Source organism: Mchenga conophoros, linkage group LG8 (assembly GCF_057382185.1).
Source record: "Mchenga conophoros isolate Kocher_MC1m ecotype Shallow Benthic linkage group LG8, M_conophoros_male_GT1.1, whole genome shotgun sequence".
NCBI lineage: Eukaryota > Metazoa > Chordata > Actinopteri > Cichliformes > Cichlidae > Mchenga > Mchenga conophoros.
Genome location: NC_140533.1, coordinates 27,080,753 through 27,369,110, shown reverse-complemented (window position 1 = coordinate 27,369,110; position 288,358 = coordinate 27,080,753). Strand labels below are relative to the sequence as shown.

The 288,358-nt window shown below is 41.4% G+C and overlaps 6 protein-coding genes across 40 annotated transcripts; 3 read left to right on the top strand and 3 right to left on the bottom strand.

The window, feature by feature from the left end:
- The first annotated feature begins 35,982 nt into the window (after positions 1–35,982).
- On the top strand, positions 35,983–137,088 carry LOC146568943 (corticotropin-releasing hormone receptor 1-like). The gene is made up of 14 exons (XM_085285377.1): positions 35,983–36,706; positions 45,732–45,819; positions 48,353–48,412; positions 48,776–48,901; positions 79,440–79,525; positions 96,913–97,019; positions 106,329–106,449; positions 107,328–107,481; positions 110,459–110,519; positions 113,834–113,906; positions 121,542–121,627; positions 122,449–122,584; positions 122,842–122,883; positions 132,122–137,088. The coding sequence occupies exons 1-14, from the start codon at positions 36,677–36,679 to the stop codon at positions 132,260–132,262; spliced, it is 1,311 nt and encodes a 436-aa protein (XP_085141503.1). The 5' UTR covers positions 35,983–36,676; the 3' UTR covers positions 132,263–137,088.
- A 14,834-nt stretch (positions 137,089–151,922) lies between these two features.
- LOC146568942 (KAT8 regulatory NSL complex subunit 1-like) lies at positions 151,923–196,299 on the top strand. Of its 4 annotated transcripts, XM_085285339.1 has the most exons (16): positions 151,923–151,956; positions 153,644–153,723; positions 162,335–163,802; positions 182,823–182,964; positions 183,185–183,268; positions 184,980–185,089; positions 187,015–187,156; positions 188,907–189,072; positions 190,703–190,858; positions 191,523–191,741; positions 191,838–191,992; positions 193,521–193,645; positions 193,732–193,789; positions 194,123–194,235; positions 194,327–194,579; positions 194,687–196,299. In XM_085285339.1, exons 3-16 carry the CDS (start codon positions 162,403–162,405, stop codon positions 194,903–194,905), a joined length of 3,342 nt encoding a protein of 1,113 aa, XP_085141465.1. In that variant the 5' UTR covers positions 151,923–151,956; positions 153,644–153,723; positions 162,335–162,402; the 3' UTR covers positions 194,906–196,299. The 4 variants fall into 4 exon arrangements, with proteins under 4 accessions (XP_085141465.1, XP_085141466.1, XP_085141464.1 ...); XM_085285340.1 differs by lacking the exons at positions 151,923–151,956; positions 153,644–153,723 and adding an exon at positions 153,811–154,015; XM_085285338.1 differs by lacking the exons at positions 151,923–151,956; positions 153,644–153,723 and adding an exon at positions 157,898–158,586.
- A 2,082-nt stretch (positions 196,300–198,381) lies between these two features.
- LOC146568941 (microtubule-associated protein tau-like) lies at positions 198,382–235,479 on the bottom strand. Of its 32 annotated transcripts, none has more exons than XM_085285350.1 (15): positions 235,345–235,479; positions 225,531–225,663; positions 222,766–222,921; positions 220,710–220,781; positions 218,873–218,893; positions 214,347–214,375; positions 213,330–213,470; positions 213,002–213,062; positions 210,978–211,231; positions 209,261–209,353; positions 207,378–207,470; positions 205,500–205,592; positions 204,272–204,353; positions 203,663–203,769; positions 198,382–201,821 (listed from the first exon to the last, which is right to left on the bottom strand). In XM_085285350.1, the coding sequence occupies exons 2-15, from the start codon at positions 225,643–225,645 to the stop codon at positions 201,624–201,626; spliced, it is 1,515 nt and encodes a 504-aa protein (XP_085141476.1). In that variant the 5' UTR covers positions 225,646–225,663; positions 235,345–235,479; the 3' UTR covers positions 198,382–201,623. The 32 variants fall into 32 exon arrangements, with proteins under 32 accessions (XP_085141476.1, XP_085141477.1, XP_085141478.1 ...); XM_085285351.1 differs by having other exon boundaries at positions 218,873–218,890; XM_085285352.1 differs by having other exon boundaries at positions 220,710–220,778.
- An 8,503-nt stretch (positions 235,480–243,982) lies between these two features.
- LOC146568940 (serine/threonine-protein kinase pim-1-like) lies at positions 243,983–246,673 on the bottom strand. The gene is made up of 9 exons (XM_085283446.1): positions 246,547–246,673; positions 246,273–246,443; positions 246,013–246,171; positions 245,731–245,825; positions 245,587–245,634; positions 245,269–245,490; positions 244,996–245,182; positions 244,748–244,897; positions 243,983–244,601 (listed from the first exon to the last, which is right to left on the bottom strand). The coding sequence occupies exons 1-9, from the start codon at positions 246,608–246,610 to the stop codon at positions 244,510–244,512; spliced, it is 1,188 nt and encodes a 395-aa protein (XP_085139572.1). The 5' UTR covers positions 246,611–246,673; the 3' UTR covers positions 243,983–244,509.
- Positions 246,674–252,747: 6,074 nt separating this feature from the next.
- Positions 252,748–258,814, top strand: LOC146568939 (S-adenosylmethionine synthase-like). The gene is made up of 9 exons (XM_085285335.1): positions 252,748–252,928; positions 254,070–254,147; positions 254,650–254,772; positions 254,888–255,000; positions 255,104–255,247; positions 255,570–255,788; positions 256,000–256,182; positions 256,630–256,763; positions 256,861–258,814. The coding sequence occupies exons 1-9, from the start codon at positions 252,844–252,846 to the stop codon at positions 256,961–256,963; spliced, it is 1,182 nt and encodes a 393-aa protein (XP_085141461.1). The 5' UTR covers positions 252,748–252,843; the 3' UTR covers positions 256,964–258,814.
- LOC146568938 (transmembrane protein 150A-like) lies at positions 258,798–287,968 on the bottom strand. The gene is made up of 8 exons (XM_085285337.1): positions 287,470–287,968; positions 284,831–284,956; positions 277,872–277,919; positions 273,484–273,570; positions 271,341–271,408; positions 268,255–268,382; positions 260,988–261,165; positions 258,798–259,728 (listed from the first exon to the last, which is right to left on the bottom strand). Exons 2-8 carry the CDS (start codon positions 284,893–284,895, stop codon positions 259,484–259,486), a joined length of 819 nt encoding a protein of 272 aa, XP_085141463.1. The 5' UTR covers positions 284,896–284,956; positions 287,470–287,968; the 3' UTR covers positions 258,798–259,483.
- Between the last annotated feature and the right edge of the window lie 390 nt (positions 287,969–288,358).

Genomic DNA, 288,358 nt, shown 5'->3' with positions numbered 1-288,358 from the left:
GCAGAGGCTAAAGAAGCCAGATTCTTCTAAATCGGCTAATTTACTGGCTTGAATGTAAATAAATTTAAAAGTCACGGTTCAAATTTTTATTACTTGTATGAAATGGAAAAGCACATCCAGTGGCTGCGGAAACAAACTTAGCAGGTAAATCTTCTCACGAGAATCAATGCTTAAAGACATTTTAATGGGCTAGAAATATGACTGTGCCTCAAGTTTCCAGCAAGTTTCCACTTTGCTGGAAATTTAGCAACACAAAGGTGGAAAAACATCAAAAAATAAATGACAGTGTCAGATTATAATCAGCAATAGTTCCATAAAAATAAGCCAGTGTCATAGTGGTCTCAGACAGGGGTGGAGCTAAGTGGTGGTTATAGCCAGTGCAGAAAAAGTGTGGCCACAGAAACTCAACGTGAAGCTCCAAAAAACCTCATAGAACTGGAGTTACATCCAGTAACTACTGTTTTCCAAGCAAAAGCATTTTGTTGTGGAAACATTTCCACATGGAAACATTTTAACATCAAAACCACTAAAATTGTAATTATCTTTTGAACTTTACCATCACTTTTACATCCTCTCCAATTAAGGGCTTCATAAAATCCTTATTAGTCTTCATGATGTACAAGGCAGTCATGCCTTTTATAATTAAGCGTTTGCTTAACCATCATAGGAACGACAGCACTATTTGCTATATTAATGCAGGGCATCAGTTTCTGTTTCATCCCAAATGTGAGTAATCATCTCAGTCTGGCAAGTCATATAAAAATTGTCTGTCTCCTCCATTGGTCTCTGAGGATGAGCGGAGCCTGTAAATCACTTTGAAGGATGGCAAATAAGGCTAAACCCTTGGAGCAGACTAAGACAGACATACCAGGATTTCAGTGTATGATGGAGAAAAAAAAGTCCTATTTCCTTATGAATCCCAGTTAGAAGTTAGTGGGAGTAACAGCAGGGGGAATGCAAGGAGGCAAACAGGAAACAGAAGGATGCCACGGTGTCTGAGATGCTTAGCTACTCTAGAGTTGGACTAAATCGACTCCACACTGACTGAGAAGAAACAGCACTCTGTTCTTCAGAAACCTGCTCCACCCTGAGCTCTGCATCCACAGTGCAGCAGGATAATAAGTCCAAACATATCTCAGAGCTTTGAAGAACTACTGGGAGACCAAAGAAGGCTTACTGTTACTCAGATCCCTTCACTGCAACCTGACCTAAATCCATGTGAACGTTTAGAAGAAGTTCTATGAGACGTCTTCAGATAATTCTCTTACAACACGACTTATAGTTTGAGCAGACTCGATGAGTCCATGCAGCTCAGGAGCTCCATGTTAAAGCAAAGTAAATTAAGCTATAATGAAATTCTAATTTCATTAAATCTGTAAAAGTTTATCAATCAAAGCTTCTAAAACACAACAGCATGACAAATGTGGGAAATTATTTGTTTTCTTACGGTTTAAATATTGCAACAACCTTCATCTCATCTCCAGCTGGTTCAAAGTGACCCTCTTTGGTTTCTTACTGGTTCTCACTGATGGCATCAAATCCCATCATGAACTCTTCTGAGTTTCTGGATCATTTAGAACCAACTTTTATTCATCTCTTTTAACCCTCTGATATCCAAGTCATCAGAAGTGCTAACCTTATATTTTGGAGAAATGTAAAACAGACTGCTGCTTGTTAAGACTTGGGAGAACAATTTAGTAACCATTAAAAGAATATCAAGTAGGCTTATTCTGACAGGTTAGGTTTACACCTCAGTGGGTCAAAGCCCATCTTGATCCATCCCTAAGCTCCATATTAGCCAGCTCACAATTCCTCACATGCTGCCCTTCTTGGTGGTTACAAGGAGCCATCAGGATCTCATGGTTTTGGAACAACCTGCCTGAGGAGATCAGCCTCACAGAATCAGTGACATACTTTAAAATAACATCTTAAAACCTTTGGCATTAAACGTGGTGTCTTTCCGTGTCTGACTCAACCGTTTGTCCTTTTCACTGTTTCATTTTTGTTTACCATTGATGTTTTTTTATGGCTTTTGTGTAACATTTGTCTCGCTGTTTAAAATCTTGTCTTTGACTATTATATTTTTCGCTCTTTTGACAAGCGCTTTATAAATGCTAAAGCTAAAATATATTTTATTATTACATACATGAGTGTTTATGGAATAATGCAGTCTCTTACATCCTCACTGACACCTTATATTTGTGCATCGGCACTGTCACCTGCATGTCCTTACTGGATTCTGGCACATGCATGGAGTGAAGTGCACCAGCAGGGGGCAGAGGAGAGCTTGAGAAGTGGTTTCCAGCTGTCAGTTACCTGTGTCACCGTGCTCTTGCTGAATTCGGGTCACCCGCGAGTGAACAGTGGGATTTATATAATGCATGATTATTTGAAATGAAGCACACCACTTCACCATCAGCACCTCTGATCTTCATGCGAGCCGTGGGATCACAGCACCCCTTCAGGGCTTGATGAAAGCGATGCAGAGACGTGATCAGCACCAGGCTTTAAATGATCAGATCCCCCTTGTGTGCTGACATACAGATGCTGAAATCCACGAGGGTGTTTCTGCTGCATGCTAATTGTAGTTCTGTTAGCCTTTATGGGAGTCTCATCAGATTAAAGCAGGTCACCATGTGACTCCTGTGCAGCAGGGAGGAGAAGGAATTGCCAATCAAATCGTATCTCCTGTAATTTTATGTATCTAAGTTTATCAATGCCTTTCATCAGTGCTTTTATTTTTTCTGAAAGCTGCACATTGTAAAACTCACACGGAGCTTCTCTTAGCTCAGAGATAAAGAATAATGCTGAAAACCTGTGAATTTTTCAACAGAGAAAATCTAAGTGCTATAAATAGTGCTGAGATTTTGAATTAAAATCATGCAATACTGGAGTTATTCACATCACGCTACTTGTTATATGTTATTTTTGCAATACTCCATCACCTGGGTGATATCCCTTGAGCATTTCACATTGAAACATTTCTACTTAAATACTCTTTTTAATAAGGAGATCTTTCCTTAAGTAGCCTGCTTTAGTGTGACCACAAAGCTGACAGCAGAGTAAGTGAAAACAGCCCATAGAGCAGATAAAAGTGCATCAGAGGAACAGCTCAAAGTTTGAGACGCAAGGTTGAGATGGTTCGGACATGTGCAGAGGTGCAATAGTGCAAATACTGGACAAAGGATGTTGAAGAAAGAGGAAGAGGAGGTTTGTGGATGTCATGAAGGAGGACATGCACAGGTGATATGGAGGCAGATGATCGGCTGTGGTGACTCCTAAAGGGAATAAAAATAAGGAAAATTGCACTTGAGATAAAACTGTTGTGGTGACACTGATTCCACTAAAGGAACAGGTATGAGTAGAAATGTAGCGTCCAAAGTTTAATCTCGCCACAGGGCACATGCTTCAAAGACAACATGTAAGCATACATAAGGTACAATGTAACTACACTGTTACCACAATCTGAATCTCATGGTGTCAATCAAACCTTCACCATGGCGACAGCATCTGGAATTCAACACGTAGAGAATGTTGAGGGTCTGAAATGATGGTTTGTGTGCTTGAAAACACCCTGACATCAAATAGATGAAGCTTGTAAAGCACAGCTCAGGTGATCTTTCAGCCATCTCTGACTGTCTTCTCCATTTGCTCCTCTTTTTAGGATTAATCATAGAAAAGAGAAGTACTAACTCAATAAATGATTGTAAATTACATTTACATGAAAACATTGCAAGTTCCTTGAAACAAAAAAAACTAGCACTGAAAAATTTAACTTTGATCAGCGGTGGTTCAGAAGGGAAGGGAAGGGGCCCAATCCAAAAATAAACAATCATTTCTTTAGGCTTTAGCTGCATTTTCATGATGATATCTCCAGTTATACCAGTTAAGTTAATCAAGGATTGTGATTGTGATAATGCTCCACTCCCTGCAGAAGATAATTACAGAGTCATCGACACACCTAACAATAATTCTTGATCTGACTGCTCTGACCTTAATTAGCAAATAAAACAAATAAAAGCGATGAAAGCACACAACCCCGAAGGGATCCAGTGGATGATGAGCACCTACCAGGTACATTAAGCCAACTCTGTGGGATCTGGTTGTTAAAAAGTAAGTGGGCCGACTCACTGCGACATTGAAATCAGATGAAAGCCTTTGTGCAAGAAAATATGGATGAATGAAATTAAAAGCAGATGAAAAGTTAATAAAAAGCAAACATGGATGGATCTGATTTCTTTCACTGCCACTTAGTGCAAACTGTGTGGACTTCAGCATGGCACACACTGCATATAAAACTTCAGATTTAACAATGTGATCAAATGTTTTCATAATAACAGATGCGAGGGCCACAGAACTATGATAACTGAGTGCAGTAAGAGACTTACCCTTTGTCGCTGGCATCACAGCAGATTCTTTCCATATGCTGGGAACTTTCTGTCATTCCAAAGAGGATGGTAAATGCATGCAATACTTCTGTATTTTCCCTCCCAGACCATCAGGACCAGGGCCTCTTCTCTCTGTGATAAATCTGAAGGATTTGCACATCAGTGTCTCATTAATTTTGATTTTAGAATCAGCTACATGTTTTCGAGAAAGCTCTTCATTAAAATGAGATATATCAAGCCTACATAAGCCTTTTAGGCTTGCTCTGTATCAAACTATGGTGTTTATTCCTCTGCAGGCCAGCTTCAAGGGTCCCTTCTTTAGCTTTACCCTCCTTTTGTGAGTTTATTGCCCCCTCATAATGAGACAGCTTTTACTGAGAAGATGTTTACATGACTTACTTTCCACATGTGAGCAGAATCTGCTGACGCTCTCCTTGCACCTGACTTTTAGTTTTATGTCATTGTTTATATAATGATTTGAGAGTGATTTGATAGTCAAGTGTGCATCATGATCCAAATGCCACAGGTGCCTAAAAGCTTCAGCTTTGACCGCCTGAGTGGGATCGATATACACACTGCTTTGACATTACTGAGGCATAGCTGCAAACAGTTTGGCTTAGAAATCTGGAAGGGCTTCCAATTGATTGGAAGGAGATGTTGTTTGTATTTACATGATGTTGAACTCTTGAGCTGCACCTCTCTGTCACACGCATACATCCATTAAGTCATGCATGCAGCTCAGCTTCCCATTACTCATTGGTGGGATTATTCCAAAAGAAACAATCTTGTTATATGTTTGTTGTGCAGAAAACCCCCCAACTCAACCCCAATTGGTTGATATGATTTAACTCAAGTGAGAATTCTCATGAGGCCTCATATGCACATCACTCACGACTTGTCCATCTTACTGGTTGTCAGATAACCACTGGTTCCTAAGGAAAACTATGTATTACCCAGCGGGCTGGTGGTAGCTCCAGAAGCCTGCTTGCTCTCACTGGATGAAATTGATTGCAAAGAAGGTGCTGCATTAAAATTCTTCTGATTCTTCTAAAATTCTAGTGACTCCCAGACACCACAGCGAAGCATTGCCAATGTATATCGGCCGTGTGGGTAATGGTAAGTGTTATGTAGCGGAGACATGAGTTTGTTCAGTGGAAAGAGATTGCCTCTCTGTCACTTAGCGCTACTTTGCCTATGTTCAACCTCTCTCTGCTTGACTCCCACAAAGAGGGATTCGGTACCATTAGTGTTCCAGGTTTAGCCTGGGGACACTTACTAGATTGGGATTTTAACCTTAGTCTATTGTAGATTTATCACTAGACTTGTGGTAAAACGTGGCCAAAACGAAGCGATGAAGAAACATTCTGCACCCAGTGAGCAAACGCAAGCCTCCACTACGTACAGGACCGAGTGACTGTTTCTCTTTTTTACCTCACTCAGGGGTCACTGACCAGTCTGTAGCATGACTAGGACACCAGGAAACACATCTGATGGAGGAATGGTTATTTTTCGTGAGGGAAAGCGTGGTTGCCAGATCACCAGTGGACAGGTCTCCAGGCTGGTTTGATTGTTCACTTGATCGTACATTGTCACCACGACTGTCACACATCCAAAATGGGGAACAAGTTGACGTTACATGTCTGCAAAACCTCAATACAGTCCCAGCTAAAATGAACCTGCACACTTATTTAGCCTGTTTAAACCCATCTGTGCAAATGCACTTGTACTTAAATAACACGTCTAGTCTATTTGAACTTTTCTTAGTACAAGCATTACTCGCACGTATTCACACAATTACTTTTTTCTTGGCTAGGCACTTTTAAACCTGTGATTAAACCACCAACCTTCTGATGACTAGATTATTCACTCTCTCCTAAATCACATTTTTTCATCTTTTTCTGATAATAGCATAAACTGTTATCTCCCTTTAGCGTTTTTTTAGCCAACATTTCCACTTTAAACTATTTAACAGCAAGCCAAAGACCAAGCCCACAGTTTTTCCAGAAATTGCATCATCTACTTTTGGTCTCTCTTTTGTTGTCACAATGAGCAGAGCTTAAGTGATGAAACAACAGCTAAGAGAGTCAGATTCTTTATTCACCATGTAAGTGTTCTGGCTGTGCAGAGATTATACAAGATTAACGTGAACCCAAGTGCAGACAAAAGACGACGGCCTGGCAACGAGGTAAATGAAACTTTAATTGCTCGTATAAAAAAGAAAAGCGCTGCTCGATGAGTCGGGAGAGTCCAGTCAAAAATAAATTCAACAGGAGAAAACAGCTGCTAAACACGAGGCAGTGGAGCCTAGCAGAGAGGTTAAGATTACAAAAGCAGCTGATGAAGTCCAAAATCATGTCAAAATTCAAAAGAAATGAAAGCCAGTAAACAGGCAGCCAACAGAAGATGATTTAGGAACATGAAGAAGAGACACTCTTAACAAAGACTGCAGGGAGTAGACGGACTCCCTGCAGTCACTGTGGGAGGGATAATAAGGCACAGGTGAGCTCAATTAGGACAATAACAAGGATGTGAAAAAAGGAGCGGAGGAGGTAAGTGGAGAAAAAACACGGACCCTTAACGTAAAGCAAAAACGAAATCTGAATAAAGGACAAAGAAGTAGAAGAAGAAAGTGATATAATCAGGCACAGCTGCAGCCACCTCACACCCATTCAAAACAATAAGTGTAATCCCACTCAGTGCAACACAGTTCATCTCAGAGATGTCTCAGAAGTGACTCTCTGCTCCCTACAACTCAAAATACACAAGCTGCACCGACAAGATAGTGAGGCCAGGAAGTTTGATTCAGGAGCTGCAGAGATTTCCAAAGTGTGGGTGATTGATACACGAAAAAAATCTAATGAAACATTTATTATTTTAAAAAAAGCAGCAAATTTTAAATATAAGTCACTCTTTATCTGAGCAGTTCTTGACTCAGAACTATTTTAATGTCTCTTAATTATTTGGGTTTTCTTTTAATTAACGAACCTGATCTGTGGTACAAAAATGACACCGTTTACTGTTTCTGCACCACAAAAATGGGTTTTAGTCTCTCGGGGTAATTACAGATGATCTTCAGATTCCAAAGTGCCATAGAGACAATTATATAAAAGACCCTGTGCGGACTAAATGAAAGACTCCTAATGAGATCTGAAAACAGCCTCTTCAGAAAGTTGAAGATGCACTGACATGGAGCACGTATATTCCCGGGATTAGATGCAGACAGGAGGAATATGCAAGGAACCAATGTTCAAAAACATGATTGAGATGTAAAGTAATCCTTGTTCTTCTCTGTAACCTCGCTGAGTTCCACACAGCTGAAAATGCTCAGAAGAAAATCTTCTGTCGGAGGAGATGTAGTGAGATGCCCACCTCCACAACACCTACCCGACAATGGGAAAATGAGACAGGGCTAGCTTGTTAGCGGTTACCGAACTTTAAATCACTAAAAACAATTTACAATTAAAATCACAAAACATCCTCAGAAAGTAATCTGTGAATCAAGCGCAAGATAAAAGTAGAACAAGGAAGCTTATAGACCAAAATAAAAGGGTTTTAGTCATTTGCATGTTTCTATCCAGTCTTTCTCTTCATTCTGGCCCTGTTACAGAAAATGCTGGCTACACCTTTTCTACTGTTCATACTTCATAATAATAAGTAGGTAACAAAAGTGTCAGCTACCACTTGAGATCAGTAGCACCAAAGACAAAAGTCTAGCTTCAGGGTGAAAAAGTTCTTTTCATGAAAGCTCAAGAATAGGACACATTCATCAAGCGGTCCTACTTCCAGTGAAGTGCAGTGTCCTTAAAGAGCAGCTCTCAAGTCATTATAAGGGGACAATGTTGATTTTTAAAAGGAAATGCTCATATTTAGTGAGGCGTGTTATTTTCTAAAAGCTGTTATTACTCAGTAAAACCCTGATTTTCTCGTATCATTTTGTAAACTCAAAACAAGCTGCAGTAATTAAGGATGAGGCAGCAGAAAGACTGCAAAACACGTTCTGTAAGCAAAAGTTTGTTCTGAGATAACACAGCAGCTGAAGAGTTGTGAAATTATAGCCTATTTGAATTATATATGTGCTTCAGGAAAAACAGTTATATTACAATGTGAGGTGTCACCTCTGTAAACCCGGAGGAATTAATGGGTCCACTTCAGTGGAGAACAGAAAATTGCACGCAGGTGTCCACTGTTCATAGACATAAACTACACCTTTATTGGTGCTATTTCCAAGCACATTGTGCGCTGTCGGTCCTGCTTGCTACACAACAACATTCAACATTTCGTATGTTGCTCTGTTTTGTTTTGTTTTTTGCTTGTTTTCTCTTCTTTTTCTCTCAACAGGTGATCCAGGTCAGGAGATTTTCTCTTTTAAGTGCCCTCTCTCACTGTCCCACTTCCCTTCTGTTTTTCTTTTCCTTCATCTTTCTTTTTCCCTTTCCTATCCCTCAGTCATGTCTGTCCCGTCTGTAACAACTGAAAATATAATAAAATAAATAATAACAACAAAGGTCGATCAAATGGACCAATACGGCAAGGCCATGATGATCCATTTGGTAAAGTAAATCCATTGGGTATCCTTGTTGGTCTTCAGACAACAATTCTGACGGCTAAAGAACCAAATGGGACAGGCCAAAAAAAAAAAGAACAGAAAATTGATGCATGGCTCCATATAATCAAGAGTGTGTTTAAGTTAAAAGTGTTAATCAAATCAGTCTTAAAAGAAAAGTCTTGATTGTATCCACTGACAAATGAAAGTGAGTCATGAACAAAGGGCACATAAATACACATAATTATCCAAAGTATAACACATCTCTGTTGTTTCAGTGTAACTAGTCCTGTGGGAGCTCGCAGAGATCGTTCAGCTATAAGCTAGCATACTTAAAAGTTTTGAAAATTGAAACGACTACTTCAAAAAAAAAAAAAAAAAAAAAGGTTCATGGTCAGAGATGAACTGTTAATATTTAAAAACCATAGCTAACAAATCTAACGTTAGCTAACATTCTTACATTCTTGGGTGCTTCGTGATGTCTTTGCTCTTAGCTTTGTTTATTGTGTAACCTTCATTAGTTATTGCACTTATATTTGTTTGTTTACTGACAGCTCAGGCTTCTTGAAGGACATTCAAGGCCTTTCTTTGGGTTTTCACCGCCTTTTGTTCTGTTCTCTGTCAAGATGATCCCACACTGCTTCAATAGTGTTGGTGTCCCGGCTCTGTCTCAGTGCATTGTGTGCTTTTTTCTATTCAGGTGTGCTTTTACTGTATTGTATATCAGACACTTATTTGTACAGCACCAAATCACAACAACGGTCACCACAAGGTGTTTTATATTATAAGGTAGACGCTGAAATAATACGTCCAGAGAAAAACCCAATAATCATATGACCCCCTATGACAGGGATGGGGAACTCGAGGCCTCGAGGGCCGGTGTCCTGCAGGATTTGGATATCACTCTGGGTCAACACACCTGAACCAAATGATTAGTACATTGCCAGGCCTCTGGAGAACTTCAAGACATGTTGAGGAGGTAGTTTAGCCATTTAAATCAGCTGTGTTGGATCAAGGACACATCTAAAACCTGCAGGACACCGGCCCTCCCTTTTAACAGGAAGAAACCTCCAGGAGAACCAGGTTCAGGGAGGGGCAGCCATCTGCTGCAGGTGAGTTAATAATCCAACAAGATCTTAAACCACTGACTGAAAGGCTGCTTCAAACTGTGACAGAGCCTCCACTGTGTGCAGCATTTTCTTCCTGTTTCCCTTCCTAAACAATGTAGAGTTAACAGCAGTGTTGATTTTGTTGACTGATACTTTTCTTAGTTTTCTTTTTAGACTGGTCAGTTTTTTTTTTCTGACGAAAACGAGACGATAAATAAAAACAAATGTACAATGACAAAAACTACGACGAAATGTGTTGACACTTTCATCAATGAATACAAACAGGATGAAAATATTCAAGACTATCCAATCAGAATTAAAGGCAGCAAGAGTTTGGAAGTGATCCAATTAGAAGTAACCACCTTATGCAGTAAAGTTAGACACAAACAGTTTGATCTGCCCGACTAAACAGGGAAGGCGAGGGCACTCGGGTAACTCACATGCTCCCTGTTTGTCAGGAAAATGTGACAAAATGTCACTGCTTTGGAGGAAGAGAAGGGTAGATTATTTCTGCAACAGCCAGCTGGTTCAAATGGAGCAAGTAAGTGTCTGACTGTGCTTTAGACTCCTTACAGACACACAGGAGTGGAGTCTGAAGGACATGCAACAAACTTCTGGTAGGTAACTGCGAAGCAAGCGAGCACAGAGGATTGTACACTGTGCAAACACTAGACCTGTGAGCCAGTTTACTACCATAGCAGACAAGACAATCAGGCAGAGAATGCAGCCACAGTCGTTAAGTACACTGCAGGTGCACAGCTGCCAGTCTGGGAAACAGTAGGCCCACCTCTCCACCTCCACTTTGTCCAGTTTCCTCAAATTTTTAAGATCACACTGCACACTGTGATCAGATACGTCACACTTCCAAGTAACAGCTTGGGAATCAACTTGTTGGTGCAAAAAATAAAAATAGAAATTTCATGCCTTTTAAACACTTTTCACTGATTCAACTTAAGAAAGGGGGGGGGGGAGAAAAATATGTGTATTAAAATTGGTTCTCTGTTATGTGCAGACGTGTCTGTGTGGGCACCACACTGCTCAGCTCTTAAATTAGGTGCCTTTTTATGCTTGAATGATTCATAGGTCAGTGCTCAACAAAACACAGACAAATTCATTTTTTTGTGGTTCAACAAAATAAAGAACTTAAGAACTGACCGCTTTAAAAAATGAGTCTCACTTCTTGGTAAAGTATTTTTAATGTTGCACATTAGGTTGTGTGAGTTTATTACATAAGTAATTCCATTATTCGTCATAGTGGGACTGCTAACAGTGTAACATGCTGCGAGTGCACACTGCGCTGCTGTCTTACTGTTTGTCTTTACTGGTTTAAAGATAAACGGTAAGATCCAGAGATACTGAGTGTAGTTACATTTAGTTTCCTGATAATTTAATTTTTGACTGTATTTTTAGTTACTAGTTGTAGTTTCAGCTTTGGCTTCTGTTTCTTGATTTTAGTCATTGTTCTTCTTTTCCTGCTTTACTTTGGTAATTATATTTCTGTGGTGTCTATTTGTCCCAACTGTTTCCACTTCACCTGCTTTATTTCTGTGTGTGTAAATACTCCCATCTCTCATTAGCCTTTGTCTTTGTGTCTATTGTGCTCCCCTGTGGTAGTGCCTGTGTTTACACCATTGATAGTTTTCTGAATTTTCATGGTGAAAATGTTAATACAAAATGCAAACATATTTGTTACAGTTGTAATGATAAGTTCACATATATGAGTAGTGATAAGCGGATGTACACAGAAAACACTTTCTCCCTGAAACATTTGAATGTGAAACTGAGCGTATTAAGTCTATAAAATTAAGAAAACAATAGACTGGAATCATTTTAAAGGCTGCACGGGATATTCAAGCTAACTATATTTAAATGACTTGATAAACTGGCGTGCACGATTACAACCAGTGTTGTGCACTCAGAGAAATGCAGCCACAAAAACAGAAGGCGTCTTTGGTAGCTGCTCAGCAGATTAAACGGATCACCGTGGGGAAAGCTGGACTCTGTGACTGCGACAGTGAGTGAGAATCACCTCCACACTTTCCCATTTGCTTCCTAATGAGGTCTGTGTCCTCCTCAGTCATGTTGCCTACCTCTATTTAGCTATCATTAACCAAATCATTAGCTTGAACCTGGTTATAACTACAATGACTTCCTACCTAATATAGTTTGACTTGATTTGTAGTTTTAAAAGTATGTATGATTTCCAGTGAGGGAGCACAGGGATGTCTTGGGTGGGCCTGGAAACCCACAGTCTGCCCATTATGCCAGCATTGTGTGTACTTGTGTGTGAAAGCTGCAGTTAGGTTCATACTGGGACATAGAAAAAAAGAAAATCAAGTTATGATTACATAATGAATTTGAGCTAAAAGTGCAGACTTACAGCTTTAACTGGAGGGGCTGAGTAAAATCACAGCACTGACCATTAAGAAATTACAGCCATTATTATACTAAGGGTTGCTTTTGTTAGCCCTGCTGTTATGCCGCTGGAGTCACAATGAAAGCCAGAAAAATAACATTCACGCCATGATTTAGAGCTTGCATCTGGTCTGCAGTAAAGTCTCCATCAAATTACTTTGCAATAATTTTCAGATAGACAGCAGATCTCACTTGTGTTGTCTGCAGCAGTTGTGAAATGTGGATTTAAGGCTTTATTGTCATTTTAAGGCTTTATGTTTGCATGAGAGACATTTCAAGGATTTGTGAACAACTTTTAGTGGATTTATAAATACCCGACTTCACCAAAATCACGGTTTCTTTGGAGTTTAGCTCGTATTTTCAGTAGTACATTTAGTTCCTGATAGTATTTGGAGCTACCAGACAGAGCAACCCTCATAAGATGAAGCAATTTGGGCTCAAACATCAGCCGTGTTTTCTAATTTGAGGAAAGCCAACGAAGCCCAGCAAGTTAATGAACAAAAAGAAAATTCTGCTCTCTTGTGTGTTTGTCTTTTGTTTCTCTCTGCACCTTCTCAGTATTCATGTACCTGTTTATTTTTCAAGGGCGTTTAATTTTCAGCCTGCCTATAAATTCACACCTTGGCTTCCACTCGGTGTTGCACCAAAGTAATCAACACGCCCTGGCGATATATAGTGATGAGGCAATTATTTTGACCGCAGCATCTACTCTGCATATAATATAAAAGCAGATGGAAACACACGCAGGCACACACATATCAGATGAGTCTCGAGCCTTGGCACACATGTCAGTAATTGCTGCCTGTGTCACTTTGTTGGTGCAGTCTGATTCCTGCTGTCAGTCTTGGCTCGAGTTCAGACTCCGGGAGCACTGCTATCGCTTCCTCGGCGCAGCCCTGTCTAGCAGACATTTATGCATAACAACAACCCCAGTGTGTATGCGTGATAATTAAAACGTGTGCGCTACAGAGCCTTTTCACATCTCCTTGAGTCTCACAGTGCAGAGCACGCTGGGGGAGTTTTATTTTTAGCTCCTTGGTCTTTGATTAAAATATGACTCTCCTGTTGACCTTCACACCTGCTGCAGCTCTGCCAGGACCATGGGAACACAACCACTTGATAAGTAAAAGCCTGACACCGGAACCACTGACAAGACATAATCAATTCTCCACGAACTGTGCCTGGTCCTGCACGCTCTCTGTGACGCCTGTATTACATATCCTAATGCTGTGCGTGTGTGAAGCCCATTTTAAACCAGGCACAGCTCCGTGGATGGCAGCATCAGCATGAGTCAGATGACCACTTTACAGATGGAAATACTTCAACAAACGTCAGTTGGAAGGCTTTAATTTTGCTCATGCTTCCCGAATTCAGGCTACTTATTGTAGTGATCCGTCAGCTTTTCCCTCAGCACCATCATAGGGGTGACGTTCCTGGCCGTTAGTGACATGCCTCCACAGCTTTTGGATGGCTCGCCATAAAATTCTGAACAATATATTCACAATGCCCAAAGGCTGGATTTGTCTGACTTTCATGCAAGTTAAAGTCTTTGTTGGATTTTATACAAACATACTGCAGCAAGATGATGAATTCCTCTTTGGGGCCAAGCCCCTGAGTTTTCCTCTTCCACCATCAGGACACTGACATTGTGTGGTTTTGAGGGACTTTAATTTGCCACCTATAGCAATGAGTCAGCCCAATTTTACCTTAAGCAATAAATCACTGGGTCAAAATTAACTTTCTAATAATACACAAACAGTTTAGTGCTAATTAGGAAAGTTAACTCTAAACCTGACCATAAACTTGGTTAGTAATCTGTATTCATGGACTTTGAAACTTTGAGTTAATCACACAGACAGATATCTGCTCATTGGTCCCAGGAGGCTAATAAAATATTATAATGTCACTTACCAAAATTGGAGATGAAGGTTGTTGGATGGCCTCACAGTAAACACGATTACTTGTTAGAACACGGCATTAAAATGCTACAAAAGGCACCAACAGCACGTTTATATTTGTTTCATTTTTCAGCTCATACAAAGAACATTTGTGCTGTTTTTATATTAAATCAGTTCATACTGCGAACATATGTTTACTGATTACAGAAGCTGTAACCACTTGCATAATCTAAAAACCTGGAAATGAAACAAATCTCTTCTTTGTTTTTACTAGCAATGCTTCAAAAATTATATATGATTCGGATGTCGGGTTCATTTTTAAAAATTCTGCTCCACAATGGCTTCCATTAGTTTGGTGCTTGGTTAGTATTATGCCTCGAGGTTAAACTCAGATGACAAACTTTTCCACCAGGACCATCATAAGGTGCCAGGTGACCGCTATTCATGGTGCTCAGAAGGTAAATCACGCCAGCTTTGGTGCTTTTCACATTTATTCTGCCACCATCTGTTGACTTTTAGGGTTTTCTGGGAGATGTCTCAACAACTGTTTGATGGATTACTATTACTTTTCTCTACACATTTTCACTATAAACAGGACTGTCAGTCCGCTACCTTATTATTGGCTCTCACATGATGAATTCAAATAATTCACTGATCCCCTCATACAGCAATCTGACATTTGGTTTTGATGGAAGCAGCTTTTGTATTGACTGCAATGAAATTTTGTAAGATTAAATGCATTAATCCTCCAGCAACATCTCGGATCAAAATGAGCTTTTTCAGAATGCAAAACAGAAAACTAAAAGAAATAATAATTCATGCTTAGCTGAGCTTTGTGTTCTATGCTAATTGTCAGGTGTTTGTTATCCTGTCAGGCTATACTCCAGCATGGGAGAATTTTGCCCTCAGTGCTGTCAAACACACGGTTACAGCTGAAATTTTTTACCCCCAAAACTATCATCCTTACCTGAACCACATAAACATTATAACCTCTCTGGCTGAAGTGTGAAGCCATATGTGATACTTAAAAATGCAGTTCCTGTAATGGCCACTAGGCGCTGGCTCCAGAAGTTGCCTCCCTTCCACCAGTTAATGTCTGTGTGTTACAACTGTGCAGTTCATAAATGCAAAACTTCTTAGACTGTCGTATTTTTGCACTTACTAGATCGCAGGATCACCCCCAGCCTGTCGTGGCAGATGGCCCCGCCCCTCCCTGAGCCTGGCTCTGCTGGAGGTTTCTTCCTGTTAAAAGGGAGTTTCTCCTTCCCACTGTCTCCAAAGTGCTTGCTCATCGGTGGTCTCTACCTTACAATATAATAAGGCTTCAGGCAACTGTTGTTGTGATTTGGTGCAATATAAATAAAAGTTATTGAATTTAACTGAACTGAATTGACTCAGACCACAAAAAGTTTTAAATATTTGTTTACAGAACTGAGGAGGTTAACAATAGGCGGGTGGATTGGGGATCTATTAACGGTGCTGTCAAACAAGTGAGGTTTCTGAAAGCAGAGAAATAAAAAAATTACTGAGGAACAGAAAAGCATAGCACTTACTGAGGGCAGACTGTGACTAGACTCTGAGGATGGGAAGGGGCAGCGCTGATGTGTGACAAGCAGGTAGGTTTCCAGATGACTGGAGCTGAGTTGGATGGAGAGGCAGGTACTTGACTAAGGTTTGATTCCACTGTGGAGAGTGGATTCTAATGGAGACACAGGTCCGTGTAATCTGTGTATTCTGCACATCTTACTGGAACACAGGAGTGAGCTCTGAGAGACTGGATAAAGGCTTCAGGCAGACAACTGGAAAACAGGCGAGGACCAACTACTGTACACTGGACTACATAGTTCATATGCTAAATGATGGGATGATCTGGCGACAAATAGCAGCCTTAGTCGTTCCTTAGGTGCACAGAGATTGACGAGGAAATGAGCTGCAGGTGTGCAGATGCCAAGCCCAGAAAGGATACCTTCACCCGAGGAGGGGGCAAAGATGGGCTCACTCCCCCCCCCCCCAAGTACAGTCAAAGAGAAATGAAAGAGAAGAAAAGAAAAACATATCTCAGAGCACATTCATCGCTCATCCAAAAATGGTCATATTTGACTCCAAACCCTGGGACTAAACCATTACACACTCAGGAAACTCTCACAGCAACTGCTGGTGTCCTACTACAGCTGCACCATTGAGATTGTCCTGACCTATGGTGTCCTTGTATGGTATGGGAGCCGCTCTGCAGCTGATAGGAAGGCTCTGCAGAGGATTATAGAAACAAGACATCACCAACTCCCACCAAGTGGCATCTTCATCCATAAAAACTCACACCAGATGATTCTTGCAGTTTTTACCCTGCAGCCATATCCATATTAAACACTGAACTTGAAAACCACTAAATACAATGCTGTGTTCTTAATGTGAATATTTATCATGTTCTTATATTATCTTATTCATTTGGCCTTTTATACAGTTTACAGTTCTTCCTGTGCCTGCGTGGATTCTCTGTGTCCACTGGTTTCCTCTTGCAGTCCAAACACATACACGTTAAGGCAACTGGTGTTACATTTGAACGAGTGTCTCTTTGTGTTAGCCCTGTGATGTCCAAGGTGTACGAAGCATCTCAAACTGTACTGAGACGGAGAGCCGTAAGCTGCTGCAACAGAATAGCGGCACACAGTGTTGCAGCAGCTTACAGCTAACTATGGCAGTTCAGACAGGCTGTTTAGAATTTTTTTTTATCAGTGTTTCTCATTTCTTGGTATTCAAATTACATTATGCTGCAAGGATCCTAGCAACAACATTACCTACCAAATTTGGGAATATGTTACATTTATGTTCTAGAATTGTTACATTATTAAATATAACAGCATTACCCTGAGTATAATATCATAGTTAGCAAAATGCACTGCAGTCATATTGTCCATTTTAGTTCAGTAACCAATAACTGGCATTGCAGTTGTCCATCTGTTATATACAGTCTATGGATTTACTCAGCTGCTCCACACAAGTGCCCAACTATCCCAGTATCCCTCTGGCCTTCTGACTGACCTTAGACATCAGCACGTTCATGTCTTGGTGCATGATCAATAATCCACCTAAGGCATGCCAGAAAGTTAATTCATCTGGGTGCAGCATTTTCATTGGGGGAAAGCATTTTATCCCTCATCCAAGTGACTTCTTCACTCTCAGCAGGCGGCATGTTTCCCAGCTTTATACACAGCACAGATGCAGCATTGCCTACAAATGTGCCAAGAGCTCCTTCTCATGATCGTTAATATGCAAATTGTCATTTAAAGGTTTTTCCACTGAAAATGCTGCAAATCCTGCTGAACAGAAACTAATTAATGGGATCAGCATGTTAACATGCTACTCTAGTGCACAGCCTCATTAGGGTGACCAGAGCCCAACAAGCTAAAAGCAGGGAAAAGATTGTGTAGGTTGTGTAGTTTTACATTGCTGCTAATCTTACAGGTGGGTTAGCATTACAGGTTTAGCATGCTAAATGCTAAATATCACTGATATTTAGCATTTAGCATGATAAATATACAGTGTTTATTAACCCTCGAAAGGAAACTAGGGAAAGCCTCACAGTCTTTACTGTAACTGTATGCCTTTTTCTTTGTAGTAGTTTCTGTTAGATTCACTGAAATCACCATAACTTGACTGACTTTAATTCACTAAAATGTTTCCTGGTGATCAAAAGATAAAGACAGCAAAAACATGATGAAAGCTTGTTTCACACCCTTTGGATACAGTCTGCTGTGCATTGTTGGCATTTGAAAACTTAATGAAAATGTGAGGCATTGTCTCAGCATGGGGGACCAGTGTGAAGGAGGACTAAAAGTGCTGAGCTGTGATGTAAAGAGGGACACTGGCTTTCATTTACCCACTGCTGTTATATTTGAGTGTTTATGTAATCCTTCACAAAGCAACACTCACCAGATGCCAGTGATGATGCATCTATAAGCGTCCATAAATCGAGGGAGGGGTTTGTGGACAGTCATTTCCTTTTTTTCAGTCTCTGGGAAGAGACAGAAAATGTGGATAAACAAACTGTAGACGGATGAATGGACAGAAATATCGATTGACACAAAAAAATAATAATTGTCTGACATGTGGATGAAAAACTGAAGCAAACGGGCTAAAACAGGTTAAAGGAGAGTAACCCGCTGCATCCTGTTGTCCACTTATTGGTGTCTTCCTTGCACCATAATGGATGAATGTAGGACAGAAACACACTTTGGGTGTCCACATGAATTAAGGGCGCAGGCCCTTCAATTCCCTGTGGGCTAGGGACATTTGTCTTTCTGTTTGTGCACACTGTCTTTTATTTATTTATTTGTTTGTCTCTATATCTCTACAATGTTTTATTGTTTAACAGCAATAAATCAAAATAGACATGTTTAATGTTGCAGAGAAAATAAGAGAAGAAAACCCTTCATGGTCAGGGTGAAACCAGAGTTGCAGAAAGCAAAGAAGCTCCGCAAATGTGAAATATAAAATACAAACTACTTATTTTCATGAATTTTAATTTTTAATCCCTTTTTTGTTGCATTTTTTTCACTTATTTGTAAATGAGTCAGCTTTACTGTAACTCTTCCATATATAGAGTATATGGCTGAACGCAAATATAGTTTCATATGGACTAAAGTACATAACCAATAAACACACAACTGTGCACATTCAACAATAAATAGCAAAACCAGACAGACAACAACAATCACGGGGTGGTTTAGGCTTTTGATAGATTGCAGTGATTGTAGAGACTCGCAGTCTGACTCTTAATGCTGCAGAACCTTCTGCCTGATTGCAGAAGGGCAGCCAGGCTGTATGTGGGTTGGGTGGGGTTCTTCACAATAGCAGAGGCTCTGCAAATGCAGCATGTCTGGAACATGGATAAGGGGAAGGATGTTCCTATGAATGTTCTCACCTGCCTCACTGTGCTCTGCAGGAAGCTTTCTGCAGTTCCTCTGTTAAATGTTCAATTCAGTTTTATTTATTTAGTGCTAAATCACAACAACAGTCACCTCAAGGTGCTTTACATTGTAAGGTGAAGACCCCGCAATAATACAGAGAAAACCGAGCAAACACTTAGTGGGAGGGAAAAAAACAGGCTCGGGGAGGGTCGTCCATCTGTGGTGACTGGTTAGGGGTGATGGGGGGGACGGTAAGGATCGATGATGGGAGAGGTGTCAGAGATGTGCACAAAAAGAACTCTTTGCTTCTGACTCTACTTAAAAATCACTGAATTAGCAGTGAAGGCTGGTGGGCCTCTTTGGTTTTGTCTACCTTAAGAGACAGAGTGTTGTTGTGTTGTTGTGGTCCCAGCTTACCAGACGTTCCACCTCCTCTCTGTCTGATGCATCATCATTACTGCTGATCATGTCTTCAGCATACTTCATGATGAGGTTGAACTCAGACTTGGGGTTGCAGTAATGGGTGAGCCGGGTAGACCACTTCCTCAAAGCACTTCATTATAGTGGAAGTCAGTGCTACAAGGAGATAGTTACTGAGATAAGATTTGCTAAGATATTGATGATGTGCTCCTCAAATCAGCCATGGCCAGATGGAGCACCTGCTTCTCTATGGTGGGTGTAGAGGTAATTCAGACTCAAAATCCACCCAGCTGCCTTCCATTGGCGGTTTACAGGCCTGTCTAGCTCATAAAAGACCCAGAGGTGGACTTGAGATGTTAGCCATGGTTTCTAGTTTGGCTGACATGTGTGGTTACAGTCTTTTACTACAGTGATAGCCTTGATCTACTTCGCTGTGAACGGAGTCTATGTATTCCTCCAGACAGATGTGCTAGTCATAAGTGATTGCTTCCATGAAAATATTGCAGCCTGTGCTCTCAAAGCAGTGCTGTAGGGTTGTGATGGCTCCACAGAGCAAAACTCTGATGGTTCTTTTTATTGGCCGGAATAGTTTGAGCAGTGATCTGTATGCTGGGAAGAGAAAAACACAAAGGTGGTAGGAATGACCCAGGTGGGGGACAGGGATGGCTTTGTGTGAGTCACAGATGTTGGAGTAAAATAGGTCAAACATATTCCCGCCCCTTCTGGCAATGTTGGGAAAAGTGTTGTGGGTAAAACTTTGTTTCTGCTGGTTTTTAGTTTGGTATGGTTGAAAGCACCAGGAACAATGGAAAAAAAAAAACCCTTGGGGTGGGTCGTTTTTTTTGGTCGCTGATGGCATTGTGGAGCTCGTGCAGTGTCTCATTAGCATTCGCACCAAGAAGGATGTAAGCTGGCATGACCATAATTACACTGAATTCTCTTGATAGAAAGAACCCAGCAGAATTTCACGTTAAAAAACAATCAGTCAGTGGCGAGCAATGAGTGATAACTACTGAGGCATCAACACACCAGCCTCTGTTGATATAATAGACGAAGCCCACCACCACAGGCCTTATTCAGTGTTACTGTGTTCCCTCCATGATGGTGTTATCCCTGTATCTGGATGGCTGTATCAGGGATGTTACTGTACAGCCATATTTATATGATGATAAACATGCATCAGTTCTTTATTTCAGGCTGTGTATGAGACTTTGTAGTGAGATGGAGTCTAAGGCAATCAGATTTGTTTTCTAGAGAGTCTACACTGGCCAAAAGTACAAACAGTAGAGCTACTTAGTATTAGCTTTTAACCTACAGCAGACCTCCATCTGCTGGCCTCGATTCTGGGTCTCTTCGCACCTCTTTTGACACCTTGTCTTCCAGGCAGCCGAGTCAGGTGATGCTGCGGTGGACCTTGGTTTGCACAGATTACCTACACTAGTTTTCTTTGTTAGTGGTGCTGCCATTTGTATAACAGACCACAAGATCAGTTTGCATAGTGACTGTTTTTGTTTGATTTTTGTCAATAATTAAACTGAAGATTTTTTAAATGATCTTTCTAATTATTATTTCTTTTTCATAAATTTGAAAAATTGTTTTTAAATAAATGTTATACAATTCATTTTTCTATATCTTAGTCACTTTAACATCTCATGTACATTTATCATTTTATAGTCTTGAAATTATTTAAATCTCTTTTTGATTTTTGTGTTTTCATATTTATTTGTATTTTTATACCGCCATCTGTTTAGATTTATTTATTTATTCATAACTGTATGTTTTCAAAATGCATTTTCTCGTGCCTTTATTTTTATTTTCTGCATTTTCACATCATGTCACTCCTAATATGTTACTGCGCCTCCAGTTCCACACAATTTTACAGCTACATGGACAACACTAGACAGTTACAACACAATGACAGCTATTACTGTGCGAAGACTGCAATTCCATCTGTTTTGTTACCACGTTACACAACTGCCGCCTCTCTCCTCATAAATGTCAGGAGTGTAAAATGATGATGTCACTAAAATTGCCCAAACCAAATGTATTTCTGCTAAATGTGATTGTCGGGACGTAATCCTCTGGACAGTATCTGAAATTAAATGCTGTGTTTATTTCATCCTGTGGTGAAGAACACTTCTTCTTTTTTTTGCAAACAATAATCCGGTACTCTGTCATGGTAGCCTCTCCACACTGGCCTTACGCTACGGACCATAAATGTCACGGCTGTTTTGCATGTGGATGGAAAATGCTAATAAGTCTACTCATCGCTCTAAAAAAACCCAGCCTGGCTTCTTAAATGAACCTACTTGTATCCATCACAGGTTAGCGGTGCTTTAAGCCCTTCTTTGTTTGCGGCCTCATCAACATGCAGAGCTGTGTCACATTTGGAAGGTGCTACTACATCCGAGCCTGTCAGAAAATCAATACGCCATCTTCCGAAGGCTTCGGCTGTAACTCATATTGGCTTTGTGACAAACTCAGTTCAAGGACCGAGTCTTGAGATTGTTTACCACATGAAATATCTCAGAGCGTCGGGCGTGTGAGAGAAGAGCAGGATTGGGAGCGTGCACATCACACAGCGCATTGTCCTCCCTCAGTACAAAAGCAGAACCGCTGTTACTTGTTCTCTCTGCAGCACGCTGCCTTTGTTTCTCCCTCACACACCCGTCCTCACTGCGCCTGCAGATTGTTGGAGTGTGTTTTAGACTGCTTTGTGTTTGTTATTGTTGGGAGGGCTCTTGAAGTGTTGCTCTGAATGTGCCGGTAAGACACAGTGCACAGATGTTGCAAAAAACTCAAAGCAAGAGTCAGCACGAGGATACAATGCCTCACACGTGCATGCGCACACACACACACACACATGCACACATAGAGCGACTGCTTAAATATGAAGGCGATGCCTGTTTCTAGGTCACCGTCTCACTGACTTGACGAGTTTTCCTCTCTCGGAAAGCTTTTGAAGTGTCTGCATTGATTTGATGAATGAATTCATGATATTTTCTTACTGACAACTGATGTATTTAAAACTTTAAATTTGAAAAAGTAATTTAAACTCAAGGCCTCAATCTTCACTTGTTCTGGAGCTGTCAGCAGTCACGCGCTCTCATCATTAGCAAATTGAGCTGTCATTTCTGACAGCTGTTCTCATCTGTGTTGAAATTTGACGGAGTTTCTGCTTTCTGTGTAGCTTTCGACCACATCGCGTGGTCCTCATCAAATGCTGTATCCACTCTGCCGGGGAACCTGTAGATGTTCAAACCTTTCCAATAATGGTTATCTGTGAATTTAGTGTTGAAAGGTGAGCTTTGTGGATCGTTCTTTTACTCAGGTGTTGACAGTCTTTTAGCCACATTGCAGGGTTTGCACAAGCAAGTAAAGTTTGCACTGCAGACCAGGTAGGAGAGTTCAAGTTCTAGCAGACACTTCGCAGGTCAGCAGAAGAGCCCACACAGGTGGGTGGCCCAGAGACATCAACAGAACAACCCAAGGCTGCAGCACAGAGGACAGGCCATTTAGCTGGACAGGTCTGAGGCAGGAAAGACAGGTGGGATGGGTGGAGCAGGCGGTTGCTGCCTGAAGGTTTTGCAGACAGGAAATCTCCTGGCACCCAACCTGTAGGCTGAGTAGACAGGAGAGGACGATCCAGATAACAGCATGGAGGCAAAGCAGACAGGATAACCTGGGTCTACCTAGAACGCCGGCGGTGTTCAGTGTTGAGGTAGCTTACCTGGATGACCCAGAGGATGAGGAGACAGACAGGAGTAGTGAAGGCAGCGCTTGGCTGTGCAGAAAGTTGCATACAAAGGCAGAGCCCCTCGGGAGTCCGGACAGGAAGCCTTTGGAGAAGAGCAAAGCTCTCAGGAGGCCATGCAGGAAGTTGCAGATGTAAACAGAACCCCTGGGGAGGTGGTCAGCAGCGGTGAGGAGGCGGAGCTGAGAGGCTGTCAGGCAGGACAGGCAGAGGAGCTGTGAAGGAGCCCAGCAGAGCAGGCGGTAGCAGAGAAACTGAAGCCTCTGACTTGTGGAAATCTTTATAACAAGAACATGTCACACTGTTTGTGTGTGTGTGTGCTGTACATTGTGAGCTTTGTGTATGATCCTCATAAGGCACTGCATTTGATTCTATTGTAGGTGGCTTCAGTTTAGATTTTGACTGGTATCCCTGTACTGGTCAAAGTTTACACATAAACAAAATCCACACAAAAAACTTTAGAGATTTAGAGATGTTTGTAGCTGTAAACATGTTTATTTCTACTGTAAAGTTGTGCGTTTTAAGAGCTAGTCTATGGGAACTGATTCACAGCCTCAAGTGGCCATAAGAGGGAACTGCAGGTTGGGGCATTTGCATTGCAGCCTGTAGAGTGCCACTTGATCTCCACCCAAACAACATGTGCCAGGCTTGTTGTGGGTCTCTCCACTGTGTCACCCAGCCACTGTGAGCAGAGCTGAACCTTATAAGTTTCTGCTTACTGACTGCATGACCGAGAGGCCCACAGCAAAATATGAGCCGTGGGCCTCTATGGGTCCCCTCTGTGGATTGTTCTCTGCGAACATACAACCCAAGGCCTCTAGATTATATAATGAAGGCCTTTACCTTATTAGACCCTTGTCATTTCAGTTATAGACTGTTAGGTTACCACACAGTGTTATGGCTATATTAATCTGCATTTTATCAAATAACTTCCACACAATGAACCTTCAGGAAGCCAGAGGCTTGTTCTACCCCAACTGGTAATTCAGCTTTGGCTGATTGTTGTAGCAATTAAATTTTTCCTCTTCAGCAACACTTGTTTGCCACCAGCCAGTAGTTCTATTCTGCTGTACGTTTTCCTGCTGTAATTAAACTCAAAGGATCATCTCGATGAAGTTCGCTGAAGGATCAGAACACGTAAGGAGATCATTTCAAGCTGTTCACATGAAAAATATGTGAAAAATGAGGGTAAATCCCAGCTGAAAATTGAACTGAGCTAATAAGGGCTGTGTGATTGGGGTGAAAAGGTAATGTGCAAAAAGTGTTCGTTCACAAGCGCAGCGGTGGAGTCTGCTTGTATTAGCTAATTGGCATCAGGTGTTTCTTTCAAGCCTTTAAATCCTTTCACAGCTGTAGCTATCATCAGACTAACACTCACAATCATGCACGAGCTCCAACACGACATTTCTCACTATTCCTTTACGTGCCGCCATTAACTGTAATTTTGGTTCACACACAGGACTTTTACTCACGTGAGTGTTTATTAAATTGATTCGTTAAACCAGCATTGAGCTGTCAGATAGAGATGAGGCTCTTACAGGAAATCTGACTACTTAAATATCTGCTTTCAGTAATTTAGTATTCTTCAAGCGCTTTGATTGAGCAGGTAGGAGAGTCGGCCTTGATTTGGCACTAAGAAATGTTGACATCTGCTGACATTCAGTTTAATCGTCACTAAGACAAAAGGTAAAAATCCTTGAGTTTTATTACAGTTTTTCACAATCCCTAAGACGCGTTTCTTGGAACTCGCCATTTTTTTCTTAAAAGTCCAAACACAAACGCAAATATTTCCCTTTTGACTCTCGGCGAAGGCAGTCGCACTTTTCTCCTCTCCTCCTTCCCCTTATCTTCCCTGCTTAGCCTCTTGTGTCCTTGTCTTGTCTCGTGTGTATTACTTTCCCTGGAACACTCTCTCACAGTCTGTTCTCTAAAACCTAAAAGAGAATTGTGGATTTGATCAACTGGTCTCTGAATGCTTTTGACACCCTTTTCTCAACAAGAAGTCTGGGCTCGGGAGAGCGTGAGTTCCCTGGAGGGACTTTCCCTGCCGGATACATGATGGACGGATGGCAGAAATGGAGGGTCGTGTGCCTGGCGGGACTGTCGATCGAGGACGCTGACGATATCTACCTATTCGGAACCATGATAACAGGGTTCTTGCTGATTGGAGCTGGCTTGGCCCTGGCTTATCGGAGAATTAAGAAAGCGGAACCGGCTGTTCAAACCCCCCCAAGGCTGCCCGCTGGGATTGAAACGATGGGACGAGGCGTGACTTCTCAGAATGGGCTCACTGAGTGCAGCATGGTTAAGAGCTTGGAGAAGCTTACGGCTGCCGTGAATACTCAGAATAACACCTCTGAGCGAAAGTTGGATCACATCTTGGAACAGCTGACTGCGGTCGTGAGTTCTCAGAATTGGCTCTTTGAGCAAAAGAATGACAACACCACGGAACTGAAGGTTAATAACATCATGGAAAAACTCGCGGCTCTCCAATGGGAGATTGAGAGACCAGTGTCGGAGTGTTAAAGAACAGCTTGAAATTCTCATGAGTTGTTTGCAAAAGAAAAATTACCATCATAATGAGGCTACCCCTTCGGCGCCAGCTGTGGGCTCGAGGCTGGAGCCGAACAAAAACTCCCTGATAACGATTGTGTTGAGTCTGTTCCTTCCCATTCCATGCAAGGCCACCTGGGTTGGCTGGAAGACTGTTTACTTAGCCTGGCAGGGCGAAGGACACTGTCTCAGCTGAACTCTGGACACGCACACATACATATACTGATACTGATAAGCACTCACTGACGCATCGCCCTCCCTACCCCTGATCCAACGCCACCTCCAACGCTTACCTCCCCTCTGATGTGGACATCGGGTCAGTTGGAGGCGCAGTCGAAAGATTGCAGCGGTCCCAGATCAGATGTACACACTGGAACTCTTTCCCATGTTGCTGTCTGTGTTTATTGTGCTATGGTGTGTTGATATCTGTGCACTCCTGTATTGTCCTTTTGTGTTACACATTTCGATGTCTTTTTTCCTCGCTACCTAGCCTGACCTGTCTCCCCAATGTGATGTTTGTGTATTGTATGTACGGTCGGCAAGGTCTCGGTCTGTCATCTCGGTTGTGGGCAAAAAACCTGGAACTGACAAATAAATGCTATCTCTCATCTCATTTCATAATGCATTCACGTGGACCTCTTACTCTTCTGGTAACATCTCAAAAAAAGATCATTACACAGCCTTATCTGTCCCAAAACTACACAAAGTCTCACAAACCAACCATTCAAAACAATAATGCTGCTGAACATCATTACACAATACATAAAAAATTGAAAACTCAGTGTTCAGGATATGCAGCTTGAGTTTTTGAAGCTGTATGTGGCTCGTCTTTAAATTCAACAAAAAAAGAGACAAAAACTTGAAATAAGAATAGAAATGGGTCTCTCACCGCCACTCACGCTCCCCAGCCTGCTTTATATTTCATGAAACATGAGTTTAAAGTAAAGACTTGAGAGTACGGTGCCAACAGATGATCTACTCTTTAACATACTCCCCCATTAACATGGGAAAAGAAATAAAACACATGTTCAGTGCTTATATTTTATACCATATTTTTTTCATCATTCATAATCTACTCACTTTTTTCTCATCAATTAGAATTATAAGAAGTATGAATCACGACATTCACAACATGAGTAACTCAACCGAGACACGTGGGTGTCATTTTATCCTTTTTCTATTCTTAAAATGTAGAAAATTTTAAGAAATTTTGTGCAAATGTTTTGTTCTCAAACCAATCAGATCACCGTATTTGGCAACAAGTGCACGCTGCTCTGGGCCACTCGGTTTCTCTGAAGTTATTTCTCTGCCTCCTCAGATGTGGTCCACACTCAGCCAAAAAGCTCAATCTGCCCCACTGGCGTCCTGAAATATGTACGAAAGCGGCCACAATACTGCTTCAACTCCTGGTTCAAACCATGAAATTCTCCCTGATTCTTTCTTCTCGTGAGAATCGATGGATCCAGAATCTCAGTTTCCTCCTTTTCTTGTTTAGAAACATCGGGACTAGCTCGTCATCGCTTGAAGTTGACTGTTTTTTTTTTTTCACAGTGCATTTTTTAAGGACAAATTATTCTCTAAACGCAACTCACTCGATATGTATGTACTTTACGAGACAAGTTTGCATCCGAAAAATTCAGTTTCATGTCATGTTTTCACAATGTGGCCTTTAGACAAAATATATAAAAACTGGATGTAACTTCTGGGTCTGAAGAGTTAAACTCACAGCGCCTTTAACTGGCATTCTTTTTTTTTTATGTCCAGCAGGGGGCGACTTCTCTGGTATCAAAAGACTTCCTGTTGTATAGTCTTTGGGAAATTAGCCGTCTCCTTTGATCTGTGACCTCTGTAAATACTTGCCTGATTAGTTTATGGGCACAATCAAAGGTTTTAGTTCATACTGAATATCATAAGAGGTCCATTTTATCACTAATGTTACTATTAGAGTAAGAAAGGAAGACTATCCAGTGCACGCTCACTGAGCTGATGAGCATGTGGTGCTCCTCGTTTCTCAGCCAGATCTTTCCCTTGTTTTGAATCTGGTTTGAAAAAGCCCAGATGGTAAGGATGAAAACACTCAGAAGAAATTTAATTTATATAAATATCTGTATATGTATGATATAAGGATGAAGTTGACATTTTGTGCTTGAATGCTAACAGCAGCAGGTATTGATTATTGCACATTAAGATATAAAGAAACCCCACTGTGTGCATGTGTGTATTCACACATGTGCATTCACTGCTGCTGAGAGTCTGACAGCAGCTGGAAGGAAAGACCTCCTTCACACACTGTGGGTGCAGCAGCCTGTCACTGAAGGAGCTGCTCCGTGCTGTCAGAGTGACCTGCACAGGACGGGAGGTGTTCTCTAACAGGGGTGACAGCTTATCCACCCGTCTCCTGTCACTCACGACCTCCACTGGATCAAGAGTGCGAACCAGAACAGAGCTGGTCTCCTTGAGCAGCGATCCATGTGAATTCTGTGTATGTAGAAATGTAAATGTCAGCTTGACCTCATTCGACTGCCAACCAAGGACTGAAGACTGACTGCGTCTCATCGCCGTGTTAACGTCATGCTACCTCATCAAAGTTGCTTTAAAGATGGCAACTGGTCGCAGACGTGGCCCCTGTTTTCAATGCAACAATTTCAGCTGTTACATCATACGGTTGATGTTTCATAATTATGCATTAAGTGTGAACACATTTGAATGGCTGTATTTAACAAAGGGCACCTTTGCTGTGGTAGTTTTGAATCATTGTGCAAAAACGTGTTTGACTGAGTGCGAATATGTTTTGCAGAAAGGTGAATGAGACCTGAACACTGTGTGAAATGAGGTGACAACTTTGACAATAGCGATTCATTCAATAAATAAGCTTCCCAGACAGCATTTTGCTGCTGAGTAACATCAGCTGACTGTCTGAAATGAAATGAAAGTCGTGTGGGTGTCAGCAAAGCGAAGTTTGTCTTTATTCATCATTTTATCGATTAGAGTCAAATTAAACTAAACACTTTTCATCAGAGAAGCGTGTTAATGAAAAATATTCACCATCACGACCCCTGAACTGCTCATCGCTGTAACATTTCCTGCTTCATTATTACCTCAAAGGATCATCTCAGTGGAGTTTGCTCAATTACAGGATCAAACACATAAGAGGATCATTTCCAGCCATTCAAAGACATTTAAACTCATAAAAAAATGTGTTAAAGATATACACCACGATGAAAACTTAAACTTCTGACCTCTTGCCGGGGAGTCTATTTCCTATCCTCCGAGCGCACCGACACTGGTGTCAGCGCATCACAGGTTTGTAATGCTCACTCTGGTGGGGGGCACAGAGGTGATGGTTGTGACAGTGCAGACACGTTAGGTTCACATTGCAATTAATGAGACAGAATTTCATTGCAGAGAAACATAAATGGCTTCGAAGGCTCAAAGAACGTCAGGGACACGATTATAAATCGACACAATGCCGGAGTCGGCTATGAGAGAAGGTGACAACAGTCGATGTGATTATTTTTAAATAGAAGAAATATGAAAATCATCAGTTGCTCCTAGTCTGGAGCTCCATGCAAGATCTTTCCTCATGGGGTGAGGAGGATGATGATGAAAAAAGTGGTGGATGAGCGAAAAACTATACAGGAGGAGCTTGTTAACCTGAAGGCAGTAGGAACACAGAGCTCTACGCCATAATGGAGTGAAATCTTACATCGCCCACAAGGTCCCCTGCTCATGTACATACCCATCATAAGTTTGCCAGTGAACATCTACATGCTTCAGAGGAAGTGCTGTGGTCAGATGGAACCAAAATCAAACTCTAAATCAGAGGAAGAGAAATGCTGAGTACGAACCAAAGAGCAGCATCCCCACAGTAAAGCACAGAGGTGGAAACATTATGCTCTGTGGCTGTTTTCCTGCTGAGGGTTCAGGACGACTTCACCATACTGAAGGACCAGCAGAAGGGGTCGTGTACACTTCTGTCCCTCAGCTAGATCACAGAAGATCTGAAGTTGGGTTTAACAGCATGGTAATGACCCAAAACATATCACCAAGACAACAAAAGAGCGGCTAAAGAAGACTCACGTTAAGGTCATGGAGTGGCATCGCCAGACTTCAGTCCTACAAAAGATCTGTGGAGGGAACTAAAGCTTCGAGACGCCAAGAAACCTGAAGGATTTAGTGTTTCTGTACAGAGGAGTAGGCCAGAATCTAGAAATGTCTAGTTTTGTGGTTGCAAATCAAATTATAACTATTAGGAAATTTGTGTTTTTCTGGATTTGTGGTTTATATTATGTCTCTTTCCATTAAAATAAAAGGACTGTAAAAATGTGAGACCGTTCATTTAATGCTCGCGGTGCAGCTGGATGTTCAGAACTATTTCAAAGCAGTGGACAATCAAATATTGCATTAAAAAAACAAAGACGTGCATTTGTTTTCTTCACTGGAATAATGTGATCAAGATTTCTTACTTGATAAAAGACAGTCTGACGTGACCTCTGTTGCACAATCCACAGTGCAGTTCCATTTCTTCCAGTTCTGACTGAAGAATTAACATCAGTGTTTTAACCATGTTTTCTGGGTTAGGACGCCAAGACATGGATTCAGAGAACTGGAGTTACTGGTTTATCGAGAAAAAAGAGATAAATGATCTAAAAGATCTATTTATTTTTCTTCCAGCTGTCCTTTAATGTTTTCCACTCTGTAGAAAGAATATGAACAGCTTCATTAATGCAATTAGAAATAACTTTTTCACTCCAGACCATCTTCTGTCTGAACTCGTCGCAGGATTCGTCTGCAGGTTTTCACCGCTGAGTGCTCTCGTGAGAACGGGGCGTTTATCGGGACCTTTTACGGGGACCGGACACATGCTGATTACATAAATGTGTTACGCCTGCTTTGTCATCCTCCATGCATCTGGAATGACCCTTGGCACCGCTCTGCACACACACTCGCACACCGACACGCAAGCACACACAGGATTGTGTTGAGTCTCCAGCACTGGGGATGTTTCATGCCTTGATTGAAGATAAATTGTGTTTCAGATTAAACCAGAAGGAGGGGGGGGGGGGGGGGGGGTGGACTATATTGTGCTTGATGGTGAACTCCTCCAGCTGCAGGAAGAAGGGATTAAAAAAGACCATCTTACACAACCTTCTTGAAATAAACCCGGGTGGCCCCTCACAAAATCTACACTGAGAACAAATCACACGGCTCCACTGCAGCATGCACGGCACCTGTCAGGGATATTTTTTAGCACCTGACTGCTAGTCTCACAGACAAGCATGCATGCAGCTAGAAGCAGGCTAAAGAGTGGAAACAGTATCCTAACCACATAACCCAGTTTGTTATGGTCCCCCTGTTGCCACTACTGACACTTCAAGAGATAGCATACTCAGGGGAGGGCACTGTCACCTTGGATAAAGGCATCTTTTGATTAATGGCTCTCCGCACGTCACTGGGTCTAAAGAAAGCTTTAGCGCACTGTGCATGAAGCATTTTGTGCACTCAGAGCCTCAGCGGTGTGGTTTTTGGCAGACATGGCATGAGAGTGTAATATCACATCTGATCATTTAATAGTTAAAATATGAATCAGGATCAGAATGAATACAGCCAGGAGAACTTCAAAACTAGTACAGGGCAGGAATTAACAGTTATTCTGACACATCATAATAAACCTGTGTTTTATGGCATACAAAAAATAAAGGGGTTAAGTAAATGTTCAGATTTGGCTGTTTTTGTCTACTCGAGAGATTAAAAAATGGACAATAACCAGAACATCTGAATATAATTATACCTGACAAGCTGGGATCAGAGGATATTTGACAGCTTTCCGTCATAAAATGACTTAAAATTGTTTCCCAACTTGTTTTGGCGCACGATCACTTAAAGTGAAGCAATGCGGACAAGAACAAGCGTTTCAGCCCAAGAACGATTTCTGGGGCCCCAAAGAAGGTAAAAGCTGCTATAATTTTATATTTATGTTGGGCAGCTTGGTCTCACGACCTCTAATCTGTTTCTGGACACAAATTTACATCTGTCTGGTCTCATATGCTCTGATTTGTGTTAACGTATTGATAATAAATATTTTCCACTGTTGTAGAGTGAAAGAAATTCCACATTTGGAGGTTGGAAGATTTGATAGAGGAATAAATCATTTCCCCACTTACACCAGACGCCACAGCTGAAGTCATACAGCACACAGATTTTTAAAAATTCATTATTACATTACATTCAACTTAAAACTCATTATTTGTTTAACACTTTATCATTTTAACATGTTTTATTCTTTATTATTAAAAATGATTTAGTTACGTCTAGAGAGAGATGATAGTTTTGAGTAAAATACAGTGGTTACCACTCTTTTTGTGTTTTCCTGGGTTCCTGTTACAAAATCATGACTGCAATGAAAAAATAAACTCGATATCTCACAAATTAATACATTATTTTTTGAGACCGGCCTGATTACAGTGGGGCAAAAAAGTATTTAGTCAGCCACCGATTGTGCAAGTTCCCCCACTTAAAATGATGACAGAGGTCAGTAATTTGCACCAGAGGTACACTTCAACTGTGAGAGACAGAATGTGAAAAAAAAATCCATGAATCCACATGGTAGGATTTGTAAAGAATTTATTCGTAAATCAGGGTGGAAAATAAGTATTTGGTCACCTCAAACAAGGAAAATCTCTGGCTCTCACAGACCTGTAACGTCTTCTGTAAGACGCTTTTCTGTCCCCCACTCGTTACCTGTATGAATGGCACCTGTTCGAACTCATCATCTGTATAAAAGACACCTGTCCACAGCCTCAAACAGTCAGACTCCAAACTCCGCCATGGCCAAGACCAAAGAGCTTTCGAAGGACACCAGGAAAAGTATTGTAGACCTGCACCAGACTGGGAAGAGTGAATCTACAATAGGCAAGCAGCTTGGTGTGAAAAAATCAACTGTGGGAGCAATCATCAGAAAATGGAAGACATACAAGACCACTGATAATCTCCCTCGATCTGGGGCTCCACGCAAGATCTCATCCCGTGGAGTCAAAATGATCATGAGAACGGTGAGCAAAGATCCCAGAACCACACGGGGGGACCTGGTGAATGACCTGCAGAGAGCTGGGACCAAAGTAACAAAGGTCACCATCAGTAACACACTACAACGGCAGGGAATCAAATCCCGCAGTGCCAGACGTGTTCCGCTGCTGAAGCCAGTGCATGTCCAGGCCCGTCTGAAGTTTGCCAGAGAGCACATGGATGATACAGCAGAGGATTGGGAGAATGTCATGTGGTCAGATGAAACCAAAGTAGAACTTTTTGGTATAAACTCAACTCGTCGTGTTTGGAGGAAGAAGAATACTGAGTTGCATCCCAAGAACACCATACCTACTGTGAAGCATGGGGGTGGAAACATCATGCTATGGGGCTGTTTTTCTGCCAAGGGGACAGGACGACTGATCCGTGTTAAGGACAGAATGAATGGGGCCATGTATCGTGAGATTTTGAGCCAAAACCTCCTTCCATCAGTGAGAACTTTGAAGATGAAACGAGGCTGGGTCTTCCAACATGACAATGATCCAAAACACACCGCCCGGGCAACAAAGGAGTGGCTCCGTAAGAAGCATTTGAAAGTCCTGGAGTGGCCTAGCCAGTCTCCAGACCTCAACCCCATAGAAAATCTGTGGCGGGAGTTGAAAGTCCGTGTTGCTCGGCGACAGCCCCAAAACATCACTGCTCTCGAGAAGATCTGCATGGAGGAATGGGCCAAAATACCAGCTACTGTGTGTGCAAACCTGGTAAAGACCTATAGTAAACGTTTGACCTCTGTTATTGCCAACAAAGGTTATGTTACAAAGTATTGAGTTGTATTTTTGTTATTGACCAAATACTTATTTTCCACCCTGATTTACGAATAAATTCTTTACAAATCCTACCATGTGGATTCATGGATTTTTTTTTTTCACATTCTGTCTCTCACAGTTGAAGTGTACCTCTGGTGCAAATTACTGACCTCTGTCATCATTTTAGGTGGGGGAACTTGCACAATCGGTGGCTGACTAAATACTTTTTTGCCCCACTGTATATACAGATGCAGAAGTGCTAAAAACTGCAGTGAGGGAATTTCTAGCATTTTACTGATCACACTAATTAGCAGATCTCTGTGTCTGCAGATGCACCATTACAGTTGTCACAGTCTGGCGGTGGCAGACTGTATTAATTGTGAAGAGTGGACCCAAAATGCAGACACGAAGAAACTTGGACCAAAGCTTGAGTATTAACAAAAAGCGAGCCGTTTAATAAGGCTGGTAAAAAAGGTACAAAGAAAGGGCAAACTGAAGTAAACTAACATCAACCTAAACTGGGAGAACTAAATAAACAACAAGAAAAACTTAGACATGAAACTTGGAAACATGACATGGAAACCTTGGCGTGAACAACAGACGACCTGACCAGGAGTGAACAGAAACACAGACTAAATACACACAAGGGTGATTAGGGGAAGTGGAAACACATGGGGAAACAGCTGACACTAGTCTGACATAAGGAGACAAAGGAAGCAAAGCTGACTACACTGACATAGGACACAGACCTTCAAAATATAACAGGAAACATGGGACGCAGACAAGACAATATAAACTTGACAACATAAGACACGCAGCATGAAACACATAAGGGGCAAAGGGAGAGGGAAACTTAAATACAGCGGTAGAAAACACAAATGGAAACTAATAAACAATTTAGCTACCCTAAAGAACTCATACATATCATCCAAATAAACTAGAACTCAAAACGCTGGGTCAACAGACCCAGGAACGTGACAACAGTTTATGGTTGAAGCCTGCTAAACGAGCTTCCTTCCATCAGATGTTAACTTGTTAAAAGGGGGATCAACAATTCTCATCCAAATATATTCACTACTAGATCTAGAGGGAAAAAACGCTAATGCTAATGTAGAGTCTTACGAGTGCCGTCACTGTTGCTGTAGCCAGCTTTTATTAAACACGTGACTCCCACACGCCACCTGCGACTCTCAAGCGAGGGATGAACGTCCTTCTTCAAATAGATGTTTTCTTACTTGGTGTTTGTTGATGATGGTTGAGAGTAATAACTGCTACCACATGAGTCCAAACATAAGACCACAGCATGACTTGCATTACTTTCATACTCAATGAATTATTTCTGACCATTCTGACCCTTGCATGGGGACATTGCTCTGGAAGAGCCTTGTTTCTTCAGTCGTGTTTTTAATGACCAGCAGGGGGCGACTTTTAAAGTCCCGTGTTTAGAAATGTACAGGAAAACATCCCTTTGGTTCACGTGCCCTGTGACCTCAGTAAACACAGTCCTGATGAGGTTTTGACTGTTTCAGGTCTTACTGAATACAACATGATATTAAACTTAAAAATTATGCTGACAGTTACAGTGATATAGATATAAAGCAGGACAACCGTGTGACTGAAAAGTTGGTTTTAAAAAAACCAACTCAATTACATAGAAAACCCTCATGTCAAGGCTTCATAAAAGGCGATGACACTTTATTACCAACTTTTATATATAGTTTATGTCCAAGCCTCATATGTCCTTGGCTAATACAGTAAAAACCCACCCAAGAGGAGATCTATTCAGAGTAATACTGACTAATAATAATAATAATAATAATAATAAGCATTTTTTTTCTTATCCTCTAACCTCTCTGGGACGCCCCACGCACACTAATGAGAACTTTAATATTAAGATTATTTGTAATTATTTTAATTGCTGGAGTCGCAAATTCATTCCCACTGAGATTTTATTTACAGTGATTTTGACGCTCATTTGTACTGAGTTGTATTTAAAAAGATCCCCGGGGATGCTTAACTTTATTGACACACTGGGAACCATCTGTCGATCTTGGCTCACAGCGAAATCTGTTGACTCTGCGCTCTGGCACTAATTCGTCAGGAAACGGGGGCACATGATAAAAGGGTTCCCTTCTCCTGGATGCTTGATAAGAGCACAGCGATGCGCGCGGAGCCTTTCACAAGCAGCTCACCCCGGGCTCGTCTGCTTTTAACTTTCTCGCAGCAGTGACGTCTAGATTGCGCGGGGGGGTTAAAGATTAGGGTCTGGAACACGGGCAGTCATTGCATAATTAACTCCACGCAGAGGAATCGAGTTATTCCTCAGTCACACTGGATACACTCGACAAAGTGGCACAACGTGGGGGCGTTGTGGGGACGCTGTGCACCACCGCGGCGGCTCCGCGCAGGAGTCAGAAGCTGGATGGGAAGCCGGGCGGACGTTAGGCTGTAGCTCGGGGAAACCTGACGTGAAACCATGCGTGGAAAAGGAGTTTTAGTTCGTGGGCAGCTTTAAAGGTGCGATAGTGTTTGTCTGGATTCCGGTCCTGTTCACGGAGGCAGCGATTTCACGGGAAACCGACCCTACCAGAGAGGTGACAGGCTGCTACACCCCAGCTCCGCAGCTCCTCATTAAATGATCCTGACAGTGTCTAACCTCTGACATTACCCGGACATCTACACCCGGCCTAGCCACGCGGTTGTATTTTTTTTCTGGGTACAGTTCAGTCAACACCATCAGAAAACTGCGCTGCTGGGACTTTTTCCACTCCCAGTAACAAGGATAAAATACTTCAGTGAAGTAACAAGAAGACATTTAGTTCCACACATGGAAATTATGTGAAAAATAAAAGGCCTGGAAATGCGTCGCAAATGCTTTTATCTGCTGGGGGTAAGTTCTGCGTCTTTTTGCGCCTCCGCTTCGTCTTCTCGCCTTTGGACATTTAATTAAAACGTCCTAATAACAGCTCGGGGAAATCTGTGCTGTTATCGCTGATTGCAGTTGAGCACAGTCTTGGTGTGAAGGCTTTAACACTACCCCCCCATCCAGATGTCGGGTTTGGATATTGTCTCTGTCTCAGATTGCTATTTTAAATCAATTTTCATTAAAGGGACGAGAATCCGAGTTTGTCTGAACTAAAATGTTTTAACAAGGACAATAATCTCTCTCTCTCTCTCTCTTTTATGTGTAAATATATAGTTATAGCACTTTGCATCCTATGACTTTAACTAAGCGCTGAAGCTTTGCTGAAGCGTGCCGGTGCGTTTTTACTTGTAAACACTGAAACTTGAACCAGGACTTTGGGTTAAGGTGGCATGAGAAAAACGATCCCAATGGCACGATTCCATACCCTCTGAAACCGGAGCTCAAGCACTGGTGAAGAAAAGGGGCAAAAAGCGGATCTGGGACACATTTCTGAGATGAAACTGGGTGTTTTAATGCAGCAAGTGCACTCCTTTAATATCGAACAAGAAAAGCGAGCGCGGTGATGTTGAAATTTCTCCAGCCCCATAACGCTGAGATCTGATATCACTCGTGCTGTGACCCCTTCGTAGCAAAATGGAGAGCGAGCTGAGGCAAGAATAGGGACATGTGATTTGTTGCACTCACTTGCTGATGTTGTAGATGCCCGAGGTGAATTATTTCATCCACCTCCTGCCCATTGTGCAAAGTGCTGCTGCACTAAGAATAGTCAAGAATCCCGTGAGCCCTTTTTTAAAATCCCCCTGCTTTCTATTCGCGTCCCCATTGTTGTGATTTAAGACCCCACACTCACAGCAGCTCGCGTACTGAATGTCTACTGAGGTCATAAAAGAACAAACACCGGACTGTGTGCAGCTTTAAGGTGCGTGGATTTCTGTGCTGGAAATGGGGCCATTTAACGGTGTGGAAAGTAAAAGTCATGCGTGCAACATTTTATACAGTTAAGGAGTGAAGTATTTGCGTAGTGGTGCCTTTGCACACTCACCTAAATCAGATTAATGTCTGCATTATTGCATTGTTTGCACTGAATTATAGATGGAGCCGATCACATTTAGATGCAAAGCTGGGTGGCTGTAACTTCTCTTAAAATCTATTTTAATATATGTCACCACTTTTAGATACCCATCTGAGTTTGAGTAGGAAGCTGTTGGCAAGCACACCTTGAACAGGATGCCATCACAGAGCGATGTCACAAATCTACTCATGTGTTTGGACTGTGAGGAGTGTAGGGAGAACCAAAGACTGTATATAAAAGATGGGATGCATATTAAAGCTTCCGCATTAGCGTTTTGGCTGAAACTATGTATTCAGGTTTTTGGAAGCACGAGTTAACATATTTGAATAAAAGTATGGAGTGCTGATTCATCAGCTAATTCTGATGTAAACATGCTTTTAAATCAGTTAATGTTAAACATTTCCATATGGGAGTCTGTGAGGATTAGAGGAACTGCACATTTGGCACCAGTTCCACTCAGTTTTTCTCCAGAGCAGGTTGTTGGTTGGGTAGAACCTACAAGCTTTCCACAGAAAATCAGCAGCCAATCAGGAGCTTCAAACCAGGTATCCTCTTACAGTTAAGGCTCTACTGAGCGCCCTTCAGCAGGTGTAAGTTTCACAATGACAGATCTTTACTAAATAATTCAAAGTGATGACATAATTATGATGTCTTTATAAGTAGAATGATAATAGCTATTTCACTGCTTTGTTTACTGTGTTTTGTCTCATTTGTGGATACTTACAAGTATCGAGAAATGGAGAGAGACCGAAGTTTGCGAAACACTGCATCACGTGAAATACAAACACGATCCAGAGATTTAAACGTTACGGTTATTGTAGGTACCTGTATGTGGCGACACCCTTATCACTGCGTGTTCTTCATAATAAAAACAATAGATTCCACATTATGCTGTGCCATTGTTCATATACACAAACAGTGTCTCCACCTGCTTTTATTTTGAATAGATTTTTATCATTCTCGTGCCAGAGCTGCCTCGTTCAGTCACGTTTGAGCGAGCAGCAGGAACGTTCGAGCAGAGTGACATTTCGCAGGTGAACCACACCTCAAACCTGCATCTGTTTTTTCCCGCTTCAGCATTTTTCCTCATGCTGGTTAATAAATCTCAGTCGAAAGCTGGTTTACGACTCTGCAGCAGATCCATGCCGGAGGACCCTTTAAAAGTGGAGACGGTTTTCAGCTGTAAATGCAGCCAAACTGATTCTCTAAATTAAAAGGAAAAGGATTAAAAACTGAATTAGAGTAAATACTGGAGGCATTGATCCGTCACTTTGTTGGCAAGAGCAACTGTGAATCATTCTGAATAGACTGTATGCCATAGCAGTAGATTGTTTTTATGTAGATACAATCTCTAATTTTAAAAAAAAAGGGCAAGAGGACTGTAAGCTGTAAAAAAGAAAGACTTTATTATGATCCGTATATGCATGAAAAGAGGCATTAAATGGCACATGGGACCCAGGAAAGTCTGGGATCAGCAGCTTTGTGCCCGTCCTCAGGCATCCATCCCGAGCGTGCCCACTTGGGAAGCCTCTTCCTCCACTGTTTTTATGCAGTGTCCTCATGTGATGTGGATCATGTGATTCAAACAAGAAGTGGAGATTTGTTTGTTTTATTTTTTTCTTTTGGGGTTTTTTTCAGTTCAGTATCTGATAGAGTAAAATAAATGCTTCTGAAACATCAGTACATCACTGGCGGTATACTCTTTCATGCATATGGTACTGAAATACTGCTTTTGGGATTTTGTCAATATGCACCTGTCCACAGTGAACCCTGCCTCTTGTTCTGTGGCAGCTGGACTACAGGCAGGGTAGCCACCCATTTAATAGTAAAAATACTTAAAACAAGGATGCTTTGTCATCTTTGTCATGATATAGTATCATCCTGATTCTGTATTAAGTTTATTACTTGTAAAGATGCATTTTATTGGCAAAAATAAAAATAAAAAAATTTAAACTGCAATTCCTCTAGTGACCACTTGAGGCGCGGTCCAAAAGTGAGTCAGTCTCTATGGAAGTTTTCCATGTGACATCATACAGACATTGCTCAGGAGTTGTCTACCATGTTAGATGTGATATAGCCACCACTGATGGGGAAAAAGGTATATTTTTGGTTGCAAACCGGGGGCTTCTTGTTTATGATTGCTGGAGGATTGTAGTGGTTCCCTGTAGTTTGCATAGAAGATGCCAACTTGCCTGCAAAGGCGCGCTGCACACCAGTACCCAAGCTGCAAAAAGAAAACAAAAAAAGAGACAAAAGCAGCACAAACTGCAAACAGACAATGTTCAAGTTCAAAGGTCCAACTTTATTGTAAGGGAAACAGACCAGAGGTTACCAGAGGGTCACTGTCCGTCTCCAAGCCTGTGCAGATGAGTGCTGAATAATCAATTTCCCAGCAATTCCCCAAAGTCCAGCAGCAACTCATCAGCTGGTCAGGGAATACACATTTTTCCCGCTTGACTGGTGGCTGCCTTTGGCCTTTGTGGCATCATGTCTGATAATTTCAGTCACTGAAATTGACCTCGTGACTAAGTTTTGTGGTTTTGGAGACTTTTTAAAATTATGAAATAACAAATTATTATTGTTCTAATAATAACGCTTCCTGTGAGGTAAACAACAAGTCTGTGCTCCAGTTTTGGTTTTACTCGTCTGTTGCACCTGCACAGTTTATAGATGCATAAACAGCGTCCAACCCACAGTGGAAATATGGCCACTTCTGAATGCAAAAAACAAAGTGATGTTGATCCCAGATGACAAATCAAGGCTTTAAATCAGTCAGTGACTGAACCGTCTTCTGTAGCGCCCTCTGTGTGTCAAAGCTGGCATTACTTTGCATGTCTTTCTCATTAATGCCTAAGGACTACTGCTTAGTGTTCACCTTTTCCTCTTTTAGTTCCGTGTTTGTCTTTGATGTTTCTTGTGCCAGACTTATTGCCACTTCCTGTTTTATTTTGGAAAGTTTTTTATGTGTTGGTCTTCCTGTCTTTGTCTTTTTTCCCCACGTTTTATGATTGTTTTCTCCACACTTGCTTGTTTCACCTTTGTCAAGTTATTCCTGTGTATTAGTTGGTAGTCCTGCTTCTTTTCTGCCCACTCTTATTGTTTCTTTTTTTTTTTGCTTCTTGTTTACAGTGTGCAAAAATCCACCAAGCCAATCTTTTTTTGTTTGGGATACTCATTCCTTCATTCTGAACCTGCGTCCTTTCCCTGAACTTTGGATGAACATTTCACACCAGGTGTTTGGGACTAATGACCCAAGCCTGTCCTTTACATGAACCTCAACGATTTGACGCGGTTAAATCACACATAAAACGTGGAAAACATGCACACATGACATACGAGGTGTGGGCCAGAAGCAGTGTGACATTTATACACAGGTGAGTGCGTACGGTAAAGGCCACTTAAGAGTGTTTCTAAACTCTTTCAAAACCAAATATAATTTTCTAGAGAAATTAACAGAAGCTAAAACGGTTCATATGCATTCATGGCAAAAGATGACTTTTTGCTGCCCTGTATTTCTAGCGAGTCATTAGAATTTCTTCTCCAGTTAAAGAAATTAATCATGAAACTGTGATGTTACAGAAAACAAAGTTTAAACTCTGAGTATTTCTTTCATTTTGATTTGAAAAAATCCTGCTGTTTACATCGTGTGTCAGTTTGTAATTAAATGGAAGGAGGTGGATGGTCGGTCTCTGCACCCTGATACCTGCCCAGGACTCACTGAGCGTGAAACAGACACAGCAAGCGACCCAGAAAAACCTTCCGTGAAATCTGGGCCGCTCTAGCATTTTATATGATGTGACTTCATACAGTGTGAATGCTTGACGCTGCTGTGACCAGCAGGTATGAATGTGCTTTTGATACAGGAAAAAAAGTGAGGATTTTTGATGAATTTAAAGCACCCTTTCCTCCATTTTTCTCTCTGAAGACGGGTGAAATGTTTAACGTTTCAGGTGCTGTATTATTAATGGGGATGTTTTATTTACGGAGGAAATGAAGCATTGGCTTCGCAGGTAATTGTAGCCACCCTCTTGGATCCGCAGGGATCAGCCTGTATGCTCAAGGACAGCTGGGCGGAGATGTAACAGAGTTTGGGGTCACTCTGAGAGGCTGAACAAAATCAAAACTAATGATATTTTACAGTTTGTGTCTCTTCCGCCGCGTGTAGAAGGGTGCTGACAGATGCTGTGAATTCAGCAGTGAATCAGCTGTTAGATGTCACTGGTGCAGAACTATTTTTTTTCTTGTTGTGTCGCCAGCCTTCATTATTTGGATGCTTTCCAGTCGAGTCACTGGTCCAGGACGAAGGGATTTCAGTTGTGTTTGGATGAAATATTAATCCAACCACTGAATTCCACTGTGCTGGCATTTAACAAAGCCATAAATACAGGTTCTCCTGTTCTCCGTCCCGGAATAGAGCAGATGTTATCTAATGCTGTTATCAACTGTCGTCTCTTGAGACCCAGAGTCTGTAGTTTTAAAGAAAAATCTGCATTATTCAGTGTTTTCACCTCCTGCATAGCTGAAAAAAGGCTGATAGTAGCGCGATCCAGTAACAGAAAGACTTTAAATTTAGCATCAAAAGTCTTTAAGAAGTCATTTCTTCGTATCAGTGAACACAAGATTAGTGGGCTATGAGTGCAGATGATGAAATGCTCCAAATTTTGGGGGCATTTGCAGCTGTTAATTTATGCATCATCCACTCGAGGGACAGAAGGCAGTTACTGATTTTTAAAACAATACACAAATACCATAAAGGTCTTCCACACTGATATGATTTTGTTTTAAAAAGACCACCTGCTCTCATTCCTAATGCATCGAATACAGCTGCTTTCCTCCAGGCTTCTGGCTCTTGTGTTCAGGCAGTTGTAAGACACAATAAAATGTTCATAAAGGAACCCACGTTTAGGGTGAACTCACACAAGCTAATGATACACAAGCATGTTTGATCCCTAAAGTCCAGTTGTTTTTTCTGATTGGATCTAATGACAAGTCTTAAGGAACTTGTTACATACAATCCTGTAAAAAAGTGTTTTTCTCCTTCCTGATTTCTTAGATTGTTGCATATTTGTCACCTTATATATTTCAAATCATCACACAAATCTCAATATTAGACACAAATAACCCAATTTAATACAAACCTACCACACCTGTGTGAAAGAACAGCTGCTTCCTAAACATAATAACTGCTCGTCTCAGTTTTGGCAAGAACTCCAATCAAGCATGTGCGATAACTGGCAATGAGACTTTCACAGCACTGTGGAGGAATTTTGGCTCCCTCTTCTTTGGAGAATTCTTTTAATTAAGCCACATTGGAGGGTTTTCCAGCATGAGCCATACCAGAGCATCTTGATCTGATTTTTAAGACTTTTGACCAGGCTACTCTAAAACCTTCACTATTTCGAGTCATTCAGAGTGCTCAAAGAGTGGATCACTGTTCTGTTACATATCGAAGTCCTGAAGCAGCAAACAGCTCCAGGCCATCACACTTCCACCACCATGTTTGACCGTTGGTATGATCTTCTTGTTAGTTTTACGCCAATGCAACAGAATTGAAAGTTCAGCCTTTGTCTCGTCAGTCCACAGAGTATTTTCCTAAAACTGTGTGAGGGCTCTCACTGTGGTTCACTGGAGTACCTTAGAAATGGCTTTGCAACCCTTTACGGACTGACAGATATCAGTGATGTTGTTTCTCAGCTGTTTCTTTAGATCATCGTATGATGTGCCGCACTTTTGTCGGGCAGCTTCTGTTTAAGTGGTTTCTTGATTCAACAGGTCTGGCAGTAATCAGGCCTGTGTGTGGCTCATGAAATGAAACTCAACCTCCAAAAAAAAATGCAGTTAATCATACAGTGAGCGACGAATCAAGAATTATCTTTTTTTTCCTTTACACTGGACCAGCTCTGTTTGTGTAGCTTCTTTCCCTTTAAAACAGACTCGTTATGTTAAAACTGCATTTGTATTTAGTCTAAAATTTAAAATTTGAGGTAAAAACTTTTTCCCAGCTCTGTTAAGATTACTTCTTTTAACTGTTAGTAATACTTCATATTACAGAATCACCTGCTGAGAACGGCAACTTTTTTGTGCTTTTGTTGAACTTTGGCACAAAAGTTTGCACACTTTGGTTATCCTGACCGAACTGACATCACCTCGCTGCATATCGAGTTCATATTGGTAGCATCTCCACTATATAACCAGCAGCAAGCTTATTAATTTCCTTGGAGTGAAGCTAGCCGGATGCTGGTACCGCGGGTCTTTCATTCTTTGCATCCTCCTCCTCAGCACTGGAGCTGCTGTGCTGAGTGTCTGTCCTTGATCAGATGTGAAGAAGAGCTCTTTGCAGCTGACAGACACTTATTATCACCCAGGCACAATTTGCATTTCACTGCAATGTCGTTTTACTTTTCATCCACAAAAGCTTTCAGAGTGATGCGAGTGCTTCTGTGACGTAAAGGCTGTCCTTTCACTGACATTAGCACGCAGCTACCTGCTGAGGAAAAGGACACAAATATACGTTTTCGCTTTTGTTTTGTTTTGTTGGACCAAAAAGACAGTGGAAGTGTGGGAAATATATTTCCACATTTCTTATGTGAATTATGTGGTTCCAGCCAGCCTTTAAACACTGAATCATTGTTGGCTGACCGTTTGTTGTTACTTGGCCGCCTGCTTGACGTCCTCCCGAGACTTTATAGCAACGGAAAACTTGATCATGAGAAATGTTAAAGTCATCTTTTTTTTTTATCAGAAAAGAAAATCTAGGATGAGTAAGAAACCCCAAAAACAAATATATCAAAAGCTCATACTCACAGTGTCTTGCTGTCATTGGAGGACTGATAAAAATAGTCTTTGTACACGGAGTGAACTTTGTGTGGATGTTTTCACTGATTATGCTGCTCTCTTGGATTTGCTTTACAGTGACTCTATTTGTGTCTTACTTCAGTCCAGGTTCATAGTTGGTTCAAACTTTTTACCAGTAATTTAATTGAATTCAGTTTTATTTACACAGTGTCAAATCACAGCAACAGTCGCCTCAAGGCACTTTATATTGTAAGGTCGACCCTACAATAATACATACAGAGAAAAACCCAACAATCATATGACCGCCTATGAGCAAGACCTTTGGCGACAGTGGGAAGAAAAAACTCTTTTAACAGGAAGAAACCTCCGGCAGAACCAGGCACAGGGAGGGGCGGGGCCATCTGCTGTGATTGGTTGGGGTAGCAACCAGCAGTATGTTTCTGCCTACATCGGGAAAAGGATGGCTAACGGCTTGGCTCGACAGAGATGGTTAAAATCTTAAATCACATTTTAAACTTAAAATTGGGTTTAGAACTTCTCACTCCTGTTGCAAGCTAGTAAAACTAGGCTAGTCTACACTTTCTCAGGGAGGCAGACCTCCGGACCTGAGTTTGTGGGAAGGTGCAGAGCTTCATATCATGAAACTACGAAATCTGTTTCACTCGGGCCTGATGTCCACATCCACACCCGTCTTTATAAAAAAGTACTACACCAGCTGATATTACAGAGTATTATGTGGCCTTAATGGTAACAAAGTCGACTTGGATGTGGCAGAACAGGATTGCCAGATGTGTTGTGATGTTGATGTTTGTCAGATGAGATAAGACGCCGTTAGCTCGTGCTGCTCGTTGTTGATGCTGGGAGTGGAGAGGGCATTGAGTCAAAGCCCTCCGTCTAAGTGTTGCATCCTTTGAATTTTTATGGAAGGTTCTTAACATAGCAGTCACTCCGAAGGCTATCAGAGGCAAGGCGGTCATGCCATGTCTCTACATCACAATTCGCCAAAGCATGCCCAATAAAATCTTCTCAATCACGAATAAAGTTGTATGTTTAATGTGTGCGTGTCAGACTGAAAGAGCAGGACGTATTTGATTGACCTCTGTGACTTTCCTCTGTTTGCAGGTGTGCGCCATCATGAGCCTCCTGCCATCAGCCTCGTTAGCAGATCTGACATGTGAAGCTCTGCTCATGCTGTCGGGGAACGTCTCGTGTAAGTTCTGAACAAACAACAGCTGGATTTTTATTACAGCAGCACGGCTACAGCAGCTGTTACAAGCTTTTAAAAGGCGCTCATTTCCCAGTACTGTCCAGCCAGTTTGTTCTAGCTGCCCCACTGTTAGTACACTTGAGATTGAATTGATTTTCAGTCTTTTCCATTTCATGGCCATAACCACTAAATGTCAAACCCTCATCCTCAGTCACAACTTCCCCCCTTGTGGATATTAGAAAACCGTTATTTTCCTACTATTCCGTTTCCTCGCAGACCTCTGCAGCACACCCAGAGGACTCACACAAGCACGCACAAATGCACAGGAATGATGTTCTTGTTATTTGCCCCAGGATACAGTCATAAAATCATTCCAGGTAGCTCTTAACAGAGTAATGATAACGCTCTGTTATCATGCTGTCACCCTGCTCAGCTGAACCGATTTCATTTGCTTCATAATTCATCAGAAATTATCTGCAAAGGAAATTAAATTATTATTTTTAATTATCTTTATTTGTTTTGGTAAATCTGTTAAGACGTTATTTAAATAAAAATGTTCATGACTCATTATCTGATGTCAACAGTCCAAAACCCAAAAATATCCAGTTTATTAAGCTATAAAATTATTAAACCAATAAAAGATCGCATTCTTAACTGGAATTATATGGGTTTCTTTTAATGGGGGCAAACCACAGAAACAGAAATAGTAATGAGAAGAATTTCTCATTAAGTCGACTCTGTTCCCTGTAGAAACAGTGTTTTTTTGTTTGTTTAAAAAAATGTGTTAACATAACATGACTACACAGTTATTTTCTGTCTTATGCTTCTGCTATTTATGAACTATGGATTTTGGCAAGCTGTCGCTCCAATCTTGGCCAATGGAGACATGTGTTACATTTTTAGTCCCAGGCCTCGAGATTCAACTCAGTGGCATGCAAAACTTGCGTCACATCCATATGTCACATGTCGCATTTATATTTAGTTAAATGCAATAAAATTTAGTTTGGATATGATAGTTACGTTCATGCAAATCTTTTTTTAATTGCAAGCATCGACTCTTTGGTTGCAGAAACAGGAGTTTTGCCTGTTGATTATCTAATTTTCAGTTCACGGGTGACAGACACAGGTGAAATCAAATGGGCCCAAGCAGTAAATCATATGTTAACCTGTTCAAATTTCCTATTTTCCATATGCAAAGAAAGAGAAGTAAATTCTGACACCAGCCTGAGAGGTTAATGTGTGATTTTATGTAAGTAAGCAAGAATACACTCAACTACTAAGCAGCTACACTCTATTACACTCTAATAATACTTACATCACAGCTTCACATCTGGAAAACTGGTACATTTTGTTTTTAAACTTCACCTTCCAAAGTCTTCCAAAGTCCCACTCGACCCTCTGGGCCCTGCGTTTGACATCCCTGATCGAAACAAAAGTACTGGGACATATTTCTGAACCTTTAAATTCACCTGTTTTCTGTCCCAAGGGTGCATAAAATCCCCAACAAAGCCATCTGCCTTTATTTGTGAAAGAATCTGTGAAATTACACCACGGCGTAATGGACAGAAATCTTGAAGCTGTGATCAGATGACACCCAAATCCACTTTTAGCTTTTCTGGTCGACCCGCCGTGTTTGAGAAATGCAGAGTATGACCCAAAGAGCACCATCCACACAGTCAAGCATGGAGGTGGAAACGTTATGCTTTGGGGCTGTCATTCTGTTAAGGGTATGGAACGACTTCAACACGTCGAGAGGGCCGTGTACCGTAAAATCCTGGATGAGAACCTTCCCTCATCCAGAATCATAAAGGTCGGAAAATGGGTTTTCCAGCAAGACAATATCACCAAGGCAACAAAGGGGCAGCTAAAGAAGTCATACAGTGGCCTAGCCAAGTCATATCATGCAAATCTATTTATAACTTTTATATAATATGTGTGTTTTTTCAGGATTTCATTCAGGATTCATCATTAAAATGAAACTAACAAAAAATTAGAACTTGTTCATTCAGCCGGGGATCAGCAGGAGATTATTATTTCCCTCACTGTACGTCAGCCTGTAACCTTTAAACGGTTAAAGCTACCCTGCTTTTAAAAATGTAAAACAAAATCCTTTTATGCATTTGAACAAATGACCAGTGGCAGCTTTTATGCACTTTTCATATTTTACTTTGTTTCATTCATTTTCTTGCCACACGTGGGTGTGAAAAGTGGTTTGGAAACCTCAAATGAAAGCATTAAAATTAAGTGTCACCTTTCCCCCTGCAGAACGTCCTTATCTCCGGATCCTTCTTATCTAATTCCTCTTGAGTTATTACAGAAGTAATAGTCTGACCCTCGGGGCATGTCTGGATTCATATTTGCTGCTACCGTCCCCTTATTGCTGGAGGAAAGGTCTGTCATCAGTGTTTACCGTTGCCCTTTCGTGCTCACCCTTTGTAGCTGTTAAGCTGAATCTAATGAGATTTTCATTGCCTCTTCTAAACTGAGCAAACAATGATTGAGGTTATTGATGAAGCTGTTTCTCTCTGGGTTGCAGTGCAGTCCCTGGCCGCCACCTGGAACCAAACCCTGAGTAACGCCACAAGCCAGTGGAGCGGTGAGTTGAGACGCGTGTGAAACCGATTCCCCGCACACTTACTGCAGAGCTGAGTTGTTGTTAGATACCCCGCAAGGGGAAAGCAAGTTTGATCGGAACTCAGATTATAAAGGACTAACATCAAAGAGGAAAACAATGCTGGAAATAGACGTGGCGTAGTGCCACAGGAGACGACGTTCAGCTCGGCAAAGCACAGGAGTAATCATTAAATCCTGTGTACACAAACAGCTCATTCTGATACCATATTTGTTGCCAGGATCTTTGGAGCATTATCTGGATTTCATGACATCTATATGCGGTTATGAAACATGACGGGAATGCGTGCACGTCCGTGTCTGACGCTTTTCTGTCCCCGCGCTTCAGGCTCGGGAATCTACTGTGAAACCTCCATCGATGGGATCGGCACCTGCTGGCCCAGGAGCAGCGCGGGGCAGCTGGTGGCGCGACCCTGTCCTGAGATGTTTTACGGCGTCCGGTACAACACCACCAGTAAGTCAATAAGCTGTCACCTCCTGCCCGCCTGCCTGCAGAAAAAAGCAAACCCAGACACAACTGATTCAAAACATGATTTAATACGATCCCTGCACCCTGCTTCGCCCTACCCCCACACTCAACGTCCCCTTGGGCAAACCCTGTTTGCGTAATTGTTTATACAGAAATTAGCATGAGCATACAAATTAGCAAAAGACGCAGAAAAGAGAAAAAAAAAGTGTACACAAGTGCAGATAACACACCATGAAGTGTCAACGCTCAAAACAAAACATGACGAGGCGAGGCGAGCACCCGCTGTGAAAAATGATGCTTTTGTATGAGGACTCAAATGATTCCAAAAAAAAGAAACGCAGAGAGAAAATCTAAAGATAAATCACCGCTGTCTGAGACGCTTAAGCCTATTAACTCTCCGGGACTCTCGACAATTGATTGTGTTGTTTCTTTTCTTTTTTTTCATCTTGGAAAATTAATAAAACGCTAAAAAATGAAACTACAATTTACTTTGTGGCCCATTTGCATATAAACTATTGTTATAATTTAAAAGGCTTTTTGACAGTAGCAAGAGAGACAGGCGGGATTAAATAAAAAAGGAGGGGTTCAAACAATGGAAACATCGAGGAACAGGAGAAAAATTAGTCTTCATATATTTCCACAAAAAAACCGAAGTCTGGCTCCTAGAAGTGACTTTATTTATGTGTCTAAATCAGATGGAAGAGGTGGTTCATGTTTCTGCCAAACTATTCTTCAGCTAATCCTTAAAAAAGTTTCTTCTAAGGTCAAACTCTAAGTGCAGATAAAACACTGTTTGCCCTTAACTTATGAGTTAGGAGGTTGTTTATGTTGTGGCCCTTTGGGAGCTGTCAGTCAAACTCGTGCCACTCAGAGGAATGGAGCCCTCACAGCATTCCTAATGTATCTTCAAAGATTTTTTTCAGCAATTTAAGGGTACAGAGCCCTTATTTAAACAGTGAAGCCTCAAAAATGTGAAGCTAGGCTTCAGCAACAATCAGAGACTAAGATCGTGAAACCGTTTAGTTATTTTCCCTGCAGGATCATTTTTTTCCCAGATAGTGTGAGAATACTTGCTATTATCTTCTTAAAACTCAATGTTGCATGTTTAAAATTGCTAATTTTCTGCTACAAAAAACCACAAACCACAAGTATATTCAGCTTTCTGTCATAAATGACAAAGAAAAATGTGTACGTGCGCTGCATTTGTACTTGTTTTGAAGTTGTGACTTGTTTTCTCAGAGACCCTTTCGCCACTAACTTCAGCCATAATCACTTGTTTTTAACACTTTATTGGATATTTTATCACCGCAGTGAAGGCATTTCTAGTGCAAACAAGGTCACAGTGTTTTCAGCTTGACCAAAGACCCTTTAGCATTCACACATATTGAAAGCTTGCAAAGCATTTTGCAGTGAAAATAGTCTGCAGCACGTAGTGATTTGACATGTGTGTTCCCTTGTGTTGTGTGCCCAGGACCTTTAGTCTTACATCCTGAAGGGTTTTATAGTTTGAATCATGAGGCTTTGTGCTTTTTGTGCCTTTTTTTGCTATTCAAAGTATGACAGCAGGACCTGCACCGTTGGATACCCACCCAAATAATAACACAGGTGCCACTGAAGTTTCCCAATTTCTTGAATCAATGAGGAAATTTTGCTTCTGCGTGATGTGAAAAATCCTAAAATTGACGTAAATGCTCATGCTTCGGTCTCTTAAACATCAGCAGTGCTACCAATAACACTTCTGCGCTATAGACCAGGCGTGGCAGGGCATTGGTAAAAATCCATGTCTGCTTACTGGAGCCATCTAATGTCACCTGGAGGCAGACACAAAAATATGTGGAACAGCTAGTAATGCGGGCCACTCCTGTTCTTGTTTGTGTGGCTGTTGGCACAGACTGTATGTAAAAGACAATAGGAAACCTCTGGAGCTTAAAAATGAAGCCAAAAAGAACCACAGTTCCATTAATGACCACTTGAGGAAGGCTCCAACAGCGAGTAAGCGTGTCAAAATGTCCAACTTTACAGCAGAAACAAGCATCTTTATTGCGTGATGGTCCTCATAACAACTCTGAAAAAGTTGCTTTTTTATAAACGTATCCACCTGCATACTAGAGTTGATTGGTAGGTTTCCTGATGCCTCGGACTCTGCACGGTCTCATCTACTACTTCAAGTCATTAAACTGGCACTCTCCACAGTCTGAGTGCTGTTTGGAGCTAATACAGTGGCTCACTGGGTGGTACAGATCGTGCAAAAAGTTCTAGAAGGTGGCGACTTCTCTGGTTGGAAAAACGAAACATGGTTATGTAGACGTCTACGGACAACGTCCCCTGGCACCATCGCACTGTGAACTCTGTCTGTAACTAGTGTCAAGTTTTATTAAATTTAACATGAATTTAACTTTTGAAAGATTCAATTCAGAGCAGATTTTTCTGTGCTTGAATAGCTGCCTTTTCTCGATGTCTAGTCTTTGTTGAATAGCTCCAAGATGTAAGTTTGAATGTAACCTGGATAAACAAGATGAATCAAAGCATTCTTTATCTAGAGAAGAGAAAGAAAGGCAAGAAATAATATACCACTAGCTCTTAAGTGCATTTCTCATCCTGATGTACTAACTGAGCGTGACATTGACCTGAGCATAGTTTCAAACAATAATAAGCATTTTTATAGCACCATTCAAAGGAAAAGTTGCAAAGTGCTTCATGGGACAAACAGTGATATAAAGTTTTAAAACAGGTAAAGGTGAAACAACATTAGGTCAGTAATGAGGTCGTGAGCTTAGTTTCAGACGGTGTTTTCTACTCTCGGCTCTGTATGACATCGAAGAGAGTGGATATCCCTAATATGGTCATCTCAGGCATACGGCTCCACCTACTGTTCAAACCTTTCTGTTTATGGGCTTCAGCCAATCAGAAGAAACTTGTCTTAAAGGGGGTGGAGCTAGAACAGCTTGTTTCATACAGAGGAGTAGCACCAAGGCCCCATTTAAGAAAGAAAAAAGATTTTGTGAAACGTAACTCATGCAAGGCTACTTGAGTCCATGAATAAAATATGGAGTTTGGATTGAATTCAGCATAATGAAAATTTATACCTTCAGAAGCACTATATTTTTATGATAAAATAAAGTACACAATTTAAGGGAAGTTATAAAGAATTGAACAAGTTTTATAATTAAACGGATCTATATTTATTTAATGTTGCGCTTAAAGACTGTATAAGAGCATGTCTCATAAATATTAACTATGATTTACTGGGTGTAACAATAGGCATCCCTGCAATTATCCTCAAGTGGATCAGCAGCCTGTGATGTGTGCCGGGACACTGCGGCACTGTGAAGGTAATGCAGACCTTCAGAGACATACAGTAAACACAAATAGCTAAATTTATGAGATGAAAGCCTGCGTGTTTCTGTGTGTTTCTGTGTGTTTCTGTGTGTTTCTTTGGTAATTTAAAGTCTAAACCTCCCACAGGATCCAGACGATCCATTTGAGAGAGAAAGAGAGCCGCGCTGCAATTCAGGCAAGGCCCGCTGGTAATTTGACACTGCGAGGTTCATTTCACCTTCAGGATTATCATAATCTCCATTGAAGTGTAGCCTAAAAGCCTAAAAAAGACCGGCCATCAGCTGACTATGCCAGCGAAGGTCAACAGTGGAGGAAGCGTTCATGGATGAAGCTGAAAGCTGTTCGGGATGCAGGATGATGACACAATGCTGATTTTAAGTTTCATTAAATTCTCTGCGATAATATGAGCAGAACAGACGACAGATAAAGCCGGCGTGCTATAATTTGAGGTGTATTTTTAGCATGAATGCATTATTAATCAGTATTGATTGCTGATTTTCACAGCGGAGGTCAGCAGAGATACTCGAGCTGTTTGCTGTCCTTTCGTTATGCACAATGGGTTGTTGATTTGAGAGATAAATGCTCCCTGCGACCTTAAAGACTCCTGTCAGGCATCAGTTAAGGACGTTCTAACTCTCAATTTTCATTCAGGCTCGTACAGTCACCACTTTGAGCTGACGCTGGCAGGTCGCTGGGATGCTGTAACGCTGAGGCCAGGGCTAAAAACTTTCCTTCACTGTAACTTTATTCAGAAAACAAATTTAAAATGTGATGGAGCTCAGTTATCAAAGAGCATACACGTTACTTATTTTATTCTTGAGTAGCTTTGCATGAATAGTTATTTTTTACTCCTCATTTTATCTACTATAAGCTTTTTTAATACCTCAGATTTAATCTGATTGGCTGACCCTTAAGCGTTTGAACAGCAGGTGCCTGGTGCTCTGTAGTTTTATGTCATACAGAGCCAAAAGTAGAAAAAACTGGCTGAAACTGAGCATATGGGGCAGCCCGAGCTTTCAGCTCACAGGGTTAATTCTGCATCCAGTCTTGTAAAAGTATAAATATGATGGAAAATAAGGAAAAGCATAATAGGTGGTTGTGTTATAAGGAGCAATGTATTATCCAAAACACAATGTTTTCCTGAACTGATAAAAGTAGTTTTTAGTACCCAAAAGCAAATAGTAAATTAAACACAGCATCGACTCTCTCTAGCAGTGGTCTTATCTGCAGAGGGACAGTAACTGTTGCCCCAGGACGAGAACACTGGACAAGCCTTTGTTTTTGCACTTGATGGACTCATCGTGAAAACCGTGGAAATCCATTTATAATACCAGCATCACTAACAAGCACAAACACATTTACATGCTGTTGAAGAGAACTGCTTTGAATATGATAAAAATCTCTGTAATTACAGAGAAGATGAAGATGGTTTGAAACCACCAGTCAGAAATATGCATATTAGGTTAGTTTGGGATTCTAAATTGGCTGTAGGTGTAAAGGTGCCGAATAGTTTCTTTATGTATTTGACGTGCACCTGTCCAGGGTGTACTCCACCTCTCACAGTCATCTGGCTCTAGCTCCACGGTTACCGTGATTTGGATAAGCGGCGAGCACACAGAACAGCAAATGGTCAGTAACTGCCTGATAAACGCTTGTCACTGAGAAAACCAATTTTACCCAGCAACAGGAAGCAACCTTCTACATCCACTCGCCTACAAAACAAGACATACAAAGAGGTATATGAGGTTGCACTGAAAGGCTCCTAGCAGGTGCTCTGGCAGCTAGCACACTGCAACTTGTCTGCAAACACTTGCAGACTTCTCACTAAGCAGCAGTGAAACTGTGAAACCAGAAACATTTGCAATCACTGTGAAAATCACACGTTTTGAAACGCAGTGGTTTCAGCAGCGAGGCACAGCTTTTACATCAACTTTAGCCATTTCTGATTTGCATTGCTATTTTTTTTTTTAATTTCACTGGAGCTCATTGGCTAGTTAGCCAGCATTTTTATCTCCCATGGAAACCACAGGAAACTGCAGCAATACAATGACAGCAAGCAACTTCTCACAACTACTCACCAACCATTCAAGTACACAAGTCTCCTTATAGGTGTCCAGGCAGTGAGACAGTCTGTCTGAAATGGATGGATAACTTATCATTTGTCATCTATTGTCAGGATTTCCAGCTTCTAGACACAGCCAACTCTCATAGTAAAACTTGAAATAATAAAAGAAATTATCTTTTTGTTTGGACACAAATGTAGTCCAGGATCTTCAGGATGGACCTGATGTATCCTAACTCTAACCAAATCATTTATTTCATGGCAAGTAGAATATCATTAATTTAATTATTAATGTATAAAATAATACGAATGAAGTATAAAAATCTTTTACGTGTGAGATGCAAATCCTCATCTCTATGATTTCCTCCCTCGCCAACATCCCCCCAACCAGATGTGGACTTTTTTTCACCATTTAAAAGTGGAAAATAGAAATTGCACACACAGACACGAATCAGGACACATGAGACGAGACAAGTGAAAAATTGTGTTAAACGACAAAAACGTAAGGGTGGGAAATTTGCATTCACAGGCCAGATCCATGTCCCACATAATGAATGAGTGGACTGGAGGTTGTGGCTGCTGTACGTTTTACTGAGAGGAGTGAATTTTGCCATGATATAAAATGCTCTCTGTTTCTGGCCACGAGTGTTGCTCCTCTCCTAGATATAAAGGTCAGATCTTTTCATTTGCCTGTAAGCAAACACTGACTGAGCCGTGATGGCACCAGTTAGCTTCATCTTCCTGGAGGTCTTAGTAGATTTCGGGAAGATGTGCGTTTTGATGTGGCCGAGCGCTCATTTAATGATCACTGTTGCCCCAAATCTTTTCACTTTTTCCAGCCATCATGAAATCATTCCAGCTGAAGATAGACAAGCGAGATCAGGATTATCCCAGAGCGATCCTTGGAGAATTACAAATCCCGCGCTCATGCATATATCACGGGTTTAGTGTCTAATGATAATTTCAGCACATTCCAGGGAGTAAATTAAGCGCCTTCTTTTAACCACGAGCACATGTAAGATGTTATGAATGGGACTTGGATTTCTTACAGGAGCTTTTACAGCCGAGAGAACGAGGTGTTTTGTGGAGGCGTCGGGAAAGCGTTGCCTGATATTTACGAGCACTCGGCGTGGCCGTGAATCAAAATAGTATCCGAAGAATGTGGAGATGCAGGCTAAACAGCCTGTTACAAATTTGTTCCACTAGATTTCGTAGTTAGATTTACTGCCACCCCGATCTCTATCAGTTCTTCTGTTTCTGTGTGCTGCTGTTTAACACGCTGTCCCGAGCTTCAGCCTCTTGTTGTATCAGAGGACACGACTGGGGATTATGCCTGACAGGAAAATGTCTCGGGGTTTGTAACTGTGACAAAGTTTAAGAGATACCAGATCTAAAAAGATCAGCTTGCACCATCTGTGGTCGATAAGGTCCAGTGCAGCTACGGAGCCTCTGCTTAAGCTGCAGGGTGTACAGCTGTTTATTCAGGCTTGAGACTGAATCCACGCTCTGCCTGGGTTACAGCGAAAGAGACACAAGTTTGTAGTTTTTTCATTGTTAGTCTTGTTTTCTGTGCTTTACAAAAAGAAAAGGATAAAGAAAGAAAAGTAGCAAAGGGTACAAATGTGCTTAGTTTGAGCAGAATGGAGCCAAACTGTCTTCTTTATTTTTCAAACTAAGCATGTGACTCGCAGCAAACCTAAACTCAATCTATGCACACGTAATATAAGGATCTCTATGGTTTCTACCCTAACCCTGATATATAAATAACTCTTAAGCTCAGTTACAGTGAGTTTTTTATACCCCGTTGTTTTGTATATTGTCAGTGAGAGCAGATATCACTAATATTATCAGGCGCATAGGCGCAATCGTAGAAGCCCCACCCACCTGCGTGTCAGCCAATCAGAATAACATTGCTTAGAGATAAAAAAGAGTTTATTTCACACTGAAGAAGAGTTAGACGGCTCCACCATGGTCCAGTGTGATATAAATAAGGATTACTTTGAACTGTGAATCATGCAAAGCTGCTCTAGCAGAGTCCAAGTATGAAAGCACAGACTGGCACCTTAAAAAGGTTTCCACCATCTGAAACTTGACGCTTTGTGGTTTCAGATGATCTGTAATCAGGGTTAATGCTACTTAAAAGATGGCAGCAGATTTTTAAAAAATGTTTTTAAATGTTTGGCAGATGTTGTTAAAATTTACAGGGTATTTTAGTACATAAATTAAAATAATTAACTACCCAGTTGGTCAAAATGTGACTGAAATCATGCACAAGCCCACTTTGCACTCTTTGTTTTTGATCATTTTTCTAAAAGATTGTTATTTTATTTTTATTTTGTTCAAAGTGTCACTTCGTGTGATTCTAAAGAATGACAATAATAATAATAAAAAGAATTCAATGCATGTAAGAAAATAAGTCATATTTTCCAACCACCAAAAGAAGAAACGAGGTCTGAGTGCGATCACAGTGAAGTATATCTTGGCATGGGAAGGAGCAGTAAGTGGTATTGGGGCAGTAATAAGTGGCTTTAGGTGAGGACGAGGGCCACGGTGAGTCCTGAGCGGGCACTTAAAAGCCTGAGTGGATGTTCTGCTGGCCTCAGATCCAGAGGGAGATTATTCCAGAGTTCAGGTCCACGAGTGCAAAAGTCAGCTTCCCTGTTAGTCTGAGTTACGGGTACAAAAAAAGATCTTGGCTACATTTCAACCGCAGATCAACACCAGTGCCAGAGACTAATCCAGGAAAAGATTTACAGACAAGAAAAAAGGGTCTTAAACTGGAAGTTACAGCAGTGATGTGGATTCTTTTCTCTGCTCCAGTTACAGATAACACAGCGGGTCATGAACCGGACTCAAAAACCACAATATTAAGGCTGCTATGCAGCAAACTTGTCCTCGTTCTGACCCATTTGGATGAGACGATCAGAACAAAACTGTATTCAGAGCAGATTACCCAGAGCAGGCAGCCGAGTGTGTGTGTGTGTGTGTGTGTGTGTGTGTGTGTGGCTGATCAACGGCGACAAAAACACTACGCAGAAGTAAATGCGACATGTATTGTGACGCAGGGTTGAACATGTCCCTGCTCTGAATAGCAGCACTTCTATGAATCCAGGGCTGAGGTACCTGACTGGATTTCCAAAATTAGATGGTGACAAATCGCAGAGTTAAGTTGCTGAGCCAGACAGAAGGAGCGGATATGTATGGTTCCTTTCACTGCATCATTTTTATTCATCAAACTGATTATATTAGGCCAGATGAATAAATCGCTGGCAGAAGTCTTAACCCTTTCATTCTCAGTGGCCACTGTAGAGAGTACCTATTCTCTTATATACTGTTATAATTGTGGAAGTTTGTATTAAACTGAAATAATGTCAGAGTATGTAAAAATAGTGAGCCAACCATTCAGGTTTCAAACTGCTTTTCTGCTCGTGGCTCTGTGTGATGTCAGTGAGAGTGGATAGATCATGCAAAGCTACTCTGTGAGAGAACAGAAAACATGCAGCTAGGAATTAGCATAATGTGTGCACTTTAAATACAAATTTTAGATTTTTTTCACACACACACGCACACAAAGAAAGGCTGCAAGAGCTCATGCCAGCAGTCATGATGCATGCTTTTTTGTCCAGCTGGTCATTTTTCTGAGTCCCTACAATGCAAACGCTCGGTTGCAGTCATCCATGGAGCCACAATTAACAAAATAAAGGGAATTCAGCCAAAAACCGTACCAAAGGAGTTGTACCACCTTGTGTGCAGACACACAACAAAACAGAAATTATTGTGATGAGTTCCTGTTGGCTTTTAAAGGAACGAACATTTTAACTGTAAACACGAAAAAATGAGATGTGAGACCAAGACTGGATACACGAGATTCAGCATAGCCCACAGACACAGCCTTTGTTAATTTATCACTTAATTATTCCATATATATAGATATTTGTGGTTGTTTTTGTCAGTAGCTTAAAAAGACTAAATCTACATTTTTATACAAATTTGAGTTGTATAAAAGTGACCTGCTAAAGTTTAAACCCAGCATCAGAATGAGGAAGAAAGGAGATTTAAGTAACTTGATGTGGCTGTGGGTTTGAATGTTTCAGAAAGTGCTGATCTGCAGCACAAAGCAGGGTTTACATAGAAAACATCCACTGAGCAGCAGTTCTCTGGGTGAAAATGTCAGAGGTCAGAGAAGAATGGCCAGTTGGCTTCGAGGTGATAGGAAGGCAAGAGTAAGTCACATACCCACTTGTTACAGCCACGGTATGCAGAAGAGCATCATGTTAAACCCTACAGCAGCAGAAGACCACACCGGTTACCACTTATGTCAGCTAAAAACAGGAAACTGAGGGTACATTTCACACAGGCTAACAAAAAAATAGATAAGAGATGACTGGAAAATGTAGGCTGGCATCATAAACAACATCAAAGCACAGATCCTTAATGATTCAGGCTACTGGCTGGTGCAATGATGTGTGGGGACAAGTCTCTGAGCATCATTTAAACGCCGCAGCCTACCTGAGTATTGTTGTTGACCATGTCCATGCCCTTTATGACCACAGTATACCCATCTAATGATGGCTGCTTCCAGCAGGATGTCACAAAGCAGAGATATTCTCAAAGCGAGTTCGTTGTACTGAAATGGGCTCCGCAGTCTCAGATCTCAATCCAGCAGAGCGCCTTTGGGATGTGGTGGAACGGAGCTTTGCCTGACGGATGTGCAGCCAACAAATCCGCAGCAACTGTGTGATGCTGTCATGTCAATATGGACCGAAATCTCTGAAGAATATTTCCAACGCGTGTGCCACAAAGAACCGAGGTGGTTCAGTTACTAGTGTGCTTGTACCTGAAGCAGTGGCTCGTGATGTATTTGTCATCTGGGGCATGGCTGGATATTTAGAAATCTACCACAGCCAACTGTTTTGGATGAATACTGAAATAATGAGAACGGCGGCTGTTTTGTAACAGGTTTTTTTCTCATCATCTTTGTGCAGGTCGCACTGTGACCAGGAAAGATTTTTATAGGTCCATCTTATATAAAACTCTTTTTTTTCACCCTTTTCCCTCTGACTGTATTTACCATGTGCTGCTGATCAGATGGCATCATGGTCCATTTCCTACAGCCTACATGACATTTGAGCTACATCCAGATGATGTCGCGTAACCTGTAAATCATATACATGTTATGTTCTGTCCCAGGTTGACGTGTTTGGCCTGATTGCAGAGGTGACTGATGCACTGCATCTGCACCATATCGAGACCCGTTTGCCTTAAGGCGCTCGTGTCACTTTATTACACGTCACGCTGTTCAAGATGGCTCTAATAAAATCTTGGTCTCCATCTTTGTCAGACACAAAATTAATTCAAGCCTGTGAGATTGTGAAAAGTGGAGCAATGCTCCAAACATGACGAGTTTTTATCATGTTTTGAAATCTGATGCTTGACATTGCCTCCATCATATACAGTTGAGGTCAGAAGTTTACGTATGCTCACTTTGGGCGTGAACGTCATGCTAATCTCTTTGAGCTGTTGTTTTTGACTGTGTCTGCAGTCATGACTGTACCTCAGATAAAGGTTTTTAACAATCTTTTATTAGTCACTGACTCAGGAGACTCGGCTGTGCTTTTGCATTTGGATCTGACAGCTGCCTTTGATACTGCTGACCACAACATCTTGATCTCGCGACTTGAGCATTGGCGGATCAAGGCCATTAGAGTGGTTCAGGTCCTGTCTGACAGGACTTTCTCTGTGAGCTTTGGAGATTTTATCTCTTCTTTAGCTCCCCTTACTTGTGGTGTTCCCCAGGGATCTATACTGGGACCAATTTGATTTTCTATTTATATGCTGATAGAAAATATAACATTTCTATCCATCTATACACCGATGACACTCAGATCTCTCTTCAACTGAAGAGACACTGTTGTGCTCCCTTACTTCAGTGTCTCGGTGAAGTTAAAGCCTTCATGGCCTCTAACTTCCTTAACTTTAATGGGAACAAAACTGAAGTGATAATTTTTGGACCAAATGGCAATTCCAGCACTTCTCATTTTAACCTTACCTTTTACCTTTTAACCTTCTCATTTTAGCAGTCTTGAGCCATTTATTAAGTCGCACACCAAAGATTTGGGGGTTATATTTAACAGCAATTACAAACTGAGGCTTTTATCTAAGGTGAAATCATTTTTATCTTTTAAAAACTGTGAACGGGCGATCCATGCTTTTATTACATATCAGCCAGACTATTGTAACTCCTTATATGTTGGAGTTAGTCGGACCTGCGTTTATTCAGCACTTTCTCTCATCCACAGAAGCCAAAATATATGCATATACTCGCTTAAACCTTTTAATGAGAGCTGAAAAGTTCTACAATGTGTTTTAACTTGATAAGGCCAAGGCCTTTTAACCTTTCGTTAGTCATGATGATTGGCTACAGCTAGTAGTTCTCTTTATAAGATAAAAAGGATTTGTTTGACAGCGCACACTCCTCTGACCAACTTAGTCAGGAACTTAGTGAAGATCTAAGAAGGGGAATAGATTTGTAAAAGTTACGAAGGTCTCTCTGAGCCATTTCTTGACAACCTTGGATTCCAAGATCATCAGATCAAATAACTGTAAACGGTCATCTTCAACTTTTTAGGATTTGTGGGAATAACCCAAGAACCACCAAGGCTCAAGCCTGCAATGAACTGGAAACTGTCAGAGAATGGGTGTATAGCACAAGCACAATGCAGGTCATAATATGTGTAAGATAATCCATTAAATAATGCTTCCCAAAGGTGTAACACCACAGACGGGCCCGGGTATACCAGCGTAGCTGCCCGTGTCGTCACCTGTCATACACCTGTCTGATTCTGCTGTAAAACTGAACTTTTAACATGAGAGCCTGTAGGTGTGACTCAATTTTGGAGACAGCCTCAAGTGGCCATTAGAGGAACTGCAGATTGATACAGTCTATGGTTTTACAACACATCGTCATCCCAACACCTAACATATCGACACTATATGACAAATCGTCAGTATGTTACGCGTTGGAAATGATAACTCTGGGTTTTAGGAATGAACTTCAGTAAATCCAATCCTTCTTTTGCCTTCAACCCCAATTGTTTACCTGCATGCAACAAATTCCTGCTTAAACATCACTGTGCAATAACCCACGAGCTACGAATTAAAACCAGAAAACTCTTGTCTATTTCTACAGATGCTGCATGTTCAAATGCAGATTCGTGTTATTGGAGCTTATAACAGCTCCAACCAAGATTATTATAACTAAAACCAGGACTACACTTCAATATAACAGCTTACCTAATAACATTTTCTACTTGTACTACACTAAAATGTGGCATTAATGTGCACACAAAACAACAGATGTGAGATTGGTGTTTTGAAAAATTGTGTTTGTGTAATATGCATGTCCTCTTTCATGTAGCCTGAGAGCTTCATAAACAGGTACAAACCGCAGACAGATGTCACCAGCTGGTTTATGCAGTCTCATTATGAAGCCTCGAGCTGAGTGTGAAACACACATATGCACCGTGTAATTCCCATTTCTGACTGAATCACTGAATTCTTACCCAAATTTCCAAATGGACTTTTTTCCCTGAGTATAATCCAAAGAGAGTTACTGAGCCGAGGCCAAATCGAAGGTCCGCTTTTCTCAGTCACTTTTACAGCCCTGGAAGTCTTTTGCAACCACAGAATGCAGCTTTTCAACACGTCCTTATCTTTCAAACTATCTGTGGGACAAAAACCGAACAATAAATCATGTTTCACACTGATGATTGCTTTATGCATTTTCTATGAAAAAAAAGATAATTTAGTGTCTATCTCACTGCTGTCTGGACTACTATAACATTTCAACACACTTAACCCCATCTCGTTTAGTGTGACCTGTTGAAATAATCTAGCCTCATTTCTACGTGGAAGAAGAAGATGAAAAGATGTAAAATTAAATGTAATGAGTGGGAGCGGATGGGGGGGTCACGTCTGAAGATCAAAAAGAGCTGAATGCACTTTGGTTAACCTTCCTGCTGAGACTCGGCAGCTATGTGGAGTGATCAGCACGTTCTAATCATTACAAGCCCTTCACTATCTCTGATGTTCTCTCAGATGATTACAGCATGTTGTCAAACATATGCACGGAGGGGATGGCAGACGTCCGGCGGGGGTGTTGTCCAGCCCGCTCAGCCGCTGAGTTTGACAGGTGCCGTGGGCGCTGCGTGCCCTCCTCTCGGCTTAGAATAACTATCTTTGTTGTAGCCCGTCTTGCCCCACCCGGAAACCCCTTCAACATTTGTAGCCGAGCTTGACTTTCCCCTAATGGTCCCCAGAGGGAGGCCGGTGGATTTTAATATGTATGTGAGGAGCAGCTTGTGTGGCTTTATGTGGATGCTCATTTGGCTGTCTTGCTATAAGATGTCGGGTTTTGTCAGTTAAGAAAAATGAAGAGGAAAAGGAAGGCCGAGGGAGAGGAGGAGGCGGAGATGTTATTTAGAGCAGCGCTGGCAGTTGGTGGCAGTCGGGTGGCAAAGCCCTCTGCCCCGACTCATCCTCCTGCTCACTCACAAGAAAAACATCTTTTTGTTGAATGGGCTCGAGCTGGGCGGGGCGTTCATTAAATTTGAATTTATGAATGCATACGTGTGTCTGTGGAGGGGGTGACATCAAAGATAGAAAAGACAAAAGGGACGTGATGTGCATACATGTTTTCTTTACTCTCAAGTGGTCTTACACGCACTAAGACATGGAAAGTAAATTATTCTTCTCTCTGCAGAGCTTGTTTCAAAGCAGCCTGTGCAGTCCTCTGAAAACCCTCGAGGTGATTCGTTCCTCTGAGCCAGGATACACAGCCAGCGTGAAAACTGGCATCGGTTACCTTCAATAACAGGCAGTCTGTAATTTTCCATTTTGGCCGACTCGAATGTGTTTTATTTATGATAAAAATGAGGTGGCGGCAGACTTTTTCCAGCGTGTTTTCAGGTACAGCTGCTCACCTGAATACTGTGTGGATTATTTCAGAGTAGGCATGTTGGGAGATTGTGGAAAGTTTAATCGATGTAGCTGCTGTGTGTTTGTTTCGGAAACGGTCTCACTTCTGGATTTATGAGTTGTTTGGGGAGAGATTTGTTTTGGTGGAGAGACTCAGGATTAGTTCCTCTTTTACTAGAGGAGGAGGGTGTATTATGATCCATTTAAAAGTACAAAAACCACAAAAACCTCACTGTAAAAACGCTCTGCCTGAAGTAAAAACATCGTTTGGCCTTATATAAGTATGGAAATAGGTTTGTGTGTTATTACTGTGTGACATATGCAATAATGTGTAAGCAGGCATAGCTTTTAGCTGTTTTATAAGCAGAAAAATCACTTTTGGTAATGAATTCATCTTCGTCTTGTGACTTTTTTCATTGTAACAATTCGACCCTTAAAATGATGTAAGTGAAAGAACATTTAAGTAAAGCAGGAATAGATTTTTTAAAATAAATCTAATTATTTGTGGTGATTTATTTTCTGCAATACTGTGAGGAAGTTTATGAATAACAAGCTTGTTACACACTCTTGTACTGTGTGTGCAAACTGGGAATATATGAGTAAATATAACTAGTGACTAAACATGGTCACATCCTCCACCTTTTACTCCAACACATGGTTGTGCGTGAGAGGTTGTAATTATGATGCATAGTTTGCAAATGGCTTTTAACACCTAAGTGTCTATTTTTGTTTTGGGATCCTCCCTGTACCTTTCAGCATACAGGTTGCCTGCTGAGCTATTCCCACACCCAAAACAATCATTCCTTTATTTAATGTAAAAATGATACCTTCACAGAGTTGTCCTGTCAGGGTTTCACATGAGAGAGAAACATGAAGGTGCAACTCCCCACTAGCAATTTATTTGACTTCGGACATGAGCTGTGCCCAAAACAACAAACAAAAAGGTTTCTAATGTTCCCTAAGCTTCCCTATTAAAACAAAAGCAAATAAAAGACAATTTTCTAACCTATGCTCCAAAAACATGAGAAAAAGGGTCAACAAAAAAAGGGCTTCTCAATCTGCTGCTCACTATATACAGTGAATACCAAAATTACAAGCAATGTTTAAACAACTATATACAAAGGCGCTCTTAACTCACACAGGGTATCTCAGTAACTGACGGCTCACACAGTCCAAAACACTACAGCTCAGGTTTTACACAGAAAAAGCTCAAAAACATGGCCAATGAGCTGGCACTTTGTTGGTGGTGGAGGAATCAAGGAGAGGGCGAGGTGGCTGTCTGCTGGAGGTTAAGTACTGGGGGTGATCAACCAACTATCCAATCCCAGGACAGGAACAAACTCCACCCAACGACTCAGCAGGCACACCCAGGTGTCCACCCCTGAGAGAGAGAAAAGGGAAAACCTACAGCCATCCTCTGGTGGGAGGAGTCACGCATAAATCACAAACACTGAATCATAACAGTTTGCAGTGCAGTAAAAATGAGTGCAAAGTGCAGGCTTTTATTTTTTGCCCTGATAATGCCCATTTAGTGATACTTGACACAATTTTGAGTTTATTTATTTTTATGCATGTGAATGTAGAATATGGGTAGCATTCATTCATTTTTAGTACAATTATTCTAAATGTTAAATGATAAATTTCAGTCGAATAAAGTATTTAATTTTTTGGTTTTCAAAGAAATATATACTTTTTTAGGAATATTGTACATGTATTCAAATTGTTAGATATTTAAAGGGTTATAAACTGTAAAGTACCTAAAAATTCTAGGATATTTTATTTATATAACACTAAATATCAGTCACCTCAAGGTGCTACAGTAATAGAGTGATATTTAGATTCCATGTATATCTTCCCTATTTCCCTATGTGTTGTGTTGTCATTCCAAACAATGGCAGCAGGAAATAGTTCTATATCACCTTATTACAATTCTTCAGTAATTTAAAAAAAATACCTTCTCTGTAATTTGTTTTTTTGAAGGAAACCTAAATATTAACACAACAGCTGAGCGAAGCGCACTCAGCAGTGGGGTGCCACAGGGTTCTATGCTCGGCCCCTTTTTGTTTTTAAACAAAACTAAAGCACCATCATTCTCCCTGTTCATTCCTTAAAGTCCATTTTTGTGAACAACACATTTATACACAGGCTTTGACTCTTCTTCAGTCTGACCTCTAATTATCTCTTCGTAATCACAGACTTGTTTTAAAGGTAGGCAAGACCAAGTACACGATGCCAGCGACAGCTCCCCCACGGTATCTCCACAGTACTGAGTCATATAAAGCAAACTGTTATTTGTGATTCATATTCAACATTAGGCTGAAAAACAAAAGTTTTTAAAGTCTTGCACATAATCAAAGGTTGTTTGTTCTTTTTCAAGTATAAACCCTTTCTGCTGCACGTCGCAGCACTTTCCGATTTAACACTAACAGCTTGATAAAAAGATCTTAAGCTATTTCTAAAGTTTTAGCTTTCAGTTTCCAATCTACCTCACATCAAGTGTCTGCTTAACCTTGGATGCTGCTTATGTACGTAAAAACCTTGGCAGAGCTGTTCTTTCCCTGCAAAGTAGAGTCCTTCACACCTTGTTTTTCCCTTTTTTATTTGATGTTTTCTATGCCACTCTTCACTGTTTTTATTATTACGACCTCGCATTAATGGTGTTTGATGATGGTTTCTTTGTCTGATTATTATGCTTTCGTCTTCTCTGCACTCTGAAAATGTGATCTCAGACTACCTGATTAAACAAAGATTTAATATGAATAATAACATGGTAATATCTTACTGTAGCCGCAGAGGCTCTGAGCTGCGTGCACACCAGCACGGGCATCATGTTACTTCTGAGATTTTTGCAGTTTGTTTTGCTCTACAGCAGCACAGAAAACACAGTAGTTTGCTCTCAATTAATGCAAATAATATGTTCTTTTCTACCCTGCTGATGCTCGCTTTAATTAGACCCCTTCTCCAAATGCACAGAGGAGGAAGATGCTTCTTAGCTGCAGCCATTGATCTGCTAAGCCAGTGTGACTAAATTTGGGTCAGCATATTTGCCTGTGTAGTGGTGTGCAATTACGCCAACATTTCTGCTCTGTTATGCGTTTTCACCCGCAGAGAGGGCACGCTCTGGGTGTTTGTTACCGAGCTGCGTGTTTGTTTGGCCTGCGGTGTATGGAAATAAGATGAAAAGAGGATCATTTGGCCCCCGGGCGTGGAGGGATACCTAAAGCTCCTGTTTCCACTGGGAGGATTTATCACCTGGCTCAACCCATATCACTGTTTTTAACTCCCATTCAAACAACAATAGGAGGTCAGTGAGAAAACACAGAGCTGATATGTACGATGCACTTTACATCTCTTCAAGCGCTCAAATCGACTGTGAGCTTTCTAAGATGCTCCAGAGACGGACCTGTCCGCTGTTATTATAACTGCTGGCAAATCTCCAGTTTGGCTGAGGCCTCTGTGTGAAGTCAGCAGTTATTTCAGGACCTTGAGCTCGTGACCCGTGCAAAAGGCATTTTACGATTCTGTCGATGGCTCCCAACCCTTTGAAGACTGCAGGAGAATGTTAATAAAGTGGTGCTGCAGCAGTCTCAGTAATGTGACCGCTGTAAAAGAAATGAGAGGAACAACAAGGGTCTCATATTATCTTTAGTGTTTTTCACTAGTTTTTGTTTTTTAATGTTATTTTTAATTGAGTTTGAAGGGAGCAATTCAGTTTAGTTTTTATTAAATTTACTGTTTGCTTTATTTGGGTTTTACTATAATGTGGGGGTGTTTATCAGGGGCAACATTTAAGGAGTTGTAAGTGTGTAAGGTTAAAGCAAGATTTGGCAGGTGAAGGAATCCCATGATCCAGTGTAGCAGCACGGAGGGAACAATGAGACTAACTACCAGATTGATTTTTGTTTTCCTCTTTTTGACAGGCTCTGATCAGCTTACCTGACATTTACTGCTCGTTCTGGATTTGGCTAACTGCATCCTACAATATATAAGCAGATGTTACGTGATCTGCAGTGGCTGCTTTCCAACCCGTGGCCAGTACAAAGCTAGCATAAAGGTGAAATTTGGCAAGTGAAGCTAAAGAGCATCATCTGCTTAAATTCAATCCCTTGTGAGGACAGTGAGCACGGATACCACATGCTGCCCATCACAAGGCTATGCTCCATTACTCCATTCTCATCCTTCCTGTTAAAAGGGAGATTTTACTTCCCACTATCGCCAATTTCTTATTCATTTTGGTTTGCCTGATCATTGGGGTTTTCTCTCTTATTGTAGGGTCTTTACCTTAAAATATAAAACGCCTTGAGGCAACTAATGTTGTGTAATTTTGTGCCATATGAATGCGCCACTTTGTCACATTCATGCATTAAGCTGTACCTCTGGACCATTTTTTTTTACTGCTCATGTCTTTTGGAGCACTGAATTTGATCGTCCAATATGTCTGCACTCTGCTAAGTGAAATTCTGCTACTTAAGCACTTAATGAAAGGTATCTGTGTCTTGCCTATACAAGCAGATGATACATGAGCTCTCATGGCTGCTGTCCAATGCTGAACTAGTTGAAAGCTAAAAAAGTGACACATAAAGAGCATCATCTGCTTTGCTGCCCTTGAACCGATCTTCAGCAAGCAGCCTGCCCAGCCAACATAGTGCATTGCTGTAAACATTACCATAGTACTGATTTTGTAACATAGCTGTTGGATTTATTACAGTGTTTATGAAATGTCACTTGCTGAGCCGTCCTTACCTTTGAACACGATCTCTTCTCTTCCTGGCACATTTCTCCATGTCTGAGAGTGAAGTGAAGTTCACACATTTACATTTTTTTCTCCCTGGAAAATAAATCAACTTTACAGATCCTGTGCCAGAATGGCAACGAGCCAGGTTCTGTGTTTGGTGGTTTCTGTTGAGCTGTTAGAAACGTTGCATTTGAAAATGACCTGCTACCTTCTGTAGCACCGAGCCCCTCAAACTTTAGAGGGTGGCTGCTGCCTTGCTTCCCAAGAAGCTAATACTTTTCTACTTAATAACAAAGGTTATAACTTTTACTTAAGTTTACAAAGCAGTAGTTCGCTATTTTGCAAAACCCTTACTTAACACAAAACAACCTTTAACCTCCTCTCCAGCATCATTTTTCATATAATACATCAGCATCATGGACACGAATGTTGGAGTTTTTTTTCTTTCTCTTGGCTACATGTTTAAAAAAACGTCTTTAAGCCCCAGTTATAAGTTTTACGGTGCAAAGAAGACAACCTCATCATGTATCAAGGTCTCCTCACACACTCACAGTGTTGAACACATTGACAACAACTGTATTTTAAAAGCAAACTACTGTTTCGGTTATTTTCAGTCATTATTTCTGCTGTTAGTCTAGTTCTAGTTCAAATGAACGCGCTGACTGCACAGTATGTGTGTGGCAGACTGCAAATTTAATGAAGTGAGAAAAAGATCTGTCCAAGGAGCCACAAAAACTGGGCTCCGTCTTGACGTTACCACACAAGTACATTTTCTTTGTGGAAACAATCCCTGTGTTGTAACAGTAGTTTAACATTTTGGGAAATCCACTCATTCGCGTTCTGAAGAATTAGATGAAAGCTCGGTATGAATCTCACCTCTGTTTGTTGAGCGCGAGGCTGAAATCAGGGTATAATTAGCCCAGAGACTGTAAACAGGAGGAAACAGCCAGCCTCAATCTGTCAAAGTGAAAAAATACACCAATAAAGCTCGAGCTCATTAGGCTCCCAGTGACACTGTGACCTTTGTGCTTTCACTACGCTCCGTAGCAGGCGAGGGATGTCAGTGAGATCAATGAATCCATAAATAAAAACGCAGCCAATTCCTTCCTGTTGGGCTAATATGGATTTTGGGTTGCGGACTTCTTCTGTGAGTTTACCGGACGCTTGTCCATTTTAAAGTGACTCTCCAATTAGGAAATAGGTAATGACTTACAGGAGTCACCTGACGTGAAGCATCGCTCAGTCAGGCTTCAGCGCTTGAAGCGACGAGGAAACCTTTCCTGTTTCAGTTTGACTTTTAATGTAAAATTCTGCAGCATTTTGTGAACCCAGAAAACATTATTATCTCTCTCGGTGCTGTTTTCACGAGCATTTAAGAAAATCACATGGCTCAGGTTTTGATTTTTGTCTCTGATACCAAACACAAATTCTCATTTTTGCCTTAAAGCTGAAGTGAGGCCAAATGAAAGAGCTGAAATGTGTTAATTATTGAGCTTTAGAGGTTCTGGCATGTGTGTTTTCTCACTGCGGTCACAGCCCAGTTAGCAGCTTTGAGGAGTGAAACATTTTCCTCTCACATATCTGAGCCCATAAGGAAACAGGCTTAGTGCGTCTGCTGGAAACAACCAACAACAATACTGCTGCCTCTGTGTAGCGTGGGCGTTAAATCCTCCTTCATTTGCTTCGGCTTTTGAACTCGCTCATGCACACTGACAGCAAACTATGTCGGAAATAATGACACAGATGCATAGAAATACTTCTTTGTCATATAATAGTAGTGTGTGTGTATATAGATGTGGTCTATTTTTATAGTAGTTTAGCAGTATATCAGATACATCACCAGTAATCCCTCTGTGATGTAGTGCCTGACATGCTGTGTGTGTTTCAATAAGCATTTAAGTTAAACATTAAAGTGGGAATGATCAATAAGTGACAATGTGAAAACAACTTGCAAACCCCCCTCCCGGCTTAATGTTTGGCTTCTTTTATTTACTATTTTGGTTCGTTTCCTGCAGATAAAAGCAAAAAAGCTCATCCTTAGAGTTAGGATAAGGAGCTCAGTCATTCAGGGGGAGCTCAGAGTAGAGCCGCTGCTCCTCCACATAGAAAGGAGCCAGCTGAGGTGGTTTAGACGTCTAATCAAGACGCTTCCTGGACGCCTCCCAGGTGAGGCATGTCTGACCAGAAGGAGACACTGGGGCTGGATCTGGACCTGCTGGAGAGATTATGTCTCTGGGGTGGCTTGGGAACACCACAGTGTCCTCCCAGAAACTGGAGGTGGTCTCGGGAGAGGGAGGTGTGGCGATCCAAAACTTTGTCTTCCTGTCACATAATAAAATGCCACCTGCGCCTCCCCGTTATGTCCAAGGTGTCTTTTTGTGTCAGTGCTTTGATTCAGTAGTAACTGCAGAGCCTGTGTTAGGAGATCAGAGAGATGGTAAAAGTCACACTCACAGACGTAGTTCATATCCATTTGTGTCCTGTGTGTTTTGCACTTTGCTCTGATTGATTTCCTTCTTTTTTCAGTGCCTAGATTTGGGTACGTAGCTCAGCTCCTTGATTAGGTTTGGAAGAAGTTTGCAGGTGCAGTAAAAGATGCATTTTCTGCTGAGTCAGCTGCTCCTGTGACAGCGACTGAGGAACTGAAATAAAGTCAGGAGAGCAGAAAGAAAAGGAAGAATGGATGTGAGGCCCTCAAATTGCATTTGGAAGCTTCAGTCAGGAAAAAACAATTTAATAAATGTTTGGCTGCAAACAGGAGAAGAACAGCGGTGAGCACACTGGAGCAACCATCTTGGCACCACCACCTTACAAAATCAAGCCCTCATTTAAATTAATTGGGAAAGAACTACAACTTTTATTTTGATAGTCACCATGTAGTATGATTATTTTTTATTGCTTCAGATTTTTGGTGGCTTTGCCCCAAAATATGATTTCAAAAAGCTTTTCTCTGCAGGTGATACTTCTGCATCACATGCTCTCAGTTTTATACCATCACAGTTTCATGAAGGACTCAAACCACAAACTCATCACAGCACTGAAATCCACACGCTAGCTATGATGTGGATACAACGAGTGTAGAAAAACAGCAAGTTCACTCATTCTTAGATTGTACGTTTCCCAGTTCAGCCTTTGATCCGATGTTAGTTTTATCTAAAAAGAGCCAAGCAGCTAATTTAGTTCTGTGCAGATATCACAAACACATCCATCATAACGTTTTTACCTACTTTATTCATCCACATAACACAGCAAACATAAAAAGTGCCAGATGTGCACAAAAATTCAGACATACATTCTTAAATCAGTCCTCAACTCCAGTTCTTGCTTACAAAGAGCGAAAACAAACCTCCCTCTATTGTATATATAATTCAAGTTTAATGTATTATTATTACCAACACGCACACAAAAACACCACCATAATAGCATCATTTTAAAAAATGTCTCTATAACATACGCACATAATGAGCCAGTGGCTCGTGCACATTTGCTTAACATGCAGCCTCAGTATGAGACTGCGAGGAGACACAAATCTATGAGAGGGTTTTGTCAGGAAAGGGCAATCAATGCAAATATTGTGAATGGAGGAGCAGCTGCAGAGAAGGTGTCTATATACATATATTGAACTTTATGCACTTCAAAATCCAAGAGAAGGTCTGCAAACATAATTTCTTTCTACAAGTTAAAAACAAAAAGGTCAGCATGATGTCATCAGGGGTGAAGTAAACAGTGCTGTGCTGCTGTTTATTTCACAAAAATCCAAATTTGGTCCTTTTTCTTATTTTTAATATTCGTAAACCAAAACTATTCCAGGTTTCGAGGCATTAACTGTCTCCTTCTTCTCGCACGTGTCAGAGAAACATTCAAAAACAAATCAAAGAGTTTATTCATTCTGTGTGACGGGGAAATATTTGCCAGTTGTGTATTTCAGCTTCTCGCACTTGCACACTGAAACAACACAAATTTTCCTATAAACGTACCATATTAACAGTGCCGGGCATTAAATCCACCATAATGTGCCTCCGTAGTAAAGCTCCCCTCACCTCTTCTCATGCAACTTGTCGAGCGATGCCAAGAAATTATCCCGAGCTACTTAATTCCCTTATTACATAAGAAATGCCTCCTGTGTTACTGAGGTTTAACAGTCATAAATCACTGTGTGGTCCAGTGCCAGAAAGAATTCATTTCAAGGTCATGCTGCTTAATTTGAAAGCTCCACCATTTCTACCTTTAATCTCTTGGCTCTGCATGAAGGTGATGTCTCAGTGCGGTCGGGTTTTCTTTCTGCTTTTACACACTTGCTTTGTAAATCTTTGTTTTTGTTAATGTGCATTGTTTTTTTTCACAAAGTGACTTTATTGCTTTGACTTTAATAAATTCAGATTATGTGTGACCAAGTGCCCCGGAGGAAAGTTGTGCACTCATGCAGTGCCATGTAAAGAAGCTTTGTTATAAAAGAAAATGTGTCTTCAATGAGAAGATTTTGTTTGGCTGTGCAGTGAAAACGTGCAAAAAAAGCAAAAAAACTGATTTTTACAGGAATGAAAACACTGATAACCTGTTGTTTATGTGTCCACATCTCAGTAAAGGCTTACTTAAAATTTTAAAAACTATGAATTATGTGCATGGTCAGTCCATTAGGCAACTTTGTCGGTCTTAACTTTTGACATTGACGTAATCGTCCACAGACAGATTTTAAAGCTCTCTAGGATATTGCATTTGGGGTTTAGGGAATATCACAAGCTAGGTAATCTTGATTGGGGATGACAGTCCCTTTACACTGTCAACATCCTATTTTTAACCAGGTCATTGCACATTGTTGCCCTCAGGCAACCCAATCCGATTTTATCTCTTCCCCTCCCTGGACATTTATGATTATTAAAACATGCATTTAGGATTATCAGCCTCCATCTCAGGTGTCCGCATGCACACTGACGGGAACGCGTTTGATGTTTGTTATTTCTGTTTGCCTTCATCTTTCATCTTTTTAGCTTATCTTGAGGATGGAGCTGATAGAGGGGGTGAAAAATAAAGCTTATGCTTATGTGCTTAAGACTGCAGTTCCTCTAATGGCCACTTGAGGCTTGCTGTGAAAGCAGGTTAGTGGCTTGTAATCACATGGGTGAGGGTCAAATTGAGAGGTGTGCCTACCTGTAGTTTTCTTTATCCCTGCTCTGCTAAAAGTGGGATTTAGTATTTTAGTAGTAAAATCTAGTGTAGCAGAGCAAAGGAAAATGAATGAGCTCAAATAACTAAATATTAAATAAATACGATGTGATTTGTTTCATAAGTTCCAGTAAGAAAGATTAAATAAGATGTACTTTATCACAAAAGCTCCTCTGGAGCTTCAATTAAATAGGATAGTTCAATAAAATATAATATATGACAGCACAGAATATCTGAATAAGATAAGAAAAATAAACTTGGCCAGCTGTATCCTGCTGTGTATAAGTAGATGTTATATGATGATGCTATCGTGGCTGCTTTTCAGCCTAAAGCGAGAATAAAGGTGGAATTTGGCATGTGAAGCTAAAAAGCATCATCAGCTTAAATTCAACCCCTTAAACTAACCTAACAGTGTGCATGGATGCCGCATGTTGCTTTGCACCAGTCTAACATAAGTGACCAGTCATAACACTTCAAACTAACCCGCTCCGTAATCTGCAGAGGTGTTAATGGAGCTGAAGGCTTGACGGGTCACCCTGCTAACTTTAAACCTGAACAAAAAGCTGAGTTGTACAAGAATCGCCTGGTGTGCAGATGTTACGAGGGGCCTGTGTATTTACAGGGGTCCTGACCTCTGTAAACACTGTCTTGATGCCTTCATAGGCTCAGTCACTAGTTTCAGGTCATATTGAATAAGTCATGAAGTCCATTTGGGAACTTATCGTCATTATTAGTCTGAAACGAAGGAGACCTCCATGTCCAATGAGCATGCAGCGTCCAATAAAAGTATTTGCCTCTGGGCTTTGTAACGGGAGCTCACCAACCAAAAAATTATGCCACGGGGGCTACGTCCATCTTTTACGCCGTTAATGATTTCCGTTAATGTCTGCCTTTGGGTGTCTACTAGTCCTCCTTCACCTTTGATCACCTGACTGGATCTCTGCTCTGTGTTTTTGACATCGATGCTTTTTCGAGCATTTGTGTGTGATTTTAGTGGAAAGATTTAGAGGAAAGAAGAAAAGTTCCATTGTTTATGGATGTTGACAGCTTTCTGACATTCAGTCTGAACAACAAAAAGTCCACTGTCACTGAAAAAGGTGTCCAATGACCCTTGGAAGCGACCCGCTCCGAGATCGGGGTCAGACCTGTCCATAAAAGTCTGGAAAATGTTTTGAAATGGGAGAAGTGACACGTGCATACGTGACTTCACTGCCAATTATCGCCCGACGGAAAGTCTGACCTGAAGATTGAGCTGCGGTCCCTAACAGCGCCCTAACGTGATTACGTGGCAGGCGGCATATCTAACTTCATTTCTACCATGATAATCATCAAATTAACTGAACCACAAGCGTACATTTCAACGTTTGATTCACACACTCGCAGCAAGCTCCTGCAGCTCCCCTGCAGGTAGCCCCGCATGTCAAACACCCACTCTAAAAAGAGTCTCCCTTCAACTTGAAATGGCCTCGTTTGAGGTCTTTCAGTTCCACGATGTCCCACTTGACGGATTTAATTTCCGTCATCTTTAGAGATAATAAATGTGAAATGACAAATGTGAAATTTGTTCCAGATTTACCGTGTCCTGTGCTGTGACACGGCGGGCCTGAGTGGAAAAATGTAATTTTACTCATCATTTGTCAGTGCCTCCATATCAACACCCCCTCCACTTTGTATTATCCAGCAATGTGGAGAAATCATTATTTGGGACTCGCTTTTGATTTTTACCCTCAAGTGACCAAGACTGAGTGACAGTCTTTGTGTTTCTCATTTCTGGATTGTTTCCTTCATCTGTGACAGATACTCTAAATTAATCTGATGCACTTATTTTGTTTCTGTTTTACTTCCATTCATCCAGTTACATCCACTTCAGGATTATGGGGGTCTGGGGCTTTACCCCAGCAGTCATAGAGCAAGAGGGATTCACACCCAGCATCTTCATGCTGTGAGGCAGCAGTGCTACCCACTACACCACCACGCTGCCCTTATTTCCCCTTTGTTTGTGTCCCTGAACACTTTTATTTATCTCACACTGACTTGTGTCTGTGCAAAATCAACACATTCCCCCTTTAAAGGGGTGAAAACGTCTGAATTTGGATTCTGGCATCAGTTTGATGCTCACTCCAGAGAAACGCGTTCAAGTCTTGCACATCGAACATGTTTACACTTCATTGTTATTATTTTTTAACATGTTATTGTGTATTTTGTGTTCTTTCTGGGTACCCAAAAGCACACAGCATCATCAAGGACCACAGCCACCCAGCACACCAGCTGTTCTCCTTGTTACCATCTGGCAGACGTTACAGGAGTCTGTGTTTTTACCACCTAGCCGTACGACACCTCAACCACAATATTTAAACACACACACTACGCTCCACAGGATGCACGCAGACGCTGTCCTGCAGTTTCACAGATACATACTACGCTCTGCACTGGTCACGTCATTTTTATTAGTATTTAAATAGAAATAACAACCCTTACTCCGTGCAGTCCTGCACTAACTGACACTCAAACTTTGTGCTGTTCAGTTTGTACTGCTGCTCACTCCTGACACTTTATCTCATTTAAGATTTCTTTTTCTGTTTATACAAGTGTGCACATGTATTTATACTTAGTCTGTTAACATTTTTTACTATATTTTTTGCTGTGTTTTATAAATATTGTGTTTTTTTTTACTATTTTTACTGTACTATACTGCTGAGTGACTGTCTTCTGCTCGTCAAATACATTTCATTGCAATGTTGACGCTGTGCTAACTTGCATATGACAAATAAAACTGAACTGAAACTGCTTCTAAAGTGTTAGCCCTGCAATTGGTTGGTGTCCTGTCCAGGGTGGACCCCACCTTTTGCCCTACGACAGCTGGGGCAGTCTTCAGCCCCGCAGCAGTTAAGAAATTGGACGGATGGATTAATAATTGTCATTAAAACCAGCTTTCATGTGTTCATATGCCATCTTGTCCTGGCTGATGAGTTTGGACACCATATATCTGCTGCAGACACAAAACATGCTTCTTGTTTAACTACTTTACTTTCAGAGTCGTGCTTTTGCAAAAAACGTGACAGCTGGTGTCCTTGAACACAAACAAACATTTTTTCATAACTGTCTCACATTTTCTTCTATGAGACTCAGCTGTGCAGTGTGCTCGTGTCAGTTCAACATCGAAATGTAGACGAGCCGAACCTCTGACAGTCATTACAGTCGGGCTCTCTGTGTGGGCTCTCAGTCGTCCCGGTCATGTTAGTCTGGAGTGGTTGAGTCAAAGGCAGCTTCTCAATCCGCCTTTATTGGCCTGAGCTGAAGAACTTCTGAATAAAAAGTGAAACATGTTCAAGAACCTAAAAGTTTCAATGCCTTTTAGTATTTAGTATTTAGTATTTATTTATTGTCATTGTCAAGAACAATGAAATTGCGTTTGGGGCTTCCATACAACCCAAAAAAAAGAAGAAAATAATAAATACCCCTTAAAACCCAAGTGTACATATTTAACCCAGTGTGACTCCAATGCAATAAGACAATCCTTAGCAATAATGTTCGTAGAAATTCAGACAAAGACCTGAGAAACATGACAAAATACAACAATGCAACCCATTCAATATTATTGTACTGTGAGATATGATATCAGATATGATAGTTATCTATTTAAGAAAGAGGGGGGGGGGGGGGGGGGGCAGGGGGGGGAAGAGAATAAAGATATGATGCACCAATGCAGACCAGTTCATTGCTATTAAGAAGTTGGATATGGTTATTGTCCGTGAGAGGGGGGCAGAGAGTTCAGGAGCCTCACAGCCTGTGGATACAGGCTGTTGGCCAGTCTGGATGTTCTGGCCTGTATAGACCTGTACCTTCTCCCTGAGGGCAGCAGATGGAAAAGGTGGCGCGCAGGGTGATGTTGGTCCCGCAGGATACTGTGCACCCTCCTCAGACAGCGAGTGGGGAAGATATTACTGATCTCTGGCAGACTTGTTCCAATAATTCTGCCAGCTTCTTTCACCACCCGCTGGAGTGCTTGCTGATCGGCCTTGGTGCAGCTGGGGAACCACACTAGAAATCCATACGTCAGAACGCTGCTGATGGCACAGTTGTAGAAGTTCAACATCAGAGATCTGGGAATGTGTGCGCTCCGCAGTCTCCTCAGGTAGTAGAGGCGCTGTTGGGCCTTCCGTACAACTGAGGTGATATGGTTGCCCCAGGACAGGTCCTCGGTCACAGTTACCCCCGAGGACCTGTCCTGGGGCAACCATATCACCTTTGAAGGTGTTACCAGTGAGCGGATCCTGAAGTGAGACCCAAAAGAGAGTGATTTCCTTTCAAATGGCTTTATTGTGCAGACTGAGCAACATGGGAGGATAACTCTGAGAGAGAAGGAAGGAGAGTCAGTCCTGACAGAATCGGACGCTGAGCTGTTCATGAAATGTTTCAGGAGGTGATAGTGAGACTTGGTCAGGATGTTTATTTGGGGAGAGTGAGCCAAATGTGAGAGACCGGGACTCCACCTGCAGATGGAGCTCAGATGAATCCAGCTCGAGAGATTTAGAGAGATGTTAAAGCACAACAGATGACCAGTGCAGGACCATGACAAACAGAAGTCTGGCTGCTGTTGACTCAACCATCTTAGTCCATAATCAGCGGCTCTCTCTGTTTCTAAATCCAAACATCTCGTTGTGGATGTGTAATTGTTCGTGTCCAGGAGCAGCTGGATTTAAGCAGGAGGCAGAGATGATTCAGCAACACGATAAAACAAACCGAGCATTTCTGAAGTGGCACGTAGCCGATAGGACTGCACAGTTTGTGCTTTCAGCTAAACCTGTAAACTTAAACAGATCAAACTTTATTCACTTTATTTAATGATCTCAGACTGCTGTCACCTGCACCTTCGCACTCCTTTGGCCTGAACACCTTGGGGAGCAGATGGGTCGCTCATTAAATTCTTCAGTTTTTCTTACGCATCGCTTCAGAGATAATTGTCTAAATTATTATTTACTGAGCTTGTCATATTATTGCAGATTTTTATTCCCACCGCAAAGAAAAAACAACCACTTAAATATCCTCGACCTCCGTGTGTGTGTGTGTGTGCAATTCTTGAGTATTTATGACTATATCCACTTTGACCTTTGACCTATTTTAATCTGAAATCGTTTTGAGTGAAAAGTATGATCCTCATTATGTTTTTTTTTTTAATTTGTTATCTCTGACCCATTTAATTTTACATATGTGTGAATAGTATCATTATTATTTACTCCATAATCCTCAATTTTGCAAACATTAGACCAAAGGAAAGCTATTTTATTTTGTATATTATTAATAGTCACTTTATTTTAGGCCACATGGATGCTTCGTATATTTTATACCATAACACATAGACTGTTGACATGTCTGTGCTGACATTGCATCAGGAGTTCTCCACATGCAGCCCGTTTGACTTTGAGAGCAGTGGGAGACGGCGAGCACCTGCACCCTTCAGTGCCTTTCTCGTGACTGTAGGATGGGCTAATTGGCTTGGGATACACAAGTCCGGAGGGCTCTGCAGGACACATATCAAAGACAGATCCACATAGGAGACAGGAAACAGGGAAGGAACTGGAAAGTACTTTATGTTCTGAATATCTGCCAGAGTAGAACAGGCTGTGGAATTCGCTGATTGGCTAACCGTGGTAGACCCTTCTCAATAAACTGAGAAGCTCCCTAGAGCCCAGCTGCTGCTGCTGCTGCTGCTGCTGCTGCTGCTGGCCCGTCTTCCACCGAGTTTGAATCTGCTCGTTACAACTTACCCCCCGGGGAGTGGTTTGTGTCTATTTTTTCTGCATGAATCCGTATTTCAATAAGTGATTTTCCAGAAGCTGCATCTCCGTTTTTACCTATTTTAAAGTTTTAAATAGTAATAAAACTGTAATTCAGGAGTACAGTTCTGTCCTCAGCTCCAGCGTCTGAAACAACAGGATGGACGTGAAGCGTACGTCATTTGCGGCTAAATCGTGGGTCTCAATTTAAAGAATAATGACAGTGCTTAGGCAGAAGGGTGGTAGACTGTTCCAACAGCAAACGTGTGAAAAATCACAGCTTGTGAGACTTTCTCTAATGATATCTCTCCCTATTAGTCTCAAAGCAGAAAAAGGTCACAGTGCCACTACGAATCGAGCACAAATTCCCATCTAGGGACACGAGGCCAAAAAGGAAAAGGCAAAAAAAATGTGATAAATGAAACAGAGTCTCCTCATCTGGTCTTTCTTCTTCTCTTGCTCTCTTTACAGATAATGTTTATAGGCGATGTCTTGCAAATGGGACGTGGGCGTTGAAGGGGAACTACTCCATGTGTAAGGCCATCCTTCACGAGGAGGTAAGAGTCAGCTGTCTGCACGTGTCTTGATTAATGTGGCCTTTAGGGAGGATCCTAAAAGTGTGGAGCCTACTGCATGGTAATCAGAAACAGACAAAGGCAAGGTTAGTGGTGGAAGACGCCGCTTTGCTCGAGGCTTACTGGAATATTTATAGTAAATATGACTTCGGGGTTTGTTTGCCTGCAGACAAAAGAGCGAAACATCACTGAAAATACGGCAGATTGCCCGAGAGCATCTCTTTAAGGAATCTACTTGTTTTGATTTGTGCACTGCAGCGTGCTTTTAATGTCACCTTGCCCCAAGTTATTGAGGCGTCGCTGGTTTCAAATGTAGGTGAAAGCTTTAAATCAGCTTATCGACCTGCAGCTTTTTCTCTTCTGAAACACGGGTTTCATTTAAAAGAAAAGAAAACTTCCTCAAAAGAAACAACAGTGATTTTTCTAAACAGCATTGTCCTCCGGTGATGTGAGCGACTCGTGAAAGCCGAGAAGAAAACAGCCAGTCAGCACGCTGCTGTTATGGTCCTGCTGTGCTCTACATTTTAATCATTCACGTTTTTTTTCTTCCACTTTTTCTACTCATTTTTTTTTTTTGTTCGTATCCGATGCGTCCTCGTGCAGTGTTTCGAGTGTTGTAAGTGCTCTTTTTCCCCCCTAAGGACTGAATGGTCCTGATAAAAATGCAGAACATGCTGAACCAAATCGAGCAGGAACAAATACACATTTCAAGTATCATTTCAGGGGGTCAAGTACTGCACTAGACCCCCTGAAATTACAGATACACGCGAGGCAGACAAATGCACACTAGGTGACCATTGTCATTGTTGCTTTAAAACACCACCTGGAGCAAAGGTAGATGGTAAGATTCAGCTTTTAGTTCCAAAGTCGACAGAAGGTTGTGTTTGTTCGTTTGTGGGTTTCGCCGCTGTTTGGCTTCACGTGCTTTTATTTACTTCACATACCTATTTTTTGTGCCTTCACTTTATTTCCACGATACAGAGCGCAAAAGATGGATGTATCCACTGTCACGTTAACTTGATTTATAAGCCTTTGTCCTATTAAGCGATCAAGTCCATGAAGTAAATCAGGAAACCATTACTGACGTCATATAGAGAGGGAGCAGAGGATCGTTTTCCCACAGAAATCATTCTGCAGCCACACTAATGTTCCCCTGGTGGCCATTAAAAAGAAGGCACTTATTCATTAGCTTCACTTTTCAGACCTGAAAGACACATCTGCTTTCCATGTGAAAATCTAACACCCAGTCCGTTTAAATGTGATGGAGGGGATCGCAAACAAGCATTTATAATGTCTTATTGACTCTATTTGCATAATTGCGTGAGTCCTCTTCTGTTTCAGTGCACCATGAAAGTGGCTACTGCATTTATGCGCGTGCTCCTCTGTCTTCTCTGCCATTATCACATCTTTCTGAGAGAGGACGGGCGGAGCAGCAGGAGAGAAAAGCACTGATAGTCCTAACTAACCAGAAGCTAGTCTGGCTGAGAGCAGTCAACCTGATAACTGACAAAAAGTTGGAGTCTAAATCCTAATCCTGCATTATGGGATAAGACCGATGCTCTTTTAAAACACCAAAACAATGCCGGCTCTGCTCTCAGTGCTGTCATCTCACTCTTTCAATCCCAATCCCACTGCTACTACAGAAGATTTTAAACCTTAAATTGGCTTAAAATCTATGATTCTTCTTTTTTTTATCAGTGCCGTAGTGCTTAGAAATCATAACTCCATCACAATGAAATGTTAGGGAATAGTGTCAGCTGTGGATTAATATACATCTGCTGCTCTAGTGAGCGCTCAGAGCAGCCAGGAGGTGCCCGCCTGATTTAGTTGGCTTGATTCGGTGGTTATTTGATTGTTTATTTTGCTCAATCTCACCCTAAGAGAACGGGTGAGGAGAATAGAATGAATTTAGAAACAGGCGACAAGTCACTTTTTCCTCCCAGTGTACAAAAGTTAAACCAAAATATCTTTAGAATATCTCTGAATTTGCAGTTATTTATTTATTAACCTTTATTTAACCGAGAAGTGAAACTCCTCAGAGTGAGTAAGATCTGTTTTGTGAGAGTGAGCCCAGATTTGAAGCATTAATCTTGCATGTTTTTTGATGATGTAGTAGAGAACTAATTTCTGAGGTATTTCTGGCTTTGCTTTCCTCAGACATCTGGAGAGGCTGATAGTAGAACCGCTGCTCCTTTGCATTTAAAAAAGCGAGGTAATTCAGACTTCTAATCACGATCCACCCGGCTGCCTTCAGTTGGAGGTTTACAGGCTTGTCTAGCTCACAGAAGACCCAGAGGTGGACCCTGAACATCTCACTGAGATTATATATGCAATCGTCCCTGTAAATGCCTCAGGATCACCCAGGAGGAGCTGGGAAGTGTTGCCAAGGAGGAGAGCGTCTAGACGGACTTGTTTAGCCTTGGAGGGATTTCTATAATGCCATTCTTACTCTGAAATAGGGGCTCCATTAACACATTCGCCTTACACGTGAAAGGTCCCCAGTTTGAAACTGGGAGCAGACACAAACCCAGCTTCAGTGCATCACAAGCTCAGCTAATTGGGAGGTTTGCATCAGGAAGGGCGTTTGGTGTCAAACCTGTGCTAAGTCAGCATGTAGATCCATCTGCTGTGGTGACCACTCGGGAAATAAGGGAGCAGCAAAAAGTACCGTCTCCATTCTTCCTCTTAAATACACCCGCCTGTTTTTCTATCCAGGGAAACGACTTTTAATGAGCAGAGCGCCATAAGATTATCATCACTGAAAGAATCAAAGACGTCGGCAACAGTTCAGGGGAGTGAAAAAGTCTGTACTGAAATATTGAGCTGGGAAAATTAGCAGCAGGTACAATAATTGGAAATATTGATTCAGTGTTGATTGAAAGGCGCTTTCTCAACATCAAAGTTGTGCCTGCTTTGACCCCGAGGCAACCTTTCCGACCTCAAGTCAATGCCGAGAGCAGAGCTGTTTGCCGAACACGATGTGTGTGAACGATTCAAATGAAAACGAAACGGTTTTAGTTTGTTGAAATTTAAAATATTACCCCACTCTCTGCAGGTTGTCAGCGCCACATGAAACAGAGACACGCTTACTTTGCCGCTGCATCACCTCTTATTTTAATGTACCCTTTTTAGCATTTGGAAACGTTTGCAGAGTGAATCTTAAGCTGTTGTGACTGACATAGTCTTATTTTTGGAATATGTGCAGAATGTGATTTAGTAAATAAGTAAGACCATGCCTGGAAAAGAAACATGAGCAATATTACCGTTGGATTTATAAAACATTTTGTTCTAACCGCCATGCATAAGCTTGTGCAATCTGCATAACATCCCTACTTCTGTATATAAGGAAATAGTTGAAGCCCAGGTGACGTAGAGAAAAATGTGAGGATGTTGTAAGAGAGAAGCCTGCACCTCTAAAGCACGAAAGTCCAACTGAAGAAACTGAAATGATTGTGTCCAAAGAGGAAATCAGAGAAAGTTGAGCTGTTTTTTAAGATGTTAAAACATTTAAGAGAAGGTCAGATAAATATTCTTTAAATGGAAAGGTTAAAGCCAACACCTTTCCATTTTGGGAATTAAAGTATCCGAGAAAACCAAATTAATGACCAAAAGACAATAATAATTGTTGCACACTTCCAGGCGTGCATGAGTTCAGAATCGTTCTCTTTACTTGCTCATTTGCAACTGCAAATACAAAACACAAGCACTTCAGTTTAGTGTAGCTGCACTCTGCAGGCTATCTGCGCAGTAAAACACACAGGACCCCAAAGCCGCCCGATTCAGTGCCTGCGTGAGCACCACCAGTGGGAATCATCATTGACCAGAATATTCTAGCTGGATTGCCAGTGAGCACAGTATGTGTCAAAATAGTAATAAAGAACTGAATGCATAACGTAACAATGATAAGAAGGCCAAACACATGAAATTATGGAGGCAGGGAGGCAATATCTATTACAATACTTTCATCTTGTCCACCCATTACATGAGTTTCACATAATTCTAATAATAAATAGTAGTATTCATTTTAAAGACTTGTTTAAATTCACTAAAACAGCCAGGTCTTCATTTGTTCATACGCAGGCACCTCTAAATCTGTAAGTTAGTAAATGAGGCTCATTGTGTGGATGGCAGCTTACGTATGAACCAGTACAGCCTCTCACGTCCTCGGCACCAATCTGATACTTATTCCAATAAGCAGGACAAAAATGCAGCTTTCAGTCTAAAAGTCCCAGACTGGACTCGGTGTCACCGGGAAGCGTTGAGATTTGAAAAATCTACCTCTCGGATTAATATTCACCTGTGAACATTTCTCAACTACCTTAAGTTTTGCTTTTAAAAGTATTAATTGTAATAATTATAATTAATATATGTTCATTCTTAATTAATACAGCCTCACAAAATCCCCATTTTCTTGGTTGCCATGAATGAAGACCCTCAAACAAAATATCCGTCTTATTAAAATACACAAAAACAGAATAAAACCAGCAGACACACAGCTTTTTGTTTTTTTGAAAGCAGAGTTGTGAAGACATGCTTTCGTGTAATTAGGTTGGCAGTTAGTCATTTGTACTTTATAGATCTGTGAGGATGAGAAAACAGAGTTTGGAGCGAGACCCTTCATTTACTGCCTTTTTTTTTCCACGGACTTACTGATCCATCGATCCCTTCAGGAGATGGATATAGAGCGTCTCACCTTTTACAAATATGTGTCTCAGTTTTTCTTCCACCAGGTATCAGCAGCGCTGTGATTGACATCAGAGGAGAGAGGGGGGACGTGAAGTAGCTTCCCTTTAAAGTTCAGGCTGTATTGAACCGGATATTCAGCGGTTCCACTGGGAGAAGAAACTGAGTGGATCAAAGGCTTATTAGAAAGTTTGTTTGAGGAAAAGAAGAATCCTCATTTCCTTTTGGGTCTTCCTCGAGGTTATTTTCTCAAATATAAGTGTCTTTGTTGTTTCTTATAAGGAGAGTGAGTCAGGTTTGGTTTTATGGCCCACACATTTTGTGAGACCCGAGGCTACTGGTGGTGGTGGGTGGGTCTTATATTATCTTCTTGCCATCCACCCCCTCCTCTCCTTTCAGGCTCAACTCGGTTCTCTCGTATCCATTTGAAAAACCTCCCATTTTCTTGATTTATACCTAGAAGTGTTAGCCTGCTCTACAGAAGTGCCTGTTGCAGAACTGATTCACGCACGTTTTTTATATCTATACACAAATGTCCATACACTGCATGCAGTAGAAATCAATGCACTCTTTGGTTATATGCGGTTAGACCTTTGGAAGAGATCTTTGTATTTTGCTCATTCACACTGAACGCATCATTGAATAGTGCGTGGAGCCCGAGGATGACAGCTTTAACAAAAGCTAACTGGAGTCAACAAACCGCAGTCAGATAAATGAAAGCACGTTGGAGGTGTGGTTTAAAGCTTCCTCTGATTTGTAAAAATACTCAGGGCTTTTCAGTCTGACGCATCTTCTTGAAAAAAGAGCTCTGAGGAGATTTGCATAAACCCAAAAAGTACCGTTAGAGATTTAGTCCAGCAGTTACTCTTCATAGAAGAAAGTTACTAAAGCCTTAAATGATTCACAGGACCTGGTTAACATGAGGAGACTGTAGACATAAATATCACAACTGCCTGCTGGAGTCTGAACACTTCTATCACGCTGCTGACTGGGGAGATGTTATGTGGGCTAGTGCAGCTAGAGATGAGCTCTATGGGGAGAACGCAGCACCGTGACGCAGTGTAAGAAGGTCCTTCATACATCGTGAACTCGTCATGTACATGGTGAAGCACGGCGGTGGTGGCACCAGGATTTTGGCTGATTCATGGAGGGTGAAATTCATTTGCAAATTTTAACAAATTGTTTTGAAACACAGTGTCCAGGTTCTCAACAATGACACCGCTGGACTACATCTACTTAATGTCAATGTGGATGATGATCTTGGGGACTGTTAGTTATTGCCAATAGTTTGGAGATTTGTAGTTTGTTTTACCTTTAATGCTTTTAATTATTTTACAATATTATTAGATTTATATTAAAATTGATTTGCCCCACTCTAGTTATGACTTTTATTTAGTGGGGATGCAGAAAATGCATAAATGTTTCTGTGGTTGTTGCTAATCTGTTGCTAACTCTGTTTTATCCTGCTGGAAATGTAGTTAATAGAACACAGATTAGAAAAATGAAAACTGACAGTCAGTAATTTGTCTCTCTGTCACTGGTAACATTAATTTAAACTGAAATGATTTTCACATCGCCTTCATCAGAGTCAAACCTGAACATACTGAACATTTGAGTAGATTTTTTTTTTGCCAGGATTACTTTTTGGCTTTATTTGCAGTACCAACATTATATTTTTGCCTTTTTTATAGCTTTCTTATAAATTGACCCATTTTTTGTAGCACATTGAAATTATGTATCCAGTGTCTCTTGAAGAGCCTGATTGTGGATTTAGGATTTATTCAACCAGCTAATTCAAAGAAAACCTGGCTATGCTGAGCTGGCTATGTAGTGCACTGTTGTAGTGTAGTTGTGTTTGAATCACACTGTTTGCATTCTCTCCATTCCCTGCTCCACCTGGTGTTGACACCATCCGTAATTAGCGATCACATGGTTGGATCACCAGTGTGGAGTTGACTGCCCAACTCTACACTGACTCCAAAATTACCAAAGAAAATCCAACTTTTGGAGCAGTCCAGACCAAACCAAGGCTGTACATCCCACTGATGCTTCTGCTGTGTCTCTGTGGGTCATGCTAACTTGGCACTCTCAAACTTTGTTTAGGGGGAAACGATCCATCACACAAATCTGTTTATAACACTCTGATTAGTGCAAAGCTCCTTGCAGCTTTCCTAAAAGTGATCTTTGCACGAATCATTTTAAACATCCTCTGCACCCAAAGCGAAATGCAGATATTTGACACGTTGCATTAGCTGCATTAGTGATGTCCGGCGTGCTTAGCACGCTTGCTTTTTGTGACCTCGTCATTTCCCTGAAAAGGAGGTGGAAAGTGCGAAGTTGGCAGTACACAAAAAGCCACAATAGGCTTATATAATCCAAAATCATCCTTTAACACAACAGCAATACCATGAGCTGACCTCAAAGAGCTGCTCACATCCTGAGAATCTGGCTGAGCTGAAGCGGTTCTCTGAGGACAAGTGGTCCAAAACTCGTCCAGGACATTGTGCAGGTCTACTGGCAACACTTGTCAGAGATAACTGATGCCAGAGTTATTAAATTAAGATATTTAATCCAAGGATTCAACAACTTTTTTTACACCAGATTTGTGAATGTTTAATGTCATGCTCAAAAATTGTGTGTGTGTGTCTTTACTTGTGATTTGGATAAAGATCAGATCACATTTTATGAATAATTAAAGCAGAAAATTCCACACATACTCTTTTCTTGCCGCTAACCGCTCCTGTCGGTAATTACTCATTATTCCTTCTGTCATGTGACCTTTAAAATGTTCCCTTTAAACGATGGGAAACAAAAAGTCTACAGTCCTTTAACCGGTGCGCACGACATCCTGCTGTGAAGGAGGGATTTTTGACATATCTTGGATTTATCTTGGACATATCTCGCACCATCCGCTCCGAGCTCCCTGACCTGCACTCAATCTACAGCAGGCGGGGAAGGCCAGGAAGATCGTGAAGGACCTCAGCCATCCCAACAACAGACTGTTCTCTCTGTTGAGGTCAGGAAAGCGATTCCGCTCCCTGAAGACCAACACAGAGAGACTGAGGAGGAGCTTCTTCCCGCAGGCGATACGGTCTCTCAATCACACCACCACACAGTACTGACCCACACATATAGTTCTTACACACACACTGGACTTTCTGGACTTTGTTTTTGCACAACACTGGTCACTATATTCTTCATTTCCAGTTAATACTTGTACAGCTGCTGTTATTGTGTATATATTTATTTATATTTAGATTTCTTCATACATTCTTATATAGTTCTATATTGTGTATTTTGTTGTACAGTTATTTTATTTTCAACTTTAATTTATATATTTTATCTTATTCTTCCCAGTTAAATTTACCCTTCATTCTAATTTGTGTTGTACAGTTATTTCATTTTTAACCTTAATTTATATTTTATTCCTTCCTAGTTAAATTTACCCTTTTTAATTTTTCATATTTATTTCCTATCTTATTCATAGCCTTTCCTTTTTTTGTTTTCTTTAGGTCACGAGTAGTTGTCCAAGCATTTCACTACATATCGTACTGTGTATGACTGTGTACGTGACAAATAAAATTTGAATTTGAATTTGAATTTGATTTTAACTGGTGTTTTTAATTAGTAATGATTCCTAATTGCATTGCATTCTGTAATTAGAGCACGCAGTGACGCTTTTCATAGCACTGCTGCGCTGTGCAGGCACTCTAACTGATTCAGCCACAGTTCGTAATCAGGTAGACACAGAGCACATGCTCGTTTTCATCATCAATATCGTATCAGGTTTTTTCTGCTTCTATTATTGCTGCATTTGTTTTCTTCCACCGTGAGCATTTTAATGTGAGCGCTCGCATAAACGGGGGAATTTTACACATGATTGCACATTATTTCACTCGTATTCATCATTTCACACACAAAATAGACTGGTGCCTACTTTAGTCAGAGGCATTATCAGAGGAAAAGTAAAACATCAAAATCTTATATTTTTTCTTTTCCCTCTTGGAGCGCTCTCGGGGCTGCTGTTTATTTTTAACCTGACAGCTGCACATTAGACTTTAGTAAACTGGATCCATTTAAATATCAAAGGTTACTCTGAGTCCCACAGGCTAATCACACAGATGTGGACATGTTGAACTTTTACTGTAGTGATCTATCACACCAAAAATAAAGACAAAAATCTAGCTTTGCAGTACACCCCACAGCTCTGAGTCGTCTCCTCACAGCCTCCTGTTTTCTCGTAGCCTCGCTTGCTTTTTGATTTCTCTTTGTTTCACATTTTCAGCTGCTTTTGTTTGGAGGCTTTGATTTCCAGGTTTCCAGGTCTTTGGACTTTGTGTAGTTTAGCCACTGAAAGGCTCACTTTTATTTGACTTTTTCTTGCATCTGGGTGCTCTTTTGCATTTCACGACACTTAATTTTTGGTTATTTTGTTCTGCTTTTAGTATGTTTTTATGCCCTTGGAAGTCCTGTGAGCCTTTACATGTGATACTGAGCTATACAAATAAAACTGGAACGAAATCGCTGCACTTTTTGTCCGCCTGTCCCACATACTGAGACAGTGTCCGGCATTTTGACTGGATCTAGTTTATATAAACAAACACGCGAGTCAAACAGGTGTGCTAATAAACCTTAACAGACTGAACAGCAGCTGAAATCTCATTTTTGAGAATATTAAAAAAGAAATACTCAGGAGTGCATTTCAGCCTAAGTGTCCCACACAGTCACAATCTTTGCCCCGTGTTTAGTTTCTTAGGATCTGATGAGGCTGAATGTATTAAACTTCACAAATGAAGGATTTGTTGCCTTATATCTACTGAGATTTACCAAAGGAAGTAATCGGTAACTCAGTTTAAATGGCATTGTTTCAGACTCTGTTTAACAGCTGCACACAAAGAAACAGCAGTTCTGTAACCTGGTTTAATCTGTGAGAATGAACAGCTTCTGTTTAAAGGTAGAAATCTGACTGAAAAAATGTAGCAGGGTTCGATCTGTAGTGAGGACACAGTGTGTGGACTGTAGTCGTGTGTACTAATGAGATAACTAATGACTAACAAAGGCATTCATGGTGTAACTTTGACTGCAGTGAAAATGAGTGAAACTAGTTTTTAGTTTTTCTAGTTTTATTGGCACAAAGAACATTTCTCTTCATAAAGGACCCGATATGTGGCGGCCAGATAAAATATTAAATCCATGTGACAATGAGTGAAGTAACCGCCGGCAACACAAAGCCTCAACTTCAAGACAGGTTTATTGAAGCGACTGCCAATAAGAGCGTACGGTCCTTTTGACTTAGACCTATGACAAGGTGCTGAATAATATTAGAGAGACACCGAGGCAGCCGAAGCCTGGAAGGTCTGCTAGCAACCAGCCATCAGCCACAAGTACCTAAAATATGTTTTAAAAAATTAATCTCGTTGGATGAATTTATTTTAATTCCTTTTTGCATAAAAATGATTTTTAAAAAACCTTCAAATAGAAATAAAATATGTCACTCACTCAAAAAATATTTATCCCAAAAAACTGACTTTTCCATGTACTTTCTTTGCATAAATATAATGTTAAATGTTAAATTTGATGGAATTTGGTCAAATGAAATTTACTTGACTTGTATACAGTTAGTTTAAACCAACTTATTTTCCTTAATTATTAAAAAAAACTTCTTTTTTATAAAGTTCATCTGCATTTTACTCAAAATTATTGCTTCATGTTCACGAGGGCAAAGAATCAGTTTTTTCAGTGTGGATAAAGGAAACCCTTTTGATAGTGTTGTGGAGGTAAGCATTAACGACACAGAGCTCTCAGTCCTCACTCCTTCTTTATTCGTCTCTCAACAACAACTGAGCATATCGCGCCACAAAACACGGAACACACTTCCTTTACACTGGGTGTGAGTGGAGCCCTCTAGTGGTCCACCACACATGCCCCCCCCGAACACCCAGCAGAACTAGTCCAGGATCCGGGGCTTAAGCAAACGGCCGGAACGGCTGAACTGGGGGGGTGGGGAAACGACAGAGGGCAACCCAGCCCGGGAGCGAGGCTGGCACTGGCGGTCAGAAAAAGCTGCAGACGACTCCGTTGATTTTGGGTCGCTCCTGGGGGGAAAAACAGAATCCATCAGCTCGGTGGCAGGTGGGCGGCCGCGGCGAGGGGCCTGGGCCGGGACCACCTGATCCTCTTGCATAACATATGCAGGCTTAAGCCTGTCAACAGAGACAACTTCCTCCCGACCGCCAAAGTCCAAAATGAAATGTTTGTTGCCTGGTTTAAGAACCCTGTATGGCCCGTCATATGGTGGACGCAGCGGAGTCCTATGGGCATCGTGCCTGACGAAAACAAAACGAGCAGAGTCCAACGAACTCGGAACAAAAGTGTCAGGCAGGCAGTGGTGCACAGGACCAGGAACAGGAAATGAGTCTCTTGGGGGGCGAAAAGGCAACAAAGAGGTATCGAAACATGGGGGAGGGCTCTCAGGTAAGAATTCCCCAGGGACCCGGAGAGGCTGGCCGAGGACCAGTTCAGCCGGGGAAACCCCGAGGTCTTCTTTAACCGCGCTACGCAATCCCAGCAAAACCCACGGAAGACGGTCGACCCAGTCGCCACTCGTTAAGGAAGCCCGGAGCGCGGCCTTAAGTGACCGGTGAAACCGTTCGCACATCCCATTAGCTTGCGGGTGGTATGCTGTGGTGCGGTGGACCTTGACTCCCAGGCCGTCAGCCATAGCAGACCAAAGCTCGGAAACAAACTGGGGGCCCCTGTCCGAGGTAATGTCAGCAGGGGGGCCGAAACGTGAAACCCACGTTGACAAAAATGCCCTGGCCACCGTCGCCGCTGTCGTGGACGCCAGGGGGACCGCCTCCGGCCACCTGGTTGTGCGGTCCACCACAGTCAAAAGGTGCGTGAAACCCTGTGACTGCGGCAAGGGACCAACCAAGTCCACATGAACGTGATCGAAACGCCTACCTGGGACACGGAAAGGTTCGAGGGGTGCCTGTGTGTGCCGGTGGATTTTCGAGCGTTGGCATGGGATACAAACCGCCGCCCATTCTTTCACCGTCTTGCGAAGGCCCGGCCAAACAAACCTGGCGCTGACCAGCTTGACCGAGGCCCGTACGCCGGGATGAGAGAGGGCATGCACCGAGTCAAAAACACGACGACGCCACGAACGGGGAACCACCGGGCGGGGGCGGCCGGTGGAAATGTCGCAAAGAAGGTGCGGACCGCCGTCCCACACCGGGGTGTCCTCCAGCACGAGGCCCGTTTTCGTTGACTGAAGGGCAAGGACGTCCGGGTCAGCACGTTGCTCGGCGGCCATGGCAGCGTAGTCGATGCCAACATACACCGGAGAAACCAACACACGTGAGAGACAGTCAGCGACGTGATTGGACTTACCAGCCACATGCTGAATGTCTGTAGTAAACTCTGAAATGGCCGCCAACTGGCGCTGCTGGCGTGCGCTCCATGGGTCAGAGACCTTGGACATCGCAAACGTCAAAGGTTTGTGGTCAACGTACGCAGTAAAGTTGCGACCCTCGAGGAAAAAACGAAAATGTCGTGTCGCGAGGTGCAGGGCCAGCAACTCCCTGTCAAAAACACTGTACCTGCGTTCAGCATCCCTGAGCGTACGACTGAAAAAGGCGAGCGGTTGCCAGAGACCTGAAACCCGCTGTTCCAACACCCCACCCACTGCCACGTCAGAGGCGTCGGTGGTCAACGCGATCTCTGCCGACGGAAGCGGGTGGGCCAGCAGGGCGGCGTCAGCCAGCGCAGACTTAGCTGCGGAAAACGCACGGACGCGTTCTGGCAGCCAGTCAACCGGATCTTTGGCTGTTTTACCCTTTAAGGCAGCATAGAGTGGCTGTAGCAGGTGGGCAGCTCTGGGGAGAAAGCGGTTGTAAAAATTTATCATCCCCAAGAACTCCTGCAGCGCTTTAACTGACGTGGGACGCGGAAAAACCGAAACGGCCTGGACTCTGTCGGGCAACGGAACCACACCTTCAGCGGAAATGCGGTGCCCGAGGAAATCCAGAACAGGCAACCCAAACTGGCACTTGGAAGGGTTGATGATCAGGCCGTGCGCTGCCAAACGCTGGAAAACCTGGCGCAGATGGGACTCGTGCTGGCTTGCTGAGCAGCTGGCCACCAATATATCGTCCAGATAAACAAAAACGAACGGCAGCCCACGCAAAACGGAGTCCATCAGCCGCTGAAAGGTCTGGGCAGCACCTTTCAGGCCAAACGGCATGCGCAAAAACTCGAACAAGCCGAAGGGGGTAATGACAGCGGTTTTAGGAACGTCTTCGGCGCGCACGGGAACCTGGTGATACCCCCGCACCAAGTCAATTTTAGAAAAAATCGATGTTCCCGCGAGATTGGCAGAAAAATCCTGAATGTGGGGGATGGGGTAACGGTCATTGTCCGTGGCATTATTTAAACGGCGGAAATCTCCGCATGGCCGCCACCGACCGTCCGATTTGGGCACCATGTGAAGCGGAGAGGCCCATGCACTGTTCGAACGCTGTACAATGCCAAGGCGCTCCATGGCTGCAAACTCTTCCCGAGCGACGGACAGTTTCGCGGGGTCGAGGCGGCGCGCGCGTGCGAACACCGGGGGCCCGACCGTGGGAATATAATGCTCAACCCCATGCTTCGTTACCGTGTTAGAGAAATTAGGGACAGACAGCGATGGAAACTGTAAAAGCAAGCGCTGAAAAGCATCCCCGGAGGTCACTACATTAGCTCGAATCAGGGGCTCGGCGGCCCGGGTAAAACAGGGTAGCGAAGAAAACGAAACAGCATCGATTAAACGTCTGTTAGCCACATCGACAAGCAGTCCATTAGCACACAGGAAATCAGCTCCCAAAATAGGTACAGAGCTAGCAGCAACAACAAAGTTCCACTGGAAATCCCGGCCATGAAAACAAACAGTCACCAACCTTTCCCCAAACGTTTTGATGGGAGAGCCATTAGCTGCAATGAGCTGCGGCCCACAGTTCGCTGCTAGTCCGTCGGCAGCGGTAGGGGGAAGGAGGCTCTTCTGGGAGCCGGAGTCCACAAGAAAACGTCTCCCGGAGCGCGAGTCCTCTATGAAGAGCAGCCTTTCTGTATTGCCAGCGGTCGCGGCCGCTACGGCGCGCTGGCGGGTCCGTTTCCCTGGGCCGTGAAAGCGCAAGGCGGCAGGCAGCGACGCGCCCTGTCGCCAAAACGCTGATGGTAGAAACAGATGCTCTTTCCGCGGCGACGGCGTGTAGCAATCCCTGCCGTCAGCAAGGGGGCGGATGCTCCGGCGGAGGCAGGTGGAGGCGTGGAAGGTGCCGCCGGCGTGTCCGTAGCCAGGGCGTGAACGTCGAAAGTGCGGCTAGCCAGGAGAATGCGATCCGCTTCTTCAGCCAGGGAGCGATAATCCTTCGCAGGCAGAAGTGGAGAGTTCGCGAGGACAGCTCTCACGGCGGCCGGTAGTTGGCGGAGGAAGAGGTGGGCGAAGAGGAAACCACCGTCATCTGGCCCGAGCAACGATAGCATGTTCTCCATGAGCTCGAGCGCAGTACCGCCACCTAAGCCTGACAGGTTGAGGAGCTTGTCGGCTCGTTCAGCGTCAGAGAGGGCATAGCGCCGAAGAAGCAGCTCTTTGAGGGCGGCGTATTTCCCTTGGGTGGGTGGGTCCCGGAGGAGCGCCATCGCGCGGCGGGTGGCCAGCGGGTCGAGCGAGGCCACCACATGGTGATACTTCGTGTCGTCAGCCGAGATGCCGCGAAGGGCGAACTGAGCCTCCACGTGTACAAACCATGACGGGGGGTCATGGAGCCAAAAGTCCGGCAGTTTCAGCGCCACAGCGAACGTAGCTGAAACAGGAGGCGGAGGTCCGGCGGCCGCTGATATATCCATAGCGGGGTCTGTGTTATCTGCGGCCCGTTGCATGCTCGAGTCAGGGGTCACCAATGTGGAGGTAAGCATTAACGACACAGAGCTCTCAGTCCTCACTCCTTCTTTATTCGTCTCTCAACAACAACTGAGCATATCGCGCCACAAAACACGGAACACACTTCCTTTACACTGGGTGTGAGTGGAGCCCTCTAGTGGTCCACCACAGTGTGATAAATGGCATCAGTAGAGCCATTTGTCTTTTAAATGTCTCTGTCTCATGAGCGACCAGAGCCTCGAGCTTTCCCAAACAATTCTTATTTGTTCCTTAAAATATGCCAACCTTTAACCGCAGAGGTGGGCGCTCAGAAAAAGAACTCATATGACTTCTTCGCATGGATCATGAGTCTTGTCACCCAGTCCTAGAAATATCCCTCCAAGGATCTATCAGAAAAACATCTTACAAAAAACAATAGAGCAATTTCCAATAAAGCAGCAGAGAGATGGCTGGCTGGCGCTTTTAGTCACAACAACATTTGTCCAGTACAGATTTAGAAGTTGAAGATTAGAGCTGTTGGACTAAAATATAGTGAATGGGACGCATGACGTTTTTCAGTGTGGATGAGGCAGGGATTAAACATGCCCACGCTTAATCTCGGCGTAGACACCAGTAGGTTACATAAATCCACTTACAGCACAGATTACTGTTGGTAGAGTGGGGGAAATCTGATCACAATGGATTTCTGAGGCACAGACAGTGGGCTTAGGCACCAATTTGCAGGAAGATGGGTCTGTGTTTGCATGAAATCTTATCACAAGGCCTCATGTGGATTCTCCATATGTGAGCGTGTGCAAAATCAAATGCTTCCCAGTATTCCTGTTTCCTAACCAGGAGTGGATCCAGTGGGGCGGCACAAGCCCCCATGAAATCTGGTTGGCCCTCCTGCAAGGCTCAGGGATTACTAGCCCCTGGACCACATCCTCTGTTTACATCTCCTGTTGGAAAGTTGGCTCCAGAAAGTATATGCACAATCACTGCTGAGGAGACATAAAACAGCAACAACAGAACAACAAAGAGATGCAGAAATGCCAAAAGGAGGGGTGTAAAATAATAAAGCCACAGTGAGATCACCGGTGCCAGAGAGGCACCAAATGAACACAAATGTGGATAAAATGAACTGCTGAGAGACACAAACACACCAAAGAAATCCACAAAATGACTGTGAAGTGAAAATAATACCACGGAGAGACTCGGAACAGCAAATAACATTTACTAAATGCAAAAGCAATTCAAAACTCCCCCCAAAATGGCACCAAAGATGTGTAATACTTCCACTAAGAGACACACAAGTACCCTGAAATTACATAAATTGAATGCAACTGTATGAGCCAGAGTGCCAGAAGATGGACACACAAGATTAGGGATGACACAAAATGACTGCAAAAGACACCAAAAGAATAAAGGTCTAAAGAACTACACAGAGACACAAAAACAAGCAGAAAATAAAAGAAAATTTAGACAAAACTATGCTAAAGTATCACAAGGATGTGTTAAATAATCCACATGAGCACACAAACAGACCAAAAAGATGTCAGCAAAGAAATGTAAAATTATTTTAAGGTTATTCAAAATGATATGAGAGACACAAACATAAATAGTCGCAATTTAAAAATACATAAATCAGCAACAAATAGATAAATTTCTAAAAAGCCAAGCAAAATGAATATAAAGGGGAAACCGACCCAACAACATACTGAAGGGCAGCTATAAACTTCCACAAAGACACCAAAAAAAGCCAAAAGTGACAAAAACAAGATCAAAAAATAAGATTTTAGAAGAAGAAAAACTAAATGTACAGTACTTAGTAAGTAATTGGAAACTGGCACAAAAGTACCACCAAACAAAGTGCCTAAGATTGGAAAAGCACAATTTCAAAGAAAACTAGAAAGACTGCAGAAGGATTCTCAAATGTTGTGAAATATGGGCTGAGAGTGATGAGTAAACCTTCCACAAAGAGATCCAAAAGTTACATAAAAATACTCCACAAGTACCACAAAATGATCAAAAATGACTGCAAATGAACAGAAAACAGACAAAAGAGACAAAACAACAATAACGAAAATGATAGGAAAAAAGAGTTATTGCACAAAGGCTGAAGAGAGTCCAAGAATTCACAATGATTTGCAAAACTTGCACAAAAAAACTCACAAACATAAAAAAGTTTGTTTAAGAAATGTGAAAAAGAAAAGCCATAAAGAGATACAAAATCGATACAAAACCACTTCAAAAAGATGCAAACGTACCACAAAGTTATAGACACAAAATGACAAGAAAAAGCTGCACAAATATCTGCACAAAAAGGCCACAAAGAAAAAATGCAAACAGCATAATAAACTTTGCAGTTTTGTTCATTTTTTGTGGCATTTTTGCTGCGGTAACACAGTGAGACCTGTTACATGTTTGTGTTCGTTTAGACTCATTTTTGTCTAAATCCATCCACAGCTGTAGGATATTTAGAGATATTATTCCATATTTGAATATTTACCATTATTTTTGGGGTTCGATTATTGCCAGAAATAGACAGTTTAACAATTAATTATGAACAGCTTTGCATTCAGATTTAATTTGAGCCGTGACAGCCCTGTTGGGAATGCTAACACCCACTCCTGTTTAAAATCACAGCGGGAGTCATCCGTCAAAAATCGAAAAAATAAAAGAGGATTTGTCACCCTTTGAAGTGTCCTGTCTTATCCAGAGAGAAGAAAATAAGAACTATTTCTGTGAATCAAAAGACTCATCCAGTGTTTCTCTTCTTCTTCTGCAGAAAAAAAGCAAGATGCACTACCAAATAGCCGTGATCATAAACTTCCTGGGTCACTGCATCTCCATGGTGGCGCTGCTCATAGCCTTCTTCCTCTTCTTGTGTTTGAGGTAAGTGTTGGTCTCGCTGCCACCAGTCCACTGATAATCCCCGATGTGACAGAGACGTCAGTATTTTCCAGATCCCAGTAGGTTCAAAGCGTCTCTGGTTCTTATTCAAAAACCCATTTGGTCATGGGATGAAACCTCCCCTATCTCAATCCCGCAGATGTAAAAAGGGTTTAGACGCCCGCAAAAACTAGGGCACATTTCACCCCACAATTGGGAATAATAGACCCATCTCAAAACCGGGAGAAAACAGTCTCACGGAGGCCTGCCGGGACAATCGGTGGAGGCGGAAAAGGGTTTCTCTGGCAAACCGAAATAAGCCGTGCATTAACGAGAGAAAGGTCTTAGCACCCTCGACAGCCGGGGCTGTTATCGATCGCCGAGACACCCCCGGGGAGTGAGAAAAGCGTGAAAGGGCACAGAGAGACATAATAAGTAGAAGCTCTACAGGATAGCATTTATGCACAACCTGTGTTTGTGGGCCACAGTGGCATGAATAGAGAGTGGGGGAGGAAGAAGTGTCAGGCAGCTAAAAATGGCAGGAGAAGGAGTTTGGCATTTATTACTTACCTTCTTGACTTTGTAAAGAAATTGAGAACCATTTAAAGGAAAGCTGTTTGATGGAGGGAAACGCCGAGGCTCCTGTGCACTGGTGTGGATCTGGAAGGAAGGAGAGGAGCGCAGGGTAGAGCGAGGCGTAATGTTCATTATAAAATAGTGCAATGAGCAGTTTGGCGTATTTCTTACTATAAAAGACAGTTTGAAGGGATTCTTTCCACAGAAGCTCACGAGTCTCCCGCTTAATCTAACAATAATGCAGATTTATGCCGTGGACATGAAGTTTAATAAGTTCTGACTGTTTCCAAGAGCTGCATTCATAATCTCCTGTTATTTATCAGAATAGCACATTCCTCGGGTTTGTGCTGGTTTTGAATTCTTTGTGAAAATATGAATTCGAGCTTCTGCTGAGTTTTTACTTTTATTCCCAACGGTTTGAAATTTAGGTTATTGTTTGGATTTTTTCTCTTTTAGTTGATCTTAGGCTTCATTTCCTGTGACATCACCAGGTTTTGATGGTTATTCTAGCGATCAGTCTCAGTTTTGGATCATGTATTTCAGTTCATGTGTTGGTTTAATTTCTCGCTGTCTCTGTTTGTCCTCCAGGATTCCTTCATCTCTGTCCCCATGTTCAGTTTGTTTTGGGCCGTTTTCTTAAGTGTTAGTACCCCAGGTCTGTTTCATTCACCTTCGGTTACTTCTTGTTTTACTTTGATAGGGTTTTTATTTCTGCTTCCTGTTTGTCTCCCATCAGTTTTATTTATAAATCCTCAAATATCAGTAACAGTCGCTTCAAGGCGCTTTATATTGTAAGGTAAGGACCCATCAAGATTAGAGAGAAAACAACAACAATCAGACAGCCCCCTATGAGCAGGCACTCGGCGACAGTGGGAAGGAAAAAATCTCTTTTAACAGGAAGGAATCTTAGGCAGAACCAACCTCAGGGAAGGGCGGCCATGTGCACAACCGAAAGAGCGGACCAAAGACACGCTGTGAAAAAGAGCCAGAGATTAATAATCCCTGATGATTAAATGCAGGGAGCTGTATAAACACAGCCAGCAGCAACATAACTAAGGGAGGATTCAGGGACACCTGATCCAGCCCTGACTATATGCTTTATCAAAAAGGAAGGTTTTAAGCCCAATGTCAAAAGAAGACAGGGTGTTTGTCTCCTGAATCCAAACTGGGAGCTGGTTCCAGAGAAGAGGGGCCTGAAATCTGGAGGCTCCAAAGAACCAGAAGTAAACCAGCACTTTAAAGTGCTTTATTGTTGTCATGTGGTGCTTTGAGGTCATTAAGATAAGATGGGGCCTGATTAAAACCTTGTATGTGAGTTAAATTAGCTTCTTAATCTAACAGGGAGCCAATGAAGAGGAGCCAGCATGGGAGAAATATGCTCTGTCCTTCTAGTCCCTGTCATTCTCTTCACTTGTCTCATTACCCTCCTGCTGGTCCTTCCCTAATCAGCCCTCTTTGATTATCCCATCTTCCACTTCAGGCTTCCTCAAAAGTGTCTGTTATGTTTGGTTATGCTCCCTGTGCATTACCCTCCATGAGTGCCTGAATTTGATTTGGCTTTGTTTGACATTTTAGACTTCTGGAATTTGTTCAGTCCTAAGTGAAAGCCATGGGTAGTGTAGTGTAATAATCCACACAGTAAACTGTTTGATTACTAATGTCTGTTAATAAATGATTATCTTTGGATTTTGAGCTGTTGGTAAGACAAAAGAAGGAATTTTACTTATTCTGCTTAATGGGGACAAGTATGTGGCATGAACTATGCTACACACCACAGCATCTGCAGTGCCCATCCCTAGCTGAGCTTTTACAACACAGGAGTCAATAAGCAACATAATCCGTGGAATAAATATACACATTAAGAAAGACTAATCTCAGAGCACAGCTGAGATATAGATCAGCGGGACAGCACAGGACGCAAGCTGCAGCATAATAAGGCCCCATTTAACAAGGCTGCACATTATTCATGACTGATCCCAATTTAAAAACAGCAAATAGGAAACTGTGTGTCCCGAAATGAGGATTTACATAATGCTGCCTTTCAATTTCCAGTAGATGTTACTGAGCCCAGAGCTTTCAGAAGAACCAGGAGGTCTCTGAGCACCTGATGAGCCTGATTATCTGAACTTTACATATTTAATTTATTAAGAACAATTTTCAATTCAGTACAATTCAATGTTATTTATACAGCACCAAATCACAGCAACAGTCACCTCAAGGCTCTTTATATTGTAAGGTAGACCCTACAATAATACCTACAAAGAAAAACCCAACAATCATATGACCCTCTATGAGCAAGCACTTTGGCGACAGTGGGAAGGAAAAACTCCCTTTTAACAGGAAGAAACCTCTGGCAGAACCAGGCTCAGGGAGGGGCGGGGCCATCTGCTGCGACCAGTTGGGGTGAGAGAAGGAAGACAGGATAAAGACATGCTGTGGAAGAGAGACAGAGATTAATAACAGATATGATTCAATGCAGAGAGTCTATTAACACATAGTGAGTGAGAAACAATCCGTTTGTCATTAGTTAAACCTTGTTCGTACCAGGTTAGACTCCCTTTTGTCAGTTGCTGCAAATCCATGATGAGAATCTCATGTTCCACCACAGCCCAGCCATGATCCATTCCACTGAGATTGGTGATTGTGGAGGCCGTCTGAATACATTAAACCCATTGTCCTGTTCAAGAAACCACCAACAACATTCAAATTCAAGCTTTGACGCTACCATCTGAATGCTGCAGCAGTGTTGCATGATGGAACGCTCAGACCAGCCCGTGCCATGTTCAGGGTCACTTAAATAACCGTTATTCCCAGTTCTGATGCTTAACTTAGCCTTCAGCGGGTCGTCGTGACCCTGTCTGCTTATCTAAATGCATTGAGTTACTGCCTTATGATTACCTGAGTAGTTCCACCAATCACTTAAAACATACACAGTTTGTTTGTTTGTTTGTTTTGTTTATTTTTAGCTGACAAACAAGGATCAGGCTGAAGTCATTAAGTAATCTGAACGAATGGAATATTTCTATCCAATTAAAATGAATGCACTTTTTCTGTGTACCTGAAAGCGAGGTGCCTTCAGGTACGCTCAAATGGACCTTGGGATAATTAGTTGACTGCAGTTTTAAATGAGGTCGTCTGTCGCCTTGAACCCTAACACAAGAACGCCAGCAGCATGAAGAAGTATCAATTAATGTGTTCAATTAACCACCACCACCCGAAGGCCTCTGTCTTTAACAGATAACAGATAGTGCCTGGTCTCGTTTTTATTAAAGACACAAGCAGTTTAAGTAACGCTACACAAGCTTTAGTAGACCACAAATCAAACCATTTTAAATGAAAGCAAGCAAAACAAAAAAGCCAAAACACAACAAAGTCTAATAAATCTTAAGAGCATGTAGCAAAAATTTGGGGTAATCTTCCTCCTAAACACTCAGTCGTTCCTTTCCATCATTTATCCTGTGCTACAAACTTGCAGAGCGTACTGTTGGTGTTACTGTGATTAAGGTGGATGGAGTATTTGTTCCTGTTGTTTCTGTAGACAAAGGTCCAATAACCTCACTGTTTCTCAAATATCTGCTCCAGTGACTGGAAAATAGGAAGAGGCGAGTGTTACTGAGGAGTGTTTCTGAAGTTAAAGATGTTTTTCCGAGCAGAAATGTCAACAGCAGCTGTGGGTTGTCCAACTTTAAACTTAACAAGCAGCATGAATGGGACAAAGCAGTGACAGGAAATTGGAAGAAACGCTGCTTAATTGGCCATCATTTTAAAATGTTTGGTGCTGACCAGCACATCCAAGTATCAGGTTGTGCAGCTGATCGCTATGCAGATGGACGAGTGCAGCATTGTAGTGGAATCATTTCGTGGCACAAAACACACTTTTGCACCTAATTTGGAAAAAATGTGATAAAATATGAAGAGCAAATGGTTAAAAAAAAATACAGTCATTTTAATATTTCATACACTGTAGTACCATCAGGTGGTAAAGTTGTACAGAGGTATTGACCTATCAGTCGAAACGACCACATTCCCTAATAATTCACAACTAAAGAGCAAACGTGCTCGTTGGAGCAGGCCTCAAGTGGCCATTAGAGGAACTGCAGTTTGCATACTTTGACGTTGCCTTCATTTTACAGCCTTTGAAGTTGCTGCTTATTGTGAACATCTGACCTAAATTTAACTATTAAGTGAAGACTTATGAGATCTATACTGTAATCATAATGTTCTTTAATCTGGAGCAAAAACCGGGGAGTGAGTTGGAAAACAAATAAATAATAAGGCCTGCAGGAAAGCAGTCATTGTGTTTTGCACCTAACAGCAAATAGAAAATGTAATTTGTGTTTATGTTTCAAAGGCAAAGAAGTAAAAGTCCTGCACCAGCAATAAAAGTCAGGAGGAAGAGAAGTTGGCTTTCAGATTCTCCATCAGAAAGCAGCAGCTGGATGCCAAAATCCTGAAGTTACAGCAGGTCGTACCTCCTCATACTTCATTTCCTTTTACGTGACAAAGAACACCTCCATTTCTCCCCTTCCTGGACACATTTACGCACTGATCCCTGGCAATAAAACCCCTGTTATCACACAGCATATGGCACCTCTTCAACAGAAAACATTCAGCTCCCTGATTTTAGCCGGTTGACTTGTTTATATAAAAAAGCATGTGTTCATGTGAGTCTCAACAAACGTGACACGTCTTGCTCAAGGACCATTTGAGAGGAGTCAGTAAATAACCATCCCTGCGACGAGTGAACATCCAGCTCTACCTGCTGAGCAGCTGCTGCCCCACTTTGGTTGATGCCTATAAATACTCAGCTGTAAAAACTGTCATTTCAGTTCAGTTATTCATCCAAAACTGACCCAGAATCAGAAAGTGGAACTCATTCAGCCTCCTAAATGTTGTATCAGGTTTCTAAGAGTTATAGCTGTCACTGGTGGCGCATGTAACAGCATCATAAACCGGGTGTTTCTTATTGAAATGCACCTCAGGATTCGCACGTTTTCCCTACATGCGCGGACAAATCTATAACACCGACTCCTCGAGTTGATCTGACTGCAGTGAATCTTAGCCCAGCAGTGGAGCTCCTCACTGCAGACTGTGAGTGTGCTACATGGCATAATACTTACAGTGAAAAGCTTACTGTGCAATAATTCAGGTTAAAAAAAAAAATAGGCCACCCGGGCCACTTGGATTACCAGGGATCCATCTTCTTACTGTTCACACTGTCAAAACTGTGAACTGTGAACGCTGAGAAGCAAAGTTAAGTTTTGTGCTCCAAATATATCTGGAAGAAACTCTCAGAGAAAGCCAGAAATCGAAACTGTCCTCATTTAAGAGAGGGGCACAGCAGCGGCAAAGTCAGCAAATCTTCTAAAATGTCATCGTGATCTTACCTGCATACCAAACAGTGTCTGCAGCAAAATTACTGGGAACACAGTGGCCATGCTGAGCATAAATCCAGCACCATCTGAGCTGAGACCACATTTCTATTTTCAGCAGAAGACTGAACATCATTTCCTCTGGAGAATCTTTATTTTTCCTGGTGTGTCAAATGGATTATTACATCTGCCAAGAGGGTTATGTTCTTGTCGTCTGTCAGTCTCTCCCCCTGTTTGCAGGATTTGGGAAAACTACCCGGCAAACATTTTGACGTTGAGTACCTGCCAGATGACCATCTTTTCTCAACGCCTAGCCTCGGTGGAAAAGTAGTTCCAAAATGAAAATTGGGCCGACATCAGCGACAGAACGTCAATGACATAATGTCCGGGACAAAAAATGTGTACGATAAATGTTTTATTTAATCCTTTTATCAATAAATGGAGAAAGAACGTTAAACAAAGCTTTAAAAAATCATGTTAGGACAGCTGCCATGATAGCAACTCAAACTGGCACCCTCTGAGACCATTTCCTGTCAACAGAAAAGGAGGACACTGTGATTGGTCAAGGAGCCAATTCCTTTGTAGTGTTGACTGGTTATAACTTCCTATTAGTAGCACTGTCACTGGCGTTTTATATTAAGATACTCAAAATCAATTGGACAAACTAACATGAATGTGAATCCTTTGCAGTGTCTGACTGTCTGAAGTCTAGCCTGTGATAAAATGCTGTTTCCTCCCTTGAGATGCTTTGCCTGCAGCTACCTTCAGTTGCTGCTTGTTTGTGGGTTCTCTTCCCTCTGTGCCTTCTGCTCTGTTTGGCTGAGATCAGGTAACTGATGTGTCCGTTGAAGAATGTCCCATTTCTTTTCCTTGGGTTGCTTTTGCAGTTTGCTTTGGATCTATTTGCACTGTGAAGGGTTGTCTGATCTAAGCAGAGAGTACAGCCCTGTGTACTTCACAATTCATTCCACTGCTTCTATCAGCAGTCATATCATCAATAAATACTAGTGACCCAGTTCTGCTGGCAGCCGTGCACGCCCATACGATGCCCTCCATGATGTGGTGTGCTTCAGATTAGGAACTGTTTCTCTCCTCGTGTCGGGAAATGCATGGAGATGAGACCTAAATGCAAACTGCAGAGTCAGACTAGAAGAAAACAAAAAGTGAATCTTTACTGTGGCCGACGTCCAAAAACACAGAAGAAACCAGCAGGGAACACCCTAGGAACTTCACAGGGCTGAAACACAGCGTGACACAACTAAAAACACAGGCTATAAATACACATGAAACAGGAGGGAAACTAAACACAGCTGAATATGATCAAGGTAAACAACAGACAGGAGGTAAAACCAGAGACAATAAATGGGAGAATGTGATTAGCAAATTAAAGCTGAATGCCAGTAAACTGAATGAACGGAGGGAGACACTGAGAGATCAAACTAGCTAAAATATATACATATAAATGTAATAATCAAGCTAAGAACAAGCTAAGAACAAAGAAATCTTAATGAAGGAGAACCTAAAAGTCCAGAAACACCTTCTCATTTTTTCCCATCATTCTTCACCTTGTTTCATTTATATATTTATTTTTCCATAACTCTTCAGGCTCTTCTAGATGTTTTCCATTCAAAGTCTAATCTGACCTTCCTGATCTTCAGTGTAACCAGTGGTTTGCACCTTGTTCTGAAACCTCAGTAAACCTCAGTTCAGTCAAATAGTTCTGTCTAAATGCACTTCAGGTGTCGTCTGTGGCCTTTCGGGCCTTTCGGTGTTCCTCATTTTTAAGAATGCACCAGGTTTGTTGATTTGGCAGGTCCTAAGGTTTCTGCTCTGTCTCTAATAGGTTTATTTTGTGATCTCAGGCTAATGATGGAAACCTTTTTGTCCTTCATACTAAGAGTTACTTGGTTCAAGACTTGGAATCAACTCGAGCTCATTCATCTGCTTAATTTCTTACAAAATAACAACGGGAACAAGACTCAGACATGTAGCTGCTCATCAGCCGACTGATCCATTACTGTCTAAAATATGGGACTGTGTATAAAAATGGCAGTAATTTCTAAACAGAACTTGAATCACATCTTGGTTGTTTGATTTAAAATCTATTGTGGTGGCGTACAGATGCAAAGCTACAAATTTGAGTCTGCGGTTGTCGTATGATTCTGGACCTGTATGTTCAGTATCACATGAATAAAAACCCAGATCAAGTAAGATTGTAATATAAAATAATAACATTTTAAAAATTTGTGAGATTAGAAGAAAAGAAAAACAAATTTACTGTGCCTTTAACAAAGACTTGTTTGCAGGAGCATGTAGCCATTCTCTTAATTAGGTCCCATCAGGCCACACTGCCCCCACAGACAGCATGCCGAGGGCAGTGAGGTGCTTGCTGTGCTCCTGGCGTGGTGGCAACATTATAACATGATGTGGGGAAATTATCTTCTCATTTGTGGAACAACAGGATTTAAAAAACACAAAGTTATTTGATTTTTATCATCTCAAGGCTGCTTTTAAAACCTTATTTAAAATGACATTGTAATTAATCCAAACGGTGTTCGAGCTTTTTGAAGCCTGCTATGTTACTAATGGGGTAGAGCGTCTTCAGAGAGAAATAAAAAACATGATACAATTTGTACAACGTGCAATATAATAAATAAGTAAATACAATGCTGCTGGAAAATGCTGCTCAGTCAGCACAAAGCCAGTGAAAGTGACACCTATTAAGAATTAATGCATGCTGAAAAATAAATCACGTCACTCATGCTTGGCAGAAGAGGAAGCGGCCTTCGCCGGCTGATAATGCCGTCAGCTGGTGACAGCGAACGTGGCCGTCACTGCAGCGAGCGAGGATGGTTTGCTCAGTCCGTGCAGTCGTATGTTTCTATTTTCAAGCGCCCGCTCTGAGGCACTTGGGCAGATTTTAATTGTATCCCCGAGTGAATTTATTTACCGCATTTAAAAAAAGAAAAAAAACATCAGGCTTTCAGGGCATTACACAAACAAAAGAGTAGAGCGGGAATTAAGTCTTACTTCTTATTATATAAGTGAGGATTGATGGGAAATGTTCCTTTTGAGGCTACATCAACTCGTTATTCTTATCTATCAGCTTCATTTTCTGTGTTTCCGATATTATAATTTGTAATGTTGGAGTCACACTGTAACTGTCAAAAATAGACTCAAACTCAGCAGGAGGAGATAATTAAATCAGATATTTCCTGCCAGCTTTCACATGTTTGCTTTTAAACTACATATATATTTTTTTATCTTTCTTCTCAGAATTAAATTAAGCTCGTGACCTAACAACAAGAGAAATGTTGGAAAAGCAGCATCAGCAGTTGAGTTTTCCCTACTTCTGTTCTCACAGGAGCATCCGCTGCCTGAGAAACATCATCCACTGGAACCTCATAACCGCCTTCATCCTGAGGAACGCCACCTGGTTCATCGTCCAAATGACCATGAGCCCCGAGGTGCACGAGAGCAACGTGGTATGAGCCCATTTATGTGAGGTTTAATACAAAAAACCCCTAAACTTTGGTTTTAAAGTAAAGGAGATTTTTAACAGTATTTTTAATGCCTTAAAAACAAAATGAGATGAGCCAAATATATTTATTGGGTGAAATGTTCCTTCAGCGCCAGAACTCTCTAGCTTAGTTTGACTTAATCCCATAAACAGTCCTGCTGATGGAAGAAGAACATATGTATTAATCCAGGTGTGAAACTAATGCCGGTAGACCTCTGTGTGTCAGCCTGTGTAGGAAAATGATGTTTTTACTCTTTTTATTCAATTCAGTTGAGTCCAATCTCACTGATACATCACCAACAACAAGCACTACAACAGTCACCTGTTATATTGTCGGGTAAAGGTCCTACGATATTAGAGAGAAAACCCCACCAACAACAATCAAACAACCCTGTGAACAAGCACTTGGTGACACCAGGAAGGAAAAACTCCCTTTTAACAGGAAGAAGCCTCTGGCAGAACCAGGCTGGACCATGTAAATAATGGATATAAAGTCTATATGTTACAGTTAGATTGAAATATTTTTGTTTACTGAATTAAATTATTTGTTGGACATAACAAAAAAGAAACAAATTAATTCATTAAGGTATAAAAGTATGTCTTCCATAATAAGTTTAAGCTTGATTAGTTAAAATTGTTCTCAGAATGTAGAAATATTTACATTTTTGCCTTTAATTTGTCAGGTGAAAGTAAGACTAGAACAAGAGCAAGTACGAAGCCATGGATAACAGCTTGTAGATATGGCAGTTTTTAGAAGTATTATCAGTTTATCTTGGCTGAATTTAATTCAGTAACTACACATTTAAGTCTGCTTAAATGCAGATAATTGTTTTCATTTTGCAGATATGGTGTCGCCTTGTAACCGCCTCCTTCAACTATTTCCACTCCACCAACTTCTTTTGGATGTTTGGAGAGGGCTGCTACCTCCACACCGCCATCGTCCTCACCTACTCCACCGACAAGCTCCGCAAGTGGATGTTCATCTGCATCGGCTGGTGTAAGCAGCCTTACTGCTTTTATCTTGAATTATCTGCAAAACACTTCTACAGTTATCAGTTAATATTTAACAAGGACATTTTGGGAAAATGGGAAACATTTACCAAAATTCTCTCTGATTAAATTGGCTCATAGTTACCAGATCAGTTCAGTAGATTTTTGGACCACTAAGAGTCTTTTTTTCTTTGCTTAAATAACCACTTAATGACAAATCTAAGAGCTTTTTAACAAATCTTATCTACTTACCAAACTAAGCCTAATCATCATTGACTAAAAACAAGTTACAATAAATCAGGACGGTGCAGCAGCTTGTAAATGGCTTAAAAGGTGATGGTGGTGTAAAATCCAGTTTTAAAGGGTTGCATTGCAGGCTCAGTGTCGTACTCCAGTCATCTGACGCACACAAAAATATATGAAAACAGCTTTTTTTACTAGTTCAGGCATATTAAAATATGTATAAACAGACAAAGCAAGGGAAAAACAAACAAATATCTGACCCCAGCTGACGCACGCAAGGATGCAAATATGATGAAACTCTGAAAGAACTAATACATTCACACACCATCAAGTGGCATTTTATTAGCAGTACATCAGTACTGGATTGAAGCCACACTCATGCATACTTTGAGAAAGATGGAGCGGAATTTTTTACAAAGCAAACCAACTGGTTTAATAACAGCAGTTTAGATAAATCTCATTAAGTGGAACATCAAACACTTCTTAATAGAGTGATAGAAAGGCTTAATACAAGTGTAACTAACAAAATTGTAGCAGTTCAAAATAAAACAGCAAAAGAAACCTGATGTAACCCTACTTATGGTTTATTAGCAAGAATGACCAAATTCCCACTAGGCCAGTATCAGATAATCTAGGACTGACAGGAGCCCAAGGTATAAGCATCAATAAGGAAGGACCACACCAAGGTAAACAGTGCACAGCTTGTTATATTTGACACAGCAGCTGCAAATAAATGTACTTGAAACAATAAAATACAAAATAGTTCCCCCCTAAAAATAACAAACTAAATAAAAGTGTGCGCATACAGCTTTCTCTGAGTCAAATGTATGAATGAATAATGTTGGATAACTGATGGATGTTTGGGGCTGTTCAGTTTGTTTAACTGTTGTCCTACCACACGCCGGTGAAGGAAGCTTCAATGGGAACGAAGCTCTACCTTCAATAAAACCTCAGCAAATCCTACCCACTTTTGGGTTCCACTTAACTGGAACTGTGGAATCACTGCTCCTCGATGGAGGTTTGCTTCAGACTGCGTTCGTCTGTCCAGTCATCCTTTGACCAGATAACAAGAAACCTGACGTTGAACAGGGTGAAATTCGGAACAACCAAAAAAGCTGCAGCAGACTCCGTTGCAACTCCTAGCGATTCGGCTTCGGTAACATTAGTATGCCGAGCACATGGCACTGTATGAACAGGAATGAAAAGGCAACAAATCATCTGATTTGTTCACTTCTTCCTTTAACCCAAAAAAAGAAATGACTAAATCGTTTACATCATACACCCAAAAATTACTTTCTACTGCTCTTTTTTTCTAGCTGGGCTACACCGACATCATGACAATACAGATAAAAGATGGTGGCTAGCTTGGTTTGAGAGCCTGTATAACCTCTAAAGGTTCATCTAGCTTATTCTTCCACTGTCAGAGCTAACGCACAGAAAGACACAACCATTCAGTTAGAATCACCAATTAACCTATCCACAATAACTGCATGTCTGTACTGTTCGAGGATGGTGGAGTACCCTGCACACAAAGTCAAACCCAGGACCTTGTTGCTGTGAGGCAACAGTAAAGTAGTTTTTCCAGCATTAAACTAACCTCTTCTGGTCCTAATTTAAAACTTAAAGTCAAGAAAGTAGGTTTAATTTTCCTACTAATCTCTCAGAAAGAATTCCCAAAATGTCAAGCTAAGGACACTAAATGCTTTAGGGTTAGATTCACTTTGACTAATGGGAGTGTGTTGGCCCAGTCACACAGGCCTACAAATATATCGAAACTCCGCCAACCTGCCGGCCACTAGAAAAAAAGCCTGTAGGCCCGTGTGACTAAAACCTTATCAAAGAGATATCTCAGAGTCCAACTATGAACTTCAGAGCTGTGAGTTTCATCTCAAAAGACGTAGCTGAACATCAGATGCTATTTTATCAAACAGCAGGAGGCAGTTGACTTGATGGAGATCTCAGGATTTTGTGCGGCAGCTGGAAAATGCCTTGGTGTGCAGTTCACTGTCAGCCTGTTTCACATTGTCAAACTAAACTTTGAGTTGTTGAGATTAGGTGTATTGTCTAGCTGGATTACATTTCCCTCCGGGGATGATGTGAAGGCTCGGTGTGAAGGACAGACCGCAGCACATTTCATCAAAATAAATAAGGTCAGATTTTCTGTGCTTCGCTATATGTTGGATCACTGGCTTCGGGAGGACATCATTGCTTTCCACAAGTCAGGAGGTGGACAAGAGGAGAACACTGCAAGAAAAATGTAATTTATCAAGTAATCTGGAGCTGTGAGGGGAGAATTTCCTGCTGATGACAGTAAATTTCCCGCAGCGTGGAAATATTCCAGAGATTTGACTTAAATGTGTGACTCGTTGGCTCGTAGGGTCTTGACGCTCCTGTTAGTATCATTTAAAAGTGAGTGATGGCTGTTTTTTCTGCTTTATTAAGCTTTTATAAGTCGGTAAATCACGAGATCACGCCGCATTATCGTCAGCCAGAGTCCAGCTTTTTATTCATTCACAAAGAAACATTCAGATGGTGACAAGTCTTGGCTTGCATCTGTGGATCACGGCACACAGACAACAATTGCTCCTGACAGAGCTTGGCAGTCACTGGTGCTGTGCTTTAAAAAAAAAAGAAAAGGATTTCATATTCCAGCATGAAATCCCTGGAGTGATATTTTGTGATTTGAATAGCAGAGAAAGATGAAAGAACCACCTGTCATTTTGTGTTTTTTTGCCTTACAGGTATACCATTCCCGATAATCGTGGCGTGGGCCATCGGGAAGCTCTACTACGACAATGAGAAGTAAGCCTCTTTTCAAGATATTCAACAAGGAACTTTTTATTCTATCCGGGTAATAAAAGGACAAGGGCAAAGCGTTACATTAGGGAGATGAATGTCTATTAATAATCAGCCGTAATCACATTTGCATTGTACAATATTCTTAATTACACTCTAGCCCTGCCAGCATTTCATTGGGAGTGCTTGCTCTCTTTTCACACCTATTAGTGAGGTGAAAATTGATTCGGCAATTTAGAAACGGGCGCTGAATAATTGGAAAAGTCGGTTGATACGCTAGATTTCTCTAATTGTCACCAAATGCAATTAAAAGGCCAAAACCAGATTCTCCAAAGTCCTAAATCTGACTCCCCTGTGCTTCTGAGCTCTGCTGTGGTCCAGAAACTGTTAAAAACTGTGAGTGACATATTCCTTCATTACCACGAGCATACGCTGTAGTTTATTTTGATTCAGTCCCCCCACACAAACCATCCTGCTGCCAGAAATATAAAAATCGCTAGAGCAGTGAATGCATCGGAATCAATTTAATGGCCAAGTCTGATGACACATTCAAGAAATTTGGTTCCAGCTCCCATCAGCAGCAGAGAAAGTGTCTGCAGAGGGAAACGTACACAAAGATAAGTAAAAAGTATACGCAACTGCATTAATGAGATTTTCCTGACAGCGAGTTGTCTATCGAAACATTAAGACTGCACAGACAGCTCATTTACACAGCTCATTTAAACCGAATAAAGTTTTATCCCACTGACCAGTGCAAGACCGTGGGTGTGATTGAACAGTCAAATATTCACACCATTTCTATGTTTTACAGAAAGCAGTGTTTCCCTCAGAAGTGATATTTGGGTTCCAAGGACCTCGTTAGCTTGCTTGGCACCATATTAGTGTTACTTAACACTTCCCAGTAAATGATGCAGTCAGGCTGAAGGTTGTTGACGTCTCCGGTCTAGCTGATGTCTTGAAACTGACTGTGAAGAATGAACGCAGACTTCAGAGGCACTCTTGATGAAACAGAAGACAAGCTGTTTATTTGGATGATAAAAACTCCAACGTGAATCCAAAACAGACCCAAAACAAAGTCCAAGATACAAAGTAATAACATCCAGGCAGCACAGCACATTACAACTAGGTCTAAGTGAAACACGAGGTACATATACACACAGACGAACGCGCTGTGTGCTGATGAGGAGTGGAAACAGCTGGGGACCAAGAAACAGGTGAAGCTAATCAATGGTAACGAAAAGACAGAGGTCAAGAGACTACCGAGATAAAGCAGGAAGTGTTTTCACACAGAAGCACACATAAACTTGACACAGAAAGATCCAAGACTAGAAAGGTTACAAAAAACTCTACAAGCTTGCCTTAAACAGAAAACTAATGTAAAACACTGAAACAGAGAACTAAAGGCTAACGATACAGTTCACTCTAACCTTAACCAGAAGTTTTCAGGGTTACAGAGCTTGTTCACTTCTTACTGGGTTACAGCGTCATGCTGCATAACTACTCACTACTCAGAGAAGATACAACAAAGCATTTTGCATGGAGAGAATTTAAACCTTTTGGATTTCTCTGACAAGCATATATAGAAGACAATAGAATCTAGTCTGCAAGTTTCCTTGCAGAGAACCCAGAACTGGCCTTGATGCATTCATCAAGGTGTGAGTATTAGATAAACAGCACTTAGCTGTAGAAAGGAAGTGCTTGCGTGAATGAGACATGTTGCATAAAGCACTTTGAATACTCAAAAGTACTATACAATATAAGAACCAACCCTTTTACCTCAAGAATTACAGAAGAAGGCTAAAGTTATACTATCTATTATACTCCATGAAAAGATCTAAACAACACATAATTTAATGGAAGTCACCATTGTAATTCAAGTCTAACTCTAAGCCTTTAAAAGTCATTTTGCAAGCTTTTCTTTCCTTCTTTTAGTTTGTGACTTGTGGTCTTATAGTTGTTAAACGCCATCGTGTGAGCGCTTACACTGCTTTGCAGTTTTTAGGTTGAGACTAACATGCACAGTTTGAAGATATCCTCAGTATATCAACCTGCATCATACAGTACAGGGCTCAGCTGAGCAGCAAAACACACAATCCAAATAAGCAAAGCTCAAGGAAAGCAACAACCAAACAAAATGACAACAAAAAGAACCCAGGCTGCAAAGACCTGACAGCTGAAGGAGGGAACGCAAACCTCCCAGATACACGAGGCAGCAATCAGCTAAACAAACCCCGACAACACGGAAGCAAAATATGACACGTGAACAAATGAAAGTGCTCCGTGAAAAGAAAACAACAAATCAAATGAAGGCCAGTGATATACACAGATACAAAACCATGTCTACGGTATGAGGAGAGAGGGAACAAATGCAACCAGGCTGCAGAGATGATGGAGAGCAAACACACAAAATTCAAAAGAAATACAGCAAGACGCTAAGTTAATCCATTCCTCTACAAACTGATTGAAATCCTCCAGAAAAAGATTACCATTGATTTAACTCTTAGGCCTAAATCTTTGCCGATGATGAAACACAATCCCTCAGATAGAGACATGGGATTTTTCGTGGTAGGGGTGGGGGATACAGTTTTTTATTTGTGTGTGCTATTGTGCTTTTCCTTTCTTGAATGCCACAAATTTGGAGAACTTTTATTTAAAACTCATTATCAGTGAGGACTCAGACATCAGAGGGTTAATTATCGAAACAGAGTCACTCTGTGGTTCTTTCATTTTTAAGGGGTCAGTTTGTGCTCAAGGAGCATTTTTCGTAATTCATCAATGAACACAGACTTACTGGAGCCCCTGTTTACGCACGAATATCAGTATATTAAGAGTAGAGACTGTACAAACAAGGGTGTGGCACAGGTAGTGGAAGAGTGCTGTTTGTATTATTACACAGATAAAAATAGTCCCCAACAAATGCTCGGTTTAATCCTGTTTGAGTACGATTTGATGAAAACCGCAGGGGCCAGCTGCCACCAGCTGCCTTATTCCCTCTTGATTCATTTCAAGAAAATTACATCCTTTCTTCTGTTCTCACGAGGCTGGCAGATGTTTTCATTTATATTAAGGCAGAAGCCCTTAAATGTTACTTGTTTTAAAGGGTTAAAGTCCTGAGAGTATTTCCCACCTCTGGCTAAAATAATCTGGCTATAACTCATATTTTGGGTGAATCACTGACTGGAAAACACATGTTTAAACCCCTTGAGCACACATTGGGAAATGAATGCCAACACATACCGAAGGGGAGGAGATGAGTGACAATATAAATGGACCTGCTCGTTAGAACAAACCATGACTGATTGCTTTTGCTGACATTTCAGGTGCTGGTTTGGGAAGCGAGCTGGCGTGTACACCGACTACATCTATCAAGGTCCCATGATTCTGGTTTTAGTGGTAAGAGTCTCTTTTTTTGCCCTTCAGTAGTAGCATGTGCTTCGGAACCTGCTCGACATAATTTGCAGGTACAATTAGTCCTCATTATGTCTTGGAAATGCCTGACAGGCGTTGGAAAGTTGGAAAGTTGAACACATATTTCAATGATAAATGAGCCGGCCCGACGTTAGCTCTATCAAGATTAACGTTTAACTTGACAACCTCTGGGACTCATTTTGGACTTCAGGCATAAAAACATGAATAAAGTCCAAATATATGTTCAGTCTTGAAGGAATTATCTCTTACACTAGGCTATTTCCACCCCCTGGGGTGGGTGCCTTTCATCACAAATCAGCTTTTGCAAATCTGTCTTGTCACTTGAACTGAAAATATCTCTCATCTGCATCCAGTTTGCCGTCAAATCACAGCTGAGATTAATCTTCATTCTAAACTGTATGTCAGCTCCAAGAAAGACTTCTCCTTCAGCATTCGGATATGTGTTTTTGTGACTCACCCTCGCCCTGCCAGCCGTCCCTTGTGATTCTGAGCCCTTCAGCGGGGCTCATGTGAAAGGCCCTCGAGATTTTACAGAATAGCTGGGGACTCGTGTGAGCTTTGCTCAGCTCTCATCTGGACTAACCCTCTCCTGTCTGAGCATCCAAAATACTGTCCTCAGTCCCCTGTTGCAATGTAGATAAGTAGAATCGATCCAGTGCTGTGCTTAAATGTAAGAATTAGAGGAGTACGCTTTTTCTATTTTGTAATTTTACACAGAGGAACATGTTGCACTTTTACTCTACCACAATCACCTTTACAGATATGTCCTAATATAAATGCATTGTTTTTCATCTACATGTATTGATATCATTTGAATATACAAAATATTAGAATAGAGATCGGATTCAAAAGACAGATCCAGCTCAAACTGGTTATCGGTACTTCTGTAGAAGATGAGAGAGGGAGTTTTGACTGGCCAAGTTAATCTCTGAAGTATCTAGTACTCTGATGATGATGAGATGAGAGATGATGAGATAGCCTTTATTTGTCAGTTGCAGGTCTTTTGCCCACAACCGAGATGACAGACCTTGCCGACCGTACATACAATACAAACATCACATTGAGGAGACAGGTCAGGCTAGGTAGCGAGGAAAAAAAAACATCGAAATGTGTAACACAGAAGGATAATAATGCACAGATATCAACACACCATAGCACAATAAGCACAGACAAGCAACATGGGAAAGAGTTCCAGTGTGTACATCTGATCTGGGACCGCTGCAATCTTTCGACTGCGCCTCCAACTGACCCGATGTCCACATCAGAGGGGAGGTAAGCGTTGGAGGTGGCGTTGGATCCGGGGTAGGAATGGGAAGGAACAGACTAAACACAGTCGTTATCAGGGTGTTTTGTTCAGCTCCAGCCTTGCAGCTGGCACCAAAGGGGTATCCACATAAGGGATGGTATTTTTTACTTTAGTGCGAACAGCTCATCTGAATTTCAAAGCAGTTCTACAGTCCAACACTGGTCTCTCAATCTCCCGTTGGAGAGCCGCGAGCTTCGCCATACTTGCGTTCTGTGACGTTGTCATTTCTTGTGCTCAAGGAGCCAATTTCTGAGAACTCACGGCAGTCCAATTTGCGCCCCGAGATGTTATTCCGAGCGAGCCCTTCCGAGATGTATCCAGTCTGCAGTCAGAGATCTTATTCTGAGTATTCACAGCAGCCGTAGCTTCTCCAAGATCTTATCCGTGCTGACTCAATGAGCCCATTTTGAGAAACTCACGCCTCTCCCATCGTTCCAATCCCAGCGGGCAGCCTTGTGGGGGTTTGAACAGCCGGTTGCGCTTTCTTAATTCTTCGATAAGTCAGGGCCAAGCCAGCTCCGATCAGCCAGAACCCTGTTACCATGGTTCCGAATAGGTAGATATCTTCAGCACTCAGGCTCACCCAAGCCCAAACTTCTCGTTGAGAAAGGGGTGTCAATTGCATTTAGGGACCAGTTGATCCAATCCATAATTCCTCTTTTAGGTTTTAGAGAACAGACTGTGTGAGAGTGTTCCAGGGAAAATACAAAAAAACCACGAGACTAGACAAGGACATAAGCAGGGAAGATAAGGGAGAGGAGAAAAAGTGTGTCCGCCTCCTCCGAGAGCCAAAGAGAGTGATGGAATGAAATTGTCTTACTTGGGATTATCTGGACATGAATAACAGGGGAGGTCCCAGGTCGACAGGCAGGTAAAAGAGAGGATCAGTGTACCCTTTGCACTTAATGTGTGCCCCGAATGTTCAAACAAACTCTGCACTCATTCCAGTCCTGAACCAAGCCAGCTTTCTTCTGATTGGTTGCCCCTCTGAAGCAAAACGTTTTAACAACAATTTGTTGGGGCAGGCAAACATGAGCCTTGGTCAGTGTTGGGTAGTAACAGAATACATGTGCCGGCGTTACGTATTTAAAATACAAAATATGAAGAATTGTAAACAGTTACCATTTAAAAAGGTAGTATTCAGAATACAGTTACTTTGTTGAAATTAATGGATTACACGGCGGTCTTTTCCTGTTTCATATGTTAGGCTGTCCCCTCTCTATTTCTGATCATTTCACTCCAGTGGAAACCCAAACAAAACACGCATTAAGAGGCTCTAATGTCTGTGTCTCAATCTCGCGGCCCATGTCACCTCTACTGCGGCATAATGGCATAGCATGTATGAAGCATGTAAATATAATAATAACCACTGCAGCCAAAAAGAGTGTCTGACAAGCCCAGTTGTAAGTAAGCTATATTTATATACGCGCGGAATAGTTTTCTACACGAGATCGCTGCAAAAAGTGCAGCCTTACCTAATGTCCACCTACTGTTACTCATTTATATTAAGATTTAAATGTTGATATTGGTATGGCGAGTGTCCTTCAGTAATGGTAATAAATCAAACAGCAATAGTACATTCATGTAGTTGTAAAAAAGCATGGTAATATATTAAGTAATCCAAAGTATTCAGAATATGTTACTCTCATTGAGTAACATAACGGAATACATGGGGCATGTAATCTGTAATCTGTAGTGGAATACATTTTAAAAGTAACCTTCCCAACACTGTCTTTGGAAGACATAATAGAGCTTTACAATAAGCATTTAGTAGACTGAACATTTACTAATTAAAAAACAACAGTTCACTTAAATATATATAAGTAAAAGTTAGCAGATCTTATGTACAAATGCAGATGTTTTAAAGGTTAAATCATTTTGCACCATCTATAACTCTTGAGAGTGTAGCGTTTAAAGATAAAACGTAACACATATGAGCGAGAGTCAAGTTAAATAGAAGTACAGGCTTTAAGCATCATGTTGCCTTTACTGGGTTGTTTTTGGGCAGTGGGGTTGTTTAGCATTCCTTGTAGGATGCTGCAAGCCGGACTGAGATGGTTTGGGTCGTTTTTTTGCCCATTTTTGGTTTCGAGTATTCTGAAACCTGAGCTATGAGCTCACAGAGATGAGTTGTCCATTCTCAAACCTCCGTATTTGAAACTTAACATTTTGGCCCTGTTGGATTTGAAAGTCCACTTGAACAGGATATATATGAGATAATATTAGGAGAAGCAGAATAGGTCTTGTTTAACTGAAGGATCAGATTATTTCCTCCCCCTCTACAGTCCACGTCTTCACACACTGTCACTGTTTGATCACGTCTTTGCTCAGTTTTGACTTTTTTGTCCCTGCTGGCTCTCGACTGGTCGAGTGACCTCCCCACCCAACATCCAAAACAGCACACCCTTATCCTCTCTTCTTTGAAAAAAAAAAGGAAAAATCATCTCTTCAAGAGGCTCTTTACTGTGTTCGCTCCTGCTTTACTCGCCCCTGGAGCACATATCTGTCTGCTCTAATATCTCTCTGCTACTTTCCCTGAAATTTCTCCAGTCTTCCTTACAATGGCATGTTCTTGCGGGCTTTTATCTCTGTGCCCAGCACTTAATCCGACAGGGTGAACATGTGGTCACCAGGAAATTCGTGGTCTGTTCTCTGAGGGTGTTGCGTCGGTGGACTCTCCAGGCATCATCACCAGCGGCTCTTAATATCAGCAATAAAGTAATGTCCTGCCTTAATGAAGGAATCTGGGATGTTATTAAAAATTGCATGAGCTTAGTTAGACCAATAGAGTGCAGGGTCCCTGAGAGGCTGCCATACATCTGTTCGAGCCAAGGTCGGGTCAAACCGGCCCTGGAAAGTATTCCTATGTCTATTTTTACTCCCATGTGACTTATTTCACACTTATTTCACAAGCTATTGATTTTGTCATTCGTCACACAGTGGAAAAATAATCTCAAGAAGCACTTTAGATACACAAAGAACATTTTTTAAGCAAGATTAAAGGAGAATGTAGGCATTATGTTAGATTTCTCTCTGTGCCAGTAAAGCCTCCTGTTTAACTAAAGCCTTAAACAGCTTAGTGCCTTATCGACATAGAGCTCCTTGTTGTACAGAAGCTGTTAACGTTGACTGACGTGTACTTCAACACCATCAACACGCACACTCTGTTTATTTTGAGTCATCTCCATCCTGCTGCCATAAAGGGTGGAAGAAGAAATCATTTTACTTGTGTGTAAAAGCAGCAGAAGCCCCGTATTGAAACACTAAAACTATCATCAGCTAAAAGTGATTAAAATCTATAATAAAAATAAAAATAAACTGTCAGTGTGTTTTAACGTGTAGCATTTCACAGCTGTGATGGATGGAGTTTAATTAGTATGTAGTTAGTGGGTACATTATGTAGCCGTATCATGTGTTAATGATAAAGGTCTACATCACCCAACAAGACTCCAGCTTCCCACATGATCTTGAAGTGGATAAGCAGAAGAGGATGGATGGATGGATGACCCCAACCGGTCGCAGCAGATGGCCCCGCCCCTCCCTGAGCCTGGTTCTGCCGGAGGTTTCTTCCTGTTAAAAGGAAGTTTTTCCTTCCCACTGTCGCCAAAGAGCTTGCTCATAGGGGGTCATATGATTGTTGGGTTTTTCTCTGTATCTATGAAGCGCCTTGAGGCGACTTTTGTTGTGATTTGGCGCTATATAAATAAAATTGAATTGAAATTGAATTGAATTGGATGGATGGATGATAAGGAGATATTAAATAAGAAGGAGATCTGGGAATCTGGGCGAAGTCTGATCTGCCAAAGGCGGCCGTTGACCTGTGCCTGTGCATAGTATGTTTTTCAGGAGGGAAAAACCTTTTTAAACCTTGTTTTGGTGCAAAGACGCCAAACTTCTGAAACGCTTTTTATTGGCTCTTATTGGTGATTCTTTACTTTCATGTCATAATCCTACAGTTTTCTTGAGTTAAGCATTGGATCCTTTAATATTTCTCTGTTCGGGTTTGTACAGGATTTAGTTTTATTGCTTTTAAAGCCCTCTAAGTTTCTGATTATTGTGAGGGTGAGGTTTGATTCATGTTCTGTTTTCATTATCATTGTAGTAACTTTACACTTTAGTTCCTGTTTTATTATGTGAGTTTTCAGTGCTTAGTGCTGACTGTTATATTGTTCAAGGGTTAGTTTGTGCAGCTTTGTGTGCAGTCTTGGGTTATTCGATGCCACTCGTGGTTATATAACAAACTCCATTTTGGACATTATTGTCATGAACTTCTCCTCAGCTTTTAAAACTCATCTTTTATTTCATTTTTTTGTCACCTGCATTCTGCATTTGGGTCCAACAATCCACATCCTTACAACAGCCCAGTGATCTTTAAAGCTAAACATATGCCCCTTTACCCCATTCACTTAGATGGGGACTTCAAAATATTTGTTTTTCTTCTAGAAGCACTTTGTCATCATCGGTGCTTGATATTCAGTAGCTGAAAAGAAAGTACTAGTGAAGGTGCATCAAAAAATGTACCAAAGTACATGACCTCAACAAGTATATGCAAGTACATTTGCAACTGGACATATTAATCTGTGTTAATGCACTGACCTGCCCAGCTACCATTCTTTCAATGGCACTAAATGTTTGTGTATAACTTTTAAATGTGAAATGTAACAAACTGCAATATTTAACTCATTCACTGCCAGCCATTGGCAGTGAATGAGTTAAACCCATTGACTCATTCACTGCAATTGACGGCTATAGACGTCAATGGCAGTGAATGAGTTAATCAGGAATTGAAAACCTGCCTAAAGTCCACAAACAGCATGTCGTGTCACGCTGGTGTCTGCACATTTTAAAGCTTCAGCTTCAGACCTTGCTTGGATGAGATGTTAGCATTAGCAGAGCTTGGTTATTAAGCTGTATTCATAAACTGCACAGGTAATGACACAGGTACAGACTTGTGATCATAACTGCCATATTATTGGACAGATAACTGATTATGGTACTACAAACTGGGAATGGGCCTCATTAAGCAGCTAGCACATCTAATACCCTTCTCCACATCCTTTTGGTAAACCCCATATCAATCTAGATATTTAAGCTTCTTTACCATGCATATGGCTGTTGCTGCTTCTGCAAGAAGCTTTGCAACCCACGTTCTATCAGGTCCCTCCTCTTCACACCATGCCTGACTACCTCAGTCTCATCGATGTCATTGTTGCCTGCTCTGTACCACCGCTGTCCCTGCCTTAGGCCTTCCACACATGTTTGTGGAACGTGATCCTTGCAGCACAGCCGGATATAAATTACCGTAGATGGAATAGCAATCATATTTTGACTCTACTGATCTTGACAGAAATACAGTCAAGTGGTCCAGTTGAGTGACCCCAATTAACTGAGGTGAAGCCTAGCAGGCAAAGCCAGGCTGTAAACATGTTTATTTCTGCAGTAAAGTTGGGCATTTTAATACACAAGTCTATGGGGACCGATTTGCTCTTGGAGCCAGCCTCAAATGGCCATTTGTCAGCCCCAGAGTTGGCAGTTTGAGCAGCATGCCAAAGCACAAGTGAATTGCAACAACACATACTGTATGTTTTGAAGGAAACGTGATTTGCATGTGGGACATATTCTCTGCAAAACAAAAATTCACCACAAAAATGGCTTATAATCTTATAGGTGAGTCCTGTGTTTGCAAAGAACAGCTCACATTCCTTTGGTTCACCTTCCCTGACTAATTTTTAAATGTAAGGTTTTAATGTGGTTTTGTTTTTTTTTGTTTTTTTACTTTATTACCTTTGTGGTTTTTTTAATCTATATTAATGCAACACTTCTGTAGTTCTGACTCTATCTACTGCACAACAAGTATGCCCTGGGTGCTAATGAAGAAACCTTGAACCTCAGTGAGCAGCAGTCAATAATGTCAGAAAATGAGGTTTAAAATCATTTTAAAAGCCATTTAAAGGAAAACGAAAGGTGAAAGGGGTTAAGCAATATGAAGAGCACATCAATGAGGAGTAGATGGAAACAAAATAACCTTTCTCTGACACTGACACGCACTGTAAAGCCTTCATAAAGAGGTTCACATTGATTTACAGGACCTTTATTTATTTCAGATGAGATTAGTCCATATCATTAAAAAAAAGAAAAACATTAAGGATGAAACTATCACAAAATATACAGACACTTGTTCCAGTATTTACCCACCAGACACCATATTACCCAGTCAGAATAAAAGAGATAAAATTCAGATAAAATTTCCTACATAATCAGTACCATGCTTACTTTGTTTGATTTCTCCACAGATCAATTTCATTTTCCTCTTCAACATCGTACGAATCCTGATGACCAAACTGCGAGCCTCTACGACATCAGAGACAATCCAGTACAGGTGAACTGAACGTTACCTGCTGTGAAAACACTTCCTCATTGTAGTGTGTTTTTTTTTTTATACCACTTGCTTTTGCTTCTACCTGTTATAGAAAATGTGTTCCTTGGCAAGTCTGCCAACTACATTAGCCAGTTTTAGAGACACATTAGGAAGTTGGAAGTTTGAAGACTTAATTTGCAGGTTTTCCATTCAGGAAATCTTCTTTCATGTCCTTTTGGATCATCTGTGTCTCTTTCCTTTGCTTTCTTTTATTTGATAATTTATTTGATTTTTTTTTTTTCACTTGTTTTCACTTTCGCTGTGAAAAACAACTAAAAATAATGTGATTATGTTTGGCTTGGTTTGGGCACTAAGAAGGATTTGGTTTGGTTTTGCCACTAAAACTGACTTGGTTAGGTTTGGTGCAAAAGCCTAAATATTTAGCCACTAAAAATCTGGTTGGTTTAATGTACTAAATAGTATTTAGTCAGGTTTAGACAGCAAAAACTGGGTAAGGCTAGGTTTGAGTGAATGGTTTGGGTTAAAACATGCCCCTTCACAATAAAACCCTGCACGCTGAATGTCTAGTTGAGAGTGACTTATTCTTCTCAGTAATTCCACTGGACAGTAAAGGACACCTTGTGTGTAAATGAGCCATGCTATTGTGAAAAAGCCACGAACTGAATGTGCTCTGCTGTACCTGAAGCATAGAGACCCTGGATCTTAGTCACGATTTACACTTAATCCTCAGTCAGGTAAAAGGATCCAAAAAGAGCCTTTAACACACAGTGAGCTGAGCCTGTCCGTCATGGTTGTCTGATCTGTGGTTTCTTCGCCTGCAGGAAAGCCGTGAAGGCCACGCTCGTCCTTCTCCCCCTCCTGGGAATCACCTATATGCTGTTTTTTGTCAACCCAGGGGAAGATGAGATCTCTCAAATCGTCTTCATCTACTTCAACTCCTTCTTGGAATCCTTCCAGGTACAATTTGTTTAAACAGTGGAGCCTTTCAGAGACAATCAGAGTATAATGACATTTGTGTGGGTGGATTTCTTTTTTTTGGGGGGGGGGGGATAAAGAGTAATTGTAATGATGGGACTGGGAAATGATTAAATGAATGTGTGTGATAAGCTGCTGTGTATATGTGATTAATCCAGGATCACAGCGCTGATGTTTTGGATGGCTTCCTCTTTGTTCATGTTTTGTCCTTTCTTTATCTCTCCCTTCCTCTCACACAGGGTTTCTTTGTGTCAGTATTTTACTGCTTCCTAAACAGCGAGGTAAGCAGAATCACACCGCCTTATTGATTTAACATTTTAAAGCCCCCACCCCCTTTTGCTTTAGACACTTATTTATATCTCCCCGTCTTCAGGCGGCTCCACTCGCCGTTTCGGTGGCTGCATGTTCCTATGTGTGTTTTTTTGCAGGGAGCAGAGTGATAAAGCTCGAAGCACTTATATTCAGGGCACAATTAAGACTTGTCATGTGCCGACATAAGTGACATCACTCGCTACACTTTATGACAGTGTCAGCCCTAATTTGGTTTCATGGCGAAATCAGGGGTGAAACCCTCTGAAAATAGAACTCCAGTATTAATATGCAAGCACGGAGGAATGCTACTTTATGTTTGATACGCTCATTGTTTAATATTAATATTAGTCATAGTTTTAGCATTTTAATTGGTATCTGCTCCATAGAAAAAATCACATTTAACACATTTAAGTCTTTGCACATTTTAAGCAGTAAGTAGTAACAAATGTATAAAGTGTTGCTCCTTTCCTGTTCCTTCCTTCCTACAAGAACAGTCCTCATTGCCTCTTTGCACCATCTGCAGATGTTTCCTCGCGGCTTACGAGCGTGCTGGCAGTTGTTTCTCTGTTTCTTTTACACGATACAAGCAGAACAAAATAGATAGCAGAAGTGAAACAGATGCTGCAGCTGAGGCCGGTGAGCTTTAGGCTGATGCAGATCTGTCAAATCAAGAAAGACTATATTTAGAGTGTGCAGCCCTGCTAGCAGCTATGTGGTGCTTTGCAGATCAGCACAGTGGTGCCTTACTGCTAACACCAGCATGCTAACCTGCTGATGTTCACTGTTTATTTCAGGGCATGAGCGTTAAACACAAAGTCTAGCTGTGGCTTGATGTTTTGAAGGTGAACTGATGATGAAACTGGCTTAAAGGGGGCGCTAGATGATTCCTATGGGAATAAAGAACATCTGTACAGATTAGCTGTATTTACTGTAATAGATCTAAATACTGTTTCTAAATAAATTTTAAAAAAAGCAAAACACAAGTAGTTCAAACAGCAACATCCCAGCAGCTGTGCCTAAAACAGACACGTTAACGCCCAGGTCAAAACTGGTTGCTGTATATTAGTTTTGACAGATGCTGACCTTGTTTTCATTTACAAAAGAGGTTCAGCAGCAAATATCTGTCAGATCACTGCAATGAAGAAATCTTTATGTCTTTACTAAATGGGTGTAAATAGATGGCTACACAACGTGGACCTTGTTTGGTAGATTACAAACATGTCTGGGATGTTTTTTGCTGAAAAACATCAGCAGCTCATGCACGACTCCGACTGTACCTATTTATTGCATCATGACAGCTGTAACGTTTCAAGCACACCTGAACTTTCTTGTGTGCACTGTCACAAACATCGCCCCCTGTGCCCCGATGTCAGCATTATAAACTCATGGTGTGGCTGAATTACTGTCAGGATCAGTTAGCTCAGCAAGTAAAAGACTCGGGAGAGAGGCTGACAGTTTAAGTTGCTCGTGTGGGGTTTTGTTCTCGACTTTCTTAATCTAAAGTCCAACATGGACATCGAGGCAAAGTTCAAGGAGCAGACAGCGAGGCTTCACGCCCAAACTTGACAGATCTTCTGTGTTTGAACTACTGCATGTTTTAGAGCTAATGTGACTTCTGGACGACCTCAGTGGGTTTTGTAATACTATTTTGGCAGCTACATGGAGCTGAGTTTTGCAGAGGGAGAGAGATGTTGGGTGGATAACTGTAGATATTACCTGAAAAACATTTTTAGATTGAACCACCACTGGCAGTTTCTCTGTCTTGTCTGAAAAACAGAATCAGAGATATTGTAGGCTCGACATTATAGTTGGTTGTTCTGGTAAAGGGGAATTTGTGTTGTTTGTTTGTTTGTTTGTTTGTTTGTTTGTTTGTTTGTTTGTTTGTTTGTTTTATTTTATTGCCTAGAATAAAACAGAGCAGACAAAGCATTCTCAGTCGAGCTTCAAGGATCCTGATCGCTTTCTCAGCCGACTGGTCTGTGGGGAAGACAGCTGATGAGAAGTGTTGTTTAATTTATTTATTTTTTAAACAGGCTTTGGTAATTCTATTCTATGCATGTGGAGTAGAAACCCATTTTGTAACCAATTTAGTTTTCAATCAGATGTTGCTTTAAAAAATTAAACCTGGCATTTTGTTTCTTTATTGGAATACTAGAGTAACTGGGCGATAACAACAATGTGTACAGTTCAAAATTTAAAAGCAAATAGTAAGAAGAGAGCTGCCCAAAAAATGAGTATTAAGTATTGAAATCTTTAGGTACACTCAAAGCAGTTTGTGGCACAACCTCTTCCTCTTCTTTATGAGAGAGAGGATAGCTAGCGTTGCATTATTAGCTTTTGATTTTGCCTTTGTGTCCTCAGCCCAACTTGAAACTGAATATTTTTTGTGTCATGCTGAACAATTTTAGGCCACTTCATTCTGTTTTTGTCCTCACTGTGAGCAGATCACCTTAAATTACCAGCACTGACAGGCATTAATAAATTGGTGGCTGTGGCTCAGGTGGCAGAGCACTTGTTGTTTGATTGCAGGTTGAGTGATTTAATTCCTGGCCTTGGACTCAATAGATGGCTTTTAGGCCGTTCACTTCTGTAATCAATATCGAGCTATGGTTAATTGAAAAGCAAACTGTAGTCTCTTCTGTCAGAGAATGCAGCTTTTAGCAACTCAGATTTTCTCTGGTTTTGTTGTAAATTTCCGTGTTTGCTTATTGAAGCAAAAGGTTGAACACTTCACACTTTTTTTCTGGCATTTTGTGAACTAAATGATCATTTATTAAGAAAGCAAGAGAAAAAAAATGACAGGTTAATGAAAAAAATATTTGCAGCTCCTGTAATATGAAAAGTGAAATGCGTGTGTGTGTCACGGGCTGCGATGGCAAAGACCGTGGAGTTGCAGTGAAAGTAGGGCCCAAATGCGAGACTCTGTGTGAAGGACAGTGGATTTATTGACAGGGGGTGGAAAACACACAACTATATACAAAATCCCAGCACTGTGGTCCCGTGGTGATTCTCCCTGAATCCCACACAGTGCAGATGTTCATGAAAGGTGAAACAGTGGCGACTCCAAAAACTCCCACACTCCGCTCCAGATTCCTGGTAACATAGACACATACAGGTTAGCAGGGAATCTACGTTCTCAAAGGTTTATACCAAGTCCACAGCTGTACTGACGAGTTCTGACTCAAGGATGCAGCGTCGGCCTCAGCTCAGCTACAGTCTTAAATGCCGCTCCCTTGACGAGCGTAATCTGCTGCAGCTGGCAGAGGACGACGAGCGGCAGGTGTGGCTGTCTCTAGAGCAGAAACACTTCCAGGTTCGCAGTCTCCTCAGCACACCAAAACCTCTGGAAGCTCACACGGAAAAACATGGAGAGAAAACCAAAACACCACATGGAAAATATAAACATAAACATACACTAAAATACATGAGCCCTGGGTCCCTAGACCCAGGCCATGACAGTGTGGGTGTAATTTTTATCAGATTTGACTGATAGCTTTCACAGCAAAGACCATCATCACAATGTGACTGGTGCCCCAAAATGACGGGAAGTCCACACCCATTAGTTTAGTTTAGACTCCACATTATGAAGCCTCAGTGTTAGCACTTTGGGGTTTTTTGGAGACAGAAGTGACCATATTTGCATCCTGAAACTGTATGGATGTGACACTGACACACAGACTAAATATTTCAGTTTCACTCACCAAAACTGAAGCCCAGACTTCTTGGGCTATATTTATCACACATCAAGCCGGATCATTTCTTGCTTTTAGGCTCCACAAGGCAACAAAAGCACAAACCCGATGGAGAGGTCGAGTTCAGTGATGCAGATTAGACACATGACAGCCTATGGACCTTTGATGACCACACATATGGCTTATGAATGCTAATTAAGTTTGCTGTGGTGTGTTTCCGCCGAATGTTTGGTTACTAGCGTAACTGCGGTTCTCTGAAAACCAAGAGACTGCAGTTTGAAAGAGAACTCCCAAAACACCCTAAATTCAGCAAATACATCACGTGCCACCTTTTCATGTAAATAAGGTCACTTGGAAAAAATAATAATGCCAGTGTCAGCATTCAAAACCAATGGGTGATGTAATGGTGGCTATGCCCACTTTAAGCGCTAAAGTTGTTTTAATTAAGGAAGAAACTATCCAAAGAGGCCAAAGTGTATTTTTGTATGAGACTGTAATCATCTATGGGGACTGATTCATTTGAAGACAGCCTCAAGTGGCCGCTAGAGGAACTGCAGTTTTGGCTTTATTTTTTCAGCCCGGAGTTTGTAGTTTAAAAAGCCTACTCCTGCTTCCAAAATAGCAAAGAAATTTAGAAAATCTCATAAAATTTGTGTTCATGTAGAATTTCATCCTTCACAGCAGGAAGCCACCTGAGAAATGGCTAATGATTTGGTACGTCACAGTGTTTAGATGGACTGTTCTATTATGCTCTCCAAAGTCTCAATCAATACCTTTATTGCTGAAGAGACCATAGCCGTGCCACCTGAGCCACAAACTAGGCATAAAGGTAAACCTGCAGGATCATAACCTGATTTAGCTTCAGAGCCCGGCGTCATTTGACAGAACAATCATTACCTAACGAGTTATTCCTTGACTCGCTTGTAGATGTAATATCAGCTGACTGCTTGCCCTTTGGTACCGTCCCACACTGTGATAGCCGACTGAATGATGAACGACTGTCTCATCATGAACAGTGTTGTAGCTGCAATGAGGAGCTTAACCAGCATGTGCAGCCTACACAGGGTATTGATTTAGTGTTTTGTTACAGGCTGAGGGTAGCAGGGAAAAGCAGGGGGAAAAATGAAAGAGATGAACAAAGGATACCCACAGTCACATACAGGAGAAACGGAAAACATTTGGAGCAAAAACATCTGTAGAGGATTAAATGATCCTACTTTGGGCCACATGACCCAAGTGAAACACAATGGTGGTCAGTTATCTGACAGTCTGCCCTGTAAAGTCTAAAGTTGTGTGTTAAAGTAATGCTCTGTGGTTCACATTTTAGATTAGCGAAAGATAAGAATTGTGATTGTGGAGGTGGACAGAAATGGGACACATGGGGCGATTGATTTTTGGATTGATTGATTGATGGTCCCGTTTTAATCATCGTTAAAATAATTTATAGCCAGTTGTCACCGTATAGTATATGAAACATATGAGCTGAGGGCCATAAATGTGACTGTACAGTGCAGAGACTGCTATATGTATATGCACAGTACTGTCAAACAGTTTTTTTAATATTTTGGGAAAATGTGAAATATGTGTAGCAATGACACATATATAAACATACATGGAAACACATGCCTATAGATGCCTATATTAGGCAAAAAAAAGTTTTATTATTCTAGCCCTGCGAGAGACTGTGCAGGGTGTACCCTGCCTCTCGCCCTAAGTCAGCTAATTTCTTTAAGTAGTCTTCAGAAATGGTTCTCAAGGACGTCTGAAGGTCATGCTGAGCTCTTCTTTGGATGTTTGCTGTTCGCTGCTTTAATAATGTTGAGGTCTGGGCTCTGGGCTTTTTCATCCAGGTATGCTCTGGTTTCTTAGAGCCAAGTGCACTACATATGATTGAGTTGTTGAGTTATTGAGTTATTTTTTCCCCCAAAAAAATAATAAATTGCATGATACATTTTTAAGCAAAAAATGCAAAAAAAAAATGTCTGATGTTGCAAATAATACACAAATGTAAATTCAGATATGCAAATTATTAGTTCTTTTTTTTGTAATTTTGCAATTATTACATTGTTTAGTCTTTAAAGGGTTGACAGCATGTTTGTGATCGTTGTTTTCTGGAGAATGAAGCTGCTGCCAATCAGAAACTTTCCATGTTGTGTTGTATGATGTATCAAAATCTGATTTTATTTTTCTGCATTCAGAATTTCATCAATTTTGAGAAGATCTCCAACACCACTGGCTGGAATACAGCCCCAAACCATGATAAAGTCTCCACTGTGTTTTACAGATGGCTGTAGACACTCAGCCGTACCTCTGTTGTTGCAGCTCTCTCCTGATCTCGTCTGTATTTACTGGCTGTGATTTTAGCCAAAAATCTCCCTCAATAATTTCTGTCACCACTGATTTTCAGTCCAGATCTTATCAGGTCTTTTTCATATTTCTTAAGGATCTGACTTAGATACTGTTCGTCTGCTGTGGATAGTCTCTTGTTTTTTTCTTAGGTCACGTCTTCTTTTTCTTTTCTCCTCCACTTCTTTCTCTTGACAATTTTAAAATGGTTCTATGCTAAGTTGTCTGTTATTTGCAGACACAACAGTGGTGCTTTTTATCCTTAAATAATTTATATCAAATTTAAGTGGCTTAACAAACATAAAGACATTCCTGTGAAAAAGGTCAGGTACATAGACTGGAAATGAGTGAAAAAGAAAAACAAAACAGCAAACAAAATATAAAGAAACAATAAAGAAACAGGGGGTAGCTGAAGACTTTTGCACAGTACTGTGTGTGCATGTATTTAGACTCCTCCCAAAGAGGTCGGTTACCTTGTTAAAATGCTGCAGTCCCATTGCATAACACTGAATCCTTGAAACTACAAATCACTGCAGTTTGACTCATTTCACTTCCTGAACGTCGGTCTTTCTGTCAAGTCTGTGAAAAAAGTTAAGGGTGAATTAAAAGGTAGAAAAATAGCCTATCACTCTGAAAATATTCACATCTCTGTTATGCTAATTCCAGCATACAGACCACTCGTCAGGCGATCAGACCGGTTCTGAAGCAGGTGAAAACCTGGCCAGCAGGAGCCATCTCTGCTCTTCAGGACTGTTTTGAGAGCACTGACTGGAACATGTTTAGAGAGGCTGCAACTTACGGCGACTTCACTGACTTGGAGGAGTACACATCATCAGTGTCCAGCTATATCAACAAGTGCACCGATGACGTCACTGTCTCCAAGATCATCATCTCACGACCCAACCAGAAACCGTGGATTACTGCGGAAGTGCGTGCACTTCTAAGGACCCGAGACTCTGCCTTCAAAGAGGGAGATAAGGTGGCGCTTAGAAGAGCGAGGGCTGAACTTTCTCGGGCCATCAGAGAGGCGAAGCGCGCACACGCCCAGAGAATCCACAACCACTTCAAGGACAGCGGCGACACACGACGCATGTGGCAGGGCTTACAAGCCATCGCTAACTACAGGACGACACCACCTGCCTGTGACAGTGACGGCTCCCTCCCAGATGTGCTTAACAACTTCTATGCTCGGTTCGACAGGCAGAACGACGTGGCGGCGAGGAAGACCACCCCTCCTCCGAACGACCAGGTCCTGTGTCTCACTACAGCTGAGGTGAGGAAAACTCTACGCAGAGTCAATCCACGTAAAGCTGCTGGACCAGACAACATCCCAGGCAGAGTGCTCAGAGAATGTGCTGATCAGCTGGCAAATGTTCTCACCGACATCTTCAACATCTCTCTGAGCACTGCCGTTGTCCCCACGTGCTTCAAGGCCACCACCATCGTCCCCATGCCCAAGAAGTCTTCTGTGTCCTGTCTCAATGACTACCGCCCTATCGCACTTACACCCACCATCATGAAGTGCTTCGAACGGCTCGTCATGAGACACATCAAGACCCTGCTGCCCCCCTCACTGGACCCAATGCAATTTGCATACCGCCATAACCGCTCAACGGACGACGCCATCTCCACTGCACTCCATCTTGCCCTGACACACTTGGACAAGAAGGACTCACACGTCCGAATGCTGTACATAGATTTCAGCTCAGCATTTAACACGATCATCCCCCAACAACTGATCGGAAAGCTGAGCCTGTTAGGCCTGAACACCTCCCTCTGCAACTGGATCCTGGACTTTCTGACCGGAAGGCCTCAGTCAGTACGGATCGGGAACTGCACCTCCAGCACCACCACACTGAGCACTGGGGCCCCACAAGGCTGTGTGCTCAGTCCTCTGCTGTTCACACTGCTGACTCATGACTGTGTAGCAACACACAGTTCAAATCACATCATTAAATTCGCTGATGACACAACCGTGGTGGGTCTCATTAGCAAGAACGACGAGTCAGCGTACAGAGAGGAAGTGCAGAGACTAACAGACTGGTGTAAGGACAACAACCTGTCTCTGAATGTTGACAAGACAAAAGAGATGGTTGTTGACTTTAGGAGGACACGAGGCGACCACTCACCGCTGAGCATCAACGGCTCCTCTGTGGAGATCGTTGACAGCACCAAATTCCTGGGCGTACACCTGGAGAAGGACCTCGGCTGGTCCCTCAACACCAGCTCCCTGCACAAGAAAGCCCAACAGCGTCTCTTCTTTCTGAGAAGACTGAGAAAGGCCCGGCTTCCACCACCGATCCTGACCACCTTCTATAGAGGAACTATTGAGAGCATCCTGAGCGGCTGCATCACTGTCTGGTTTGGGAGCTGTGCCATATCAGACCGCAAGACCCTACAGCGGATAGTGGGAACAGCAGAGAAGATCATCGGGGTCTCTCTACCCTCTATTGAGGACATCTACACCACACGCTGCATTCGCAAAGCCACCAGCATTGTGGCTGATCGGACACACCCCTCTCACACACTCTTTACACTCCTGCCATCTGGAAAAAGGTACCGAAGCATTCGGGCACGCACATCCAGACTGTGCAACAGCTTTTTTCCACAAGCCATCCGTCTCCTCAGCAAAAAGGGACTGACTGATAAACACGCGCACACACACACATACACTAACATTATCACTCAGCTTAACTCAAATACCTCAAAACATTGAGACTGGACTGACTAACCAACACAAGCGCAAACACACTGACCTACACCACCAAACCATCGCACACACCAACCTGTAAATGCTCTTTTGCACAATATTATTACTAGATATATTATATATTATTATTATTTTTTGCACTAACTTGTCTTGTAGCACCTTGGTTCCTGGAGGAACGTTGTTTCGCCTCACTGTGTATTTTTAAACTGTATATGGTTGAAGTGACAATAAAGTTGAACTTGAACTTGAACTTGAACTTGAGTATGAAGGTAAATAAAAATAAAGTCAGCTGATTCTGCAGCAGTCAGGTGGAGCGACCCACGAGGCAGCGTCTCAGTAAACAGCGTGAGCGTAAAAGAATTAAATCGGCTCAGCTGAACGACCAGTCTGCTGACAGATAATCATTCTTTGTTTTCTTTAATTCCTCGAGCTTATTGTTGTCGGTGTTGTTGTTGACAGGTGCGCTCAGCCGTGAGGAAGCGCTTCCACCGATGGCAGGAGCAGCACTCGATCCGAGCCAGGATGACCCAGGCCATGTCCATCCCCACTTCACCTTCACGGGTCAGCTTTCACAGCATCAAGCAGTCCACGTCGCTATGAAAGAGGAAACCAGCTTTGTCCTACATGCTCGCGCTTTGGGAGAAACCTCCAGCTGTCGTTGTCATCCTTTTCTGCCACATCACTGGAGTAACACTAAAACACTTTCTGCGGCTAGAGATCTAGAGAGAGGCTGCATCAGTCTCCTAAACCTCAGGAGGGACATTACACAGACTTTCAGGAGAAAATGGATGGGTACAGGCGGGAGAGGACATTGCAATGTTTGTGAAAATGGGAGGTTAGTGGATCAAAAAGATGCACGTGACCAAGCTGATGAGTGTGTACTGGAGTTTGAATGTACAGCACTTGTTTAATTGTCTGTCGTTTCCCCGCTGGCACTTTGTTTTTGCTAACATCGCCATCACGATTGAGGATTTATGCTCCTGGACTGCACCGAGCTGGATTCCATCTCAGCGGAGTCATGTGCTAGCAGGGGCCAGTGACTAAGTCGTTACTTATCCTGAGATTTTATTTTAAGTTTTTATTTTTCTCTCAAGCAGCTGTCTGCTTCTGGTGTTTGTTTATTTGATGTTGTGCTTTCTTCCTCTGTTCTCAGCTCGGTGCGCTCGTGCTGCTTTCATCGACTTTCCAGGAAGGTTAAACACATTCCATAATTCCTACCTGAAGAGTTTTGTTCCAGAAAAAACAGACACATTTACAGCTTTTACAGCTTTGAGTAACCTCCAAGTGACCCTCTGGGGACATTTATGACCCTACGTGTATATTTCTGTGACAACTTTAATTGTTTTCTGTAAGAAGTGGCCCATTGGGATGGCAGTGTTTGTCTTCTATTTACATTTTCCACCTTTTATCGCTGCATTGTGACAGTAACAGACTAAGAACAGCGTGATTTAGTGCTGCAGAAGCCCAATAATGCAATGAAAACAGCTCAGCTGATGGAAAAAATTCAGGTTAACTCCCATAATTTCTTACCTCTTAACACTTTAGAATATTGGTCATAGAGAAAGGAAACATAGTATGATGTTATAAAGATATAATCTAGCCTTTAAAACAATTTATTCCAGTATAGAATCTAATGGGGTCATAAATGACCCTACTCAGTTACTTTAGTGGCTATAGTAGCTCAGCTACCTGAGGTTTAAGGTTACTGTCAGTTAGTCTCACATCATTCATCTCCTTTCTGAGCTCAGGTGACTTCTTAGTCGAGCACAAAGAGTGAAAGTGGAGGAAATAGCCTTTTACTGCAGAATAATTACATGGCTTAACTCTCGCTTAAAGCACAAGCTATGATGTGTATGTTTCTATTGATGTACAGATTAAACAGGCGGGTCGATACACGATAATTAGGGCGGCGTAGGGTGGCTGTGGTTGAGATGATGGAGGTATGTCCACTAATTGAATTTAAAAACCTCCTCCTCACATACAAAGTCCTGGATGATCAGGCCCCATCATATCTTAAAGTCCTCTGAGCACCGCATTATCCCAATAGAGCACTTCACACTCAGTGAAAAGAACCTTGAGACGACTGTTTCTGTGAATTGGCGCTATATATGTAGGATTTAATCTAACTGAAGTAATTGCAGGGTTAGCTGTCCAGTCTTCAGCTCCCCCTATAATAAAACCCTGGACTGAAATGGCATGTGATAAAAATCTGCTGGATAAGCGAATTCCATTCAGCTTCATAAGTGCATATTTCTATATATAGCTAGCCTTTGCCCCTTTGACTACAGCTGCTGTGCCAAGTAAGGCTAATCACTTCCTGGCTTTAGCTCACATTGGGGCAAAATATGGTCAGAACGTCCCTACAGACCATTTCAATCTGACCCCAAACAGAGGAAAATTGAATAAGAATCATCACTCAAACATCTCAAGGTGATTGTCTGCTATGACTGTGTGTGGTTATCAAATGCTGACACAACATTTAGTTGGAATTTTCTTTTATTGTAACCTGTAACAATGGTTTCTATTCAGCTACAGAGACGTGTAGCCTTTCTTCTAATTTATCTTACTGATCATTTATGGTGCCCGTCTCTGCGCCTGCAGATCTGCCTCAGTAATAATTGGTAGAGGGTTTTTTGTGCCGATTTGACCTACTTTGGCCTGAGAGGTTGGCTGCATTCAGACCATCTCTGAATCACGTGTGATGACCTGAATTTGGCTAAGATGTAGATCTGGTTCAGCTTCAGACTCATTGGGACTCTTGGGTGTCTCTTTGGCTGTGATTTTACTCCTGGCACACTGGTTCTGGACCATTTTGAAGCCAGACCAGTTTGGATACATGTGTACTCGGAAAGTGCACACATGGCATATTTTGTTTTCTATACACACACACACACACAGTAACCATGCATGTATCTCACATATTCTCATCATCTTATCCAAACTAAATTTACCTAGAAAGAATAAACCTTTGTGGGCAGAAAAACAATATTAACATTAGAAAGTTAATGTGGCAACATACATTCAATTCTAGATATAAGAAAGACTTTTTTTTAAATTAACCCACTTTCAAAAGATCAAATGTTTAATTATTTAATTTAGAAATAATTAGTATAATACCTGTGAAACTATTTATATTTTCTCTCTGGCACTTACCTCTAGAAAAACATAAGTCTAAGCATAAGAGAAGCAGCTACTAAATGCTTCACTGTGTTCACCAACTCTGTTTGTTTACATCTGAAAGAAACAAAAGAAACAGAAAAACCAAAAGAATCAGAATATTTAAAACCCAAAACTATGACCTGAAAGTTCCTCAAAAAGAGATTTTTAGAGATGTAACCACAGGACCAGTGTGAGTGACAGCATGTTTCACATTACTTGGACACACAATACATTTAATTTTGTGGCACTTTAAATCAAATTAAGCGTCGTGTTAGTTCAGGTCACGAAGTGATTAAAGTCTCTGCGGCATCCCGCATGGTTTTCTTTTACACATCCTGTTGGTTAAACCTCTCAGAGCCCACAGTTTCACTCTTTCAGCCTGCATGTAGTTGCTGTGAATCTGCAAGCCACTTTGCAACCAGTCATGTCATGGAAAGATTCTGCATTAGTGGTCCTTTTAGTGCAGAGACTTTCACAAAGTATAAAAACTGTGCAGTGAGAATGAGTGGACCACGTGTTCAGCAGTTCCTTTATTGCTTGTAAGTTAGTTAGTTGTTATATTTTTTACTTGTCAGGGACCAGGCACAAAAGGATTGAACTCATATGAGAAAAGATGCCTTATACTGGATTTAGCTACAAGCACTTTAAATAAATACAATATTAAACAAGCCTATACTACAAATGCAGATAAGAACTACAAGATAATCAAATGTACAAGCTTCTTCTTCTTTAGTGGATCATCTGCTTCCATTTCACTCTTTCTGTAGCATCCACCTCTGTCACATGACCCCCCTCACAACACCCATGAATCTTCACTGCAGTCTGTGCTGTTCGTCCTGCCTGGCAGCTGCCCTGTCCGGACTGTCTCGGCATTGCCTCACTAAGTTCCCATCCAAACACCTCAATCTGATGTACTTATTTCTAATCCTTTTCATGCTGGATTCTTCTAATGATAAGTACAGTTTCCACCGGCACCCTGTGAGCCAACAGCATCAGGGGTGGTCATTTATCCACCCCGGACCCTGACTCATTATGAGTCACGTGTTTGATTTGACTGCCCTTTCTGACGCAACCCTTCACATTTATCTGGGCTTGGGACAGGAAGTACGCAGTGTTGTGCTCGGCAGTGGCAGCAACAGGTATAAATGACCACAGATATGATTTCAACTGAGTCGAAAATAACAAGAAAGCTGGGAGAGAAGGTGGGTTGTAAAGCAGCTTTTACATGTCCAAAGTGCTATGCTCAAAGTGTTACCCATTTGAAAGCAAACCAAGTTAAAATTATCAGTCAGAATTTAGTTTTAAAAAAAGGAATAATCTTTATAGAAAGCAAATGAAATGATCAAGTTTTACAAGTTTTAGTCAGACCACCGCCGCCTCCGATGGTCTTTGTGGAACAAAACTCTTCAGCTGATCAAAGAGACTTAATAGATCGACTCGACCAGCAAGCAAAGGGTTCCTCCATTCAGGGTGGTGTTTATACTCATTCACACCTTTCTGTGGCGTTCGATTGACTTGAACACTTGCAGTAACTGTATTTACTGATGACCTGTAAATATATAAATATCAGAGGTGAGTGTGATGGGAGGGGGCTTTAAAATCCACGAATAGAAACCAAAAACACAAACCACACACTGTAAATCATATGGGCACATTTTCCATGTGATCAGCAATTCACAGTCCACATTCCTATGATACCAGTATGCCTAGCACCTGTGCATTTTTATGAGAAAATTGTATATGAACCTTTTCTTTTTGTCACCCTATTATTATAATTTTTTTACCCCTTGTAAGTGATGTGTGAGCTCTGGTTGTGATAAAAAAAAAAAGTCAAATTATTTTAAGTAATTGAGTTTTACATGATGCTGATCATCACTTGTAACAGAGCAGCTGCTTTCAGCTTGATTCCAGCCTTTTGTGGTGGAGAAAATTCAAATTAAACGAAAGAAACGTGTAGTCGTCATGCAATTGTGCTAGGAATTTTCAAAATAAAAGTTTTACATCAGCAAGAATAAGAAATATAGAAACCATGCAAAGAGAATCTTCATCGTTTTGTGGTACGTATACGGTGGTCAATGAAAAATCACAATGTCATTCAAATTATTATTTATTGTTATTTATTTTCAATATTGTTATTTTCATACTTGAAAAAAAATGTCAAGCGATAATAAACTGTGTTGCATTTGACTGAATGAAAAATTGAAGAGATTTATTTATAGACCAGTTTTTCTGAAAACAAGCCTGTAAAAAAAAAAAGACACCATTACCCGCGATGGAGACTCCGGATCACACAGCCATTTGTCTCCACAGTCCCCCGAGACGAAAGCAAAGAAAGAAAACACATCCTGAGTATCGTGTGATCCTCTTAAGCTTTGTGTGTGAGTCTCGAAGGGGAGCACAGCCCAAATCTGGCTTTTAAATAAGATCCTTCTGCCCAAGTGAACATTCACCATTTTCTGGGTATGAGAAGGGAGGGGTCTTTGTGTGTGCACTAAAACACAAAGAAAGGACCACAGAAGTCGACTTTAACAGTATTCACCATGATGCACTATTGCTTAATTGAATGCAAACACTTAAAGAGAACAGGAAGGTTAGTCGTTGCCTGCGGAGCGGCTTTTGGGGGGACGATTACTCTGTCATCTCATGGATTCACTCTTCCACTCAGGGCTTCTAGCTTTGGGAGAGTTACTCATATTCGCAGTTCCAGATAAAACTACAGTCAGCATGATTCAATTTCCTATTCTCATTACTTCTTGTCATGATTACATAATGACTGTTTGTGTGGAGAAGCATCAAAGTGCTGTAGTAAACAAGTTTTGGCCTTTTTCTTACATGTGCACAAATTTACAGTTTATGGCATAAACACTGGAAAACAAATGAAATTCTGTGAAATATGAGACATGAGTACATTATAGACTGTATACAAAAGATGGACGTGGCCACTGTGACGTCATACATTGGTTTCTGAAATCCTGTTTTCAAACCTTGACTTTAGGATTTTGCTTAATAGCAGGTTGTTACTTCTGGAGGGTGGAGTACTAAATTATTAACTAATGCTAGTAAGGTTAGCAATATAGGCTAAAGAAAGAACATCACACACACAGCGGTGCTTGCTAGCTAGTACCATTACAACAAAAATAATATAATTTAACTCACTTATATTGGAGTAATAGACCTTTTGGACAGTTGGTAGAATTAGGGACACCACACAGTCAGTTTATTATTCACACTATTTTTGTCTGCATGTTTTAGTAAATGGTAAATGGCCTGCATTTGTATAGCGCTTTTCTAGTCCCTAAGGACCCCAAAGCGCTTTACACTACATTCAGTCATTCACCCATTCACACACACATTCACACACTGGCGATGGCAAGCTACATTGTAGCCACAGCTGCCCTGGGGCACACTGACAGAGGCGAGGCTGCCGGACACTGGCGCCACCGGGCCCTCTGACCACCACCAGTAGGCAAACACGGGGTTAGTATCTTGCCCAAGGATATTTGGCATGCAGCCAGGAGGCAGCCTGGGATCGAACCACCGACCTTCTGATTAGTGGCTGACCTGCTCTGCCACCTGAGCTACAGCCACCCAGTATTCTTATTTCCTCTCATGTTGGTTTTTTGAAGCAAACAATACAAGTGGAAGTCTTTGAGAAAACAGCTTTCTGACTTCAAGTCTGTTAAGTCCATTTTGCAAATGGTATCCTGCACAATGGTATCCTTGGTGCACAATGGCACCAAGTATCCTGCACACGCAGGATACTTGGTGCCTGAGAGTTTATTTGTGCTGTAAAGTTTGACATTCTAACATGGTAGTCTATGGGGATTGGCAGGCTTATGGAGACAGCCTCAAGTGGTTATTGGAGTTTTTCTTTAGGTATTTCTATAGGGCTTTGGAGCGTGATGTCACGGGGGTGGGCGTGGAAAGGATTTTGGCCCGATCCGCCATTTTGGGGGTCTAAGTAAGGAGCGAAAGCATAGCCATGGTTCGTACTTGCTGTGTGGTCGGCTGCAATGTTCGATCTTACGACCGGCACGGGAATAAGTTTCGATTGTCTTTTTATGCTTTCCCAACCTGGAAGCAACATGAAGGAGCTCATGTATCGGATATTACCAAACGAAGGCGCCGAGCCTGGATAGCAGCCGTGAGACGAGCTGATATCAAGTTCTGTTACGTCTCCAGATATCAGTTGGTGTGCTCAAGACATTTTCATTCCGGTAAGTTCTAAATATGTTCACATCACACTTTATAGCTGAATAATATTATCGTTGGTGGTCTCGGAAGTTATAGAAATTGTGATCAAACATCGAATGGAGTGACTTGATTGGTTGATGTAAAGACAATAAATGAAATGAGACAGGAAGGACACAAATTGGCGATAACTATTCTTCCCGCCCCATGAAGGACACCTGGATTGGCTGGAGGACTGTTTACTTAGCCTGATAGGCCGAAGGACACTGTCTCAGCTAAACTATGGACACGCACACACACACACTTACACTGATAAGCACTCACTCATCCCCCTCCCTTTCCAACGCCTTCGATGCTTGTGCCCTACCGGGGATGATAGCAGTCAACTGGACCAGCACAGATGCTGCAGGACCGGATGCGCTGTCTACGCCGGCTCTCTCTTACCCTTTACCCGCCCTGTTGCTTGTATCGTGTTTCTATGGTGTATTGATAGTCATGTGCTTTTGTGCTGAGGTGTTTTTTCTTTTATCAAACTGTTCTCCCACTAGGAGCTCAGTCTGAGTGGAGTTTTTTTTCTCCTCCTCTTACCTCATGTAGTGTATTTTCGTTGTTTTTTTCCTATCAGCCTACCTTCTGACATGTCTGCCCAATGTGATGTTTGTGTAAAGTTGGTCAGAAGGTTCCTTTGTGAGTGCGCATGCGCCATTAGCGTGCTGCCTGCTGTAACCCCTAATTTCCCTCGGGATGAATAAAGTATTCTGATTCTGATTCTGATTCTGATAATTTACCCGATTATCAATGTGTTAACTTGCATGTACTTTACAAGTATGGGCATATAATATGATAACGATATTTTAGCAGTTAAATGATAAATGTGTAACATTAATTATGGTGGGGGGTGGAAAATGGCTATTTCACTCGATGCACTCCAGCTGACTTACTTTGACGACGTACTCAGAGTTTGGCGGCTTGAAAATAGCCAAATCTTACACCCAGCCAAATTCAAATTCAAATTTTATTTGTCACGTACACAGTCATACACAGTACGATATGTAGTGAAATGCTTGGACAACTGCTCGTGACCTAAAGAAAACAAAAAAGGAAAAGGCTATGAATAAGATAGGAAATAAATATGAAAAATTAAAAAGGGTAAATTTAACTAGGAAGGAATAAAATATAAATTAAGGTTAAAAATGAAATAACTGTACAACACAAATTAGAATGAAGGGTAAATTTAACTGGGAAGTAATAAGATAAAATATATAAATTAAAGTTGAAAATAAAATAACTGTACAACAAAATACACAATACACAATATAGAACTATATAAGAATGTATGAAGAAATCTAAATATAAATAAATATATACACAATAACAGCAGCTGTACAAGTATTAACCGGAAATGAAGAATATAGTGACCAGTGTTGTGCAAAAACAATGTCCAGAAAGTCCAGTGTGTGTGTAAGAACTGTATGTGTGGGTCAGTACTGTGTGGTGGTGTGATTGAGAGACCGTATCGCCTGCGGGAAGAAGCTCCTCCTCAGTCTCTCTGTGTTGGTCTTCAGGGAGCAGAATCGCTTTCCTGACCTCAGCAGAGAGAACAGTCTGTTTTTGGGATGGCTGAGGTCCTTCACGATCTTCCTGGCCTTGGTCCGGCACCGCCTGCTGTAGATTGAGTGCAGGTCAGGGAGCTCGGAGCGGATGGTGCGCTCAGCTGACCGCACAACCCTCTGTAGAGCTCGTCTGTCCTGCATGGTGCTGTTCCCGAACCAGGTTAAGATGTTTCCCGCCAGGATGCTCTCTATGGTGCACGAGTAAAAGTTCCTGAGCACCTTGGAGGGCAGTTGGAAGTCTCTCAAGCGTCTGAGGTGGTAGAGACGCTGACGGGCCTTTTTCACCACGGTGTTGATGTGATAGGACCATGACAGGTCCTGCGTGATGTGAACTCCGAGGTATTTGAAGCTGTCCACTCTCTCCACTGGGCACTCGTTGATGACGGGGGTCTGGTAGTTCCTCTCCTGCTTAGTGCTGAAGTCCACTATCAGCTCCTTTGTCTTACTGACGTTTAGAAGGAGGTTGTTCCTCTGGCACCAGTTCTCCAGATTCCTAATCTCCTTCAGGTAGGCCGTCTCGTTGTTATCAGAGATCAGGCCCACCACGATGGTGTCGTCAGCAAACTTGATGATGGTGGTGGAGCTGGTAGTGGCCACACAGTCATATGTGTACAAAGAGTACAGCAGGGGGCTCAGAACACATCCCTGGGGGGCTCCAGTGCTGAGAGTGGTGGAGGCTGAGACATGTCCGCCCATCCTTACTGCCTGTGGTCTGCCACTGACACATAGATGAGCTGAGTCCCAGATGCTCCAGCTTGGTGGTGAGTGTGGAGGGAATTATGGTGTTAAATGCAGAGCTGTAGTCTATGAAGAGCATTTTAACATAATTCCCCCTTCTAGTGTCCAAGTGAGTGAGTGATGTGTGGAGGAGATGAGAGATGGCATCGTCTGTGGAACGATTTGGACGGTAAGCGAACTGTAGTGGGTCCAGTGTGTCTGGTAGTGAAGAAATGATGAAGTCTCTGACCAGGCGTTCAAAGCACTTCATCACTACTGAGGTGAGGGCTACAGGGCGATAGTCATTGAGAGAAGCAGGGTGGGGTTTCTTCGGGACAGGAACAATGATGGACTCTTTGAAGCATGTGGGGATCACCGACTGAGATAAAGAGATGTTGAATATCTCAGTGAACACAGGAGCTAGCTGGTATGCGCAGTCTCTTAGGATACGACCTGGGATGCCGTCTGGTCCTGCTGCTTTCCTGGTGTTCACTCTTTTGAAGGCTCTCCTTACTTCATGCTCGGAGATGACGAGCACGTTTCCGGTGCTGGCAGTATCTTCCTGTCTGCAGCCGTTAGCGCCGCTAACACTAGCATTGTTGGAGACCTTAGCTGCAGCCTCGAAGCGAGCATAGAAAGTGTTCAGCTCGTCTGCCAGAGTCACGGCCGCGTTCGTCATACCGGTTGTTGGTGCTTTATAGTCTGTTATTGTCCTTAGTCCCCACCACAGGCTCCTAGAGTCACTCTGTTGGAGTTGTGACTCTAGTTTCCTCCCGTAGCGCTGCTTCGCCTCTTTCACCGCCCTCCGCACGTTATATGTATGCCATTTGTAAATTGGATGTGCGCCTCCAGTGACTTGTAATTACGAAACTGGTTCGCTGTGTAAGCGCTTACTCCACAAACAAGATACGTGAAGATATCGGGGTAGGACAGTGGCGGTAAGTCGTCTGGGTCTTTACTCCACTGCCGTATTTCAAATGGGTCCAGATTTGCGATGCACTCTATTTTTTTTCAAGTACCGCTGCTTCGCCTCTGGACGCAATCGGTCTCTATACCGTCCGTTTTCTTTTGAGCTGCTTTTAAGCATCTTTCTTGTCGTCGTCGTTCCAACACAGTGTGTTTGTTTTGATTCGTAGACCCCGAAAATGGAGCTGCGCTCCCACAATGCATTGCGGCGTGACGTCAACTCCAAAGCCCTATAGAGATTGACAGACCACATGACTTTCGCACATTGCATGCCGGGAACTCGTGGCAAAAAAATACAAGTACCGCATCAAACGCAAGCATTTGCAGCACCACAAAACATTCATTCTCCAGTTCCAATACCTTCTTGGTTTTTCTTTGCCCCCCAAAAAAGTTATGTAGAAAACGAAGGAGAACAATGCCGGTCCGTACAAAGACAGACTCGACGAAAAGGCAAAGAAAAGATACGGGGGGAAAATCAAAGGAGTGAAAGGGTCAGACCCTTACGAGCACACAGAGTGGACAAAAGACGTTAGCGTGCTGCCCAACTTTCACCACGCTCAGATTTGTAATTATACGGTTCGTGGAGTGAGTGCATACACTCATGAAGTTTAGTAACTTCAGGTGACTGCAACAAGCCCAGGTACAGTTTACCGCCGGATGGGTGCAGGACCTTGAAATGCACCGTGTAGAACGAAAGACCATCGTACGTATCATAAGTTTACCAGTCTCACAAATCGTCTTCATAAATACACATTCGTTAACCGTTTATTAATAGGACCTTTGAGCTCAACGGTAATTAATTAGTAGTGGAAATAATTTCTGGTTCGCATCACAGAAATGTAGCAGTGACAATAATACTGTATGCTGTAATCGCACTGGACAATTAGTGATACAAAAAACCTGTTTTACCCTGTGAATAAAAGTATATGTTTTTGTCAATGTACCATAATAACAGAAGCGAAACGCAATATTGTGTCAGGTCAATTCACTATTTATGCACAATAAACAAAGAAGCATAGCGCGACAATTTCTGTTCAGCGCCAGACTTGCTTGTAACCTATATCACCAATTATGTTAAGAAAAATGACGTATTAACTACCACAGCAGACTGACCTTCGTGTAAATGCTTGGAGCAGACTAACCTGTGAGCTGGAGTGTTCTGAGACGTTATATTTGGTCTTTGAATGGCTGCAATCCAGGCCATCCGTCGCCTCTTTGTTACTTCGGAAACATGGCTCGAACAATTTCTCTTCAACGACGTAATCCGATAACAACCGATCTCTTTACCCGTCGGCTTCCCGTGGCTGTCATGCGACCGGCTATTGCAGTTAATAATACAACAGCTTCTTGCCATTTTTTGTTTCTTTTTATTGCTGTGTAACTGATTTCAATTGAAAGCCTGCGTGCGCTAGTACCTCTTGCCACGAGTTCCCAGAATCCTTTGCGGTTTTAGCCCTGAATGAGGTCACATTTTCAATCTCTATACAACAGTGTGCATATTTGTACTAAAATTATATAACTTTTTTAAAAATTAAAAATACAGCCTAAAGCTTTCATAGTAGGAAGACTCCAAACAGACACAGGAAAAAGTCCAAAAAGCCAAATCCTCATTCCAAAAAATGGTGGTCATGCACTGTGGTCAGGTAGACAGCATGCACGGCAAACCAGCTGAGGAGCATAAAAAGGCAAACATCCATTAAGCCGGTTCAAAAGGACGTAAAAGCTGCTGCAAATTTTGACTGCAAAGAAAACAAGATGAGTTTGGGCAAACTTGTGTGTGGATTTTCCCGTTTTTAAATAAAATTAAAACATCATACTTGGAAGAACTCTTTGGATCTGGAAGCATAAAAGTGTTCAGCAAACCAATGTTTACCCTGTTTTACTTGATGAGGTTTTGTGAGCCTTTGACTTAAGGCTCACAAGATCATCCATCACCTGGAATATTTCCATCTAACAAGTGAGCCTTGTCAAAAATTAGCTGGCAGGATTTCTTGACTTCTTAATTAGACCATTAGTCAGCAAAGAGCCCTGTTCTACTTCTAAAGTAATCAATGTTATGGCAAGAGCCACTCAGCAAAATAAAGACACGCACCAGTGCATCGTTACTGAAAGACTTCAGGGTAGGTCCATCCAGAAAATTGAATGCGATAATTTCTTCAAGTACAAAACGGCATCAAACTCTGTGATTCTCACGAGGACTGCTTCAGGAAAAGAGGACCAACAGTTCAGCACAGTTACAGAAATCAGCAGTTAATAACACTTCAAATGAGAGCCCTCGTCAAATGCTCCCCAGAGCTCAACATCAGAAAACTGTGTGAATCAGTCCTTCACGGAGGAGAGGAGCGAACTGCTGGGACCAGAAAGCACATAGACAGAACATCAGAGCAGAGACTTTCGGTTTCAGCTTTGTCTTTCTGAGAGGCAGAAAGAGGTAAACCGATAATTACAAAGGAGTATTAGGGCCACGTTAAGAAAATAAATATATTATTGATCACGTTGAGAATAAAGTTGAAATGTGGAGATTAAAGTTCCATCCATCCATTCGCTACCGCTTATCCTTTTCAGGGTCGCGGGGGGTGCTGGAGCCAATCCCAGCTGTCATAGGGCGAGAGGCGGGGTACACCCTGGACAGGTCGCCAGTCTGTCGCAGGGCTAACACACAAGGACAGACAACCATTCACACTCACACCTAGTGGCAATTTGGATTATCCAATTAACCTATCCCCACAAACTGCATGTCTTTGGACGGTGGGAGGAAGCCGGAGTACCTGGAGAGAACCCACGCAAACACGGGGAGAACATGCAAACTCCACACAGAAAGACCCCGGCCTGATGGTGGAATTGAACTCAGGACCTTCTTGCTGTGCAGCAACAGTGCTAACCACCGTGCCACCGTGCTGCCCTGAGATTAAAGTTGTTGTATCAAATTGTCTTGGGTAGATGAGGTGGTGAAATCGTACTTCAGAATCAGTAACAAGAAAGGAAATTATTTTTCCTTAAGCACATGAACACAGTGGTAAGTATGAGAACGCTGAAATAAAAACCCTCACAAACTTGAAACAGCTGCCTGGATTGATACAAAATGAAATGGCTGCCAGTGGACAGATGCAAGGATAGAGACGGTTGCACTCTTGTGCAATAAAGAGGGTGTATGTTGTATCACAAGACACGATAAGGCAGCTGATCAGTTTGCTTCACTAACTCATCTACACGGGACATTTTGTAGAGGCAGCCACGGCAGTTGATACACTTGAAACTTGAAGCCTCCTTAAATGTATCGTTCCACAATTTACCCCAAAATTCTTTTATTCTTGTTATTTTTTTCATTTCTCCTGAAGCAAAACTATGATTTATACCTTTGCTTATTATAATCTCACATATTCAATTCCTACACTTTCAAATAAGCACAAGTGGGAATCTGTCTCAACCTTTCACAACAAAAGAACTGGAGGACAATCGATAACTCTGCATGTCTGCCACTTTCTGTATTTAAAACCGTGCCAATCACATTGTGGGTCAATAGGTAATTCTGTGCAGCCAGAAATCAATCAGACTTTGAGAAGTTTAATACCAATTGAAATGGAGTCTCGAAAGTCTCCATAGATGTTGGGATTTGTGTGAAATCATATCACATATGGCTCCAGTGAAAGGCTGGATAAATGATGTCAGACACTGTTTGCCGTATTGGAATGTGAAGAGTTTAGTCATCTTGCATCTTAAAGGAAAACAAAAGTGTACATTACCCAGATGACCCTGGGAGCTTTGTCCCATTAGAGCCAGCTGTCATGACAGCTGGCTCTCGGGGGTGCATTTATATGCATGAGAGGTAAGTTCATAACACAGTTAGGAAAAGCACCCGCAGTCCAGATGTAAACAATATAACTTTGTTAAGCTCATTTTCCAGTGAATGACTTCAGCTTAGACCAATATTAAAATGCTTCCTGTTGTGTTTAATCACCTTACTCCTGATGCTTTTGGACTTCGCCTGTTAATAAGTCAAAAATATGGACCACACTTACACCGATGTATAAGTTCATTTCTTTAACCCTCATGTGACCAAGTTGTTTTAGTGACTGAAATTACTGAAGGAGGTCATGTATGAGCTCATTATAATTTAATTAAGAATGGCTTTTGATTGGTTCTGTGTGTGCATTTAAAAACAACTCCAGTGTGATGTAAATTCAACCTTTGAGAGCCTATAAAACCTAAGCCAAGGTACAGGTGCCAAAAACTGCAGTTCCTCTAATGGCCTCTTGAGGCTTGCTATAAAAGTGAGTCAGTCCCCATAGACTCCTGTGTTAAAATGTCCAAATTTACAGCAGAAATAAACATGTTTACAGCCTTGTGCAAAAAGCATTTTTGGCCTCCATGGATAGTTTTCACCCTCATAAATACTTTATAGCTGTAAGGGTTTTTTGTTAACTCACCCACATGGATAATGGTAAGGCTTAAAGTTGGGAATGTGGTTGCTTTCATTAGCAGTTAGCTGTAGCTGATCTGTGCTTTCTAAGCCCAACCTACGCTAACTGTAGCCCCCAAACTGGAACTTTTGACTGTGCTTATGCTGTTGGTGACCATGGTGACCATATCTGAGCATTTTAATTGAATTATCTGATAAAATAATGGAGTCTGGTGTGTTGTAAACACTTCAGTTATTTTAAGTCAAGCAAGCTATCTCCATCTTTTATGTACAGTCGACACTAAACACTGAAGTTGTTCAGCAAACTCATAATTCATATTAAATAAAGTAAAAGAGACCCATCGTCATCAAATATAGTGTTGCATCTCCAAGTAAAGTTTTAGCATTTTTCCTACTCTTTTGTGACTTTTTTAGGAATGGATGTGTTATCGGTATTGAGATGAGCATTTGCATAATGTTCATCTTTGCACAGATGGAGCGGTCTGCTGTCTCATACCTGTATTACCTTCAGACTGAATCCACAGACTCTGACAAATCTAAAAATATCGTTGAGAATAAGAACAAGAAAAACTTTCATATCTTCCCCCAAAGGGAAACGTCTCTGTAACTGCTGGAAAAAATTGTGGAAGCTGTTCTAAAATTAAATTGAAAAGGATCTAATTACAATTTACAAATTAAAATTCAGCAGAAAAAAAGAGTACTGCTGATGAAATTGGACTTTCTGTGAGGAGTCTTTGACTGCTCTTCTGGGTGTGAGATGGATTTTAATGAGCATTTTTCTGTTCATTAGTATTATAGATGAAAATATCCTTTTAATGAAGAATATGCTGCAGAGCGGTCTGAGAAAAGTGATTATACAGAGTTAAATCTACCTAAAGAGGCGTTTAAGGGAGAAAAATGTGGGAATTTAATATATTTTAGCTCAATAAATACTTAGAAACAGATTTAAGTAAAGGATTATATCACACTGTTTTGTAGCTGAATGCACTTATAATTTTTCCTGTGGTTAACTGTAACTGCAAACTGCTGTAAGTAAATGTAGATGCAGTTTTAATGGCATAAAAAGGTAACAGAACTGAATTTCATCCCCCTACACATGTTTAAGACTTGCCATGCATGCAGTAGGGCATTATATGCTTGGATGCTGATTATAAAAGCAAATTAAAAGTAGCACATTTGTGCATAGTGAATATCTGAGTGACCATTTTACAGGTTCTAGCTTCAGTCCGGTGATGTGTTATGTCTCAGCTCCATCTAGTGTTATTTCCATATAACTACATTTACATGTTGCTATCAGATGAACCACCGATGTTTAAAATGAGGTAAAGAAGGTGAACTTTCCAGAGGATTAAGTGAAACATCCTCCTCAGCATCAGAGCATTATGATGACAGTATCCTGAAGACTAATGGTGTTAATTCTCAGTTAACTCTCCCTAAGTTGGTGTTAAATGCAGATAGACAGAGCCCCAAACCATTTAAATGTCAAAACAAAAAGATTTTGTGACAGCCTCCTATTAGGTTTCCTGTTTCTATCACCGCATGAAGAAAAACTCGAATTCGTCAGCTGTTCTTACTTTGTTGAATTACTGTAACTTGCATTTTATGAAAATTAGGGGGTTTTTTGGTGGGTGGCTGTAGCTCAGGACATAGAGCTCATGGTTTGATTCCTGTATCCCTGTACTGAAGTATCCTTGAATGTAATACTGATGCAAGTGAACCCCTGAGTGTGAATGTAAATGAGAAAAGCTTGTGTTAATGGGTGAATGTGGTCAGTTGTATAAATCACTTTGAGAACCCGAGTAGAAAATTGCTCTACAAGAACCAGCCCACTTACTAATGCATTATTTTGAGGAACATATTTTTATTAAACTGGTTTATTTATGTGACCCATTTAAATCAAACTGGACTTTATGCACTTGTATGTTTTATTACTTGCTATAGCACTCTGGTAGACCACCACTGTTCTCTGTATGCAGCTAAACGGTCATTCCTGTACGTCTATGTAAACCTTAGACTGATTTAGAATCAGTACAGCACTCACACATACGAGTTTATTTACTGATCTGATCATAAAGTTTCGCTGAAGTTTTTTTTATTTGTTTATCTGTTTTAACCCTGTTGAAATGATGTTAACACTGTATTTATCTGATTGTTTAAGTTTAGAGTTGTTACAATCTCTGCTGCCCTCTTGTTGGCATATCTTTAGAAAAATCTCCTGCACAAATAAAGGATGTGACAAATAATAATAAATAAAACATGAACTTCTTGTGCCACTGTACATAATCTAAATGTGTGTATGTGAGGCTGGGTGGAAGGATGAGCTGAAATGAAGGTGGAAAGGTTGCAGAAAAGACAAAGAAAAGGAAGAATTGAGAAAACTGAAAAGGTGAAAAAGACAAAAACAATGATAATGCAGCTGGAAAATGTGAGCATGTCATGTGAATAATAAAGTGTTTCATAGTGCAGTGAAGTCCATGTAAGGTCCTGTTTAAAATTTGGTGGATGATTTCAAGAAATTTGACTGGCCAGTAATGTATCCAGGCTGTCACACATCCAACACGGTCTCAGAACAGGACCTCTTCTTCTTCTTCTTCTTCTTCTTCTTCTTCTTCTTCTTCTTCCAGGTACTTCCTTTAGGAATCACCACAGCAGATCCTCTGCTTACATCCCACCCTATCCCTACCATCGTTTTCTGTGACCTTTCTTCATGTCTTCCTTCACAACATCCATTAACTTCCCTTGAGGTCTTGCTCTTCTCCTCCTGCCTGGCAACTCCATCTTCAACATCCTTTCTCCACTATATCCACTCTCCATCCTCTGCACATGTCCAGCCCTTCTCAGCCTTGGCTCTCTAACGTTGTCTCCAAACTGCTCGACCTGAATCTTGTCCATCCTACTCTCTCCCAAAGAAAATCTTAACATCTGCTCGGCCTCCAGTCTTTTTGCCAGTGCCACCGTCTCCAAACTACGGTATCCATCGCTGCCTGTCTCGCTACCGTGTTGTAAAAATTCCTGGTTAAAATGTCTACTGCCCTCTCTCCTAGACATCCCCATACCCACACAGTTGTGTCATCTGGAACAGCCACCTTTCCACTCTTCATCCTTTTCATACCTGCCAAAATTGGACCACTGAATGGCTTTCCACTATTACTTAAGAGTCAAAATGTATGGAAAGTTTCTAGATGTAGAAAGGTTTTTTGAGTCATAAAGACATCAAGTACTGCTGTATTCATTCTAAAGTTTAATATATGTCTCCATGTGATGACAGCAAACTCAGTGAATGCTCAGCTGAAATTGCACCTTTTCATTTGTTACAAGAAGAGAAAAACGTAACAAGAAAAAGATGCCTGGTGATATTATGTCAAATTTTCAAGGGAGAAGGTTAAAGGAGGTCTTGCTCTCTGGCTCAGGATTCCAGCTTCTTTTTTTAAATTAAATTTGCAGGTGCATTTTTTTTATTAAAGGATTTTCTGGGCCAGGCCCATAGTTTTGGTCTTTAGGGAGTTAATTTTCACCCTCATGCAGTAGAAGTATTTGATTTCAGAATAACAGACGCATCTCATAGGTGTGTAGATAAGTGAAACATGTGTGTCCCTGAAGTTTTGACCACATGACCATCAACGAGCACACAATATTCCAAATATTTCTCTTTCACCAACAACAGTGAGGTTGACCACTGATGTTGGCTAAGGTCTGCCTCACATTCGGAGCCAGATTATTAATTTACTGGCTTGAATAGAAATTCATATTTAAATTCAGTGCCATGTAAGAGGCGTAGAAGATATATCAATTCAGCAGCTGAAGAATGAAAAGGCAATGCGAAAAATCTCAAATACCTCCTCAAAAGATGCATTTTTTTACATGTAAATGGTGACATTTGAATAAAAAAAGAGGGGAAAGGGATGCTTACAAAGTTCATACAGTGCAGTGGTTAAACATGTGGCCCAAGAGCCAGAACCAGCTGCCAAATGATCCCACTGGTCCCACTCTGAATCCATTAACAACTGTAGTTTTTCAGTAAAATGTGGTGATGTTCGCCTGACTACACAGAAATGAAAATGCATGAAAAGGTAAGTTTTTCAAATTGTTTGAACCACAAATATCTAAAATACTGAAGCTGTATACTTACAAAAACTCCAGATGTGAAGGTTTTTTCCAAGGTGATTTGCGAACTGTAACGCACATGTAATTACACTGTACTCAATGACTGTGGAATAACTTGGATATATTTTTATTTTTGCATTTATTTTTTAAATATTACCTTTTGTGGTTGTTTTTAACAGAGTGGGGTATGGAGACCTGCTTAACTCTTATGGTTTCAGCTTTTTAAAATCTTGCGCACAGCCCAGGTGCCCAGCCCAAAATCTGCTTCTTCACACTTAAAGAAAGGGGAAATTTGTCAGTGGTTTTACTGGCCTGGCTCGCCTAAGATCAAACTGGGCTGCATGTGGCTGCTGGGCTAAGATGAGTTTGACACCCCTGCTCTAAATGTTGAAAAGGCTTCACCCTCGGCCAGGCCTCTGCTCCTAAGTCATTTTCACTCCCCCTGCACGTACCTGAGAAAGGTCAGACTTAAGCTTTACTGACACAGCCCCACAGTTTGCCCCTCTGCGATGCTAACCGCTGGATATTCATGCAGCCAGCACAATGCTGCCTCACTGACTTATATATCCACCCATCCTGTCTCCGTTGCCTGTAAGTAAGCATCAGCAGCTTCAAGTGAATCTCCATTCTTGTAAGGGGTTTACCCGCTATTGTGCCTTTCACCGGTGAAATATCACCCCGCCAGCTCTTATCTGCTTAGAAATACGATGCAACAGAATATAGTAAACAAACTCACGCGCTGCCATTAGCTTTATGTTTGCGTTTTTTTTATTGTGCAGTGAAAACCAGTGGCTCATTTCTAAGCAGTAGTCCCCAAAAGCAAAGCATCAAAATGGGAGACAGTGTAGTTACTTTGAGTGAGAACAGTCGCGTAATGGGGCAGTAAAAGGTGTGCTTCATAAATAACGGGTAAGTTGTGAAACATTTTCAAATAAAAACAATATATTTTGGGATAATGAAGTTTCATGCTATGAACTTTCGTCCACATTTCCGCTGTACGGGCATTTGCAAAGATTGACATCTGCAGCAGCCAATAGAAAGCCTCGAACTGGTCTCTCGACCAATAGCAGCGCAGGGGGGGCTGGTGTTATGGAGTCGTAAACGGTTAGTAACAGGACAAGCAGGTAAGTAAGATTTTGTCTTGTTATTTTCTTAAAATAAATGAACGCTCCGCTTGGCAGGAAAAAAACACACATTACGTTAAGCCCCCGGTTGTTTGGCTTGAGCTGGCGGAGTTTTTAAGCGCACTTTTCTGCTAAACGTGCAGCAGTCATTGAGAAGTCAGAGTGGGATCGGGAAGCAAACAAGCTAGCGAGCGTTAGCATCTCTTGCTAGCTCAGCTGGCTGCTATCTGGCAGCCTGGGAGTTCCAAACATTAGCCTGTTAGCTCCGCAACTGGAGAAACTACTGTTTGATTATAGCATAAATCTCCAGTGGCGCATTCCTTCACACAGCGTTCAGTGAAGGAGCCGCTTTTTGTAAACTTACATTTTAATTTCTACACCGTGGTGCTGACATTAAGCGACATTTAAAACTTTTTCATTATAAAAATTTGCAACGATAACGTTAGTGGATGTTAGCTTTAGCTAGCGTTAGCGTGGCAGCAGGACATTCAGATGAATAAATAAATAATAAATAATAAATAAACAGCTGGGGAGACGATACTCAAGACTGAGTCCTAGAAAAAAATAGTGGGGCGGGCGAAGAGGGTATAATTCAGAAAAAACGCTCAAATTCCGAGATTAAAGTCGCGCATTAACGAGAAAAATAGGAGAAATAGTGTTTATTTGTAGCCAATGAGTGACTTTGCTTCACTTTTGAACATTAAGTTTGAAAGAAAATCAGAAATGTGAACTCCTTGTAATAAAAGACCAACAACACCTCTTTCCAAGTATGTTGTTAAGGCAGACAACAAGCGACAAACTCATTTTCACTACGCTGCAGCGCAGGTCTACGTGCAGCAAGCGGTGGGAGGAGTGCACGGACCCTCAACAGTGTACAGCACTGGAAAAACGTCATGTATACTGACGTCCCGCTTCGCTCTCATACAGTGCCAATTTTATATTTATTTATTTTTTACGTACACTGCGCCTCGTTTTTCATATAACCCTGGCATTGTTTTTATTTTTCAGTTTTGTTTGTTTGTTACATTTTTTAATTGTGCCAGATTTGCAATTAACCCTAATTTTGCGTTTTTTTCCACTTAAATTTGCTATAAATTTTATTTGTATATATTCCTTTTTTCCCTTCTTTAATTTGCATTCGTTTTCTCAGAAATTAGCCCCACGTTTGTCATGTAAATTAGCTGTTCTTTATGTTAAATTGCCCCTAAATTCAAGGGTTGTTCTTTCCATTTTCCACTGGGCAATTTTCCAAAGTTTGCTATTTTTTTCCTCAAAAATTTGCCCCCCCCCCTTTTTTTTTTTCTTGTAAATTTACAATTTTTTTAGTTAGTGTAATGTGCTGATATCGATTTACTCATGTAATTGTTTTTGCCCGTTCGAATTTTCTTTCTCTATAGCATCAGGATTGGCAATCAGCATAAGAACTGAAGTAAAATAAAAAGTAAAATCTGCCAAATCAACAACATGGTCCAACAAGGGCCTTGTGAATTAAGGGAGCAGCTGATAGTAGCTTATATATCTGTAACTTGCAACATGTACAAACAAAAAATTCCACAAGAGTTACAGGCTTGCGCATCACCTAACCCTCTATCTTTTCCTACTACGCCATCATAGTTAAATGTATTGTCTGAAAATTTTAAATATGATTCAAGTAATCTTATTTTTTATTTTATTTGTTTCATTTTAGGTGTCATATTTTCATGTGTGGAAACTGGGAAAATGATCCCATGGATTATTGATTGGAGTTCACCGACAATGGAGTTAAAGGTATAATTGTTATATGCATTTACCTTTATTTTAAAGCCAGGGGGTGCTGCAGCCACCCAATGGCCTTGGAGAAAAGATCACATCAGGGATATAAGTAGTCTGGATTTTGAGCACCCGTGTGAAGAGCAACTGATTAGCATACTCTGTGGACATGTCCCTGTGGATGTATTTTGGTCAAGTGGGATGGATTACATATCCTTGAAGTCTGAAGGGATCACCTAGGAGGAGCACAAGGAAGTTGAGACATCTTTGCATCAGCTGTAACCTGGAGCAAGAGCAAATGGATGGATGGGTATTTGCCAGTTATAACAGTCACAAATCGGTTTGTTTTGTTTCTGTGATGTTTTTTGTTCACGTCCCATGAAGACCTGCGGGGGTCATTTTAGGTTAATACAAAGCAACAACAAAAGGAAAGAAGTAATATTAGGAGGTGAAAATCACACTTTTAAAAGTTACTGTGGTAAATCAATAAGAAATGGCAATCAAATTTTCAAGAAAAAAAATGCAGAAATTCTCAGAAATGAAACTAGCGACAAGACTGGTTCACTGAAAAAGTTATGTTTGTAGAAAGTGTAATATTCTTATAAAAACAACAAACATTTTTGAAAATGATAGTCTTTAATATAAAAGAAAAGAAAATCCAGAAATGATCAGAGATTGAAGCCAACAACGTTTTTTTCTCTTAAGAAATGACAAGGTATATTTCTTTATTTTATTAAAGTAATTTGCAAGAGTTAAATGGAAGTATACCCCTGCTTCACTGTACAAGAGTTGGGAGTGGCTCAAGAGTTGGGAGTTTGCCTTGTAATCGGAAGGTTGCCGGTTCGAGCCCCGGCTTGGACAGTCTCGGTCGTTGTGTCCTTGGGCAAGACACTTCACCCGTTGCCTACTGGTGGTGGTGGTCAGAGGGCAGCTGTCCGGCAGCCTCGCCTCTGTCAGTGCGCCCCAGGGTGGCTGTGGCTGCAATGTAGCTGCCATCACCAGTGTGTGGATGACAGGTTGTGTAAAGCGCTTTCTTCCTCCCTCTGATTTCCACACACACAGATAATGAAGTGTTTATAATGCATGTCCTTTCTGGTAGTCTGATTATGCTCAGAGGCCATGCAAGACCTGTTAGAATAGAATTTTTAATACTTAACAAGCATCAGGAGATCAGAGGTACTGAAACAATCTAAAATCACATATTTTTTTCCATTTTCATTTAATAGTGGGCTTAAATGGTAGTGAGACAAGAGAGGATATAATGTAACTTTGTAAACATCTCAGCTCGGGTTTGTACCCGTTTCTAGACGAAAACACTTCTCAGTAGAGAACTACGTTGAATTTCTCTTTTAGTGTGGGAAAATGGCTGTCAGTGTGCAACGAGTCGTTTATAGGATTATCTTCTAGTGCACAGGATGTTATTAAAAGTTGTTTATTTAAATGTCAAAGAAGATAAACCAGACAAGCAAGAGACACTGGAGTAACAGTATGATCATCTAGTGATGGGCGAGTAGCTGCAGAAAAGTAGCCTCCCTTAGCAAAAAATAAAAAATAAAACCCATAAATAGTGTTTGAAAGAGAAACTTGAATCTGATATTACTTTTTAAACAATTTCAACAAAACACAGGGCATATTTTTCAATTAAAGTTGTGCCTAATGTAACTTGAAGTCCATCCAAGAAAATTAGGTTAACATACTCACTGTGCTAGAGCCGTGCTTAAAATACCTTCATATGATAAACAAAAATTCAATTAATTTGAAGCTACATGATGTTCAGGTTTATCATTCAAAAATAGATAAATGATATCTCAGTGTGTAGCCTCAATACAATTTAGACACAATTAAGCCTGGGAAAAAAATCAAAATGACAATGTAAATGTTTAGAAACAAGCTGTTCAGTGGCAAATATTAATTGTTTATTTTTCCATTGATGTGGATGTCAGTCAGCATCGCTGCAAATAGTAGCCAATAAGCTAGCCTTCAACCCAGCTGCTACTTCATCTCTTAAAAATAAAAATGAAAAGAAATTGTGCAATATGCAAAATTAGGTCAAGAAGAAGGAAGTACAATTTGTTAGATGAGATAAGATAAACTTTTAGTCCCACAGGTGGGGAAATTTGTTTACTTATTTGATCAGGTATATACCTGTTTAAATCTTACCTTAAATTGCAAAAGCTTTTGAAAGCAGAAAACAGTGGCCTGGGTTCGAGTCCAAACTGCTGACACGTCTTTCTTCACTATCCAATTTTTAAAAAAACAATTTTTAAAGGCAAAATAATAAAAAAATAAAATACAATAAAAATACTATTTTAAAAAGGGGGGCTTGAGTATCACTAATTAAGGTAATGCAGAGGGTTTTTCCTAGTTCAGAAGGGGCCTCTGTTGGGTTTGACTACACCCGTAAGCATGACTGATGCACATTTAGCTAAGGGAAGTAGTCTTTGTTATGTTATGTATGGCCATTTAAGAAACAAGCTCGAGTTCATTAAACCTCTGCAAAAATCTTCTTTAAGAAACAGAAGCTCTTTGGTGGGTGTCAGTATTTTGTTATTTGTAGGAAAATTCCTACTAAATGTGGGCCAGTCATGCTTGCATGTGAGGTCGCCCTCCAAAGGCCAATTTTGAGGCCTAAAAAAGAACTCATAGCATTTGAACTTAAAGCATTGCATGGATACAAAACACTGATAAGACTGACTTTATCTTACAATAAGATGATAACTCTGTTAGTCCCCACTCCCCTTTACAACTTCCCAGCAACCACATCCCCCCTCATTACTGAGGTCAGGGATTTGCATTTTTCCTTTAATTTGTCACCCATCCACATGATGATCTTTTCATTAAAAATCAGTCAGATGTGAACATTTTTTTTGGTCTGATCCCCTCAGAATCGGTTTTCCATAATACAAAGTAATAAGAGGTTTGTCTATAATAACAAAGACTTCCTGTGATCCAGGCCCTCCCAAATGCTTCATCTGCATCTGGACATCAGTCAAAATAAAATGAAAACGTCACTTTTTATTAAAAACTTTTAATAAAAGGTCTCTTTTTTTAAATCTATTAGGCAACAATTGAAAAATTTCACAGAAACACAGGTAGGAGTCAGAGTATATTATAGCAACTTTTTTAGCCTTAAACATGCTTGTATATATTTTATCCTGCAGTTTTGTTTTGCGGCTAATAAAAAAAGATAGCAGTATAAATGCAACAAAAACATGAGACCGTTCTAAAGAAAATGCTGTAAGTAAGTTTTTTAAAACATGCCATAGAAAGTACGTTTTTATAATGTTGTCAGACTAATTGATACTTAACAGGCTGTGTCGCCTTCATTATAAGGATTAAATATGTATTGTGGCTCAGTACAGAACTTTCTGGTCATAAATTGCTCAAATTAGATGGTGAAAAATAAAATATCTGCCACTAGAATGCATTATAATAAATCATTATAATGCATAGTAATAATAATCTAATTAGCACTGTAGATATTTATAATAAATATATTAATAAATAATAAAATTATAATAAATAGGGTTAAAATACACAAACTTTTTAGAAACTTTATTTCTTGTTGACCTAACATTTTGCTAAGAATGACATATTCATTAACTGAGTTTTGTTTCATTTATGCCTGTTCGGACATAGTTGGCGCTGTTTTTTGCACAATATGAAGGTTCACACGCGGCTCTGTGGGGAAGATCTCCTTCATGCGGCCAGTAACACTTGACACTAAACATAAACATTTAAGACTGATGAGTTAAATTGATTCCCTTATAGTTTTAGCTTAGTTTGTTCTTGTTTGGAGGTAGTTGGCGCTATGTTTGGGCACAGCGTGAGGCTTTTATTATTTTATTACACGCAGCACTGTGGAGAAGAGCTCCTTCATGTGGCCGCTGGCTGCACCTCGTCATGAAGCTTGTTGTGTGTAGTGTAGTGTGGTGTTTGTGGGCGATCCTGTTCCTGTTAAAAAGTGACAAGAGGCGCAGGCTCTGTTTGCACAAATTCTTCCAAAAAATAGCTGCTTAGGGGAGCAGATCCCGGCTGTAGTCCTCGTTCCTGTTAGTTATTGTTGATTTTCCGCGTAAATATTTAGCGCACAGGTGGTCTTTGAAGCATAAGGGGTATTTTCTGTGTGTACCGTTGGAGTAGGAGCATAGATATGGCGTGTTTAACCAGAAACAGCAGCGGTCGCGGAACCAGTACAGCAAGAAAATAAAAGTGTGTGTCCGCTGGTATCTTTTTTGGAAGACAATGCCCTCCTGTGGGATCTTCTTTTGAGCTTTTATGTCGTTTCTTATCTGCCCTTTACTCTAGTGGTGACTATGAGAAACGTCTCCCGCCTACCAGCTCTAGCACATACGCACACACTCACGCGCGCGCGCAGCACTTCTATGTTTGTCAGAGTCAAATCCGAGGGAGAGGAGCTAGCCGCCATTTTCTAAGCGTCTCTCCCTAAAACGAGAGAAAACGGCTCGCGGCAAACTGCCGTCTGGATTACCTCTTCCTCACCGGGAATCGGACTTTTCGGTAAAGGATTGCCGTGAAATCGCCTACGTTTGAAGTAATTTGGAGTAGAAAGGACGGTTTCGCGGCCTTGCCCTTATATTCGGCGAGGCTAGCTGGCGAGTAAGGTGTAGCTCGTTGATTCGCCCATTGCTGTATCCGGAACGAACCCGAGCGGCTCTGCGCTGTGGACCCGGGCCCCTTTTCCTCCGCTCTCTGGTTGCATTTATTATTTTATGGATATTAATTGATGGCTGAGTGATCGAGTCAACGCGCCACATTTTGTGCGTGTGTGTGCGTGTTAGCACCCTTGGATTTTTTTCCACCAGAAACTGCAGGGGATTGTTGCCGAAATTCCCTCGGATAGTGCAACCTCGTCACGTGGTAGGTTCCTCCTTTTTCTTTGTTAGCGAGCTAGCTAGACTTGGCTGGGTCTACCCCCAACTTCTCCGCTTTTGACACATTTGAGCCCCATTTGTTTGGCGAACTGAATGAGGACCGCTGTAGATTTAAATGTAAAAACAACAGGGCTGCCTCGCATGTGTTCCTGTAGGTCTAATTACAATGCAAACCATGTCTGCACCCTGCATTTAGCTCCCAGCGCGTTTTAAAATAAGTTCTGGGGATGGCCAGATGCTAACAAGAGGCCAGGATTCATTCTCACGCTAATTCTCCGTTTCGTTATTTATGCTCTCATAATACATGTCAGTGCTGGGCGTTTATGCGCCTCAAACTATCAGCCCGGGCGGTGCGCACAGGTTACGCAGGCTGGAAATGTTTACGTGCCTAACTGGGTTAGCTCAAAGTTTACGGCCGAGATATTGAAGGGAGAGCTTCAAAATAAAAGATCTAATGTGTCGCGGATGGGCAGCTTTTCACTGCAGCTGGAGGCTAAGCTTGCGGGCAGGTTGTGTTTCTTGCATCACCAGCGTTAATTTGCACACAGTGTGTCTGAAGTGACAGGCTCCACGGAGGAGATATTTATCTGCCGAGTTTCCCTGCTGCGTGATCTCCTGCTCGCGTGTATGTTTTCTTAAGATATTCAGCCACGTCTCGATGCTACAATCGCTCTGCTCTTCGGTGGCTTCAAGGCTATGAATAGACTATTATAGCCGTGTGCTCTCAAAACGCTTTTGTAAACATCAGGAAGACATTTTGGTGATTGCGTTATGCTTTGCTAAACGTTGGATGTGGATATTATTTTTGTCGCATCTCTACAGAGGCTCACTAATGGTGCAGTCGGTCCGTAGGGTTGGTTATTTAAATTACCCCCCGTTCTATGCTCAGCGTGTTGCATGAACTCGCTCAGTGTGTTTAAAGCGGAATGGGCGTTTTTTTTTTTTTTTTTTTTTTTTTTTTTTAAGGTGGATGAATTGCATTGCATAATCTGCTTCGGAAATACCAACATGGCGTAGTGCGCGCTGACTAGAAACTGCGGTGAAAATACTGAGAGCCGCCTCCATTCATCTCGCCCTGCAGACGCTACAGCGTACATGCAGCTCGCTTTTTATCTGCTGAATTGTGAGAAGGGAGGCTTTTTATCTAAAAGTTTAACATAGATACAAGAGATACTTGGCACGTTTGACGTCCTTAAGGTTTTCTTTAAATTTGAATAATTTACTGACAGATGTAATTGGATAATAATTTAGGGAAAGGTGTAATAGCTGAAAATTAAACAAGAATCCAGTCAGGATGACATCATGTGCTTTGGGCTAATGCTGGGGCCTAAATCCACCTACTTACTGTAAGAAACCCTGCTGCATACTGACTTACCAGGGCACATGTAGGGCAGTGGGGTTTGGGGTAATTTGCATTGGCTTTTCCTGTTCCTCTCTCATAAAAAGATGTCTTCCAAAGCGTATTCTTTAAAGAGCAGCTTTGTTAAGTTAAAGACAATGAGGGCTTGTTCACACAGGCATGGGTGGAGTGGGAATAATAATTTATTAGCCTGGGATTTAGCTCAGTTGTCTGTTTATTCCATCTTTGTCTTTAGCATCACCAGCCCCAAGGTCAGTGTGTGCATTTTAATTTCTTTGTACTTACCAGATGTTGTGGGTCCCTCTGTTGACAAATTATTGTTGATTTCAGTGACAGCCAAAGAATGGTTCTGGAGTGAACGATTGTATTTTAAGAGACTGAAAACACTTTTGCCCGGGATTTTCTTACCCTTCAACTTTGCTTGTGTTTTATTCTTTAGCAGTTCACAGGTCAGCAGCATGTCAAAGAGTCAATGTCATGGAGTTTCCATTAGTATTAGTACATTTATATTGAACATATTTTAATAAACATTTAAGGCAAGAAACTTTCTTTTGGGGTGGTGGTAGTAATTTTCCACTCATTGTACAGTCTTACAGAACCTGTACAGCAAGTATTTCTGTTTAATGTTTTGTTGTATACAGGCACAGTCTGCATTCATGTTTTTCCCATCATGATATACAATTATTATGGAGAATATATTTTAAGTATATGGATGAAACATGGATTTTTCCTGGCTAACAGAGGGGCTGGGTGAGGGGGTGGGACACTACCAACATCAGCAAGATTAGTCGGTGTACAGTAAACACAAGGAGTTCCTGCTTTTTCCTGTTGCCTTGTTTGACAAAAAAACAAACAAATACAAATTCTCCCAGTATTTCTAACTATCTTGTGAAGAAAACCATTGTACATATTAGGGGTGGTTGATATAACCTCAGCATTAAATCTTGATAATCTTGAAAATACTGAATTCTTTATTCATGTTTGATTCTTGAAGCTTGTGGGTACACGTAAATGAAGGGCATGGCCCATCCTCCTTTTCTAATGAGCTAATATCATTGATGAGAAATTGCTAATTTGAAGTGTGAATCTATTGAAATAAAGTGTCAACAGCAGCAATAGTGTAGTAGTGACACAGCATTATATCCAGTGACACAGCAAAAGACAAATGTGGCCTTGTTTGCTTTTTCCCCAGGACATTTTAAGTATAAAATTGCTGTTTAACAATAGCTAAACCAACTTAACCCTGTAACAGTTCAGTAGCTGCACAATATTATCACATAATGAAACTGAAAAATATTTAATAACTTGTAACTTTGGTTGAGCTTTTTTAATCAGTTGCTGAAAGTCCTCCTTCACTACTATGTAACCGGATCAGTAATTTCCATCCACCCTTGTTTACATTTGGGAGCTACTAGTATCCCCTCCTCCATAGCCTTCTTTGTTTTTGTTTTTAAAGTTTATTTATTTTAATTATAATTTTTTCCTGAAGTGGTGACACACGTTTGTTTCCACCTTTAGAGTAGAACAATTTTCTTGTACGTTTTTTTTGTAAGGTACCGCACTTTATTGGAGATTGTTGAAATATTTCCCTTTTAGGCACCAAATCTTCATCGCTCTCAGACATGCCTGGGCTTGTTGCACATAAAAGCATATTGTTTTACAGTAATGATATTGTGATGACATTATTATGTCACCATACAAATTTATGCTGGTATGATGATCCCTGGATATATGATGTATCATGGCTGATGTATGACACAGTTGTAGTAATTTTGTAATAAAAAAAAGAATACAAAAGTCTTAGTATTTAAAATATTACTGTTTGTCTTTTTCTCCCTCTTCTTCTTCTTACTGTTGTTTTTATTGTTATATTGTTGCAATAATAATATTATTGTATTCATATCATTATTATAACAATAATAATAATCATAATAGAAGAAGAAGTGTGGACAACAGAAATTTCACTGTGCAAGCAGTGGTTTGAATAAAGCATGTTTTTGTGTATACTTGGTTGCTGAACACAGTCACTAAAATACTGCATTTATTGCATCAAATATGGTTTCTCATATTTCAAGAACAGGTCTTATGGTTCCCTCACCTGAGTAATTTTGAATGAATGAATATAAATGACACTTATGGAGCTGCTGGTTTCAGTTTTAAATGAACATAGGTAGTATCTGTATGTTTGTTTACACCTTGTTATGAGGCACATCCCTGTATAAGGTTACTAATGTTATCTCTTAAGCGCTGATGGGAAATTTACCACACAACTCCCTCATGTGAAATAGTATCAGAATTTGATGATGGGTGGTTTTTGGTCATAAGGTGAGTCTTAACTTTTATTTCTTTTCTGTGGTTTTTTTTGTCCCTGCAGGCTGTCCTCAGGTGGGGCAGTAAGCGGGTGGAGTGGAGCAGGCCGCGGTGCCCGTCCCTCTGCACTGCATGGCTGCGATGGCGCCCGCTCTCACCGACGCCCCAGCCGAAGCTCACCACATCCGCTTCAAACTGGCTGCCCCATCCTCGAGTCTCTCACCAGCCAGTGCAGAGAACAACGGTAACGCCAGCAACATCCTCATCCACAGCAGCGGCCCCGCCAAGTGCAAGGCCACCTCCGAAGAGTGTCCCCTCGACTATTGTGGCGGAGGCGGTAACCAGGAACAGCAGCAGCCACAGGCCCAATCTGACTCTGTGTCCCAGGCCTCTGCCCTGGGCAAACTCCAGCCACTTGTGGCTTCTTATCTTTACCCGGATGTGACACCTGTCCCTTCAACTAAGGAGTCAATTAAGCTGCAAGGAGTCCTCATTAAACAGTCTGTGCTGAAAAGCCACAGAATACTGCCCAACTCTCTGCTCAACGGCAGCGGAGACTTCCTCAGGAAGAGGCAGGCGATTGAACTGTCGGGCGGCCAGCTCAAAAGTCTCATGAGTGGCGGCACCAACGGAAGCGGCCAGCCCATGGCACCCGTCAACGGCCTGGCCAAGAAGCTGGCCACCATGTCCAGCTCTGGCTGTGTGGTCGCGGTGAATGGCGACAAGCCTCCCGCCGCCACCGACTCTCAGCCCCAGAACCTGCCCTTTGACTCTGAGACCTTGACGGCGACCTTAACAGGGCACATCCCTTTGAAAGGAGCTCTCAAACGGAGGCATTCCTCTGGGGTTTCTCAAAACACAGATGGACAAAATGTCGAACCACCAGTGCTTCAGTCAGCTGCACTTTCTCCCTTTACCAGCGGCAACCCTAACCCAGTTGAACAGGCGAATTTGGAGGAAGCAGATCCAGATACGCCTACGAGTCAGCCACAGGGTTTTGATGGAGAGCGGCCAGGCAGCAGTCAGCAGGGCTCACCGCCATGTACGCCTGCACCTCCCATACCCTGCAGTTCCTCCTCAGATAGCCTCGACGTTCATGTAAGAGAACGCACTCTCATCAATAGCAGCCGCCAGGCTGAGCTCGAGAGCCGACTGCGACGTTTGCACAAACGTCTTCAGGTGGTACAGGCAAAGCAGGTTGAGCGGCACATTCAGCAGCAGCTGGGTGGCTTCTTGGACACGGCCTTGAATCGGCTACTAGGCAGCAACCGGAAATCAGAGACTGCAACCCCCACAGCTTCATGGAGGACCGGGCGCCACTCGTCAAACAACCGGGACGGTCTGAGTCGTTTCCTGAAAAGTGGCTCGATGCCCTTGGAGCTGGAGAGGTTGTATTTGAGTGGCTCAGCCAACCTTCATTCAGCAGAAAGCGCCTTTGACTCTGATGTAACAGAGAGTAGCTCTGGAGGGGACTCTGACCTGGAGGAGGAGGAGCTGTCCCGAGTGGACATTGAGCAGCGGCATGTCAAAATGTAAGTCACCCTCTGAAACGTCAGGCTATTAGGGAGTTTGTACACAAGCACACAGCTGGTTAGAGCCTTCAAAGACTGGATGTGAACACTGAGGGAAAGACGTCTTATGTTGGAAAGAGGTTTTATACAGAAGCTCCACAGAAGGATTCATTCAAAATTTGGCTGCACTGTTTGGTAACGCCACAGTACTCTGACATTTCATGGTGCTGGGAGTTGTTCAGTCCCTATATTTCCAGGGAAAGTTTCTTGCTGCAGTTTTTCTGTTATGCCATTCCAGGTGCTAGTGACAATTGTAACCACATAGCCTGCCTCAGTAGTTGTTGGGTAAAACCCCAGGAAGGGGTAAGAGGTACGATTCACCCAGAGAGAGAGCGTGTGTAGTTGTGTGGGTGCTATCCTGTGGAGAACGAACTGGCTCGAATGGACTTGCTGCCTCCTGAGAGGGCCTGAGCTGAAATCAAGCGTTGTATTTATTTGCAGGGCGAAAAAGTGAGCACCCACAGAGCATGTCACTGTTTTGGTTTAAAACTGAAACCTAGTAGGAACGTAGAACTGCAGGGGTGGTGGTGGTTTTTGCAGAAGGTGTGAGTTTTATATTTTAACATGCTGCCTGTTGTGACGTCAGGTTTCCCTCAGCCAGGAGGGTGGCCTGTGCATGTACTTCATGGGAAGTTCACATCAGAGAACGTGTTTCTGTGTCATTAGATTTGGGGAAAGTGTGTGTGTGTGGGGGGGGTAGAGCAGGTGGTGTTAGCAGCATTAATGGAGTTACTGGCCTGTTGAAGATTGGGTAGATTATTAACAAAGCAGTTAAGATCACTGATTTTTATTATCCTTTCCAGTGTTGACTTTAGACCTTTGACCTAAATAACTCCATAACGTAACAAGAAACTTGTCCTTAGCATACATGACTGAGGGGTTCAGTTTTCGAGCAAATGGTTTTTGAATGTTTTCTGTGGAGCTCAATGGGGGCGAGAATATGTTGATTAAGTTATACTTTATACAATTTCTGTCTTGTTCAAACACGAAAAGAAGCAAACCAATTAAGAAAACTAAATAAATATGATACGCAAGATAAATAAAACATAAGTTAAAAAATTAAAGGGGAAAATAAATGTAAATAAAATAATTGATTCAACTATAGAGAGAATAACTAAAAATGTAGATCAAATAAAATAGAATGCCAGAGAAAATAAAACAAGACAAATAAAAGTGTTAAAAAAATAAGGTAGAAAATTGGGGAAAGTAACATTAAGCAAAATTGAAAATTAAATAAGATATGTTAAAACCCAGGATAAGAAGTTCTCTAATGCCTTTTAAAATGCCTGTATACAGTAGTAGTACTAGTAGTAGTCATTTAGGTAATAAGGGTGAATATGGCAGTTCAGAGTTGCATGTTTGTAATGAAAGTGAAAGCTGTCATGTCTGCAGGGGGTTCCCAAAGTTATGTTCTTAAAAATACTACGACAGGGTTTTGTTTTTTTGTTGTTGTTTTTTAATTCAGTCTCCTTTGTTTTCAGTAGTGGATACGGTTTGCCAGGAGGTCATCAGGGTCATGGTGATAGAAATGGGAAGTTGTGACATTTTAGATGGCTGTATTATTTGTGAACTCATAGCTGAGAGTTGCATCTTGTCAGTGAAAATGCCAGGCAGAGGAAACGGTATGGAAAGGTTGGTTTAATTAGAGGCCGTCAAGGCAAATTGGTGGATCAACTTAACCCTTTCTTTTAGCTCTAACTCAGCCCATTATAATGTAGGCATCTCTTGAATTTCCCCAAGTAATGATGATCAAAAGCACTTTTCACCAAGCACCTGAAGTACTTCGAGGTATTATTTGAGTTTACATGTTGGGCTCAGTTAGCTCTTTAGACATGATATAAATGACTCATACTGAGCTCATTACATTCAGTGATTTCTTTCTCTAAAGGGGACCAATCATCATGTAATAATCAGCTGAAATTCCCAACAGTGGCTTCATCTTTTCTTCATCTGCTTCAGTTAATCTTCTGTTATAGCCAACATGATATGTCTTGTTGCTGCTTTACCATGAAAGCTTTCCAGCCACCAGCCATCACAAGGCTTTTATTGTGAAGCAGCAACGGCTTCTTGGAGCCTTAGTCACTCTTAACAAGCACTAACTCTTCAGTGAATTCAAGCACGTCTCTGTGGAAAACTGTACACGTATTTACAGGTTTTTTTTCCCTCCACTCTGTGAAACGCTGGATTTTAACCTGTATGGTAAATGACGCATCAGAACTTGTGAGTGTATGACCGTTTCTAAATGTTGTTTTGCTCAGAGAAGATCACTAATCAATCATTGGCTAACAATGTTAACCCTACTGAAGCAAGCTTAGGGCCTACAGGTCAGGAGATGTGTTAAGCAAACAAGTGTCGTTTTTCCACTCATGTATGTGACCTTAACCTGAGAGCAACTAGTTAAGCTTTGTGTTTGAGGGCAGCAGAGTGCTCTTAGCCTGAATTACTTGAAATTTTATCAAGTTTCAACTTAACAAAGAATTGGTTTCACCTTGGATTGATTATAGATAAACATTCAAATTTCAGTTCTTTTAGATAAATCATGATTATTTAACAGATTGTGGAAATATAAATAGATTAATTGAACTCAAGAAACGTTAACACCTGTGGTTCCCAAGTAGTGTGCTCTAGGTAAGTATGAGTGTGCTACAGGATTTGTGACAACCATATGTTGCTGTGATATACAACAATTAAGTATTAATTCATTTGTTGCATCAGTACATGAAAGCTACCTGTCTTGCGACTTTAGTGAGAGGGGATATCAACAGGGCTCAACTGACGTGTGGCATCTGTAGTGAGGTGTTGGTTAATGCCACCATGATGTCAAGCTAGCTGACGAGGCATTTGGAAACGAAATATCTGCCAGTTAAAGAGTGTTGAATTTGAACCAGAAGGCACAAGACAGTTGGGTTGGGTTAAAGTATCAGAAGCAGGGATGGAGTTGAGGTACAGGTTGGGCTGTCAGAAGCCGCATTACAATATCAAAAAAGAATGAACAGCAGATAAGAGTACAGGTGTGCCTTGAAGTTTTGGTTTTGCCATTTGTGCGTGCACAAACCAGTGGACTACATGACTAAGGGTTGCTGCTCTCACTATTCAAAATGCTAGTTGGTTAAACTATTTGTTTTAATTGATAGTAGTTAGCTTCTTCCCTGACAGACAGAAGTGCCTCTCTTGAATGCAGATGAGTGGCTGTAACTTCACAGTAAACAGGTGTTCAAATACTGTTATATATTTGTAGTCAGCAATGCACATAATAGTGGGTTTACACTGAATATTAGTGTTTTATTAATGTCCAACACCAGTTAGCTGCTGGCTCTAAGGTGCTATGCAGCCACCCACCATTAGCCAGACAGGCAAACAACCGAAGTAAGAGGAATTACACCCCCACAAAGTAGTGTGGGTCTGCACTAGTTTGGTGTAAAATGTGAGAGTAGACTGATATCACTTAGCTGGAGCAATCGTTAGGCCTAGTGTGGACTCTAAACATGCTTATGCTCACCGGCCAAAGACAAATTTTGATCTTGGAAAAGCCCCTAAAATATACAGCTGGTAATTTGAAGACATTACACATGACAAGTTTTTCATTTTCAAAGCAGAGGAAAATTCTGTATTTTTTTGTTCATGGTGATACCTGCTAAGAAAAAATGCAATATAAAACTTTTAATTTATCTGGCTCAAAATTGGCCTCTGGAGGGCGACTACAGGTGTATGCAATGTAATTGGTTTGCAGTAAGTCGGTGTTTTCCTAAGTCATCTGTGCATTTTCCTGTTTTTTGTTTTGTTTTGTTTTTTTGTCACATTGATTGTGAGTAAAATAAAACCACATAAAGTCAAACTTCTTTTTAAAAAAAAAAAAAAAATATATATATAACATGCCTGGTGATTTTCCTTGGGATAGAAGGCCAAAACCTCTTCTGTAATCAAGGAAGAACACGGACATTGTGTAGCTGTTCATTCAGTATATTTAAAAAATAAAAAACCCCAAAAAACTGGTTTCTTAGCTCCCAGCCCTGCGGCTCTGAAACCTTAGCTCCCTTTGTGAACATGTTTGTCTTCCTGGAAATAAGGTGTGTGTGTTTATGTACATATAACCATGAAGCCACATTTTCACAACTGGCACTTTGTCTCAGTTACCAATTACTGGCTTACAGCTTGGTACCACTCAACACTACACTCACAATGTAATGTTGTCTTCTTCAGGCCAGCAGCACCTCAATTATTTAATGTCAGCCGAGTTGACAGCGTTGTGTAAAATAACCTATTTGGATGCGTTGCATTACTTACAGCTAATCCCATCATCGCTGTCTTTACTGTAGACGTGGTTTCTCGTATCTCAGAGGATTGGGGGGCCAGCCAACTGGCCAGCATCTGGTGCAGGCTGTCAATGTGACGTCTGTCCATGCCGCTTTCCTTTATAAACTATTTGCAGAATCACTTGGATGCATTAGATTAGGCCTGTTACACTGCATTGAGAAATGAGTGGGTACTTTTTTTTTCTTTTAGTTTCTGAGGCAACAATAAACGCTCATCAGGAAATCTCAGATGTTACATAATGCCTCGTAGACAGAACAATGAAAACGTCTGCGTATTTGCACTCAGGTTTGGGGGCTTTGCATGTTTTAGTTGATCAAACTGTGCTTCAGTGATGGAGTACATGTTGCTCATATGATACTAATGCATCGGGACAGTTAAATGACTGTCTGCCCACCTTGCTTCTGCTTGTGAATCAGGGTGACTAGTTTGGCCGGGACCACAGCGTGCCCTTCATGCTTATGGCTCAGCATTACTCTGCAGTCTCAGCTGCTCAGCTACCTTGTCCCCATACTCATTCCTCCATGTCTGTGTATTTACGGATGTATGCGAGCCCCTGTGTACGTTCCTGTCCTGCTCTGACACATCTGGATGCGTTTAGCTCGAGCTGAGTTCCTGAACACGAACCCACAGTCATTACATAACCCTCCTCTTTTATGTAATGACTTGCTGCTGCTGCTGCTGCTGCAGCTCTCTGGTTGAATTTGCCCTCTCTAGTTTCTCCTGCCCCACACCCTGCCTCGGCCTGCCTTGTTCAGTTTTCTTCCTATGAAAAGATGAGCCTGACCAGCTGCTAGCTCACCCCTGGCACATCAATTATATCTGAAGAAAATAATGTCAATGTTAGGATAGTTTTCAGCTCTTTTTATTATTTAATGTGTTTGAAAACCCTTCGCACAGGAGGACAAAGAACTAAAATGACAGCTGCTAACTTTAATTTCTCTGTTCTTGTTACATAGTATGAATGATGGCTTGCTGGTTGTGAAGCATAATTGAAAAAAGCGATTCAGAGGTCACACTTCAAAGTATCAATATAAGTATGGTAGAGAGTGGAAGTTATGGGAGTTTTAGTAGTGTAGTTTGGTTGGTTGGATTCATTTTCCCTCATAGTTTGCATACTTACACAAATACTGCAAGTCTTAAAAATGCTAAGCGGTGAATAATTGGATTTTATGATTAAAACAAAATAATAATTCACCATCCCTTTAATTCCAAAGAGAGTTAAAAAGATTGAGTAGCAGAGTCTTAAATCTTTCCTGCTTTGAGCTGTAGGATGCCTGAACTGGTCTGTTCACATTTAGATGATAGCTAACCTAAACTGCATTTGACACAGGGCTGGTACTGCAGCTTTAACCACCTTGTATAGTCCTGCAGAGATGTTTTGGAGGGTCCAACCTAAATCTGAGCTTTTGAAGTACAAATGAAGCTTTGTACTGGCTTTCTTTGTAGTAGTTACCTGTCTTGACAAAACTAAAAACCCCAGTCCCCATGGGCATTGCGATGGTGGTTCGCAGCTTTCAGTGTTAACTTGGGGTTACTGCTTCAGGCTGTAAGTGCACGGTGTGTTTGATGTGTTGTTTCACTTCTGTTTCGCACAAAATAAATAATTTGACTTCCATCTACATCAGTTATTATCAGAGGAATGTGTGATAATGATCTAGAAAGGATATAAACAGAGAAATGTAATTGTGGAGTATTTCTGCAGGAAGGTATTTATTTTTGTGCTTTCACAAATTAAATATTAATTTATTTTACCTCTCAGCAATGTAGTTTATTTGTAATTTGTACATTAGAGCTCTGAAACTTGAAACATGTGTCATTTAAACTGTCTTTTTATTAAGAGTTTTTCCTTTATACATATAAACAAAAAGAGAAGAAAAGGATTACAGATTATCTGTACATTCGGGGTAATTAGCCTGTACACTTAAGGCTGTGAAATATAAAAGGAAAAGAAAGCTAAATAAAGAAATATAAACATAAGTATTATAATAGTAATATTTCCCCAGATAACATAATCCCTGCAAAATAATCCGATTCATTCCCACCCAGGTCACTGCCCTAGACCTGTACACTGTATTTCCACTCCTGACATGAGGGAGTTGCACATAGACAAAAGTGAATGTACCTGAAAATCTGTGTCATTTAAATAGTTCCTGTGTTCAGGACTGACTCTGTCCCTTAGATCAATGACAGATGTGGAAATCACTTACATTTGTGGATGGATCAAAGTGAAATGAATTTGACTGATTTAAACCTCTTGGTTTTAAATACTTATCAATTTTATAATCCCTGTTCTGTCAGCTGCAGTTCCTGCAGTGTAAAACATACTTGGCAACAGATGAGTCCCAGCGTGAAAACATATTCATGCAAATTCTTGTGACAGTGCAACTCGTACTTGTACTACACAGCTTCCTTCTGCATTGCTAGTTGGGTTGCATATATAAAATGTATTTCTTCAGATACTAGAGCACACTCACGTTAAAGAGTTTTTAGTGTTAAGCTCAGCCTTGCTCTACTTGAACATAGGTCACTAAAGTTAAAGTAATCTCACTTATCCAAAAATCTGTGTATTTTCCTGTCATTTTAGACTTTGGAAGTAAGTGTTTTACTTTTGCATAAATTAACCAGTGAATTCTATTTAAAGTTTAAAATAATCCTCTTAATTAAAAACAAATTTTTCTCTTTTTTTAATTATAACAAACTCTGACATTTCCAGTTATTAAGTACTTGTTTTTAATCAGTGGTGCCAAACAATTTAACTGCAGTGAAGTTAGAGCTGGGCGATATGAGATTTTTTCATATCACGATATGTTTTTTTCATTTCAGGCGATAACGATATCTATCACGATATAAGCCAAATAACTATATTTGTAAGATTTAAATGTGCCGTTGCTCACAAGTAAAATGTGAAATAATCAGCAGCTTGTTTTTATTTAAATATTTATTTCCCATAATAAGTTCAACAGGGTAGATGTACTTAAGGAACATGAGACTTTTTCAGATAAATAAAGGCAAATATTGCAAACTACACAAAAGGCAGCCGCTAAAGCGTTTAAGTTTCAAAATAGAACAAACGAAACAGACTAAATTGTCAATTCCACTTAGAAACAAAATATTAATTCTAAAAATAAATCTTTGTTTTACAGAATAACAGACAAAACTGACTAACTTTTGTCAATATCAAATAAACTGAGAACTAAAAGGAAATTCTCAATCTCTCCTTGTTGTATAGCTGAGCTTTTCAAACAGTTTTAACAGTTACTTTAGTCTGACAAAAGCCGAATGACGAATTAGCGCTTCCAGTCAGAGACTGAGGCTACGTCCACACGTACACGGGTATTTTTGAAAACGGAGATTTTCCGTTTTCGTTTTAAAAAATAATCCCGTCCACACATAAAGGCAGAAATGAAGGAAAACGCTGCTATGAACATGCCAAAGCAGCAGGTGGTGCTAGATTCCTAACCGTGCAGAAATGTTGGCCAATCAGAAGTCTAGAAGCCTCGGTGGGAAAAAGTAAACAAAGCTGGGGCATAGAAGCAGAACTGAGTCGTATGTGTGGACGGACAGTAACTGTGTGTATATGTAAGCATTTAAACACTGCAGAGAGTAGAATTAACAGTAACAGTATTGTAGAAATTCATTTCACCGAAACAATAACGTGGCGCACAGTGTGACGCATGCACCAGTTTATTGTATTTCCAGACTTGCTTTCGGCACAATTTACAGTGCACGCTACTCTGTTTTTTGTCAGACTTGAAATAGCCGAAATACCTTCACACTACGGAACTTCTATGGCTCTTCCGTTCGACAATCTCTCCAGCGTTGGAACCATCATCTGTTTTCTCTTCGGTCACGCTCGGTTGATTTTTCTAGTCGGCACACTCATTTCCTCCATTACCCGCTGGCTGCTTCCCAAACAAGCACACGTGCGGCTTGGCACTTGTGCTGTACGTAACAAGTCACGCGACGTGACGCTGCGGCTGTGATTGGTTCGGCTCTGCGCTACTTAGTTTGGATTGGCTGACCTTTTTTTTTTAATTTTTTAATTTTTATTTTAAGAGGACAAGAGCGGCGAGGTCTATCGCGATAGCTTAATTTCTCTATCGAGTAAAAGTTATATCGCGATACATATCGTTATCGTTCTATCGCCCAGCTCTAAGTGAAGTTAATAATTAGATTTTTAAAAATAAGGTTAGGTTAGGGATTTCAGTGTTACTCCACTGGATTTAGAAGTATATGGAAAGTTAAAAGTATTTGTACCTCCTACATAGATTCTTTCACTCATAAAGAAGTTACTATTATTGTTTAGTTACAACAACAATTACATGGGAAGTTTTTGTAACCTTTCAGCCTGATCTTTAGACTCAAGGAATGACAGAAATGTTTAAAATTGCACTTTCCTGTCATGCCTTCAGTTGCCTGGCACATTTTATTTTAATTTTTTAAGGAAGTGAATTGAGGCAGATCTTTCAGTTGGTCTTATGGACCTGGTAAATGTTCTCCATAATGTACTTATTTAATGATAGAGAAACATTTGCAGAGGTATTTTTTGGGTTAAGGTTAAATAATAGTGATCCAAGTATAACAGCAGTACATTTAATGAATTTTTTGACCCGCTGGGTCAGATTTGACACTCCTGACCTGAACTGGAAGAAGTCTTCTTCCAGTTCAGCTCTAACTTGCCCACTCTCTTTATTGCCAGCCTGAGTAAAATATGAACATTCAATGACTGCTCTTTGGATTTGTGGCACATCTGTTGAGTATCAAATGTGTGCATTTGCTGAAGACTGCTTGAGAGGAAGGTGGAGGTAAAAAACGAGCCATCACTGCAAGTTGGAATGGGTGTGGGTGCACATTTTTAAACTGTCTCTCTCCTGGAAGATATTGATAGTGCTACATTTAGCTGTTCGCATGAAAGAGAGAGAAAAGTACAATGACCCAGTTCCTCTCTGACCTCCACACACAGCTTGCCAATCAGGCTGCGAGCCAGGAGCACATGTCAGATCATAAGTTTACGGAAAGTTACAGATTATGGGAGGCGCTCTGTCAAGGGTGTGTGTGACGCTGATGCTGTTAAATAATATGGCAATATGCAGTTTGGACCCGGATCATAAATATGGGTTAAGAGGAGGGAGAAAGTTGAGATAAAACCTACACTTTTAAACTAGCACTCACTGTATTTGTGCATCAGTGCCACAGAAAGCAGCTGATCACAGGTGACGTGGGTGGACATGACTTTTATTTACATGCACAATAGTTCTGTCTGTGCTTTGGCTGTGCAGTTAATCAAATTTTATATTAAACAAGATGATTAAGATAATCATCTGCCTTTTTTCTTTACTAATAGTCCAAAATGACACTTAGCCAGGCTTGTGGCAGTTTTACTTCAGTTCATATTTCTTTATGTAATTCAATTATATTTAAAGTGCATGGAAATCCACTTAATTCTTCTAAGTTGAAGCTGCTGTTTTTCCTGCGTGTAATCATATTAATCTTGCTGTAATCACAAATCCCTAGTCTGTGTTAATGTCTGTCCTATACTAATTTTAAGTATTGTTGTGTAAGAGTGATAAAGTGAAAAAACAAACCTAACAATGCGTACTACAGTTGTATTAAGACTGTCGAGTTTCACTTATCCCCACAAAAAACAAACACAAATTCATATTTTCTATTAACTTTTCAAAGAAGTAAATGTGTTTCTAGTTTTGAAACCTCTCTATTTGTGTTCCCTTCAGCATGCTTCAGGTGGGATGACTGCTGTCAGTTTTCAGCTTAGCATAAATACAGACAGCTTTTATTTTTAAATGCTTGTGTAACTTTTAAAACATAGTGGTGATAAAAGGAAGCATAAGAAAGGACAATTTTCATCACCTTTTACATTTCCTGATCAGGTGCTTCTCGAAGTACAGCATGAATGACAGCAGCGTCATCTTCACTGCTTTTCTGTTTTCAACCTTTTTGAGGAAAAATGAGGCTATTTGGGATGAATCTTGTAAAACATTCATTCAGTACCCTCTCATACTGCTTTTAATTTGCTGTTATGCTTCACAGGTGAATTCATGGCTGTGGTTGGTGGAAACACATTTTTGCTGTCCTTTGTGGCACCTTTTTCCCCCCTGTGGGTTTAAAAAGAGAATTAATTAGTGAGCTTCATTTCTAAAAAAAAATGCCCAGCAGTCCAGTGTGATACAGTCGAAGCCCCTCTCATACTGCAGACATGCCTGTACACACTAGGGCTGCTCGATTATGGCAAAAATGATAATCACGATTATTTTCACTGAAATTGAGATCACGATTATTTGACGATATTTATTTAACCCTTTAAGACCTACTATAGAACCAAGTCCACCAGAGCTTATATTATTTTTTTTTTACATGCTGTAGTGCCATTTGTGGGAGCATTTCAAGTTGCTATACATCAATACAACTGTTATAGCCCATATTTTAATAATATGTATGCATTAAGTCCATAGTAATTACATAAATTGCAAAAAAGTGCAATAAACTACAAAAAAATTTGAAAATCGCTTTTGTTTTGTTTACATATATTTCTACTTGGAGAAATTTAAGAGGCTTATCCCTCAAAACTTTAAATACAATAAAGTTGCAAAAAATAGTTTCCCACCACAGGAAATTTATTTTGAGTGTCTTCATAGTTTTATTTTGGAGATACAGCAATTTTTATATACTGCAGGAAAAACAAAAAACAATCCTATGATGCAAATTTGCAAAGAAAACAGCATGTGCATCATTTCACTGTGGGAAGTGTTACGAACAGCTGATAGGAACGGCAAAGCCTGTTTCTGGAATATTATGTTTTTGTTCCTGCAAGCGCTTTTTATGCAATTTTTGCAAAGCTATATGTGGAACGAAACTGTGACCGAGGACAAGCTGATGGCATAAGATGTAAGTACAACTCCTCCGGTTTCATATGCAAAACAAATTATTGCGCTAGCTTACGCGGTTCAGGTTCTACAGGGATTTAAAAATAGTTACGCAAAACGGAGCGTGCTGCTCTGACCGGCTTTAAAGGGTTAACAATGACTTTAAAAAATAATATAAAATGGTGTGCAACACCACTGAAGTTTTTTTTTTTTTTTTTTTTAAACTCTCTTTTCAACCAACGGCAGTCACTCTCCAAATAACTTCTGCTTAGCTTTCCGAGCTTCCCTCGGGTCCTCTTAATCAGCGGTCTCCAACCTTTTTTGCGCCACGGACCGGTTTATGCCCGACAATATTTTCACGGACCGGCCTTTAAGGTGTCGTGGATAAATGAGGGAGGGGCTAATAATCGGCTCAGTCATTTTTAATGATCGTTGAAAGCCCAGATCGTAATCGTGATTAAAATTCGATTAATTGAGCAGCCCTAGTACACACTGTAATCAACATGTGCTTTTAATGACGAAATGATAAACCAAAACATGGTGGCTCGGATTACATGTTATTAGAATTGCCAACTGTTACACAACCACATGCAGTTAATTCACCAAATTGTGTTTCTATTTGGAATGGAAGTAAACGGTCTCTGTGGCGCTAGTGGTCAGAAAGATGATTATAGTTGTTGAGGATGCACTCATATATATTTTTTAAACCTTTGGCTTCAGGTGTCTTCTGTTCTAATCCACCACCAGCGTTTCTGTATTCCTCACTGTGGGGTTATGGCACAAGTAACGGGTCAGTAGTGAGAGCATAAGAATTTTTTATTTTCCCTTAGTCACAATTATAAAAACAATCAGATGAACTGTGATTACCATCTTATTGAATAAACTAACAAAGTTAATGTGTATTGAACTAAACCCACCACAGCCTGGTGGGGAGTTTCTTGAGAGGCAAAAGTAAAGGACAAAAACAGAACACGCTTTTATCCTGATAATCGTGTTTTAAATGATTATGAAATCAGATTAACTGCAGAGCCCTATTCTGAGGAGGACACTGGGAATCATTACTTATACGTAAGACAATATTGAGTTCAGCTTAGGGCTGCTCGATTATGGCAAAAATGATAATCACGATTATTTTCACTGAAATTGAGATCACGATTATTTGACGATATTTATTTAACCCTTTAAGACCTACTATAGAACCAAGTCCACCAGAGCTTATATTATTTTTTTTACATGCTGTAGTGCCATTTGTGGGAGCATTTCAAGTTGCTATACATCAATACAACTGTTATAGCCCATATTTTAATAATATGTATGCATTAAGTCCATAGTAATTACATAAATTGCAAAAAAGTGCAATAAACTACAAAAAAATTTGAAAATCGCTTTTGTTTTGTTTACATATATTTCTACTTGGAGAAATTTAAGAGGCTTATCCCTCAAAACTTTAAATACAATAAAGTTGCAAAAAATAGTTTACAACAACAGGAAATTTATTTTGAGTGTCTTCATAGTTTTATTTTGGAGATACAGCAATTTTTATATACTGCAGGAAAAACAAAAAACAATCCTATGATGCAAATTTGCAAAGAAAACAGCATGTGCATCATTTCACTGTGGGAAGTGTTACGAACAGCTGATAGGAATGGCAAAGCCTGTTTCTGGAATATTATGTTTTTGTTCCTGCAAGCGCTTTTTATGCAATTTTTGCAAAGCTATATGTGGAACGCAACCGTGACCGAGGACAAGCTGATGGCATCAGATGTAAGTACAACTCCTCCGGTTTCATATGCAAAACAAATTATTGCGCTAGCTTACACGGTTCAGGTTCTACAGGGATTTAAAAATAGTTACGCAAAACGGAGCGTGCTGCTCTGACCGGCTTTAAAGGGTTAACAATGACTTTAAAAAAGTAATATAAAATAGTGTGCAACACCACTGAAGTTTTTTTTTTTTTTTTTTTTTTAAACTCTCTTTTCAACCAACGGCAGTCACTCTCCAAATAACTTCTGCTTAGCTTTCCGAGCTTCCCTCGGGTCCTCTTAATCAGCGGTCTCCAACCTTTTTTGCGCCACGGACCGGTTTATGCCCGACAATATTTTCACGGAACGGCCTTTAAGGTGTCGCGGATAAATTAGGGAGGGGCTAATAATCGGCTCAGTCATTTTTAATGATCGTTGAAAGCCCAGATCGTAATCGTGATTAAAATTCGATTAATTGAGCAGCCCTAGTTCAGCTTAAAGATTGCTTTACTTACTCTGCGCATAAAATGTAATTCATTATATTGGCATATTATTGCAATAATAGCTTCCCAGCAATTGCTCCACCAAATTGTCTTTCTACCTCCTGCCTTGTGTACAGGCCTGAAAGTAAACAAGTGAGCCGCAGACAAAAATGTCTCGCTCATAGTGTGAGATTTTCAGCAAAGAATTTGCTTCATTCTGCATCGCAAAAACCCTTCGCTGCTGTACAGGGAAAGCACTTCATGGCAGTATGTTGCATTAACTAGATTTCATCCATCAGTTGTACTCTTCCTCATCTGGTGGCTTTTGAGTGGTAGACTGTGTGATGCAGGACAAAAGTTTATTCATGTTCGGTGAGAACACATCATTATCTTTGGGTTACTTCATTTGTACGTCTGGGTAGATTTGGTCTGTAGCAGATGAGTCATCTGTGTTCTCACACACAAGGCTGTGCGATATGACCAAAATCTCATATCCCGATATTAAGACATCTATCGTCCGATAACGATATAAATCACAAAAATGTAACATTTTCTGTAAATTCTGTGAATCTCGGGCAGCTCGACTTGCGTGAAGTGTTTCCAGCTGGGCGTCATGGACCTAGAGTCGAGTGTTTTAACTGATGCATGAAACTATACATTTTTAGACAGGTTGTAACGGCCACCGTTTTCTTTGTGAGTATTTATTACACGGCGTGCTGCGGGGAAAAGCCTGTTCTAACGTTTGAGTCTAAGGTTTATTTTTTTAGCACCTGGCGGCTCTTTTTTGCTTCTTATCCGTAAATACTCTGCATCTTTCACGTGATTCAGTTTATTTTGAAAAGTCTCAACAGGATCTTGAGCTTTATTGTGAAAGGTTTATGTGGAAAATAAACTAGCGGAAACGTTGTGGTTTAACCGTCGTTGTTGCTAACAACAACGCATAAAAACAAGCGCTTGCCTGTCTGTAGTGTGGTTATATTAAATATAAGAGAAAGGGAGAACTTTAAGAAATTAATATAGCCACTACAGTGACCATCAAAACGATGAAAAAATATTGCTGTAAATAGTTTATTTTGCGACACCACAAAACAAACGATAGCGTAAAATGAAACGATAGACGTTTTTATATCGTTATTCGATATATATCGTTATATCGAACAGCCCTACACACACACACACACACACACACACACACACACACACACACAGAGCAGTTAAGCATAATGCAATATAGTCAAGAAATAAATTGGTGACTTAAGCAATTTATACCACATCATGTATGATAAGCATTTTTTTCCCTCTCCCATTTGTTGGCATCCTCTATGCAACGCTTGTGCTAGCTGCTCTTACCTCATGATGAGATAAAAGTGCATTGTGGAAAGGAATTAAACAGATCAGCCATTAGGTCAGTATGTTGAGTTCACCAATATCTGATCAGGATACTAACATCTGATTAAGATATCAGGTTGGTTCATCCTTACTAGCAGGTGAGAAATCCCTATGCACTGCTCATCGTTTTGTTACCAAACTACTGCACATCAAATCTGAATATCAGGTCTAGCCTTTTTGAGTAAAGATTGGACCATTGTCTGGTCCACATGTCGGGTTGTTGCACCCCTGATTAACATCCATAGGAAAACTGGTTGTTTTCACATGAGGCAGCGTCATGTGTCCAGCGGATGGGATATCAGGACCTGCTGGTTTTTGAGAGAGAGCTTTACTGAGAGGCAGCGTTACTGAGCGATTATGGTGGTTTTTGAAGGGGTCACTATGTTATAGACGACATATGTGCTGCATCCAGAGAAGCACCACAATGGAGAATCTGCTGACAGCCAGAAAACGGCCACCGAACCGGCTGCTGCTGGCACTTTGTGTGTGTATGTGGGAGTTGAGGGGGGAGGAAAATTTGTCCTGATTAGAGAGGAGGGGAGGAGCTCCTCGTTGGGAGAAAGAATGGGTGATAGTAGTGGGTTCTTTCTAACTGACCCCTCCTCTTTCTCAACCTCCTCAGTCACCCTGGTGATTGAGGTCATTGGACTTGTAATGATCGCTCTGTTTGTGCTTTTGTAAACTGCAGCTGAAGCTCTTGCTGCTTCTCTTCTGTTATCTGATTTTAGGTTGTTCTGCACTTTCAGAGTGGATTATTTTAACTTACCTGGGATATTGTCTGTCAGTGCTGATGAGGTGTCCTAAGGACTAAAGCTCTTCATTCCCGTTCAGCCTTTCCTTATCATGTCTGTGATGTTTTGCTTCTGCTTTTAAGGAGCTGATGTATCCTCACTCGCCTTGGTGGTTTGGCTGTCTTTATGTGACTGCTGATCTTTGTATAATAACCATATTTAATGAACACATACCAAATTTTACTTTCATGCTATCAATATTTTCAAAGTTACAGACACTAGAAGAATAAAGGGTTGGATAAGTCACCCATCATTATTATTATTATTATTATTATTATTATTATTATTATTATTATATTTAACAGCGCTTGTGTGCCCTCTTGAATTCTTGAGTACAGAAAATATCTGGAGGAAATGTTCTTTTATTAGGGCTGTTTAAAAACTGTATGTGAGAGGCCTCTCTTTTACATACATTACATATCAGGCTCATCTACTAGCTGTGATGTCCTTTGCTCAGAGCTTAAAAACAAGATTTTGACTTTAGATTGTCACAGTTGAAGAATGTTTAAAATTTATTTGGTTGCAGTTTCTAACAGATTTTTATGTTGTGTAATAGTTGCTGAACTTTCACGTGGCTCAGAAATACCGTAGGAAATGACGTGGCAGTTTGACACACCCCTCTTTACCTTAAGTGCATATAACTTGATGCTTGTGCTAAGTAAAGCAAGACAGACAAATTATTTTAATGATTATAAGAGGACCAATTGTACTTGCGTGCAAGACTCTCCAGAATGTCAGTCAGTACCTTTACTGCAGTTGGACATCAAGTAGGCTGAATTTGGACCCTTTGGTGAGCTGGCTTTAGGTCCTGGGTCTCATGTTTGATACTTCTAATTCAAAGGGACTAAATGGAACTGATCGTGTGTGTGTGTGTGTGTGTGTGTGTGTGTGTGTGTGTGTGTGTGTGTGTGTAACAGCAACAGGAAGTAGTGCCAGCAGGAAACACTGCAGCTGTATTTACAGCATTGTCCTCCATACTATGTCGTAGTGAACGGGGACATAAGACTAGCAGATGTGTCAAGGAAGAAATCGGAATGTCTCTGATTGCACTGATCGGCTCCGTGATGGACGTCATCTGCCAGAGGAGCTCTGTTTCTGCTCAGCACCTCAGTAAGGCGGGATTCTTGGTTGGATTATTGGTTATTCCAGCGTCTGCACCCAGCCCCACCCCCCTCCTGCACCCTGTGCCCTGTAGATTTGCTTTTAAGGCCTGTCTGTTCCTCTCCAGACTGCCAGAGCGACCCTTCCCATCTCCCTTGTCTTTCTCTCCCATCTACCTCTGCCCTGGTGGAGGCTCTGGAAATTGAAAACAGGTTAGGGTGTGTGGGGAAGAGAGGAAAAAGAGGGAGTGCAAGGTCTATCTTTGTCTGCTATCTGAGTCATTACCTTCATTGTTCATCCACAGCCTCTGCGGCCCTGTCTTTGGAAGAAATGGCGCCCTCTGTGGTTGCTTCCGCACTGTGCAGGAGCAGACATTTTCCTCTCATGTCTGCCTTTGAAATGGCCATTCTGTGTGTCATACTGGTAAAATGGAGTACCCTGCTCTCAGCTGGCACTCGTTCCTTTCTCACAGAGCATACCCCTGCAGTGGAAACCCCCAGTTCTTTTTTTCTTTAATTTTTAATTTCTCCACATATTTATAATGCATGCCTAATCATGTTATTTTTTGACTCTAATGCTTTTCCAGGCTGCCTGCAGCTGCCACTGCTGGGAGCTCTGCTATAACGCTGATTCACTGACCTCTGCAGTCTGACAGCGGAAATGCTCCAAATAATCAATTTTAGTGTTTAATAATAGTTCAGTAAAACACCGGAAAGTACTTATATAAACTGGGAACAGACTAATAACTGTAGTTGAAGACCAGTTGCATAAATAAGTGGAGCTTCACTAAAGTCCACACTGGGTCCCAGCGAGATGAGGGCTGATGCCGACTGGTCGTTTTTTCTTATGAAGGTTGCTGATTGAAATGACCTGGAGGTGTCTGTGTGGCAGACACAATAAAAGCTGTTTGAATTCCTTAAATGCTAAGGAAGGGTGCTTCAGTGCTTCCTTTATTACCTCCTTTAGTAGCAGAGTGTACACTGAAACATCCTTTATAAAAGAAAATAATACTGTCCCACAGTTTCAGTAAATTAGGTGTGTTTTCTTTTTCACACAATAGTCTGTTGATATGTTTTGAGCCTTCATCAGCTGGCTGTGTTAAAACCTACATGTGACCTATGAACATCAAACTGCAATAATAAAACATGCTGCTTATCAAGTTGTTTCCTGGTGTGAGGTTGGGGGATTTTTACATGAGAAAGCTCAATAAATAAAGATTATGTGAGTTTGAAGTTCACCACAATTCAGTTGAGTGGACAGGATGAGTAATTAATCTCAGTGAGATAAATATGTTGTTTCACTTCATAGGCTGTTTAGTCCTTTTTATTTAAAATTACAGCCTTGGATATAAAGTTGTTTTTCATTGGTGTTTCTATTTAATTTGACCTTTGTGAAAAGAAATTAGTTTGTTTTTGTCCCCCACCCCAGTCCAACCTAAGGACAATTGAACAAGATAAGACCATGAAAGCAACTCGCTTGTTTCACAAGCCTGAATTAGACCTTGCAATCAAAGCACAATGATTAATCTTTAACTTTGATCTTGCACATATGTTTGTAAGGCTTAACAAGGTGTGTAGAAAGTTTCATTAAAAACAAAGTACTTAAAAAAAACAAAAAAAAAAAACTACTTGTACATTGCAGCCTTTTGAAACCCCCCTCAGCTCCTCCGTACTTTGATTTGACTCTTTTCAGTGCATCAGCTTCGAGACTCTTCCTTGCTATTGGTTGTTCCTTATCTTTGTGCATATGTGTGAATTTAAACACCAAAATAACAGCACATTTAAGACACATGGCTAACACAGGGCATTTACTCGCAGTAAAGATGTAGTAGTAAATAAGAACTTTATTTATATGATAGAGTCCTAAAAGGGAGATGAAAAAATGGTGAGAGATACAGCATCACATAAAAGGAAGCTTATAAGAACGTGGTTTTAGTTTTCACTGGGTTTTTTTTGCCTGGCTCATCTCCTCAGACTGGTGGATCGAAATCCATCAGAGGTCCTGATGCCTCAGTTCAGATTGTCTGCCTGCAGCATAAACCTTCCTTTTTGTTGTATTCTGTATTAGCCCGTTGGCTTTTTTTTTTTTAGGTGTGCCTGTCTGTCTAGTTCAATGTGTCTGTGGAATTCAAACCATTGCTACAGCTGGTTTGGCTCAAATAAATAGAACCTAAAGTAGTGAAGAGTAGATTTGATCTGGACACACGTGACATAAATCACTATCACCCAGAGTATCTTCTGTTGACCATAACTTAAACACTCGTGTCACCCCCCCCCTGCAGATGGAAGCGAGCAGAGAGCCGCTACACCGTGGAGAGAGCTGCCATCATCAGCCACTGGAACTGGCTCCAGGCCCACATCTCGGACTTGGAGTACCGCATCCGGCAGCAGACGGACATTTACAGACAGATCCGCGCCAGCAAGGTCGGTCCTTCCATTTATTAGACACGTCTGTGCATTTTAGTTTTTTTTTCTCTGATGTGCAGAAAAATCTTCCATCAAGTGTAATAAAATCAGAAAAGAGTCCTTTTATGTGTATTTCCACTGACACTGTAGGATGAAGAAGCTCTGTGATGCATTTTAACTTGTATTAATTTCTTTATCTTTGAATTGAAAGTATAACTCTCATCTCTCGATTTCTCAGGGCTCAGTAGAGCTGGGAGGTGTTTCGCCAAGTGGGGTGCTTGCAGGTGGGACAGAAGTAAAAGCAGAGCCTGTAAACACTCAGGTAAACAGATTTGTTTCTTTAAAAATTGTCTTTTTAATAGAACAGTAGCTGCTAGTGGCTTAAAACCATTGTTTTTATTCTTTTTGTTGACCTTTTTATTGTTTTTACATAATTTCTGTCACATGTATTATTGCATTTGTACATGGTCACATGAAATAGGACAAACATTTAAAAAAATGAGGTCACTGTATGCACGAGTAATCCCTGTGAGTCAGTCGATAAAGCAGTAAACAGTTCAAGACAGAGGTTGTCTTTAATCAACCCAGCCGCTATCTTGGATAGATTAGACAGACTGTTTTCAGTTAAAATGGCAATTTTTACTATTTTTATATTCTTTTGATTTAGAAAAACATTTTGCCTGCATTAAAATACAACCGCTGACACGGTTTTCATAGCCCCCCTTTTCTTACTTAGCAAGGCTGATCCCATCATCTCAGGTACACAGCTCTGGCTGCAAGTTGCACAAGCTCCACCCACCAACTGTCCAAACCTTATTTTTGAGATGCACAACTAATCAGAATAAGTTGAAACTGTTTAAGACGGAGGATGAACCGAGATGAACTGAAAGCTTAACAAAGGGATTATTTTTGAATGAAGATGAGTTTAAAGATTTATGTAAGAGGCGAGCCTCAGATCAGTTTTTGTGAATACAAAGGGAAGAATACAAAAACAAAATTAGACAGCAGTAAGGTTACAAAATTTTCTTCTTGTTCTTCCAACAAATAGAAAATGGTGCAAGATAAAATCTTTAGCCTTCATCAATTCTTATTAATAACCCCATTCATTCTTGGCTCAAGTGTATAATGTAAAGATAAATAAATATTAATGAATGAATATTAGTTGTAGCCTTTATTCAGCACTTTGATCTTCGGATGCTGTGTTAGTGGGTAAATATAAGCAGCTCTGCTTTAGTCTATCCCTGAGAATGACTGAAATATTGAGCTTGTTTGTTTTCACACAGGTGGAAATGAAATGGTAAGTGTTCACGGGAAATTGTGTTCTTATCTGTTCCTCAGGTCTGACCGAATCAAAGCAGTTTAGAAAGGAAAAAAAGCTCCCTAACCCTCAGATCCAAATAATTTCTCTTGATGAGTCGGCCTGTCTGGGTGTTTAAATTGTTTATGTCTGTTCAGCTGCAGCTGTGCAGCCTCCCATTGCAGCGGTGTACATTTGCTCTACTGCATGTTGAACCTCATTAAATTAAATGTTTTTCTGTCTTTAAGGTAATCCGATTTGATAGCAAAGCTGCTATATAAATGGCAGTTGTTTATAGTAGCACGTTTCATTATACTTGACATATTTAACACAAGCTTTTAAAAAACTGTTTAAAATAAAAATATCAAAATGTTGCAAAGACGTAAAGTACAAATTAACACACGCTCAGCTATTGAGTTGAAATGATAGAGAAATGTGGAGCAGATGTTTGTGAAATGAGACAAGGTTGACTGGAATCATGAAACTGTTCACTTGTGTAAAAGCTTGCGGAAAAAGTGCTTCAGGTTTTTTATCTTGATGGTTTAAGCCTTGGGAGAGTGAAGGCCTTAGCCCAAATCTGGACTGAATAATTCAAGGCCACAGGACCAAGATGATTTAGTTTGTCTCTAATGCAGTTTCCTGAAATACCGCCGGCTGCCTGAGTGTTCAGCGTGGTCAGCCTGCCAGTTAACACGAGGTGTAGTCTAACTGGTTTTGGTCTTATCTGTCGATGCAGGACGCCGGTTCAGAACGTCTGGAGCACACGGGCACCGCCCATATCAGCAGCACAGAGCCGGGCCCTTGGAAAGGTCAAAACGGGCAGCCAGTCAACGGCGTCCTCAGCAGGTACAGCTGCTAATGATTACCTCATTTTGAGTTCTCGGAAAGGCTCGCTGCCTTTCCAGGAAACGCGAGAGGGGAGTCCTTCGTTTGGATTTGCAGTTAGAGAGATGCTGATTTTTAGCTGGAGTGATTAGTAGAAAAGTAATTAACCTTTTTCACAGCAGACATTTCAGCTGGAAAAACATCCACGTTAGTCATCTTTGCATAGTGGTGTTTTGCTGTGGTAATAAATGGACCCAACTATAATATTTGTCTCATGTGCTTTTCACGCAATCACAATATCCACTATGGACAAAGCTTTGTCTGTGACTTTTGTTTTATTGTAGTCTTAATACTGCATTTTTTAAAAAAAAAACTGGCACATCTTCTAAACATCAGCTTCCCTGAACTCATTTTTTTCTTAGCAAATGTGAAAGTGTAGCTGCTAGATGCCGCCTGATGAGACACGAAACAGTCTTTAACCTCCAGCTCAATAGTGCAAAGTTTGTTGAACTGCACCCGTGTTTGAATCAGGGATTTTTATTTAGTTTATTTTTGTTTCTGTTGTGTTTAGTTTTCAGGATGATTTTCTCCGTTTCGGTTTTGATTATTAGTTTCAGTTTTTTTTTTTTTCATTTCACGCAGTCAGTGGACACAGTCCTGTAGATATGTGTCAGTGAACTTCTGTACAAAAATCTACATAACATTTGTTTTTGTAAGTGTGCATAGGTTGTTTTTCACCTGGTTTTGGTTTTAGTTTCATTTTAATTAACTGTAATGACCTCTGTGAGAATGAAGTGAGTAATAATCGTGTGAGCTCAGCCTCCTACACGCTGTGCTCAGGCAGCTTCCTCATTGCTGATGAAGGTTTCTAAAGCAGGCCATCTCCTGTTGTTAGTGCCATATGAGAATAAGTCATTCTTTTTAAAATTACGGTAACCAAATAGGAAGCCACCTGACAGAATCGGCTTTACTTTCAGTAATGACTTCAGTGGATTTTAATGAAGCAGTACAGAATTTTACCTTCATGCTGTGAATAATTTGCTAAATACAGGCTCTTTAAACGTCGATGGGTGAATCGGAGTTTCCTCTTTTTCAAGTAAATGTGATATTTACAAGAAATTGTCAGCCCTGAAAATTACATTTAAGCTCTGTTAACACAAAAGAAATCTCCTATCACATACTGACCTGTGAAAAGTGTATTTTGGATAAAGTTTTCTGTAGCGAACGCTTGTTTATGTGCCTCTACATCATAGACATTAAAATTGGTGCAGTTTTGCTCCTGAACCTGTGGGTTAGAGTCACTTGGAGTGGGTGTAGAATTGATTTGCTCTGAAAATGCACCAAATTTCAACCCACTCGTATGGTGCTACAACCGCATCCCAAGGTAAATTTTTATTGTGTAGGTTCATGCTAAGGTTTCTGAAAGGGCACCAGTTGACTTTAATTAATTATAATAAAAAGGTGTCATAGGACAATGTATTGAATTGTGTGTCCAATGTTTGTGTGTGGAAACTGTTGAAGTTACATCCTGAAATATTCAGACTCTATAATACATTAGATTAAGTATTGTTCCAAACACAAGAAAGAGTGTGAAAATGTCCTCACAGATGGTTATTTGTAATCCTGTCACATAGGGTCAGCTCACATGTCTTGTTATTATCTTGAAGCCTGAATCCAGAGTTTAGGATGCTTGATGTGCTCAGTGATTTCGATTTTTTTAATTTTTTTTTTTTTAAATATTTGCAGTTTTTTGTTTTGCAAAGTTTATAATACTTTGGGCACTGTATCATACAGACTGTACAGCTGCTAGTACAGTCTGCTATCTCTGAGGTGTAGCACATCTGGCAGCTAAAGTCACATTGATGAGTTTTAAGCTAATGAGATGCACTCACAGCTACGAGCACGCCAGCTTTTAACAGGTGCTAAATCTTCTCTCCGTGTTGTAGGATGGCAGAGAGCACAGACGCCAAGCATCAGCAGCCGTCGGCCTACGACAGCACATGCGTGGCTGCACGTACGCGGCCGCTAATCAGCTGCCGCCGGCGGCGACTCATTCAGCCCAACACTGTGCCCAACCTTAACGGCAAGGTGAGTTTTCTGCTCTGTGTGATTATTCTTGAGTTTCACTTGAAAGAAGCTGCAAGGGCACACGCGTGTGAAGGAGTCTTTGTGGAAACGGCGCGAACATGCTGAATGTTCAGTTTCGCACATTTAAGAGCAGTGAAAGGGCTTTTTGTTAGACAGCGCCTAGTGTTTTAGGCTTCACTCTTCGGCTGGTGCGTGACCTAATAACTGAGTAAACGAGAGATGGGGAAAGTAGGGCATCTTTATTCAGAGTCGAACAACAAAGGGTAGTAATGGCCCCATGTGACGACTCACAAGTTTTAGTTGAGGGGGGAATAGAAACGTTTCTCTAATTGTTTACACCCCTTCCCACTCTCTGGGAGACTGAGTGTGACTTTAAGTCTCTAAATGTGTTGAGGCTTTTAAACTGAAAAATACTACTACTACTACAATTATGCAGTCATATTTCTCCTGCTTGTTTTTATAAACAATATTTTTAAAAAGGAAAAAAAACAGACTTTCAAAGAAACAACAAAAAGGTCCTTCAAATCAAAGCATGGTGAACCACATGATTCAGAAAGAGAGAAAATCCTATCAGTTCAGCAGGACATAAGAAGCTTAATGCATCTTTTACATTAAACAACTATTTACATTATAAAATCCAAATCGTTCACAGCTGTCGTTTTAAAATGCTGTGCCTCTAAAACAGCTTCTCTTTTTTAACATGTTTTTATGATGTAGTGAAAAATAATCTTAATCATTTCATGATTAGTTATAAATAACCCCACTTTTATGTTTACAGAGTGTCAGTATTTACAGTGTTGACCTGATTGGTTTATGTTCCCTCCTTATCGAAGCCCCAGGTTGATCACTTTGTGGACTCATCGTCTTCCACTGATTCAGGATAGTTTGGTGATGATCTGTTCATCATGGAGCACATCACAAGGCAAAAGTGAAACCAAGTGGCTCAGAGACCACCTGATTTTACACCAGGAAACTCCCTAAATCATAGCATAGAAACTTGAGGCACTACCACAGCTTCTTTAAAGAGTGTGCTGAAAGAGATTTAAATGTACTATATTAGTGTGTAATAATATGGTTGGTTTCAGTAGTGAGGAGGAAACACTGATTATTTCTGTGGGACGAAGTACAGCGAACTAAACCGGTGTCAGATACGTCCACGCGCGTTCATCTAGCAAAACATAATCAAAATAGGAGCTGATATCTCAGATGAGATGGAGGACATTTTCTGCAGAGGAACTTTTGAACACCAGTGATTTACAAATTCTAATAGGTATTGTCTGATTATATGGGGGGGGTTCTAGTAGGAGGACCAAACTCATTAAACACAACATGGCTTAAATAGAGTGGAACACAAACTGAAATGGCTCAGTATGAAAAAAAAATGGCACAGCTAAATAGGAAAAAAATAGAATAAAATACAAAAGGTCAATGGAAAAGAAGAAAATCTAGATAAAATTCAACAAGGAGCTTAAGGAGCGGGTGCAGTCTGTTCTGTTTTTGTATCTATTAAAAGAGAAAGTTTCAGTAAAGTACCAGCAGAACTAATAATAGAGTAATTTTAAAAATGGGGGGAATAGACATAAAGCAGGCACACGGAGCATGACGTCAGCGGCTCTAAAGAGCAGAACATTTTCTGGCATGACTCACTCAATAAGTGTTTAACGGCCGTGTCAGTGAAGCCGCTGAATTATTAATAATCACAGCTTGGCTGTGAATGATTTGCAACCGCTCTCGTTTGTCCTCCTGGCAGGCCCCGAGGAGCAGCTGCATCCAGTGTAACTGCAGGGTTAACCCCACCTGTGTGATGTGCGGTGGCTGGCCCACCCCCAGAGAGGACCCTCAGTACGAGCTGCCCACCCTGGAGCGCCTGTCAAGGCTGGATCTTGGCGTCCACCCCATCCTCTCCTTCCCCGACGGTCAGTGCTGGTCTCAGAGCGGAGCTTGAGTTTACGCAGCCATTTCCTCCTTTACATTCAGAGGGGAAGACAAACAAGGCGTGGCTGTGAGCTCAGCAGGAAGTTCTGCTGAACATATTTAGTCATTTAGAGTCTTCTCTCTCTCTGCGCAGCAAGGAACTCACATAAATGAAGACAGGAATTTCTGACTTTACTGCAAATCAAAACATGAACAGTTTTACACGACACGGACAAATGAAGCAGTAGGTTTGGCTGAAGCTCACAGAATAGATTATCTAAGGTTGCAGTGTAAAGCACACAGCCTGGTGCCAGATTCAGCCTATCAGGACGTCTGATTTGCTCCCAGAGGGAGGGCAAAACTTTTCAGGCAGTTTAGTGTTCTATTTTTGCTCTTAACGATAAATAAAATGTGTAACCAACAAACCAATAAATGACAGGAAATAAGTTTTATTTTTTAATTATACAGGGGGGAAAAGTGTAATTGTCTTAAGTCTGGGTTGTGGGCTGCTCGTCTGTTTTCCTGTAATTTAACTGGGTTATTTCTGAAACTCTGAGCCCAGAGGAGATGTGATGTCGTGTTTTCTTTTCACTGTTTAATCATTTTGTTTTTTCTTAAGCTATTTCAGGGTGTCTCATGGATGTAATTTTCACTGGGCACCTAAATTTGTTTACACTAAAACAAAGGGGGAACATTTTGGAGGTGACTTTAAAGGTTATTAGTGAACATTTGGACCGCTGCTCTGAGGCTTGTTTCATGTGAATCACTAAACTGCAGAAAACTCTTCAAGAGTTTATAGCACTAATTTTAGGAATATGTCTTTTGTATTCTTGGACTTGGCATGATTCATATTAAGGATGATAATTTCACCCACCCTCCACCCCAGACTACTTGAAATGCTATATTTGTGGCAGATATTTGTGTTTTTTCTCCTGTGAGTACAGCAGCATGCAATGTCACAGCTCCATACAGACCTTACCAGTCTGATCCCTGGTAGCTACAGCGCTTTCTTCTCCTGTTCTTGTTGCTTAATGGTGTCTGGCAGCCTGTATGTGCGTTACTGCTGCGTTCTTGTTCTAGTAGTAGTGCTTCAGTAGTGGATATTCCCTCTGGGGTTAAAAAAACAAACAAAAAAAACCCTGAGGGAATATATTTATTAGCTGAAGTTGGGCTGCACTGTGATGTAATATCAGTTTATGCTACTATGTGCTCATCTGAACCTCAATTTGCCTAAAAACGCTCAACACTTAACCCTCATTACATTTGAGTTTTAACACATCCACGGAAAACTTTGCCCCCTGGTGGGGGTAATGTGAGTGTAGTTACAGAAGTGCCCTCAGTTTGTCCTCCTGTGTGAAAAAAGTAAGCTCCTGATTGGCTGCCCCTTGGAAACATCTGGAAGGTCGAGATGTGTGCCTGAGAAGAGCCAAGTGTAGAAAAAAAACTGCCCGAGACTGAGTCAGCATTTATCTCGTATGCTGACCTCGTTAATTTGAAAGTTTCACCGTGTTTAACGTGAACCTCCGTCACCATAACAAGAACGTATTTGACAGAATATGAGGGAAAGCATAAAATTTTCTTCAGGAAGTTGATTTTTCTGAGTCTCGTTTCCTCTGCCGCTGTCTTCCTCAGACGTTTGTATAGGTCTGCGCCTGCAGCAGGTGATGAAGAGCCAGTGGCAGACCAAGTCACTGGAGAGGAGCAAACCACTGAAGAAGCTCTCCCTCAAACACAAGCTCTCCTCATCCAAAGAGAAGCACAAGTTCACCAACTCGCTCATGGCAGTCAGTAAGTATGGGAGCTGTCCGAGCGGCAGCTTTCTGCCATTTGACGGCAGCACACGAGCACAGCGACGCCTCTGAGATCACATCACCCAGACTTAAATACGACCTCTCACATTCAAAATAAATATAAGACGTGAAGAAACAGACAAATGTGTACAAATGTACGATGTTACGAAATGTCATTTTTAAAGTCAGCACATTATTGGGACACAGTGTGATTGTTGTTCAGGTCAGGTTTCTGCTTAATTCCAGCTGTGTAGGTTTCACAGTTCACTCTGTCCTGGTAGCTGCCGTATTTCCTAATTTCACGCATGAGACGCTTCTCAGAAAAGAATCTGCCTTCTGAGAAGGCCCGATCTCGATGTCATATCCACTCAGCTGAGAACAGAGCAGCTGTTGATTGGTTGTTATCCTAGAGGAGAAAATACGCATTTACTAATTCCACCATCTCACACGTGAAGATTTAATATCTGACATATGAACATAAGCCAACTAAAAACTTCAGGCAGTGGATTTTTAAACTCAACAAAAGTCTTGGAGTAAATTTTTATTATCTGAACATGTTTGTTTTAATGTGTAATGTAAACGTCCATGACTGTGGAAGCGCCGTCAGTTGTCCTAACCTGTGACATATATGACAGTAACCTGATGTACTCCTGGTGTTGCAGGATTGGGCCACAAGAGAAGCGCTGAGAAGTCGAGGACAGTTGACAGCAGCGTTGGCGGAGGCGGCGGCGGCAGCAGCGGCGTGATGAACGCGGCCAGGCTGGAGGGCCAGGCTGTGTGCAAGACAGAGCGGCTGCAGGCCATCTCGACCCCGTTAGGGCCGTACGACAAGAACTACAGCCGCAAGAGAATAAGGGAGCACTCGCTGGAGAGAGCGGACTGTGAGTTACACGTCTGCAGCAGGGACTGCTTTAATCTGAGGTCCCATCAGTGAACCCGCCTGACTTTTCCTTTCTTTCTTTCTTTCTTTCTTCCAGCCTCCCCCAAGCTCTTCATGGACTCGAGCACCCCCTGCACGACTCTAGCCAACATGCACTCGTCCCTGCACAGCCCCCTAACACGCCAGCTGTCCACATCTTCAGAGAACTCTGTGCCGCTGGGCCTGAGCAGCCAGAGTGTCCCGAGCACGCCTGTAAGGACGCCACCCCAGATCTCACACCTTATTTGGATGATTCAAATCATCAGTCCGGGGTTTTTAAAAATGCTTGCTGTGTTTTTTTTAAGCAGGCTTTACTGCAGTCATATATTTTATTAATGACATTCATTTATTTCAGTAGCTGCGTGGAAATCTGATGGTTTCACATGACACAAGATGACAAGCACAGCATTAAAAAAATGTGTTCCAGGGAAAGTCTTAGACGGGGTGTGTGTGGGAAAGCTGTGCTGTAGTGAGGAAGACGGGAAACAAACTGAGACTTCTGCGGCGGCAGCATGCAAACAAGCTGCGAGCGTCACTGTCTGATGCGTTTTTGGCGCCATTAATGCGAACAAAAGTAAAAGTTGAGGCTCGGTGTGAGAAGAACACTCCCTCGATAAACACTCATCACACAGTGTTTGTCGCTGGGTGGAGGTTCAGACGTTAAACTCGAGCTGAAACTTTTTTGTGGTTGCTGGAGCAGAAAAAGCAGCAGGAAACAAAAACACTCGGCAGACTCGTTGCGCCAGCTGCTGCCGTATCCGCTCTGTAACTCGTGATCTGTGACCCCGTTCGTGGTCGGAGCGCTTTAACGTGCTGCGCTGTCTGGGCTTGTTTTTGTTTTTGCTTTTTTCTCTCATTTTCATCATTATTATTTTAATAATTTTACTTTATTTTAATTCATTATTTTCACACTTCAGAATCAGGCTGTCTGTGTGGATGCTTAGCTTAGCTTCAGGACTTCTTAGCGAGTAATCTGAAACCATGAAGCAGCATTTTACTGATTAACCTGCTGCTGTGGATGGGCTCACTCCAGAGGTTCTCACGGCTGAAGTTCAGTCTGCTTTCAGCGTCTTCTTCCTGCCGTGTGAACTTTTGGAAGCAATTTAACTCGTCCTACGTCTTTTTTGTGCTTGTATTGAATTGCATGTACTCATCTTCACAAACTTGTTACAAGTCAATGATGTTTTGTCTTCATTTACATCCAAAGTTGAGTCTCTAAACCTCGTAAAGCCTCTTTTTCACGGATATTAAAGTTCATCTGGTGATTTTCTTGGAGCTGGATAAATCTGGAGCGCTCGGTTTTGCCTCGGTTTGTTTTTCGGGAGCTGAAGGAGTATTTGGACCTAGAAATGGTTAAATGCTGCAGACTCGACCAACTGATTGTGACCTGCAGGGCATCTTCAGCTCATTTGCACACTCACCCTAAAACATGAGCGTGTAATTGTTGCCTGCTGGTCTTTTACACCAACATGGACGGACAACATTTATTAAACAAAGTCTCCTTGGATTAAGGAGGAAACCTGTAAATTGTAAATATCCAAATGTGTTTGTGAAGTGAGCTCATGATGACCTCAGTTTCTATTAACCTTCATCTTTTGGATTAACATGATGACACGTGTCATCCTCCCTGCAGGCTGTGAGAGCGTTTGAGCTGAAAGTGTGTCGGAGCCGGTCGAGTCGTTATTGTTTGCAGACTTCTGTGTAAAGTCTCGCTTGTTTACACTCCTCCTTTGTTCTCCAGCAGCAGCCAATCAAGAGGAGGCGAGGTGAAAGCTCCTTCGACATCAACAACATAGTAATCCCCATGTCTGTGGCTGCCACCACCCGCGTGGAGAAGCTTCAGTACAAAGAGATTCTCACGCCCAGGTAAACCGATACCTGCATGGAAAAATACCACTCTGCTGTGGCTGCTGGTTCCCTGCACTCACACGTTTTTGTCTTGTTTTCTAAAGCTGGCGGTGTGTGGACGCCTTCTCGCAGCCCATAACCGAGGAGGAGAACGAACGCGAGGTGAGAGAACCACCTCATCTGTGGTATTTATCAGATTTCACGTGTTAAGCTGGGATGTTAGGATCCGTTCAGGAGATCCTGAGCTGCTGAGCGAACAGTGACACCTGGTGGTCGGATCTGACTCGTACATTTTAACCTGTGAAGCAATCATGAAGGCTTTGAAAACCTAAAAACTCTTCTTTCAAATTCTTAGCGTGACATTAAAAGTTATAAAAACATCTCAGCGTCGTTGTTCGAGCTCAGATGGTCAAACTGCTTTCTCTCAGAGTGTTTGATGATTAAACTGAAGCAAACGAGTTTTGGGGGTCCTGATGACATGCGATGTTTCTGCAGGTGGAGGACCTGTCAGACGCAGCTTTCATTCAGCTCCATCAGGCCTATGAGGACCAGGAGCGCACTCGCTGGACTTGGAGGGCCCTGGCTCCTGCTAAGAGGCGGGGCAGCAGGTAAGAGCAGCATCATACGCCTCAGTAAGCGCCTCGCGTTTGTTGTCACGCGGCAGCCGTGACATTGACAACTCCTCCGTTTCTTCCTCAGGTCGTACAAGTCCGTGGACGGGCGCACCACACCTCTGCTGTGCGGGACCAACCCGCCCACCCCTCAGCCCGCGTCCCCCGACCCGGGCCACTGCCCAATGCTGCATGACTACAGCTACGTGCCGTCGCCCATGAGTCCCGCCAGCCCCGACACCGCCTCCAACCCCCACACGCCCTGCTCGAGGGACTCCCACCGGCTCCTGTCCAGTGAGGACACGCGGTGCTCCACGCCAGACTTCACCTTCGAAGAGCGGGTACGTAGCTCCACCCCTGAGGATCAGTCAGCCTGTGAAGCGTCTGAAACTTTCATTCGTTTTTAACACCCGCATTTCCCCCCCCCCCCCCCCCCCCCCCCCCCCAGACGGTGGCGCCGTGGGAACGCCGGTGCTTCCCCCTGCCCGAAGACCCGGCCCCAGAGCCCGAGTCTGAGAGCGACCACCAAGTCAGGCCCAGGATGCGCAGCATCTCAGGTTGCCGAGCGATGGCCTACGGACGCCTCGATTCGGATGACGCAGAGCCGCCCCTTGACGACGAGAACAGTGGCGGCGCCCTAAAACACAAGTCCTCCACCCACCGATGAATGAGGGCCCCCCCCCCACACACCCACACAGCTCCTCTCTGGCATTAACAAGCAGAACCTCAGCGCAGAATAACATTAAATGGGTTCCTGTTGTTTGATATTCAAACATCAGTCTAATACTTTCACAGTTTTTAGTGAACATTACGGAGATAGAAGCCTTTCCCGACACTTGTTTTTTGTCACACGAAAGAAAAAAAAAAAAAAAGATAAATGTTTAAAAAAAAAAAAGTATAAAAACAACACGTTACAAAAAAATTTCTGTAGTAGGCTAAACAATGTACATGGGGGCTTAGTGGTGTTTCATACGTCGCGTGTACACTCGTAGCGCACTATGTAGCGGACTCCTCAAAAATATGGCCAAAGGGTTTTTTTTGTTTTTGTTTTTATTGACTAGTTTGCTTGTAATTCCCATGTACATTTTTAGTGGAGTGACAAATAAAACAATAAAAAAAAGGAGAAAAAAAATCAGCCCTTCCTCTTCCTCCGCCCCCTCAGACCTTCCTCATCCAAATAAAACTGATACATTTGAGATGTGGTTCCCCCTCCTTCCACTAGAGGTCGCCTGAACTCACCAGAGCACTTCTTTAAACTGCCAAGTCTGGTTTGCTTCATTATGTTTGTTTTTTCATTCCTGACGTGTTTTTTGTTAGTTTTTCTCTCGTTCTGTTCTGACTCATCCTCTTCTTTTTTGTGCGTTCCTTTTAATAGTAAATCATTCCTTTTTTGATCTCCCGCCGCTGCCTCTGTTTTCAGTTCAGCTTCACAGGGCAGCACAAACAGACGCGGCGTTTTTAAGTTTGTTTTTTATTAGTGTTTTTTTTTCTTTTTCTTTTTAAAGCACTTACCCCTCAAAGCGCCGCCGCTGCATGTCAGCAAACACGCTTGCGTCCGATCCCGACGGCACAAAGGCGTCCACTTAATTTAAAAAAAGAAAAGAGGAAATGGAAACGTCAAATCGCAGCGCGGCAAACAAACCCCGCCCTCCCTCCTCTCACATTTCACATGTAGCAGCTCTCAGCTGAAGCCGCCCTGAGCTCAGGTTCTCCAAGGGAAAAAAATCTTCTGCTGCCCCCTCCGACCGACCGATCGATCGATCGAACGTCACACTCAGACCGGATTTTATTTTCACCACATCCTCCATATAACCTCACACACTCCTCCTCCCTCCACCTTAAAGTAACTAATTGCTATGCAAAAAAAATCTATGGTTTTTCATTTTACACCTTTTTATCCCGCAGCCATTCAGTCACTGTTTGTTTTTTTCTTTTTTTGTAGTTAAGCGAGATGTCGATGTACCTGTTTGATTGTTGCAGCAGTTATAACCTAATCAAAAAGCTGAATTGTTTTTTCTTTTTTTGTAAATAGTACCATTAAAACATTTATGTTTAACTTGGTGCCGTGGTCCTGCTCTCAGCTCATTTTAACCTGTGTGATGTCACCGCTCGCCTCTCGCAGGTGTAGCGCTGCGATTGTCCTCTGGCTCCGGGTGTTTGAATGCAGACTTTTCATAGGTGGTCCTGAACGAGCCAGAAATCTACATTTTTACTGTCAGATTTGATGAAGTGAAACAACTGTGATCAGCGTCCTGATTACACCACCACCTCCACCTGCTGCGTCTGGAAGTGTCATCCTCACTGAAGTGTCCTGTTTTAAATCCATAACCGACCAATCAGAACGCAGTAACATGAATGGTTTATGTAGAAAGTAAGATTTTCTTACTATGAAGCGAGGAGTTTTAATTCTGACTTACTTTGTCAGAGGTGTGAAAGGTTCACAGCTGGGGTTGAACGTACGCCCGGGCTCACGGGCACCCAGGCAGTGATTAAATGGGGAGTTGAGGCATCTGCTGGAAAAATCAGCAGCGCTTTGAGCAGGTTAACAGGAAATGGAGCGACTCTTCTTTCAGGGTGTGAAACTCTAGATTAAACAGCTGAAAGGAGTTTCAATGCCACAACTTCTTTCAGTGGAGAGGTGACTGGTTTAAACAGTTTACTGGTTAATGTGTCTGCCTCACCAGAGAAAGCTCCAGAAGAAGACCCAGTTATCCTCAGGGATTATGTCAGGAAGAGAATAAAACATGAGGACTGACCTGCTGTCAGCAGCCTGAGGAGAAAGCTGCTGCTTTAAAAGTACAACTAGAAGTCTTGTTTGTACACACACCTACAATCTGCAGTTAGACCTGGATTGTGGGACGAAACTGAAACGCCACCTGGCGGCTCTGAGACGAGAGCGACCTTCCTGTTGTGACCGCTGCACCAATCCTCAGACTGCCGGCTCAGAAAGCTTCATTTCAGCTGAATGATGTCCATAAGTGTGCTAACCTGGCACTAAGTAACATTGTTTTGACATGGGTGACCTTTGACCTGTTACTACAGTTTAAAACTGAGTGTGAAAACTTTTTGGTTGGCTAAAACATTTATAAAAGTATTTTGGGCTTTAAAAACAAAACCTTACTTGATGAAATTGTTAACAGAACTTGTGGCTGTTTATTCAAACTTGGCTGTTTTTATGATGCCTGCTGTGAACTTTGAACTGAAAGAAATTAAAAATAAAGCGAACACTAAAGAAAAAAGCATAAACCTATAGCTATAGCACTGCTATTTTCTTATCGCTGACAACTTAAAGGTGCTTTTTGTTTCAACGTGTGAATGAAAACATTCACCACCAGAGGGCAGCATTTCACCAGTAGGTGCATTTTAATGTTTCCAGATGTTTGCTGCTGCTCGCGTCCTCTAAAGTCTAATCGTTCACCAGGCTGACATTTTAAAGTAGATCACTTACCTTATTTAAAAAACGTAAGCCTGCAATTTTAAAAACAATTAATCATAATTTTAAAAAAAACCTCCACCTTCTAGAGCCTGAGAAAGTTCACACACAGTGCTCCATCTTGTGGTGCAAAGTGGTATTACATCAAAGTATACAGCTGCTTCAGAAATAAAATCAAAGCAGGTTTTACCTTTATTCACTGCTTAAGTGCCAGTGTTGGCCTCCAGTGACTGCTGAGGGCTCCCTGCTGCTTTGCTGATAATATTAAAGAACAGAATAATTTGGACAGATTGTGACTTTTACGTTTATTAGTGAATATCGATATAATTGTTGTCTGCAGTTTCCCAGGGTTGATTGTTGTGCAGCTGCACTAAGAGGACGACCTCATACTGAACTCTGGATAAAATAAGACTGAAACAGGCCTTTTAAAAGTAATTTCTAAATTATTAGCTTAATCATTTTTATTCTTTAAATTAAAAGTGATTTTTTTTTTTATTACAGTGACCGTTTCAGCTTTTACACACTAATAAATTTTCCCCCTCTTTTTCACAGCTGTTGCATTTTGCTCGTATAAATAAAAAGGAAAAAGTTTCTCTTATGTTTTATATTTCATAAATGCAGTAAAACACATCGTTACTGTAAAGAAAATGTAAAGCACCAAATAACATAAATATTTGAATTCCGCTGGAAACAGATGAATGAGTCCCGTCTGATCTGGGAGTGATTTTTTTGCACTCCTTCACCACCACGGTGACTTCATAGCATTTATTTTCAAATACACATATACAGCAACAAGAATCATCATAAACCAGTTATTGAGAAAATGCACAATAACGAGAACAATCACATTTCCACAACTGTACAGCGTCAGAAGTAACCCCGAAGAGAGGAAAACAAAAACGAAAGAAGGTGACGAGTTTTGTTACTGTGGAAACCTCTCGGAGATCGGCTCCCGTCCCTGGGTGCTCGCGTCCGTCCTGCACGCAGAGACGAGCGTGGAACTGGAACTAAAGAGGGTTTAGCATGCAGATAATGTTGCAAGCTTTTCGTGTGCTTGCTCGTTTAGGAAACCTTACAGCAAAGTCGGTGACCTTTTGACCCTTAATTGCACATTTTTTTATACAAAAAAAAAAAAGAATTGGTACATCCGTCCAGTTCCAGAGCAAATATAAACAGGATATACAGAGAGATCGCTTTGTGAAAGGGGGGCAACAAGCAGACGGCTGTCTCTTACATGAGCTGCATGCAAGAAGCTGTTTCACTCATTTTAATGCGAGTAATGAATCAGCGGGGGGGCCACATCGGGACGTCTCTGAGCACATGAACTGGGTTTGTTTGCAGGGGAACGTCTTAACCTGGCTCCAGCTGGAGAACACAACAAAAACGTGACCACATATGCACCGCGTGGACAAAAGTAAGTGGACGCACCTGTCTGGCTCAACCATTTAAAAGGGATCATATTTTAATCTGATACTCGGGCACTTTTGCTGCTTAAAGGAAGGTCTATCTATCCTTTAACTTTGACGGGTTTTTTCCCAGTGCCAAAAACTGCAGTTCCTCTGATGGCCACTTGAGGCTGCCTCCATGTTCAAACAACAACCTCACAGTGGAAATAAGTGTTGGTTGTTAGGGCCAAATGATGCACCTGTGGCTAAAGCACCATGAAGGCAGTGAAATAATCACCTCCTCTAAATATTCCTGTTCTGGCCTTTGGTCAGAATTTACTGAGAATTTAGACACATTTTCTAAAAGTTAATTAAACACTGAGTCATAGTTAAATGTAACGACTCATCAAATGAATCCGAGAAAGTACCAAAACCCAAATGGCAAGTAATATCCGGCCCAAGTGTGAGGTTTCTTTTTGTTATCTGGGACCACTGTGTGCTGTGGCGTTCAGGTCTCCTCTGGCCCACCAAACACTTCCTGTGACGCTCATCAAGCCTCACTCGTGACTTTTGGACTACTGCTAAAAATCTGCAGCAGATAAGCTCTCATGCGTCCACAAACTTTTGCCACGAAGTGCACTTTTACTACTTTGCAGGGAGCGAGAAACACGGCCATCTGATCAGTCCTGTGTTTCAGGTGCATGTGTGTTGGATACAGACTGCCTAAGGAGGTCTTCACCGTCCGCCTGCCGTGCAACACTCACAATCTTCTCCGTACAAACGATCCATTAACAGTAAAACAGCCGTTTTCAGTGTTTGTGTCACCGCTGTGAAAACTTTAGTCTACCTACCTGTAAGTGCATAAATACTGTTCTCAGCCTCCTCCTCGCAGTTTAGCTATGAAAATGTCACTTTAAGGTTAATTTTCCCTCCTCAAGCTGTAGCGCATTTACACAAAGCAGTAAAAAAAAAGAACACTGACAGTAGCAGGCACGATACAAATGTTTCTTCATATCAAATACATGTCATATATCCACAGAGTACGATTATAAAACTGTGCCCAACACAAAGTCTCTACTCTAGCTCTTCACTTCGTCTTTTTTCTGTATTTTTTAAATCCAGGTAACGCTCCCCTGCCCCTCCCTCACCTACGACGCAGGGAGAGCGTCAGAAATGAGACCGCGGAGAGGCAGCAGCCCCTCGCTTCGTCACCGAGCTCAGATAATTGATCATTCTGAGCCGAACGACTCACACAGAGAACAGGAAACAGCGGGGAACAAAAACCAGCTTAAATAAGTCAAATAAAAACCGAAGAAGAAATGTTGACATTTTGTTTTTTAAATTTTTCCTTATTTAGCTTTAGTGTTCTTACAACACGTGACCGGGCCCTTTAACTTCCATATTTAAGGTGAAATATTCCCCAGCGTGCTGCTCACGTCTGCAGTGGAAGTTTGAACCCGTGAAAGTGCCACCAGGCTGTAACGAGGTCTCAGCAGCTGCGGGTCGCAGCAGACAGCACAGCTTTACCGTATCGTCGCCACAACAACGAGCCAGCTACTTTATAAGAAACTACAAAATCCTGATGCTTCAGTGTATTTATCGGTTAACAAATGTTTCAATGGCCGTTAGAACAAGATCACCCTCACTCGGCCATGTTTCTCCTATTAAGCAGGGAAGAGTTAAACAGCACAGCTGCCGTTGGTAAAGGCCTCTCTCAACCCTCCGTTAAGTGTAATTTCTCTCTTTCTTCTCGATCTCGCGGCTCTGAACGAACATCTGAGCTCGGCGCGTCCCGTAAAAAGTCGCGTGAAGGCGACGCGATCAGTCGCTGTTGTCTCTGCGGTCTCACTTCTGCCCCCTCCCACCCCGCAGTCTCCTGCAGTAGCTCGAGGTGCAGCACATGTCAGGACTACACAAAGCAAAGACAGCAGTGAGGTCTGAAAGCTTTTTCTTTTCTGCCTTGACGAGAAATATTTGCTACTTTTTCCTTCTAACTGTTCCTCCGCCCACTTCACCGGACCCTGTATCTGATCCCTCTGCTTTAGCGCAAACGGACCCCCACCCCCGTCCCACAAACAGTCTGCATTAACCTCCATCTTCAAGGTTCTGTTTTTTTTATCAAAAAATAAATAAATAAAAAAAAGAATCAGGGGACACCCGTCAAAGGTGACGCTGATAAGATACACTTCTAAAAGGGTTCACAGTCAATGTGACGGGAAACCGAGTCTTAGACGATTTAGCGGGATATGTACGGAGATCCTCAGAGGGAGGATTTCGCTCTGCTGGGGTGCTTTAACTCTTAAAGGGACACTTACAAAAGGTTCAAATTAAGTGTAGAGATCAAAGACCACAGAGAGATATTCAATACATGTTGGCCTACTGGTTAATCTGTTTTCTTTTTTAAGACCTCTAATAGCAACGCCTCGACGAGATTCAAAGGTTAGTGGAGGATAAACAGTGACGGGCAGCTAAAAAAATCAAATAAAAGTCCTGTGAAAGTAACGAGGAAGGCATCACAACTCCTCTACGTGGTCGTGCGGTCGAGGCGGGGAGTGCGGCGAGCGCGTTCACAAGCCTTGTTTGGCCAGGGAGGCGGACACCTGGTCAGCCAGCGTGGAGAGCTGTGGAGAGTCGGTCATGTTGATGCTGCCAGAGGAGGACACGGTGCTGAGCTGGTGAGGGGAGTCTTCCAAGGAGACGATCTCGGCGCCGTGGTCAGTGCGGGCCTTGGCTGTCTCGCGGAAGTTCAGTTTGTGGCTCTCAATCTGTGGCGAGATCGGAGGTGAAGGTCAGACATCAGATCAGCCATGGCCTGGATTTTTCTGATTTTTAAGGACTAATGATAGTCCTGCACTACGTAATCTTTTAATTTCCTGCGTTATGATTCGCCCTCAGCTGTTTACTCAAAAGTGTGTGCACATGAGGTACTGTTTGCATGCATGCAACAGAAATAAAGACGTTTACAGCTTCCATGTTCATAACATTTCTTTAAATGTTAAAGGAAACCGGTCAGCAACCAGCGAGCCACCTCCGGTTGATGGTTGCAGAGCGGTTGCAGGAGGTTTCTGGCTGTGTGAATGACCTCTTGGCCTGACTGATATGTTAGGTTAGCTTCACAGCACAGGCCTCAGATCCTGAAAACTCATAATCAGCACTATCCACGTCATGTCTCATGTCTGAGAGTCTGAGATGAAGCAGCTTGTAGGTACTTACAAGAGTCCTCAATCTTTATGAGAGGGTTCGTCAGGATGGGTGTGATGGGTGCTGAAGGGACAGTCGGAGGTGACTGAGGGGGGGTGACAGCGGGGGAGAGGACCGAGGGGCTGTCTGAGGTGCTCCCCTCTCCGTCTTTCCCCTTCTCCCTCTACAGAGGAGCCCCAGCAAGGAAATAAAAAGGCATGCAACAAAAATACACGTGATGGTTTCAACAGAAATGAAAAATAAATAAAATAAAGCAAAACAATTGATGAGAAAATGCAGCACAGCGTCTCAGGGCCGCTGAAGGTAAAAAAAAAAATACAAATAAAAAAATGTGAGGAGCTTGGGGGAGGAGTCAAATTCAGAGAATATAATCAGAATTTTAAAGTTTGAAGAATTTAAAATTATTTTACAAGAAAAAGACAAAATTTCTGAGATTAAAAAAGACATTTTAAAGGAGAAAATTGGTAAAATTAGAAAAACTGAAATTTATTAGAAAAATCTGATGAATATATGAGAAAATTGTGATAAAATTACAAGAAAGAAACAAACCAATTTATTATTATTAAATTATTCACTGTTTTTCTCATACATTGCCAGTTTTTTCACATAAATTTTGCTAACTTTATCTCTTTAAATTGCCTTTTTTCCCCTGTAAACTTTTAGTTCCAGTGACCCCGAAACGCTGTCACAACAGTGAAATTTGACAAGAACGACAGTGAAAACTTTAAAATGAAGGGAAAATCAGCAGGATGAAGAAAATGGAAGCTTGAACAAAGGAGGGAAAAAGCAGAAAAACCAAGAAAAAAAAAGCTCTAAAAGCTGCTGTGTGTGTGACACCCTCACGAACGTCAGCGTGGCTGTTAGAGATCAGCTGAAATGTTCTCGCTGGTTTTAGTTTTGCTGTTTCTGTGTTGCTGAGTGTGTTTCACCCACAGAGACGCAGAAGAGCTGAAAGCTGGTTTTCCGAAGAAGAGAGCCGAGCACTGAAACATGCTTGAGGCCAAATGGTGCCAAACTTTAGTTAATTTAAATTGAATTTTAATTATATGTGTATATTGTCTATGTACTTTCAGTTCTAGAATTTTTATTTATTTATTTTTTCATTAGTAAATATGATGCTTTTGAAGTTTTTAGCTGCAAATTTTGTCTCGTTTTTTTTTTTATCTTACTCTTAAACTGCATTAGCAGTAAACAAATAAATACAAAAAATCTGATGTTTAACTTTTAAGAGGAATAAGAGGAAAAGCTTGTAGAAATTTGAATGTAGTGAAGATCAAAATGTTTGTTTTCCGATTTTTTTCTTGGCACGGATTGGTCTCCATACAGAACTGTGACGAAGCGCCACGGTGCCCTGAGCGTTTTGCTTTTAGCCTGCAGAGAGCGCGTCGGTGGATTTTTACTTCACCTTCTTCTGCCCGCCTCCAGGAATGTGGCTGATGTTGCCCAGAGAGCCCACTTTGGACTGAACTTTAAACTCCAGCTTCTCGTTTTTGATCTCAATGTTTCCACCACCTAAAAAAAAAATTATAATCTGAGTGCAGCACCATTATTACAGAAGTGGAAGAACTTGTACTGGTACTTAGTGTAAGAACCAGCATCAGTACATTTCCTGCTTTTAAAATCAAACAATCAGAGCTACACAAGTTTAACCAGTTTTTGTTAATATTAAGAAAACCATCATTAAAAAATGTTTTACTGAAATAATCACAGCTGCCTGAGACCTTCAAGCAGGGACCAGCTGACTGTTCCCACCCATCCGAAAATAAAAAAGGCAGACTGAGTGTTTGCCGTTCGGCTCTCCAAGCCGCTTTGCAACCCACCTCCACCCCAGCTTCTTAGGTTAATGCTTTTCATGGTATTCAGAGCAGAGGCATGGACATAAATTACTACGTGTGGTATTGCATTTACACTGAAGGTGGAGGAGACTTCTGCTACTAATTATATTGTCGTTATGTACTCTGTTCACAAAAGCTCGTCACCTAAAATTAAGCAGAAAGTTGGAATAATGTTTTACCCGGCTTGTGACGAATGTTGTCCTTCGAGCCACACTTAGATGTAACGTTGCTCAGATCGATCTTTTTGTGCACGATTTGAATCTGAGAGGAAAAAAACGGCACAAACAGAGTTTGAATGCAGACCAGCAGAGTCAGCAGCTCTGAAGTCGCCCTGCATGCAGCCACAGAGGAACTGATCCTATAAAACCGGCCTGTTAGTGAAACTGTTCCTGAAAGCAGGTTTAACGGTCTCTGAGTCGTACTTTAAAGTCGCGTTGGAGCTGTCTCTAAACGTGGGAGCTTTTAGTGAATCAACACCTTTGTTTTTAGATAAGAGCGACTCAGTCAGTCAATGAAATCAGATGATGATTTATGGGGGATTGTGTGGAGTCTTTAAATTTAAGGTTTCACTTGTTGCACGATGACCAATCATTTTTTAAATATGTATTAATAATAAATCTGTGATTTCCATCTTTCTCCTTACATTTACGACAGACTTGACTATAAAAACCTGCTTTCTGGAACCGGGTTATGGAAGGAAACACAGATTAACAGCACCGACTAACACACTGGATTAACACTTAAAGTTTTAATCTGAGCGGTGCGACCTTACCCCAGTGCAGAAAAACGAGTGACCATCTTCTGCACTAACTGATAAAAGCCAGATTTCAGCAGCCATGCATCACCATGCATGGATAGATGATGTCACTCTTGGCTGTTTGTCTGCAAACACAGAGCGCTCAGTCTCTCTGCGAGCTGAGGGCACCTCAGCGTGGATGACAACAGGCACTGTTTGGTGGAGAAGCTGAGGACAGCGGGGCTCTTTGTTACCCGATCGGGACACTTTGAGGGGACAATTAGTTCACTTCACATCAAGGTTTTAGGAAATAAAAATGTCCACAAACAGGATTCATGCGTGTGGCTTCAGGGACAGATTTGAGGGCAAAGACTCAGAGTTATCGGGCTTACGTGAGACGCAGAGCATTGCATAACACGGTAGATCCACTAAACTAAGAAGACTCTGATTTAGAAACTACAGAGCATCTAAACCAGTGAAAGAAAAGCACTGGGAGGGCGGTTTAGTGCTGTTCTAGTATGAAATGCTCAGATCTGTTCACGAGTTCAGTAAAACTGTTAATGGGAGAAGTTGACAGGTCAGCGTTTGGGAGGTCAGAAGGGCTGGACACAGACGGGAGGATCTGTGCTCCTTTCTGAGGATGCATTCAGTGGAAGCACACCTCTACTCACATTGCCACCACCAGGTACATGTTTTATATTATCTTTGGAGCCACACCGGGACTGCACACTGCTCAAGTCCAACTTCTTATCGAGAATTTGCACCTGGAAAGTTGATACATGGGGGTGAAAAAACACAGTTATGGCGGCGAAAGCAAAGAGCTGCGAATGAAGACGATTACTGGAGAGGAAGATTAGATGTTGGAGGGACGAGTTTGAGGCTCGGGGGAGTGAGAGCTGACCGAAACCCTCGTGAGGAGATGTCCCCACATCGCCGCACTGGTGCTTTGAAGCCATTACAATCAGGTGAAGCATTTCAGAGGTTTTCAAACTGTACAGGGGCAACCATCAAGTTAGACCTCTGAGGGCCAAGTCATCATCGGAGATGACTCCAACTCTAACCTGCAGTAAAACTGGTTTTAATTTTATTTTCACTTAACTGTTTTCCACATTTTTGACAATCGGGGAAAAAATGAAACAATCAGAAAAAAGCTGAAGGTAATCCTGTGATGACTTTGACCGTACAGGGTTGAGACTTTTCATTAGAGATCGATAAATACACAGAGAGATGACAGCACCAGTTATAAATGCAAGAATATGACATTAAACACTCATCAGATACTTTTTTAGATAAATCTTCTTCAACTGCTCCTCACTGCAGGTATCCGTCATGGTTTGATGCTGAGTGGCAGGCTCGGTTAGAACCAAACGACTCTCAGACGGAAAACCGGACTCAAAGCAGCAGCTTTATTTTCTGGGAAAAATAATCCATAAAATAAATGGAAAACAAACCCAAACTTGAAGATAGAAACTGGAAACTAAGACGTCAACATTGGGAGGCTAGAAAACCAGGAGCACGGAGGAAACACACAGCAAAGAGAGGACAACACAGGGCTTAAATACACAAGGGAGTAACAAGGGAATGGGAAACAGGAGGGAAACACAGCTGGGACTAATCCGACATAACGAGACAGGGAGGAAGTAAAACCAATCACATGACAGCAACCTGATGCATTGAGGCATGTAGACATGGTGAAAGACCCGCTAAAGGCCATCAGACTGGGGGGAATAAAGGTGATTTAAGGGACTTTGAACATGGTGTGGTTGTTGGTGCTAGCGGAGTATTTGAGAATCTGTTCATCTTTTCCCCACACATCCATCTGTGGGTTCACAGAGAACTCTAAATGCACAACACGTCGAACCTTGAGGCAGATGCACAGTAATTAGACAAGAGAAGACCGAAGTCTCTGCTGCGACATTCAGATGGTGGGGTCAGAATGTGGCATAAACCCCACGAAAGCACGGATCCATCCTGCCTCTCATGAACGGTTGAGGATGGACGAGGTGGTGTAACGCTGTGGAGGATGTTGCTCACCATCTCTGGCATCATAATCACAGGTACTTTGGAAAAGATCGAGATTATTTACCACGACAGCTCTTTTTACAGAATTTGTAAAAATGGATTCAACATTTCCTCTTTTTATTGAGAGGATGTGCTTGAATTTGAACTTGAACTGATAAAGTTGTAGATTTAGTCACGTCAGACTCTGAAAACCTCTGAAATCCTTCAGTCTGGATGGAGAAGTGCACAGGTGAGGGGGAGACTGTTAACCCTTTGAGTCACAGAGCAGCGAGGCTGCAGGGGGAGCCTGGCGTATTTGGGTCCATGTGACATTTTCAGTGCATAATCAGTTGATTCTGATGAGGTCAGGTGTGAGGTACCTGCTGATTTTCATAGAATGGCGCTACTGTAATGACAGGAAGTTGCTTTTTTTTGTAAAACAAGCTGAACTGCACTTGTAAATGATGCAACAGGCTTTGTGAATAATCCCTTTGCTTGTGCCTTTGTGGAATTAGTGGGACTTCTTTTAAAGCTACAGTCTCTCTCACCTTGCCTCCACCAGGCGTGTGCTTTAGGTTGTCTTTAGAACCGCAGCGAGATTGGACGTTACTTAAGTCCAGCTTCTTCTCGAGGATTTTGACCTGCAACAAGACAGAAAACAAGTAAATTCTTCAGGAAATAAAAGGAGAACAGCTGGGGGGAGAGAATCAGCCCGAAAGGAGGAAGTGAGATGGTGAAAGAGATCTCGGCGTTAAAGCTGCCATCTGTAACTCTGCATAATTGTCACGTTTCGAGGAAGTCGTCAGTTTTCTGACGACTTTAGTGGAGCAGATTGCAAAAATAGCGATGTTTTAATGCAGCTGCAGAGTTTCAAACAGATGTTTTAGCAAGGATATTAAAGTTAATTAAAACTTAATTAAGTGTAAAAAAAAATCTCTTTAGAAACAGAAACATGAATAAAAAACAAAAAGCAACTAAGGAAATACGCTGCACTCACAAAATTACTTAAATGAAAAAGAAATACTAAAAATTGTATTAATTTTTTTTTAAAAATTGCTCAAATTTGTCAACATAACCAACTCGAGGAGGCTGTGTTAATGTTAACTGGGACAGACAGAGCTATTTGTTAAATATCAGAACTATATAACAGTGTTTTTTTTTCTGTGTTAAAAGCAAATCAATAATCAGTTTAATGTTAAAGATGCCAGCTTTAGCTCAGTACATCACCAGTTTTCAGTGAAAGAATTAAAATCATATAAAAACTTCAGTCTTATGTGCATAGACTGCATATAAATGATGGACGTAGCTTCTGGGTCTGAACAGTGAGCTGAATTAAACCTGCATTCTTTCTGTGTCCAGCAGAGGGCGACTCCTGTAGTAGCCAAAAGCAGTTTTTGTTAGGTACACCTGTCCTTCTGCTCATAATGCAATAACTAATTAGCCAATCACGTGGTAGCAACTCAATTCTTACGACTGAATGGACTCAACAGCTATTTTTCGTTTTGTTTTTTTTTATTTATTTGTTTTCTTAGATTTGAGCTTATTTTGCCATAAAGCATCGTCAGTCTGCTAATACAGTCTGATTGGTCTGTTAGGTCTGTCTTACAGGTGTAGAGACTAGTTGGCAACCACCCGGCAACCACCTGGTTGTTACAGAAAACTGTGTTTTCACCAACTGGTTCCTGGCTGATGCAAAAAAGGTTCTGCACCCACAACCTCCTTGTTATTGCTTTAGTTGCTAGCAGACCGCCGTAGTCACCCACAGTTTGCACAGTAGAAGCCGACTTGTCTGTTTGTGGAGCCGTCGCTAAACTTGAAAAATTGCATCACAAACCGTTTCAAAATAAAAGTTGTGCCTTTTGAAACACGCTGGTTGCAGCAGCAGGACAACTTTTACTCTGAAGGTAAAACATTTCTGGTTGGTGCAGACAAGTTGCCGTCTTTCGTGCTAACTATGGGTGACAATCTGTTAATGGCCAAAGCAATAAAAAGGTGGTTTCCAGTGCAGCACCATATACCTCTGGGACTGTCAACCAAGTCCAGTAGCGGTTACTGGAAGAGAAAGCTCGTGATTATACTGGTGGCTACGTCTAGGGCTGTCCTTCCCTGTGATCTGGAAGACGCTGCTGCGTTGCATACCTCAGTTTCTCAGCCAAAACTAAGGCGTCAAAGACCAAAACAAACAGCTGGAAGCTGTTAAACGGGACTCAGCCTACCAGGGTGAGTGATGCCACAGTGGCTACATCCATCTTTTATATGCAGTCCATGCCAATTACGGATTATTGAGCAGATTGTGTTTCCACATCCAGTCCACCTTCTGATCGGATCATTAGAGGAGAGCACTTTGCTTTTACCAGGAGTTAGTTTCTGATGGTCATAACTGCAGAGATACTCAAGAGTCTGGAGTTGAGTTCATCCCCCAGTTACTCACATTGCCGCCACCGGGTACATGTTTGATATTGTCTTTGGAGCCACACTTAGACAGCACATTACTAAAGTCCAACTTCTGATCAAGGATTTGTACCTGGAAAAGTGAAAATGTCAGCTTTTAGATTTAGAGTTTAGACGATGGCTTGATTTGATTAAAGAAGTGGGAAGAAACTCGTGCGGGAGTGTGACCGCATGCGGGGTTGGTGAGAGTCGATAATTCAAAGTGTGCATTGGTCTTCACTTCTTCTCATTTCTTTACTTGTCCAACACTGGCAGGAACCAAAGACTGATTTTTCAGCTCTTCTATCATCTACCAGAATAAAAACTTTCTAGTTTGAACTCTGAATGGAGCTGAATTATTTATTTTGGTCCATAAATATCACAACACGTGATACTTTTGAGTTTCATCAGTAAAACATCGGACACGTGACTGCACCCTGAATAAAATTAGACCAACGACCTGCATGGCTTTAGCTAAAATAAACCTCTAGCGTCTCACACACACACACACACACACACCGACATCACACTGCAGACTACACTCGACACACTGAGCTGCAGACTGGAGTTTTACTTCCACAAACATTTCTTAGAGACACGGCTGCCCCGGGAAGATTAAAGCTAAATAATATTGAAATAAAAAAATAACAATAATAATAAAATATCTTTTTTTTAAAAAGTTACATTGTGTCCTTATCAAAACTAACTTGATTAAAATAATCTTTAGTGTATTTGTCTGTTGAGACCTGAGGTGTGCAGATTATTGTGAGTCAGCTGCCTGACTTGTGTTTGTATAGTAACACCTGAACTTCTGAAATCTCACCCTGACAAATCGTCATCATCTAGTCTTCTTCTTTCGGTTCCTCTTTTTAGGGTCACCACACATCCCAGCATCCTCTTTTCCCACTTACCTTCACTACATCCTCCTTACATCTTCACTGTTACACCTGTCTCCCTCACCTGTCTGTGCTCTTCTCTTCAAGTTAAACTAACTAGTTAATCTGTGTGCTCTTCATTCTCTTCATAGCTGCTGGCCCCTGAAATAATGCCCTATATGTAATAATAAAAGTAACAATGGAGCAAGTAAAAAACTAAATGAGCAAATCCACTCTGGAAACAGACATGACAGGGAAATGGTAGGTGGAAGGAACAACAAAGGGTTCAGGGCCTTCTGTGTTGGTATTAAAACTCAAGCATGTAAAATGACCGAGTGGGGTCATCAGATGTTACACAAAACTGATTTGCAGTTTTTAAGAGGTGCTTCTCAGACCTGAAACCTGGACAAAACCTGAACTTCCTGCCTGGTCTCATCACGTTATTGTGCAGAAATATCAGCTGATTCTGAGGAACTTTGTCTCAGATTTGATCGTTTTTATAACTGGAACGACTCTCGAGGCTCTCGGTCTGTTAGCCACGGTTCACTGCAAAACATCACGTTTAATCACAATGCAGCGATTAAAAGAGGAAGAAATGATGTTAAAAACAGCTTTGAGGCTATCCATGATACACCAATAGGCCAAAATGAAACGCTGCAGAAACAGAGGGACACATTTGTGGCAGGAAAAGGTTTTATGATTAAAAACCCACAATGGCACATAGAAATATACGCCTGGATCATAGACGACTCCACTCGGTCACGTGAATGTTAAAACTCTGATCTGCAAACTCAGTGGGCAGTGTTCTGTGAGGGGGTGTATTCAGAGTATTTCCTGGGTTACCTTTCCCCCTCCGGGCTGATGCTTGATGTTTTCTGTGGAGCCGATCTTGGACCTCACGTTCTTCAGGTCTGGCAGCGGCGCCGCGGCAGCCAGAGGAGCCGGTGGACGGCTCTTCAGCGAGCCCGGGGATTTGGGGGTGGAGCGAACCACAGCCACCTTCTTCACTTTGTTGGCATCGGCCCCTGACTTTGCAGAATTTGATTGGCTACCGGGGGATTTGGGAGTGCCGGGGCTGCTCTGTCCACTCCTGGCATCTAGAGGATCCAGAGAAATTATAAGTTAGGAGGAGTGTGATGAGTCATGCATGTAGAAGAAATCATTAAAAAATAATAAAAAATAAAGCATACTAGGAGCTCTACTGGCTAAAAGCTGACCGAGTTTGATCCAGAAACAGCAGATCAGACCGTGTTATTGTGGCCATGCAAGGCTGGAAGCGATTTCTAATCATTTCCTTTATTTGATTTGATTTTTTTACCTTTTTCATTTTTTGGAGTGAGGGATTTGTTGGCACGAGCTAGATCACAGAAAATATAAAACATCATTACCGCGTACTCCAAAAATATGGAAGCCTATATTAAAAATAATAATAGATTGGATTGATATAGCGCTTTTCAAGGCACCCAAAGCGCTTTACAATGCCACTATTCATTCACTCTCACATTCACACACTGGTGGAGGCAGCTACAGTTGTAGCCACAGCTGCCCTGGGGCAGACTGACAGAAGCGAGGTTGCCATATCGCGCCACCGGCCCCTCTGGCCAACACCAGTAGGCGGTATGGAAAAGTGTCTTGCCCAAGGACACAACGACAAGGACAGAGAGCACGGGAATCGAACCGGCGACCATCCAGTTACAGATACGCTTCCCAACCCCCTGAGCCACATCGAGCTTTAAGAGCAGATTAAATAATTATTTTACCCGTTAGGTGCCATTTTTTCTTTGAAGAGTTTCTCTGCACAGCTGTTTAGCCACCGACACAATTTCTGTTTTTCATTCACTTTGTTGCTTTTGGATTTTGGGGGGAGATTATTTCATGCCTGTTTCTGTGATTTAGTAAAGAATAATGACATTTCTACTGGTACATAAATCACATTTATGCAAAGAGTCCACTGATTCTTGGTTAGATGTGGGCAGTTTCCTAACCACAGATCCAGTCACACAGAGACTGGTCAGCGACCTCTACCAGCTGGTTTGCATGTGGTTGCTGGAGGTTGCAGGGAGTTGTGAGGTACTTACAACCTGCTTGTACCTTCTTTTTTTTTTTTTTTTTCCGCCTGTCCCATTTGGTTCTTTAGCCATCAGAATTGTTGTCTGAAGACCAACAAGGATACCCAATGGATTTACTTTGCCAAATGGATCATCGTGGCATTGCCGTATTGGTCCATTTGGTCGATCTTTGTTTTTATTATTTATTATATTTTATTTTCAGATGTTACAGACGGGACAGACATGAGTGAGAGATAGGAAAGGGAGAAAGAAAGAGGAAGGAAAGGAAAAACAGAAGGGGAGAGGGACAGTGAGAAAGGGGGGGAGAAAAAAAAATTGCTTGTACCTTCTGAGATGGTGAGGCACAAGCACTACAGCACGGCCTGCGTTGCAGACAGCTCAGTGTCTATCAGGGACTACAAGTGACTGCAGCAACCTGCAAGCAACCAAAGCAACTACCACTAGGAACCTCTAACAACCACTCCCAGCCGGCGAACACATATTTTCCAGATGGATGGATCTCGATCAATCAGGATTTGGCCCAGAAGCTGATATCCAGCAGAGAATTACAGAAGGTGTGAATAAGAAGGGTCAACACTGTGAATATTGACTCTCTGCATAAAGAAATTACCGAAATATTTAACTGAAAAGGGCAATCACAGTCTGCAAACTAAAAGTAAATTTACAGCCAAACCCATTTGCTGTAAAAATGAGCGTGTTTCAGGTTTAAATGATATGGCTAATACAGTCCGCTTTAGGCTTCCATACTAAAATCAGTAAAATAAAAGTTGAGTTTAGCACAAAGTCCTCGGCTCGTACCTGGTTGAGCTGCAGTTCTGGCAGAAGTTTTGGCCCCTGGAGTCTGAGACTTTGCACCGCTCTGAAAGTCACCACAACACTATTTTAGTTTCCAGCAAAGAGACGTCTTGGAGATGGTTGAATGCAGTAACATTGCACACTAATCAGTGGGGAATTGATGAGTTGTTTCTTCATATAATGTTTGGTGATAATAGAGGGAGGAATCAGGTTCCAGTCCATGTTTTTCTTTGACCGTTTCAAACAAGATTCAGTCAGCGAGTGTGAAGAAAACTGAGCGAGTCAGTCGGCTCACGTCTGAGCTCTAAGCTGCATTCAGACCTGTACTTACTCCAGGCTGCCTGGGCCCTGTGCTGCTGACTTTAATGGGGATCGAGCTGTGGCCATTTCGGGAGGATGCAGGTGATTTGGCGCCCTTGGCGGTTATGGACGGTCTTTGAGGGGAAGAGGTCGGTGTGGTGGCAGTTTGAGTCTTTTTCATGAAGAGGAAGAAATGAATGAAAAACAAAAGGTCCAATGACAATGACCACAAAACAAAAGAATGATTAAAAATAACTGAAAGATGATAAAAATAAAGGATTTTTTTATGACATGAATAAAATGTTCTGGTTTATTATAACTTGGATCTTGTTTTTACACAAACAAATGTAGTGCCAAGAGAGGGGATAGTCCTAATATGGTCATCTCAGGCACAGAAGCCCCACCTCCCTGCTGTTTAGATAGGGCGTCCAATCCAATTTATTCTTATTATTATACTTGGAAGTTCAAGGGGGTGTGCTATTGGGCAAATCAGGCAGGTGCATGAACCAGCTTTTATAGAGTCGTTGGTTCAAGTCGAGAGGCATCATCCTGGGAAATGAGGCCAGTGCCTAAAAACTGCAATTCCTCCTGTGGCCACTTGAGACTTGCTCCAAATGTGAGTGAATCTCCGTAGACTTGCATGTTAAAATGTCCAACACAGGCAGGTGTAGCTGCTAGCTGCTTATTATGAATCACCTCCACTAATTGGAGTCCAGCAGGTTTTTGATATTGGTGCTTTTGCAGCATTTTGATGGGATTATATAATATATAAATATTATAGTTTGCAGTGTTTGTGCTCCAGTTTGAGCTAAACTGCAGTATTGTCTTAGTCTGATAATAAAACAGTAATTACTGAGAGCTCAACACTGTCGCTGGAAGGAGTTCAGTTAAATGTTGAATATATGTGATAGACATGGGTAATAATACGTCGTGTTTGTTAACTAAAGAAAATAAAACCAAAGGTTTTAATAAACCAGAATATTTCACAACAACTAAAAGGCATAAAGAAATGAGCGACTGAACCTAAAAAATGCCGTTGGTGACGTACCTTATCTCCGTTATCCATCACTCCTTGAGCTATAGAAAAGAAATAGAAGCAAACTTTAGCTTTTGGCACCTTTTTTTAAAAGCTTAATATCTATATTATTTTTTCATATCCACCCAAGTGCAATAAGTTAAGACTTTTGCTTCCATGAGCGTGCCAGAATGCATTCTCATGGAAAGTGAAATGAGTGATGTTGGGTATGCAGCATGCAAGAAAACACATAAAACAAAAAGGTGGCTTTTTTTTAGGGCTGCATAACCAGCAAAGTGAGCAGAGATGGAGAGATGAAAGAAAAAAGCTAAAGTGGGGGGAGGGAGGACGACAAGCTTCTCCTCGGGTCAAAGTTAACGTCCATAGAAACACTTCGGAGGGAGAGTGCTGCATAACACAGAGCAGAAGCTGCGTTGGAAATCAAAGGAGTGGAAGGAGTGAACTGAAGAGGACTGGTTCTGAACTGGTGAACATGACAGCACACAGACCTTTGAAAACAGCGACCGGCACCAAAGACTTTCTGGCTCGGGTGCTTTGGGGGGGCGTTTTCTGGAGCTCGGCGGTGCCGGTGGTCTGAGCCACACCGCTCCTCATCTCTGAGTCATTAGAAATGTCAGGCTTTGAATAGCTGGCTGTATGTAACGATGAGTCACCGCTGTTTTCAGCTGCCGTGTCAGATGGCAATTTGTTAAAAAGGCGCTGCTTCTTGGAAAGGTCTTCACAATGAGAATCGGAGCTAGACTGGAGCGCACTTTGCGTATGAGGAGCCCGGGGTGTTTCTGACGTGATATTTTTGCTTCCGGAGTCACAGAGGGGCTTCGGAGCTGCTCCTTCAGCAGTCAGTCCATCGTTTGTTTCTTCAGAAATGAGCTCCTCGCCCTGAGGAACACACAAGTTTCTGTCCCCAATGGATGTCAAGTCCTCCAAAGCCGTGCTGCGGACTAAAGACATTCCAGAGAGGTTGCTCATTTCACTGAGGCACTCGGAGGCGTCGAGACTGATGGCCCTCTGAGGATCTGCAGCTCCTGCCCACTCAGGGCTCCCCCTGCTGGCCTGCATGTCCCGTTTAATCTCTGCCCCGCAGCTGAGGTCTTCAGAGACCCACGAAGACTCACTTAGCCTCTTCCCACACTCTCCCACTGCTTTGCTTCCTGGGTCCAGAGAGCAGGAAGCTCCCATGAAGTCAACGCCCTTCCCAGCGTCTCCGTGCAGATCGGACTCTGCAAATCCAAACTCACCACGGACTCCAGAACCAGGCCTCGCTAATTTGTTTGGAAAGCAGATTAATGGTGACATTCACAGCAGCACTTGTTATCCATCTCCCCAATGAAACAAAAAAAAAAAAGAAAGTGGAGAAGTGATGAAGGAAAACAAAAGACTGTTTGATTACCCAGAACAAACACCAGACACTCAGAGAGCTGTGAGCGGTGATGATGCAACACAACAAACCCAGAAGTGATTAAAGGTGGAAAAGTGTGAGTTCACATGAAAACAAAATAAAAAATAATGCATCACAGTTGGGTGTCAGACGGAGAGATGATGCATTCCAGTGAACACAACACACAGACCAGTGATTTATGCTGTTACAGAATACGTGATTAAAATGTGATGTAAAGCCTTTCTGAGCCGACTCTAGCAGTGCAAAAATAACGTATCCCACCCCACAACGGACCTCTAAGTACACACACGAGTCTGGAGTGTTTCACAAGAATGAATTTGGACATTAATATCGTACAGTTATGCAAAAACGAATAATTAAATGATCACACAAAGAAGCAAATTTCCACATTCTGACATTAAATGATAAAAACCTTAAACGGTTATGTAGTTAAATACATGTATTATTAATCAATAAATTTATTTTTCCTTAAACATATAGAATTATCCATTAACTTATTTGATTTGTATTTAATTGTTATTTTAAGTAGTAGTATGAGCCACTGGATTCAGGGATGCCAGGTCATGATGCAGAGCGGACCACAGAGTCTTTATTATCAGGGACCGTTGTTAAAGCAGGTTTAGCCCAGTGCAGAGCTGTTTCTATTCAGTTTCATTTACAGGATCATGTTTAAGTTGAAGATTTGTCATTTTTCTTTTTCCAGTTTGATTTTTCTTTAGTTGGCTGCACTGCATCCAACACACTGAGCCACGGTTGTGAAGAAAGGAATAAATATTTATTTCTGCCTCCACCAGTCGGTCAACCTTCACAGTGACCTTGAGCCCGAGGACAGTTTGAGGGAAGACGCACTAGGCGATCACTGTGTGCAAGTTTCGTGATGAATACTCTGAGCCTAGAAGAAACATTTGCAAATTTGGACACCTTGCCGTGGCACGAGGTCATCAGTTCTTCAGCTGAATTAGCCAAAAACGTCATAAATTCCTTCGACTTTGATACAATACGGAGGCTATCCATGTACACCGACGTGTCAGGACTACGTTTACAGTATCTGGTCAAACGGTCAATATCAGAAAAACTATTCATTATAACACATTTTCCCTTTAAACTGAAAATAATGTTCAATTCCAGGAATCTCGAATTGAAAACTGCAGATGCTCAAATCTAAAAAAAAAAACAAAATAGAAAATATAAAAAAATGTAAAGACTGAATAATAATTATAAAAAAGTGCTTTATTGTTTCTTATTGTTACCGTAATGGGTGAGGGTTAGTGCCGTTTTAAAACTATAGAAATACTCTAAAAATAAAATAATGAAAAAATAATAACTTGTGCTAAATTATTATATTTACATATTGCGCAAGTTTGTTGTTTTGAACTTTTAAATGATGCTTGGTGTAATGTTTAGATGGAGGCGGATGATCTGCCGACCCTTACAGGAATCAGCCGAGAGGAGAAGGTGGTGTTTTTAACCTTTAATCCATAAACGCATCATTAAAGGAAACTGATGCAGAAATTTTAAAGATGTGCGTGTTTTACCATTTAAATAAACTGAAGTGACTGATTACATCTGAATTCAGGTGGAACACTCCAGACTCTTTAATATAGTAGCAGGAAAATCAGAAACTGTGGTCAGAGGTTTACATATGCAGACATGGATGCTGTGGTGATTTCAGCCTTATAATTATTTCCTTGAACTGTTTTTTTTCCAGAGGTGGAATGATTGTACAACATACATGTTTAAGGACTTGGGTAACACGAGTTTGAATATATTAAAAATATGAAATTGTAGACACAGGCTCAGATATATACATACATCCACTTAAATCTTTGAATTAATGGTGTTGAAGGTTCTAACTTGACAAAGCAGAGGTCTATTAACTTCTCATTAGTGACTGTGATTGATTAGAGCTGGTAGTTCTTCTTTGCAGCATTTGGAAGTTAGAAAGGTTCTTGGAGCCATTTCTAAAAAAACTGCAGTTTTAAGATCAGCAGTTTGAACAACTGCATGAAAGTAAAAGTTATTCTGTCACTGCTTTGCTGAGGAAGACCCAAACTGTCATCGTCAGATGAGAGTAAACTGGTTAGGATGTTCAGGAACAACCACCAAGGCTCAAGCCTACCATGAAACTGCCTGAACACCAGCATGGCTGATCACAGTGAAGCAAGGTTTACATCTTCAGGGATTGAGAAGATGCCAAAACAAGAAAGCCCTCCAAAAATCCAAAATCCAATGCTCCAACACCAACACCTTCAAGCTTGACTGAAATTTGAGACTTCCCCTTTACGGACAAGCCAAATGCCTTCTGGAGAAAAGCCTGATTGTTTGGTCACCATGATGTTTGGAGCACAGGTGAGTGATGTGGGTCAGGTCTGTCATGGTGGTGGTGCCATCAAACAAAGTGGATGGAATAATGAAGAAGAAGGACTATTCAATTCAATTGTATTTATATAGCACCAAATCACAAACAAGGCTGTCTCAAGGTGATTTATACTGTAAGGTAAAAACCCTACAATAAAGACTATACATGTATAAACTAATGGCCTCCCCAAAGCACCGACCTCTACGCTTTGATTTGAAAATTTGTGGATTACGATTAAAAGTCGAGTATGTGCCAGGAAACCAACCACTTTAAATTAATTCCACTGATTCTGCCATGAACAGCGGGCAAATGTCCAGACAGAATTATGCCAACAGGCTTGTTGATGGATACAAAAAACATCCGGCCGAGTTGCAACTTGCTAAGGGACATTTAAACTGATATTAGTGGGAGTGAACCTATCATTTTGACCATGTGTGGCTTAGAGAAAATCAAAAAAACTTTATTTGTTTTTGTTTTTTAAAGTCAACAAAGATGTATGTTGCACAATCATTGAACCCTGGAGAAAAAACAGTTTGAAGAAATCATTAAAAGCCCAAAATTACCACAATATTCATGCGTGTCTGTAAACTTCTGACAACAACTGTAGAGAATAGAGGATCCATTTAATTTAACACTATATGGAACATACTAAAACACAACAGAGTGATCAGCTGCTTCCTCTCTGAGGTTGCTTTCATTGCACCTAGGCTCATTCATATCTATCTCCTGCAGTAAATAAATACTGCCTACGTGCAATCAATAAAACATACAACAGCCTACCTGTTGAAGACGCTCCTGCTGCTGATGGAACATAATGAGACAGATGGAAAAGATAGAGAGCTCAGTCAGTAATGGCTCTCTGTCACTCGTGTGTGATTAATACACCCACCCGGTGCAAACGAATCAATAAAAGCTTGCATACAGCATGTCTTCAGTCAAAGCAGAAAGCCCACAGCAAATACAGGTTAGATAAAGACATCATTCAAAATCATAAAGATGGATAAGCAGGCTTTTATTTTCTTGCCTCGTGCAGCAGTACCACACTGAACGCTGCTCTGTGTGGTACTTGAGCTGTTTTAAACATTACCCTGGCTTTCCCCGCAACCGTGCATCTGTTTAACAGATCACAGGACTCTTAAATCTGCCTGTGGTCTGGACGTTCCTTTCATTCTGAAATAGCCAGGATGTAACCATCTTTTTGTTTAAAAAAAGGGGGACATGTTTGCCTCTCGAGCCTTCTTACGATCATGTTGCAGTTCTGGAAGGGGCCGCATATATAACCGTCTGAAAGTAAGCATTGGAAGAAAAAAGCAAAGCCAAAACAGAAACCCAGAAACTCTGTTTTCCAGTGAAGATACTGAAAGAAACGCACAAACATACAGAGCAGCAGCAGGAAGCTTTGGTCACTTTGAAAAATACACTTATCAACTTTCTTCTGTGAGAGTTATCTAAGAATAAGAAGTCATAAAGGTTCCTCTGGCATCAGTGACGACTCACCATCAGCTTTTATGTCATTTTACAGCGTGCAAGGTTGAGCAGGGCGACTTTTAACCAAAATCATTACCCTTCTCTAAACCTCACCAAGTAGTTTTTGTGCCTAAAACTAACCAACTAACCAAACAATGTGTGAAAGCGAAAGAAAATGGATATGAACAACAAAATCCACAGAAAAAAGTGAAGCTTGCAACAATCTTAACAACATTGGAGGAATTTCTGAGAATAACCAGAGTGTTTAATGGTCTGGGAAGAACGTGCTGAAACACTAACACTGTTCTCACGTCTGTACACGCAAAATAAAGACAATATTAGCTACAGTCAACCAGCTTAGCATATAATGAGCTATGTTATAATGGGTAACAGAGACAACTAGCTGACATGATAGTTATAGGTGCAAAATCATATAATTTTAACTTTGCTTTACTGCCGTGTCTCTTAATGCATATCTGTGGAGACAGAAGGTCAGTCCACTAATAAATTCATTAGAACTCCCCGAATTTTCAATTTGGTATCTATTTCCGATGGAATTTTCCTTTTTCTTCCTCTTCCCAAAATGGGATACCAACTTTGGTCTCCTGCATGCACTCAACCTCAAATTTTGTGAGCATTTCAAATGTGAATGAAGTCGACCTCTTCTGTAGTCTCAACCGGCAGATGGCCCCGCCCCTCCCTGAGCCTGGTTCAGCCGGAGGTTTCTTCCTGTTAAAAGGGAGTTTTTCCTTCCCACTGTCACCAAAGTGCTTGTCATAGGGGGTCTCTGTATGTATTATTTTAGGGTCTACCTTACAATATAAAGCACCTTGAGGCAACTGTTGTTGTGATTTGGTGCTATATAAATAAAACTGAATTGAATTGTAGTTCACATGAGAAAACCTTCTTTTAATAAATAACTGAGTGTTACAGGACTTGTCAGGGGGCCTCCTGCTTCCACTACATACATAACCCACGTAAACAAGTGGAGTCTCATGCTAAGCTAAGCTAAACTAACAGCTGTAGTTGCACATCTCATCGAGTAAGTGTATTTCTCAAAATGTCCTGCTATTCTTTTAACGATGCTGGGGAAACAAAAGGAAGCACGAGCAGCAGAAAAGAGGCAGCAGCTCAGCGTCTGGAGGCGTACCGAGTTGCCCCTCGTCTTTGCTCACGGTGCTCTCTGTATCTTCAGCTCCTGCTTTCTCTGCAGGCGCCTCTGCTGTTGGATAAATGGATCTCAGTCAAACATCAACAGGAATTGTTAAAGTCTAATCTGACACTTCATCAGGTTCACACAGCTCAGGCTAATGTTGTGTTTACTACCACACGTCAGCAGCTTCAGAAGCTGTTAAAGAGATCAAGGAGGTTTTTCAGCCCGATGACTTCCCACCTCGCTTCGCTTTGAAAAAGCTGTCAGTCTCAGTATTTATGATCAAAGCCTGCTCGACCCGGGCTGGAGTGACGCTACTGTGGCCACATCGTACAGGCACAGAGGGGCATTGTTTTCCATGTTAGTCACTGATCTGTTCATGTTCGCTGGCTCTTATTGCACTCTGTGTGGTAACAACACAACTCGCTGTAGAATCAGGCAAATCAAAAGGTTTTAGCAAGAAAACTCAAACTTGAATCATAAAAGTTTAGAGTTAGGGAGCAAAAGAAAACCAGCAAACCAAGACGAGCGTTTCTCTCAATAGAGCTCTAAATGAAGAAGATAAATCAAGTGATGATTTGCACACAAACTGAACCATGCTAAATAAGAGCTAAAACACGGGTTAAGCTGCAGCTCAGGCTTCATGTCAGAAGTGCAGGCGGGCGTACCGGGCTGCGCCTCGTCATCACAGTGGCTGCTGTCTGGCTGAGAGAGCTCAGACACAGAATTCACCCCATTCTCACTGAGTGCTGCTTCATCCTCTGCAAATCAAAGGTAAACTGGAGGTCAAAGCCGAGGTAATCATGACAGAAACTTGGAAAAAACCAACCACACACGCTGCTTAGAGGTCAACTGTGAAGCAGAATTCAAAATGGTTAAAAGGCATCAGCGGCAGTCTGACATTTAAACCCAGAACCATGAAAAGTCTTCAGTCGGCTCTGTTTAAGGAGGTAACACATTTATTCACAGTCTACTCACCTTAAAACAATAAATACTGAACTACAGCAGAGCTACTGCCTTGATTTTCCAAAAAGGAAGACTATTTCTGGAACGATGCATTCAGACAGCATCGCCAGCCTCAGCTTGACTGAGGGCTACATGGCAGATTTGGATTATGTTAAGGTCCGGTTTAGAAAACTAGACATATATTTCCTGGATTATACTGTTGTGTGTTCATCAGGTCATCCTCACATACAATCTGCTTCATGTAAAGACTTCAGCAAATCACCAAAAATCCAGACAGCCTAGACGTTTACCCCATTTTGTTAGTCACAAGTATCAGCAGTGTTGGGAGAGTAGATAAAAACAATAGCCTAAAATGTTTGTGTTTTATTAATGAATTATTTATAATAAATAAAAGTCTGACAGTCAGTTTAGGTCGTATTTGGTGCCCTTGTTTTGCTGTACACCACTTACAGGATATCAGACTATCTTAAATTAATTAGATAATTTAATTAGATAATTATGTTTTTCAGATTTTGACACTAACAAATTTTAACGGGAAGGTTGTTTCATGTCTGCAGCATCCAGACACAGTGGGGATGTGTCACCAAGGCAACCAAAAAACGCCTGGAGGCGTACCACGTCTTTGATGACACCGCCAAAATGTTAAAATCTGTCCCGTTATGGACTCGGACGGTGTAATTCTGTAATTCTGTAATAAATCAACATTATGGGATTAATTATGAAACTCTGTTTATAATCTCTTAATTATCTAATTTTAGAATTGTTATTACAATAATATTTATGAGGCATTAGATCAGGAAAGTCTCTAACTCTCTTAATTATGACATTTTAAACCCATAACTATGAGATTACAGTTGAAAACAAAATTAAAACACTAAATTATCTCTTGTTTGTATCGCACTTCCTTGCAGATCAATAGATACAGTTTTGAAAGCTCCAATTTTGTATGCATCACTCCAAAGAACTAAGCAAAGCACCTCTAAAGCATCAGATGGCTAAAAGCTCTAAATATCCTAAACGAACTAATCTCACTTTACAAATACGTCACTTTCCACACACCACATCTGCTGCTTAAAGGGATACTCACTTTGTGTTTCACTGCTGATACATGTGTTGTTTACCCCTGCAGATGGACCTGACTCTGTGCGCTGCTTCCTGTTAGCACATAAGATGATGGGAAATGGAAACGGGGAGAACGAATGCACTAGTGAGGGCTGTAAACTGGGGAAAGCTAGGCTACGTACTAATTAGCCATGTGGTTGATTTGGGTAGATTAGAAAAAAAGGGGAGAACACATTGCTGAGAGGTCTGACACTGATTATTCGCTCTGTGACGAATAAATCTGTCCAAACACAGTGAAGCAAACACGATGCATCTTTAGCCATTTATCTGCTCTTCGTTTACGTTTCAGGCATCAAATGGAGCTTTCTGAAAATGCTTTCTGTGCTGCGTTAAAGGCCCGATTGTTTATGGACTGAATTGCGAGCGAACAGTGGAGCTGGATGGAGACGGGGCTCTTTCTCAGGGGTCTGACCCAGATGCCCGGATTACAGAGCACAGTGCAGCTGCAGTCGAGCATTTCTTCTATCCATTATGTAAGAGATTAAAACAAAGCTCTGTAGAAACTCAGGAGCTCGGCCTCCACCCAGACGACAGTGAAATTTGGTTTAACTCTACTTTTAAATTCTTCTCTTTGACATTCTTTGATGTCTATTCTAGGATTAAAGCTTTAATTAGAAACCCTTTACCTGTGAGCCCCACACACAGCTAATACATGCATTTCATACGTTGTTAAAACACATTAAATTGTAGTTTAATGTAATAATTAATATAAAGCATTTAAATCCTCTAATGAAGACAAACTGGATTTTACAATTTGGCAACTGTGTTTAATTAAGATGTCATAATCTGTTTACATAACAGCCTCTTTCCATCAGTGCTACAAAGGAAAACGACAAATCATTTACTCCAGGCTTTTATATGCTTATAAATGCTAAATAGGTAAGAAACTTAATAATAAAAGTGTTTATTGCACAAAAGAGCAAAGCTGTTTATTCTTTAGCACAAAGTTTCATTTATATTTAAATATTAAAACATTTTACATAACTTCCACTCAAACATGCTGTAATTTCAGAGACATTTTTACAGTTCGCTATAATTAGCAGCTAGCTCAGTCTATGTGATGTGATCATAGAGTTTGATTACAGCCTGCTAACGGCTCTCCTCCTATTTATCCACATGTAACATTTAGCCTCAGTGTTAGCAGTGACGCAGTGATCAATCAGTCAGTTTTATTACCGGGTGGGATCATGGTGGCTACGTCCATCGTTGATCCCTTTTCAGGAAGCTGTTATTAACACAAGGAAGATAATACCTCAGAGGTTTTATTGTTGTGGGCACCTCACAAACCTTTAGAGCTTAACTGCAGATGAAGAGCGGTTGACAACAAGTACGAATTTAGCATTTTTCACATTTCATAATCAGACGGATTTTTGTTGCTGGTGTACAAAATGAGTTTGTACTTCTGTAGGTCAGTTTTCATCAGACTAATAATATATAAGTCTTCGGGTATATTCAGAGACAACACGTTCTCACTCCAAAAGCGTAACATTTTACGCTAGGTGACAAATCGTCAACATATTACGTTTTCGGCTACCCACCACGTTCCTAAATATGAGAACCGTATGGACTCAATCTACACATGTTCGCTCTTTTTCTTCAAATCGCTTAGAAACACGCTATTTAACATCATTAAAGTCCTGGTTAAGGTCAGGAAAAAGGTTAGGTTTAGGGCTGGAATACAGGGCTGGAACGTCTATTACTGTGGGAGCGTCATTGCACTGGATTTCGGCCATAACCTGCCGCGTACCATAAGAACGCCGAAGGTCAAAACGTCGTGACAAAACGTCGGCATGTTACGCCTCGGGAGTGAGAACGGGCTGTCAGAGAACGTGTGGTACACACCAGCACTGGACACTCGACTGTGAGCCTCAGTGTAGGTGGACAACGGAGGGAAAATATGGAATGATATTAAAATGATTCATATTACACTGATTTTTACTTAAAGTTCAACTTAGCTAAGTTTTTACAGTTAATTATTTGTGGTAATAAAAGTAAGTGATAAAAAGGAGGTGATAGATCATCGATAGGCCTCTCCTGTTCCTACAGTCTGAGCTGAACATATAAAGCCCTCACACGAGCTGATCCCGGATATTAAACCAAAACCAACGCGATGGCTCACTTGCACAGTTTTTCCTCATACTACAAAAACCACATTTATACAAAAAAGTTGCCGTTGTCTCAATTTTTTCCTTAAAAATAATATTTTTCCAAGAGTTTCCAGAGGTGTCGTATCACGTTGGATCCCCCTGATTGCATAAACCCGCTCTATGCTTTTATACTGATGAAGAGTGGGGTCATGTAATTTCCTGTCTTCCCTCTACTAGAGGGGCGGCTAGCTACGATCAATGAGAAGCGTGGAATTGACAGATTCTTTGGACGTGCACCATCAGATAATCTTTTGTATCCTTGGAAACTGAACATGCGTAGGTCTAACAGCACAAAAATAGCATCATCTCTACTCGTGCTGTGAGAAATAATGGTTTGCAGACAGAAGAAAAGAAAGCTGCTCATTGTTTAATCCAAATCATCTGCCAACCAAAGTGCAGCAACATCTCACAGCTCTCTGTCATCAGACTGATTTCAGACCCACCAGTGGAGCTCAGAGGATTCACAAGTTGAGCTGAAGCTGGAAAAAGATCTCATTAAAGACACTTTCTTGTCATTTTTAGTGAGTTTGCATTTGTGTGTTGGGTCCTATTTTGCTTCCAGACTGTATTTCTAATGTCTGACCTTTCATTTTGACTCCGTTCTCCTGGTGGTGCTGATCCTTGATGGTCATGTTGGCTAAGGAGCTGCTCATGGTGTCTCCAGAACTGTAGCTGTTCGCGTTGTTCACGTACTCCATTGCCAGTCGCGGGTCGGGCTGCAGGAAGAAAAAAGCAAATTAATGAAGTACTGAAGGTCCAGGGTGTGTCACGTTACACATGTCAGCTGAAAGTAGCTGACAAGCAAGAAAATGGCTGTAATGATGGCGCACTTAACAGACACTTTGTCTTCCGGCCTGCAGAACAAGCCCGTCACCACAGAATGTAAACAGACACTGTGCCTGTGAAAACCTTGTTATTTATACATCCTGACGTGGGGTCAGCGCTTCAGGTTACAGCCTCACAGACAAAAATAGTGCCCTCTGCCCATGTGCACGCTGTCCTCGCTGTGACAGGGCTGCACTTCCTAAACACCCACTGACTAACTGCAACAACAAGTGCAGCCATGTCTCAGCCGTGGCAGGCAGGTCATCAGGATGCAAACGCTCCCCACTGTACAACACAACACTGACGCTCCTTCAACCGCCGAGATGTGAATTGCGTCCAATCTCATAAAAAGAGGATTACATGTCAGATTAAACCCGAGCCTCTGGTTACATCAGCGCTTTTCAGCTTGAATCATATTTTTTCCCTCTCCTCTGACACAAACACAAACACGCGGACAGTGTGGACAGCTTATGCCGTAATCAGTCTGTGCATCCAAACTGCATGCCCCGAGTTTGTTTGGTGATGCAGATTTGGCAGCTTCTGGCCTTCGGTTTCGCCCTCATGTCTACTTTGGCACATAAACATGACACTTTAATCTCTGAGATGTACAATACAGCTTAAAGCGGCTATTATAGTAGCACATAAAATTGTCAAAGTAGTCACGGAAATAAAACAGCAAGTGCAAAAACTGCTGCTTCTAACTCAGCGAGGGAAAGTGGATTTCCTCAAGAATGAAAGTGAAAGTTTGGCCCATTTAATGCTTTATCCTTCTGGGCTTTTCTCTGTTACTGCATTTATTCAGCCGATACAGTTACTCGTTACTTTACAGATTAAGATTTATACATGAAAATACTATGAGCAGCTTATAAAATCGTAATAACCTCATGAACGCTTATTAAAAAAGAAAAACCTGCTCCATCTTCTGCTGCCCTTACTTTAGCTCGATGCTACCGAAATGTCCAGACCTCGCTCACACTAACCACCTCCCCCACTTCTTTCTGGGAGGTTCTGCCCACAGATGTAAGTTAGCTGAGAGACAGAGTGTCTCTATGTCCTGGATCTGCTGCTGGGCCTCCTCCTCATCTAAACACATCACCCAAGAGTTGTTCAGGAGCATGCCAGCCGCATTCGGAAACACCTGAACTCTCTGCTTTTACTGAAAACAAATCTCACGAATTCCTGTGACGCCACCTGATGCAAACGTCGTCTTAAGAGCAGCAGCGCCTGAACTGTTGCTATAGTTACCCACCCTATAAAACCCACCCTAAAGGCACGCTCATCCCAGCTATGCGACCTTCCCTCTGTGTACCTTCATGTCTCCTGACCTTGGGTGTTTAAACAGCGCTCCACATTCAGCACAGATGACAGAAAAGGGACAAGGTGGAAACAAGATCAGGCTTAAGCACCACAGAGAGGCTCGTTTTCACAAAGAAGCTCGATTCTCCTCATAGTTCAATTACACAGAGAATTCATCCAATCACCTGCTGTGAGTTCGTCAAAGCCTGATAGATATTGTCTGTAAAGGTTCTCAGTCATCCAGGTCATCGTAGTTACTTGTGAATAGTGAGTATTTCCAGCAGAAGAAGTGAGGCAAAATAAAGTGTGGCACTCACTTCTATAGAGGAATAAGATCTATCAGGTCTAAGGAGCTTGGAAAGAAAAGCATCTGAACTTCTTTAAGTTTCTTGTAGACGTTTCACCTCTCAACCGGGAAGCTTCTTCAATTCTAAGAGTCCCCAATTTTAAGCCCAAGGTGTGAAAACAGGCACGGGTCACAATTTACTGAGGTCAATCCTGGGCCATTTGACCTTAGTAAATCACATGATAGAGTGGGGCTAGGTTTCACACAGGTTCACCCACACCAGTTTTCACTCCTTGGCTCATGTGATTAGACAGAGGATCAATACGGGGTCCATGACCCTCTTGGGGACACTCCCATAGGGCTTAAAATCTGGGACTCTCCACATTTGCTCTTAGAACTGAAGAAGCTTGGGCTTTCTTTAAGTTATTAAAAACTCGTTATGTTCATTACCGAATGACTAGGATAAACCTTGTTATAGGACAAAAACAGGAGAGATGGTTCAACAAAAAGAGTCACTAATGTGTGTGATGTACACACAGTATGCTTGGTGTTTACAGTTTAACAGTGAAGGGCTACTTAAACTGTTGTAGCTCACTGCCAGGAGCGAGAAAAGGTGGATGTCAGCTGGAGCCATCCAAAGGCCCAATCCAAAGAGGGCAAACTCTAATGGGCCAATCACAGGACTCCACCTGTCTCAGCATTAAACACAGACTCGCACACTGTCTGGAGAAGCACACCTTAATTTTTCATGTCAACATTAGCCAAGTTGTTGCCATTTCACTCAGCTGTACAGTGGATAAGCTGGTTTCTCAGCTACAGCTACTTTGAGTAGTCAAATTGAATAGAAAAGCGCCAGCCTGTTTATTTGTACTTTAATGATAACAACAACTACATGGATTAAACAACAACTACATGGATTAAAAGCAGTTTTATTCTGACAAAAAAACTCATTAACATAGGAGGAGGTCCTAATACATTATATAAGTGTGTATCCCATAGGAGCTCTAATGAATAGTGCACTCTCCCGGTCCTCACACACAGTTCCCCAACAAAACCCTTCATTGTAGCGTTACACATGACAGAATCCAAACAACAAGGAGAAGGCAGCACTCGTGCCAGCAAAGACAATCCCTCCGAGAGGTCGTTCACTCTGCATCCGGGAACTCAGACGGTTGGAGAGCAAACAAACTCGAGTCTGATAAGGAGCAGATCCTTCAGATAATCATGTGTACACGAGCACTGTACGTTAGTGTGAATCATATCCTCTGCCTGAGACAGTAAGGCCAAAATAAAGAATCTATAGCTCAAATACATAACAGATTCACCACATCTAATTTTAAAAATAGAGGCGATCTTAAACCCGTTATCAGAAATGCTCGGGCGGAAGCAGTCCTGTAAACTCTCCTTCCCAAGAGCATTTCACTAATTTCGGTCCTCTGCAAACTTTACAACAGAAACACTTTAGACGGGACCAGCACCTCCTTAATGATTTGAACTGGGACAAAAACACACACACACATTTCACCTGCTGCAGAAAGGGAACGTGACAGCAGTCTTTGTCGCAGCTTCATGAGGGGGAAAAGCCTCAGAGGGCTGCTGATGCAGCTTGTTCCTCTCAGGGGCGTGTGAAAATGTGATCTTGGCACAGACCGTGCCTCTGCAAGGAGCTCGGTCAACAGGGATGTTGACACAGCTCCAAGAGCTCTGAGCACTCAGTGAGACAAGCAGTCTGAAATTAGGTGTGTGTGTGTGTGTGTGTGTGTGTGTGTGTGTGTGTGTGTGTGTGTGTGTGTGTGTGTGTGTGTGTGTGTGTGTGTGTGTGTGCATTTAGCTCAAATTTAGAGCAAGATGCACTTTATTTCCTGTGTTTCTGCTGTTTCCCCTAGTGCGACAATTAAGATAAGTTTGAATCCCTGCAGAATTCCTGATATGTTGCTCATAAAGATTAACCATAAATTGTATATAAAGCTGCAGCCGCACTTTGGCCACTGTCATGTTGGCTTTTAGGGCCAAGAAGGGACCATATTTAAATGTTAATGGGTTGCTAAGTCAGCAGCTAGCAGTAGACACAGGTATCTGTTAAGTGCTTCCAACTAACCAAACAGTAAAACTGAAGAATTTCATTAATCAAAAGTGAAACACAAACTACTTAGATGTGCTGTGCCATGTATTATTTCCCATTAAACACTTTAGCAGCACCAACAGCTTAAACACAATCGAGTGGTGAGGACACCTGCCAATCAAAGAAACCACACCCATAACTGCAGAATCCAGAGAGACGAGTTATAAAAAGGTTACCCTGTCAGCTGTTATATCTGTAACAGGCTGCAAATGTTTATTTCTGATATAAAGTTGGCTACTAGAAGAACTCCAAACCTGCAAGTCATAATGATCCAGAGTTAAGTGGACTCAGATTTGACTTTACAAACAGTTTGTGCAGCTTCCTTTATAATCTGAACATGTAGAATTACAAATATGCAGCAATCTGGGGACACTTGAATAATGAAAATTATGAAATTGCATTATTCTTAAAGCCGGCCCAAAAGACAGAAAAATATAAAAGGTTTTAGTTGCTAATTATCCTTTATTGACAAATAATAATGAGGGTTACTGTCTGTATAAGTGGATGAGTGCCAGCACGGGTCCTTAGCTGCCCGTTACGGATCATCTCTGCTAATTTGAGTAACTGAGCTGTGCGTCTTAACTGTGTTTGTGCTTTCTGGAGCATTTTAGTGCAGCGGTCCCCAACCTTTTTTGCGCCACGGACCGGTTTATGCCCGACAATATTTTCACAGACCGGCCTTTAAGGTGTCGCGGATAAATACAACAAAATAAAACTAGTACCGGTACCGAAAAAAAGAAGATTTATTCATAACACACGTGAAAAGACCCAGGAAAACCGAGTAAACGATAAAAACGATGACAAAATAACGCTGAAAACCGATAAAAACCCTGAAATCCAGACATTTCACACCTGAGCCTCAACTCTCGCGGCCCGGTACCAAACGACTCACGGACCGGTACCGGTCCGAGGCCCGGGGGTTGGGGACCGCTGTTTTAGTGGACTTATCAGAAGTCTTTGCTCCAGTTTTAATGACTTTCTTCTCTTTTTGTATGTTACTTTGCACTAATTAACACTATCTCTTTCAGTATGATGCACAGATACAGCTTTTGAGCAGCGTTTGCCAGCGTTAGCTTTTATATTAGCACTCCATCTTCTTGTCCAAATATGGTCTTCATAACAGAACTTCACAAACCAGGCTATGTCCATCTTTTATATACAGTCTAAGGCTTATTTTGAAACCATAATAAGACAAATCCAGTTCAGTCCTTAGCATTTTTACAGATTAATTAAGTTTTATCTACGGATTGATCGAGTCATGGTCTCAGCTGCTATGTATTACAGAAGAAACCTGGGCAGATTTTCTGTTTTTAGTGTGCAAAAACAAAGATATTTCATTTACACTGACATAAAAGTAAAAACAAGCAGCAACTTCACATCTGAGAAGCTGAAACCAGATTATATTTAGCATTTATACTCGACAAATCCCAACAACTCTCAACCAATCTAATGTTATTGACCAATTCATTGAGTGTGTGACAGTTTTAGAGGTAAAATGGCTCACACTGAGAAACAAAGGCATTCGTCTGATGCCGTGTACGGGCCTGCCGCCTCACCAGCCCTGCGTGTAGCTCAGCTGAGAGACGAGGATGCTGCTCTCATGCTTGATTGCCTCTGTATCTCTGACCTACTTTGCTCACCACTCGCTCTCTCCCTCTCTCTGTGCTCTGGCCCAGCCTCCGGCAGCCAGCACACTCTGACTCTACCTTCCTAATGTGGGCCCGGCCCTGCAGCGGAGGAGCTGAAGGTGGAGCCCGTTTCCATTTTCCCCTCCATCTAAGCGCTGGAGGGGAAACATCTTGCAGGGCCGGTCTGCACACGGCACCACCCCGACGTCCCGCATCTACAAGCAGCTAATGTTTGCAATATTTCACCTTCAGGATTTCAGCCACGCCCTGCTCTGCTATCTTCACACGCATCCTCCTTTCAGTTCACATTCAAATAACTGGCACATAATCAATGCCAGACTTGTACTTCTAGGTTCCAAAGAAGTAAAAGACAAACCGCGACATTTCTGAGGCCACAATGTTGCATTATGGAATTCAAGATATGAGGAATTCTTCTCATGTTTGCACGGCGCAGACTGTTAAATAATCAGGGACTCCAGCTGCTGCTGTATGTTCACAATGAACACACACACACAGGTTTCCCAATGCAATGAGCCAGTCCTCAGTCAGCATGGTGCCAATTAAGTGTGTACAAGAATGCAGCTGAAATCCCGCTGTGGCATTTCTTCTTCTATTTAATGAGGCAACGCATCCAGAAAAAGGATTGTTTTGTGAAACTGTGAGGTTTATCTTGTCCTTTATGTGTTCAGTAAACTAGAATCAATGCATAAAGTGATATCAAAAAGATATCTTTTAAATCAAGAGTGGTATATAAATGTGGGTTACAACTTTCAAACTCTCTTGATGACATGCTCAAACTTCTTGCAATGTTCAAATAATTTTAAAACAGGGAAAGAGCAGCACACGGACATTTTTGAGGAGTTTGAGCCTTTTTAAAAATAATAAAGTAACTTAAAAGAATATTTCCTTAAATCAGTAGCTCAGCTGCCTGTTTGAGCTCTGAAGCCAAATAAATCTGAGTAACTTTTAGAAAAGCTCCACTCTGGAGACTTAATTGCTGTGGTGCTGTTTATTCTGCCAGCCTAAGCTCTGCAGGCGGGTCCGTCCAAACTGAAGCCGGCCGGCTGGATGCGGTCGCCTTTGGACTCGAGCCGACAGGGGCCAACAGGCTGTCAGTCTTTGCTAAATGGAGCACTTCAGTGCGGACTCATTTCATAATGCCCGACGCTTGAGGCCATGATGGAGTCAGCAGTCACATTAAGGAGAGTGATTGATTTATTTCAAAAGAGCTGCACTGCTCACATCAGCCTGCATCTTTAACTACATTACACACGTCTGCGTTTTCAGTTCTTTAGGTTTTCTTTCAGCTTCGTCGCCAGTTCTTTTGGATTTGCTCCGTTTGTACAGCATACACACCCGCATACCAGAACAAGTGTCGTGTGTAGAAGGAAAAGGCTTTAAAAGTAAAAGTGCCATCATAAAGTTCTGGACTCAAACCGCATTTAGCCAATCTCCCCTTCGGGATCTTCTCCTTATGCACTGCTGCTACTGTTTTAGGTGGACATCCAATTCTGACTTGACAGTTCAGGCTTGATGTTTTCTAGCCAAGTGATGACGTGTCTAATGCTTGGGACTGTAATAATCCTGTACGACCTCATTCTTTGTTAAATGATAGGACTGCTCCTAGCTACACTCCTGACCTGATGCATCGCTTTCAGGCTTAGACGCTGTTTGGTCTCATCGCCGCTGATGATTCCCAAAAAGGAGGTTGGGTCAGTTTGAGACCTTTGGCTTTTTAACCACACCTTTTTTCACTTATAAACTGCTAATAGAGCAATGTAAAAATACATCATAACAGGTAAAAATACAGTCAAAATCAGAATGTAAAGGATCACAGAATAAGTCTCAGAGGTGGTCGGATGATTGATGAGTGAGTGCTTCTGAACAAATCTGCATATAGTTCCCTGTCTTACGAAGCCTCGGATGATTTTACTTCTTTGTTCCTCAAACAGCTACTTAAATGAAAACATCTGAGTGGTCTGGAGCAGAAATGTCTCTTTGGTGAAAACAAGAAACCACAACTATGGTGAGACACAGGCTGGGCAAGCTGGTCTTTTTTGTGGAAAAATGTCAGAGTAATACATGTTCCAGAGTAAAAAGCTTGACATGTTAAGCGACTAAAAGTAGGGATGTCTCGACTTCTTCTATGTTGATTTTGATGCTCACAAACTTTGTGTGCTGTGCTCCAGAAACCCAAAATACAGCCAGTGTACATGCGTCAGTATGTAAAAATAACCTTCCCAAAAATATATCATGTAGAATTATCAAGCTTATAATCACATATCTCAAAGCTAAAATCTGGACCCAACATATTTCTGGTCCCTGACAAACCAGGTGGCAACTTAACTGATATCAAACATTATTTCATCTACATGCATAAAAGCAATCATACCAAATATGCTGCACAGTGATTTTTCAAATATAACAACACACTGACAGTGTCTTTTAAGTTCTGCTATAATGGAAATATGAAACTTTCCTATTTTTATTGACAGTTTTCAACAACTCTGCACCGTCGTCTGGCTTGTCTGCAGTTGAAATTGTGCTTCATATTGCCAGCATTCAATTAATTATGCATACAGTAAGAAGTGGACCTGGGACCCCTGGCTGGAGATGTGTGCACTCAGTTGCCAGCTTTGTTGTGCTGCTAATCCAACTAGACAGGTTTGGATGCCCAAATCGAAAGCAGAGAATCAGCTACAGTCTAAAGGTTTTAGAGGATAGATGCCTCAAGGCTGATCTGAACATGTCCAGCAGTGTTTTTTGGGGGGAGGAGCCCCTCTCAGACCTCCCTGTGCACATACCAGCGTGTCTCTCCAGTCGTGCCCAAGTGCTGCAGAAACTTGCAGAAGGATGTCTGAGTTTATCAAAAAAACAAAAAGATGGCACTGAGATGTGGTTCACTGCTTTCTGCGCATCAGTTGGAATGGCTCCCAGCTGCGGTTACTGACTACAACATGCCCGCTCCTCTTCACTGTAATTGTTACAGAAATCGATGCAATGAGTGAGAACCAGTGAGGGTGGGAGAGAGGTGTGTCCGTGGAATGAGACGAGAGATTCTCACTCCAACATCCCTCCACCAAACCAAAGAGGAAAAAATGACATATTGTTCATGTGGCGGGCATAAAGGGTTCGCGTTAAAAGGCTTTCATGCACCTACTGTGGGTCAGATCGCGTCCGCTGACCCTGGGAGGATTACCCAAGAGCCCATATGTGTCAGATAAGCAGCCTGGTTCACTGCACTGGCCGTGTGACAGCACACGGAGACATGGGCGCTCTCCTCTGTTTATAATATGAAAAAAAGGCGAAAAAAAATGGGCTTGGCATTTGCGCACAAGCACTGCTTCATCCCGATTTCCAACACTATCCGCTCTCGAAACAATACAGAGACGCAGGGAAATCAATTAAATACACCAGGGGCTTCTCGTTTTTGCGTCTATTTACATGTCAGAATCTCACATATTAAAATCAAAGGAGCTGGTTTGTGAGGCAGCTGGTCTGGAAAGCATTTAGGCCTCAGATGCAAGAAAGAAGCGAAAGATCCAGAATAACGGGAGGGGAGGGGGGTGCATACAGCCATAAATTCACACTCAAAGCCGACGACACAAAGAACACAAGTGTTATTAAATTACAGTAAATCTTAGAGAAATAACACCGCTTTGTTGCCCCCATGGGATTCTTTATTAATGAGATTATAAATACTCTGGAGGATTAGTCTCGTTACTGCGCGCCAGCAGCAGAGTGGCAGTAACGAAAACAGGACCTGCTCCGGAGGATGATGGAGACATTTTTTTTCCTCTTGAGGAGGAAGAAAAACGCTGAATGTATCGTGTTTGTAGGGAGGTGACTGCACCTCCAGGGCTGGTGCGATGATGGCTGCAACAAAAACACGTTTCTCTGTTTATTGTAGGTCGATGGAGGAGCAGATCGCGCACAATGAAAAGCGTGAGCCCCGAAAACACGCAAAATGAAGCTGCTGCAGGAGAATCTGTGCTGTCATGAGATATAAGAGAAAAAAATACGCCTCGTGTTCAAGTGCACGAAATTTCTATACGTAAAACGCGCACAGGCCCAACCTCTCCCACCTCATGCAAATAAAATATCAAGTGACAGGCCGAATGCCGACGCAGAATTACGACGCGGGGTTTGAGCCGCACGTCGCCCGCTCTCCTGATGTTTCGGTGTGATTGCAGCCACACCGGATCGGTTAAATAAAACAAATATGTCTGGGTTTTCTTACCTGAGTGCAGACAGCGGTCTCGTCTCTTCAGCGGCAGTCGCTCACCGGGCGCGCACGGCTTCTCGTCGCAGTGCAGGCGCAGGCCGGAGCGGGGCGCTGTGGAGCGGCGATGACTGCATGTCATGAAATGCAACCTGTCTGCGCGCAGCAGCCTCCAGCCCATTTGCTTTCATCTAGGGTGTAAACAAAGAGGTGCAAAGACGGATGTTTTGCTCTCAGTTCTTCTGTTTATGCAGAAACAGCCCTGCACAGTTATATAGACAGCTATCTACACACACAAATAAGGACATTTTAAAAGGAATTTGAAGGTTTTAAAATGTCTCAGTCAAACTGTAACTGCAAAAAAAATCATAGGATCCTTTTTTTTAATCTTTGGCAATTCAACTGTCAAACAGTTGCCTCAAGGTGCTTTATATTTTAACCTCCTAAGACCCGAACTCTTCCACGGCATGCATTTTTAATTCCTCTTTGATATTTGGACATATTGGGGCCCGATGAATGTAAAAACAAAGAATTACCAGATTTTATTTTATTTTTTTACCTTATTTTTGTTTTTAAGAAACATGAGAGCCACATATGAGCATATTTGTTTAAAATTTTGAACAGTAGCAGTAGCCTATAATGTCCTCGTAAGTGGATATCAGGCCCTTGTAGAGCAAAATTGAGTATTTTGGTGTAAATAACCCAAAATGTGATGTCCACATATGTGGACACCAGGTCCTAGGAGGTTAAGGTAATGATCCTACAATAATACAGAAAAACTCCAACAATCAAAAAACTCCCTTTCATCAAGCATGGAGGACCAGGCTCGTGGAAGGGCAGTTGCCAGTTGTGCGTCCACGTGTGACCACTTCCAGGCCAGTAACATCTGCACAGTATCCAATCACTACTGAGGACATCATTTGATCTTTTGCAGCCTCATAGAAAGAAGGTCCTGAGTTTGAATCTACCAGCTGGGGTCTTTCTGTCTTTCTTCCCCCCACAGTCCAAAGACAAGAATTGGTGATTCTAAACTCACCCTATTAATGCGAGCCTAGATAAACCACCTCCTGTGTGTTAGCCATGACAGATGGATAGACCCCATGGATATGACCCCAAACTGGATAAGCAGTTTAAAAAATTATAGATATTTTCAAGACAATTTCAGAAAAAAGAAGAATTTTAAACACCATCTGACATACCCCTGGACCTTACTGTTGTTAAATCAGAGCAAATAGTCGCAGGAGGTTCAACACCTGTTAAAAAGGCTGAAACCAGAAAAACAGAAGCTGTTACACAAATATCTCTTTAAATCCTCAACTAAGAAATTTTAAAAAGCCATTTTTAAGATGAAGATTTTACTGAACCATCTGACAAATGTGCTTAAAAAAATAATTGCATTACATTTCATATTTGCTACATCTGGGATAAAAAAAAAAATGCTTAAAAATGTATTGTGTAATATATTTCGATTTTTTCAGGAGTCAAAAAAACACACAGATGATGTTGAAGGCTCAAAAACTCCAAAAAACCTCATGTATCACATATGGTACACTAGGCGTTGAAGGGATATGGGCAAAATGCTTAGCTGTCCACATACTTGTGGACATATGTTATGACATATGATACATGTTATGTTAGTACAATACTATATTATTAGTATATTTGCCGAAATATCAAATATATCGAGTCAGTCTGTAACATTAAACATTATTATTTTCCATATTATCAACAGCAGCATACTTTTGTTCATATAAGTTCAAATGTGCGTGGATCATTGTTTTCTTTGTAAGCCTTTGTACAGTTTTCAGTATAACCTCCCTAAATACTTTGTTATTCTGTGAATATGTTATTTTTACAATATATAGTTGTTTAAATTAGGATTTATGCATTTGTGTATTTTACGTGTATAAAAAGGTCTTTGATCATTTTATTAACATAGATCAGTTTTGTGTGAATTGATTAGGTCCTTTAAGAAGCAGCAGGCTGATATATGGACTGTGGGTCATGGGGACAGGTCAAATTAGAACTTGAAGTTGTTTTAAATGGCTTAAAGTTAATTAAATTACCCTCTGCCAATCAGGCTCAGACAGTCAATAGTCTTTACAGTCACTATATCTAGCTTTGTTGTAGATGTTTTGCCAATATTATATAAAGGAGTGAGCACATATACGTTAGTTAAGTCAAATATTTCTAAAAATCCTCCCCTTTCACTGCTTTTTATTTTGCTTACATATTTCAAACTCAATTAAATTCTGAAGAATCAATAATTTTCTATGAGTTGTAAAAATAAAAAATATATTTCAATCCAAATATAGTTACAATAAATTCTCATCTGATGCTCTTTAAATAACCTTTCTCCATTCATTTTTAGCACTTTTTATATCAGCCTCCTAATAAAAGTGAGATGCAGGAGTGGCAAGATCTTCAGTAACACATCAGTAACTGTGAACTTGTATTCAAGCTACACCACTCAGTCCAGAACAACGTGCTACTGGTATCTTACACAAAGCAAACAGGCTCCTGATAGCACTGCTGCACTTAACTCCATTATCATTCTCTGGATTTTCATTTTCATTGGAAGTTGCAGTAGAGCTTAAGCATGCATTTCGTAACTGGATATATCTGGATAACAACTGTGGTCAGAGTAAATTAAGTAAAAAAAACTTGACAGAATAGCGCAGCAATAAGGACACATTTTCAGGTTTGAATATGTTACTGACTGTAACTATAATAAAGTTTTAATGAAGGTAGAAAGGTGGAATTTTACGAGTCTACAAAAGGAAAGTTATAAATTGATTTTTTTGTTTTTATCCATTTGTGAGAGGGGCTTCCAGACTGGACAGTAGCTACAGTAACAGATGGATGCGGTGGGCTCACAAAGGTCGAGTGTTGGCTCATAAAGCAGCTGAGACCTGCCAGACTAAACAGTGCACCCTTGTGTCACTCCTCTTTCACTGCCCTCCCTGTGGCCCCTCGGTATCACACACTGAGTGCCAACTTTTACACTGAGTCGAAAAACCAGCAGTGGAATTATTGACGTTCGAATTCATGCTGGGGCCATGATGTGTTGGCAAGACAAGTGCTTTCTTTCTTTTTCCTCTCCGCCTCTCTGTTTTGCCTTTCTGGAATTGTGCCCAGTGCAACAGCTGGCACTAGCTGTGTGGGTTAAGATGATTTGGTTATTATCCTGTGGTAGGAGTTCTCTGTGAGCCAGGTGCTGCCACAAGACCCTTCCCTACCATGTGGGCACCGGCCTGAAGGAGCTGCTTCACAGGCTCAGGGACTTTCCCTTTTCTTTCCAAGCATTCCAAATAAATACAGTTCAAATAAAGAAATGGTGTAAGACAAATATTTGAAGTTACAGGTTTTTATCTCAGATAAAAGATGATTTTAATATTAAGCTGGGGGATAACTTTTACTGATTGGCCGTATAATCATTCTTTCCATACTTTAAAAAACATGATGCTAACTTCAGGCATCCAGATTAATCAGGTATTCCGACTAAAGCTTATAACTTTCTCCGGTACTCTGGGAAAAAAAGTAAGATTTCTCCTTTTGCATCAACTTACTAGCAACAATCATCAGTAAGCTAGCAGCTCTTAATAACTAGCATCCCTGGAGTATTTACAAGCGTTCCTATGAAAGGGATTCATTATCCTCAGCTGGGAACTAGCATTAATTAGTTAATATGTTAACAAGTTAATATAATAGTTTCTAGCATTAGCATTAACTAGCATACCCAGCCTACAAACTTGCCTTCCTAGGCTAGCAACTAGCATTCCTAAGATAGCTACTATTAACAACCAACCTACACTACTGACTAGAATTTCTAGGCCAGCAACTAGGATGTTTAAGCTAGTAATTATTATTACCTCACATCCTTATAATACTGACTAACATTCCTAGAATGATAAATAGGATCCCTAAGTTGGTGACTATTATTAACTAGCATCCCTGCACTAGTAACTAGCATTGCTAGGTTACTACCTAGCATCACTAATTTATCATCCCTTAAGCTCCCAATTAACACTCCTAGGCAAATGAGTGACAATATTAAACTAAAAGCGAGCATTAATTAATAGAACCAGGCCTATATTTCTAAGCGAGTATGTCTAAGCTAGAAACTAGCAGAACTAAGATAAGCTGCCCATAGGGTTTTCAACTTTTTAACTATAAAATAAGGGGCACTCTGGTGTACCAGAAGCGCAGTGCACAGCCAGCTGGGCATAGTGTAATAAGAAAAAAAATATTCAAATAAAATACTGTAAATAGGGACTTCAGTCACCCAGTTTATTATGCTACACAGACAAAACATCACCTTATTTTTACAAATCACGTATTACTCTTCACATCTAATGTGCATAATGGGCCGTCACTGAATGTTGTGACTGGGCAGAAACAATCATCTGATACAACTGCAGTCAAATCAGATTTAAGTGGCATTACAGGTAATGGTCAATATATACAGGACATCTGAGGTAGAATAAGAGACGAACCATTTTTGCTGATTATACAGGATGTCCCAGCTAAAACGGGCAGTTGGCAACCCTACCTACACAACAATGGTCAAAGAGAAGTACAAGTTCTCTTTAATTAAGAAATATTTCCATAATAAATTAAGATAATTCCAAGAAACCTTGGAATTATATTTTCTGTATTTTCTATACAGAAAATACACAATTTCCAATTTTTTTCTTCCAAAACACTTTGATTTACATCAGTTTCACAAGTTGCTTATCCGCCAATAATAAGGTATAGATTTTTGTCAGCATGCAAAGCTTAAAAAGGAAGTAAAAGCACATTTTTACACATATATTCTGTAGATAAAAGTAATGTGGAAAGACACTATGAATTTGATTCTGTAAAAATAGTAGAGGTATACAGTTTCTTGCATATTACACTAATTTCTTTATGTTTCAGTTCTGGGACTCCACAGTAGCTTTGCATGACCTTTTGTATATTTATCTTATACGATCCATTTTTGTAGTCTTTTAGCTCATCATCCTTCTTAAACCAGACCTTTCAGCTCTTGTCTCTTTAAGACCCCCCTCCTTAAAAGTCCTCTGTTTTATGATTAGCAGACTTCTGGAAGTTTACTGAGGGGCAGCACTGAGCGTTTTTGAACTGTACTGATCATTCAGAAAAGTAAATATTAGACCATTGTGAAGCCTGAACATTTGGTCCACATATGTTCATTTTAATATATGTAACAAAAAATAAGAAAAAAGGTAACATCCATATGACGAGTAGAACTGAAAACAGAAAGAATGTTTGTTTGTTTTTTCTAGATAGAAATTAAATTTTAAAATAAAATAAAGACAATGATTAAGAAAAATAACACTGCGCTTAATGCTTTGCCTAAATATGAAAAATGACGTATGTGGTCCTTAAATCAACTATAGCTGCAGCCACTATTTTCCAGCCACTGTCCTCACTTTCTATAGGTGAAGTGAACACATGTTATTCACCACATTATTTGTAACTGACTGGCGTATTTACTGGCCTGTTTTGGCATCACAATTGAATTTTGTCAGAGTTCCTCCATATTTATTTATGTTTAGACTCTTGCAGGAAAACATTTTGTACCTTATGTAATCACGTCTTTGACCATGGCAGTCACAGCAGACGCCAACAGAGGCTGTGGTCTGCTTTTCAAAGCAGAGGAAAAATAATGGAACAACATTAGATTGCTGAAATATTTCAGCGCTGACTGTGTCAGTGCATTTAGACCAGAGTTTACCCTTCAAAGAGTGTTTGGGTTGTCCTCAGGACTGTCTGGAAAAATCTTAAATCCATGAAGACCATCTGCCTCCATCACTCTGAGGGAAAAAGGTTGTGTAACGGGTTTACCCAAATCAGACCCGCAAGCTGTGATAATTCCTTTAGATTACTTTCCAGTAACTTACATTACCCATTCAGTCAGCCATGTAATTCACTACAACTAACTAGAAGGTGTTATAGCTGCATGAAGAGAAATGTGTCTCAATACTCAAAAGTGTTTCAAATGCATACAATATGATCCAAAAGCGTAAACTAAGATTTAGAAACGTGTACATTTACTTGTGCGTCATTTTTGAGGACTCACAAAAGCATGGTCCAATCCACACAAACACAAAGCAGTCTGACCACATGTAAAACTATTTAACAAATAGGTATATCCAAACCCAAAAAACTATAGACCCCCTATGCTAAGCAAGCCTACCGCAGACATGAGCGAGACAGATAAATATGAAGGCATGCCGGTGTTGTGCCAAAAAGTGATTGTCTGCCAAAAACTGATTTCCGGTATTTGCCAAAAACTGATTGCTCGTATTTAAACTGCTATAAGTAACTTGTTGGGCTATAATATGTGAAACATATGTCAAATGCATCCCTCATGGATGACATAAAGTCATCTTGAGCCACAAACAACATTCGTGTAACAAGGTAGAAGCCGCAATCAGTTTTTGGCAGTGACTTTTATATAACCTTTATTTATGCAGTTAAAAAAATCTCATTAACATTAAAAATGTCTTTTGTAAGAGTAAGTTGGCCAAGAGGACAGCAGACATGGCAGCAAATATTACAATATTTCTGTAAAAATATTTTAAGTGGGGATAAAGGACCGGATTGGTTATAATGTAAGTACAATAGCAGAGAGTTGTAAAGATACTTGAAAAACAGATATTGTTTTAATTCTCTATATAACCCCTTTGTAAACCCTGTTCACCGAAGTCTATTTACAAACATACGTAAAGATATTACACATAAAAAATACACAGAAACATTGGAAATCAGTTTTTGGCAGACAATCACTTTTTGGCACAACACCGGCTCGGTCAACAAGGTCCGCATCAGGTGTTGAGGAACCAGGGCACCCTGACGAGAAGTGGGCTACTGGAACAAGAAGGCATCGGTGGGCAAGAGACGAAAACAGGGCGTTGTTGGAATGCTACTACGCAAGTAACCCTGGCGGAAGGGGCTACATGAATAGGATGAGAGACCTATGGATTCTTCGATATCCAACATCCACAATGACGGCGAAACAACTAGTAGCTCAGTGTTCCAACATTTTTCATCTGCAGTCTGGAGGTATTATAAAGTTGATGATAACAACATTGCCATAGCAAACTGTGAGATATGTAAACTTGGGAAAGCGACCCACTTCAGTACTGGAAAGAACATGCTAACCAGTTTCCCTCTATGGCTGCAACCCAATATCTCAGTGCCCCCTGTAGCTCTGTGGACAGTGAGAGACTTTAGTGCCGTTGCAAACGTCCTTGATGAGAACAGAAACAGGCTCAAACCTGACAAGGTAGAGATGTTAGTTTTCATTAAGAGAAAACACACATTTCCTTCTGTGAAACTTACTGCTATGATGACAGTAAGAGTTAGGAGTGCAGTTTCTAAAACCACATTACTAGCTTTGCAAACACTGTGGCACTTTTATTTTTTTATTTGTTTACATGCCTGCCGGATATTTAAGTTGAGGTGCTATTTGTTGTTATATTAGTCTTTTTTTATATTTACTGTTGCACTAAAGTCCATAAGTGAAGAATTTATGTTATTTATTACTTGATTGTTCAAGCTACCTCACAAAAGTGCTTTGTTTGTTAACAGAGTTGTTGAACGTTAAAATAAAGTGAATTAAATAAAAAAAATGAGGAACATCCAGGATCTGTTTCTTCGTTCTGCTTCATTCTTTTTTTATGTATTATTGAAGTATTGGATCAGGACTCGGTATCGGTAGATACTCAAAATCAAATGACTCAGACTCGAGGGCAAAAAAACATGATCAGCACATCCCTAATTGACACCTTGCTCGGACACTGAGTGGCAAATAGCAAAGATTGCAGATGAGTGCATTTAATGTTTTTGTCTTGTGTAGCCATTCTAAAGCTAAACAAAGGACAGGCTTTGTGTATAACCTGTGGTATGTAGCATACACATGTAATATAATAGAATTTTACACATCAGCTGAAACAAAACCTTCTTGGATGGTCTCGTCGATTAAACATAAATCCATTTCATTTGTTAGATAATTGCACTAAAATGCTGTAAAGAGCAAAAAACGCACAAACATTGTCAAGTGAACCAGTTCGCAGACTTCAGAAGGCACTCACAGCAGTTGTTGCTGTCACGATTGAACTTGAGCTAATGCAGTAAAATGAGACACTCCAAGACCTGATGGTAGAGAGATGAACCAGAGCATGACCTTCAATGCAGACTGCAGAGTTCACAAGTTGCTTAGCGGTCACATTAGGGTCAACTTTTGAGATAAGGACGGTGAGGTACGTTGTCCTCCCATCATGGTGAATTGTATGTGTGGATTACATAGATTTATGTTTTATAAGACATTAAACCTGCAGTGTTCCGGTCAGAAACAGCACTGGACCATTTTTGTGTTTGGGCGTTTCGTCCAAGTGAAGCAATGAAAACTCACAACTGCATTTCTTAGCATGACAGGACAGGATGATCACACTGACGTGTTTAAGACGGGAAATTCACACACTTTAACTTTCAAAGAAATTGTGATGCATTAGTACAAACAAATAATTATTATAATTATAACAAATTAAATCAATTTCAGTGAAAGGTTTATGTGATATAAGCAGACAGGCGATGCAGGATGAATTATTCAGATTTATTTATTAATTAACTGATAAATTTAGATTGTCCAATTACTGTTGCTGCTAATTCCCTGATTAATACATTTCTTTAGATTTGTCAAATTTTTTGGTTAAATTGATTCATGAATAATTAATTGATCACTGATCAATTAATTATTGATCAGTGCAGCAATACAGGTTGCTACTATGCACCTGTATTTATAACTCAGGTTCATAGTAGCAACTCTTTTTAACCCAGCACAAGCTCTCTAAGAAGACGAGGAAAAACTCCTCAAAAACTTGAGAAGAAACCTCGGGAAAGGCAATTCAAAGAGAGATCCCCTTTCCACGGATTGCTGGGGGTGGGTGGGGTATTTTCCATTTATGGACAGAAACCATGTATGGAAAAGACAATACATGGAAGTTCCACTTCGATCTCGTGGTTTTTGTGGGGTGCCTCTACAGGGGCAGGACTGTAAAAATGACATAATTGTTAAAAACATACACAGATATGTGACATGGCTTCAGAATTTGACCAAATACTTCTCTGTTAGAGCTTATGCTCTGTAACCCTGTTGTGCTTGGAGTCGATAAGTCATTTGAACCAGGGATGATTTTGAAGTTCCTCTAGGGTGAGGCGGTCTTCATTTTTGGCTGCCAGGCAACCTAACAGAAAACTCTCGCAGTCTGTTTGGAAATATAATAGAGGGTGGGGTTCACGTTTGTCATACAAAAATCGATATGTGCGTTACCGATACAGATAACACATTAAACAGAATTTTCTGTTTTGTAACGCAAATCACGACAGGTTAACGAATTAACATCTGGCTTACTTTCTGAAATATCAGTACGCTTCGAATACATGTTCTTGGAAGAGGTGATGTTGTGTAACAGCCTATCCATCACTCTGCCCAGCTGCAAAACTGTGATGCAATCGGCTTTGGTGGCGTTAAACAGCAAGTTTAGAGCCGGTGATTTTCTCCCTAAAATCCAAAGAGAAATTATTAATGGTAAGAAATGAATGTGGACACAAGGCGTGTGGGCAGGCAAGAACATGTAAACAATGAGGCTGATGACCTACCATTTCTTCGAGTGACTGCTTCTGGTGTAAAAAAGACTCCACAGCCAAAATCAATGTATTTGACACGCGGACGTGCTAAACGTTCAGCTGAGTTTTCAATTATAATATTGTCTGTCTTAATGTCTTGATGGAAAACACCCTTGGAGTGCATTTCAGTGGCTGCATCTACCAACTGTCTCATTATGACCTGACAGACAAACGAAAGATACATTAAAACCATAAGATCTAAATTATTCATAAAAGACAAATATTTTATTCTTGCTACTCACTGACCTTAATGTCGCTCTCACAAATCCTTTCTCTTCTGTTTGACAGGTAAACGTCCAAGTCTATGTTGTTTTTGCCCCCTTCAAAGACCATAATAAGTTCTTTTTCTAAGTCATACCAGTCGAGTAAAACTGGGGTCACATTGCTGCTTGTAGCCTCTGTTCCTGCCCCCACTTTTATCAGCAATGCCACCTCCAGAGGAATCTTGGTCATTCTACCATTAAGAAGCTTTAGAAACAGAACATCCGGGTCAGTTGTCAAACATTAGGCTGTTTGAGGTACATGCTGCCCGAAAAACAACCGAAAAAGACAAACATCTCATACCATTGGCTGGCGGTAGAGCGACTTCTGAGGAACATGTTTTATTACCACCTGCATTAAAGAGAAAATGTGTTTGAGAAAAAGCACGTAGAGAACAGGATGAACTACAAGAAAACATGCGTAAAGTGCACACATAAGAAGCCATACTGGGAAGTTGTCTTCTCTACGTTTTCCAAAGAACACTTCCCCATACTGTCCTTCACCCAGCATATCCTGCTCGTCATATTTTTCTTCAAAGTCCTCTACAGAGAGACAAAACAAACACGGGGTTGTGATTAGTTGCATGTAGGAAAGCTGACATCGTCTCATTTTACACATTCGTACAGGCTCTGTTGGAAGCTTCCTAGTGATTACCAGATGGATGCCAGCTAAATTCTGAGAGCTTGGGAAGGGGCTCTCGTTTAAGGTGTGATTTGAACTTTTTCTTACCTGTAGTGTGACCGTTGTATGTGCTAGGTAAAGGATCATCTGTCTCATAGATGGAGTTGTTAGACTCCTCCTGTGAGCTTGATGTCCTCCTCTTTTTACTGCGTGGTTCTTTTGTTCCATCGCTGCTCTTTTGTTTGCTGCTCTTCTTTCTGGAAGCAGCTGCATAAACAAAAATCAATTAGACCTCTGAACTCCACACAGGCCTACAGATGATCAGAAACTATAAAACAAAAAATAATCTCTGTGAATGTCTCACTTACACTTCTCAAAGAAAACATGGCTGGGGCCTGGGGTTGGACTTTCGCTGTCCTTTCGTGTTTTGGAAGCTTTTTCCAATCTCTCTGTGGAACCATCTTTTCTTTTGGAGCTCTTGATTCGCCCATCTGACGTCCTGTCCTCTATCCTGAAGGACCAGGGCTCAGTGTGGCGTTCTGCAGTTTGTAAAAAAATCTGTTTGTTACTGCTGAATCAAAGCACCTGAAGTAAAAGCCTGTAATTTAAGATGAATTGACAGGTAAAGGAGACTTCACTCACCTAGATATTTACTTACACCCACAGCACGTGGCGTAGCAAAGGTCGGCCAAGATTTTGACGACATATCGGAAACTGGTTCAAAATTGTTCTCCCTGGACTAAACTCACTTTTAACTATTTGATTTTGTATGTAGTTGGAACTTTGAAAGGTCCCTTTTTAAAACTGTTTTGATGACATCACGGAACTTAACATTCTAATATATGCAAACTGTCTCTGCGTGGCTACACAACATCAAATTAAATCACAACAAAGGAGTAACAAGCAGGAGCAGTCTTACAGTATAGGTCACATGTTTGTCAGCATACAGAAGTGAAGTGAGCTATTCTGTTCATTTAGAAAAATTAACGCCTGCTTTATTAAAAGAAAACCAATAAATATAAAAATAAAAGAATGCAGGAATAGAGACAAAGCCCAGATGTCCAAGTTTTGCAATGGGACATGAAAGCAGCTCAGGGAAGTTGACAGTGAGAAATTTGTCTCAAAAGCTCGCCATGCTATCTGTGTGTATGAGGTGAAGCACATACATGTAAGGTTCTGTAAACCAGCGAGAGAGATGTTACATAAAGTTTTAGACATTTCTACGCACAGAAAGGTTTTTGAACGAGAAGCTTATCCAATTCGTGGAGCTGAGCTTAATAAATAGTGATTATTTATGCACAATTTATTTAGGTTTGGATATATGCATTTGTAAAATTGTTATACATGTGGTTAAATTGCTTCGTATTTGTGCGTGGACTGAAGCACGCGTTTTTGAGTCCTCCAAGATTACACACAAATCACTGCACACATTTTTAAATTTGGTCATTCAGTGTCCCACTTGTCATTCTGGATAGCCCTGACCAACACCCAACGCACAATAATGTCACGAAAGCATATTTTTGGTGATTAGTATCCCATAGCTACTAACTGTTATCCTTAAGCTAGTAATTAGCATTAACTAACGTCCCGATGCTAGTAACAATCATCCTTTTTGTGCCAATCACCAATAATTAGCATTTCTAGGGTAAACCTTTTCCCAAACTATTAAAACTACCCATATGGCAAAGAAATAGAAAAAACTTATAAAAGACTTGCGTCAGCTTTAGCTTGCTAGTGAATCATATAAGGCTTAATATGATTTACTCATGGGGCAGCACGGTGGCATGGTGGTTAGCACTGTTGCCGCACAGCAAGAAGGTCCTGAGTTCAATTCCAACATCAGGCCGGGGTCTTTCTGTGTGGAGTTTGCATGTTCTCCCCGTGTTTGCGTGGGTTCTCTCCGGGTACTCCGGCTTCCTCCCACCGTCCAAAGACATGCAGCTTGTGGGGATAGGTTAATTGGATAACCCAAATTGTCACTAGGTATGAATGTGAGTGCGAATGGTTGTTTGTCCCTGTGTGTTAGCCTTGCGACAGACTGGCGACCTGTCCAGGGTGTACCCCGCCTCTTGCCCCATGACAGCTGGGCTAGGCTCCAGCGCCCCCCGCGACCCTGAAAAGGATAAGCGGAAGTGAATGGATGGATGATTTACTCATGAAAGTGGCCACTTTCTCATTACTTTCATATATTGTTTTAGTAAGTATCCAAAACATACAAGTTTCATTTATATAAATGTTCAAGGGATCTTACATCTGTTTTCACTCTTGTATGCTTTTCATACAAGTTTCACACAAGACAGATACAAACCTTAGAAGATTTATATATATCTTTTCCATACTGACTGCATTTTTTTTTAATCCTGCCACCAGGGGAATGTTGGTCATTTTTCCCATTAAGAACATTCTGGTCAGTGTTCAAACATTACATGTACATGTTACAGGAAAAACAACAGGAAAAGACAAATCTCATCATTGGTAGGCAGTCGACTGCTGAGTAACATGTTTAACAACCTCCTGCATTATAGAGAAAATGTATTTTAGAAAAATCATGTACAAAATCGATGAACTAGAAGAACTGTAAAGTGAACAAATAAGAAGCCATACTTGCGTTTTCTAAAGATAGGCCAAAACCTTGCTGCATCCACCCCTTCATATTTTTATTCAAAGTCTTCTGCAGAGAGACAAAACAAACACGGGGTCGTGATTAGTAAAGCTGACATTGTCTTAGCTTAGAAGGGGCTCTCTCGTTGCAGATTTTAACAATCTCTTACCAATCCTGTGATAAAATGGAAAAATCCACACCGGGCATCGGTCTCATAGATGGAGTTGTTGGAGTCCTCCTGTGAGCTTGATGCCCTGCTCTTTTTATTGTGTAGTTCTCGTGTTCCATCACTGCTTGATTTTTATTTACTGGTCTTCTTTCTGAAAGCAGCTGCAAAAAAAAATATACATGTCTACAGATGATCATTTACTATAAATCAAAAAATAGTCACTTCAGTGTTGTCTGTCTGCCTTACCACTACATATTTCAAATACAACGAGGGTTTCTAGACAAAAACATGGCTGTGCCATGGGCTCCCCGGTGTCACCTATTGTAGCCAACCTTTACATGGAAGAAGTGGAAAGAAAGGCTCTTGGCTAAAGGGAGAGTACCCAGCCACTGGTACAGATATGTAGACGACATCTGGGTCAAAATCAAAACACAAGAAGTGGAATCCTTCACTGCGCACATTAACGCTGTGGATAAAAACATCAAGTTCACCAGGGAAGACACAAAGGACGACTGCTTGCCTTTCCTGGACTGCGCTGTGCACATTGAAGAGAACGGCAACCTCAACATTGAAGTTTACCAGAAGCCCACACACACGGACTAGTACCTCCTCTTTGACTCCCATCATCCTCTGGAACACAAACTTGGAGTCATTAGGACCCTACACCACCGGGCAGAACATGTTTCCTCTAAGCCTGAAGGGAAAAAGAAGGAACACACACGTGTAAAGGAAGCACTAAAAACATGTGGTTATCCTAACTGGGCGTTTATAAAGTCAGCAAAGATGCACAGAAAAGAAGACCAGACACCAGCGAGGGAGGATAAGAAGGACAGACGCAACAACATTGTCATCCCCTATGTAGCCGGTGTATCAGAAAAACTCAGGAGAGTTTTCTCCAAGCATGACATCCCGGTGCATTTCAGACCCAGCAACACGCTCAGACAGAAACTGGTTCACCCGAAAGACAAAACTCCTAAACACAAACTTAACAATGTGGTGTATGCTGTACAGTACAGCGAGGAATGCCCAGACCTCTACATTGGAGAGACCAAACAGCCACTTCACAAGCGCATGGTACAACACAGAAGAGCCACCTCCACAGGACAAGACTCAGAAGTCCATCTGCATCTTAAGGATAAAGGTCACTCTTTGAGGATGCCAGTGTTCACATTTTGGACAGAGAGGACAGATGGTTTGAAAGAGGAGTGAAAGAAGCATCTATGTCCACTGTGAGCGACCATCTTTGAACAGAGGCGGGGTTTACGACACCAACTCTCTGCCATCTATAATCCAGTTCTGAGATCCTGTCACTACCCGATCTGTACCGGAAACCCGATCGGTACCCCGCATGCGCTAAAAGGTGTCTACTTCTGGTCGAAGCGTTTTACGATAGAACAGAGTATCTGTTAAGATGTTAAGAATAATAAGTATCTCGTAAAATGTTTCCAATAATGAAACATTTCAATATAATGTAGACAAAAACTAAAACTAAAAAGATAGTTACGGATCAGGACTCCCTGATCCTTACTGCGCATGTGAAAATTCTGACCATACAAATCGGGTCTACCCGATCCTTGCCACCTCCAGAGGAATCTTGGTCATTTCACGATTAACCCTAGAATACTATCGCTAAAAGTAGTAACACCATCACTAACGCCAGGTGATTTTATACCCAATAAAAAGTACTTCTCATCAAAATATGACAACACATGACAAATTAGAGTGGTCTTCTTTTTTTCTTCAACTGTGCCATGTCTAACAAAATGATGAGAATAAAAGAAAGAAAAATCTGTGTTGCTCTGGACTCCTCTGCAGAGCTGCAGTTTAAAAACGTTAAGCTGTGTTTAAAGTGTTTAAAAAACACTTTCTCCATAGCTTTCATCACTGGTAGATCTACAGTCTGAGGCTGGAGCCAAACAAACCTGCAATATTACAAAACCTGTTTTGATCAAGCTCACGAGCAGGATGAAGATTTGGGGAAGGAGGTACGGCTGCATGCAGGTTTACTGTAGCGGCTCAGTTCCATCAAAGGGTTTCCACTAATTTAAATATATTTAGCCAGCAGGGAGAAGCAGACTTACTTCTTTGTGCCTGCGTGTGATAAATCTTTCATGCCTTGCTCCAGAAAAACTACTTTGATACTCTGAGGTTGATGTGGAGTGTTGGATATGGAGCATCTCTTACTGCTCTCCTCATTGCTGTTGTGGTTTTCTGCTGTTTCAGGTTGGTTTTGACACCAGAAACCTTTTCATTAAAGGCTGAAAACGACCACATTGAAATGTCAGAATAAAACATTAAATATGCTTGTGAGAGTTTCCATGTTAGTGTAATTGTAATATATATATATTTACTTTATTTCTGCTGTAAATTTGGAGTTTTAAACAGAGCTGTATGAGAATTGACTCACTTTTGGAGGCAGCTTCAAGTGGCAACTAGAGGAACTGCAGTTTTTTGGCATTTGCGTTAGCTATTAAAAAACAAACAAACAAAAACACTTAAGCTAATGCTTGTTGATAATTGACTTTGGTTAATTGACTCATGTTGTTTGGATGAGCAGAGGTTCATAGCAAAGGCTGCAACCCACATCCTGCTCATTATGGGCAAAACTAGTCTGAGCATGCTCAAAATGTGCCCTTATAGCGGCCCTCTTCTCAAAACAATAACGTTATAGCTGTCTATAAAATCCTTCCTGGGTTACACTGTCTCCCAGGTGTTTCAGCTGCAGTACAAAGCAGCAGTGACCTGCTTCACTTCTTCACTTCTGTTGTCTAACTTTTCCTGGTTGCTGGTGAGGGGCCTGTATCTGCACACTGTGCTGCTCTTCAACTTCATTCAAACCAGGAAGCTGCTGTGGATGTTGGCTGGGGTCATTTTGGTCATTTTAAATAATTTCTTTGTCAGACACAAGATTAAAGAGTAAACAACCACAAATATTATTAATCATACTATGATCAGCATTAAAGCATTAAAGTGCTGATTATGTTCAAGCTTAAAATGAAGTTCCTGAATCTCGTGACCAAAATCACGAGTGTTCAGATTATCTTTCTTTTGTTTTATGGACCACAGATAAACTTTGTGATCTTCCTGAACATCAGCAGCATCAGTTTTCAGAAGATGAAGAGCACCCACGTGAACCAAAGTGAGATATGTGTGTACATGTTACATGGGGTTATTGATTATCTTAACATCTGTTTTGTAGCCCCCCCAACATGAGTGTTTTATATCTGTCTCCTGCTGATCTGCTGCCCTCTGTAGGAGACTCGTCCACTCTACTCGCCTCCTTATCCCTGTTTGGCTTCACCATGTTGTGTTCAGCACGTCGCCATGGGTCCTTGACTCTACCTGGAGTTAGTTTTAAGCTCCTTCCAGGTAACGACCCAAAAAGTCCTAAAATATGTTGTCAGCTATTTACATTTTTCATGTTGTCTCAGGGTTTTACTGGAGTGTTGTACTGATTTCTAAATTGAGAGGTAACTTTGTTTTTTGCAAAAATGCATCTTCACAACATCAAGATTTGTCAAATGATCAGCAATAAAAAACATGACACTCTATTGATTGCATAAACGCAAAGAAAAACTAATGAGTATCGTGTGTTTTATAGCAACTTTGTATATTTTTATTCTTGGGGGGGCTAGCAGTCTAGTTCATTCATATTTTCATTCTTTTCATCATCTCTGTTTGTCTGAACTCGGAGTCGGCGAAGTGAAAAGGTCTCATTAGCAACTGCTTCATGTGTACACAGGCACGGACGCCCCATCAGAGACCTCAGGGGCCCCCAGGTACAAAGAAACAAAGGGCAGGCATGAATGGATAGGTGGAGGAGTCACACAGTAACCCTCTGATGAAATGAATTCCTCCTCTGCTCTCTGAGCCCGAGTTTGATGAGTGTGATAAAGTGAGACCATTCAGCACAGGGAGGGTTTAAAAAAGGTCTCCATGTTGAAAAAAGCATTCCCACCCTCCCTGTCTTCCTGTCTGAATGGCCTAACCCACATGGTTCACAGAGTGCCCTCCCCCCATGTGTATGTTGTCTTTTCCTATTATAGCGCAGAGTTATCCGGCTGCACGGCCGTAGGACTCTGGTGTTGGATGGCACCCGGCCTGTGCGTGTTTCTGGAACAGCTTTCATCAGAAAGACTTCACTCCTTCAGTCTGCACAGCCCTCAGAATGAATTCCACAGTGAATGTGAGCGATGAGCATACTGCTCATGACTTCATGTTTACGTCCGAATCTGTGGGAGAGGGACATCCTGGTGAGTAGAGGAGTGCTGCTCATCATGTGAGAAACTGCTTTGAGCGCTTCAGTGATCATTGATGGTTTTGAGGAATGCGCAGAAGCCTGATCGGTGCTGCATAAAGTCTACTTTCGTGGAGCCACACAGTGCTGATTTGCAGAGGAGGAATCCTGGACTGAGAAAACTTCCACTTTAGTTCCAATATAAGCAGAACTTGTGTTTTAAGCTGAACATCTGATGAGTCACTTTTTTGTCATGAATAATTTTTACATCTGCAGCTGCTGCTGGAGCCATTTTTGTGGTGCAGACATGTGACGTATGTTCTGTTAGGAAAAATGTGTCTTCGGCATAATATAAATTATGTCATTTATAAAGTAAATAGTGCAGCTTTGCATCTTTTCTTTAATTTTCTAACAAGTGCATGTTTAATGCACTGCAGATGTTTAGCTTAATCCCACCAGGAAGTGGTTGAAGAGCAGATTTAACCTCATCACACTTTGCATTTTTACAATTCTGCAGAACGCAACATGTGAGCATCATGTAAAATAATCAGGATAACAGCTAGATTTTATAACATCTTTGCTGATGTGTAAAAATGGTGCTGGTTCACAGATAATCCCTTATATCAGGTGAGTTTTGAAGACGTGTGCAGTGAAAGTGTCAGCAAATATAATTCATTTAAAATTACACATAAACATGTGCTTTAAATGTAAATGTGTAGTTAAAACAGCAGCAAACCAAACTTTACAGATGGGGAAAATCCATGTTTGTAATTTAAAAAAAACAAACAAACATGAAAGTTTCACCAACAATAAGCCGATAATATAATATTTCTACATTTTTAAGGGTGGTGTAAAAAATGTTCATCATAAAGCAGGAGAGTAAATTGAAGTTACAGAAGCTTCAGTGCCGTAGTGCTGATACAGTTTGGGAGTGCTTTGATGATGGAGTTAGAGTGTACCGTGTCACGCTGGTGTGTATTCACCAAATCAAGGCTATTCATAGTCCTGTAACTGCCAGAGGGAACGGGGTGATATTTTCAGGCTCTGCCCAGATCAGGAATCTGGCATGTGCAGTAAAACGATCGCACGACAGACCGAACCAGCACACATGCAGATATTTATGCCTTTTAGACTTCTCCTTATTCTATTTTTTCCAGATAAGATATGTGACCAGATCAGTGATGCTGTGCTGGACGCTCACCTGAGGCAAGACCCTGATGCTAAGGTGGCTTGTGGTGAGTTTGAGTTTTTGTCCACCAGAGGGAAGCAACACACAGGGAAGAGGGACATTTAAGATGGATGCAAATGGTAATAGTGTCCATGACATTGGTTAAGTGAGACATTAAAAAAGGAGGGTGGGTTGCAAACAGGCTTGCATTTTCTTTTGACTGTAGTGGGAAAAAAATCGCCCATCAGAATATGTCATGTAATAAATGCAGGTGTGATAAGATAAAGCTTCCCACACCTCAGCATCTTTTGTTTGTATTTCTTTAAATTATATGTCTATTTTTAGTTTATGGAATGAAAAAGGCGATATCGCTGGTTCTGCTGCAGGAAAACTCCGTGAAATATTCATTAACAGCAGTGATCCTGACAAAAGAACATCACTTCCCAAGCAATTCAATTCACTTTAATCCAGGACACCAGCAGTATTACATCAATAGTCAGGAAGGACATTCACATCTGATGGCATGAATACACATATGCAGTGTGATGTCCTGTGTGTGGATGAAACAGAGACGGTGTGTAAGACGGGCATGGTGCTGCTCTGTGGGGAGATCACGTCTCGAGCCAACGTGGACTACCAGAGAGTGGTGAGAGAAGTCATCCAGCATATTGGTTACGATGACTCGCAGAAAGGTGAGTGAAGTTTTTAACGTTTTGGCTGTAACTTCATCTACACTGGGATTCCAGGGAGGAGAAATGCTTTCAAACGAAAACATCCCTTTACTTCTTTTTCCTCTGTTTTTCCAAGGATTTGACTATAAGACCTGTAACGTGCTGGTAGCCCTGGAGCAGCAGTCACCTGACATCGCTCAGGGAGTTCATATCGATCGCACGGAGAGCGAAATCGGAGCTGGAGACCAGGTCATCTGAGCGCTTACATTTCAATTCTGGACTGAAACACCAGTTTTTTCTTCTTCAGAATATAAAGTGCTGCTCTTTGACTGTACTCGTGCTGCGTGGACAGGGTCTGATGTTTGGATACGCCACAGATGAGACAGAGGAGTGCATGCCCCTCACCATAGTCCTCGCCCACAAACTCAACGCTAAGATGGCCGAGCTGAGACGAAATGGGACGGTCCCCTGGCTCCGCCCAGACTCAAAGACACAGGTGAGGTCAGAGTAGAAAACTGTGTAGACATGCCTGAACCTGCAGTGTGAGGCAGCCAGGGTGGCATACTTAATGGCATGTTTGTTGTGGAGAAGAAAGCTGAAGATGCTTCCATAAATGAGGTCCAGCAGCCTTCATTCAACTCTTCATGTCAGCTTTGTTGGGCTCTGCTTTAACAGTGTTATTTGTGAAGTAGATTCAGTAGAAGTAGCTCCCTCGTGTGACACACCCGAGTCTCGTTAAATCAAAATAAAAGGACTAAAAGTGGCAATGCATATTGTTTTGCTACAATAACATTAACATAATGTTCACCTTTCCGTAGGTAACAGTTCATTACGCCCAGGAAAATGGCGCTGTGATCCCCAAAAGAGTGCACACTGTGGTGATCTCCGTGCAGCACGATGATAACGTGTGTGTGGAGGAGCAGAAGAAGGTGCTGAAGGAAAAGGTCATCAAAGCCGTGGTGCCTTCACGCTACCTGGACGAGGACACCATCTATCACCTGCAGCCCAGCGGACGCTTTGTGATTGGAGGGCCGCAGGTAAAGAGCCGAGAACATTCGAAGTCCCCGAATACTGTTTACGTTGATGTCACGCAGCATGAGGATGCTGGCAGTGGCTTTTAGTGCACAGCTCAAATATGATGGGGTTCAAATCTAATTTCATAGTTTCAAAGTTTAAAAACAAATAATGTAGTGAAGATCTTGCTTGCTTGTGTGCTGTGTGGATATAAATCTTTGTGATTTCTCTCAGGGTGATGCAGGAGTGACGGGCAGGAAAGTCATTGTGGACACGTACGGTGGTTGGGGGGCCCACGGGGGCGGAGCTTTCTCTGGAAAGGACTACACCAAGGTGGACCGCTCGGCCGCCTACGCTGCACGCTGGGTGGCAAAATCTCTGGTGAAGGCCCAGCTGTGCAGGCGGGTACTGGTGCAGGTGAGACCTCGTTCCAGTTTAATCTTCTCCAAAAGGTTTCTGAGATGTGTGCAGGATGAAAAGGCTCAGAAGTCTGTTTTCTGAGTCCTTTTATGTAAATCATTCTTTTGGATTTTTGTGGGACTCATTTTTCTACATATTTAAGGTGGAAGCTGTTATGCTTGTCATTACTTTGCGGTTCAAACCTTCTGCTTGTGAGGGGAAACAATCAAAAGGCTTAAATAGAGAGGGATGGTGGTGCACCAAGGTCCAATTAAAAGTAAATTAGAATGGTTTTAAACTGTGAATCAAGGAGTTAGTTTCTCCTTTTTTTGGACTTTATAAATAAATAATAATAAAATAATTGTGGAAAACCCAGCAGTACGTGGCACTATCACCAGTGGTATCACCATCATCACGGTGGTGATAAAACAACATGTTCATTAATCACATGCTGTGTTTTTCCAGGTGGCGTATGCGATTGGAGTGGCCCACCCGCTCTCCATCTCCCTGTTCACCTACGGCTCCTCTCCAAAGAGCGAGAAGGAGCTTCTGCAGATCGTCAATAAAAACTTTGACCTCAGACCTGGAGTCATAGTCAGGTCAGGGTTGCACCCACACCACCGCCTCAGTGTTTTATAATCTCTGTCCAAATCTGTTAGACTGTACTGAATCTATCTCGACTGCTTGCTGCTGCAGAGACCTGGACCTAAAGAGACCAATCTACCAGAAGACTGCATGCTACGGACACTTTGGCAGGAAGGAGTTTCCCTGGGAGGTCCCGAAGAACCTCAACTTCTAGTGTGTGTGTGTGTGTGTGTGTGTGTGTGTGTGTGTGTGTGTGTGTGTGTGTGTGTGTGTGTGGTGGAGTCCATATGGCCTTTGTTCATTGGTCTGAGTCTGAGGTGTGGGTGGGTCAGAGGTGTTCCAGCTGTAGGTGACAAAGTCCCTAAATGACAACTCTGAAGCATGAGAGATATTTACACTTTAAATCTAAACTGTTAAAGAAAAAAATAAACTGAGTGGATGACCAAATTTTAAAGGAGAAAAACCGTGCATGGGTCATGTCTTAAGCGTTTCAGTGAGTTTTTGAAGAGCCTGTGGGGATTCTGCACATGTTTGAGGTTTTCTCGCGCTCGTTTATGACTATTTCAGTGACAAACTCTGACAGTCAGCTAAACCTCTTTGAATAATTTTTATCACAAGCGTCTCAGTTTTGCCTGGATAAAAATGAACTTCCATCCACCCAATTAAGGGTCACTGGGGGGCTGGAGCCTTTTCCAGCTACTATAGGGCGAGAAGCACGGACAACACATTGAACTCACATTCACATCTATAGACAATTTAGAGTCACCACGTAACCCAACTCTACTACCTGCATGTCTTTGGACTGTGGGAGAACGCCGCAGTATGCAGAGAGAACCCACGCAGACACAGGGAGAACGTGAAACAGCCAGATGGTGGATTTAACTCAAGACATTCGGGCTGTGAGGCCACCGTGCTCCCCTGTAAAGGAATTTATTTAACATGAACAACAACACACATCTACCAAAGACGGATGACGTCAGAGGACATGGAAGTAGACAGTCTGAACTGCATCAGCTGATGACACCCTCACATCAGCTGATTTTTGTTTTTAAAAGACAACTTTAGAAGTCAAAATGACTCCGAAGCGTCTTTAAACCATACATAAAAACAATTTTTTTTAATCAACTTGCTATCAGGGGTGGGAAGGTGTACTAGTATCTGCTGCTCTTGGCACTTCCCAAGGTTTAGCCAACTTTCCCCTACATGGCTTGGATGTGGCATCCTGCTCCTGTTACATTGCATGGAAAACACCAAAATGATTTTGATGAGAGTTTGAGGTTAAAAGAACAGAAGCTGAATAATCTTAAAACTTTTCTGCAGGTGTATAAACTTTTCCTCAGGCTTCATGCAGTTTAGTACGATAACGTGAGGTTTTTAATGAGATGCAGACGACCAAAGATGAAATCCAAATGTCCCAGAGAGGCTTCATAGGTTAGCATTTATTAAAGTTTAAAGTTAAGATTTTTCTTCCTGCATGCTTACCAGAATATATATTTTTTACTATCAGTGTAGAATTTTTTTGTTTGTTTGTTTTTCTGTTAGATACAGATGGGTACAAATTAGGGAAAAGAAACAAAACACTAAGTTACTTTGGCCACCGTGTGGCGCCAAAGGAGCTCCGATGCGCGTTGGTTTTGCTTCAGAACTCTGCAGGAGGGATGGAACAGTTCTTCTAAATGCCAGTCATCATTTTGGTCTTTTAATATGCGTTGATACAAAATTTCACAATTTCTGGTATTCATCTCATCAAACCAATATGTCTTCTGCATGGGAGCCTTTTCAGTTTCATCAGGATGGAAATGTTTATTCAATCAGAACAACTTTGTACTGATTTGCAGTGAAGCTTTCCTCTAAACAGACCTCGAGGATCTTTACAGTTTAAAGCTCAATAAACCTGAGTCAGTGGATTCCTGTATATCTAAAGCTAACCACAACCCGTTATGTGTGCACACACTGCATCATTTCATATTAACTGTTTTATTGTTTTACTTTCAGTGTACATTCTAAGAAATACAATTTGAATAAAGTATTTCCGCGTATGATGAAATTAAAGATGTTAAACATATCAATGTTTCACCTTCATAGTTTGGTCCCATTAAAGAGAAATTATACAGCATTTTTTTGGGCAATGAGCTGAAATGAGAAACAACAAAAGACAAAACAAAACTGAGCTTATCTGGGAAATATGAGAGAGCTACATGGGCAATGTTGCCTTAAACAGTTGCACCAAGTGTTGAAATTCAGCTTAGAATAACATTTACATCTTTAAGCTACTTTGATAGGAGAGGCTAGTTGTCGCACATGAAGCCCACCTGCTGTCTGATGTTTGTGGAAACCCTCATCTTGCGGCGGAGGTATGGAGAGAAACCTGATTGTGTAACAAAACTTCCTGAGTAGAAACAATGCAAGGCTCCAGGACTGACGGCGCGCAGCGAGGAGCGACATCTGAGGCACTTTCAGAGACCGATTGTTACTCTGAGACAATTAAACCAAACATTAAGGACTGTGGGTGTGCTCGTGTGTGTTTCTTTGTTGGTGTTTGTGTTCGCACAGGCATTGTTGGTTTTGTGCAACGCTTTGCAGGACAGAAGTCTGTCAGTCTTTGGTCACTGCTGAGGAGAGCAGCTTTGGCACTTTGTAGTAGTGAGTGTGGTGATATGCAGGGTGCAGCATCCAGGCTCTAGACTCTGTTACTCTTTCACCTCCAGTTTTTCTCAAACACACCATAGTTAAGTCACAGGATCGATAAGCTCTCTGGCTGGTGGTGGCCGGCACCGCCGACCTCTGTCTTGTGGTCAGAGGTGGAAAAGCTCTGCATCGCCCCGCCTTTGGAGAGCACCATCAGGGTGTCCCCCGACATGCCCCCAAACTCAAAGGCAAAAGTCCCGTAGAAGAACATGATGATCGAGCAGTAGATCCACTCAAAGATGGCGGAGGCGTGCTGCAGGGCATAGCTCTCCTGGCAGAAAAAAACCCCACCTGGTGATCAGAGGGTTAAGGCGAGCAACGGCTGCACAGTGGTTCAGTTTGACATTGTTTTTATTGCTCACGTACTGAGATGTACTGGTCGCTACTTTGAATTCGGTCCTGTGCTGTTAATATTAAGATGGCTTCACCATCACATTGACCTGTGGTCAAACCTGACCCTCTAACACAAAGGCCCACCTTAAAAAAAGTGATGGTTTACCTTTACCATTAACAGCCAGTAAAAGGTTTCCTGTGTCTGAATGCAAGCCTCACATAGACTCCAATCAATACCATCCATACATTGATGACCTGCCTTTTAAAGGTGCATTGCAGATGTTTTATCCCTAAATGTTTCCTTACAGACTTGACAGCAATAAACTCATCAGACACATAATCTTCATGACCAAAAACTCCAAGTGAGCATTTGGTTTCAGTCATGTTTGTAAGGCTGTGTGCTCTCCAGCAGGGGGCAATGCAACATACCATACATTATAAATGTGCTGGATTTTAAACACTATAAAGAGCGACAGTCACGTGTGCAGACAGACAAGAAATTAGTTTTATACTAATGTGCTGATTTATTGCAAAAAGCTGAGTTTCTCAGGATTTATGCACAAACAAAGCCAGTTATTGTGAAGCAAAATGACCCTTTTCTCCCTAATATATCCCTGCAACCCATTCATGCTGTTTTAAAGGTTTGATTAGCTACAAATGCATCTTTTAGTAAATTTAGGGGAACAAACTGTGTTATGTATAATGGATCATAAAGTAACTACTAAAGTGCTACCACACTTACAATTATGTCATTAAATATGTTTAAAAAAGGTCTTAAATTCTCTTCTTAATGCAAAAGTCATGTAATCAGTACTGTAACAAGTCACTTTCATTACTTTTAAGAAAAGTAACAAATAATGTGCAGTAATACATAACCTTTTTTTGGCTCATTTAACCATCATGAAAGAGAAAGAAAAACTATAGTTATTAAATCTTATATTGACCCATCCATTCACCCTGAGCTCCTTGTTCCTGTCTCTGTGGCTCCATAAATCTACAACTTACGCTGCCATAGGTCCTACAGCCACTAGAGGGTGCCATGTCTCAAAATAAATCTTTCTCATCCAGCTCTGACACAACCCTGCAGGGTATCTATGCCACTGAATGTGGTTTTAAACAAGCAAATAAATAAATGCAAGCAACCTATGTGTTAGGGAACTGTTTCACTAAAAATGTACTGTAGTGCTGGAAGAAACACAGATAAGCTTCAAGGATACTGAGCACCAGGGCGATGAGGGCCAGCAGGGCCATCCCCACTCGTATGTGACCTATCCAGTATTCCTCCTGGGTCTTGGCCAGTCTGTAGGTCAGAGCCGACTGAAGGCACACAAACAGCATGCTGGAGGGGAAGGCGACCCCAGCTCCCACGTAGTGAAGGACTTTAGCAAAATCCACCTGAAAAAAAAGAAAACAAAACAGGCGGATAAACAAAAACTGTTACACTGAGGATCTGGAAGTAGAAACACGGCACGGAAGAGAAAGACATAGTCGGTCTTTCTCATCCACTATGAGAACTATGAGAGCACGGCGCTAACACGTTAACAAGCAACCCACGCTAACGCGCTGACGCCGTCCAGCCCCACGCACGGGGCGATCCACGCTAACTCGCTAACTGTGATTTGCAGCATTAATGCGGTTATGGCGTTAACGTCATTTTAACGAGATTAACGCTGACAGCACTATTTTAAATGCAACTAAAATCCTCCTCTTTTGTGTTTAGGACAAAATAAATTCATGTGATATCACCAACTGTCTTTCATAATGCTCAACATCATCATATAGCAGCCACTGTTTGACTGATGTGAGCTCAGCACCAGGCTTTATTAGATTTTCTGCACTGAAAATCACGTTAACCGGAGGATGAACACTGCCACCCTGTTGACTGGGTGAGGTTTAAATTTGTTGTGTAAACCAAAATATCTTAACAACTCTGGGAAATTTGTGTTATATTAACAAATGTAACATAAATCAATTACTGGATGTATTTCTCTCAAATACGCCTTCAGGCTTTAGTACAAATCTGGAGATGGAAGTTTAAACAAGTCCTTTACTCAGCAGAATATCATTTACACCTCACAGTCTTCTTGTGGGAACATCAGGACAAAACAAAGCTGATAGAAATGCAAACAGAGGTCATTGTGACCCAGCACTGTTACCAAATCATCTGTCACAGGAAGCTGTAATGATACTAATTTACAAAGGAAGCTGGATCATCACCATTATCATCTCTGGCACTGGAGGAGGCGACACGGTGTCAGCTCGAACTCCACACATAACAAGCCGGAAGATTACCCGTCACTGCCATGAGCTCATCTCGTCTCAGCATCACAGACGGAGGAAGTTCATTTTTAATATTTTCTCCTGCAGTCTGTGAGAGCACGTTTTCAAATACAGCAGCTGATTTTATGACGACACATCTCCTGAGCCTGGACTTGTGGTTTATTATGGAGAAAAAGCAGCGGTTTAAGCCGTCTGACCACAGGGAAGAGACCCAGAGAACAAACAAATACTCATTCAGCTTGAGTTATAATTGTGCTTACACCAAGCATCTGAAAGTTTTTTGTTCATGAGCTACTTTTATGTGGGTCGTATCCTCTCATATTCATCTCAGCATTAATTATAAAACTGATTCAAAGAGAAGGGCGAGCAGGAAGATAGATAAATCTTCACATACGAACAGAGGAAGAGGAGTCAAATGCAGGACAGTTGACAGGTAAGCTGAGGCTGTGTAAAATCCTAAAAACAAGCCATGTTCATATACCAAAGGGCAGTCAGGGAGGCCAAACAATCCAGGCAACAGGTCACACAGAAGGAAATAACTACAAACACAAGGAAAAATACTGAGAACACGAGGAATTGTGCGGCAGGAGGTTTATGTCCTGAGGACACTTATTAGAAACAAACAATTACCAAGAAGGGGTCACGAAGAAAGACAAGAAGTAAAACTGACAACAGTGTAAAGAGAACAGTCCAAAAAAGGACCGCCTACCTGCTTTTCCTAACCACTTTTCCTCGACCTCGACGGAAAACATCACGAGGCGAAGGAAAGGAGCGAAGGAGAAATGATGAGTACTGTGCACAGGGATTATTGTCTGCCGTACAGAAACTACAACACCCAGAACATGGACTACAAAATGTGTTTAACACAGCTTTATCTTTATTTTGTGAATTATGGTGCGTTATTATTCCCACGTGTTTTTGCACTACTGTATCGGCCTGCAGGGTTCTCGGGTTTCTCAGTCAGATCCACACTTTGCTCAGGTCATCTGCTCAGCTTCATGCTGCAGAAGCAAGTATCAGCAAACATTTCGATGGTGTTTCCTACGTCCATCTTTATTCAGTGTCTATGTGTGATTTAAACCTTATTGTTGGTGCTAACTTTTTGGGTTTTTCTGGTGATTGTGACGACTGGAATAAAGGTCATAAAACTCTTCTGACTAATAATAAAGAGCCTTCAAAGCTAAAATAACTCCCTGGAGGTCTTGAAATGATCTTGAAAATGTATATATGAATTACTGTGTCAGGCACTGTGGAATAAGACCTGGGACATGGGATGATAAAGGTTTAAAAATGCAGACATACCACCGATGAATGAGACCACAATAAGCTCTTTGTGGAACGATGCATGATGCAGAACAATGCTGCAGAAATTTTCCTTTTCCACGCAGACTCTTGGCCGCATCATTCGTGATTTCCTGAAACTCCAGTTCAGCATTCACCCTTCTTTCTCTGAGACATAAACAGACTGGATGAAGCTGTTTATCATTGTGTCAGAGCCATGCGTGCTTCTACAGTATATGAGCCCATATCACTCAAGACGTCTGCCATGTTTACACTGTGGGAAACACTGCGATTCATTATATAAGACCGAGCATAGAGGGGGAGGGAGGAGGGCGCCACGGCCAATCGGCGAGCAGGGGAGGGTCGCCCTTAATCGATGGTGGGCGAATGGATGAAAAGAACTGAGGCTGCACTGTGCAGTGACGCTGAGATGTATTTGAGGGGGCCCACATGTGCAGAGACAGGGCAGCAGTAACCTGAGACCCCAGCCTCCCTGCATTACTGTGACCTCTGGCAGCGTGCACACGTGCCTGAATATTATCACTTCTATGTCAAAACAGCTCAGACGGCCGCCACATGCACACGCACAGTAGAAGCTGAAGTACTCCGATCTTTTTAATCAGCCCACAGTTTGTCTACTTTATTCTATTGGGACTTTATTTGCACAAATGTTGCTGGATCTGTACTTTATTTAGTCTCAAAATCAGTGCAGACGTTGTGTTTACGTACAACCAGTACAAGATGACACACACTCACATTGCCCTGTGAGTTCATTATGCTATCACTAGTTGTGCAGCTATAGTCCCAGATCAGCTGATCATCAAACCACAGCTCATCCAACTGGTGAATCTTTGGCCTGCTATATTAGCCGGCCCACAGCTGCTGTGTCTCTGCAAGCCACTTTGCAACCCTCCTCCACCTGATCTGTTCATGATGTGTCCGACTGCTTCACCTCCTACCTGAACTAACGATATGCTCAATTTTGTGCATCATGTTAGCGCGTTTCAACAAAGATGATGCAGTTTTGTTTCCACTGCAAAGTGGCCACTTAAATATGTAAAACTGTTATATGGTGGTTGTAAAAACCGTCAGTTAAATCCCTGTTTGTTATTTTAAAAACAAATATTTTAAAAACAAAGGGGTGAATATGATGTTAAAATCAGGCTACATCAGTGCAGTTTACATGTAGTGCAGTGGAGCATTTAGCAGCTAATGGGCCTGATATATATATATATTTAAATCAGCAATCACACAGCAAGAATCAGCTGGTTCTGAGCTCAAGGACAACAAACCTTCAAAGAACAAAATGGACCAGAGCACACTGATCACATTAGAGCCTTTACATTTGCAAACATTACTTTTGTCTCCCCTAAAGTATCTGAATCAGTGATTACAGGTTTAAATTAAAGTTAATGTAATGCACCTGTGTTTGCCTGCAGTGACAAGTCATAATATGTGATAAGAAGATTAGGAAAGGCAAAGAATGCAGAAATTATAAGGAAAATCTTTCATGTAATTTGTGTCTTTGAAGTGCTGTGAAGTAATATTAAACAATCCTCACATGTATTGCATATTAAATTGAGTGTAGGATACATCTAGAGCTGTAAAATAAATGTATTGGATTAAAAAGTCCAACATGTCTCAGTGACATGTTCTGCAGTAAAAATCAAGAAATCAAGTGACACAGTTGACTGCACGTAGTTTTCTTTTGCTTCCTATGCGTTTCTTTCCTCTGATCTGCAAACTAAAAACATTCATTATTATCGCGGTGACATTCAGACGCTGCACCGGTGCTGCATTCCTGGCAAAACCAAATCAGCACAGGTTTAACAGAAGATTTCGTGCAAGTCAGAACTTGAAGCACCAAGAAATAAAGGAGCTTGCGCTGTGACCCTAATGTACGCATGTGTGTCCTGAGCATCTGCTGTAAAAACCTACACGTTGGTGCATGTGTTGCAGCTCTTCTCTCTAATGAAGCCATCTTCTATGAATCAGAAGAAAAGGTGAGCCAAAGATTGAGCTTTTTTCTGAAAAATGAACGGGCGCTTTGTCGTGAGAGCGCGCCCTTACATTACACCACGCTCGAGTGTACCGAGGGAAGAAACACAGACGCACAACACGCAGCCAAAATTTTGTTTTTATGATCACAATACCACAGCGAGACAATTTCCAGACAAAACAAACAGAACATCAAAAGGAAATGTGCTTGGAAGCTCTACAAAGAGCTGCGAGTCTGCAGGAGCGAGGATCATCAGAGGCTCTGCAACCGCAACTCAGCAGAAACCCCGTATACGCCAATCCAACATTCACAGCGGTGCGAAAGGACATAATCCAGCTCGTAAGGTCGTAACTCGATTTTTCGAAGACTCGATTGAAATGGGAACGAGAGACAGAGTTGCAGTGCGTGCACGTAGCCACGTTTGCTGAACAATGGGCTGCACCGCAGGCTGAGGTGCACACTGGGTCATTGTGTAACTTCATGTCTTTGATGCTTGACGAGGCTGTGTGAAGCTGGAGAAGGGCTTGGTAACAGGTTTGTGAAAATAGTTATGAAAGTTAATGTTGCTGTAGGAAAGAGGTGTCAAACATAAGGCCCAGGGGCCAAAATCGGACCAGCAGACTCTCCAATCCACTGCACAGCATTCAAAAATGTGAAGGAACAGTAAAAGGACCGCAGCACGCCTCATTCACCGACTTATTCGCCTACAAGAACTTTTTCTACACCCAAGTCCTTTCAATCTAACACACAATTATTCTCTGCTCAAACAGCAGCTTCAGTCTCTTGTCCAAGATACTTGGATACCAGGGATCGAACCATCGGATGACCTGCTCTATGTCCTCAGCCACAACCAGCCCAAAGGTGTCAATTTTGGACTTTTAACTGTATTTTTATAAAGTTTTATAGCTTTACGTTTACTGATAAAGGCTGCACACATGAGTATCCATGTTACAAAAAGGTAGGTAATGGATGTAAGATTATAGATTAATAGATTAAAGAAAAAATGAAATAATGGAAAAGTTCCTGGTTTCTTAACATCTACTAAGGATTTTCTGTTTTTTATAGACAGATACACAGCGATGTACACATGGATACATTTTTACTAATCTTGACTATGAAAACCAACCTTTTTAAGGACTTTTAAGGACCCAAAATGATTTATTTGAAGCCAGGAAATCTGCCCTGAGCTTTATATAGAAGCTGACACGGCTGTTAAATATAAATTACATCACAACGATGTGATCGTGTCAGCTGCACTGATGTTCTTGGAACATTAACTGTATAAACAACGCGTGAAAATTACACACAGCTCTGAGTTTTTAACACTCGCTCCTGTTTGCTCCCCTCGCTGCCTCCTCTCCCCACTCTGGCCTTTCACAGCTGCCTTCAATCCACATTGGAGCCCATGGATGTATAAACACACCATAATCCCACCACCCAGGTATTAGTCAGTCCTTGGGAATATGCATTGGAGCCTCTACTGTAGGTTTTCTCTATTTACATGAGAGCCTTTAGTTGATACATGGCAGATCTTGCAGAGGAGAAACTGTTTAATAAAGGTTACTGCTAACTCAGTGTTTGCACAGACACAATTAATGAGATATGAGCTTTAACATCAACTTTATGAATGAAAAAATGAAAGAAGAGTCTCAGTCAACTTCAGGTGCAACATAATGGGAGGAGTTAGAGAAAAATGCATACAGGTTAGGTCTTTTATCCTGGTAACTCTGTTTTTCTCACGTCAGGATAAAAAATCTGTCCTGAAAAGAGCGTTTGATTCCAAACAAATACGGTCCCTCATATCATAGTTTGGTTTACAGTGGACTTAAATGAACAAAGTGGTGATCCTGAATGGTATCTCAAAGTCTGGATGCAGGTGAAAGTTGTTTCATTCAACAGACTGGTATGTGCTTCCCTCTTCCCTCAGAGATTAGCTGCCCATTAGCTGAGTTTCTGTTCTGGCTGAGGGGAGGCAGGTCAGTCTGACCTTCTTCATGGTCATCACTTAAATTACCTCCATGCTGTTTGTTACATTCAGGCCTTCTGCTTTCAACTGACCCATAAATCATGAAGTCTTATCTCTGCTGTGTGGCCTGAACACGGCATCAAGCCCGTTCTACCTCCTACTTCACTGCAGTAAATGTGGAAAAGCACAAAGTTACCCAGGTGTTAATACATTTTCTAAAACCAGCAAATGTTGTGTTGCAGGAAAAAAAAAAAAACAGTGCACCCAGATTAGTTTGTTTTTAGGCTACACATGGATTACAAGCTTCCACCTCAGTTTCAAAGAAAGCAGCTGCACAATAGCCGGAGGTGCCGTGAATCACACACAGTGAGATTTCCATCTCTGATTATGTAACTTACTTTTTGCAGCTTTTTTTGCAGGATTTTTGCTTTTGTATCTTTCACGTATAAATATCACCCCTCAATTGATGTTGTTGAACGATTGCATAAGAATGATTTGGGGCCTGTCAGGCCCACTATCCCAGTTTCTCTCCCCTGTAATGTCTGTAAAGTCGATCAGATGGAAAATTGGCAGGATTCTGAATGAAACTGGGACAGAGTTCATAAAATTTGAGTTAATTTAACTGTGAGGATAAACATTAAGTCGTTTAGGAATAATTGCAGGATCCTATCCTCTGAACAGAGTCTGCCTAAAACCACGTGCGACTCTTTTTTACAGGGATCTCTCCTAAAAGAGAGGAGTTAAAGTTTGCAGAAGAATAAAAAACTTCCACTATTATCACCCTTGATTTACATGAAGTGAATGATTACACAGGCAGGGATGAGAGCTGTGGGCGAAGGTCAGCGTGAACAGATATTTACTGTCACTGCTGCTTGTGTGCTGTGAGTCTATGAAAAACTGGGCTGACAAACATTATCCAGACTTTTTTGATCTCATTGACTCTGACTGGATTAATTACCTGGAAGTTTCCCACCATGATGAGCCCCGCGGCGCAGAGCCACCCGGCGGAGAGGCCGGCGGTGTTCAGGATGCAGTTCTGGTGCTTCTCGATCACGTGAGCGTAGCGCAGCAGGCCGATCAGCATCACTGGAGGAAGTGAGGAAAAAAGGAAATGACAAATCGGGAAGAAAGGACCGTTTTTGTTGGTCAAAAAGTTATGTAACCACATTTTTTTCTCTTCCAGGAAGAGAAGCTCACACTACAAACTCTACCTGAGGTGTTTATGATTACTCCAGCGGGATGAGCTCCATCTCTACAGAGCAGAAAAATAACCTCAGGGCAACAAGCATGAAGCTTAGTCCTCTCTGAAACTGATTTGCTTAGGCTGCTTGGAGGCAGCAGACAGAAGGCTTGCATCATTTGTACTAAAAGGGTGACGCTGCTGGTCCATTCAATTCACTACAGAGTCAGATTAACAGCACAGATAGTCTTACAAAATTCTGGCATCACTGGATTACAGTTTATAACAAAGTACATGTCCTCAAGTTCTTCACTGAAGTACTAGTTCAGTATACTTGCAGCTTATTTAAGTATTTCCATGTTATGCTACTTTTTGCCTCGATTCTACTACGTTAAAGATGCAAATGTTGCGTTTTGTACTCCACACTGTTTATTTTAAAACATTAATTCCTTCTTATTTTACTGACAGGCAGTGTACGGACAAAGGTTTTAGCCCACACCTCTTAATCTTTTAATTCAGGTGTTTTCAGTGCCATTGTCACCAGTGTATAAACTGAAGAACTTAGCCATTCGGTCTGCCTTGACAAACATTTGTGATGTAAAGGGTTAATCTGAGGGTTAAAGGGTTATCCTCCATGTAAAGTTACAGAGCGGGGACACAGAGTGCTGAAGCATCTAGAAAAATCCCCAGTGCTCTGCTGAATCAGTAAATGCAGAGCTCCAAACCTCCTCTGGCAGTAACATCAGCACAACAGCTGTGCACCAGGAGCTTCATGGCATGGCTTTCCAGGGCCAAGTAGCTGCTGAAGGTGTGATGTGCAGGGGAATCAGTACTAGTATCCTTACAGTATGATTATAGATAAAGCTACTATCTCCACCTGCAACATTGAAATGATCACCAGTTAATTTAACATGCATATCTTTGGGACTGTGGGAGGAAACTGGAGTACCAAGAGAAACGCCATGCAAGCACAGGAAGAACATGCAAAGGCAAATCAAATTTCAAGGTGTGTACCAACTCAGGTCCCTGCTTTAGCCACACCATCATTTTTGCAACTATAAGACTTCCAATGCCCAAACTGCACAGAATAAACCTTTAGTCGTGCTCAAAGCTAAAGCTTGATGATTCTGCACATCCCTGTGTGAGCAGATTCCTGATGTCTGTTTATGAAACGTCGCCTTCAAAGCTTCGCAGCAGTTTCACACGGCTCTCCCACCCTCCTGTCTGATGATCATGCCGTTCACATCTGGCACTCATCTCCCTGCAAACTGCAGAGAGCGACTGTTTTGATGTTCCCGTGGGTTGTCCAGCAGCGAGCACAGTGGTCCGTTTGTGGCGATCGAGTGCACGCCACGATAAGACTCCGTGTTTTGGGTTCTGGGTTAGGCGTGCGTTTCTTGGGCTGCTGCACAGCAAGAGTTTGACATTTACCATTCTTCTAACCTCACACTACACCTTTGAATTAAACAAACTCCCCCACCAATATAAACTGAGCATTGTTTATGAAAGGGGAATAAAAAAAGAAGGAAAGCTTTTGATGTGGGAGAAATGAGCTCGCTCACAAACCCTAATTTTTGCAGACTTCACCGAAATCATCCATAAAAATGGTAATTACAGTAACGAACTTGTTGTTCCTGTATTCCTGCAAAGAGAACAAGAGGTCCTTCCTTTAAGTATTTATCTATTATCCTTCAAGTCAAATTAAGATGTTGTCATTCCTTGACTTGGAAAGAGCACTGCTCAGCCCGGGGTCGGGACACCACGGACCAGGACCGCAAAGTTACACACCAGGGCACAAATGTTTGATGCGCTTTTGCCAATTTAAGACAGATTTTGAGAGCTACGTATCAGGCATCTGTGGTCTAATGAAATAGAAAGTGACAAAAGCAAGAGAGCGAAAAACAAGAGAAGTAAAGTTTTCTATTAAGCTCTAAAGCTTATTTTTCTCAAGTCTTTGTCGCTGTTTCAGACTATTTTCTCTGATTTTCGTGTCTTTTGCCACAATGAAAAAACACCAAGATGAAGCCCTGAAAAACTTTTGTGCCCCATGGATGGAAAAACAGTGACTGTGTGTTAACAGCCAAGTTCTGAGATAAATCTGGTTCAGGGAAAAAGCCTGAGCTGGAACGGGTTAACAGGTTTTTAAACTTGCCCAAATTCCAGCATTTTCTCAGAAAAGCAGCATGAACCTGGTGTTCATAGGGGAGAGGTCACCTTAAATAAATGGCTCTGTATAGAGAGCAAATAGGCAGCTTCAGTCCAGGACACTCGGGTCAAAGGGTTGACAATATACTGCAAAATGTGTGTGAGTTCACGTTGGATCACAGGAAGCTCCCAACACCAGGAAATTGTGTCTGACTGAGGCTCCTACAGTCGCTTTCAAATCTGGAAAGAACTGCATTCCTTTGAGGCAAACTTCCATTTATGCATTTCCAAAAAGTTGATCAGGGTGAATTCCCTGAGTGTACATTATCAGAATCCTGGCAAACATTTTTAAAGCAAATATAGAAAAAGAGCCAATATACCCTCTGCACACCGGGCAACGAACCCTGAGCAAACCACAGAAAATCAATGCTTTTGGCACACAGAGTAGCTGTCCGTATGGTCAGAGGGTGAATGCTTGTGGGTCATTTTATTCAGAAAAAAGCAGTATCGATGGCCTAGATTGAAGTTTTCTCTCAGATTGAGGGCTGAGGCCAGAGCTGGCCGTGGATTCTGGGGAACAGAAAGTTGGCCGGAGCCTCTCCAGCTGAAAAAACAAGTCCTGTTCGACCAAGATGTTGGGTAAATATGTACGAGAGTAAAAAAAGAAAAAATACTATAAAAGCTGAATATTTGTAGACCAAAACCATCCTGGTTCTTACCCATAAAGGATCCGGTGCTGCATATGAGGCTGAAAAAGCAGCTTTCAGGTGGCAGAGTTCCACATTTACTACAATGGAAACACAGACGAGAGGAGGGTGGTTAGTAAGGGCTGTACTCAAACTACGACCCCCTGTGCTTGCTGTCATATACCCCCTTCTCCATATTTTACTTTTTTTTTTACTGTGCACAACTGGAAAACCCATATTTGTGTGCTTAGCTGCTCTGTGATACTAAAAACCTGCCAGCATTTTTTCTATAAATATAGAGTCTTTGTGGGAGGTCAGAAAGAAGGACACACATCTGTATCTCCAGCTCAAAAGCATCCAAAACATTTTCCCATCTAGACACAATAAGCCGATTAGATTTTAATCTTGTCAGCAACACTTATTCAGCACCCTGGATGTTTTTGTGGGGGGAACATAAGACTTGTGAAGCACTTAACAAAAGCATTTCTTTCTGCAGAGGTGAGGAGGAGCCTCGCTCGGGCAAGTGCGGACTTATCTAAGATCACGATCTTCACTGCAGCTGCTCGCCAAATATCACTGCAGTTTATCTGAAACCGGATTAGTTAAAGAAGCGGGCGACATCACTTTCTGGAGCTACATGTAAGACTTGCAAACCCTAAAGCAACAGTTTCAGCTGATGTTTGTAACGCTGCATGGAAACAAAAACTGATTTTCAGCCCCATGAACAGCTGCAGATCTCGTGGATTCCTGACAGTTCACAAGGATTTACAGGTTGAAGCAGGCAGGTTTTTAAACTCTGAACTTTCGTAGCTTGTTAGTCCCTATTTCATGGATGTCAGATGCTTAAATTGGGTCAATGAGCTTACACTGAGGGCTAGATGTGAGTTTGCTTTAATTTAATCCCCAAAATAAAAAACTACCTTGGATTTATTGGTTCATGTCCTATAAAAGCCTCTTTACCTGCACTTTAAAACAGTCATGCAGTAGCATTTCCTCTGCCTTATCTATCATGATGAAACTTTGTTTTTCCAGCTCTGACACTTTGATATTTGGCTTGCATAAATATATTCTGTGAGTTCAACGACTTTCTGAAGACTTTGTTTGATGTCCGTGGCTCCACATTTCTGCTGGTGTGTTTTAAAAATGACAACACAAAGAGTCTCAGACTGTCTTCTTCCTTTTGCAGCTTTTCTTGTGTTATTTCAATTAGTAGTTTTAGTAAAACAGGAAAATTTTGTTTCTTTTTTTAGAAAAGGACCAAAAATCAAGCACGTGCTTGCTCCAACTGAACAAAAGCAGCCAACCTCGAAAATAAACCACTGACCACAGCAGGGCGGTTTGCTGTGTCACATCATCTGACATCTGTGGTCAGATCATGTGTACAGCATAACTTTTTTTGTGTTTCAGTGAAATTGTTATTACTGCAAAAGCAGAACTAGGACCGTCAGTCTGCTTCCTCTTTGTGGTTTAATGAAGGATAGGGCAGGAATGACTGCAACGTGCAGCCGTTCTGTTCTTTGAAGTTCCCAAATGCTACAAGAAACCAGGAGTTTAGCAGGTAAGCACACAGCAGCAGCAGCCAGCTCTGTTCTAGGATGCCCTCTGGACCCAGTGGAGGTGGTGAGTGACAGGAGAACGGCGGCTAAGCTGTCATCCCTGATGGACAACATCTCCCACCCCATGCAGCAGACTGTGACAGCACTGAGCAGCTCCTTCAGTGGGAGACTGCGGCACCCACGGTGTGGGACGGAGAGATTTCGCAGGTCTTTCCTCCCCACTGCTGTCAGACTCCATAATAAAGACTTTAACTGATCAAACACACACATCCATACATGTGCAATAATACTAAGTGCAATAATCCTTTCTGTCATCGTTGTATTTTTACTCAGTTGTATATAGTATTTGTATTTGTATTCTATTTTTATCTTATTGTATATTTATTTTATTTTATTCTACTGTATATAGTATATTATTTTATTCTATTCTGTACAGTTGTGTACTGTATTTATTCTTATTGTATTCTAATTTTTGCCTCATAACTTTTGCACTGTCCACTTCCTGCTGTGACAAAACAAATTTCCCACGTGTGGGACTAATAAAGGTTATCTTATCTTATCTTATCTTAGCATGGAAATTAAAGTCCACCTGTAACACCCGCAGAGGTGGGCTCACTGACCTGATGAGTGGTATGTTGTCCAGGGTGCAACACAGTACAGGTCCCCTCTGTAATGGAAGCGGCTCCACACAGGACTCATTGTAAACCCTAGAAAAACACACATGTGCATCCATTTATTTCAGTTATTCAACATGATTCAGTGTTCGGAACAATCGTTATCTCTCAGAGCGCCGAATTTCTTGCGGTTGCTCGAATTTCTTAACCCTCCTCTTGTGTTAGGGTCGGCACCGACCCATTTTAAATTTCAAATGCATAAAAAAATCACATACATTTGTTTATTGTATCAAGGCTTTTTGACTTTGTCAGGAACCTCTATTTCTACAAAATAAAACAAAAAAAAATATTTTCACTAAATTATAAAATGCCCTAGTTGAAATTATGACATTTGTGTTGTTAGGGTCGGTTTCGACCCAGGTATAATATTATGAGTATAAAGCAATAATTAAAGCCAAAACTGAAATCATAAGTGCACTGTCAGCTAAAACGCTTACAGCAAGCGACTCTCCTAATCATATGAGCTTTAGGGGATTCTTATTTTGGATGTTTTTTGCAGTATACCTACACAAAAACAAAACAAAATAAACACGGGCATGTGAGGTGAATTCACTATTTGACTTCCAGAGTGCACATTTACAATTTGCAGCATACAAAAAATGAGAAGAAGATTCACAGTGAGCTAAGTTCAGGATCATACTTTTGGTGAAAATGAAGGAGAGGACACAGAGCAGCATAGTGATTCAGATGGGCAGGTTTCTACGGAGGAAGGCAATGTGGACTATCATCCAGAAGACACAGACACATCTGATCAGAGGTGGAGGTCGCTGGTGCTGAAGCTACTCCGGCTGAAAGATTCAAGTCCAAAAATGGTAAGATCTTTTGGAGCTCAGTACCTCATGATGTACATGGCAGGGCAGCTGCTGCAAATGTCATCAAAATGACCCCTGGAATCACAAGGTTTGCTCTGACCAAAGTCAGTGACATCAAGAGATGTTTTGAGATATTTATGCCATTGTCACTAGAAAGAATCATCATTACTATGATAAACCTTGAAGGGAAAAAAAGTCCATGGCGACATGATGAGGAATACCTGGATGGTTTCATTGGTGTTCTTCTTGCTGGAGTGTACAGATGCTGCAATGAGGCCACTGATCGTCTATGGGATGCATCGACAGGCAGAAACATTTTCTGGGCAACGATGTCACTTCACACATTTGATATCATTTTGATTCAAGAGTCCTCAGATTTGACAACAGAGAGACCAGACCGAGGTCTGACAAGCTCGCTCCCATCAGGGATGTCTGGGAGAGATGAGTGCAGCTTCTTCCACTGATGTTCATCCCAGGGCCAGTGACAGTGGATGAACGTCTTGTCCACTTTTTGAGGAAAATGCCCCTTCCGGCAATATATACCCAGTAAGCAAGGGAAAAACGGCAGAAAAATCTGGGAAGCCTGTGATGCCAAAACCAGCTATGCCTGGAATGTACAGATTTTCACAGTCAAAGCTGCGAGTGGCACCCCTGAGAAGAAACAATGAAAATGTGTGGTCCTCCATATGACCACTGGACTGCAGGATCACAATATCAGCTGTGATATTTTATTTTATTTTTTACCAGATATGACCTCGGACAAGAACTTCACAAAGGAAACTGAGGTGAAGCTGTATCATTGGGAAGTGATAAAAAGCCCACAATTACCCACGGCTATAACCAAAACAAAGGAGGAGTGGACTTTTTCTTTTTTTCAGTTTATATTAAAGGTCTACTGCTGAAAAAAAAAACTTTTTTTGTCTTTTCTTGATGTAAATGTCTATGGGTCGAAATTGACCCGTAACACCATAGATGTCATTTTAGTTATTAATCTTAAAATGAAAAAAATCAATAAAACAGATTTATTTAAGAGATGTGTCCTATACCCCTCAGTAATACTCAGGTAACACAGAAAACTTTTATTTATTAATATGATTCTCTTGAGGTTAATTTTACAATTTTTTTTTATTGAAATCGAGGGGTATAGTGACAAAAAAAGACCCAGAGGCCCACGCCAAAGGTATTAAAACCAACATTTTCATGGATAAGGAAGCCTAACAAGGTAACCAAGAGATGAGAAACAAATTGGATGATAACTTATTGTTTTTAGTATATTTTATAGCTGATTTAATTCACGGGTCAATACCGACCCGCTAACATAAGAGATGATAACAGAAAGCTAACACGAGAGGAAGGTTCTTAAAGTAGGATGGGAGGCCTTCAACTATCAGCCCCATCTCCTTTTTTAGGATTATGCTTCAGACTTGGGACAGCATGGTCACTGGTGTTGGGGTTCGAATGCACCACCTAGCCGGGACCTTTCTGCATGGATGCGTGAGTTCGCTACAGGTTCCAGCTTCCACCCACAGTCCAGAGACATGCAGTTAGTGCGGTTAGCTGAATGTGATTGGTCATCTGTCTCTGTGTGTTGGTTCAGCAATACAATGGCAACTTGTACACTGTGTCCCCCACCTATCCGAGATGGGCTTGATCAGGTGACTCCGGAGTATTGCTGTTATGGGCCCACACTGCTGGGGGATTTCCCATGATGCCACGCACTTCTTCTCCACTCTCATCTTTTTAGTCTCCATGTGTTTCCATTCCACTACTTTATGTCATTATGTTTATTGACTGACGTTTGCTGTTTGTGGCCTGAATCTGCAGGAGGTTTGTTCCTGTTAAAAGTGAGTTCTTCTTCTCCACTGTCGCCAAGTACTGCTTACATGGGATCATCGAAATGTAGGTTGTCTAACTCCCAGTAAAAAAGGTTGAGTAAAAATGTGATCTTAGTGTTTCACACGAGATCAATGTCAATTCAGGGAAACTGAAGTGACCAAACGTGTTGAAAACTCTGTTAATGGTTGAGCATCAGCTGCGACACGTTTGGCATGATAGTGCTCTTACTGTACGCAAATGACGGTAGAAAATTAACCCAAAATGTTTTCAGGTGAAAGGTCTTTTATGTAACACAGTTAATGTTCAGCTGCATACTTTGTTTTTATTTTGATTTCTATTCTCCATTTGTATGCAAGTGACTCAAACCGATGTCTCATTTAACTCAAATGCAAAATAGCAAACTACATTCCTGCATTACAAATGTTAAAAACTGGGTTTGTAACATTTTATCTATAAATATATACCTGTATTTACTAAAATACCTGTATATGCATGTAGACAGGGCCTAAATCGACATATATGTGCAGATACAGCACTATGGAAATATGTGGTCCCAATATCCCAGTGGCCATATGTTGAGAAGCAGGGTACACCCTAGACTGGTCAGAGTGTAACACTTAGAGACAGACGACCATTCACACCTATGTGCAATTTAAAATCACCAGTTAACCTAACCCCACTCTATGTCTTTGGACTGTGGGAGGAAGCCAGAGTACTCGTGGAGAGCAAGCAAACCCCGAACACAGCTTGAGAGAAAGTCTGTTTTATGTGTTTTTATTTGTTAAGGACATGCTCCTGTTTACAGGTAAACACACAGAGTGACTCTTTAACCCTCATTATTTGATTTGGCTGATTTTGTTTTTTAAAAACACTCAGAGAACTTATCAACTTCTAATCTGATATGATGAAAATGTTATCCAACACTCGCTGCTTCACTCATTCAGCAAATAAGGAAAATCACTGTTATCATCCCTGGAGTTTTAGTTTGTAAATATAACTCCAAGATTCACTCTATTTATCTCTGAAGCTGAATTTTCACTCAAGGAGCCCTGATATTTCCCACTGTGATCTATATTAAAGGCCACTGAAGAAGAGAAATCTCAACTTCTGGTTTAAGTGGTGATGCTTTGCAAGTGGACTCATTAGTTAACATGTTTTTGTACATACGTCACAATGTTTTTAGCATCTTTAAGCTTTCTTCCTGTTGAAAGGACTTTTTTCTTTCCCACTGTGCCCAAGTGCTTGTTATTGTAGGGTCTTTACCTTGCAAAATAAAGCACCTTGAAATGACTGTTATGATTTGTGATTTGATTTGGCGCTTTTTAAATGAAAGTGAACTGAATTGTCTGGTTTAACCAAGCAGAGCTGAACAGTTGAATGCAGTCTTGAGAAATTGTGCAACAATCCTGCTTAAGGTCTGAAGCACTTTGTGTAGTGTAGACATCTCTGACTCTTTTTTTTTTAAATCTAATCCACAGTCAAAAATCTATCTCTGTGAAAGTGACCTCTGGTCACTGCACTGGAAACAATTTGGAAAAAGTTTCCTCGTCTCTTTGGGAACATTCCTGATGCGGAGATGCAGCTTGTGTCTCTTTGGTGCTTTGAAGCAACATTAAACTGCTGACCAATACTATGGTCTTTAAAATGAACCCGATATGTGTGTTTGTGTGTGTGTGAGTGCTGTACCAGTTGTTCACAGGGCAGACGTGCTGGTTGTAGAGGGCCATCGCGTATCTGTGAAGACAAAGAAGAAGAAAATCTTTGGTCAAAGATCTGAACAGACGGTTAAAGAGGCAGACAGAAAATGATGAAGATTCAATCATGCTGTCAGGATACGGTCTGGAGATAACACTGGCTCTGCTCTCAAAACATGTCCAAAGCTCTGCCTCACTCGCTGTACTGCAGCATTTGAAAGTATTGTCACATCCAACCACACGAACATCTCCAGGCTCTAATAATGTTTTCCACTAACAAAACACACATGAATCACCACACGGTTGTTTTCAGAGACGGAGACAGCTCCTCTTCATCACACATGTGCGTCGAGCCGGACGGCTGCATATTAACATGTACTGTTACACCACAGGGATGTTTAAAAAAATGTCAGTTACACAAAACAACCTCCACACACACACACGCAGAGCCTAACAGCCAAACAGAGATCATTCATCACACACATAAATGCACAGTAGTACATTTTAGAAGCACATGTTCTCTTACTCCACCAATTTGGTGCAGACTCCTATCTCTCAAACTCAATGCTGGATTTCCATAAAATTCTGAACAGACAGTAATTTCCTCCAGAGGATAAATGCTTCTGGTTTCGGTGATCCTCCGACTTTCTGTCTGGCTGTACCAGGAGATCTTACACACAAAGGTTTGGCAACTATCAAATAGAGATTTTGCACAAACTATCCAGATAGTTTTTGGGGTTTTTTTAATGCAAAACCCTCTGAGAAGTCCTTGAAAACAATTTGAAAGTGCTGTTTCTTTCCAAATATAACTGGCAGTTGACCAAAACTCTAAAAGATGACACCAACACAGAAGTACCAAAAACTGCAGTTCCTCTAATGGCCACTTGAGGCTGACTCCCCTGTTAAAATGCTCAACTTTACAGCATTAAAAAGTATTAAAATCTTTGATTCCTTCTTCTATTTTTGGCCTCTTCTTTTTTCAGTCACCTTCATAAAACAGCTGTACAGAGTTGACCCTTTGAAGCCATCATTTCTACTTTTAGTCCTCTAATCTGAGTCGCTGAAGTGGAGTCCTCTATCAGATTTGTGCTGTTGGTGCATTTTTCTAGGAATTAACTTCTAAATAATATATTCTGCTTTGTGCTGCAGACCTCCCAGGAAGTCTGTCTGTGTCAATTATTTTACCACAATCTCTCAAACCTGATGACAATCCAGCTCCTTGTGAAGTAGACTGCAACAGAAATCCCTTCAGTCTTACTCTTCAACTCTTTTCTACTTAGGTTTAAGATCAAAAGCCTGCAAAATGCTTGACATTTCTACCATGATACTTAAGCACAAACTCATGAATCTGCTAATGAAGTTGCATTACAACTGCCAGTTACAACAAGTCTACGCATGTGTTACTGTAACCTGGCTAACCTGATTCAGAAGGTGTCCACTCTCCTCTGTAAAGACATACATGGATTAAGTCACATGTGCTTCTTGTTCAAAGTGTGTGGCATAAAAACTCTACAAATACTCATTTTTACCACATTCAGACAAATTAAAACAGGTTGTTACCAAAATAAATAACCAGTGGACATAAAATCTCCCATATTCCACACCATAATGTTGGTGGTGCACTATCACTCAGGTTGAAATATGTCACAAATGGCCCATTAGCCTCTTTCAAAACAACCGTGAGGACATATTGCACCATAGATCAGATACACAGGACTCAAAAAAGCAAGATGCCAACAGACATGTGACCGCTGGAGCGTCTTTATTGATCGCTGATAACGAGGGAATTCTCGGGTCAGAAGAATTGATTTGCCCTTTACAAAGTTGATGTGGAGTGAGTGGCCTGACAGAGGCCGTCCACTCTCATCCACTTCCCTCCCTCCCACGACTCATCTTTTTTAGTCCTGCTGCATGTACTTGAAAACTGCATGCCGTGTAAACTAAAGTGAAGATCACGGTGTGAATGAGCCGTTAAACTAGAGACTCAGATACACCGCCTCTCTCATCCCATCAAATACTTCAGTGTTCTCAAAGCTGTCAGCGCCGCCAAATCACACAGAAGGTGACCTTTGGATTCAGTGCTGTGATGCATCGAGTTCAGGCAACAACGTGATGGATTCTTACTGCCAACACGTGAAATACGAACACTTGTAAAGCACTCTTTGTTTGACCGATGTGTTTCAGTCTTTGGCAGGGACCCTGGTGAATGGCTATCACCCGAAACATGCAAGTCTACCAGTAAAGTTTCTCTACATACAAGTGTTGCTGGAGCGTCAATCTTTTTGGTCTTCCCCATGCACCCTGGAAATAGGTAAAGTTTTACCAGCAATCAAACCAAATTGAAAACTGTGTTTTCTGTGTAAACCTAATCAAAGATTCTTTTCAGTGCAGCATCGGTCACTGCATGAAGTGTAACGTCATCAAACCTCCTATAAGCACTGATCCTCGTGCTCTGGCACGCTTGACTCGCTGCAGTCTTCTCCTGAATGGGAAAAGAAAATCACAGCTGTGGCACTGAAATAGAAGTTGAAACAGGAAATGGCATACTTCCAGTAACTTTCTGTTGGTACTGCCAAAGCACCTTTCACAGGATTCATACTGCTGTGTTAAATCTACCCCGAAGATCCCTGCAAATCCCTTTGAAACCTGAAAGCATAATCTACCCCATAACCTGATGTGCTCCTCCCTGTAACCACATGTCACATCAACACAGTCTGCAGCCACGTCCACACTAATACGTTTTCATTTGAAAACGCATCTTTTTCTCTCCGTTTTGGCCTCCCGTCCACACTGAGACGGCATTTTTGTTCAAGGAAAACAGAGCTTTTTGAAAACGCTCTCCAAAGCAGATACATTTGAAAACCGTGTAAACGGAGCCTTTTGGAGCTGTGACCAATTAAACTAAGATAGCAGAGGGCATTATATAGCAGCTGTTTTGTTTTCTCTCTATTTTGACAGCCCTATTAAAGATTAATATCAGTCTGCACATGCTCCAGAGAGCTTTTCTTCAAATCCCTTAACTCTCACTCGCTTTTGCAACTTTGTACTTTTGTGTTACTCGCAGCAACAACTCCGCCTCATTGTTAGTCCATTTAAAAAACTTGGTGCTTTTCCTCGACCTTTTGCCGCGACGTTTCAAAGAGCTGGTGTTGTGCCAAAAAGTGATCGTCTGCCAAAATCTGATTTCCGGTATTTGCCAAAAACTGATTGCTGGTATTTAAACTGCTATAAGTAACTTGTTGGGCTATAATATGTGAAACATATGTCAAATGCATCCCTCATGGATGACATAAAGTCATATTGAGCCACAAACAACATTAGTGTAACAAGGTAGAAGCCGCAATCAGTTTTTGGCAGCGACTTTTATATAACCTTTATTTATGCAGTTAAAAAAAAAATCTCATTAACATTACAAATGTCTTTTGTAAGAGTAAGTTGGCCAAGAGGACAGCAGAAATGGCAGCAAATATTACAATAGTTCTGTAAAAATATTTTAAGTGGGGATAAAGGACCGGAACGGTTATAATGTAAGTACAATAACACAGAGTTGTAAAGATACTTGAAAAAACAGATAATTTTTTAATTCTCTATATAACCCCTTTGTAAACGCTGTTCACCGAAGTCTATTTACCAACATACGTAAAGATATTACACATAAAAAATACACGGAAACATTGGAAATCAGTTTTTAGCAGACAATCACTTTTTGGCACAACACCGGAAAGTAAATAAACGGCAGACAGTCAAAGGAGCTTGCAAAGAAAAGCGTCTGGACTTCTTTAAGTTGCTTGAAGACGTTTCACCTCTCATCCGAGAAGCTTCTTCAGTTCTAAGGTCAAATGGTGGAGAGTCCCAGATATAAGCCTAGTGGGAGTGACCCCCCACAGAGGGACAAAAGGACACTCTTTCGAGGATGCCAATGTTCACATTTTGGACAGAGAGGACAGATGGTTTGAAAGAGGAGTGAAAGAAGCCCTCTATGTCCACTGTGAGCGACCATCTTTGAACAGAGGCGGGGGTTTACGACACCAACTCTCTGCCATCTATAATCCAGTTTTGAGATCCCTTCCCAGACGCCTTAACGCCCACTCACATCCTGGGCCATCTGACCTCAGGAATTCGCATGATAAGGTGGGGCCAGGTTTCACAATGAACACACCCGAAACTCTGGCTGATTGGGACCCACGCCCAGTTTCCCACCTTGGCTCAGGCGATTAGAGGATCATCAGGGGGTCCTTTTGTCCCTCTGTGGGGGGAAACTCCCACTAGGTTTATATCTGGGACTCTCCACCATTTGACCTTAGAACTGAAGAAGCTTCTCGGATGAGAGGTGAAACGTCTTCAAGCAACTTAAAGAAGTCCAGACGCTTTTCTTTGCAAGCTCCTTTGACTACGATGACCTGGATGACTGAGAACCTTCACAGACATAAACGGCAGACAGAAATGAGGCAGGTTGAATCTTCTTGCGTTTCACGGATGAGCGTTTTCGGCCGTTTCAATGTGGACGCACAACTCTGTGAAAATGACTGAAAATGATATTGTGGAGCGGAGCGTTTTTAGACAAAAATGCCGTTTTCAAATTTATCCGGATGAGTGTAGCCTGCGACTATTGTGATCGGCCAGTTCAACAATCATCGCCTCTACATCAGGACTCACACGTGTCAGTAAATTCATGGAGGGAGATTACCAAAATTAGATATGAGGAAAAGTACAAAGAAGTGAAAAAACTTGACGGACATTTTTGCCAAAAAAACAAAAAGTGAAACTGACCACAAACTGACCCATGAGGGAAAAAACTCACAAGATACTTAACACACAATGCATCAGCCCAAGCGTGAATGCTGGCAACGGCCACGTGCATGGATTCACTGCAGAGGTCAAAATATGAGCATAAACCACCACCCTGCCCACCTCCTAATAAACGTGCAGCATGCGACAGTCCAGCTCTAGCTGATGTTTTGGGAGAGCAAGTTGCTCAGTTGTGACCTATTACTGATTTTAATACAAAGAACGAGTTAAAGAAAAAAACAAAAATATTTCATTTTGGAAAAAGCAAAAAAAGAAAAGTCATTTCTCCCTTCAGATGTGACACATTTCAGCTTGATATAAATAATTTACTTCGCTTTGGTTAAAGTGTAAAACTCAGACTCCTCATGTTTTCCCGCAAAAAGCCTCACACGGCTGCCCAGAGCTGTGGAGTTTTTAGGTCATGACAAAAGCTGACAAAGCATTCAAAGGCAGAAACAGACAGGTGTCGACGTGCCTGAAAAAACAGCAGGAGGAGGGGGATTACAGATTCAAGCTTTAGAGGCCCGGCGTGAAGAACTCTCGCACTCATTTAACAAAGGACACTCTGAATCCTCTCACACTTTGAGAGGAAAAGAAATCAGCTGTTTCCCAGCATCCTAGTCTATAGAAAGTGCAAGAAGGCGTTATCCAGAGGTCATCCAGCCTGGGAGCACAGATGTTGGATAGCTTTTTTCCTCAAGAGATCATTATCAGGAGCAATAACTCATCTGTGCCACTCTTGATAGACTTACACAATCCTACACTGACTTTTATACATTAATTATTAATTATTAATTATTGACTGACCTTTTCATGCACAGAAATGAGCCTCCAACTAACCATTACATTTCATTAAAAGGTTACACCAAGAATCCAGTATTAGAAAAGTATTCTGGTCTCTTCAGGGACTCGTGTGTGGTGATCAAAGGAAACAGTTCCTTTTTTTATGCTTTTATTTGCTTTTTTGCTGGGAGCTCTGTTACTTGATGAGGTTTTATCAGTTTTATCCTGGTTCAAGGATCAAAACAGGACATTGCAAATCAAAATCCTGACTTTAAGTAATTTGATTACATGTACATTTTCCCTAAACAATTCTCCATAAAGTACAGTGAAAAAATGTTAAATTCAATGGACTCTGGTCAGTGATGATTTAAGATAAATGCAAAATTTGTTTTTAGTGGGGGACTTTTCGCAGTTTTGTTTAAAGAGAAATGAAATCTTAGATTTGATTTTTTTAAAAACGATTAACTTTCATCACCTTCGAGAAAGTTAAAATGTATATTTAGTGCTAAAAATATGGATAAAATTCTAGAGTTTGACTGACACAACTGAAGCACAGACTTATTGGATGGTTTGTGACAATTAACCGCACAAAAAACACAAAATTTAGTGGCTGCATGTCGACATCCACCTATCGCCCAGCAGCCGTACCCTTAACAATGTCAAACTTTAAGCCTTAAAGCATTTAAATGGGTGAGCTATGAAGAAATATCCAAGCATGTTACAAGTGTCATTAGCAGGACAGAACAAACAGTTTTTCAGAGTAGTCTGCAAACATGCTGGTCATTTTAACATGAGAGCCTATTGGGATAGGCTCATCTTTGATGGCTGCCTCTAGTGGCTATCAGAGGAACTGCAGTTAACCACAAACAGAGGTTCTTGGGTCTCTTTTCAGGAGTTCTTACATGCCTGCAGGAACAAGCATTAACTCCAGCCGGGGAGGATTTTTAAAACATCTTCGATCTTCGCCTGCAAAGTCCTGAAATGAAGACTAAGCGTTTTTCTGGCTTCCAAAAAAGGAAAACATTTCACATGCATGAACTTTGCACCGTCAGTCGACATCATGGTGACCGCAACAGGGATAACAGATAACATGTGTGACCACACTCGTGTGCAGACAGCTTGACTCGTGAGTTGTCTTTTAGAGGAAGAAAGATCACCTTCATCACTACACACTTATTGATTCCAAGGCTCGTATTTAAAGAGGAAGCAGCTGAATGTATTTACCCTAACGAGTCCTAATCTTATCCAAAAGAAGTAAATGTTTACGTGAGTGTTTCAAGAGCTGAACTTTAAATACATATTTAAACTTTGAGTGTACAAACAGACACGGGAACCTCCTGCAGATGCTGCTGCGCGGCTTGTTTACTCGGAGGTACTCACACCACCCATATTCCTGTGATGATGAAGACAGGCAGGCTGACGGGAAGGATCATCCAAGGCGACATGACGGACGCCAGGCGATCTCCGCCGCAAACGACACCAACGGACACGGGCTTCGTTACAGACCTGAAGGAGCGCAGACATAATCAGTCAGGGAAAACAAACGTACAAATATTACAATCACAAATCCTGAAATCAGGATTCCTGATTGGTAATTAGCTCTTTAATCCATCTATAAAACTCCCGCCTGTTCCAGCTCCTATACTGAACTTTCCTCTATGCTTCCCTATACCACACCACTTTTTTGTCTTCCAATATTTTTGGTCCTTTTTTTCCACATTTACCGAAACCTGCACTGCTTTATATTCAGTTTCAATCAAATAAAACCTTTAGAGCTCTTTGCCATATTACGTGCATTTTTTTACATGATGATTTATTGTCTTTCATTTAGATTTTTACTCACTGGGTTCGTTTCTTTCTTGGTATGTGTGTAGTAGATTGCATTTTGTGTTGCCATACTGCACTTTAATTTCTCAAGCGATTCTTGTTTTACTAAAGCTGCTGCGTTTATTGTTTGCTGTAAGATTGGAGTTTCGCAGTTTTTAGAGTATATCTTATGTTAAAAGTGAGGGTTTGTAGCTTTTCCCTACTTTATGTTTCATATGCTGAACGTCTTTTGCATTTTGGAGTGTCGGTTGAACAAAACAAGACATCTGTGAGAGATGTGCAGTGATGTAAGGGGGAGAATATTACATCTTGAACAACGTGTTTTGTGTCTGTCGTGCAGGTCCGATGTAGCGGCCTGCAGCAGAGATGACGAGCTGTCAAACTTGTACCTTCATCACTTTCTCCACAAATACATCAGTGCTTTCCCACACAGAGCGAAACAAACAGTAACCTGTGAAAACGACGGGCCAATGCTCAGACCTGCAGTCCTGCTTCTGTCTGTATGGCTATTTTCCTAAATAAACATATAAAACTATAGAGCAGCTCTCAGTCCACACACCAAACTGAAACCTTTTTATACAGGACACTGATTTATGTTTTGGCCGAGGTATCACAGTTTCTGTCCTTGGACATGTTATCGTCCTGTCACAGATTAAGCACAGTAAGTTTGAACTTTACAGAGTTCAGTGAATTACTGCCAGTCATTCATAAAAAATATGCACATTTAGGGCTCAGCACATAACTTGAGTATTACTATTTTTGTGACTTGTTACACAAACAATTCCTATAAAGTTGGGACACTGTTAAAAGAAAATCCCATAGAGCCATATTTTATTCACAACAGAACAAAGAAAACACATAAAATGTTGAAAAATGTTAGCTTAATTTGAGTTTGATGGCAGCAACATTTGGGACATCTAACAGAGCATAATGTCACCGACTGATTCCAAGAATCTGGAGGAATCTCTGTGCGCAGGGGACAAGGCTAAAAATCAATAGTGGCTGGCCGTGATCTTCAGCTCTCAGGCGGCACTGCGTCATAACCAGACCTGATTCTGTCATGGAAATCACTGGATGGGTTCAGGAACACTTCCAGAAATCTCTGTCTGTGAACTCAGCTCACTGTGCCGTACACAAACGCAGGTTAAAGCTCGATCGTGCGTAGAAGAGCAAACATGTTCGAGCAACATCACCAAAGCTAATTTAAAACAACCTGAGGAAAAGTGTGAAGATGTTCTGTGATCACACAAATCAAAATCCTCCAGACCAAAGAGGAGAAGGACCCTCAGCTCTGAGTATATTCAGGTTTCAAACCAGAACGGGACAACATTCCTCTCCCACGAGCCCAGCAGCTGCTCCAGATGTTTATGAGCTGTTGTTAAAGGAAGAGAGGATGCTGCACAGTGATAAACATGTTGCTGGCATCACTTTCAGGTTCACCTTATTGTTTTATGAGATTTACAAATCATCGCTTCTTTTAATTTCACACTTAACAGAGTCCAAAAAGTAACTTTTACACTTTATCCTCAGTTATAACAGGTGTCGGCTTATTTCCACCTGTTTTAAGGGGGAAAATACAGATTTTCACATGCAAAGTATGCAATTATCTTATTAAATCCTACATTAAACATGAAATATTCTATATTCAATCTGCCTGTAAACGTTCAGCTTTACCGTTTTTGAACTCGTTTATCTGACGTGATAAATGTAAAATTTAATGTATGATAACTAGACTTGAAAACACAAGCTGAGTCAGATTTTGACATTTTGAAATTCATTTTTGGGTTTTTTCTTCTTTTTTATTTTAGGCGTGTTTTGTTAAAAATCACACAGAAACTGCAACACGTGCGTTATTTTTTAACACAGCCTTTCTAAGACTGTAATAAGGAATGCTTCAAATAAGTAGCCTGCATGTTGTGTTATATTAAAGTAAAATGTCTGGGAAACATCATAAAATTATAAAATAGTTGAGGTTACAGGTAATCACGTGCAATAAAAACTGACTAACATTAAGTCTTAAGTTATTATAAAATCTTTAATTATTGCCACAGTTTAGTCTGTAATTTCAGATTATTCGTGTTCCTGCTGTGCGTCTATTTGACCTCATTAACCCCTCTGAGCTTGATCGGCTGGCCTTCATGCTTTAGATGCATGACAACCTGAGATGCACAGCTTCAGTCCTCGGATCCTACCTCTGCCGCTCAGCGGGGGCTCCTCAGTCTCCGCGTCTCCTCCCAGCTCCTCCAAACTCGGGGAAAAGTTGCTGAAAAGTGAGGCCGAGCTGGTGTTTCTGATGTTTCATCGTCCAAACGTGGCTGCAGGTGTATCACTTCATCGGGATCGGGAGAGGAGACGGATGAGGTGGCGTCGGTACGATCCTGCTCCCGAGGCAGCCCGCTGAGCTGTGGTGGGAGGTGAAGAAAGCAGCTGGAGTCGGTGACTGGTAGCTCCTCCCACCCACGCGGGTGGAGGCGAAGGTTATTCTAACCCGACAGTCATCGCTGCTTTAAAGCTCGCACTGCTTCTGGGAAATCTCTGCCACGTTTTTCATGTTTTCTGAGTCTAAAACACGGGTGTGGGTGGGCAAACGGGACTTCTGCGTGTTCCAGGAAACTAATTTCACTAATTGATTGCAGTCAGACAAGTTGCACATCCGGGCTGCTGAGCCCGGAGTTTAGTCAGGATTCTGCCAAGTTTGTTCCAGATGTTTCACTGGGAAAACCTGAATGTATGAGAAAAAGTTACTGTCAGGTTGAATGAGCTTTAAGAAGTTCCACCTCTCTAAACCTCTTATTGAAATGAGCATTTGAGAGCTAAAGACTTGAAAAATTATCCATAGAAATCCGAAAAAGTCAAATAAAATGACGTCTCACAACTTTCTTCTGCCATTACAACCACTATAATATATTTCATAACAAGAAAACAGGGGAAAAATCATAGTTTAATTCCACGTTTTACTAAATTGAGTTCAAAACTAATACTTGTATCTGCAGAAATTTAGACCTTGTGTTACAACTTTGATCTAACCATGGATGTCAAACTCATTTTACACGGTAGACCACAAACAGCCCACTTTGATTC

Bases quoted from the DNA above. Each gene is read 5' to 3' on its own strand.
- LOC146568943 (XM_085285377.1), top strand. From the start codon at position 36,677: ATGCGTCGCAAATGCTTTTATCTGCTGGGG. The intron at 97,020-106,328 runs GTAAGTGTTGGT...CTGTTCTCACAG, and splicing joins TTCCTCTTCTTGTGTTTGAG to GAGCATCCGCTGCCTGAGAA. The intron at 106,450-107,327 runs GTATGAGCCCAT...TTCATTTTGCAG, and splicing joins AGGTGCACGAGAGCAACGTG to ATATGGTGTCGCCTTGTAAC.
- LOC146568942 (XM_085285339.1), top strand. From the start codon at position 162,403: ATGGCTGCGATGGCGCCCGCTCTCACCGACGCCCCAGCCGAAGCTCAC. The intron at 183,269-184,979 runs GTAAACAGATTT...CTGTCGATGCAG, and splicing joins CAGAGCCTGTAAACACTCAG to GACGCCGGTTCAGAACGTCT. The intron at 187,157-188,906 runs GTGAGTTTTCTG...TCCTCCTGGCAG, and splicing joins TGCCCAACCTTAACGGCAAG to GCCCCGAGGAGCAGCTGCAT.
- LOC146568941 (XM_085285342.1), bottom strand. From the start codon at position 215,630: ATGTCACCATTAATCTGCTTTCCAAACAAATTAGCGAGGCCTGGTTCT. The intron at 213,471-214,346 runs GTACGTCACCAA...TTCATGAAAAAG, and splicing joins TGATGGATAACGGAGATAAG to ACTCAAACTGCCACCACACC. The intron at 204,354-205,499 runs GTGAGTAGAGGT...TTTTCCTCTCAG, and splicing joins ATGTACCTGGTGGTGGCAAT to ATTCAAATCGTGCACAAAAA.
- LOC146568940 (XM_085283446.1), bottom strand. From the start codon at position 246,610: ATGTCGTCAAAATCTTGGCCGACCTTTGCTACGCCACGTGCTGTGGGT. The intron at 245,183-245,268 runs GTCAGTGAGTAG...TTTGTCTGTCAG, and splicing joins TTTGTGAGAGCGACATTAAG to GTCATAATGAGACAGTTGGT. The intron at 244,602-244,747 runs GTAAGCCAGATG...ATTTCCAAACAG, and splicing joins GCGTACTGATATTTCAGAAA to ACTGCGAGAGTTTTCTGTTA.
- LOC146568939 (XM_085285335.1), top strand. From the start codon at position 252,844: ATGAATTCCACAGTGAATGTGAGCGATGAGCATACTGCTCATGACTTC. The intron at 255,001-255,103 runs GTCATCTGAGCG...CTGCGTGGACAG, and splicing joins AAATCGGAGCTGGAGACCAG to GGTCTGATGTTTGGATACGC. The intron at 255,248-255,569 runs GTGAGGTCAGAG...ACCTTTCCGTAG, and splicing joins GCCCAGACTCAAAGACACAG to GTAACAGTTCATTACGCCCA.
- LOC146568938 (XM_085285337.1), bottom strand. From the start codon at position 284,895: ATGTCGCCTTGGATGATCCTTCCCGTCAGCCTGCCTGTCTTCATCATC. The intron at 268,383-271,340 runs GTAAGAACCAGG...CACTTCCTCCAG, and splicing joins CAGCACCGGATCCTTTATGG to TGATGCTGATCGGCCTGCTG. The intron at 261,166-268,254 runs GTAATTAATCCA...CTTTTTTTTCAG, and splicing joins TCATGGTGGGAAACTTCCAG to GTGGATTTTGCTAAAGTCCT.